Genomic DNA, 288,358 nt, shown 5'->3' on the forward strand with positions numbered 1-288,358 from the left:
CTCTGTCTCATGCTAGCCCCGTCTCCTCTGATGATTTAATACCTGTTTTCAGAAGAGGTAGGGCCAGCAGGAGACAGAAGAAGCAGGCTCAGCTGCAGCTTAACCCCAAGGTTCCAGTCCTTCCAGCTACACCAAAGGAGGTAGGGTCTTTTGAGAAGACCAAAAATCAGAATGTTAATGCTTGTGTATGTTCAGATAGTCATGATGTTCTTACAGCTTTTATGTTCTCTATTATTGTTAATCTTGTTCCGATACATTATGTGTGATTTGTAACATCATCACTATTTCTACGGCTTGTCCTACATATATATATATATATATATATATATATATATGTGTGTGTGTTTTATTTGTTCCATAATGCAGAAAGTCAATATAGTAAACGAATTGATGTTCCCAACTGTGAAATATAATTTTGCCCAACTTTTATTTTTGCAAATTACTTTCATTTAAAAATCTTCCAGTGCTCATTTGCTGCTGTATGTCCTGCAGGAAGTAGTGTATTCTTTCCACTTTGACACTGGTCTCTTCACTGCCTCCTCTGTCTGTGAAATGAACTGTCCAGACCAGCAGCAATTCCCCATAGAAAACTTTGCACCATTGAGCACCATTTCAGACTGGAAAGAATACACCACTTCTGGCAGGACATACAGCAGCTGATAAGTACTAAAAGACTTAAGATTATTAAATAGAAGTAATTTACGGAGCCATGTAGCTTTCTGGCACCATTTGATATAAAAAAGAAAACATATATATATATATATATATATATATATATATATATATATATATATATATATTGCTGGCTGTGCCCCTACAACAGGAGAGTGGGCCATACACCACGGTAAAAGATGCAGACATTTGCACTAACCAAGTGTTTTGTGCCAAAAACTGTGCCTTTTCCGTGGCATACGTCAAAGGCACATTTGATAAACTTCTCTCACTCTCCTGGCACTGTCGGTAACAGAGCTCTGGTCTGGTTGTGCAGCACTTATGGATGGTGGCCACAGTGGTGTCCCACCACATTCCACTGATGACCTCAAACCCTGAAGAACTGTGTACCAGTTTTTAAAAAGTTACTTCCCGGAATACCCCTTTAAATATGTCTTCTGGTCTCAGTTGAATAGTTAGTAATTCTATGAAATTTGTATATGCCAAACCTGATTTAGCCCAGATTACTTTTTCTGGCATATAATTATTCTTTTAGGCAAATCAATAAATAATAGTTAAGTGGTCTTCTGAGATTTTCTGCATGCTATATGAGCGCTATTTGCATTCACTTGACAGACAATCCCAATTATAGCTGTGACCATTTCAAAGGATGGATAATTGTAAGAAAACTCTCTAGTCATCGTCAGATTGCAAATCATTATATGAAAACTGTAAATTTTAATTGTGAGGTCTTTGTTCTATCATCCACGTGATTGATATATTTTGTTTCAAGTGAATTTCATTAGAATTACATTTTCATGCTAAATTGAATTAAAGAAATTTACTGTATGTAATCCCAGGAAATGGGCTTTGAATGTGTTTATAGGGAAAATAGGGGAACATATTCTGTGAGGAATGTAGATTGAAAGACATGGCTATGTTCACACGTTTTTTCCTCTCCGTTTTTGAAAAGAAAAAACAATGTCCATCATTTTGGGGGCAAAATAACGTCCGTCATTTCTCTGTTTGGCCGCCGGTCAGTGCAATAATGGCTTTAAACTAAAAAATGTCCACTGTTTGCAAAAAGCATCCGAAAATAATTGTCATGATCATCATTGTGACGCCTTCGAAGATAACATCCATCATTTTATACACTGTGTTTATCGACAGTCGTTAGAAATCTCTTCGTCTAATAGGACACTTAGGCTAATACAACTATCAACTATCCATGCTTAGCAGTAGACAATGCTCTTTGTTATGCAACAATTCAGTCAGTATAATGTCACTTTGTGGTTACAGAGGTTTTTCAAAAAGGCTTTTTATCATTGGTGGCCAGTGTCATCTGGGCGGGGCTTGTCAGCTATTGTGCCCCCATCTTCCCACCTACGTCAGCACCACAGTCCAAGCCTCCTGTGTGATGCCATCGGAATGGGTTGCTCCTACTGCAGTGGAGGCCTGGAATCACCTATTGTGGTGTAGGCACAGCCGGACAGTAAGGTTGACGTATCCTTATCTGCTGTTACCACGCCTGTGTCACAGAAGATGAATCCCGGCCTCCATGCAGCAGGAGCGGTCCATTCCAATGACGTCAAAGAGGGGCAGTGACTATGGTGCCGACGTAGGAGTGAAGACGGGGGGCACTTAGGGCTACGAAGCCCCACCCAGATGACATTGTTTGCAGAGTATATAAAGAGGTTGTGGTATATTGTTATTTTATATAGTGTATTGCCATACTGCATATGCTTCCTCTGATACCAAAAGCTTTTTCTTACAGTAACTGTAATATTCTGTATTCTATAATGTGGGAGGGATTGTTAGTGGTTCTAAGAACTTCCATCGCTCCTTCAGCTGTGAAAAGTGAAGTTATAAATTGGGTTTAAACTGAACTGTTCTTAGAAATGATTTACTTCCAGTAAGTGAGGAGCCCTCCTCTTTCATTGGCAGCTGGAATAACATAAAAAGGCTCCTCCTGTAGATGATGGGTTTTCAATATACCACAAATAGATTCTTGTGACTTTTTTAATCGGCTTATGAGAACATTTGAGAATATTTATAGTAGAGTATATTAATAAAGTTATCCCGTTACCTTTCAGTGGAGAAAGCCACATCCATGGCTTGTAAAGACTGCAATGGGAATGGTTCTGCCATGGCTGCCAAACTGGAAGTCAAGGCAGTGAAAATAGCTCAGTGTTGTATATTGCTGTATTTAGTACGTGCGCTCCTTTATTACACCTCTGGAAGGAAAAGAAAACTTTCAAGCTCTTCTTGTTTTGTTTCATATTCCAGTCATCATTTTCAGCCCCCCCCCCCCAAAAAAAAAAGACTAGGACCATAAATACCAATAATGCGACACCTGATGGGTCAGAAAGTCTGGCACATGTATATTATTAAAGTAATGCTCTGCATTTTGAGTTTAACATCTTTTCAGTACTGGAATTGAGATTTTCAAATAAAAGTAATTTACAAATCTTTATATCTTTCTGATACCAGTTGATTTAAAATAAAATTGCCAGAGTTCTGCTTTAAAACACTTCCCTTCTGAACCTTATTTACCACTGCTATCTGAATACAGTCAAAAAGGTATTCCCATGTATGGTATTCCTGCGTGTCCACGAAGATGTGGAAACATAAATATGCAAAAGAAGAGCCCGTGGAGTCTCATTGAAGAGTCTCAAAACACAGGACTAGCCAGATATCCCTCCGGGAAGGACCCAGCCAAGGGGCAGCTCCTGTTAGGAAACCACCATATTAAGTGGCCCTATAAGTCAATGTAATGACAAGGGATAAACCAAGGCTAGGTAACCATCCACATACAGCTGTTTCAGGGTGTTGCCCCTCATCAGTGTGGAGCAGGATTCTGGCTAGGTGGGAGCAATGCCTAGTAGAGCCATAAGAGAAACAGATTGCTGAACTCAGGGAGACCAGCCAATCGATAACACTGCTGGCTGCTAGTGAAATCGCTCAATGCAGTGAAGTCCTAGGTGCATTGCCACCTGGGAAACATGAATATGCAAAAGAAGAGCTCGTGGAGCCTCATTGAAGAGTCTCAAAACACAGGACTAGCCAGGTATCCCTCCGGGAAGGACCCAGCCAAGGGGAAGCTCCTGTTAGGAAACCACCAAAACCACCATATGCACCTAGGACTTCACTACATTGAGCGCTTTCACTAGCAGCCGGCAGTGTTGTCGTTTGGCTGGTCTCCCTGAGTTCAGCAATCTCTTTCTCTGATGTGGAAACATCGTTAAAAATAGAGTAAAGGCGTCCGATTTAGATTTTTGAAAAAACATCCATTATTGCCGTGATTTAACTGACTGCAATAGCAATGCATTGACGTCAATAGAAAGACGGAAATCCAATGCATACAATGTATTGAATAACGGACGTTTTTACCGCGGAAGTCAAAATAATAAACATGATCATTATTTTCGAATGTCTTTTGCAAACAGCGGACGTTTTGTAGTAGTTGTTCACATACAGTTTTTCTTTTTTCAATGTTTTTTCTCCGTTTTTACTATTAAATTCAATGGACTTTTCAATTAAGACAGACTCAAAGGGCAATTAGTAATCCCAAATGAGAATAATATACCAACAGCCGTCTTTACACTAAGGAGAGGCAAGACAGCTAAATAACGTCCGTTATTTTAGACTTAAAATGACGGACGTCATTTTAAATGGAGCTGAAAAAACGTAGTGTGAACATAGCCATAAGGTGTATACCAACTTAAGAAGCCAGGACTGAGCCTGAGTGGCAGATACATCAATGATTACTAAATTAATAGGTGGAACTCCATTTTGTAAAATGTTTTAGGGAAATAGAAATGTTATGTCACATTATAATATTATATTTGTAATTTCCCATTTTTTGTCTCTAAATAACTGTGCAAATAATCACTGAAACATATGATTCAAGTATCTCTACAAGCATCAATTTATATGTTTCGAAAGGATAGAATAGGATACATAGGAACAGTGTGGGTAACTGCCATGTAGTAACTCAAATTTGCTATATATATAAACTGTAGGGACCATTAATTACAATTACCATCATACTATTCATTTGCTCCATCTGATCTGATACTATATACAGGAATCATTTGTGGTACATCTTTTGCCTTTCAATGACATATCGATGCCTGGAGTTGTTCCCCCTTCCTCTGCTGGTACCCTTATCAGCATGGTTTTGATCTTTATCATCATGTCTCGCTGCCTTTTTATAATATGCTATATTGTGCAACAGCTTTTATAAATAGCTCTACAATCCTTACAAACTACATCTAAAAAGCCTGTAGAGAAAAATTTGACTGCAGTAAAAAAAAAAAAACATGTTTTTAAATTCATTGCTGTGTAAAATTCACTATTATTAGGAAACTTTACGCCAACTTGATTATTAACTGAATTGCCAGATAATCTATAAACTCACATATCTTGGGAAAGGAAGAAGAGATGATCGAACATCGGGAATTTTTAGGTTCGATCGAACTCGAACCTTCTTGAACCTTTGTCATTTGATTCCTGATGCCTTCCCGTTCCTTGGGGAAGGTGGAGACAGCCCGGGTACTGCTTAGAAAACAGGGATGCAGCCTATTACCTAGGCTGTATCCCTGTTTTCCAAGCGGTACTCGGGCTGTTCTCCACCTTCCCCACGGAACAGGAAGGCATCGGGAATCAAATGACAGGTTTCAAAGGTTTGAGAAGGTTCGAGTTCGATCAAACCTTAAAATTCCCGATGTTCGATCATCTCTAAAGGGCACATCAAGAAACTGTAAAGAAGTGTGTAATCAGAACTAGAGATGAGAAAATCTCGAGCATGCTCAGGTCTATCCAAATTTGAGTGTGCACAGTTGATTACCAGAAGTTGGATGCAGCCCTAGGGAATCCTGGAAAACATGGATACAGCCTATGGTCTATGGCTGCTTCCATGTTTTAAAGGACTCCCTAGAGCTGCATCCAACTTTCTCAGCCTCCAGTATTAAATTGTTGCACGCTCAGGTTCAGATGGACACCAGGATGTTTTTGATTTGCTCAAGCTATTTAGTAGTAGTACTGTGTCATGTTATCTGGATTGGGTACAACAGCTCCTCTTGAAGCCTAAGTTCACACTATTGGATTCTTCATCTGTCATTGCCAATGGCCATCAAAAAGAAGTCAGATATTTGCTGATGACAGTTGTCTATAATGAACGTGACTATTTTATGCGTCCGTCATTGGCAAATATTGGACGTCTTTTTGAGGGCCATCAGCAATGACAGACGAAAAAACTGAAAGTGTGAACTTAGTCTAGCTGCCTAACATCTAATATATAGACATATGTTCACACTTTGTTTATGTAACGGACGCTGTTAAACTGCCGGCCCCTGCAGTAAAGAACAGACCCAGTTTACATTGCAATCAGTGTCCATTCTTTACTGAAAAAGAACGTTCTGTGAATATATATATATATATATATATATATATATATATATATCACTTTGTCCTCAAAAAGACATTGTTATGGCTGTTGGAACTTTATTTAGGATACTGAAGGAACAAACTTATTGAAGCTCTGATAGTGTTTAGAGAACACAGTATGCAGGCTGAAGAAGTGTGAAGTGGTTGGGAGGGTATTAGGAAGACGGAGAGAAGCAGAGCTGTAGACAGGCACACACTATGTAGACAGGCACGTAACCAGAGATCAAAGCTTTTATCTTTGAGAGTCTGAAGATCTTCTCAGTGATTTGTTACCTAATTGGGAGACAAGATGATTTCAAGGAAAGTTTGAGCTAGTACAAGTTTAGATGAAAAGATGCTAATTTCACTTTGTAAAAATTATTTCGTTTTTTTTTTTTTTTTTTAAATTCTTTAGTCAGTGGCAATATGTTTCTATTTAACCAACTATTTATTTTTTCTTCTCTTTTCTCTCTTCTGTTTTCTTCTCTTTGCAAAAGCCAAGGCTTGTCGATTTTTCAGTTCAGCGGTTACAACATGATATTATAGGATAGGATATGCTCAGAGATCATTATGATCATGTACAAATGATGACATTTACTCTATTAGTTCTGCAACTTTTTTCTTTAATGGGATCCTTATAACTATAGTATAATTAAGAGATAATTCTTACCAAAATGTTTTTTTTTTCCAACAGTTGCTTAGTTTTCAAGAACCCTTGACCCTATTCTCCTATTTCAGATTTGTAGTTTAGGTTAGGATTGCCTTTTAAGTCTGTTTGTGTTAAATAATAACAGTTTTTTTGCTTTTGTTGTTTTTTTTTTATTTTTTTATTTTTCGATTTAAGATAAATGGGGGGGGGGGGGGGGGGATTTATCAACCATGGTGTAAAGTGAAGCTGGCTCAGTTGCCCCTAGCAACCAATCAGATTCCACTTTCTATTTCCCACAGACTCTTTGGAAAATGAAAGGTGGAATCTGAATGGTGGCTAGGGGCAACTGAGCCAGTTTTACTTTACACTATGTTTGATAAATCTCCCCCAATGTTTGTATTTGAGGTCAGACCCAAGAGTGCACCTACACCAAGTAAAGCCTCAAATACAGAGTCAGGACTCTCACAACACCCTTTTATTTCAGAAATGTAAGAAAAATCTGAATACCTCAACAAGTTATGGGAAAGGGGGCCTATATTGTAGGCAATGTCTGGAACATGGCTGCCATATTGAAAGTCGACAAGGACAAGAATTTCCAAATGGGAAAGTGGCTATGTAGCATATCAAAGAAGACCAGAATCATTTCAGAAATTGTTTGCCCGCAATCAGACTTGGAATATATCCAGTGATTTAAAAAAAAAAACACACTCTGTGTTCAGCACCATGGACAACACATTGATTACCACAAATAGCTATGCATCCCAGGGAACGTTCCTGTAACTTTCTGACATATCTGAATAACCCAGCAAGTAATGAGTAACAGGGGGGGTCTATCTTTTAGGTCATAGGTGTCAAACAACTGGAGTTTTGTAACAACTGGAGGTCATGTTTTACTTCAAAGAAGGCGAGAAATGTCTCAGCAATCAGCTGCCACAGTCAGATTTGCAATACATATTGTGGCTAAAAAGTTATTAACATAGAAAGCTGCAACAACAAATGGAAATGTTTCCATGTTGATAACTTTTAAACCACAATCGATTCTGAAACATTTCCGGTTATTATCATTTCTTTGATATGCTACATGACCAACTTTCCATTGGAAGAGCTTGCCCTTGATCCAATATGTTGGCTTTCAAGATGGCGGCCATGTTCTGGACATAGCCTAAAATATAGACTTTCTCACCCATTACTTGCTGGGGTATGCAGATATGTCAGTATCCCTTACGTTTCTGAAATAAAAGAAATCAACTGCTGTCATCAGATTTGCAATATCTCTTATGATGCAAAAGTTATCAACGCAGAAGATTGTAACATCAACTGGGAATGTTCCTAGTGATGCACAGCTATTTGACACATTCAATGTGTTGTTCATTATGCTGAACACAGAGCTGACGCTGAACACAAAGCAACTTAGGTTTCTGAAACAAAATGGTACCCTGAGACTTTTGATTCACCCTGTAGAATGAAAACCTGCTCATTGATCTGTATTTTTTTGTTGGTAGCATTTTGAGGTTTATGGAGGTTTTTGTTTGCTTCTTGTTACATGTGAGGTGTCCTGAGCAGTATAAAATCCCCATAGAAAACCTCTTCTGCTCTGGACAATTCCTGTCATAGATAGGGGTGGCAGCAGAGAGCACTGTGTCAGACTGGAAAGAAAACATCATAAGTTCTGGAATAATAATAAAAATAATAATAATAATAATAATAATAATAATAATAATAATAATAATAATTTTTATTTATATAGCACCAACAGATTCCGCAGCACTTTACAATTCTAGGGGTAGATATATTACATATATTTGAGATTTTTTAATAAAAGTACATTTTTGACACCAGTTGATTGGAAAGGAAAAAAAAAATCTGAGTACCCCTTTAAAGTAATAGACGATACCCTTACCAGCTGCACTTCTGTACGTCATATGTTGCACTACAGTAAAGTTTTTCAGTAGTTCTAATCTAGCAGATTTTGCTGCCACACATACTGTATGCCCAAATATCCCCTTCCTGCATCAGTGACTTAATGTACATCCTGATGTGGGAAGGGGGGGGGGTTCAGAGAGGGGTCGTGCGACGATGGCGCTCTGAACCGCCATGACCGCAGCTATTAGCGGGCGTGTTATGATTGCTGCGCCCGCTAATTATACATTTAAATGCAGCTGTCAAAACTGACAGCTACATTTAAATGTATTAAGTGCCCCTATCCCTGGTTTTTTAGTGGGGGGGATCTCATTGCGGGGGGATATCCCTTCTGCTTACAGGCCCGGGGCTCAGGATTGCACTGACGCTGATCCTGGCTCGGCACTTGATGAATCTGGCCTGCTGCAGACCAAAGTAATACAGCAATGATCTAATTGCTCATTACTGTATTAAGCTTACAGCAGTGATCTCTAAGGAAGATCACTGCAGTAATAATAAAAGTCCCCCAGGGGGACTAAAAGTTAAAGCATACAGTAAAAAAAAAAGTGTTTTTATTAATAAAAAAAAAAATCCCCATCACTAATAAAAGTCTGAATCACCGCCCTTTTCCCATTTTATAAATAAAAAAAAATAAATAAATAAAAAAACATACAGCGGTACCTTGGTTTAAGAGTAACTTTGATTAAGAGCATTTTGCAAGAAGAGCTCACAGTTTTTCAAAATTGTAACTTGGTATAAGTGCATTGCTTTGGTGTAAGAGCTCCCTGTACTGGGTGAGAGGGAAAGTTGGGGGGGGGGGGGGGCATGATCTGCATATTGTGGTCTACAGCACTGACCCAGGAAGTCTCCCTCACCTTCCAAATCATAGCAGCGCCACTTCAGGCTGGGGCTTGCATCAGGGGACAGGACTGTGGAGGTAATCTCTCCATAGCTCTAACCCCTCTCTCCCCGGACAGAGAGTGCTGCTATACTGTGCCCACATCTGTCCTGCTCATTCCTTCATGCTCCCTGCAGTCTCTGTCAGCCCTTGTGATTCCCATCCTTTCCATTTTTGCTATAATGTACCTGAACTTACGCTCAGCTATTTACACAGCTGCTATAATAAGCCTGCACTCACACTCAGCTATACACACTGCTGCTATAATGTGCCTGCACTTCCATTCAGACATTCACACTGCTGTATAGGGAAGTTTCTGTCACTGTCCTCCTGCATAGCTCTGTGATTCTCACTTCCTGATTGGTGCTTGCTGAACACACACTCCATTCCCATTGCGGTCATGTGACCATCACATGCTGATTGCTATACTGAACAGTAACTAATAATATAACATATTCAGCTGTTTCTTAATGTTTGTTTCATTAGTTTTACATGTTAATCAGAATATCTACATTAGAATGATTTCTTATGGGAAAATTTGCTTTGGTTTAAGAGTGGATTTGGATTACAAGCACAGTCCCAGAATGAAATTATGCTTGTAATCCAAGGCACCACTGTATTTGGTATAGTCGCGTGTGTAATCGCCCAAACTATTATATTATGACATTCCTAATCTCGCACGTTAAACAATAAATTTTAATAAAAAGTGATCAAAAAGTCGCATATACGCAAGCAAGGTGCCAATAGAAAGAACAGATCATGGTGCAAACAATAACGTCTCACACAGCTCCATAGACCAAAGAATAAAAGCGTTATAAGGCTGGGAATAGAGCAATTTTAAACACATTTACTTTTTTTCAAAAGGTTTTAATTTTTTAAAAGCATTTCAAATAAGATTGTAGGAAATTTTGTACTCACAAGTTTAGATTGAGGCAAAGCTCCATAGCTCCTCTTTCTGCTATGTTGTAGCCACTAAGCTTAAAGATATCTTCTAATATACTGTACATTGTATTTATAAACCTATTGCTTTATTCTATTAATTGTATATTTGTATGATTGGAGATATGAATGATTTACTCATCTTCTGCATTCTTAGTGTCGGAATGAGAAATACGGCAATGGTTGGCTGGAGATACAGTATGAATGCAGAATGATTCTGCACAGCTCAAGTTCATGTTCTTATCAGTTCAACAAGTTATGTACCAGCATGTGCATCCTCCTTATCGCTTTCTATTTTCTGTATATGAATATAAGCAAGCGGCTTTTTTTCTTCTCATGAACACAAAGTAATTGGCCGATTCTGTGGGTGTTGGTCATAAATGGTTGGTTTCATTCATGGAAACACATTACTGCGACTCTCAAGATCAACATTCGACAAGAAACGGCTTGTTTTGCCTTTTAATAGCAATCATTCCTTCCAGCTATGGCATTTACTTTTTGTCAGGTCTATGCTTATTGTCGTCTTTGTATTTCATAAGCCTCAAGATGCCTTACTGTACTAACTACACAAAACAACTTGTGTGGGAGGCAAGTGAAACGTTTGTTTTGCGAGTGAAGAAATAAAGATGTTGAATAGCAGAGGGAGCACATGAAGGTGACTGCTTTAATAAAACAGCCTTCCAAATGGTGATTACATAACACAGAATAAATATTATGTGGCTTCTCCAAATAAAATCGGACCATAGAATGGCCATTAGCAAAAAACAGCACAAGCTGGCTAAAGTTATAAATGAGTTATAATATTGTAAACAATAGTAGTAGGCTCTCTAGCAAACCCTCTTGCGATAGAGAAGATAATAATTGAAGGTATAAACCTAATAAATGTTTACTAAAATGTTTGATACATGTATACAATTTTGGTAGGTGAAAAATATTAAAAACATATAGTCATAAAATTATAAAATATAAAGTACAAAATAAAAACATAATCTTGAAATAAAGTCCAAGCATGAATATTGTGCTGGATATAGGCATTGGCAGGGCTCTTGCAAGTTGCTATTATTTCCTTATCGTACAACTGTGCTTTAAAAATGAGATGAGATGTTTATCCTCTATTTAGAGTTGTTATTAATTTGTTAGTATTTAAATATCACTTATTGTAGTTTATAGTCTATAATGTCCATAGTGTCAGTAGTAGTCCCCATTATCAGTATTGGTATATTGGTTGAAACAGTTGGTGATAAGGAAAATTGGTGGAAGTCCACCTCTCACCGGTTCTGTAGCTGGTTTGTTCGGAAGAATACAACTATGGCCGAGATCGGGAGCGAGTGCTGCTGGATAGTAGCTTCCTTCGCTATTGTGCAGAGTCTAGGTAAATACTTTCCAATAATATTATCTTCATTGTCCAGGTGAATAAAGTATTTTTAAGTATTAGGCTATTTTCACACAGTGTCTTTTTTTTTGCCAGTTTTGGACGACCATCACTTTGGCACCAAAAATAAGACCGTTTTATGCAAATGACGTCTGTCAATAAAAAAAAAATCAGCAAAACGGCCAAAGAAAGACGTTGAGTGAACAGAGCCCATATCCACCTTTATGCAATACGTATTCAGTACTCAGTTAGAGCTTTACATTAGAAACTGTTCACACTGTGTGTGTATGGCTATGTTCACACAATGTCCAAAAGAGGAATAAGATGTCCGCTTTGGCTGGGTTTACACTACATAAAAAAACACGGCCTTTTACATAAAACCGTCCGTATTGCAAATAATGGCCGTTGTTTACGCAATTACGGGAGGTTTTATGTAATACGGACGTGTTTTTTACGTAGTGTGAACATAGCCTTTCTGTGTTTAAAAAACATCCATTATTGCATCGGCCTGACGGCCGGCTGTTTAACAGCGTCCGTTGCTATGCAACGGACGCTGTTAAACGATGTGTGAACATAGCCTTATTGTGAATGCGTCTGGCTCAAAAGACGTCCGTCATTCAATACAATGTGTGAAAAAGACGTCCGTTATTCCATAGACTTCAATGCATTTTAGTCAAGTCACTTAAAATAATGCAATAACGGACTTCTTTTTAAACACAAAAAGCAGACGTCTTATTCCTATGTGGGCCTATATACGCCTATGTGCGTATTTTAGTAGATTCAACTAGATTGTACTAAAGGGGAACAAAAATTTATCAAAACCACTTGTACATTTGTCCACAGTAACCAATAAGAGTTGGAAAACAGCAGCAAATTTGCTTACCTTTGTTTTTACAGCCTCTACAGTATGCAGTTATTAGTTCCATATTTCCCCTGTACACTACACTCTGTTTTTTTATCTGCTCTTCCTTTCTCCAGCCTGTGTGAGTCGTCCTTCATGTTTCCTCTTTCCCCAGTGTTCTATTTAAGCTGGAATTTATCACTCAGAGAGCAAAAGTCTGTCTTATCTTTTCCTAAGTAACAGGAAAGTACTAGGAAATTTAAACTGGAATCTATTTATAAATTTGCCTCATGTTTCATTCAGGAAATAAATCAATCAATAAATAAAAAAGTGCAAAGCTATCCATAGCCGTAAAGTAGTTATCTGGGCCAGGTGAGTTTTTTTTTTAACCCACCATAAAGAATTAGAATATCATCGGGTCATTAAAGGAAGCCCATAGAGAATGCTCCAGTCATTCTCTATGGTCGTCAGACTTATCTCTGATGATGCACGGCTTACAACAAGCATTTCTCAGAGAGGCGGGATGGGTCCGGGACTGGGACTTGGAGGAAGGGGTAAGTATAATGGGTTCCACCAGGGGTCGGGCTGGCTTTATCCCAGCAGCCAGGGTGACAGGTTCCCTTTAAAGGAGCATATAGCATTGCTTGCCTGTCTGTCCCAGTTCTGAAACCACCAAAAAATTTTTTGTTTTGGGGTCTTAGCTTTGTATTTTGTTGCTCAGTACTACAAGTCCCAGAATGAATTGCTTTTCCCCAGCTCTTCATTACCGTCCCCCAACCCTGCCTACTCGTCCCAACTCCTTTGCCAAAGCTGTTGGTAAGAGGCAAATGATGAGCATAACCTGGTTTCTTCTGGACATGACACAAAAAATTGAGGCAAAAAAGTTCAGTTTTGCCTTCCTCCAACTAAAGAACCTTGTTTCTTATAGTCTGGGGGTCTTTTTTTTTTTTTTTTAAGTTCTGAATGACCTTTTACTAAGAGAGGCTTTACCATAAAGTCTAAATTGGTGGAGTGGTGCATTGATGGTTGACCTGGGTTCTTCTGTCTTACCTTCTCCCCTGAGGGTATGTGCACACTGAGCAATTCTAGCGGAATTTTGCCCGAATTTCGCTATAAAAAGCGGGCGGAATTCCATACAATTCAACATTGCTCCTTCCATAGAGAACAATCGAATTTCCGACTGCCCGTGCACACAGAGTAAATCTCTGTCCGGAATTCTGCGTGGATTCCGCGCAGAATCCGCATTCCGCCCAAAGAATGTACATGTCAATTCTTTGGGCGGATTCCGCTAGAGGAATCCTATAGAAGTCAATGGGGTTTGAATTCTGCTGGTAATTCCGCTTGCATTCCGCTTGATTTCCACGCGGATTCCACTCAAATTCTGCTCAAATTCCGCTTAAATTCTGCGAGAGCAGAATAGGCGAGGAATTTCAAGCAGAAATCTTTCAGCTACAATTCGTCGAGAATTGCTCAGTGTGCACATTTCTGCTTGAAATTCCTCGCCTATTCTGCTCTGAATTTGAGCTGAATTTGAGCAGAATTTAAGCGAATCCCAGCGGAAATCAAGCGGAATGCAAGTGAATTTCAAACAGGATTTAAGGCAGAATTCAAGCCCCATTGACTTCTACAGGATTGCTCTAGCGGAATTCGCCTAAAGAACTGACATGTCAATTCTTTGGGTGGAACGCGGATTCCGCATGGAATTTCAGACAGAAATTTACTTTGTGTGCACAGGCAGTCGGAAATCCCATTGTTCTCTATGGAAAGGAGCAATGTTGCATTTATACTGGCGGAATTCCACCAGAATTGCTCAGTGTGCATTAACCCTGAAGATACCAAATGTCTTCCATTTAAGGGCCAGTTCACACTGAGTAAACACGGCATAATTCTGCGGCGGACCTCTCCGCAGCGGAATCCTGCAGTGCTCAGTGTGCTTCTGTAAGTGAATGAGAGCGCGTGCTTTCGTCCGCTCCCCCTCCGCTTGAAGAAGTAACATGTTACTTCTTTGAGCGGAGAGTGGCGGCAGCGGAGGAGCGTGCGCCCTCTCATTTACTTACAGCAGCACACTGAGCACGGCGGGATTCCGCAATAGAGAGGTCCACCGCGGAATTACGCCGTGTTTACTTTTCAGCTCCGGCAGAATTTGAGAAGAATTTGAGCAGAAATTGAGTGGAATACAAGCAGAATACAAGCAGAATACAAGCTGAATGCAAGCCAAATTCAAGCAGAATGCACATAGAATTTAAGCTCCCATTGACTTCTATAGGATTCCTCTAGCAGAATCCACCCAAAGATTGCCATGTCAATTCTTTGGGCAGAAAGCGGAGCAGTGGCAGAAAATTCTGCTCGGAAATTCTGCAGTGTGAACAACAGAGCAGAAATTCCATTGAACACAATGGGACATTGCTCTGTACATATTTTATGGGAGGAAATTCAATAAGAAATAAGAGCGTATTCCTCTTCAATTCCTCACCTAATTCCTCACCCTTTCCTCAGTGTGCACATACCCTATGAATGATGGACACTGCTGTACTCTTGGGAACTTTCAGTGCATCAGACATTTTTTGCACTCTTCTCTAAATCTATTCCTTCACACAATCCTGTTTCTAAGCTCTACAGGAAGCTCTTTCCGTCTTATGGCCTGGATCTTTGCTCGAACACGCATAGTCAGCGATGAAATCTTATACTCACCAGGCTGTGTGTTTCCAAATCCTGTCCAATAAACCGATTTTAACACAGGTGACTCCAATCAATGTGTAGAAACATCTCAAAGATGATCAAGAGAAATGGCAGGATTCCGGAGCAAAATTTCAAGTGTCACAACAATAGGTCGGAATGTGTAGGTAATGCAAAATGAATTAACAATTTTGCAAAAATTTCTAAAATTCTGTTCTTTTCAGGGTTTTCGAGGAGAAAATGATGGAGGAAAACTTTTTTTTTTTTTTTAATTTTACAACATTATTATTTTGCAACGTTATTGCAAAACGCCCTTCTGACCCGAAAGGGATGGTAATGGGAATAAACAATGGGTTGGATCCTGTCTGCTATCTGTATGAATTCTATTGGAGTTACACTTAATAGGATGTTGCAAGAGCAACATTTTTTGCTTGTATGTTTGTATTATATGTGTCCTGTGCAGTTCCATCATTGACTTTTGGTTCCTGATATCTGCAATGAGAGTGGGTTGGAATTCCATATTGAGTATATTTCCACTAACATATATGGTAATGGAATACTGGAAGCTGAATCATTTCGATGTTGTGTGAGTAATCGTTCTTCGATGTCATTGCCCTGTTGACACCCAATAGGTTAAAGGAAGTATACGTGCAGATATGAGACACCAGTGGAAGATTCTGCTTCACCATAAGCATGGTCTGATGTTTCCCGTGAATGACAAAAAGTTAAACAAATAGAAAGGTCATCTGTGTTTACATTAACCATACAACAGGCACAGTAAATTTTCTTAACAAGGATTGGCCATTATTTATCCACTTGTTCATTTTATCTTTCCTTTGAACTGCCTGGGTTTGCTTGTCAAGATGTTAACAGTGCTATAAACAGCCAAAGTATAGCAGCTAGAGTTCTCTAAATAGACCGTGAGGTCATTTTATTATCAGGCATACAAAGCATATAAGACTACCCATCTGTTCATCCTGCACATCTGGAGACACTGTAAACATGGGAGTAATTTTTTAAACTATACTTTTTAGAAGGATAATCCTTTAAGCAACACATATTGATTGTGCTGATTTTCTTAGAAATGACACAATCATTTGAAATGAGGTAAACATTAGTCACATCTAAGCTTTGTAACAAGCGACACATATTATTAGCCTAAGTTGCATCCAGATTTCGGTTTTATTTTGTTAAATATTAATAGCGTGCTTTTCTGCCAAGACTACAAAGAAGATCTAAAGAGCAATCGGATTTATATTGCGTGTAGCTGTCCTCATTCTGCCGATAATTTAGATACATTTTATAGAACAACATTTTCCTAGACACATCAGAGCAGACATCTAGATGGAGTCTATACTCATTTAACATCATTATCCCCTTTTTAGTCTTTCTTTTTCTTTTTTTTCTAAAAAAGTAACTAAGTCAAGAAAAGAAAGGTCGTCCACTTTTTCCTCTAAAATAGTGTCTGTTATTACAACATTTAATTGTTGTCAATGGAATGCATTGAAGTCAATGAAATGACGGCAGCCCAATACACAATGGGGGAATATCTATCAAGGGCTTTGCGCCTATTTTTAGTTGAATAATTGGATTTTTTTGTCCATTTTTAGTCTTAGTTCTATTTATTAACCAGTATTCGAGGGGTGAATATTTTTCAGATGCAACTCTTGTTTAGGCTATGTTCACACAATGTTTAACAGCGTCCGTTGCTATGCAACGGACGCTGTTAAACAGCCGGGCTGCACTCACCCCATTCCTGCAGCCGATACCTCCGTATCGGCTGCAGGAACGTTCTTTTTTCCCAATTGATTTGCGGGCACCGTCCGCTGTGCCCGCAAATCAATTAGCCATTCACTCCAATGCAATGTGCGGCCGCACTTCACATTGCGTTGTGTGAACAGCTGATGTTTCCGGCCGCAGTTCAGTGAACATCGTCCGGAAGTAATGCACAGGCACATTATTCTAATGCCCGTTCTAAAGATCAGGCGTTAGAAGAACGATGTCTGAACACAGCGGGCGGCATTACATTGACTTCAATGCAATGCCGCCCCTGCAGTAAAGAACGGACGTTGAGGCAATTGCAATCAGCGTCCATTCTTTACTAAACTATGACGTTGTGTGAACATAGCCTTAATCTGCCTATTTTGAGTATTCAGCCCAAAATTGGCATAATCTGGGATTTTTTTTTATTTTTTACTGTTGAAAAAGTCACACAAACTGGTGCAGGCCTGATCAGTGGGCATTTTTCTGTGAATATTGTGAGAATATTCTACTCACAAATTTATGAAAAGTTTGTTAACTTAGTCCTATTTTGAGTAAAAAAACAGATGAATACTCTGTAGAAAAATCACGTTTTAGATTCAATAGTAAATGTCCCCCATAGTATATTCAATAATGGACATTGTTAGCGCGGATGTCAAATTAATGTTCCTGACAATTATTCGCGGGTGTGTTTTGCAAACAACTAACATTATTTTTTGTTGATCACACACATTTTTTCCATCCTTTCCCTGTCTTTACTATTAGATTCAATGGACCACACCCAAAAGGGCCTAGACTAGAATAATGTACCAAGAGCTGTCATTGTATTGATGGGCGCCAAAAACTTTAAATGAAGGACATCCTTTAGAACTCAAAATAAAAAACGGAAAGAAAAAACGCGAGATGAACATAGCCATAAACTATATAAGATCTGATCTGTGTTATTACTATTCAATCACAATGGTTGTAAGTATTTTTACAGTTGTGCAGTGGGCTTTAGTAATATGCCTTATATATGTTCATAAATTAAACCACAGATTAAACGTGATCAGTCGGCAATTGAATTTTAAAGTGCTGCTGAATCTTTTGGCGTTATATGTATATATAAAAAAATTATTATCAAAAATTGCTACGTATGATTAGACCCATTCACCTTATCACTTGTTATTCACCTCCTAATTTGCCTTTAGGTCTTCTATGCTTAAAGGAGTTATCCAAACATGACCACTTTCTTCCAGAGACAACACCACTCTTATCTCCAGTTCAGGTGTGGTTTGCAGTTACCCTCCATTCACTTCAATGGAATGGAGTTGCACCCCCCCCCTCCTCCTCCCAAACTGAACACAACAGTTGTACTGTCTCTGGTAGAAAGTGCAAAAAAGAGCCCATGGAGCCTCATTTAAAAGTCTTGAAACACAGGACTAGCCAGTTATCCCTCCGGGGAGGACCCAGCCATGGGGTGGCTCCTGTAGGGAAACCACCAAAACCACCATATTAAGTGGCCCTATAAGTCAATGTAATGACAAAGGAAAAACCAAGGCCAGGTAACCATCCACATACAGCTGTTTTGAGTGTTGCCCTTCATCAGTGTGGAACAGGATTCTGGTTAGGTGAGAGCGATGCCTAGTAGAGCCATAAGAGAAACAGATTGCGGATCTCAGGGAGACCAGCAAAATGTTAACAATGCAGTGAAGTCGTAGGTGCATTGCTCCTTGGGAAACATGAATATGCAAAAGAAGAGCCTGTGGAGCCTCATTTAAGAGGCTCTGGTAGAAAGAGATTCTGGTAGAAAGTGGCCATGTTTATCTAATGCTGGATAACGATTTAATTGTCTCTTTCATTGTCAGGTTTGATATGGTAAAGGACACGTGTGTTACCCTTGTCGTATATGATACTGTAAGTTAAAACATTTTCTTTAATACGAAGTTAATAGGCATTCATAGTTTTAATGTTGCCCTTCTTCATCAGCCACTTTTTGCATCTCTAAACAGTTGCATCATTTACCATAGTTTGAATAAATCTGCTTTTTTTTTTAATTTTAGAACATTAAAAGCTTAAAGGGATTTTCTGGGACTTTCCAATAAACTAGCATTGAATTGACTTCTATGGGCGTTGTATGTTGTATATACACTTTCATTATTTATTTCTAGCTCTTCTTGTGTTCTCAGGCTCAGTCACATCACCACTCTGCTTTTCATTTTTCTTCCTGTGATGTCATGTTCAGTATCTGTTTCCTGTTCCTTCCATTGAACATAATCACAGGTGGAGTCAAAAGGTGGATGGGCCAGGAGCCATTGATTTTAGCCCTGCCTCTATAGGCGGAGCTGTGGCTGAAAGAGCAGCATGACATGGAGGGGACCAGGGACTATTAGCTGCCTTGTGGGTGGCAGAGTGGTTCGCCATGTTATCTTGTAGTGTTTCAGGAATATTCATTAACAAATTATTTTTTCCTTTAAATATTATTGAATATCATATGGATATGAACAGAAAAAAAACAATATATTCCATTCAATTCGAACTGTTAATATAGTTATATAAAATAAAAATAGTAGCTAGTATCTACTTGTTAATTGTTTCCTTAAATAGAATATGCCGCCCCCTAACCTACCACTTAACTATGTCTTCCACCTATTTCCAGGAAAAATGAGGAGTAAACATCTGTATTGCTTGATGAAAGCCATGCACTAATGAGACACTTTCTACCCATTAAACCCTAGGATTAACCCCTTCATGACCAAAGGTCATTGATGCACAGATGTTCATAACAAAGCAGCGCTCTCCTCCTCGCCTTCTAAAAGCCATAACTACAGGGCTGGTTAGGGGCTTGTTTTTTTTTTTTGTAAGAGATATTACTGGTATCGTACTGGTGTACATTTTTGATCACTTTTTATTTATTTTTTGTGTTTTCCCCCTTTGTTTATGCTAAGGATGGGAAACCTTTGGCCCTCCAGCTGTTGCAAAACTACAATACCTATTATTATAGGGATTGTAGTTTTGCAACAGCTGGAGGGCCAAATGTTTAATAGATCTGCCAATTCTGCAGGCTACAATACCAAATAAGTTGTTTTTTTTTTATACATATTTTTATTAGTATAATGGGAAAGGGGGTGATTTAAAATTTTATGGGGGTGGGGGTTATAGTTTTAAAAACTTTTTTATATATACTTTATAAGTCCCCTAGGGGACTATTACATGCAATCATTAGATTTATGTTTATACTGATTAATGCTATGCCACTGCATGGCTTTGATCAGCATTGTTAAGGTTCTGCATGTACAGTCTGATCACCCTGAAAAAGCCCTACCACACACACACAATGAACCCCTTTATTTCAGGAATGTTTATACACGTTCCTACTGCACAGGGCATCAGCAGTAGGATGCTACAGTATATAGCCATATGGCTGACATGAAGTGATTAGCATGTCTAAATAACACAGATCATTTCTATCTGCAGTCTTAAAGGACAACTCCCGCGGGACCCCAAAAAAAAAAAAAAACACAGACACACACAGACACCATACTCACCATCTCTCCGGTGACGATCGCCACTCGATTCGCCCGCCGTCCGCCTCTCCGTCGCAGCCTTCCGCCATCCAGCGATGTCTCCAACTTCCGGGTCCAGGGGATGGAAAAGGCTGCCAGTGCGCTTGCGCACCGGCAGCCTTTTCATTGGCTGGAGCGCATCACATGGCTTCCAGCAAGCTCAGCCAATCAGGGCTGAGCAAGCTGGAAGCCATGTGATGCGCTCCAGCCAATGAAAAGGCTGCTGGTGCGCATGTGCACCAGCAGCCTTTTCATCCCCATTCACTTTGCATGAAGACGCCGAGGAGGAAGAAGACCCGGACCGCCCCTCGGCTCTGACGTCGTCGTCACCAGATGCCGCCCCGGAGAAGAGGACCGTGACGATCGTAATAGGTAATGTATAAATTCCTTAACTTCCGGGGTGGGGGGTCGGGGGTCCGAAAGTGGGGGAAGGGGGCCAGGCCGGGTATTTAACCACATTACAAAGTTATATAACTTTGTAATGTGTGTTAAATGAGCAAAAAAAAATTTTTGTGGGAGTTGTCCTTTAAATAAAGGGATCACTCCGTTTTGCTTGCCGATCTATAATTTGTGAATATTATTCTTCTCTCATCATTTACATAAAGAAACATTTCACAGCACAGATTCTAAGTTTTAGTAATTTCAAATGTAGTTTGTGACAATGATACTAACACATGAATGGAAAATATCATTTATCCCCAATAAAATTCTGGGGAGGTATCAATAGAGAGTAACTTGGATTAAAGAGCTTGCATTTTGCACGAAGTTCAAAAGTTCACAGTTTTTCTAAATTGTAACTTAGTTTAAGAGCATTGCTTTGGTTTAAGAGCTCCCTGTATTGGGTGGGAGGGGAAGTGGGGGAGGGGCATGGTCTGCATAGTGGGGTCTATAGCACTGTACTCTGACCCAGGAAGTCTCCCTTACCTTCCAAATCATAGCAGATCCTGTGGTATAAGTCTTGTTTTTCTTTTTTTATCTATTTCCTATTGCTTAAAGAGGTAACTTATTCTGCTTTGTGGTACTAATTGTCATCAATCACATTGGATCTAACTTCTTACATTTCTCATGCATCTACCCTGGGGCCAATTTCATGGGAATATAAAGGGATTAAATGCAACTTATTGCATAATATTACCAGTCATCTATCTATAGTAGAGTATTTTATCCATTGATTTTGTCACTACTGCGCAGGTATTATTTGCTTTGCATGATAATACTGTAGATTGACTTTATTTTTAACTTCACATATTCTGTCACTATGCAAACATGTAGCAGTAATAATTATTTAGTGAAGATATTTTGCTCAGTTTAAGTCATCTCTTCTCTGGCCATAGGACGACTTTTGAAAATAAATGACAACAGAAGAAAAAACTGTTTTACTTTATGAGGCTATGTTCACACTACGTAAAAGTACGGTCGTTGTTGCCATTGGCAACAATGGCCGTACTTTGTGCGGGGTGGAACAAGGCCTCTACTTCAATGGGATCCCGGCCGGAGTGCATACACATCTTATACGCTTCGGCCGAGTTCCCATGCGGACCCGCTAATAACTGACCATGAATTGCGGCCGCAGAAAGACCTGTCAGTTCACACAATGAAGCGAACGGCTCCGGTCGCTTGCTTCATTGTGTGCTATGTGAAGTTCTGATGCGGGCGCGCACTGCCACACCGGCCGGGATGATCTGGGCAGAGACCAGCCGTTCCGTGACCTGGCCGGGTTGCGGAACGGCCAGTCTCTTTACGTTATGTGAACATAGCCTGAAGCAGTGAAATCTCAACTAGAAATGAAGGAAGCGTCTGCAATCGTTTAGCTGTTTTAGTGCAGTTTGTTTAAAGTTCGGTTCAGGCGAGCCTGAACTTTGCTTCAAAGTTTGACGGACCCTGCCGAACTGAACTTTTGAAAGTTTCCCTCATTTCTAGTTGAGATTTCACTGCTTCAGGCTATGTTCACATAACGTAAAGAAACCGGCGGTTTAGCAAGATCGCTCATCACTACCTGTCTGTGCTCCCCTGGTGTCCTCCTACAGGTCTCTGGTGTCCCTTACAGCTGCCTCCAGGCCGCTCAGCCAATCACTCACTGAGACGGGACAGCACTGCAGCCAGTGATTGGTTGAGCAGGCTGTCACTCCCGAGATGATAGTGGCATCCTGCTCAGCCAATTACTGGCCACAGCACTGTCTCAGTCAGAGATTAGGTCTGGAGGCGGCTTGAGACACTGGAGACTCATCAGAGGACACTGGGGAAATGCCCTTTTATAAGTGAACATGCCCTTTTTTTGTTTTGTATGTGTATTAATTAAATTATGCTTCCGCTATCTTTATAAACTTGTTCTGAACTTTTTGCAGCGTTTAAAACAAATCTGGTTTGCTCATCTCTAGTCTCTACAATAAATATGATATGGATGTTAAAACTTTTCATAAAATCTTAGAAAAATGATTAAAGTAAATTTGTCAGGTGCACATGTTATGCTGTAAGAACAGAATATTGCATCTAAGGCCATGTTCACATGACGTATAACACCAGCCGTTCTGTGACCGCTGCACACAATGGAGCGTGCAGCCATAGCCGCGCTCTCCATTGTGTGAACTGACATGTTCTGTTCTGTTCATTGAATAGCGGCCGACATGTCAGTTTTTTGTGCGTCCTGATGGAACCTTGGCCGGAGCATATACTATGTGTATACACTCTGCTGTGATATTACATTCATTCCAATACAAGGTATGTTAAGCGTAAAGCATGGCCATTATTGCTAAACATGTGTTGTGTGAACATGGTCCAACTGTGTATTCCCCCCCCCCCAGTACTTTTTAATGGTGCCTGGAACTCTGCATATGCGCACACTGGTACTTCCATCAGCCAATAACAAAAATTGTGCAAAAAAATAATAATAATAATTACTTTCAGGACAATAGAAAGAGGCTATGTTCACACTACTTAAGTTTTGTAATAATCACTGCCGTAGTGGGCGGGATGATCTGGCCGGGTCACGGAGCGGCGGTGTGTTACGCAGTGGGAACATGGCCTTATATTGGTTTGCTCATTTTAATTTAATATGAAAACATGTAAATTTTTTAGTCCTACATCACTTACCAGCAGAGTGATTGACAGTTTTCCGTGTATGAGCATGTATGTGGGGCTGTCAATCAATGTGGGTGGGTGAAGCCAGACAAACTGCATTCAATAGCTAGAAAATATAGATGTTTCAGGTGAAAATTACTTATATGGTTTTAGTCTATTTGCAAGCAAAACATCATTTTATACTATTATTTCACCAGGCTCCTATACGGGATGTAAACAGTAGAAGCTTGCATCTGAGAGACTACTCGCATATGTTATACCAGCTTTCCCCTTGGCATCTTAACAAACTGTGATGACACCTTCATAATAATAAAAGTATCAGCTGAATGAGCCATATTCACAGTTTAGTCATATTTGCAGGGCCATGTTTGAACATATAGTTAGTAAAACTGGTGTTTCTGCGAAGAAAGACATTAAAGGGGTTACCTGGGATCAGAAAATTGTGTTTAAATATAACTACCACCCCCAACATATATAACATACTAATATAGTGTTATTACTAATAGTACTGGCTTTGCATGATACACTACTGACAGAAAATAGAAGACCTACAAAATCTCCCTGGCTCCTCCCTCTCTTCATAGACAATGTATCATCCTCTGATGTCACAGGGGGCTTGACTCGACCTTATCTGTAAGCCATAGCCCCACCCTTCTTTATTGGAACATATAGGAAGAGTGAGGTGAGATTACAGCATGCTGCCTTGGTCTTAATGTTGCAGCAGGTGCTGCAACCTGACTGATTGTGGAATAGTCTGCAGGAAATTGAGATGTTCTACAACAGCCTTGCACAAGGATCTGGCAGGAGTGCTGGGGGAGGGTAGTAGGCAGGGTGGAAGGCCTGTGATGAACAGCTAAGAGAAAGCAATGCATTATGGGAATTTAAGTACTGAGCAACTGCTCAACCAAGAAGTACAATTACAGAATACAGAACTAAGACCCACAAAACACATAGATTTTCAGTAGTTTCAGAACTAGAACAGACAGGTAAGCAATACTACATGCTTATTTTTTTAAATACCCCTTTTAAAAGTCCTTTATATTCACTGACAACATCAAAAAACGTATTTTCATTTTTTTGAAACATAATGTGTACCTTATACATATAGAAAAAGTAGAACGGCCAGAAAGGTCTTTAATATTAAGCCATTGTCTAAAATAAACATATTCGGACACCTCAAGCATTAAACACCCAAAAAGCGAGTGACGTCTGGGTCACAGCTCACGTCAATATTTGCGGCATTTATTATTTAAAATAATCTTCCATGCCATAAGAAACAGCCTGTGTACTGTCACAGCTAGCAGTGTGCAATATACTCACTTAATTCTCTGGGAATTTCCCATGAGAAATTAAAGTATACATTAGGCACCAAGTCAATTCTATATGCTACATTGTGTGAAAATGACTATAACTAACTCTGAATAGGATCCTACAGCGTCATGCAACTGAGCACTTACATTCACACTTGGCAAAGGGGAAAGTTTAAACAAAATTGTTTAACATGATTTTTCCCTTGACATAAACAATACTGAGAGTGAAACAAAGCAGTATGGGGTGATTTACAGATTTCATACAAATACAAGCTTGTTCTATTGGACCTGCCATCCCCATATGACTACAGGGTCTTTAAAACATCAAACTGACTCTTCAGATTGTTAATGGATGTAACTTCTAAATTATTAAATAAACTGTATGAAACCCAACGTGAGCTTAGATCAAGTCGGCCCTATAAAGTAAAGGTCCAATTTTGAGCACAGGATTTACATAAAGTTATTCTACATACAAAATTAAGTAACTTTGTTAACACATTGGCCCAGATTTATTAAAGAGTATAAAATATATACTCATGTACAGTGTTGGACTGGCCCACCAGAGGACCGGAGAATCCTCCGGTGGGCCACCAGCTTTAGAACCTGCACTAACACTGACTGACATGTTGTTTCTCACTGGTTCTTCATTGATGGCCCCCAAGGATCATTTCCTCTACCCCAGTCCAACACTGCTAGTGTAAACCATCCACAGTAACCAATCACAGCTCCTCTTTCATTTTACCAGAGCTGAAAGCTAAACTGTGATTGGCTGCTGTGAGTAGTTGTTTAAATTTCCCCCATGGTTTGGCTTATTTTATAAAGATCCCTGATGAAGCCTAAATTATTGTCTAAAAATGGTTACATTGACAATTGGACAATTGCATGTGCCAACCCAGAATCCGTAATCACTGTACAGAGGGACCTAGGCTCACTTCATGATGTGCAAACAGTTGTGGCTTTTCCTGGTACTAATTCAAATGACCTTCATGGATCAATAAAGATGAGTGCAAGTCAAGCATGCTCAAGTCCGATTGTTTGGCATTTGAATACCGGTGGCTGAAAAAGTTGAATGCAGGCCTAGGGAGTCTCGTTCTTCAGCCACTGGTAATCAAATGCTGCACCCTCTGACTCAAGTATCCTCGAGTTTTGTTCATCTCTACTGACCCTTTAATTTTATCTATAAAGACGAGATCAGATTACTGACTATTGATTCTTTTTATCACTTGCCCATCGAATATGTAACCCCCTCCCTTTGCAGTAAATGAATGTTGCTGCAGCCTATGCCTGATGCTGCAGCAGCAATAATTAGCATGCAGAGGATGACACAGGTACAGAAGCTGTGCATGTGCCATCTGCTGCCAGTGAAGGCTGGGGACCTGCTGCAACTGCTGGCAGTTAACCCTTTAGATGCTGCGGTTAGTGTGACTGCAGCATCTATAGGGAGAACAGAGGGAGAAATGTTATGCAGTTAAGGTTGCTCAGTGCACTAGCGGTGGGACTTTTGCCCCCACCCCCAGTGCATCATATCTCCTCCACTGAGTAACAAGCACCTTCTAAAAACCGATTCCAGCCCCGGCCTGGCTCTGCCTCAGCGCTTTACAAAGGGAGGGGAGTATTGGTGCACTGGGGGGCTGTAGCCCTACCTCAAGTGCACAGAACAACCTCATTTGTATATTTAGAAATGCCATAGATTGCGGAAAGCTGGCAGTGGATTGAAATAAGAACCACAATGTTTGTATAAAAAGCTTAATATGTGGATTGAACCGGTACATTCGCTTTAATCAATTTTTGAAAAGAAAATCCAAAGTTGAAGCTGAAATCATTGAAGTATATATAAGACAGCTAAAAGCTGACATCAATAGCTCCATAGTGTTTACTTCCTGTTTATACATGCAAAACCGGAAAGGGATACCTATGGCGTAAGATATAGGAAGGATGTATGTTGCAATTACATTTTTCACCAACGCACAATTTTTTTGCAGCTTAATGTGGGGGATGTATGAAACATTTATGAAAAAAACAGATTTCTGAGCTTCTCCCTCCCTACATAAACCAGCCATTAATCACAGTGCACGAGGTAACTGTGTGGGGGGCTTTTATATAAACTACACTGCACGCCTGGTAAACATTGCTGTGTTGCCACTAATAACCCACAGGAGCACAGCTAATGCAAGTTTAGTTTTAACCTTGGATGTTTATCGACATTTCTTTAAACTGTTTATATGACGGAGAGCACGTTAAATGTTCCCGAGCTGTTGGGCAGAACCATATGGTGAGAAGAGGCTTTCTGCGATACGGATAGTTTGCTTTGGAACTTGTAGCTTTCAGAGAATCTTCAGAAGCCGTTTTTATTATCAATGTGTCAAAATTGGTAAATCCATTTATCAGCTTTATTCTTGCAAAATAGAAAGCTATAATATTGTCATGATGGGAAACGGTTTTCTTTCACGGTTGATCTATGAAAAACAATTGGTTAATAGTGTTGGGAATGGGGCCCCTGGAGTGATACCGGAGCATCAAGTGATGTCCAGCAGTATGATTGCTGCCTCCAATGTGGTTTCATTTCCATCAAAAAGGTTATTCACACTTTTTTTTATAGTGAAGTCAGCTTGGTTGGGGCAATGCAGTACAGGCTGTAGTCTACTAATGTAGCCCCTTCTTGCACCGCTACCACCACCAAACAAGTTGCTTCTTCATATCGGTGGGTGCTTCTTGTCATTTTGGTTTTCTTTCCAAAAATGTTCAAAATACAGTATGTCTTGTTCTGTAATTTTACCTCTTGTTCATTACCATCTTTCCACATAGTTTTTTCAGCCACTTTTTCATTTTTTTTCCTTTCTTTTTTTTTAAGCTATGTCTATACAAATTAAAGTTTAAATTAAAGGGGTACTCCAACATTTTTTTTTTTTTTTCAAATCAACTGGTTTCAGAAAGTTATACTGAGTTGTAAATCACTTCTATTTAAACATTTCTAGTCTTCCAGTGCTATCCTGTCCTGCAGGAAGTGGCGGATTCTTTCCAGTCTGACACAGTGCTCTCTGCTGCCAACTCTGTCCGTGACAGGTACTGTTCAGAGCAGTAAAAAAATTCGAAAACCTCTCCTTCTCTGGACAGTTCCTGCCTCGGACAGAGATGTCAGCAGAGAGCACTGTGTCAGACTAGACGGAGTAACCACTTCCTGCAGGACATTGTAACGCCTGGAGTAGTGGATCCACTGGACCGTCACCAGCGATGGCACTAACCTCCCCAGGGAGCGGAGTCTAAGGGGCCGCTGGTTTTCACCAGAGCCCGCCGCAAGGCGGGATGGACTTGCTGCGGCAGGCGACCCCCAGGTCGCTACCCCTGGCTTGGTTGCTGGTGACGGCAGGCGAGGCGTGGCAGGAGCAGTAGGCAGGAGGTGGTGCTGCAGAGGTCAGTGGACGTAACCGCAGGTGACAGACTGTACACCGGAACAGTGGTGACGCAGGGGAACAGGGACCAGGAATAAGGACTAGGGACCAGGTGGCGGATAGGAATCAGGAACAGGGACTAGGAACCAGGTAGCGGACGGGAATCAGGAACAACAGGGAGCTGGGCCAAACGCTAAGGGAAGCATGAAGAGGCTCCAACACCTGTGGTGTGGCAGGGCTGGAATAAATAGGGAGTGATTGGTGCAACTGGCCAATTAGGGGCGGACTGGCCCTTTAAACCTGAGACAGCCGGCGCGCGCGCCCTAGGAGGCGGGGACGCGCGCGCCGGCCGGCACAGATGGAGGCAGGAGCGGGACCAGGTAAGGCGCCCCCCGGGGCCGAACATGTAGCAGCACCGGGTCCCTGCACAGGGACCCCGGCAGCTGCATGAGATGGAGGGAGGTCGCGGCGGCGGCCCGGAGCACGGGACGCCGCCGCGGCCGTGACAGTACCCCCCCCCCTTTGGCTTCCCCCTCTTTCTAGCCTGCAGGAACCTCTTGATGAGATCTTGGTCCAGGATGTTAGCCTCGGGTTCCCAGGACCTCTCCTCAGGACCAAATCCTTTCCAGTCCACCAGGAAGAACCTTCTCCCTCTGACAGTCTTCATGGCCAGAATGTCTTTAACAGCGTAGACGTCGTCAGAGACGGCTTGAGGAGCAGAGAACGAAGACTTATCGGAGAACCGGTTCAGGACCACTGGTTTTAAGAGGGAAACATGGAAGGAGTTCGGAATCCGCATAGTGGGGGGTAGGCGGAGCTTGTAGGTGACAGGGTTGATGCGTCTTAGCACCGAGAAAGGACCGAGGAATCGAGGGCCCAACTTGTAGCTGGGAATCTTGAGTCGGACATATTTGGCCGAGAGCCAGACTTTGTCACCTGGGAGAAAATTTGTGGCAGGTCTCCTCTTCTTATCAGCCTGACCCTTCATGCGTTCAGAGGCTTTGAGTAATGACTGTCGAGTTTGTTCCCAGATCGATTGCAGGTCAGATAACAACTCCTCCACGGCTGGAACTTCGGAGGATGGAGAGAGAGGCAGATGAGGACGAGGATGATGCCCGTAGACCACATAGAAAGGGGACTTGCCTGTGGAAGTCGAGTCCAGATGGTTATATGAGAATTCTGCCCATGGGAGTAGATCGGACCAGTTGTCTTGGCGGCTGGAAACAAAATGGCGTAGATAGTTACCCAGAATCTGATTGACTCTCTCCACTTGCCCGTTAGTCTGAGGATGATAGGCCGATGAGAAGTCCAGCTTCACTTGGAGTTGCGAGCAGAGGGCACGCCAAAACTTAGAGACAAATTGAGAGCCTCGGTCGGACACAATGTGAAGAGGAAGTCCATGCAGGCGGAAGATGTGTCGGAAGAACAACTGAGCCAGACGAGGAGCAGAGGGCAGACCAGGAAGGGCCACGAAGTGAGCCATTTTGGAGAAGCGGTCCGTCACCACCCAAATGACTGTATTGCCCGCAGATGGAGGTAGGTCTGTGATAAAATCCATCCCAATGTGGTGCCAGGGATGGTCCGGGACTGGCAAGGGCAATAGTAGGCCGGCAGGTCTTTGACGGGGAGACTTATTCCTGGCACAAACTGCACAGGAAGCCACAAAATCCTTGACATCCTGGAGGAGATTGGGCCACCAGTAGTGACGGGAGATCAATTGCCCGGTCTTTTGGGCTCCTGGATGCCCGGCTACCAAGGAGGAATGCCCCCACTTCAAGATGCGTTTACGGAGTGCGGGGCGCACATAAGTCTTCCCGGGAGGCAGTCTCTGCAGAGCAGAAGTGGCAACTGGTACTAGGCGGTCGGGAGGTATTATGTGACGAGGAGATTCCTCTTGCCCCATGACATCGGATGCTCGGGATAATGCATCGGCCTTTAGATTCTTCTCGGCTGGACGGAAGTGGATGGTATAGTTGAACCGAGAGAAGAAGAGGGACCACCGAGCCTGCCTGGGATTGAGGCATTGAGACGATTGGAGGTAGAGGAGGTTCTTGTGGTCCGTGTAGATGTTAACAGGGTGTTTAGCCCCCTCTAATAGATGACGCCACTCCTCCAGTGCCAACTTAATGGCCAGGAGTTCACGGTCCCCAATGGTATAGTTCCTCTCGGCAGGGGAGAAAGTCTTAGAAAAGAACCCGCAGGTTCTGGTCTTGCCTGATGTGTCCCTTTGCGAGAGAACGGCTCCTGCGCCTACAGAAGAAGCATCGACCTCGAGAGAAAACGGCCTGGAGACATCCGGGCGGACTAGAGCAGGAGCAGAGGCAAAGGCAGACTTGAGGCTATTGAAGGCTTGTTCGGCCTCTGGAGGCCAACGTCTGGGGTCCGCCTTCTTTTTAGTGAGAGCCACTATGGGTGCGACCAGGGTAGAGAAGTGAGGGATGAATTGCCGGTAATAGTTGGCGAAGCCAAGGAAACGTTGGATAGCTCTAAGTCCCACAGGGCGTGGCCATTGAAGGACAGCTGCGAGCTTGGCTGGATCCATTTGTAGGCCCTGATCGGAGACGATATAGCCAAGAAATGGAAGACTGCGCTGATGGAAAACACACTTCTCAAGCTTGGCGTAAAGATGATTGGCCCGTAGTCTTCGTAGGACCTGACGCACTTGTGCCACATGAGTCTGCTGGTCCGGGGAGAAGACCAAAATGTCGTCCAAATAGACAATGACGCAGACATAGAGGAGGTCTCGGAAGATATCGTTCACGAATTCCTGGAAGACCGCTGGGGCATTGCATAGGCCGAATGGCATGACCAGATATTCGTAGTGCCCATCTCTGGTGTTGAAAGCGGTCTTCCATTCGTCTCCTTTACGAATACGGACCAAGTTATACGCTCCCCTGAGATCCAGCTTGGAGAAGATCTTAGCTCCACGAAGACGGTCGAATAGTTCAGGAATAAGCGGAAGAGGATAGCGGTTCTTAACAGTCACCTTATTTAAGCCCCGATAGTCTATGCATGGGCGGAGGGAACCGTCCTTCTTCTGAACAAAGAAAAATCCGGCGCCAGCTGGAGACGTGGATTTACGGATGAAGCCCTTTTGTAAGTTCTCCTGGATGTAGGAGGACATGGCTTCAGTCTCGGGCACAGAGAGAGGGTATACTCGACCACGTGGAGGAGAAGCCCCTGGAAGAAGGTCTATGGGGCAATCATAGGCTCGATGAGGTGGTAGTGAGTCCGCCTCCTTGGCCGAGAAAACATCGACAAAGTCTTGGTAGTCCTCCGGTAGCCCGGATAGAGGCTTGACATAAGCAGGTGACCTTGTAGAGCACTTGGGTTGAGGAGATCTCAGACACCGGTTATGACAGTCCTGGCCCCAGCTGAGAACCTCCCCAGTTCTCCAGTCCAGCTTAGGGGTATGGAATTGCAGCCAAGGAAGACCCAGCAGGAGGTTGGAAGAGGAATGGCGCAAGACATAGAAGGAGATCTTCTCCTGATGTAAGGCGCCCACCTGGAGGACTAGGGGTGCCGTCTGGCTGTACACAGCTTTGGTAAGACTCTCCCCCGTAACCTAAGAGATAGACCGGGGTTGGGCTAGCTGGATAACGGGTAGCCGCCATCTTTGGACCAACGAAGCAGAGATGAAACTGCCAGCAGAGCCAGAGTCGATGAGGGCAGTAGTCTGGAAAACTTGCCCTGAGGGTGTCTGGATGGAGACGGGCATAGTCAACCTTGGAGAGGTGGCATTCACACCTAGGGAGGCCTCTCCCACCGGACCTAGGTGCGAGCGTTTCCCGGACGCTGAGGGCGTTGGGGACATCTCTGCCGATAGTGATCTGCGCCACCGCAATAGAGGCAAAGATTTTGGTCCAGTCGACGGTTCCTCTCATCAGTCGTCAGGCGAGCACGTTCCACCTGCATAGGAACCTCTGGAGGCGACTGGGACATAGGAGCCACGGGATTCTGGAACACCGGTGCCAGCCGAGGATGGCGACGGGGCAGACTCAGACGCCGTCCTTGCCGGACCTCCTCCTCTCTCTCGGAGAACCTGGTGTAGACTCTGGTAGCCAGTAGGATAAGTTCGTTCAAGGAGGTAGGCAGGTCCCGGGCAGCGAGCACATCCTTCACTTGACTGGACAGGCCCTTTTTAAAGGTGGCAATCAGAGCGGCCTCATTCCAGTCTAGTTCCGCAGCCAGGGTGCGGAACTGGATGGCATAATCACCAACGGAGGAAGTACCTTGGGATAGATTGAGAAGAGCAGTCTCAGCCGAAGACGCACGGGCAGGTTCCTCAAAGACAGAGCGGAACTCGTCCAGGAAGATTCGGAAATTGGCAGCAACCGGATCATTACGGTCCCATAGTGGTGTGGCCCAGGCCAGAGCTCGACCTTCCAATAGGCTGATGATGAAAGCCACTTTAGAGCGCTCGGTGGCAAACTGACTGCTTAAAAGTTCGATATACATAGTGCACTGGGTCAGGAATCCTCTGCACAACTTGGGGTCACCTCCATATTTACTTGGGAGAGCCAGTCGTAGTTTTGAAGAGGTTGCCGGGGGTGATGACTGATGAGCTGTGGTATGCTGCTGTACGGCTGCAGTCAGTTGTTGGATCAGCTGTGACTGTTGCTGGATCTGTTGAGCCTGTAGGGCGACCACTCGGGCTACCTCGCGGATATCAGGCACCTCGCCGGGATCCATGGTTGGAGCCTACTGTAACGCCTGGAGTAGTGGATCCACTGGACCGTCACCAGCGATGGCACTAACCTCCCCAGGGAGCGGAGTCTAAGGGGCCACTGGTTTTCACCAGAGCCCGCCGCAAGGCGGGATGGACTTGCTGCGGCAGGCGACCCCCAGGTCGCTACCCCTGGCTTGGTTGCTGGTGACGGCAGGCGAGGCGTGGCAGGAGCAGTAGGCAGGAGGTGGTGCTGCAGAGGTCAGTGGACGTAACCGCAGGTGACAGACTGTACACCGGAACAGTGGTGACGCAGGGGAACAGGGACCAGGAATAAGGACTAGGGACCAGGTGGCGAATAGGAATCAGGAACAGGGACTAGGAACCAGGTAGCGGACGGGAATCAGGAACAACAGGGAGCTGGGCCAAACGCTAAGGGAAGCATGAAGAGGCTCCAACACCTGTGGTGTGGCAGGGCTGGAATAAATAGGGAGTGATTGGTGCAACTGGCCAATTAGGGGCGGACTGGCCCTTTAAACCGAGACAGCCGGCGCGCGCGCGCCCTAGGAGGCGGGGACGCGCGCGCCGGCCGGCACAGACGGAGGCAGGAGCAGGACCAGGTAAGGCGCCCCCCGGGGCCGAACATGTAGCAGCGCCGGGTCCCTGCACAGGGACCCCGGCAGCTGCATGAGATGGAGGGAGGTCGCGGCGGCGGCCCGGAGCACGGGACGCCGCCGCGGCCGTGACAGACATAAATATCTTTTTAATATTCTTATTGGTCGCACAGAAATACCTACTATCGATATTTTTAATTAATCTTAACATTTTTCACACTGGTTACTAAGCCCTTTTTTGAAAGGACATCCCTTTATTCTGCAGCTTTTACAAATCCAAAATAAAAGTGAATGTACCATCAGGCACATTGCTTTAAATTTTTTACATGAATGGATTGGCACCAGCACAGGGATGATTGTGCCGTGGTCTTCTTTTTCTTTTTTTTATTCGCCCGGCACTAGCCTGGAATGAAGCACTGGCTCCGGCTCCCAGTAGGATGATCAATTAAGATTCAATAGAGCTGCGTCACAGAGGGGAGGCGTTTCTTCACACTGGGGCCCGGCGGGCTGGCCCCCAGATGCTTCATGCCGGGCTGGTATGGGCATCCAGGCACCAGTGCCAATCCATTTATGTATGTACCTGATGTATCTTAAGTGGAGGCTGAGATGAAAGGAGTCACAGCAAAATCTTGCAGATAGATAATCCATCATGTTAGTTTAATAGAAGGTATAGATATGCTATATATGACACATTGCTTATATATACAAATCCTTGTACATAACATTTTGTAATCTAATATATGTTTAGATAACAGATTGTGTTTTATTGCACATAAGAAGAGAAAGTGTATGTCATAAATCACCAGGCACACAACTATATGTTCAAAAATATATAAACATCATCTTTATTAATATATTAGTACATACAGAAAACAACCCTACCCAAACCCCAAAAACATTAAAAACACTTAAAATACCCAAAGAAATATCCAGGAGGGACCCTTAACCAATACATGGGGTCCCTACCTCCCCACACTCAGTTCCAAGATATATGAACTCACACTCCACAAATAAATTACAAATGATACAAGAGGCACAAAAGAAACCAATAACTCATAACTACCAATCGGTCGGATTGGCGGGATAAGGAGCTGAAATTGGTTGTGGCTATCTGAACAAGTTGGATAAGTTTTTTTTTTTTTTTTCCCTCTGTCAATGTCTACAACTGTTACTGTGGTGAGGCAGGGGGGGGGGGGGGGGTTCGTCCTCGGCACGGTGGGGGGGCGACTACGCCGCATCCTGGGGGGTTGAGTGAGTATAAAGTAAGTAGAGGTAGGGTGGTGGGTTAAAAAGGATAGGTGTAGATAATAGAGGGGCGCCCTGCAAGTTTAACCACACAGAGAAAATGAAATATTTTGTACAAAGACTAGGAATGTCTGGTTGACATCAGACAGGAGTAATTGTTATTTTAGATTGGAGTTGTTGCTTTATGAAGTTCCAAATTGATTGTGGGGTTGGGATAGGGGGGTATTGTTTAGGTTTGTTTTGGATTGTGTAAAATAAAAAAAATAAAAAATCACATTCCTGATCTCGCACGGTAAACGGCGTCAGCGCAAAAAAATCCTAAAGTGCAAAATTGCGCATTTTTGGTTGCATCAAATCCAGAAAAATGTTAATAAAAAGCTATCAAAAAGTATATGCGCAATCAAGGTACCGATAGAAAGTAAACATCATGGCGCAAAAAATGACACCTGACACAGCCCCATAGACCAAAGGATAAAAGTGCTATTAGCCTGGGAATAGAACGATTTTAAGGAACATATATTTGTAAACAATGGTTTTAATTTTTTACAGGCCATCACATAATATAAAAGTTATACATGTTAGATATTGTTTTAATCGTAACGACTTGTGGAACATATATAACAAGTCAGTTTTACCCCAGGGCGAACGGCGAAAAACACATATCCACTAAATACACAAAATGTGTTTTGTTTTATTTCACCACACATTGAATTTTTTCCTGCTTTTGCAGTGTACTTTATGCAAAAATTCAGCCTGTCATTGCAAAGTACAATTAGTGGCGCAAAAAATAAGGGCTCATGTGGGTTTCTAGGTGAAAAAATGCAACTGCTATAGCCTTTTATGCACAAGGAGGAAAAAACGAAAACGCAAAAATCAAAATTGCCCCGGTCCTTAAGGGGTTAAAGTGCAAAACTTGAAACAAAAAGATTGCAAATCTTTTTAAAACATTGAAATATTAGGAAAAACACTCTGGACACCATTATAGCAGAAGCAGAGAGCTAATAAGTATTAAATTATGTTCTCATATACCCATCCTGTTCATGTATTACATTGATGACCATTTAATTTATTAGCCCCCTATGGTAAAACTTCTACAGTACTACTTGGTGCTGAAATATAAGGTAGCAGAACCCATTTTAGTTTTTTCTCTCTATACACTCTGTAGTGGAGGCCATTGTAAGCAGATCATTTGATTGATCCTCCAAACGTAGCATGTGACAAGCTATTCTCACACTTCATTTTAAATGACAATGTAACAGATGACAACACATAACAGAAAGTATTTCATGTAGTCATATATTAGATGTGTCTGTACATTTTATGTTTATGGTTTGTACAGAGTGTCATTCTTTCCTCACTCCAAAACATACTGAGAAAGATAAGACTTGCTTCCCCATCACTTCTACTACATATTGCTGTAGTAAGTTAAAGGGCAACTCCAGCAATTTTTTTTTCTTTCAAATCAACTGGTGTGAGAAAGTGCCAGATATTTGTATTCTATATTTAATAAAGTGAATGTACCAGTTCAAGTAGTGTTTTTTTTTCCTTTTAACTACCTGGTCAGCGCAGGGATCATGGTTCCTGCAATCGGTGTCGGTTTCTACATGTGCACCAGCCTACTCTATGCACTGGAGCAGGGACAGCATCTGAATTTAGTTAGGAAGCAATATTCACAGTGGTAGTTAGTCAGTGTAGGGAGGGAGAGCTGACCGAGTAGGGCTCAGAATGTTGTCAAATTGTCAGTGTAGGGAGGGAGAGCTGACCGAGTAGGGCTCAGAATGTTGTCAAATTGTCAGTGTAGGGAGGGAGATATAATCCAGCGTTTTCGCACTATAAGGATTCATTTCTTTTTAGGGTTAATTTATACATTTTTTCATTAATCTTTTTGTTTTGCTCTGCTGTGTGCCAGTGATTACCAGTATATACGCACGGGCAAATAAAAGATATGCTAATGCTACACACCTTGTAATTGCTCCACTATTATGTATTTTACGCTTTGTACCTGATAATCTGTACGCTTCTACTGTACGTATGTTATTTGTTCGTGAATGTTTGGCAAACACGAACCGATCACAACCTTTTTTTTTTTTTTTATGTTCATGTTCGGGATCCAAACTGAACATTAGGATTTTCGCTCATCACTATTTGAAACATATAGACTTACTAATCCCTCATGTGCTTACATTGTTTTGATACCCTGTTGCCCTCGGTTATGACCAGCTTAGGCATGCTCAGTTCAGCTGCAATGTCCAGGAAGTATTGGCAGTCGGTCTCCAAGAAAGGCTGATTGTAAGAAAGTGTCTGCAATGTTTCATGGAAATAGCAGGGTCACAGTTTAGAGAGGAAACCAGAAAGTGATTAAATTCATAGAGAAGGAAAATAGCATAGAGTAAAGTAGGTTGCATTACTAAAAACTGCACATCTGAGAAAAGGCACCTTATTTTGATATTTAAAAAAAAGTCAATGTATTGAAGTCAATGGGAAGACGGACGTCCAATGCACACAATGCATTGAATAACGGACGATTTTACCACGGATGTCAAAATAATGAACATGATCATCATTTTCGGACATCTTTTGCAAACAGCGAACATTTTTTATTAATTGTTCACACACAGTTTTTCTTTTGCCACCCTTCTTTCTCCGTTTCTACTATTAAATTCAAATAATAATAAACTACTGGGGATAAAGTTCCCCTAACAGCTATATTCCCTATTGGTAAAATATAACTTTTATTAAAGGATTAATTAAAAATGTATGAACAAACAATAAACAGAGAAAACGCACAATGTGAACAGTGAGTTAAAAAACTGCACACTGACTGCACGGTGCTGGATTATTGCACCTTGCCCGGAGCCGCACAATCAATTAGACAGGGTGGTATCAATGGTCAGGTAGTACCCCCGTCGGGGTCTCCATCAAGACAATTTCCCTGCCATCGGGGATTAAGATCAAGACACCCCAATATGCATAGATGCCCTTTGTCTGATGTGCGGCAGAGGTGTACACTTCTAGGGGTTAACCCAATCGGCATATGAGAGCGATTTTGCGCGATACACTCTATAAACACCCCCCCCCCCTTCTATATCTCTATTTCAATTTAACAACATAGCGTCACCTATAAGTATTCAATGTGCAGTTATTAAAAGAGCCTGCTGTCTAACATGTTTCGTCGCAGCCGCAACTTTTTCAAAGACTATGGCTGGGGGCGGGCATATATCAGTGGTTTAAATACCCTACTGGTTTGGAGTTAGCCCCAGTGATACGTCATCATAACTAGCTTATCCCTCGTCACGCCTTGTCAGACAATTCTGTGATTATTCATAGGGCGATTTAAATAATGCTTCCCCCTTGATAGGCAAATTAGCGGCTGTTCGACAGTGGGGTGGGATCTAGGGCTGGTCTGCGCAGGCGTTCAGACATTAGCTGGGTTCACACTACGTATATTTCAGTCAGTATTGTGGTCCTCATATTGCAACCAAAACCAGGAGTGGATTGAAAACACAGAAAGGATCTGTTCACACAATTTTGAAATTGAGTGGATGGCCGCCATATAACAGTAAATAATGGCCATTATTTCAATATAACAGCCATTGTTTTAAAATAACAGCAAATATTTGCCATTAAATGGTGGCCATCCACTCAATTTCAACATTGTGTGAACAGATCCTTTCTGTGTTTTCAATCCACTTCTGGTTTTGGTTGCAATATGAGGACCACAATACTGACTGAAATATACGTAGTGTGAACCCAGCCTTAGACTAGAAAGGGCAACCTTAATAAAAAAAACTGCTACAATTGGAAGCGAAGTAGATTTTTAGACTCAATACAATGGCACCCTATGGTCTTAATGAAGGGTTTACTTTTACTCCTTTTCTGTAAAAAATAGAACAAAACCTGAACAGATACTACCCCTTGTGATTTGGTGTTTTAAGTGATACGTCTTCCTTATGTCTTTCTAACAACTATTTATTGACCCCTTCCCCTCTCCCCCTCGACATTGATAATTAGCGATAACTAAAATGGAGTTATAATTAAGATTTTTTGGAAAGATTTTTCCGTTTAAAAAAAAAAAAAATAGAAATTCATATCTAGATACTATCGTGCCGTTTTGATCAATAATATAAGACCACGTACCTAATGCTGGAGATCTTTTATGAGTCCACGATGAACACTGGTCTGTACGATGATCATCGGCTTTTATAGCTTTGAGAATCCCCAAGTTTGAAGACATGCGCATTGACTCCAGAGAAAGCCTGTCATACAGTGCTCAAGTCTAATGACATGCGCACTGATTATGGAGCCGGATAGGATCACTATCTTCTAGGTGCTAAATCATGCGCAATGCCTCTAATATCTACATTTAACTATGAGTCCGAAGACATGCATAGTACTTCGGAATATCAACATGATTTTTTCTAAGTGTCTGGACATGCGCGGTATTACCATTCTGGTAACATTCATCTGGTTAGTGAGACATGCGCACTAACGCACACACTAACCCTTTTTGTCTAAGTCCGAGCTCCTGTGTAGATTCGCTCATGGAATATCAGTCTAAGTCTGAACGCCTGCGCAGACCAGCCCTAGATCCCACACCACTGTCGAACAGCCGCTAATTTGCCTATCAAGGGGGAAGCATTATTTAAATCGCCCTATGAATAATCACAGAATTGTCTGACAAGGCGTGACGAGGGATAAGCTAGTTATGATGACGTATCACGGGGGCTAACTCCAAACCAGTAGGGTATTTAAACCACTGATATACGCCCGCCCCCCAGCGGCGTTAGGGGAACTTTATCCCCGGTAGTTTATTAGCGTATTGATACCTCCTATTGGACTTCGGGATCCGGTTGTTCCCCCTACTATTAAATTCAATGGACTTTTCAATTAAGACACACCCAAAGTCTAATTAGTAACCCAAACTAGAATAATGCACAAACCCCAGTTATTGCACTAAGGGGAGGCCAAGCTGCTAAATGACGTCCGTTATTTTAGACTCAAAATGATAGACGTTATATTAAACGGAGCTGAAAAAACGCTGTGTAAACATAGCCTTAAGATTATGCCTGTCATTTTAAGTTCCAAATAGAGATGAGCGAAGCTTATCGGCTCAACCAATCAGTGACTGACTACAACGGGACAGCACCGCAGTGGCCAGAGGAGGCCGAAGTGGAAAGGACAGCAGGGGGAACATGGACAGGTTGTTTAGCTGTTTTAGTGCAGTTTGTTAAGATTTGCTTCGCCAATTTGCAAATTTTACCCCAAAAATATGCGACTTGGTGAAGCAAATATTTTGCCTGCTTTGCCCATTTCTAGTTCCAAATGACATCGGTCATTTTGTGTTTGGACTCCTGTCATTACAATGATGGCTGTTGGTACATCATTCTAGTTCAGGCCCTTTTGGATGTGGTTACAAAGGACAATGAAAAAAAATGCATTTGCAAAATACGTCTGCGGATAATTGTCATGAACATTAATTTGACATCTGCACAAAGAACGTCCATTATTTCATATACTGTGTGCATTGGGCGCCCGTCATTCCACTGACTTCAATGTATTCCACTGACTTCAGTTATATTTAGGTAATAACGGATGTTATTTTAAAAAAAAGCGGGTGCCATTACTCCCAGTTACATCCCAGTTTTCCAGGCGGTCCTCCGGCTGTATCCACCCTCTCCACGGAGCGGTCAGACAGTGGCAGTCAGAAGCCGAGAGTTCAGGTTCATACGAACCCGAACCTCGGTAGGTTTGCTCATCTCTAGACACCACCCCTTTAACCCCTTAGACGACCCAGGGCGTATAGTTACGCCATGGAAGTCTGTCCCCAGACGACCTAGGGCGTAACTGTACGTCCTGGGTGGTTCTCCCGCTATGAAGCGTGCTCCGGAGCAGAGCGCGCTTCATAGCAGGTGGGGGCCGGCTGCATTCAGCAGCCGGGACCTCACCGGTAATGACACGCTGCAGCGATCGCGCTGCCGCGTGTCATTAACCCCTTAAACGCCACGATCGCGACCGCGGCGTTTAAGTGTAAGTGACATTGGGAGTAAATGACACCCCATACAGCCTCATAGGTGAAAAAATAAAACTGTTATAAGCGTCACAATAGGCCCATTTTATTTAAAATTAATTGCCCAAAAAAAGGATTTCATTTAAAAAAAATATATAACATAGAAAACTGAAAGTGCTAGAGCTCTTAGAAGGGGAGGAGGGAAAAACGAAAACACTAAGATCAAAATTTGCGGGGTCCACTGGGTCATTTTGGGCCTGATCCTCAAAGGGTTAAAGTGTCACTGTTGTTGTTTTTTTTTTTTCCCTCAGAAATCAATAATACAGGCGATTTTAAGAAACTTTGTAATTGGGTTTATTAGGCAAATTTGCCATTATCTGCATTTAAAAAGACTTTGCCTAGGTACCCCCCTCCCTCCTCTCTCTCATTCACTGCTTATTATCAGGAAATCGTGACTCTTTTACATCAGTCGATTCCTGTGTAACCTATGGAGAGGGGGGAGGAGGGAGGAGGGAGAAGGGAGATTAGTCAGCAGCAGAGAGCAGAGAAAAGATTACACAGTGGGAGCTGTGTGAAAGCCGTATCCAGAGGTCAGAGAGGTCAGTGCTGACTTCACAGGAGATAGCCCGGTGATGTAGCTTTAAATTAACTCTTTGCTGTCCTGTTTTGGTGCCTCATCTCCCTCAACCCCTCCCCTCTCCATAGGTGAACCATGAAGATGGGGGGAAAGCTTCAAACTGCTTTTTCATGATAAAAATGCATTTTTCGGCTAATAAACCTAATTAAAAAGTTTCTTAAAATCGCCTGAACTATTGATTTCTGCAAAAAGAATTTAAATGACAGTGACACTTTAAAGAAACATATGCTTTTTATATATGTACGACTTTTTAAATATGGCCAGTAAGGATTTAATATCTACAAAAATAGCTCTTTAAAGTTAAGAGAAATGGTTGAATAAACCTAAGATTTCAGGAGTCTGCTAGACAGTGCTCACATGCTTATCTTGATCTGTCTACTGAATAACAATAAAACTCATTCAGCACCTTCTGCAAGTACATCCAGCAAAGACAAAAGACAAGAGGAGAACTCCAAGAGCGGAACAGCTATCGCACAGCACTGATATCAAATACCATCCTGCCCTAATACGCTCCAGATTCGATAGCACCCATTTTTTTTTTTGGCAGCACCTCCCTTCATATTCCACGTGTGCTCCTTCACTAATGCGGTTTGTATTGCTTTCCCAAGGGTCTGCTAGCCTGACAAAAAGCTAGGGAAGATAATCATCTTCTGAAAAGGCTTTTGTTGGAGTAATTATTAACAACATAGCAGTGACAGGAACTGACTTGTCCTTTTTATAACATTGAAGATTCATTGCTGGTTTTATTTGGTGACAGCTGATTACACACTTGAAATGCTGAGGTTGTGTGACGTTAATACGCGGTGGGTTTGGCGGCAGACCTCTTTTCCCCTTAGCTTGAAGCCTCTTTTTTTTTTTTTTTTAAAGGCTGGAGTGATGTTATTAGCAGTCCCAGCATTTTCTATGATGTTATCACAGATAAGTAGCTGCTTTGATGTTCCAGCGGGCACTGAGTTTGGCAGATATGTCAGTTGGTTCAATTAGGTTTTTTTTTTTATCTGCAATTTGTAAAGATTATAGGTTGAACAACCACTTACGGTAGAGCAAGTGCCCTTTCTGTACACGGCGGTAGAGAATATGACGAGGTTGTCCTTCAAAGCCTATCCTTATTACTTAGGGCAGAAGCAAAAAAAAATTAATTTGCATAGTACTGATGATATGTTTCATAACCGGGCTTTGTACTGCTGGTTTAAATAATCCCCAAATTAATGTGGATCGTAATGATTTTTTTTTTTTTTTATATGACAGCATAATCTTTCATGTATACTGTAAAACCAACTTATTCCACAGGGCAGTACATCATACTATCACTATTCAGTTTCTGTCACTAAGGGTCATGATCCACAGTAATCTCTCCACCTAAAACTCACATATGTAAGGGGGAGTACTGGCCCTTAAAGGGATGATCCCATAAAAAAAATGCACAAAAGCATATAGGTGCCCTCACCGATCCCCTACCAATTGTTTGGCACCTTTCCTACTTGTCTACGCTGCTCCAAGTCGCAGGTTCAAACAAAATGATCCCAGTTTTATATCATGGCACCCAGCCAGGAAACTACATTGCCCAGCATGGATTGTACCTCAGAACCAACTGCCAGGTACCCGCCCCTGTCTTGTAGGATCTGCCCACCACTGGCTCCATCTGCTTCTGCTTTGCACAGTAAACACAGTATCTTTCTATCTTTTTTCTTTCTTTGTCTCAGGAGGGAGGGGGAGTGGAGTGGAGACAGAGTGGATCAGGCAGTAAGGATTTTCAGCAGCTTTAGAGTGTGAGTCAGGATGTGCTGCATACAAAGGGCCCAATTCATGTAATAGAAACCTATTACAAACAAGCTTAGATTATGGGTGTGAATTACACAGGGTTAAATCTTTCTTAACGGGAGATTCCCCTTTAGACTTTTACAATATTTTGTATATGTTTTTGTCTACAACATTGTTAATAGTGTCTTAGGTCTACCATGTTTACCAGTAGTATTAGTGGCCTTCTTCTGTGTGCTGGTCCCTCCTGTCCCTCCCTCAGGTCATAGATATAGGGTAACTGCCCATTGATAGATGACAAATGTTCATCCCTGAATCCTCATTACACATGGAAATTGAGGTCAGTCAGATGCTCATCAACGGAGATAAGCAGTCCCCCCACATTGTGTTGTTTATCATAGGGGTCCCAGCTGGGGGAAACAGTTCTGTAAACTTTTTCAATGAAGAATTATACAGCAAAAAAAGAGACTAAAACATGTGCACACAGTTACATACTGTTTCTTTGTATTTTCACGGGGAAAAAAGAAAATTTTTTACAGGACAAAAACATATCAGTGAGGGGAAAAAAATAAAAAAAAATAGTTAAAATGTGATGTTCTGACATGCTATCTAATCCAGTGATCGACAATTACTGATAATCCCAACCCCATGCTCAATGAGATATATGTTTCTATATAGGCATAACACATCATATAAAAAAACATCAGAACATTACTTTTGGTGGCAGAATTTAAAGGAATACTTTGGTAAAGGTTTTTCTTTCAAACTTGTGTCAGAAGGTTATACAGATTTGTAAATTACTTCTATTTAAAAATTTCAAGTCTTCCAGTACTTATCTGCTGCTGTATGTCTTGTGGGAAGTGGTGTATGAAAGAATACACAGTCTGACACAGTGCTCTCTGCTGCCACCTCTGTCAATGTCAGGAACTGTCCAGAGCAGGAGAGATTTTCTATGGGGATTTGCTACGGCTCTGGACAGTTTCTGTCACAGACAGAGGTGGCAGCAGAGAGCACCATGAATAGAATACACCATTTCCTGCAGAGCATACAGCAGCTGAAATGCTCTGCAGGAAGTGCATTGGAAAAAACAAAAAATCACTGCAGTTCCCCTTCAAATACTACATGAACATCTATGTGTCTGTATAGTAAAGTAGGTGACAAAGGGTCCCTTCATCCTGCTGGGAAGTGGGGATATTTGGACTTGATCAAATACAGAAGGCACATGCTAATTCCTGGAAAATATATTTATTATTTTACAGTTCAACTTAGTCTTTTAAACTTGAATATACGTTGTTAACAATTGTGCAAACTTTAAGTAATTTGTGTATTTGTGATTTTTTTCTATTCTTACCTAAATAAGAATTGCTATTACATAGCAGAAATTATTCATGTAAAATAGCTACAATAATTATTATCATCATCATCATCCCTGCACCGGGGTGAGATGTTGTGTTCTATGATTTGATATATTTATTGCACCAATAAAATCAAATGTCTGGAGTTTTGTGGAAAGAAAGACAGAGGAATAGAGACATGCGTTTGAAGTCGAGCTTTTTAAAATAGCCAACGTTTTAATAATCTGGGAAATAAACTGTTGTTATAAGTTTTCTTTGTGGTTGTAACAAATAATAAAGTAAATCTCAGACATGTTTAACAACTTTTATAGTCTTTCTAAATAGAAGGATGCTCTTTAGTGCTTAGCCGTGAAGCTATCCAGACAATGATATTTCAGGACTTGAATCATGTTTTCCACTAGATGAAGCTTATATGTGTCTTGTTCCCATAAAATTCATCACACTACTAAAGAGTAATGTCTCAAAAATATTTAATCCTCCAAGGATCTTTTGTAGGTAAACCCATGATGTTCCACCGTTCTGGGGATGTGCGTGAAATTCAAATACATATTGTTTTAGTAAAAGAGGCACTGTCACAGTTTTTTTTTTTTTAAGATCAACAGAAGTTGTAATCGCAAGCAGTTTTGCAGTATACTTTATGGCCACTAGGCGTCTCCCTTCAATGTGTAAGTGTACAACTACTGCACATCCTCATTTAGTAGCAGACAATCCTGGGGATGCACACATTGTACGGTCAGCTCTCCTGTCACACAGCACAAAAACATCAGTAACCACACAGTGACATTATACTGAATGCTAAGCTGCAGAGCTGATAATAGAATTAGTAAAAGTTAATAATATAATTAGCCTAAGTTAATTTCCCTCAGGTGATATACAACCTGCATGATGGACAGGAGTCTTTCCTTGTGTAAGAGCACAAAGGACTGGGACTTCCTGTGTTTGGACTCTTTTTTTGAACAATTAAATGACCAAATATCAGTACAGAGGGAGAATGGAGCACAGTTTGGCCATATGTATAATGTTAATTTAAAGTGACACTGTCACCTCCTTTGTGCATTTTGACATCTCTACACAGGTGTAAAGGGTAAATTTAGCAGTTTTCATACCTTATTTTATATTATACGTCATGGTGCTTTATCAAATAAAAAGTCATCTTTTATCAACTGCAGATTGTAGTAAGTGGGTGGGGCCTCACGGCATTATCAACACTTAGCCCCGCCTACAACACCACAGTTGACCCCGCCCCCTCATCGGCCATTGGAACAGGCTGGCCGAAAGGTCTAGACCCCACCTTCTTTACGGCGGCCAACCAATGGGTGTCAAGGGGGCGGATCTGTTGTGGGCGGGGCTAAGTTGTGCTAATGCCGCGAGGCCACGCCCACTTAATACAATCTGCAGTTGATAAAAGGACACTTTTTATTTGAACAAACACCATGACGTATGATATGAAATAAGGTATGGAAAACCCTAAATTTACCCTTTACACCTGTGTAGAGATGTCAGAATGCACAAAGGGGGTGTCAGTGTCATTTTAAAAATAAAAAAACCCTATCAGCCTTCCCTTCCTTTATCAACCACTACCATTTTGTTCTGATGTAGTAACTTCTTCTTATGCGTCTACCCTAACCTTCCACATTTCTTAGTGCTCATGAGAAGTACACAAATTTTGCTTACGTAACCAGTCATATTATGTAATCTTCTTATATTGCAGTCTTGTTCCTTACTAGTGTTGAGCGGAGAGAGGCTGAACTGTTCGGGTTCGGCATTGTTCTCCTAAACCGGACGCTCGGTATTTGACTCCCGTGACTGCTGAAGTTGGAAGTATTCAAGGGAAGTCAAATGCAGAGCCTTTGGATTCGGAGAACATTGCCGAACCCAAACAGTTCTGCCTCTCTGTTCACAACACTACTTTCAATACTGGATGGAAAACCTAAAATGTCTCATTATAGCTATCTCACATATCAGTGTTTCCATGCTAGATAAGGATTTTAGGCCAAGATAACCATAACTTTTACCCTAGAGAATTCAATACCTATCTTCTCTAAAGCCATCACAAGTTTTAGAATAATAATTCAACCATTAAATAAATCATATAACCATTTACTAAAACATCACTTCGAAGTAACTCTCCTACTATGATCCCTTTCACAAATAATAGGCCAACGGTACCCCAATTGTTAATAATGCTCCCCCCCCCCGCCCCGTTCTCATACAATAATGGCCCTTGTACTTGAGCTCCCAAAGAGTAACAGTGCCCTTACAGTAATAATGTCCCTTAGTGCCTCCATACACGGATAATCTAACCTATGTGTTCATACAGTAATAAGGTCACCATGTGCCCACATATAGTAATCGTGTCCCCATGTGCCTACATATAGTAATAGTGTCCCCATGTGCTTCCATACAGTAATAGTGTCCCCATGTGCTTCCATACAGTAATAGTGTCTCCATGTGCCTACATATAGTAATAATGTTCCCATGTGCTTACATCTAGTAATAGTGTTTTCATGTGCCTACATATAGTAATAGTGTCCCCATGTGCTTCCATACAGTAATCGTGTCTCCATGTGCCTCCCTACAGTAATAATGTATCCATATGCCTCCATACAGTAATAATGTTTCCATGTGCCTCCATACAGTAATAATGTCCCCATATGCCTACATACAGTAATAATGTTCCCATGAGCCTTCATATAGTAATAATGTCCCCATGCGTTCATACAGTAATTATATTCCCTGTGCCTTTATATAGTTATAATATACCCAGTGCCTCCATATAGTAATAATGCCTCTGTGCCCCATTTAGTAATAATGTCCCCCTGTGCCTTTATACAAACATATTACCGTCATAGCACCTCCATAGTAATAATGACCCCTATGCAGCTGTATAGTAATAACAGTACACAGTACCCTCCCATACAATAATATTGCCCCCCCTGTGTCGCTGTAATAATAATGTCCCCTGTGACCAGACAAGAATGAAAAAAAAATTAAACAAAAGCACCAATCCATACCTAATGCAGGCTCCTGTGATCATAAAATGGCCTGATGGACTCTTGTCTTCTTTCAACCTTATTAACTATGTTACTATGATGCAGAGAGCATCTGTTCCCTCTTCAGGCCGCCAGCCTTTTTTATACAGTGTGTGCACACTTTTCCATAGACTTAATGGGAACACAATATTAGATTAAAAATTCTGCTTGTTTTGTTTCTTTTTACACTTTATGAACCCAACCTTGAAGTATAGAAAATGCTCATCTTTATAAAAAGAATAAAAAGCAAGAAAAACATGAAAATATATATATTTATGTTTTTTTTAAACAGTACTGTAGAGAGCAACATCCCAGAAACATAGTTAAAAAGCCGTAAAACCTTTCTAGGTCAAAAACCAACATTAACATGTCTTTATAATTATATATGCTGCGAGACAACTATATTATAGATGTATTTTGTGTAGGGTAGAAGCATGTTTTTATAAGTTGTATATAGACATGGAATATTGTGTGACGAGCAAATTTTTTTTTACCTTTTTTTTATACTTTTAGGAAGCTTTGTTTCTATACCTTGTGTATCAGTGCCTTTCCTGGAAGATAAATATATATATGAGACTAATTTAAAATGTATATTTATAGACTAAATCGTCTATTTCCCCCCCCCACTAAAAACTGAATTAGAAAACAATTGTAATGTAACAGACAGCGAGTGTGGACCCGCTATGCTACTCAACCGGTTCGACTTCGGGCCACACCAGAGAGCAGAGCCTAAGTGCTTTCTAGATCTTCACCCTTTATCCCGCTCCAGGATGCAGAAGCTTGACTTCTGCGGCTAGAGGGCACCAGATCGCTTCAAAAGGTTGATCCTGTTGTGTGCAGCAGCTGCAGCTGGACCAGACGGGATCAATGCGAGGCACTCGAGGATAGCCTGAGTAAATGTTGTCATCAAGATAGGATGTCAGAGAAAGAATCAGCTCAGTACCAGGGATGAGGTGGCATTTGTAGACAGACAGGCAAAAGATCAGGGCACGCCACTTCAGGGGCAGTTCGTTCAATCCAAGTCAGCACCAGGAGGGGCAAACGGAACAGACACCTTTGCTATGAATGCAAGGATCCAACAATGCTTAGGCATAGAGGAACAATCAAAGTCAGTTTAATTAAGTAAAGGTGGAAGTAAGATAACGGAGGATCGGACAAGGTGGCCGCAGCTAGCAGAAGTGGGTACCAGATGGTGAAACCAGCTATTAAAGAGGAATCCCTAAATAATATTGTTAAGAATAAAGGACTAAAATATTCCGAAGCATTTTACTATATAGAAGGTACATATAGAGATGGTTTAAATCCTAATTTTTGGTAGGTTCCTTAAAAGGGCTATCCAGTGTTATAAAAACATGGCCACTATCTTCCAGAGACATGACTCGTCTTTAGTTCAGGTGTGGTTTGCAATTAAGCTCCATTTACTTCAATGGAACTGAACCTTAGCATATACATGGTGGGGTGGGATTTTGTAAATCTGTGGATGAAGATGGAAACCTCTGTGCCTTCTTGATTATTCCTTTAAATCAAAATAAACAGTTTCCCTATAACTACATACGTCCAGGTTCAGAATGACCAAACATTTGCTTTCTTACCTAGCCTTGTAAACAAGCCTTACAATGGTCGAAAAAGCCACATAAATTCTTTGTTCTTGTCCGGCTTCTTATGTTAATTTAAAAAAAAAAACCCTTAGAAACAATTTTTCTTCCTGAATAAGCTGCTATCAATCCTTTTTAATTTTCTCAGGATTTGTTTCTTTAATCGATGAATTGACTCCTTCTAGACCTATTTCACTTCCTTTACAAAAGAAGATCTCAGCTCTTATAAATGATCTTTAGCTAGGAGGGCGAGAAGATTTTTTTTTTTTTTTGCTTTAATTCTGGTCAATTTCTAGAGACAATTGATTAAGCAGCTGGCTAAGCAAATTGTTGACCTGCTGAATAATCCAAGAAGATTGATGGCTTCTGTCTTCTATTGTTGGGCTCCAAAGCATTCAGACGCATCTTTTGTTATTTTGGAAACATTTTGTTTAGTGTCTATGTAAAGTTTTGTTTGGAAGTTGAAACCTGTGAAGTTAAGTTGGGAGACTGGGAAATGCACTGTGATCAGGCTATTGTTGAAGATAATGGAGAGGAGTCATAGAGAAGTTCATTAAACCACATAAAATACAAATGGTAAAGTGTAGACATTGTCTGTGTGGGAGTCTGACTTCTATTAGCAGAATTTGTGGCCCCGCAGTCTTTACTCACACGCTCACAAATCAGCCATAACATTGAAACCACCTGAGACTGTGATCCTGTATAGAGCTCACAGCTGACATACTGTGTTCAGTTCAGGAGACCTCACCTACAAAAATATATTGGTAAAAATGGAACAGGTTCAAAGACGGGCTACACAAATGGTGGGCAATCTAAAAGGGTACCTAAACTTTTTAGACAACATCTGACATGTTGCGCGAACTTCAAGCACATTCGGCTTTATTTGATTAGTGGTGGCTGCTGAAGTTGATGCTGCCCACGGCAATTGTGGAAAACATAGATAGAGCCTATGGTCTATGGCTGCCTCCATGTTTTTTAGGACTCCCTAGGGCGGCATTCAACTTCTCCTGACACCGGGAGTCAAAAGCCGAGCGTTCGGTTCGGAGAACATTGCCAAACCTGGACAGTTCAGCTAGTTTGCTCAACACCAGTCTCCCACTCTAATTTGCACTAAATCTGTCCTGCTTCTCCTCTTTGGAGCTGCATTTCCCCACATCTTACTGTATGACTAACATCCCATTGTTCCTTACGGGTACAAACCCACACACCGTATACACAGCAGATACACAACAAATACGCAGCAAATACGCAGCAGATTTGTTGGTACAGATTTGATGCTGTGTTCAGTTATTTAGATATAATCTGCTGCGTTTTTGCTGCGTATTTGCTGCGTGTTTGCTGCGTGTTTGCTGCGTATCGCAGCAGTAAATACGCTGCTTATACAGTGTGTGGGTTTATACCCTACAAGTAGATTGTTAGGAAGTATCCATTTAGATAAAGAAGCATTTCATTTGAAGAAAAAGCAAGTTCTTAGTGTGACTAAAGGTTATAGAGTATAAACTACATACTTTTCATGTTAAGAACTCTTACTTTCATTCTGTAGGAAACTTTTTTTGTTTACTATCAATGGATTAAAATCTGTTTTGGTCACATGATAAAGACAATGGTTCTGATAAATATACTATAGCAGCAACAAGCTGTACACCTATGTATCCATTATATGACTATTTCAAGCAACCTTTAGACATGCTATCAGCAAAGAGGCCCTGGCCATTCCCGCTGCCACATTTCCACAACAGATCTCTGGCAGGACCAATAACTAGTCAATGGCCCATATTTATCAAACACAGATAGCAACCAATCACAGTCTATTCTAAGAATCAAAATCTCATGTGAAAATGGAGGTACAATGATTATTTTTGTATTTGTATTTGTATATGTGCTTTTTAAGAGGGAGTTAGGTGATAAAGGGTTAATAAAACTATGATAAAACCATTTGATATATACAGTATCTTTCTCTAATACCTCTAGGATTTTGTCTATGGTCTAGGATGGATAGTCCTGGGTAAAGAAATACAGGCTAGTTGGTGGGAGGAGTGGAAAGTGTTGGCCAAAAAATTGGTTAAAGGGGTACTCCGGTGAGGGGGGGGGGGGCAATTTTTTCCTGGGACCGGGGAGGGGGTGGCTGAGGGAAACGACGTCCACTCACTTCCCCGGTAAAAAAAAAAATGCCCCACCGCTGGACTACCCCTTTAAGGGTTTTATCTGAAATATGTAAATATATATATTTAGTATTGTCTTGGCATTGTTTTGCACTGGTTGCAGGAAAAAAAGCCAGGAAAATGTATTGTAGTTGTAGCATTTTTATACCTTAGAATTAAAAGGGTATGCCGGGAAAAAAATTTTTTATCATCTGGTGCCAAAAAGTTATATTGATTTGTAGAAAAACAATTAGCAAGAAAATTGAGGTCTGGCTAAAATTTCCTTTATCGATGGCCAATAGAGTTGGTATCGTAAAAATGGTAACTTTACTCCAGGTATTGTATTATTTATATGCGGCACTAATTTAGATCCCCGATGTTTGGTTTAGACACATAGTGGCACTATTGAATAGGTTGGTGTAGGGAAGGAAAAAAGTCAGGATCAAATATAAAGCACTGGCCCAGTTGGGGGGGGGGGGGGTCTATCCTTGCCAGATCTTCTGCTCTATTTCATTTCGATGAGAGCCCAGGACCTGGCGAGGTGGAGGTCCTCCCCAATACTGACACTTATTCGGGATGTCGTGGGTGATAAATCAAGTGATCTTTTTGATATTCTGGAGCAAGGGGGTTTGTTAGGAAAAAGATTAAGCTCCTTCAAATTTTTGCAAACGTTAAGGAGGGTTTGGGATGTTTTAATAACTTATGCAATATTAAGGGAAATCTTCTATATGGAGAAATGGGAAGTTGGAAGAGTTTCAGAAAGGGGATATGTCACAATTTTGGGAGAAAGGAGGAGTTGGGTATATACAACAACTGCTTAGGGATGGTGAACTAATCTCCATTGAGGAGGCACAGGAAAAATTGGGGTTGGGAGCAGGTCACAAATTTATTTATTAATTTATTTGATTAAAACATGCATATAAATTTTCAAGTCCTGAGGTGATAGATTGCATTAGAGAAAATAGTGGCAAGAGGAAGCTGCTCTTTTTAAAATCATTAAAAAGCCAAAGAACTTGCTCCCATGAAAAGAAAAGTAGGGAAAAGTGGGAGGGGGTCTTTGGTGACATTCATGATAGTCTTTGGGTGGTCGTCATAGGTAATTGAAGTTAATATTGCACATAGAATAATTCACTTAAAAAAAATTATTGGTTGTACTGCACTCCCAGTCATGTCTTCTGGTTTAGAATGGAGGGTGATAATAAGTGTTTAAAGGGGTACTCCAGCGGGAGGGCACTTTTTTGCTGGGACCGGGGAGGAGGTGGCCGAGGGAAAAGACGCCCCCTCACCTCCCCGGTTCCAGCGGCGGGTCCCGCATTGTGGCATCCCGGCCGCTTCCGGGTGTCTGACGCAGGCCCGAGACGTGACGTCTCAGGTCCGCTCAGCCACTCAGTGAAGGAGGCAGGATTCGTATCAACTCGGGCCCACTTCAGGCACCCGGAAGCGGCCGGGAATCGGCCACCAGAGCGCCGCGATGCGGGACCCGCTACTGGAACCGGGGAGGTGAGTGGACGTCTTTTCCCTCGGCCACCTCCTCCCTGGTCCCAGCAAAAAAGTGCCCCCCGCTGGAGTACCCCTTTAAAATGCCAGATAGAGAAGCTGCCCAAAAATTTGGAGCTGTCCAAAAGTTCAAGAGATGATATAAGATGTTTTATCTATTATCAAAAAATTTTTGGAGATTAAGATAGATGCCTCTCCGTTAGAAATAGCGTTGGGTGGATTTGCTCCTGATGTGGAAAATGGATCTCTTGTGAACAGATTATTGGGTTGTGTTAGAGTGCTAAAGGAAATGGATGGAAAAAATCCCCCAGATGGTGGATTGTGAAGAGTTTGTTCAAACGTGGAAGATAATACAAATGAAGAAATTTTGGCAAAAAAAATATTAAAAGAGCATTTAGTCTAAACAGTAGACTTTGGAAAAATTGGAAGGTTTAGGATAAACTGCCCCCCCCCCTTTTTATGGTTATTAGGGTTATGGTGTGTGTGTGTGTGGGGGGGGGGGGGGGGGGCTTAGAGTTTGATCCTTGTATATTGTTATAATTGTCTATCCATTGGTATATGGACCTGGAAAATAATGTCCATATTAAAATGATATGTTTTATTATGATGGAAATCAAAAAGAAATAAAGTAATTAAAAAAAAAAGTGCCAGAAAGTTATACAGATTAGTAAATTACTTCCATTTAAAAATCTTAAATCTTTCAGTACTTATCAGCTACTGTATGTCCTGCAGGAAGTGGTTTATTCTTTCTAGTCTGACATAGTGCTCTCTGCTACACCTTTGTAAATGTCAGGAACTGTCCAAAGCAGCAAAGGATTTTGATAGGAATTTATTACTGATATGGACAGATCTTGACATGGACAGAGGTGGCAGCAGAGAGCACTGTGAGAGACTCAGAGTCTGGAAAGAATACACCACTTCCTGCTGGACATACAGCAGCTGATAAGTACTGGAAGACTGGACGTTTTTAAACAGAAGTAATTTACAATTCTGTATAATTGTTTATATATAAATATATATATTGATCAATCAGTTCTTACGATGTACGATGATGTGAATAGAATAGAATAATCCTAAAACATGAGATAAAAAGCAAACTGCAGGTTTCATTTCACACCCACATACAGAAACCAGCCCACTGGTGTGTGTGTGTGTGTGTGTTTTGTGTGCGTGCATGTGTATGTGTGCTACCTAGAACATAATTGAACAACACCTCAGAGAGATGCTTGCCCAAGCTTGCTTGCAATGTTCACCTTTAGAGCAATACAGAAATGCAAAGTATAGATTAAGTTTTGTTGATATGGAAAGGGAGTCCCCACCTACTCAGCCAAGACTTATGTAGGTGGTGTGTGTGGGAAAATCCTACCTTTTTCCATTGCGCACGCACAATCGTTTCCTTCAGCCGAATGATTGTATTTTATAAATAGATTTAATGAGAGGTCTTCTACAGTTCAAGCCTGTCAAGTCACTAAGGTAGTGCCTGCAAGTCTACTTTCAAATAACTGTATACATAGAACAACATTATATACATATATTCAACGCATGTTACAAATCTGCGCAATACAAAATAGAATTTTGTCCAGCAAAACATATTTTTCTTTCAAATCAACTGGTTTCAGAAAGTTATATAGATTTGTTATTTGCTTCTATTTAAAAATCTCAAGTCTTCCCATACTTATCAGCTGCTGTATGTCCTGCAGGAAGTGGTGTTTTCTTTTCATTCAGACACAGTGCTCTCTGCTGACATCTCTGGCTGAGACAGGAACTGTGCAAAGCAGGAGAGGTTTTCTATGGGGATTTGCTCCTGCCCTGGACAGTTCCTGACTCAGACAGAGGTGTCAGCAGAGAGCATTGTTTCAAACTTAAAAGAAAACATTTCCTGCAGGACATATTGCATCTGATAAGTATGGGAAGACTTGAGATTTTTAAATAGAAGTAATTTACAAATCTTTATAACTTTCTAAGAGCAGTTGATTTGAAAGTAAAAGATTTTTGCTGGATAACCCCTTTAAGTTCTTAGTTATAACACCGCCCCTAAAATCAAAGAAGAGGGATTGCTAAAGAATGGTGAGTACTGTCCATGTCAGGAACTGTCCAGAGTTGTAGCAAATCCCCATAGAAAACCTCTCCTGCTCTGGACAGTTCATGTGATGGACAGAGGTGGCAGCAGAGAGCACTGTGTCAGACTGAAAAGAATACACTACTTCCTGCAAGACATACAGCAGCTGATGAGTACTGGAAGACTTGATATTTTTTAAAGGAAGTAAATTATAATTCTATATAAGTTTCTAACACCAGTTGATTTGCAAGAAAAAACTTCACCGGAGTTCCCCTTTAAAGACTTCATTGCTCCCATGTGGTGGCTTCCAGTGTGAGAGGATACAGGGAGCACTAGGACTGTGAGGTCTGCAGTCAGGAGGTCAGAGTCTTGATGAGGCAATTGTGTCCAATTGGTGATATTGAGCATTGGGCTCAAAAGGACAGCTAGGGAAGCTGTAATGTGTAGTTGGTGGCCAGGCAGCCTAGGTTTTATCTTGTTTATGTGCACAATGTTGCCTGTATGTACTTTACAGTGGATGGATGAATAAAGCTGACTACAGCCAGTTCAAAATATACAGCACCATGTGGGACTGCAATTTGTGGCGGTATCTCAGACCTGGAAGATAGTGATCCCAGCGAGAGCGCATCCCACAATTTTCCACATTTGTCAAATAAAAAATATGAAAAATATGAAAAACATCAAATTTTTTAAACATTCTCTGCAACAATAAGTCAGTCTAGAAGAACAATAAGTCAGTCTAGAAGAAATTGCTTTGGATGCTATTTGCACAAAATGACAATAGAAAAGGTAACTTTCTTAAAAAATAAATAAAATAAAATCCAACATTTCTAGTCTATATAGCTACCTATAGCTACTATAAATAGTCCCCTATAGCTACCTACAGTATACAACAATCCATTGAAGCCTCCTGCAACATCTCTATATGTTACATGTGGATTTTAAAAGAGTTTTTAATGTAGAGTCAACCCTTTAGCGTTGCATGATGTAGCTGGTACGTCATGGTGCCACTAGTGGGATTCAGAGAGGGGTTGTGCCATAACCCCACTCTGAATGGTGCCGCTCCCAGCTGTTATCAGCAAGCGGGAACTGCCGCATAAGCTGTTACAGTTAAAAAAGAAAAAACTTTTTTTCAGTTATAAAAATTCCCACCCCATACTAAAAACACCCCCCTTTTCCCATTGCATAAATAAAAATAAATAAATAAATAAATATATTTGTTATCGCCGCGTGGAATCATAGATTTTTGGTCACAAAAAATCCAGAAAATCCAGGTGATCAAAAAGTGGCATATACGCAAGTAAGCTATCAGTACAAAGAACAGATCATGTCGGGGAGAAAAAGACACCTCCTCATAGACCAAACAATAAAACCGTTATAAGGATGGTAATAAAGAAATTTTAAACACATTCTTTTTTTTTATTATTATTTTTTTTATTCAAGCTAGAATTACTAACTAACTGATCATGGGCCACTTTCGAGGAGCTTTCATACTAGAAGCTGTATTCTTTAAGGGGTAATCCAACATTAGAAAAACATGGGCACTTTCTTCCAGAGACAGCACCACTCTTGTCTCCAGTTCAAGTGTGATTTGCAATCAAATTCCTTTCACTTCAATGGAACTGAGATCCAAAACCTGCACCCAAACTGGAGACAAGAGTCATGCTGTTTCTGGAAGAAAGTGCCCATGTTTTTCAAATGCTGGATTACCTCTTTAATTCACACCAATTGTTTCAAAAAGTTGTACACCTGTACGGTAAGATTAGATTAGTGGTGATTTCAGTGCTGTTAAACAGCCCGAGAGTCTTCTTCATGGTACACAGCTATTTCTCATTCTTTACATTTTAGGGGATGGGACTAAAGCTAGGCTGTTTGCAGGTAGTCCTCATACATGGACTTTTTCCTTACTTCACTGGCCAATCAAAGCACACTCTCCTTTCTGCTATGCCATGTCATGTGCTCCAGTGCTGCAATGAACTGAATAGGCTGGGATTTACAGAGTATAGTACTAGATGACATGTGGAGGGAACAGAGCTTTCTGATGCACTTAGTTTGCATGGTTCTATGTCAGCAGAGAGGAAAGAAACCACAGCAGCAGAATCACAGCAAGGAACGGGTTACACTAAGCCCTGACCTGCTACTCTTACTGCTTCTGACACTGCAGCACTGTGGACATACATCAACAGTATACTGGATACTTGCAGGAACACAGCCCAGGCTTTCTCCCCTCTCTTCTGCACATACTGTAGCACTTGCTGAACCCGACCTTAATTTTTTGTAATTCATCCTGATTCAGTTGTTACTAGAGACAGATTTACCCTGACAATAAACAGTAAGCAGTAGATTGCAGACAAGTGAGACACCTAGTGGCCAAAATTGTAGCACATTTTGGTAATTAAAGGTTGTTTGAAACAACAGCGTCCATTTTAATAATTTAAGATATTTCTTTATATTTCTTATATGAATCTATGGCTAACAGAAAAGCTATTAAAGTGATATGACAGACTGGATCATTGACTTTGTTAACAACTGTACGCCAATAGATAGAATAAAGAAGATGCAGTGCTGAGGTAGCACTTTCCTTTACTGTTTTTACCATGCACAAAATCCCAGAACCAACAGACTGGCTATACTGGGAATGCTGCATCCTCTTAGTGGAAGTCCCGCTATCATAATCTGATGACCTATCCTAACAATATTGCATCAATTTATAAAATTCCCATTTAAAGGGAAACTGTCAGCTAGAAAAGATGACCCAAAGTGCTTATATGGCTACATAGTTATATAAGCAATGAGACTATTCATACCTGTGGCTAAGCAAGGCTGCAGTTAACAATGCTCTGAAGTGTCATAGAGGCGTGGCCAGAGTACATCAGTGACCTGGTCACGCCTCTATAGCACTTTAAAGCTGCAATGAAAATTTTTTTTTTAGATGATTGCAGCCTTGGGCGACTGCAATAAATGTATGGATAGTTTCACTGCTTACATAACATAGCTTCCCTGCTTACATATGTAGCCATGTAGGCAGCTTGGGATGTCTATTCTAGCTGACAGTTTTCCTTTAAGTCTGTATATGATATACATCTCCCTCCATAAATGGCTAGATAAACAGAGACAAAGTCAAAGAATTCTCAATTTAAACATGTCTAAAGGTGAAAAGCAAGAAACAACAACTTTCCTTGTGGATTGTAGGTCTTTATGCAGCTTATGTACAGTATCATTAGAATGTACATGAACAGTTGGCTAGGCTTCAATTGATTTTCATGCTTTTGTGCTACATCAGCTGTTCTATAAACTGCTTTGTAGTTATCCAGCCCAACCTAGCAATATGTTTGAATGGTTTAGGGCATACTGTATGTGGATTTTTTCATTTTTATATAAGTACAGGAAAAATGTAATGCACAGTTATTATCAGAATCAATGTCTTGTCTTATATCTGTTTGTGATAGTCCTTGCTTAATGCATGTTAGCAATATCACTATAAGCGCACACCAGTCTCTTTTAAATGTTTGTGTTTAGAAAAAATGGAGATTTGTGCCTAAAATTATGCTGCACCAGTTGTCAAATTTACAATATACTGAGCTTCAATTAGATGAAAATCATGGAGAGAAAAATATATGGAGAAAAAAAATATACTTTGCCTTAAAGGAGTACTCAGGAGGGAAAAAATGGTGTCAGTTATACAGATTTGTAAATTAATTTTATTTAAAAAATCTCCAGTCTTCCAGTACTTATAAGCTGCTGTATGTCCTGCAGGAAAGAGTGTGTAATTTTCAGTCCTTCTGCTGCCACCTCTGTCTGTAACAGGAACTGTCAGAGGAGGAGATTTTCTATGGGAATTTGCCACTGCTCTGGAGGTGGCAGCAGAGAGACAGAGTGTGTCAGACTCAGAAAAAAATAGTTATACAATAGCAAACCCTTTTGGGAATAAGTGGGAAAAAAGGTAAATAAAAAGTGTTACAAAATAAATTAAATACAAAAAAAAAAGAATTAAAAGAACAATTTATACTGCATACATTACTAAAGAAAAAAAATAGATATAGTGGGTATCTGCATGTTAATATTAACCTAAAAAAATTTGTTTAACATTTATTTAATTTACCATTCATGTAAAAATCATGTTCAAAATATTTTTAATATTCATGGCGCCAAAAAAAAAGTATTTAAATTGCGTAGTAATTTTTTATGTGTCGCCAAACTACACTAAAAAAAATTAAATTTCAGTTAAAAAAAAAATAGGTTTTGGCTTCTCACATATAAGGATGCAAAAATGAAAACAGGTTAGTTGGCCATAAAGGCAAGGTTATTAGGGGTTAAGAAAAGGTTAAAAGAGGATTCTTTGCTTCATATACATGACATGATCCCATAACTGACACTTATATTTAGTTCCTGCTCACAGCTGTCCGTACAGAGACCAAGACACTACTAGTGCACAATGAAGCAATAAGTGAAGAAAACTGAAGAAAAACTGCAGAAGATACAAGATAAAAGTAATAAATACTTGGTATGACGTAAAGATGGAGGAGTGGAGGTGACCGTCCTGGCACATACCATGCCTAAACACATATAGCACATTTTTTAAAGCACATAAAATAGTCATAGCCCTGCAGGCAAACGGCAACGTTCCTGCAATGGATCAGTCAGATTAACATAAAAACTAATACTAAACAAAAGTGCATAGTATTGAAACAGAGACGTTTCTTTGAAGGTCACACTGACCTGTTTGCATTGTTTGTTTAAGGAGATCTTTCTATTAAAATGCAATGAAAAAGCAAGTTAGATCCTGGAAGGTGTATAGTAGGTTTATCTAATCCTGCTGCCTCTTAATACTGTAGATTTTTTTGGTCAACTGCTTCACTAATTAATTAAAACCAGATATTGATAAATGTTCTTTTCTTTTTATCTAATTTAATTTTTTTTTTGTATCTTTTCTGTTGACCCATTCCTTTTAAAATAAATTTTAACAGGCGACGAGTGTGGACCTGCTGTGCTACCGAATTGGTTTGGCTTTGAGCCAAGTCTGAGAGCAGATTCCAGGTACAATTGGAGGCTTTACCCTTTATCCTGCTCTAATATGTGCTGTATAAAGGGTACCAGGTTGTTCCAGTAGCGTGGACCTGGTATGGGTAGTGGCTGTCATGGATGAACAGATGGTATGGCCCAGCGAGTCAGACAGGTAAGCATAGTGAGCAATGTTGAGCAGACGTGCTGAACCGTTCAGGTTTGGCAAAGCTCTCTAAACCAGAATGCTTGCATTTGACTCCCAGCAGCTGAAGAAGTTGTATGCACCCAACTTCTCCAGCCACCAGGAGTCAAATGCTAAATGCTCGAGTTTGGAGATGATCAAAGTTCACCAAACTCTGAAGCAAAGTTAGGTTTCTTCTTAACCGAACCTTAAACTAACTGCACTAAAACAGCATGCTTTCTTTCTAATGTTGCTGTTAGAAATGAAAAACAGGAACATTGGAACAAAAACATGCTGTGATAAGTAAATATACACAAAAGAAGCTGGCGGGGCAGGAAACAATAGACATACAGTACATGGGGATCGTGTCTATGTAAAGCTAGCCTACAGAAAACTTACTTTATGCACCTGCATAATTATATTATTTTAGCGAGTGGCATGGAGTTAGCTTTGCATAGACCCGATCCTTTTGTATGCCTGTTGCTTTCTGCCCTGCCAGCTTCTTTTGTGTATATTTACTAATCACAGCATGTTTTTGTTCCAATGTTGATGTTTTTCATTTCCAACAGCAACATTGGAATGAAAACATGCTGAAATAAGAAAATATAAACAAATGAAGCTGGTGAGGGACACCAGAGATCTGTAGAAGAACACTGGAGGTCTCTCCCTTCTAGTCATTGCCGTAATGCTAGCACTATTCCAACAAACTCGAATTGCACTTGTGATAGACCATAATAGGCAATGAATAAAATATAATAAAATATGTTCTGCACAGGAGAATATAGTACTAATCAGACACAGTCACAGGGTGATTATATACCTATTAAATCCAGTGACTCACAATGTCTTCTCTGTCTGCAGTCATTTGCTTTTCTTTCTTCCTTGTCTATAGTGCCATGAAAGCACCTATACCCACTCTCTATAGCAACGCAAATCTCCATCTTTTAACACTACGAACCTTGCCGTCTGCTGCCTTAGATGTCTTCATTACTGTAACTACTGTACAGTGCAGCCTAATGCCCCTAAATAACGTTGCCTGAGGACACAGATACATATGGAAACAGAAGTGCCACGAGAAATGCCAAAAGCAAATAGTTTTTCTTATAAATTAACTGGTGTCAGAAAGTTATATATGTTTGTAATTTACTTCTGTTTAAAAATCTTGTCTTCCAGTACTTATCAGCTGCTGTATGTCCTGCATGAAGTGGCGCATTCTTTGCAGTCTGACACAGTGCTCTCTGCTGCCACCTCTGTCTGTAATAGGAACTGTCTAGAGCAGGAGAGGCTTTCTATGGGGATTTGCTACTGCGCTGGACAGAGGTGGCAGCAGAGAGCACTGTGTCAGACTGTAAAGAAAACTCCTTTTTCTCCAGAACATACAGCAGCTGATAAGTACTTGGACTGAGGATGTTAATAAAAAGTAATTTACAAGTCTATATAACTTTCAGATGCCAGTACATTTGAAAGGAAAAGAAAAACCTGAGTTCCCCTTTAATTTAGGCTAGTGGCTGGTAGAGAAATACTGTATAAAATAGGAGAAGATGTATAATTATAGCATGAACAAGGCTAGGTTCATATCAAATGTTAAAATTTTGACCAAAAAAGAGAAAGGGGGCCGTCTTTTCTATTTAAAAAGACGTCCATCATTGCCTCCATTTATTTGACCTCAATGCAATGCACTGAAGTCAGTGGAATGACGGATATCCAATACACACAGTATAAAATGACGGACGTTGTCAGTCAATTATTTTCAAACATGCAACAGGAGGTCTATTAGAAGATTATTAATAAGTATTTTTTATTCTTGCATGCAATTGTATTGGAAAGTAAAGTTAACAATATAGCAAGGAAAATGGTATCCCAATGTACCGTATACAAAATGAATGAACACTAAAGTGTATTTTTATGCTAAAAGTCAGAGGCTATCCATAATTTAGCACATTTTTTTATACCCTGTAAAGCCCATACAGATACTTTCACTACTTTCACCTTCACTGCATGATATAGCTAACATTAAAGCGGACCTGTCAGCAGGAAAACAGTAAATTGGCACATGGCTAGATATGGTTTCTCATTCTGGGCATACCTTTTTTCCATATATGTAAATGAGGTTTAAAAGCCCGGGGGAGGGGGGGGGGGGGTCCACAGCAGGGCAGAATCTTAGGTAAGTCCAGCTGGAAATGTGACCAATATAAAAAACTATTGCAAACAGCAGGCAAGAATATTTTTGGAGAGTTTTTGGTTCAATTAAAAAAAAAAAGATGTAGATCTTCCTGTTTCACAATGCTAATATCACATTGAAGACTGACACATAAAAAGCATTATAGAAAACATTGAGAAGGTTGCAAACATGCACGAAAATTGGAGATGAACAAACCGAGCCGCCCAAACCCAGATTCGTTCTAAAGTTTGCAAAAAGTTTGGTTCGCTACAGATTCAAACTTTTTGCAAAGTTTGGACAGGTTCGGGATGAGCAGCCGCACATCTCAAAAAACAAAAAAAAAGTTATTCTCACCTTCCCCAGTTTCTTCTTGTGGCTCTCCAGACCCGTCCCATTGGCTTCTCTGGAGAGGGCCCACTCAGCCAATCACGGGACAGCTCTGCACCTGTGATTGGTTGAGCAGGCTTCACTTGAGTGACAGCCTGCTCAGCCAATCACAGGCCATGGTGCTGTCCTGTCCCAGTCAGTCTGTGATTGGCTATGCGGGCTCCAACAAAGAAGACATCTGGACGAGACTGTACTGGAGAAGAGGGAGCCTGGTGGAACACAGACATGTAAGTATAATGAGCGAACGAACCCTTTACATTAAAGTTCCGTGAACTTGCCAAACCAAACCAAAGTTCGCTCATCTCTAACGAAAATGCAATTCTGGGATACATTCAGATGTGGCAGTCCAATGCATTAGAATGGGGTTTGTAAACCACATGAAGATCTAAAATAAATGCTAAGTCAAGCTCTGGCTATAAGCCTAGTAATGGCTGCTATCATTGACCTAGTATTGGTCACCCCGTAAAGGTGAACATGAGAACACATAAGTGGCTTACATAAAGAATATCTATATCTATGTTATTTTTATTTATTCTAAACTTCATTCTATTGTCATAATAACCTGTCGACATGTTGTAGAGGTTGGGTGATAAAGTTGATCTATTCCATTTATCATTACACAGATACTTTTGTCCAGCTGCAAATAATTTGCATAATGGATGGAAATGATATAGAAATTCCCGATTTTCCTCACTGCTTAGAAACATCTGTTCACAGTGTCTAAATGCATTGAATTCAATATGCTAATAACTTGCTGCTGATTATTATTATTATTATTATTATTATTATTATAATTAATGCTGACTATAGAAAAAAAGTGATCAACTTGGTGAAATCTTATTACAACATCTCCTCCATACTGAGGAAACTACTGAAAAGCTGGTTCAACTCCTAATAGAAACATATGGCGCCCTGGTCAGCAAAGCTCTTGGGGCTGGATGAGCTCAAATCCAGCCTGGTCGACATCTGCAAGGTGTTTGTATGTTCTTCCCATGTCTGTATATACTGTATTTCCTCAACAGTCTAATGGCCCAATGATTAGTTTACTTCCTATGAAGTTTGTCCTAGCTTGCATGTGCATGTACCTAAGGAAGGGCTGATGTGAATGAATGCATTCTTGGGCTGGGCATTATGTCAGCAAGTATAGTATACAAAACAAAAAAACATAAATTAATGAATGCGCTTACTGACTACATATCAGTCATCCCTTCCATATTAGAAAAATGTTTATTATCCCTCCATGTGGCTTAGAATGTCATTCAGTGACTAGCAGACTTATAGTGAAACATCAGCAGCAGAGTGATAAACACGTAAACTGACATTTATATGTGTCATTTAAAGGGGTACTCCGGAGGGGGGAAATTCAGAAAGTGTCAGAAAGTTATATAGATTTGTAAATTACTTCTATTTAAAAATCTCCCGTCTCCCAGTACTTATAAGCTGCTGTATGTCCTGCAGGAAGTTGTGTATTCTTTCCAGTCTGACACAGAAGCCACCTCTTTCCATATCAGGAACTGTCTGAAGAAGAAGAGGTTTTCTATGAAGATTGCTACTGCTCTGGACAGTTCCTGACATGGACAGAGGTGGCAGCAGAGAGCATTGTGCCAGACTGGAAAGGATACACCACTCCCTGCAGGACATGCAGCAGCTGATAAGTGCTGGAAGATGAGATTTTTTTTTAAATAGAAGTAATTTACTAATCTTTATAATTTTCTGACACTAGTTGATTTAAAGAAAAACATTTTTGCTGGAGTATCCATTTAAAAAATGAATTTTCTTTCTGCAGCTGCCTTACAACTTAATAGAAAACAATCTTGGAAATGTAATTTATTTATTTTTTTCTAATATCTTCCCATCCCAACTACCAGGAAAAATTACTTGACTATAATAGAAGAAGAAACAAAAATGACTTTTAGAATATAATCTGTGTAGCTGTACGCAGGAGTTAACACCCCCCTTCCCCCCCAATGCTCATTTTAGACAATAATTTAGATTATGTATACAAGTGATCGGGGTTATGAACTCAGCTTCAATGTTATAAAATATAAAATCTGAAAGCGCCATTGCTTTCAGCCATGACTCAGCCTTTGTAATCTTTGTAATCTAAGGTAACTTTTCTATGGCATCTTAAAAACTAAGAAACCAAAAAGGCTTCATGGCACATTTAGGAAGTGTCTTTGTTGGAACTTGCTTGGACATTCCACACATATTTAAAGGTTTCTTTAAACAAATAAAACTCAGCTTCGTTGTGGTGTCATATCATAGGTGGAAGTATACATCCCCGTAACCATCACCAAGGAGCATTCATAATCTGCTCATTATTAGGGATAGCCCCCGCTAGACAATGATCGCTATACCTTGCGTCTTCTTACTCACAAGAAATTCACGGCTGAGTTATTCTAGCAGTTTAAACATGTAATAGATTATGGAGTATAAGAAGTGTTTAATCCTTTAAATTACGTAAATGCCGTTTCCTGTTAGGTTTTATGGCTTCGATTTCTGCCAAATGAATCATGCGGGAAAAAAAGGGAATGAGTAATATTTTACAGCCCCTTTAGAAAAGCCTACATTACCAAAGATATTAATGATGGGGAAGTAGAATGGGACCGGGCCTTTTATAGGTTTTTTTTATATTTTATAATTGATACACTCGTTTTACAACAGATATAGGGGGTGTAAATTAAAGGGGTACACTGGTAATTAGTTTTTTCTTTCAAATCAACTGGTGTTATTAAGTTAAACCGATTTGTAAATTACTTATATTTAAAAAAAAAAAATCTCAAGTCAAGTGCTTATCAGCTGCTGTATGCCCAGCAGAGAGCATTGTGTAAGACTGGACAGAATACACCACTTCCTGCAAGACATACAGCAGCTGATAAGTACTGGAAGACTTGAGATATTTAAATAAAAGTAAATTACAAATCTGTATATCTTTTGACACCAGCTCATTTGAAAGAAAAAAAACAATCACCAGAGTACCCAGCCTCAGATAACTTCTCACAGGTGGATAGATAGATAGATAGATTGATTGATTGATTGATTTGGTTAATACACAGCCTTTTTTTAAATAAATAAATCACCATTTTAACTTCTGACCCATATACCTGTCATGACATTGTTAAGAGGGAAGCAATTGATCATTGACATGATGGATCAATGCAGTACATATGTACTGCATTGATCCCTATGAGCAATCAGTGCTTCTCAATTCCAGTCCTCATGGCCCACCAACAGATCATGTTCTGAGGCTATCCCATATAAAGAACACCTGTGATAATACCTGTGTCACTGCAAAGTATAATTGCTGTTGCAAAAAACTAGACCTTATATAGGTCTGTAGGTGAAAAAGCGGAATAGCCTTTTAAACACAAGTAGGAAAAAGAAACAAAAGAGCAAAAGCAAAAATTGACCCAGTCATTGAGTGGTTAAAATGTATATCCTGAGGTTGTTGACTATTGATCTAGTATGTTGTGCTTTCCTATTTCAGGTTCATGCTTTAGGGGGAACCTGAGATATTAGATCCCCCCCCCCTCCCCCCAAACAAACACCTACTGCGTTCCATCCCTTCTCCCCTCCTTTCATTGATCTTGATGAGCATACTGTATGTAATTTTCCGTTATAATGAGTGAGTAACTCAGGGTACACAAGACTGTAGAAATACAACAACGTTAATACCAATAAACGACTAGGAAAGTTATGATTAGTTTGAGGAGCAGAAGCTTGTGCTTGGCATGGACGCTGGTAACTCTAACTCTAGTAAATTTGCTATTTATTCTAAACGGATGTAGTTATCAGCTGTTTTTCATTTCCTTATGTTACATATAGTTCAGTGACTGGCCAGGCTGAATTATCAATACTAAATGTTACTAAATACTAAAGTTTTATTGTATGTGTTTTGTTATACATTTACAGCTGTTTTACTATTGTGGGTGGAAAATAAGACTTATTGTGATGACACTTCAATCCTCCCACATTCATCCCATGTTGTATCTCCGTTTCCTGCTCGTTTCCAGGACTTCTACTTGCCTTATAAGAGACCCAAAAGCTCAAAAATAATAAACACTAATACATTACATTCCCATATCTTGACATTTGCCTGGACTTTCCCATTTGGAGTCCATTAAGCCTGTGACGAATCAAATGTCAGATCCTGATCATTCATGTGTATATATAAACACTTATAAGCAAACAGTCAAATGTTAGAAAATAATACACAAAGCCACTGCTGCCACAAGACCACAACTGTTGTCAAACCCCCTGCAGGATTTAACCTTAAAATCCCTCTGTTTGGATCTTGTGTGTAATCAGGAAGTGTAAATTCTTGAATGTCAGTGGAAGAAAAGCTGTTTTTGTATATTATCCTCTCAAGGGCAATAAGAGAGTCAAGGAAGTGGGAATCAGGTACTAGAGGTAATCAAAACGTATCACCTATTCTCTGGATGGGTGATAACTAGAGAGGAGCGCAAACTCAAGCATGCTCAAGTCAGATCCCTGGACATTTGAATCTCGGTGGCTGGCAAAGTTGGATGCAGCCCTAGGGAGTCCGGAAAAACATGGATATAGCTGTAGGCTGGATCGGTGGAGGATTGACCAATGAGACCCAAGTTGATGCTAAAATGTGGGTCTTGGGTCTCCCTTCTAAATGGAGTGATTTACTTGGGTCTAAACATAAGTAGTAGCCACACATATCAGCTTACAAACCTGCCAAGAACTAATCAAAAAATTAACCCAAAATAAGAGTCTGAGAGCATCGTACAAAGACATACATTGTGGTCCATCTACAGAATGAAACATTACTGTCAGGCTGGGACCCAGGAACACAGGACAAGTGAAGCCCTAACGCTGGCACCCGCCCTGCTGTCCCTTCCTTTTGGAGTGATCGGCTCCTTAGCAGTCCGGCCCAAACCTGTAGACTGGTCGCTGTTCTAGAATAAGTGGTACACAGAAACCCGGACAAGACAAAACAAACACAATATACTCAGGGTCAGCTATCCGGGTCAGAATCTATTGGTAGTCGCAGTACACAATTGATCGTCAGGGGGATAGTCAGAAAGTCAAGCCAAAATCTAGGAACCAGGGAATTACAATTAGGATAAAATAGCTTAGTCACACTCAAAGAGGCTCTATCGCAGGCAAGGAGGCATGATGGCAGTAGTCCCAGCTCCAGGCCGTCATTCGGGAAGAAGCTCCAGCCCCCAACCTCCTCACAGACCTAACTGTCGGTGTCGGCCACCTGTGGCGAGAGATACTAGGGATGCCGCCTACCCACCCCAAGCAACTGGCCGGCCTGGTTGCCAGGCATGTTGTTGGCACGCTCTGCCAGTGCCAGAAGCCTTGCGTGGGGATAGAGGTCACGGTTAACCTATCCTGAACCTTTGATGTTACACCATATAAAAGCAGCCAGTGGTCAATGTCTATTAGATCCCCCCGATATAAGTCCCACAAATTCCAAACTGCATCAAAAGCTTCCATCCAAATATTTATGAATGCTGTCAAGTATCCCATGTTACTAACATTATTTATGTGAGAGTAAGCTTCTGTCGGGGCAGGTGTGGTGGTGGATTTATAAGTATTGCAATAATACTATGGGCTGCCATGAGCAGCTGCATCAATAACTTTTGGACCTAGCGGCTGAAGAGGGGTTTTAAAAAGGTGAAAACACATGGCTTAGGGCAGTGTTGAGCAGATCTGTCAAACTGTTCAGGTTCAGCATCGTCCTGCACGATCAGTATTTATTCCCCGCGGCTGCAAAAGTTGCACGCGGCCCTTGGGAAAACATGGATACAGTCAATGGGGCCTCACGATTTAATCACGATGAATCAAATGCCGAGGGTTCGGGATGAGAAAATGTTGACAGTTTGACAAACTAGACTACTGTAATTTGCAGACTAGTCTCCAACTAGTCTTTAATAAGAGTCTGATCTGTTCCCAGATAGAAGTTATCAGAGTTCACGTCGAAAACAGGTGGGGAACAGATGTACAAGTAGTGATAATGTGAGCGAGATGGTAAGTCAAACTTGTTTCGTAGATCCAAGAAAGACCAAAGCTCTCTACTGAGCGAACTCACCGTGACGGCAAATCGAAAGAGTATGTTGGCATGCCAATGCCCCCTCATTATACTTGTCAAGCTGTCAGGTAATAATGGATGGAAAGGAAGTTATTGGAGATGACTCCAAACTAGGAAAAATCTTTTTGAACATACCGGCCATTGGTCCCAGTAAAAGCATTAGTTTGGATGGGAGCTAGTCATAACTTTTCCACTTTTTTCTTATGCCACCTTTTGCTTGGCTTACCTAACACTAATATTCATTGCCAAAAATTGGCACATACAGGGTGCAACTTAGCTGAAGGTCAGCTGTTCTGCCCCACGTATCTCAAAATCGACACTTTACACTATTTCTTTCTTATACTCTTTTTCAATCACATAAAATCGCAACTTTTTGTTTCCCTACACTGTAAACAATTCTTACATCATCGTGACATGTAATCCCGAATAACCCGTAAATTGTAAATTATTTGCAGATTTCCAGCTAATACCTAAATAAAAGGGAAATATTTCTCAGCACGTCCAACACCTTGTTAACTGATGTACAACAGAATGTGAAATCACTCCCAGTGCTATACCGCTTACATAAATTTTTAGCATGCTGTCTCCTATGCATATGTTTCACATCCGGCCTGTTTATGTATTAATGTGTCATCTGGAAAACCTGTAAGAAACACGCGTGCAAGCAGGGTTTGAACATACGGCCATCAGAGTATAACTAGAGCACAAATAATTCTTAAGTGTTTGACATCCCAATGCAGGTATCAAATGTCACTTTCACTGCAATATCAGGCACTCACTAAGCTCCAGAAGGGACAACCATGTACATTGACTTCCCTTATTTATTGGGGGGCGGGTATTTTTTTATTTTCTCCTCCTCACCATTTAAAAGCTACGGGGGAGATTAATAAAACATGGTGTAAAGTGAAACTGGCTCAGTTGCCCCTAGCAACCAATCAGATTCCTCTTTTCATTCCACACAGACTGTTTGGAAAATGAAAGGTGGAATCTGATTGGTTGCTAGGGGCAACTGAGCCAGTTTCATTTTAAACCATGTTTGATAAATTTCCAATTATTTTTTTTTCGTCTACAGTCATATGATGGTTTCTATTTGACCATTGTACATTGTGATGACACTTTTCATTTTTTGACAAAATATGCTGTGAAACAAAACGGTTATATTAAAACAGACACTTTACACTATGGGCAAGGCCCTAATGGTGGCCAAACACCTGCAAGCCGTGGACCACATATAAGTGTGTATGCAGCATTCTTGACGCTGTCAGGTAAACGTCCACGTAACTGCTGCATGTACTGACCCTGATGCATGTACCAGTGTCCTATGGGAAAAGCTGAGTTGCGGCCTAGTATGGTGGCTCCTCTATGGCAGGAAGCATGCAGCATCATGGGTACTATGTACAACACTGATGTGGACGCCAGTAGTGGATTAACTGAACTATGGGCCCAGGGATGTTCACGGAACTTGTACAACATGTCCTATCTATAGGTTACCTCAGCACTTTTATAGCACCTCCTACCCACCTATATATAGGATCTCCATCCATAGTGCCCAAAATTTTAAAAAATTTGCCCTTTTGTAGCCCATGTGGTAGCTCTCTTAATAGTTACTCCTAACACTGCTCCATACAAGTAGTTGCCCCCACACAATAGTTACCCCATTATTTCCCCCATGCAGTAAGTAATTCCATAATAGTGCCCCATACAGTAGTCAGCCCCTCTCAATAGTGCCCTATATAGTAGTCAGTCCCTCTCAATAGTGCCCCATACAGTAATTAATTACCCCAATAGTGCCCCATACAGTAATTAATTACCCCAATAGTGCCCCATACAGTAATTAATTACCCCAATAGTGCCACATACAGTAATTAATTACCCCAATTGTGCCCCAAATAGTAACTATTCTCCCCATTAGTGCCCCCCACATGATAATTTCTCACCCTTAGGTAAATGGGCTTGACTTACCTTTCTGCAGCCCCTCCGCCTGCAGAACGCACCCGGCGCAGGCAGCCTGCGTGATGATGCTGGTGTGAGGCAGTTCTAGCAAATCAATTTCCTCTTTGGGCCAAAATAATGGCCCCACGGGCCTCAGTTTGACAAGCCTGCACTAGGGGTAAATTTAAACTAGGAAATCTGACAGCATCTTATTTCTCTGAGAACAAAATGGTCGTGCAGGTGAAATCCACTTTTCATTCCTCACAGACTCTTTGGAAAACGAAAGGTGAAATCTGATTGGTTGCTGGATATACAGTATATATATATATAATTATTATTTTTTTAATCTATAAATGTCCTAGATAGATGCCTACCCCGTCATCTTAGTCATGTGTTAAACATCAAAGCTGAAAGAGAGTAATAGGTTAAAATTTAAAGGGGTAAAATTGTTTTCAAATTAACTAGTGTCAGAAAGTTATATAGATTTATAAAGTAGTTCTATTTAAAAGTCTTCCAGTACTTGCAGTGGTGTATTCTTTCCATTCTAACACAGTGCTCTCTGTTGCCACCTCTGTCCATGTCAGGAACTTTCCAGAGCAGTTGTGGTTTTCAATGGGGACGTACTACTGCTCTGGACATGGTCAGAGGTGGCAGCAGACAGCACTGTGTTAGACTGGAAAGAATACACCGCTTCCTGCAAGACATACAGCAGCTGATAAGTACTGAAAGATGTAAGATTTTTAAATAGTAGTAATTTACAAAGAAAAATCACCAGAGTTTCCATTTAACAATTATCAAGCTTACAAGACTGCTCACAGGCACTAGATATAAAGGCATTGTCTATTGTCTATGTTTCATGTTTAGCTGGTGAGATTATTTACCCCCATTATTCCCACTATCCCCAGTAGCTGTAACGCAGGGGACACCAATGCTTTAGAAACCTGTGTCATCTCCATTGAATTTCATTGTGGTGACACACTTGGACCGTTCAATTACTGCAAGGTTTGCATTTTTGTGCCCTGTTTTCTTAGTATAGTAAGACGTTAGCATTGCTGGAATTGATGGACTGGGAGACAGCGAAGCAGCTAATTGATTCATTCTGCATAATTAAAAACTGAATAAAAACAATGGGGCTGGGAGCTAATCACATTCTCCTCTAGGGGATTACCGTCACATGGTCATTTGTCTTTAAAAGAAAATCTCAACATTTTAATCTGCAGCAGTTTCCAGATCTTTTGAAGCCGCCAATGCAGGGAGTTCTGTTCATTACCAGTGAATGGCTTATCTGGAAAGCTGATGTTATGCACACCCAGCACTTTTACTACAGCTTCTCAAGGGGTATGGTTATGGTAAACTTGACAAGCAGACACATAAAAGTGAATGTTATGAAAATGTATCATTGCAAATTACAACAAATATTACCGATTTGCGTCATAAACCATTTACTCGCTCTAGATACTGTCTGATAATAACTTATGCAGCTAAAGGTACAGGATCTGTTCTTTAACAAAGTAACAAAAATGTGTTAACACAATCATGCTAGAGTTGATAGCACCATTTATTTTAAAGGGGTACTCCGGCAATCAACTGGTTTCAGAAACTTATATAGGTTTGTAAATGACTTCTATTTAAAAATGTTCAGTGTTCCAGTACTTATTAGCTGCTGTATGTCCTGCGAGAAGTGATGTATTATTTCCAGTCTGACACAGTGCTCTCTGCTGCCACCTCTGTCTGTGACAGGAACTGTCAAGAGCAGCAGCAAATCCCTATAGAAAACCAGCTCTGGACAGTTCCTGACATAGAAAGGGGTGGCATCAGAGAGCACAGTGTCAGACTGAAAAGAATACATCACGTTCTGCAGAACATACAGCAGCTGATAAGTATTGGAAGACTTAAGATTATTATTTTTTATATAAAATTTAAATTAGAAATCTATATAATCACACCACCAAGAGTTTGTATGCGGGCACTTTAGTCTCTCCACGCAGCCACGGACTATACACTGGGACCACACAGTTCAAAACACCAATGGTGGTGCTCAGCTGAAGACGAACACGGTATATCCCCAAGGTAGGTAATAGTAGCGGCACTGACTGCTACTATTACCTACCTTGTGAACAAATCTATATAACTTCCTAGTACCACTTGATTTTGAAAAAAACAATTGCCAGAATTCTCCTTTAATTGACCTTTAAATTCTATTTGTAGCTTCACTGAGGTTTGTTAAAAATTTAAGGTGCATTTTCCTTCTAACTTGTTTAACACCTTTCCAACAACTCCACCCAACAATGACCAATCAAAAAACCAAGATGTTAACTTTCTAAAGATCTTTGTATTTGGTGTCTTTTACACTCATTTGCATCTCTTTTATATGGTCAGCTTAAGTTTAATATTGCATAATGTTATAAAATTATAGACATTGGGGGAGATTTATCAAACTGGTGTAAAGTACAATTGTCTTAGTTGCCCTTAGCAACCAAACAAATTCCACCTTTTATTTTTCAAAGAATCTGTGAGGAATGAAAAGTGGAATCTGATTGGTTGCTAGGGGCAACTAAGGGCCCTATTCCACCGGACGATTATCGTTCCGATTATTGTTAAATCGTTCGAATCTAAACGATAATAGTTCGGTTGAAATGCAGTTAACGATTAACGACCGAACGAGAAATTGTTGATCGCTTTATAAGACCTGGACCTATTTTTATCGTTGCTCGTTCGCAAAACATTCGCAAATCGTTCGCATTGAATAAGACATTGTTCGGTCGTTCGCAGTAGATACGAACGCAATAGCGAATAAATAGCATTTGCAATTACGATTATAAGTAACGATTATCGTTCCATGGAAAGTGACCGTTTTCAGGTCTTTCGCAATAGTGGTCGTTTGAGATCGTTAATCGTTAATGATTATGCAAGCGATAATCGTCCGGTGGAATAGGGCCCTAAGACAATTCTACTTTACACCAGTTTGATAAATCTCCCCTATTGTTTAAAGGGGTAATCTGTTCAAATTAAATTTTCAATATGTTTCTGCCCTTAGGGAGAACATAACAAACAGGCTATTCTTATGTTTCCACACTTCCCGAGTCCTCCTATGTCATCTTCGGGTCCCGGCAGAACAACCCCACCTCCACTTTCCAGAAGGAGTCCTCTCAGGGGTGACAGCCCGCTCAGCCAATCACTGACTGAGATGGGACAGTTTTGGAACGCCTGTCATCCGCATTCATTATGATGCTGGGAGCCCCAAAACTATCTTGTCTCAGTTATCCGTGCATAGACAGTATTTTGCGGATGTGTGAATGGTCCCTAAACATAATCCTGTTAGCATCAATATTTAGTAACAATTTAGTTGTTGAAAACCTGATGCATTTTATGTCTATAACAAGGTAACCTCCTATCGATAACAAGCTGATTGGTGGGGGTGGTCCAATCTCTGATCCTGAGAATGGAGAAAATTGGCTTCTAATGAATGAAGTGCACCGTGTATGCGCTGCCAGTGCTACATTCATTTAGGGGACAATTTTCTCCATTCTTGGCTTTGGTAGGGGTCCGACTGCTCAGCTGGTTATCCCTTACTCTACCAACATACAATGGTAGGAATACCTCTTAAATATTCTTCAAAACGATTCAAAAATATGTTTAGTAACTAAGCCATAACTATGGAGTCAATGTGTATGCAAGATGTCTTACCAGTAGCGTGTATGGATGACAGATATTCCAGATCCTTCTGATAGATGTGTCATGTGATATGAGTGATGACGGAAAGGTAGTCTTACTATAAGGAAAAATGAGGACATCAAAGCATGAGGATTACTAGTAAATATACGATCAACTGTATTAGAAGTTGAGTAAGAGTTTACTGACCCTAAATTATGATCAAATATATAACTTCTACATATGCTATAGTCTTCACAGATGGATCGGACAGTGAGTTATAGTTTTATTTCATTGCTGATCCGTTTTATTGTTATTGCACCATAGAATATGTATACATAGTGAACTCAACCAAAAAATGTGGGAAAGCAATAGATTACTGTCATAAAGGGGTTAATGATAAGATAGTACAGCTAAGATCTTTGTATAGAACAGCTGCGTAGTATTCCCGTCTTGCAGAGCAGTGACCTCTTCTGGGATTTGAGAGGCAAGCATTTAAAAGCTGTAGACAATAAAAACCCATAGCAGGACAAAGAAATCTTTATCTCCCTGGCTGCTTTACTAATCTGCATTATTATTAGGCTCGTGGTACCATATATGTAGGAGAAGCCGTAAATGAACATACGCTGTCCATGATACAAGATGTTCAGTATGCAGTGTGTGGTGCTAAATATTTATTACTACTATTACATATTACTCTGATATTTATTAAGGGTGCCTTCACACACAACGGATCCGCAGCGGATTTCACTCAAATCCACTGCAGATCCAGTGTCAGTGCATCCCTGTGAGAATACATACTCTGAGCGGGATTGACATCCTGCTGCATGTATGTAAGTTAACCCCCCGCCGGCCGGAGCATACATCACCTGCTCCCCGCTCAGGATTGCTTCAGGGGTTCCCGGTGTCTGCTCGTCCCACTCAGCCAATCAGTGCGCTGCCACCGCCGCAGCCAGCTCAGAGTATGTATTCTCATAGGGATGCATTGACACTGGATCCGCAGTGAATTTCACTGCGATTTCATGCTGCGGATCTGGTGTGTGTGAAGGCACCCTAAAGGGGAACTATTAGCAGGTTAGATGAATGTAACCTTCTGATAGTATCCTACTGTGAGGAGCACAGGAGGAGCATGGGGCACCAAGGAGGTTTCAATGTAGTGCTCTGTCCCGTAAGGCCAGTTGAATTACTACCCCAACCCCAGAGTACCGACTCGTTCTGTCTCCGGCCAGCCCTCTCCACTGATAATCATTAGAAGGGGTGGGCCAGATGGGGGTGGATCGCCATTCTGGTCAGTTCTCCAAATGGCCTTATCGGACAGAGCACTACATTAAAACTGTGCGAGAACAGCGCCGAGGATGAAGGTAACAATTATACCTTCATCCTTAGCACCAGAGATGAGCAAAGCTAATCTGGCAAATCAAGATTTGCTGCAAATCACGTTGTCAATTCGATTCATTCTGCAAAACAAATACAGGCGGATTTGTTAAGAAAATTTGCAAAAAAAAAAAAGTTGTCTGGGCGGGGGAAAGGGATTAACCATAATCTGCAGTCTCCTCTGTGATGTCAGCACCTCCCCCTCTATATAAAGTGGTTTGTTAATGGAGGTAGCCAGTCAGCTGTGTGTGGAGGAGAGAGCAGGATGGCAGCAGGCAGTTAGAGCAGAGCAGGGAGAAACTAACAGAGTGATATAGGGACAGAGAGGATAGGATAGGATAGGAGGGCTGATTGTAAGTGACTTTTTGTTGTAGCTGCCAACCAAGTGTCCAGTTTACCAAGTAACTGGGTGCCTATAGGAATTCACTGGGATCAGTGAAGACACAGTCCATATTATTCACTCACTGCTCACTGTAAACTCCTATTGAGTTACACCAATTTACTGGGATTAGTAAACTGAGCCTACAATTTACATAATCAGTGCTCACACTCCACTCCTGTCCTGGGAAAACAAAAAATGATATTATGCCGCTGATCCACCAGGGTCCACTGCTGTCCATGATGGAAATTGAATGATTGACAGGTTGATAGGTTTTTTTTTTTAATTTTCAGATTTTTGACACTTTTACAACAACATGCTCTAACAAATTCGCCCTTCTGTAATAATCACAGTATTGTAGCTACTATAGTTTTGGCTGTTTTAATGAGTTTGACTCAAAATTTGTGAAGCTTGAGAAAATTAATTTCCTTCAGCTTCGCTCATCTCTACTCATCACCCTGTGTGCTATAGGGAGCTATTAGCAGGAGAAGGTGGACACGGGGGAGCGCGGATAGGTAATGATGTGCAAACTTTGTGAACCGAACTAAAACTGCTTGAAATTGTTTAGCTGTTTTAGCGGATATGATGATAAAGTGTTTCCCAAGTAATGGAAAAGATATAGAGTACAGTGCAGTGTCAAGTATGTGCCTTGTTTATTCTGTCTAGTGTATTTTCGATAATAAGTTTCCCGATTGCTCAACTTGTTGCACGGTTTGTCAGACAAGAAACATTCACCCACACAACTGACTATGTAAAGACTATGTCAAATGTGTTTCTTGAATGTGGGCTCAACTATTTTAATAGATTTGTATACACTCAGAATGCTATGTAACATAAGTCAATGTACATGTTAGATATTTTTATTCTTTATCCTAAAAGTCACATTTTAGAAGACATCGAAATGAAGGGTTATGTTTAGAGATGAGCAAAACTGGAGAATGTTCGAGTCCGACTGTTCGGCAGTTGATTATCGGTGGCTGAAGAAGTTGGATGCAGCTCTAGAGAGTCGGAGAAAAAATAGATGGGCGGTACCTATGTTTTCCAGGACTCCCTAGAGCTGCATCCAACTTCTTCAGCCACCGATCGAATAATTCGAATAATTATATTGATATTAAAGTCGCCTGACTATGCTGTTTTAAATAGGGGTGATGTAACTAAAGATGATTGAACAGCACTAATGTTCTGGTTTATACAAACTCAAACCATCGGTATTTGTCTCTTGCAGTCTTCCCGTTCCATTGGGAAGGTGGAGACAGCCCGAGTCCCGCCCGGAAAACAGGAATACAACTTATGTCCCAGGCTGTATTCCTGTTTTCCAGGTGGGAAGATTGCGGGAGTTAAATACTGATGGTTGGAGTTCGTACGAACCAAAACATTAGCGCTGTTCGATCATCTCTAGATGTAACATGGGAAACAAGTGTTACCAAAACAGCCGAAATGATATTGTGCCATTTGGCTAGTGGGGTCAATTAATAAATAAATCGGAAATATAGTAGAGCACTCTGCCCACCTCTCTTCACCCACCTCAGTGATTGACAGGAAGCAGGCAACTGACAATTACAGCTAAGACAGACAAGGGGAAGTGGGGGAGAGCTTAACTCATAAATGCATATTTTTCTAAAGTTCTAAAATAAAAGAAGAATCACTTGTATATAGATATGGGGGGAGTATAGTGGCTTAGTGGTTAGCACTGTTGCGCTGCAGTGCTGGGGTTCTAGGTTCAAATCCTCATATTTGTGGTGGTTCCCTCCAGCGTACTAATAGATTATTGGGGAAGTTAGAGTGTGAGCCCTAGTGGGGGTAGTGACTAATGACAATCTCTGTACATCGCTGTGGAAAAGGTTGGCACTATATAAATAAAATAATTACAAATATCTAATTATAAAGTTACCATGTCATGTAATCACATTCTGAACAGTGTAAAAATTAAATGAAGCCCCCCCAAATTGTATTTTTATTCAATGACATTATATATATTAACACAAAAGGTGCTATTAATCATTAGAAATGTCCAACCATTTAGATGCTAAAGTACTTACTTGATGCTTGAAGAAAGATAAGTCCATTAGATGCATTTTCGGCACTTTCAATGGTAGAGAGAGCAGTAAAGGGGGAGGTTATGGAACAGCTTGCATTGTGGGTTGGGGAGAAACCTTGAAGGGCAGCTCACACAGGCTGGAGAAAAAGAGGGAAGCAAGGCAGGGTATCATCATATAGGATGTGTACAAGTACAGAGAACTGAGCATACAGAAGGTACAGAAACAAATATAAGACAAAAGTGTCCATAGCTTTTAAGAGGTTATAGAAGTCAGTACAATATAGTGACACTCTACTTTAGAGCTGAAGAGTCACAAATCTTGTTGCCTAATGAGTTAATTTTCAATTATGTCAATTAAAGAAGCCTTAAGCTATTTAAAATAAATAAATAAATAATATATATATATATATATATATATATATATATTTTAATTAGCCAGGTCTATCACCTTCCCACAATGCAGCATTATTCCAGGTTAACAGAGGCCTAAAGTCAGTCTTCTGGGCATCTACATGATGTTAGGCTAAAAAGAATAACAAGGAAGCACCATAGGGTGCCACAGGGGGCGAAGGTGAGTTAAGGACTGACTTACCTTGTAGTGTTGTACTCAGAGCCCAACAACTAAATCACGTGAGAGCACAAATGCCGGGCAGCCTTTTCTCCAAGGGTAACCATGGTCCAGAGCCAGTGAATCCCCAAGTTTTTAGTAAAGATTGGTGTGGGGAGTTTTTAGGAATAATTCAAGCAGCAAACGGACATCTGCGGTGCTGAATTGAATAGCATGCAATCTTGACACTACAGATAAGGTTCTTTATTGTATGTCTCTTAGAACAAAGTGTTTCTGGGTCCAAGGCCCCTTTCTTAACCCCTTCGTGCTGCAGCTAGTTTGGGCCTTAATGACCAGGCTAATTTTTCAAAATCTGACCTGTCTCACTTTATGCTCTTATAGCTCAGTGATGCTTTAACGTATGCTAGCGATTCTGAGATTGTTTTTTCGTGACATATGGCACTTTATGTTAGTGGCAAAATTTGGTCACTACTTTGTGTGTTTTTTGTGAAAAACATCAAAATATCATGAAAAATTAAAAAAATTTGCATTTTATGAACTTTGAAATTCTCTGCTTCTAAAAAAGGAAAGTTGTAGCACATAAATTAGTTACTAAGTCACATTACCAATATGTCTTCTTTATTCTGGCATAATTTGGTAAACATATTTAACTTTTTTAGAGTGTTATGGGGCTTAGAAATTTATCAGCAAATTATCACATTTTCATGAAACTGATTTTTTTTAGGGACCAGTTCTTTTTTTAAATGGATTTAGAAGTCTGGTATCCTGAAAACCCCCATAAGTGACCCCATTTTGGAAACTACACACCTTAAAGAATTAATCTAGGGGTATAATGAGCATTTTAACCCTACAGGAGCTGGAGGAAAGTATTCACAATTAGGCAGTAAAAAAATGGAAAATTTAAATTTTCCAATAATATATACGTTTAGATTAAAGTTTCTCATTTTCAAAAGGAATATGAGACAAAAAGCACCCCAAAATGTGTAATGCAGGTTCTCTTGAGTACAATGGTACCCCATATGTGGGCGTAAACCACTGTGTGGGCACACAGCAGGGCTCAGAAGGAAGGGAGCGCCAATTAGCTTTTCCAATGCAAATTTTGCTGAAGAAGTTTCTGAGCGCCAGGTGCGTTTGCAGTGCCCCTGTAGTGTCAGCAGAGAGAAAACCCCCCATAAGTCACCCCATTTTGGAAAGTGCACCCCTCAAAGAATTCATCTTGGTGTGTGGTGACCATTTTGACCCCACAGGTATTACAGGAAAGTATTCAAAAGAAGACAGTAAAAATGAAAAACTCGAATCCTTCCAATAATATGTTCGTTTAGTTTGAAATTTCTCAATTTCACGAGGAACAAGAGGAAAAAAGTACCCCAAAATTTGTAACGCATGTTCTCCTGAGTACAATAGTACCCAAAATGTGGGCGTAAACCACTGTATGGGCAAACAGGAGGGCTCAAAAGGGAAGGAGCGCCAATTAGCTTTTTCAATGCAGATTTTGCTGCAGAAGTTTCCGAGCGACAGGTGCATTTGCAGTGCCCCTGTAGTGTCAGCGGAGTAAAATCTCGCCATAAGTCACTCCATTTTGGAAAGTGCCCCCTCAAAGTATTCATCTTGGTGTGTGGTGACCATTTTGACCCCACAGGTATTAGAGGAAAGTATTCAAAAGTAGACAGTAAAAATGAAAAACTCAAATTTTTCCAATATTATGTTCTTTTAGTTTGAAATTTCTCAATTTTATGAGGAACAAGAGGAAAAAAGTACCCCAAAATTTGTAACGCAGGTTCTCCTAAGTGAAAAGGTACCTCATATGTGGGCATAAACCACTGCATGGGCACACAGGAGGGCTCAGAAGGAAAGGAGCACCAATTAGCTTTTTCAATGCAGATTTTGCTGAAGAAGTTTCCAAGCGCCAGGTGCGTTTGCAGAGCCCCTGTAGTGTCCGCAGAGTAAAATCTCCCAATAAGTCACCCCATTTTGGAAAGTGCACCCCTCAAAGAATTTATTTTGGGGTGTGGTGAGCATTTTGACCCCACAGGTATTTGAGGAAAGTATTTAAAATTGGCCAGTAAAAATGAAAAACTCGAATTTTTCCAATAATATGTTGGTTTAGTTTGAAATTTCTCAATTTGACGAGGAACAGGAGAGAAAATGTACCCCAAAATCTGTAACGCAGGTTCTCCTGAGTACAACGGTACCTCAAATGTGGGCATAAACCACTGTATGGGCACACAGCAGGGCTCAGAAGGGAAGGAGCGCCAATTTACAGGAGCAAAACCGCAGCTAGTAATAGTTATTAGAATAGCGCAGTTACTAAAATAAAATAAAAAAAATGAGATTACAGGTAATGTGGGGTGGTTACGGGCAACCAGGGGTGGTTATGGGCAACCTGAGGTGGTTACAGGTAATCTGGGGTGGTTACGGACAACATGGGGTGGTCACGGGCAACCTGCTGTGGTTACGGCAACCTGGGGTGGTTACAGGCAACGTGGGGTGGTTACGGGCAACGTGGGGTGGTTATGGGCAACGTGTGGTGGTCACGGGCAACCTGCTGTGGTTACGGCAATGTGGGGTGGTTACAGGCAACGTGGGGTGGTTACAGGCAACGTGGGCTGGTTACGGGCAACCTGCTGTGCTTACAGACAATCTGGGATGGTTACGGGAAACGTGGGGTGGTTACGGACAACCTGCAGTGCTTACAGACAATCTGGGGTGGATACGGGCAACGTGGGGTGGTTACGGGCAACCTGCAGTGCTTACTGACAATCTGGGGTGGTTACGGGCAACGTGGGGTGGTTACGGGCAACCTGCAGTGCTTACAGACAATCTGGGGTGGATACGGGCAACGTGGGGTGGTTACGGGCAACCTGCAGTGCTTACTGACAATCTGGGGTGGTTACGGGCAACGTGGGGTGGTTACGGGCAATGTGGGGTGGTTACGGATAAACTGAAGTTCTTATAGGCAATCTGGGGTGGATACCTGTAATCTGGCATGGGCACTGCAATCTGGAGGGGGTCATTGGCAATTTGGGGTGGTCAGAGGCGCCGTGGCGTGGTCAGAGGCGACGTGTGGTGGTCAGAGGCGACGTGAGGTGGTCAGAGGCGACGTGCGGTGGTCAGAGGCGACGTGCGGTGGTCAGAGGCGACGTGTGGTGGTCAGAGGCATCGTGGCGCGGTCAGAGGCATCGTGGCGTGGTCAGAGGCAACGCGCGGTGGTTACGTGCAATCTGGGGGGGTTACATGTAATCTGGCATGATTACGGGGAACCTGGGCGGGTTATGTGCAACCTGGAAGGGTTACAGACAATCTGGGATTGTTACTGATAAACTGAAGTGCTTATAGGTAATCTGGGGTGGGTACATGTAATTTGGGGTGGTTACGGGCAATCGGGAGGGGGTCACTGGCAATTTGCGGTGGTTACGGCAACGTGCGGTGGTTACGGGCAACGTGCGGTGGTTACAGGCAACGTGCGGTGGTTACGGGCAACGTGAGGTGGTTACGGGCAATGTGCGGTAGTTACGGGCAACGTGCGGTGGTTACGGGTAATCTGGGGAGGGGTTAGGGGTAATTTGGGAGTAAACTGCAATTATTACTATAATAAAAAGTGTGTGTTTTATTTTTTTGTATGTTTGTCACTTTTTGTACTTTACATATTCATTTTCACTGTCTTACTATGATTACTGTGATATTTTCTATCTCAGTAATCATAGTTCAGTGACAGAGACCAAATTGGTCTCTGTCACTTTAAATTTTCAGAGTTGGCTGGTTAAGAAGCGCATGCGTACTTCATAACCAGCCAGGACGTCGAGGAGGAAGGAGCTCCAGGAGCAGGTGAGTATATGGGGAAGGGGGGGGGGGGTAACTGGGGGACGGGGTGACAGGGGGGGTGGGGGGCGACTTGGGGGGTGGGGGGACATCACTTTTTATCCCCTGTCACCAATCATTCATGGTGACAGGGGATAAAAAGTGCCAGGAGCACATGGTACAAGCGATCAGCGGTATATAGTATATACCGCTGATCGCTTGTACCGGGACCCAACAGGGGGGTCCCCGATGACTGCCCCATGCTCTCCGCTACCTCCGGTGGCGGAGAGCATGGGGCTTTCATCCATTTTAACTTTTCCATCGCTGTGAACCGACATTAGTCGGTTCACAGCGATGGCGGCGGCCATCTTGGAAATGATGGCCGCCGGGGGAGGGGGGTTAGCGATCGCCCTACTAGGGGGGGCTGATCTAAAGTCTGGGGGACACTTATTTCATCTCCCCCCGCCGTAGATTCACGGCGGGGGGAGATGAAAGGCGGCGGCAGCACCGGTAATCTCCTTTACCGACGGCCGCCGCTATAACGTTAATAGCGGCGATCGTCGGTAAGGGGGGGGGGGCGGGACGGACCCCGGGGGGATGGGGTGGGGGCCGGCCCGGCCCCGCAGCCTTATTCTCTGCCATCGCCGTAAAAAGCTGATGGCAGCAAAATAAGGACCCTTAGTGACCGCCGTAAAAAGCCGTATCGGCGGTCACTAAGGGGTTAAGTTACAGAGGCGTAATAGCAGTAAAGTATACATAGACATTTTTAAACCGGGTGTGGGAAACCGGGAGCTCATAGAGATGTATAGAAGACAATGACTTTACTAGCGCTATAGATTCAAGCAAGTCAGAAAAAAGGTCACGTGAATGATGTTGGAGCCCCCGAATAGCACTGTGCTTTAGGAAACAATCAGCCTGGGTTAGTATACAAACGAGCCTACGAACAGCAATTTAAAAAAAAAACTTTTTAATATGCTCCTAGCACAACTAGTCTGTCTTACAAGAAAGCTTGACTGGTACTTTACTGAGAGCAGAGAAGAGCGATAGCATCTTCACAGCTGTTAAACACAGTATTTTTCTTCTCATGATATAGTAAGAAAATGTTCTAAAAATAAATCTAAAAGAGGTTTTCATCAAATATGCCATCACTTTATGATCACGTGAAATGCCACGACCCCCTGCCACTCCCGAGAACAAAGGTCCCACCGGCAGTTCCTAGCAGTATGCCATCAACGGTAATTGTTGGAAAACACCTTTCAAACAGTGAACACGTGGAATGTAAAGTATGGTATTCTCTTTCACCATCACTCAAAGTTGCACAGACAGAGTTAATATGGGTGACAAATAATAGACAGTGGCACGCTTTATCCCTCAAATTCTCCAGAAAACATGCATCTATCTTATTTGTAGAAGTTTTTTTTTTATCAATATGGTTGTCCATTCTTCAACCTTAAGATTCATCGGAAGCAAAGCCCTGCCAATTCTCGCACCTTTGTCATAGTCTAGAAACACCTACACAGAAGCCCAGAGTTTTGTTACGGTTACATACGTATACGTGCATATTTAACATTTTTTGTAGATATCCTAAGAAGGAAACCACACTTAAGAATATTTTTATGAACAGAAAACAAATAGAAATTCAGGTACTTAATATATCAAGTTCCCCTTCTCTTCTTCCTGAAACTTGGCACATGGCCAATGACCTGAACTTAGTCATGAAACATGTCTCTAGTTACATGGAGAGGATTGGAGTTTTCTCATTCAATTTTTTTTAACTTTTAATGTTTATAAACACATACTGTACAGATAGAATGGAGATGTCATTAGAAAGTGCATGGCGGTCATCAACAGTTACCTAATCATTTTCTGCTCACATGCGGTTTAGTCGCATATAGATTAGGCTACACTTACAGATTAGGCTAACTTTAGGCTACATTCACACATTTAGTAGTTTTTCAGGACCATATATGATTTGTGCAATTGCCCGCAATCTCTGTCCGTGATCTGCAAATAATTTGTCCATAATGGGTCTGTAATCCGTTTTTTTTTGTTTTTTTTTGCTGATTAGCAAAGAAGGGAAGGTAATAGATAAATAAGTCTGATTTAAAATGATTACTTTTTGGTAACTTTTTTTATGGATTAACAAAATGGACATTCCTTCCGTAAAAATTAAGGATGGGCAAAAATTATAGGCAATCCCATTGACTTCTATAAGAGAATCTGTGATGCAAATATGGTCCGTAATAGATCTTGTCAGTAATTTTTGCAGCAGTAATTTTTCCAGATTGTGGATCCATAAAACTACTGACAGTGCTAACTGCTTACTTACGGAACATGGGAATATAGCCTTAGTGTAAAGAATGGTTGAGAGGCCTGGTAAAGGCTACCTTAGTCTGTGCACCCAATAGAGCTAAGCTAAAAAAAAAAAAAAAAAAAAAGTAGTCATCAACAATTAGGCCACATTCACAATGTGGTTCCCACTAGGGGATTTTATGGGGAGATGGCGGCCACAAATAAAGATCATGAGCTAAGTTCTAAAAGTTTAGTTCAGCAGGTTCGTTTAATTTTGGGTTGGTCCGAACCGAACCTTAAATGACCCGCATAAAAAAAGCTAAACGATTGCAAGCAATTAGCTGTTTTAATACGTTTTAGAGAGCTCATCAATACTTACTTGTCCGCGCTCACCTGGGGTTTCCCCGTTGATTGCAGCTGCCTCCAATTCCTGATCGACACAAGCCCGCTCAGCCAATCACTGACTAAGATGGAACAATGACCCGGACAGTGATTGACTAAAGTGAAAGCCCATTCAGCCAGTCATTGGCCATGGTGCTGTCCTGTCTCAGTCAACCAATGATTGGCTGAGTGGGCTGGAGGCAGCTGCTAACAGCAGGGGACACTGGTGAACATAAGAGGACACAGGGGGAATGATTTCCTCTTTTTGTTTTCTATGGGGGAGAGTTATCAAACATGGTGTAAAGTGAAACTGGCTCAGTTGCCCCTAGCAACCAATCAGATTCCACCTTTCATTTTCCAAAGGGTCTCTGAGGAATGAAAGGTGGAATCTGATTGGTTGCTAGGGGCAACTGAGTCAGTTTCACTTTACACCATGTTTGATAAATCTCCCCCTTTGTGTATAAAATTGTGCAGCCGACATCTGGAACCCGGTTTGTTACAAAGTTTGATTCGGTACCGAACTGAACTTTTTGCAAAGTTAATAACAAGTTTTGGTTCATTAAGTTCACTTGCACTTATCTCCATCACCCGTCACTATCAATAGACGGCCCCCTTTTCCCGATAGATGGCAGCACTTTCCCGTAGTGGGAACACAGCCTTAAGCAGGTGAAAGTTAGCTGGAAACATCTTGGGCCGCTCATGTTGCTAATAGCTGATTTATTAGTCTACAATCTGTATAAATAAAGAAAGCAATGACAGAACTTCTGGGAATTTCCATTTAAATATCTTATCTGTGTGACAATTACTCAGCCGGGATTCCAAAATACTGAAATGTTTTATGTCAACACTTGGCGAGTGGAATTGATGGCGACGATAAATAATGGTGCATTTTTGACGGTTAAATAAATTTGCGCTCAATAACATTTCATTGTTTGTTTATAAGCGGACATACTCATCGTTGCTTTTTTGTCTCTGCAATGAGATGTTAGAAATGGAACAGAACAATTATAGAAGTTGAATGTAAACTCAAGGACGTCCCTGAAATCCAAGGACATAGCCGGACACACGGCACTGTGAAACAGAACAAATACACATTTGCAGCTGGTGCCATGTTTCTGGGTACAAAAAACATTCGGGACACCTGAGTGGTATATGCCGCTGTAGTTTTGATGTTAGTTGAAGGCTATAGCTAGCATATAACGGCATCACACCATCTGCACCTGCTGTGACAATGAGAAAACAGATCAACAGGAATTTCAAAAGATGAAACATGAGGATCAACGAGACATATTTTTAAAGTGTTTTATATTTATTTTTTAAATTAAATTTTTTTAATCTATTTTATGTTTTTATTGTTTTGCCTACATCTATTGTATACAATTTGTGAGAGGTGAAGTGTTCACTTGTGCTTGAACGTGATCTGATTTTCATCTGTATGGAAGTGATTTTCCTATATGAGGCATTGTTTTGAGGCGCAGTATTTACTTTTGCCTGTAGATGTCACTATTGAAATCTCTGTCTTTTGAAAATAGTCCAGAAAATCATTCATACATAACACTAGTGGGAACCCACCCAGTGGCATCCACCCACTTTTCAACAAGGCTGTGTGCTTATTTACATTTAATGGAGTTGTTCGCTCTGGACTATATAACAGATTCCCTAGATGTGAGAGCAGAATTTAGCTGGGATCCACTTAGAGTCTTTTGATATTTGCAGTGGCTTTCTTCTCCAATGGACCATCAGCAGAATGGTCAACTTTTCTTTTTAAGGTCCATATGTCCGAAGGGTTGTCTGGAAAAATAAATATTTTTAAAAAGTCAGAGTACCTTAAACAAAAGGAAAAAAAAACCAAAACATTTACACTCAGTGTAGTGTGTTAAGCAATTTATATGGTAGACACATGCTGTTGATAAGTGTGACAAAGAGACCTTAAAGGGGAACTCCTGTGATTTTTTTTTCTTTCAAATCAGCTGGTGTCAGAAAGTTTTGTAGATTTTAACTTACTTCTGTTTAAAAATCTCCAGTCTTCCAGTACTTATCAGCTGCTGTATGTCCTGCAGGAAGTTGTGTATTCTTTCCAGTCTGACACAGTGCTCTCTGCTGCCACCTCTGTCCACGTCAGGAATTGTCCAGAGCAGAAGAGGTTTTCTATGGGGATTTGCTACTGCTCTGGACAGTACCTGACATGGTCAGAGGTGGCAGCAGAGAGCACTGTGTCAGACTGGAAAGAATACACCACTTCTTGCAGGACATACAGCAGCTGATAAGTACTGGAAGACTTGACATTTTCTTTTTAATAGAAATAATCAATAAAGGTTTTTGACACCACCAGAGTATCCCTTTAATGTGTGTTCCCATATCAATTAATATAGATAAACTTGTAGGGTACATCAAGTTAAATGTTATTGCAAATACAGTCAATGCAATCAGCCAGACCACTGATTTTAGAGCAGAGAGATGATCTGTAACCTAGACAACAAGTTGTCAACAAGAAAAAAAAAATCAGCATATTAGAAGAAGAGGGCAGGTTTTGTAAATGAATGTATTTGTAAAACATAGAAGACAACCTGGTCTATCTAGTCTGCCCTTTTAGGGGTCATTTACATGTCCATAGAATTCCGTCTGTACACGGGTCCTAGGAGCTCCCAGTATGATGATTAATTATAAAGTCATGAGCTCCTAAACAGTTTAAATATTCCCACTAGTGTACTGACACAGCCAATAGGCAGGTGGAAAAATGCAGCAAAACCTTAATAATGACCATATAGTGTCATACTATAATGAGTGTTAGTGTAAGGCTATGTTCACACAACGTTAAAAAATAACAAAAAAGGTGTCCGCTTCTTCCATTTAAAAAGACGCCCGCTTTTACAGCGATTTAATTGACTTCAATGCAATGTATTGAAGTCTACGGGATGACGGACGTCCAATGCACAAAGAGTATAAGATAACAGATTTCGCCTGCGTGGCCGTTGGCAAGATGGCATATTTCGGTATTTGCACCGATTTATCATTTGCAACTTTTTTAAAAGTTGCACAAACAGGGGCAGGCTTACGTCAGGTCAGTACCAGGTGAATTTGTTTGCACAGTTTTTGCTTTTTTGTGACTTTTTTCTTAGATACAATCACCATGGCAGTGCGAGATTTTAATAAATGAATAAAATAAAATAAATTGGAACAAAATTTACACCAATCCTCATTAGCAGAGTCATACTCATTAGACTCCTTAGTAAATGTCCCCCGTTGTTTCTTTTAACAATATTCATAAATGGACCTTTGTCTTCCCCACCCCCACTTCTCATGGCAGATCATAAAAGTGCATTACTTGGCAGGTGGAGACAAAGAGCAAATAGGTATGCAATCCCTTCCTCTGTGGTAACAAGTATCTGTGAGCCACCATAAATAATATATTTTATCCACATGTTATTTATTTATTTTTTTAAATAACGTCCGTTATTACTGCATTTTAATTGAAGTCAATCAAATGTCGTCCGCCAAATACACATAGGGGAAATTTATTAAATTGGTGTAAAGTAGAATTGCCTCAGTTGCCCCGAGCAACCAATCAGATTCCACCTTTCATTCATAACAGGTTCTTTTGGAAAATGAAAGGTGGAATCTGATTGGTTGTTAGGGGCAACTGAGCCAATTCTACTTTACACCAATTTGATAAATCTCCCCCATAGTGTATTAAATAACAGAAATTGTTTGCGCAGGCATCAAACTAATGTTCATGACAATTATTCGTAGATTTTTTTTGCAAACAATGGACGTTATTTTTAGTTGTTTACACACATTTTTTTTCACCCTCCTTTTGCTGTCTATACTACTAAATTTAATAAACCTTTAAAAAAGAACCACACCCAAAAGGGCCTGAACTAGAATCATGTACCAACAGCCATCATTTACATTGGGTTTTTTTCGTGGATAGTAAGCCCTCGCGGGCAGGGTCCTCTCTCCTCATGTACCAGTCAGCCATTCATCTTATTCATGTAATGTGTTTTGATCTTGTCATGTTCCTGTTTGTTACCCCTTAATGTTAACCCTTTAAGGACTGAGCCAATTTTCATTTTTACCCTTTTGTTTTTTCCATTAGATCATTGCTGTATTACCAGCAGCAGACCAGATACATAGATTGCCAAGCTGGGATCAGTGCCATTCCGACACTGAGCCCTGGCTGGCTCAGAAGAAGGGATCTCCCCTCAGTGATCGTGTCGCAGGGGGGATATTCACCCACCAGGCACCAGGGAGAGGGGGACATAGGCTATTTAAATGCAGCTGTCAGCTTTGACAGCTGCATTTAAATAGTTAATTAGCCAGAAGCGGCAATTGGCCGGATTGGCTAATACACCTAGTCCCCAGCTACACATAGCAACCGTGGACCGCTCGCTCCAGAAAGGGCTCATGCCGGTAGCCCTCTCTGTTTACCCTTAACGGCCGCAGGATGAGTATACTAGTCCTGCATCGTTAAGACATTAATAATTGTAATGACAGGCACCCAAAATGCAAAATCACTGACGTTATTTGGAGCCTTAGATTGCAGCTGGGTTTAGATTTTTTTATTTTTAATTCCTGCTTTCCATGATTGACTTTTTAATGTAGCATATAATATATAGAAACAAATTATTACTTGGGTGGAGTGGGGGGAAAAACACACAACTTCACCATGTTTTTTTTTTTTTTGTGCTTACTGTGTTGTGAAACCTTTGTGAATCAGCTTGATTACACTAAAACTAACTTTACACAGTTGTTTTGTGTTTGGTAGATTTATACGTCAGACATATCTAGATGCAACAATATCAAATGTATTCATCTCTCTTTTTTTTTGTTCTTCTCTTTTATTTATTCTTTGTGTTTTTACCATCCTCCTATTATATTATTGTGCAATGGGATTACTACAGTTGCATTCTTGAGGGATTTCACTTGGCTCCTGGCTCCTTTTACAACCCCTTAGCACCTTGTGATTGTGTTGGGTGGGGGGTGATTAGGTATTGGAGGAAGTACCCTCCTCCCTTTGTCTCACCTGAGAGTATTACATGTGTATTTTTGTGCAGATGTCAGCTTGGGTCATCAGACCGGTGGTCGGGCCATGACTTGTGCACCGTAATGAAAACACAAAAAAGTGCTTGTATTACTTGTGTGTGAAACTCTTTTACACAAACCGATTATCAGTTGCTTCGGCCAATAACCGGCCTATATAAAAGCGATCAGCTGAGAAGCGGGGAAACGCAGATCGCATCTTTTGTCCAGTGCCCTTTAAAGGCGCTGTAAACAAGAACCGATGCTTTTATGTGGCTATTATCTGTGATTCCAGCAGCTGCAGTTAGGTGGCATTGTATACCACAGATAGCAGCCACTGTACATGGAGTGGGCTAAACTCTATATTGTCCCCATGCACATCCAGTGGATGTCAGCAGGGCTGTATTTACCACTAGGCACACAGGGTCCGGTGCCTAGGGCAGCACCTTGCAGGGGGGCAGCACCAGGGAGCAGGGGGAGGGAAACAATTTTTTTTTTTTTAGTCTCCCACCTCCCAGGGGTATGCGGTATGGCGGTATTGGTCAGGTCTGGTATGGCGGTGATAAATGTGACGCCTGTACTTATTACCTACCAATGTACCAATCCTGTAGTTAGAATTCCTTCAGACAACATGCAGACGGCTCAAATCATTGATTCAATGTGGAAGTTTGTTTACATTTTAAGCAGTTAAAAACCATGAAAATTGCGATTCAGACAATGTTTCTAAGTGTAGAAAAATGCATGTGGCCGAAACCACTCTCCCCCATGTTCCCCAAGATTTGGGGGGGGGCGTCTTCCGGTTTGGTGCCTAGGTTTGGTGCGTTAATACGGCCCTGGATGTCAGCAATGGGTTCATAAAAAATTAACAAAATCACAACCTGTAAAGTTGACACCTCCGAAACTACAATAGCTTATGTGTGCAAAGGCTGAAATCTGATTGTTTACATTGGTTTTCAACTTTTCATAGTTTAACTGCGCCTGGTAACAGTGACACCATACAAACTCATGAACATTTTTGAGGAATAATTTACCAGTCTTTTTCACTAAATGGGAACACAAAGGGAAAAAAAAATTCCACCAAAAATATATAAATGTCAGTATGAAGCCACGAAACCATGATGGAGTCCATCAGATTTCTATTTTATTTTACTAGGTAGACTAAGGTCCCATTTACACAGAAAGATTCTCTGACAGATTATGTGACAAAGATTTGAAGCCAAAGACAGGAATGGATTTGAAAAGAGGAAAAAATCTCAGTGTTTCCTTTATGACCTGATCTCTGTTTATAGTCTGTTTCTGGCTTTGGCTTTAAATCTTTGGCAGATTATCTGTTAGATAATCTTTCTGTGTAAATGGACCCTTTTTTCTGATATACAGACCAGACTGTGGAAACACATCCCAAGATATGTATCCTTTAAGCTATGTTCACACAGCATCTGTCTTTTAGCTGTTTTGTGGCAGTATTTTTGGACAGCTGTCATTTTGGTGCCGAAACGCTGCTGTTTTATGTAAAGGGCGTCTGCCATTTGGATAAAACGGCAGCATTTTGGTGCTAAAATGATGGCCGTCCAAAAAAACACACCCGCAAAAAGGCCAAAAAAAGGCATTGTGTGAACATAGCCTTAAAACGTTCAAAGTACAGTGGTACTCACCAGGCTGGATTCACATTGACTGCCTGCCTTTAGTCATTCTCGGACAGTTTACATCATCCCAGGATGCTGTACAGGTAGGCCTGCCTGTAGAGAATCCTGGGGTGTTTTGTACCACTGCTTTAAACTGTCAGAGAATGACTAAAGGCAGGCAGTCAATGTGAATCCAGCCTGGTGAGTGCCATTGTGCTTTATTCCTTTTAAAGGATACAATGCATTCTATCCCTCATAGCCAGAACGCCACTTGTGGAGACCACTCGGAACAGGGCAGTCTGTATACCGCCTACCTCGGAGAGGTGCCATGTCTGTGGGGCAGTGCCAGTGATTTATTTTCTCATTTAAATCATTTAATTGTTACATTCTTAGGCACCAGATTAACCATGCAAGCCAGTCAGGGGCAATAGACAGAGCAGAACATGATGGCAACAATATAGGGAACAAATCACACTAGAAATCGCTATTAAGCTAACAGACCTTGCTAAAAGAGTCCCTAACACACTTCCCAAACATAGTTCTAGTGCATGGGTCTCCAAACTGCGGCCCTCCAGCTGTTACAATACTACATTTCCCATCATGCCTGGACAGCCAAATCCAAAGCTTAAGCTGTCCAGGCATGATGGGAGTTGTGGTTTTGCAACAGCTGGAGGGCCGCAGTTTGGAGACCCATGCTCTAGTACCTGCGTCCCTGTCCAATATACCATGAAGGACTTTAAAAAATGAGTGAATTAAATTTTATGAAATGCCTTATTTTCTTGGTGTTTTTTTCCATATAAATATATATATATTACACAAAAATAATCTTTCTATCCAATGTACAATGTATATGTACAATGTCTACAGTATGCACTTTACATATACATTATACACTTTTTATCTGATATATGTATAAATATATATATATATATATATATATATATATATATATATATTGATTATCTATCCTATACACAGTAGATACATATGCAGATAGATAGTTCCGCAGCACATTTAAATGATAGTGCCAGCGGATTTTCATCACAACCAATGACTCCTTTAAATATTCAGAAGATGATGCACAGATGGTAGATAGATAGATTAGGGGAAAAAAAAACTCTATCTATCTATCTATCTGATAAAAATATCTATCTATCTATCTATCTATCTATCTCCTATCTTTCTATCTATCTATCTATCTATCTATCTGATAAAAATATCCATCTATCTATCTATCTATCTATATAATGTTTATGGACAATGTACACAGTATACAAGGACAGATATAGATAGATAGATAGATAGATAGATAGATAGATAGATAGATAGATTTTTAAAAATATCTATTTATCTATCTATCTATCTATCTATCTATCTATCTATCTATCTATCTATCTATCTATCTATCTATCTAATGTATACAGTATGTACACTGTATACTGTATGCGTTATATATACTTTTACAGACGATAGAACTGGCCAGTAGTACATCAGTGCGCAGACCAGCGACCTCTAGAGGCCGTTCCATCTCCCCATGTGTTACATTTGCTCCACCTCGAAGTGGGTGTGTGACTGCTAGAACATAAACTCGTGCAGAATGGGAGAGTTTTCTCCAGTGCAACTCAGGAGAAACTTGGGACAAGGGGAACTTTGGAAAACTTAGCAACCAAGCAAGACCTACTCCTCACCAAGCAGGACCTACTCCTCACCAAGCAGGACCTATAGCGCCTATATGTGTGTATAATTACAATGTATCTTTTTGGATACTTTTTCTCTTTTTAATCTATTTTTTAATTCCAGAAGACAGGACATAACTTTTTATTATTGATTTTTTTTTTGTAACAATCTGGATACAAGGAGGTTGTGGAGACTTGCTGGAGGTGCCTTATTGTTATGGTGATAGTAGCCTTATTCCTTCTAGTCCAGGGGCTGATGTGCTGCAGAGAGAAGCAGCTGATGTCAGTGTGATCGGTGACTGTCAGGCAGGGGATCAGCAGCGCAGGAGCACCAGGGTCACATCCCTGAGGATAGACATCACCACCACCACCACCACACCACTCTGGATTATAGAGCTCAAGTCATTCCATTAAGAAGCCTTAAATCCCTCGCTATGTCTGAGAGCAGAAAGAAGGAAGGCAAGGGTAATAAGAAAGGGAAAAAGGATCGGAAGAAAAATGAGGGGATTCCAAGTGAGTTTGATCTCTTTTTCAGTATATGCTGTATTATATATGTATACATTATATGTATGACTGCTGCCACATGCTGCCAGGATTAGCAGGTCACTCCTGTGACAGTGTCTGCTATAGGGAGAGAAGACTTCATCTGCTTTCCTAACCTGCCCTCTAGTGATGAAATGACAGATGAGATCTGCACAGAAGGGATTTCCTAGAATTGCTGCATCATGTATCAATGATTTCTTACAGGGTTAGCTAACAAGTAATAGCCAGCTAACCCCAGTCACCTTAGTAGCTGCTCTCTTTGCTATGGACTTTCTACATTGTTTCCTGCCATGTGATTTGCTATAAAATGATTCCACATCTGGCAGTAAGGTTGATAGTGTAAAGTTTGCATAGTATTTTGTGTTGTTTTATGTTTGTTTTAGATAGAGAGAGAGAGTGATCCCCCTCATACAGTATCAGGATGATCAGACCATTTCCTACATGACTTTAATGCCTCCTTTTTAACTGGTGTGAACCCTCCAAGGCATCAGCAAACCATGTTGAGACAAGTTCTTGTCAGATATTAATCATTGACAGATGAACTTAGACTCCGCCACCTTGTGATATTTGCGCTTTCTGTCCATTCAGGCTCAGATCCAACTGAGACAATTGATTGTTTGTGTTTAGGGTCAATATTATGATTAGAGATGTAAATAGAATAAACAAGAAAAGGCATGTTCTAGAATAGATGACATACAGCATACTATATAGAAATATTCCCTATAAATAAGTATAATGAATGGTGTAGATGTACAGGAGCCAAGCTGAATTGGTCATTTAACTCTTTGTGATTCTGTTTATTTGGAGTCCTATGTAAATTGGAAACTGAGAATGAACTGTGCCAAGGGGCATACTCAGGTCTGCTACATCTTTACATAACAATACAGAAAGTAACATTACATTCCTTGTGTTCTATATGGGCATATGTCTATTCCACCTTCGCATTCTGTATTGCACTTTAACTAGTCATATGTTTATTCTTTACATGCTGTCTAATAGACTATCCATTCTTTACCTGCGGGTTGTATGTGCAGCATGTGCAAATGAATGGAATAGGCGCAGAAATCTATGTGTGAATATAGGCTACCTTGCTTAGGGCAGTAATCTATTCAGAATATTCTAGCAGGACTTTGGGAGATACCTACGGTACCTATGACTGCTTATAGATTTATATTCATAGACTGTATCAATCTTCTCTTAATCCTGTTCTCCCTGCAATAAAGCTGTAGCTGCATGTTCTGTAGGTGGACGGGCTAATATGCTGATGTTCTAAAAGTTTGACGTTACAAAAATCTCCACTTTTTGTTGTTGTATATGACTATATTTATTGGTTGAATGTCATAAACTTTTCTCCAGCAAGCTGAACATAAAGTGTAAGGCACCTAAAGCAGACAGACATACTATAGACTGCCCACTAATGTCATTGCTCTAGGCATATGTCCAATCCTTCTACATGGTGGATGCCAGTAAGTCCCTTACTGCTCAGACATGGTCCAGACTGGATAACAATGTAATCAGGACATAAAGCAGATCCATGTTGCAGAAGGTTTGTATGACAACTGGTGCCATATGTCTGCTGAAGTTATATGACTACTTTTTCTCTTATAGATTACAGGTTTTAGTGTAAAATTCTTTTTTTTTCTGCTTCCTTAAGGGAACTTGTGCTTCTTTCAAAAGCTTATCCAAATTATCTGTGTCTTCAAGATCTTGTCAGTACTGAAATCAGGACAAAACATGACTTGAAGCCTCCAGGGCTGGCATTCCTATGGACAATGCCCTGCTTACTGAACATAAGGGAGATGGACACAGAGCCTATCTTAGCTGCACATCTCCTCTTTTCTAATGGATATCAGGATTTGCGTAGAAGTAATGCTTGTTGTGGCTCATCTTCTGTGTTTGTGTTTAGAGCCAGTATCTTTATGGTGCATAATTACTATATCCTTCAATTGGCCCTTCGTAAATTCATGCCCCCAGACTGAACGGCTCAGCTCATTCAGTCTTGGGTTTTGGGTTTCTTTTATTTACCCTTTACCCTGAAGTTGTTTACCTTGTAGTTTAGCCTTTACCCTGTAGGTGTTTACCCTGAAGTTGTTTCTTTAGCCTATGTGTGAATTGATTCGGGATCCCATTTTTTCCTGTGTGTGCTGCAGAGTCATGTAACATGTTGCCTTCTATATACATTCCATAGGTCAGTGACTTAGATACAGACTAACAGAGTCATTGCTAAGAGCAATTCCCATGCAAAAATTCCCTGCTCTTGTGGAGTTCAAAATAGTATATGACATTTCACTAATTCCTAACAACAAGGCTGACATGTGAATGTGCATGAATGGATATTACCGCTTATTAACTCATATGAAGACTTTGCTGCCGATTTTCAACTAGGTGGGTGAAACTTGACAACAGCCGATGTATCAGACATTCTTGGCCTCGCTGACAACACAAGTGAAATGGATGAACTTCCTTTCAATAGGATTCCTATTTGTTTTCAGAAAGATTTTATTTCAATTTTTTTTCATAAGAAACTATATTCTCCATTGATCTTCCAGCAGGAAAAATATTAGGGATCAGGGAATGTAACTATACGGTTCGTGTGTATGGGGGGGGGGGGCAGTCACAGAATATGAAACGCTCCCATATGTTTCCACTTGTGTCATTTCTTCCTATCTACATGGGCCCAATGTATTGTTGGATTAAAGGAGTAGTCTGGAGAAAAAAAATGTTGTCTTATCAAAAAGTTTTGTAAATTATTTCTATGAAAAAAATCTCCAGTCTTCTAGTACTTATCAGCAGCTGTATGCCCTGCAGGAAGTGATGTATTCTTTTCAGTCTGATACAGTGCTCTCTGCTGCCACCTCTGTCTGTGTCAGGAACTGTACAGAGCAGTAGCAAATCTCCATAGAAAACCTCTGCTGCACTGGACAGTTCCTTGTGTGTGGACAGCAATAACAATCATACCTTTATAATACTCACAGCAGCATAACACTGATGCTGGTTTAGTAGCGGTTTTCTAATTGACAGTTTCCCTTTAATACTCACACTAGGAGATGAACTGCCACCTTCCCAACATTATTGCGAACAATCTATAAGGAGACACTTCTTCAAGTAATTCACTTGTATTACAGTTCTTCATCATAGGTATAATGCAAGGGAGCAGTGAATAGCTTGTAAATTCCAGTATTTACTGACCATCCGCCTGTGGTTTATTGACCATGGAAACACATCATTGGTCCATGCTTTTGATACTTAACTAGTAAACCTAATAATCTTACTCAAAAAGCCAGTAGGGAAAAGTTATGCCCTATAAACACTAATTTATTTACTGATAAATGATCTTGTAAAAAAAATGGTCAATAGCAATTTATTCACTTAGCAGCTTAGCCTAGAGCAGAAGGCAGAGTACTCTACATCCGGGATGGCGTGGTACCTGGTAGCCGGTCATGGTGACACAATCATATACACTAAGAGGACAATGAATATTGCTGGATAAAAATAATAATACAATATTTGTTTATAATGCAAATTAAATGGTAAAATGCTCATGTTCCATCCTTTAAAAAAAAAATCAAACAGAAAATGCTCGGAACTTGTTAGTCTTGAGCCTTTTGACTATTTCATAGAAATGCACATATGACACAGTGGGAAACATCCACCTCCCCCTTATTATGGTCATAAAACATAAAAATAGTATAGAAGTTAAAAAGAAACATCAAACAGGTTTCAAAGTAAAATGGTTAGTGTCTAATTAGGAAAGTGCTTTGAAGTACTTTATAAAGTTAACACCTACTGATAAAAGTATTCGAGAGACAACTATTTCTATTGACTTGGAAATGTTTTTTCACAGGCCAGTAGGAAAGGAATAAATATAATATAATGTAATATAATATAGATAAAAAAGTTTGTTTCATCCTTGTTTCGTATTATGTTAATAAAGGTTCTAGAATTGGTATCAGGTCAGATATCACTATTGGATATATATTGGTTTGTTTACAGTCCCCAAATGGAAGTAGGTGGTTGTAGAATATAGACCAAATAGACTACTACTTAAAGTATTGTTTAAGGTTTATTTGAGTAATAAAAAATTACAGGGCAGGCTGCCGGGGTTGCGGGGGACATGTCGGTAATGCATACTTGTCCCATTCCCCCATCGCTGCCGGATGCCGGGCTGCCCACTCTGTAACGCTTCCTGTGTTTTCAGAACTTGGCGTTGCACTCCCATTCCATATAGAGTCTATGCTGAGCGAACATTTTTGGCATGAGCGCAACTTCATCTTAGTTCCTAGGAATCCAGTCACAATGAGAATTGTGATGTCAGTGTGGACCAAAGAAGGGCCAGTTTTGTGGTGCAAATCAGCTTCTTCACAAAAAGTTCAGAACAACTGATGGATCTGGTCAACCAGCGACTGGTTTATGTTCGTTTTGGCCAGATTCACTCAGTCCATGATATACTGTCCATAAGCTGAGTGTACATCATGGACTAAACTGTTCAACTCTTACGGGTTTTCTAGTATCATAATTCATTATGATGCAGTGAGTTCTACAACTGATAATGAATTAGAGTGAAGAGTGGTGCCGAGGACACGTTGACCGTGTAGTATTAAACATTGCTTTGTTTCTGTGATATTGAGTATTTGCTATGAATTAGGAGGCGTATACTGAATTATGCTTAGCCTGGCAAAAAGACATAAATAAACAGTCCGGTGGCACAGCAACAAGATGGCGGGTTGGCGGGTGCATTGCTTGCTTAGCCAATCGGCGACTAATGGTGTGCTGTGGCCATTGTTTGATTGAGCAGGCAATTTACACATTGATAATAGACACAGCAATTGCTGCTGATAGGAGATCAGCAGTGGTGGGTGGGGTGAGGAAGATGAATAAATGTCTTTTTTAGGTTTTCCAGACTCAGCATATTTTTACATAAAACTTACAACTCTGAATAACCCTTCAAAGGAAAAGTAATAAGTCAGACGCTGATTACTAAATTTTGATTAGCTGAGCTGTTTTTGTAAAATCCTACTTTTTATTGATATACTATTGTGGGTGTTTGGCGCACTGGGGGTTTCTCCTTACTCCTCAGTGAACTGATTCTCCCCCTGCTCGCTGCCTCTTAATGAATCCTCAGGTGGTGCTCTGTCATGGCATCACTCTAAACCACTCATCACTGCATAAATAATCATGAAGAAGCAGTGTAACATCCGTGTCCATTCAGGCTTCAGCACGTCCTCTGTCCGTAAAGTACAGCAGAGGATGCACTGTTGACTATGATTTTGTACATTTACTTTTGTCTTGCACTGGTCTGAACTCTGCCTTATTTCACTCTTTTCTGTGTTCTTTGGATTCCACCAAACCCATCCATTTCTCTTGCTGACTTTCTTCTGGGCTGCAGACAGTTAAGCTAGTTGTGACTGACACTTCCTTTACTTCCTTTACCACTTATATTGCTTCATTATGAGTCAGTGATGTGTGTGCTCTGGATGTCAGAGGACTGGTCCAATCACACCCTGGACTGGGATTCCATAAGAATACCATTGGCCCTCTGCTCAGTGATTGCTATAAGTCTGTTTTGGATTTAGCTGGCATTTACCTGGATTGCTAGTTTGGATTTTCTGGTCTCTTAAGTACCCTTTCACACCTCCCGTTTCTCTGCTGTTTACCTGCTTGGTTCTCTGAACCTTTTCTCCAGGACCATTCTTCCGTGTTTGTCTTGTTTTGTCTTGGTGTGCACTCTGACATCAGAAGAGAATGTCGACCAGTTGTCACTGACCACCTATAGTCAGATAGGGACAGCTGGGGGGCCTAACACTAGGGTTCACTGTCTTTTCTACCCTACCTATTCACCCTATTCCAACATTTTTCATCAGAGGTTCAAGGAGGAATATGGGCCACTTATAATTCTAATATAATTTCTGTGATCTCGGTGTCTAGAACGTTTGCCGTATGTGGTTTAAAGCCGCAACTTCACTTAAAAAAATATCTTACTCATCAGCTGTAAAATTATAGGATGTAAATGATAATTGCCCATTGTTTATATATGTTGGCAGTTCTCTCCTGGATGAATGGATGAGATTGCAGAGTCATGTTTTATGTCTGTAATAATCGGATGTTTTAGGTGAGCTGTTGGAAAATACGTAAATTTTAACTTATTATGGCTGAAGAGTCTCACATTATAAATTAAGAAACTGGCAATTCTATTGGCTAATTTAGCATTTTTTGCTTAAACTGCCCATGGATAGGTAGGGCAGCTGACTTTTTATTCCTTAAGATTTTGCTGCCATCTTGTGGCTCAGATATTTTTATATCATCAATTCCCAACAATTATTTACATAGGAGTACATTTTTCATGCAGTGTCTAACTGGCAAGCAAAATCCATTTACAAATTGGAAGATTGACAACTTGTTTCCCCAAGCTCTTTTTGACTATTTAAATAGTGAAATACAAGGGGTTATGAGGCCGCAAGTTTCTATAGTTTCTTTATGACCAAATCCCTGGAGAGGAACACCATTTCCCTCTTCCAAATGATGTGGAACAAATCAGTTTTATCTTGCTTGTCCTAGCTCCATAACTTTTGCATCTTCATTCTGTATGGTACTTAAGGAGATTGGAAGTACAGGTGGTGGAAAAACTGAGAGCTACTATTACAAATTGCTGAAAACTGACAGCAGGCACTCTGCATGACATCATGGAGCTACTATGCTAAATGAAATCTTCACAAAAAGAGAGGACTGATATTTTTGGCTTTCAAGCTAGGACACCAGCGGAGTAATTCTTGGCTTTGCTTTAGAATTGCATGGTGCATATTGTGGAATGATCATGATGTACAGTGGAGAGGGACCATATAGTCAGTTTTTCCAGAACAGCTTACAAGTTTGCTTGTTGGAATGAACCTCACATCCATGAGCCACATGTAAAATTGTACAGTAAAGGACACGAATGTAGAGATGGTGGATACTGCCACCGAAATAGGTGGACGGTGACATTCCCAAGGATATGTGATAGAGATAGGCTAAAAACAAAAAGAAAAGCAAGGGTGGTCCATAGCATAAAAACATTCGGAAAGTGGTAAGGGGTGAGCTCAGTTTGACTCAATTATGGATTTTGCGATAACAGCACAACATATAGGACACGCAAGCAGCTGTGCTCTCTATTCTGCCTTATTCAGTAGCCAGGTGAAGCTGGGTAGTAGACATGTCAAGTTAAGTTCTGGAGATTGGTGATTTACCCAGAGATCAAAGATGGAACTTCATCTGTGCTATGGTGGTATCGGCATCACTCAGTTTAGAGGGATGTAAATTATAGTTTTTTATTGCAAGTTGTAGGTGACAACGCGTTTTGGGGTACTTGGATCTCTTTCTTAAGTGCAAGAGACATGATGTCTCTTGCACTTGAGAAAGGGGTCAAAGTACCCTGAATGATGTCTCTTGCACTTGGGAAAGAGGTCCAAGTACCCCGAATGATGTCTCTTGCACTTGGGGAAGAGGTCCACTTCCTCTAAATGATGTCTCTTGCACTTGGGAAAGAGGTCCACATCCCCTGAATGATGTCTCTTGCACTTGGGGAAGAGGTCCACGTCCCCTAAATGATGTCTCTTGCACTTGGGAAAGAGGTCCACGTCCCCTGAATGATGTCTCTTGCACTTGGGGAATAGGTCCACGTCCTCTGAATGATGTCTCTTGCACTTGAGAAAGGGTCAAAGTACCCTGAATGATGTCTCTTGCTTTTGGAAAGAGGTCCACGTCCCCTGAATGATGTCTCTTGCACTTGGGGAAGAGGTCCACGTCCCCTGAATGATGTCTCTTGCACTTGAGAAAGGGTCAAAGTACCCTGAATGATGTCTCTTGCTTTTGGAAAGAGGTCCAAGTACCCCGAATGATGTCTCTTGCACTTGGGGAAGAGGTCCACGTCCCCTGAATGATGTCTCTTGCACTTGGGGAAGAGGTCCACGTCCCCTGAATGATGTCTCTTGCACTTGAGAAAGGGGTCAAAGTACCCTGAATGATGTCTCTTGCATTTGGGGAAGAGGTCCACGTCCCCTGAATGATGTCTCTTGCACTTGAGAAAGGGGTCCCTGTCCCCTGAAAGATGTCTCTTACACTTGAGAAAGGGGTCAAAGTACCCTGAATGATGTCTCTTGCACTTGGGGAAGAGGTCCACGTCCCCTGAATGATGTCTCTTGCACTTGAGAAAGGGGTCCACGTCCCCTGAATGATGTCTCTTGCACTTGGGAAAGAGGTCCACGTCCCCGGAATGATGTCTCTTGCACTTGAGATAGGGGTCCACGTCCCCTGAATGATGTCTCTTGCACTTGAAAAAGCGGTCCAAGGATCCTGAAACGTGTGGTCATCTGATACTCGCAATAAAGAAACTATCATTTACATCCTTGTGAGCCGAGCGATGCCTATGACACCGCAACTCCATTTTTGATCTCTGGGTAAACCACCGATCTCTAGCAATAAACTTGGATATGTGATGTCATGTCTGTTGTAGTAATAAAAATGTTATTGTTGTCATCTACAACATAACGGTCTAATCAATATAAAGTAAATACATAGTCTTACTTGTCTTCTTCTGAAAAAAATCTGATGCCCTTTGATGTCTATGTAGTCTAGATTGTCTATGCTTGTCCTCCTCTAGCACCTCTGCATATAATGACAGCATTTTTCTGCACATCTTTGGGGTACTAAGAAAAAGTCCAACATCCCTCTTACATCTCTCCATGGCAGCTGTCTGTGCCCTCCCACAGATGGATGGATACATGAAATGGATACCATTATGGTCTATGAATGATGGATGCCAATATCAGGAATACAATTTAACAGATCAGAAAAGCTAACAAAACAAATATTTGTTACCGATGACATATGTTGCCATGTATCGGCGTCTAATCAGCCATGGTATCTATTTAAGTTGAGATGAGCGAATTTACTGTAAAAATGAAGTGAAGTGATATCTTATCTCTACACTGGCTGCCATTTAACTCTCTGCCACTCCTCCCCCGATGCTGGAAAAAAGCTGGATCTGGTCCTGAGAAACTGGGAGTTTTCTAGGACTGGATCCAGCTTGACCCAGCACCAATGAGGTGCGGCATGGACTGGCAGATAGTTAAATGGCAGCCGGCTGATGAGCGGAGTGCAGAGATAATGAAGCGCTTCACTTCATCATTACTGTAAATCGGCTAATTTCTATATTAAACGTATATGTTTTTTATTTTTTTTAGTAACTAAAACCAGATACTGATTCTTTGGACACATTTATCATGTACATCAGGACCTTTCCTCGCATGCATGCTAAATGTAGAGCAAAAATGTGAAGTGAACCTAGCCTAACATTTATATATAGATAGCAAAGGATTACACCATTCACAATAGGGGATAGTCGCAGCTCACCTTCTCCTTCTATCTGCATGCTGACCTCTGTACAGGTCATATAGCAGACCTAGAAAACTTTCTCATGAGAGTCAATGAACATGTAAAGCATTCTGTTAATAGCAACTCCGTCTGGATAACGCACATTCATATACAGAAAATAGAGTTAAAAAAGGCTATAGTCATAAAATAAAAACATACAGTGGTGCCTTGGATTACGAGCATATTTCGTTCCGGGACCATGCTTGTAATCCAAATCCCATTTCCCAATTTCTCATAAGAAATAATTGAAATGCAGACAATCGGTTCCACACCCCAAAAATAATGTTTTTTTTTATTCTAAATAACATGTAAAACAAATGAAGCAAACATTTAGAAACAGCTGAATATGTAATATTACAAGTTACAGTAATGGAGAGGATGGGAAACACAAGGGCTGACAGAGACTGCAGCGAGCATGAAGGAATGAGCAGGGCAGATGTGGGCACATACATGCAGCACTCTCTGTCCGAGGAAAGAGGGGTTACAGCTATGAAGAGATTACCTCCACAGTCCTGTCCCCTGATGTAAGCCCCAGCCTGAAGTGGATCTGCTATGATTTGGAAGGTGAAGGAGATTTCCTGGGTCAGAGTACAGGGCTGTAGACCCTGCTATGCAGACCATGCCCCTCCCCCACTCGCCCTCCCACCCAGTACAGGGAGCTCTTAAACCAAAGCAATGCTCTTAAACCAAGTTACAATTTTGAAAAACTGTGAGCTCTTCTTGCAAAATGTTCTTAATCCAAGTTACTCTTAAACCAAGGTACCACTGTATTACAAAAAATATCTGGTTTTAGTTAGTAAAAAATATATAAATAATCCGTTCCCTTTAACATAGAGAATCAATTGTCAAGACCTCGCCCATTACTCAGGTCACGAAATATTGTCATTATTTTAGGGCAATTTCTTCAAAGTCAAAACGAAATGTTGTTTTGGGTTAAAGATAATAGTTAAAATGTTACCATCTCTCTGTGTAATTTAATCAAAAAATAAAAAAAGATAAACGTTGTACCTAGTGGGTGGCATTAATAAGTAGGCCCCAGATGTAATGTCCTGTAGTATTATTCTTTGAATCCCACTATGATGTCACCGTAGTATGTTCTGAGGATTCTGTGAGCAGCCGCCAGGAGGTAAACACTGAAATAATGAAGAAAATCTGAAACGTGGAACATATTAAGTATAGAGAGGGATTCCATTATCCTGATATTGTAAATGGGAATGACCTTTGTATCATCCTGAATCAGGATCCCAATCTGAATCAGACCTGAAGTTACTGTCAGAGATGAGACATGTTTTTGCAGCGCTGGAAAACCCCTTTAGGGTATAAACCCACACACCGTATATGCAGCAGATACGCAACAAATACGCAGCAGATTTGTTGGTACAGATTTCATGCTGTGTTCAGTTATTTAGATCTAATCTGCTGCGAGTTTGCTGCGAGTTTGCTGCGTATCGCAGCAATAAATACGCTGCATATACGGTGTGTGGGTTTATACCCTTAATCTCAGAGATGAGACGTGTTTGAGATGACCACCCAGCAGAAAAATAAAACAAGTTTTGGGGTGACCAGTTCTCTTAAAGAATAAGGCAATATACAAGGAGAGAGTCGAAAGTTTAGGTTATAGATTGAACTTCATGGTCTTTTGTCTTTTTTTCAGCCTTATCAACAATTTTAAAATTAAAATTAAAATTAATTAAAACAAAATTAAAGAAATTGGTGTAGATTTGGAGGGGGGATCTTCTTAAAGAGGTGGTCCCTGTAGCTATAATTTTTAAAGGGAAACCTAGATCGTAGATATGCATATTTCCGCGCTGCTAGTTTCTATCACACAAGCGTTTTATACAAACCTTTAGTGCTGCTCTGTCATCTGGCTTGTTAGAAAACAAGAACTAAGAACCGGGAACCCCAGAAGCAAGCCGGATCTCGGAGCAGGTAATGTAAATGCTCCGGCTGGCGGGGGGTTAATGGGGCGGTCTATCCCGCTGCGAGTATGTCTGCCCATAGACATTACAGGGCAGGGAACCGCCACAGATCTCGCTGCGGAAATGCGCTGCGGATCCGGTGTGTGTGTTTGTACCCTGATGAAGATTTGGAGACGTCTTTGTGGTTCACATCTAGTGGCATAAACTTGCTGCCCAAAAATGTTGGGACTATTGACCCAAGATGCCAAGTGGATGAATTTCAAGCTGAACGTGGGGATGGTTAGAATCTGGTTGAAAAGATTTCTATTTTTTTTACTTTTTCTTTTTTTTAAACTAAGTATTGAGTATTCGGCTATGTTTACACAATGTAAATTCAGTATTAATCACGGCTGTTTAAACAACGGCCATGATTAATACTAAAATTACAATGTGCTGCCCTTTATGGAATTCCGGCCGGAGTGTATACACATAGTATACACTCCGGACGGGACCCCTAGCAGTGCTGCAAGAAACTGACATGTCAGTTTTCTGCGCCCACTATTCAATGAATAGCGGCCGCAGAGAACCTGTCAGTGCACACAATGGAGCATGCGGCTCCCGCCACACGCTCCATTGTGTGCAGCGGCGAATTCATATGCGGGCGTGCACGGATGCGCCCACATCCGAATTCAAGTGTAGTGAAGATCATCTGGCCCGTACTGCAGTACCGGCCGGGATGATCTTCTCAGTCACCAGCCGGGTCATGGAACGGCTGTTGTCATACAACGTGTGAACATAGCCTTAGGTTGTAAGAATGTCATCACTAGGGGAAAATAAAAAAATAAAAAATCACATAACAATATAAAAGTTTGTGGAGGTGCGTTAGTTACGAATATGGTGTTATCTCTAGTGGAGTGCAGGTGCTTTAACTGTCATATGGAAATTACTGCTGAAATGCCAAAAGTGGGGCTAAAAGTGTAAAAATCTGTCCGAAATCCAGTGTTTTGTTAGCTTTCCAAAGGGAACATGACTGAATGAGACTTCAACAGCGCTGATAGTTTATCATGTTCCATTATGATACAGGAAAACAAACCATGTGTCAGTATTATGTGTGAGCTGCTCAAGCTGTTTAAAGTATACATTAGACTTACACGCTACTTCCCGTGCTCCACATCTGTTTGTATTGCTGTATGGGATTTCCACGTATTAAAATCTGTACAAACAAACATGAAGAAGGAAAAATAAGCTGAATGAAGAGAGGTCCTATCCCTTCTAATCGCTCTCTACGTTCTTTCCCAATCCACAGACATGAGCGCTTCAGTGACATAAAACACAGGTGTGCTCTTGGCTCCCATAGGACTGCTTTTCTATAGTCACTCTGGTATCTACTCAACAGCAGTTCCTGTGTAACAGCCTGATTTCCTTTGGGACCAAGCACCAAACACACAGAGGTTTATCAGATAGGAACATATGGTGACATGTAAAAATGGAGTATAAATATAAGTGTTTATGATACCACACTAATACACAGGGCCGGCTCCAGGTTTTTGTGGGCCCTTGGGGGACAGAGCCTCAGCGGGCCTCTCATTGGCCACTATGCACAATCCCTTGAGACGCCACTAACATACACAAACACACATTATTGACACTGACTGACACAGACACTGAATGAGTGACTGACTGACTAAGTGACACTGACTAAATGATACAGACACGACTGCCACTGACAGACTGACACAGACTCTGACAGACTGACACTGACACACTCAGACACTGGCACACAGCACTTACAGCTCAGTGTTCTCCCTCTTCCTCTCTGTCAGGCTATTTTCCACAGTGTAAGGTTGAGGACCTTTAGGTCACGTGATCAGGTCCTTCACCCTTTTCTCTCTCTGTGCAGGTCCTGCTCTGTCTTCGGTGTCTTCTGATGTCCAGCGCTCACCCTGCACTATAGTGAGCAGGCTGAACATCAGAACACCAGGCCCCTCTCCATCTCTGGGCCCCTAGAGGCGCTGTGGGCCCCTGACACCGGCCCTGCTAATACAGTACTGGCTTTAATATTCTAACTTAAAGGGGTTCTCCTGCGTAAAAAAAACAAACAAACAAACAAAAATTTATATAGATTTATAATTTACTTCTATAAAAAATGTATATTTCAATCCTTTAAGTACTTATCAGCTGCTGTATGCCCTGCAGGAAGTGGGGAAGTGGTGTATTCTTTCCAGTCTGACACAGTACTCTCTGCTGCCACCTTTGTCTGTGTCAGGAACTGTGCAGAACAGTAGCAAATCATTATAGAAAACATTTTTGGCTTTGCACAGTTCCTGTGACAGCAGAGATCGCTGTGATCATCATAGACATATCATTATCGGTAGGTTAAATACTGTTTGATATGTTGAATACTGTTGTCATTATCCTTTACAGTGGTGGCCTTCGCATGGAATTGATGATGAGGGAAACTTTATCGGAGTTCCCAGAACTTTTTTTTTTCTAATTTCACAGCTAGCAAATGCAGCTGCTCACTTTAGGCAGCTGTTGATCTTTATGCATTGATATGTGGGAGAGAAGCTCATTTTTAGCACCTTAAATATATTGCAATGCGCCATGAGTAATTGCAGCTTAACAACTTTCAGAACGCTCTGATAAGTGTTATTTCAATGTGTTAAATCAATGGGCACCAGGAAGATGACACTGTGTTCATGTTCTATTTAATAAATGGGGATAATATGATGACTTGTTTTTTTATTTGTTATGAGGATGAAATATAGTTTTATTTGGTCTAATACTGAGTTACGCTGTAACTCACAGTTAAAGGGGAACTCCAGCAAAAAAAATTCAAATCAACTGGTGTCAGAAAGGTCTACAGATTTGTAATTTACTTCTATTTTAAAATCTCAAGGTTTTCAGTACTTATCAGCTGCTGTATGCCCTGCAGGAAGCTGTGTCCTTGACAGAGACAATTCCTGACATGGACAGAGAGCACTGTGTGAGACTGGACAGACTTTAATAACTGCACTATAATGCTGCCTGTGTTACCCCTGCCAAGTCTCATATGTCCTATAAACTTGAACAGTCAGTGAAATGCCAGATCTGCTGTTTTCTTTATGAAGAGCTCATCTGTGAAAAAGCAACTTTTACCGAGATTTAGATATTCTCTGAAGCCAACGACTGTACTAAGGATTGGCCTAAGGGCGGTCACATGCACTGCCCATTGCTTGTCAATCACACCTCAATAGGTATGACTACAAGCATGACGTGCTGACTAAGGAGAGAAATGTGGATGCACGCTGGTAGGCCAACAATCCCAGACTCAGAATTTTGAATCTGTTTAACTAGTTAAAAAAAATAGAAATTGGCATTTTAAGGTGTGTTATCAGTTTAGTTTTAATTTTCTATACTGTATTCTAAGTTAAAGTGGTACCCCAGAAAGTTGTCTTTCAAATCAAATGGTATCAGAAAGTTATATAGTTTTGTTAAACCTCTCCTGCTCTGGATAGTTCCTGACATGGACAGAAGTGGCAGCAGAGAGCACTGTGTCAGACTGGAAAGAATATACCACTTCCTGCAGGACATACAGCAGCTGATAAGTACTGGAAGATTTTTTTAATACAAGTAAATTACAAATGTATATAACTTTCTGAATATTTTTCTGTCGGCGCACCCCATTATTAACTTTGGTGGGTCGCTAGCTTATAAAATGAGTTTACATCCGTCTGACATTTACGCGACTCTTGAAGTGATACCAGTGGTTAGTTTATGCATGTACAAATGCAACATCCGTATAATTTGTCAAGTACAATCAGTTGCTAAAGGGCACATGTGTGTACAAAGGGAGGCCCGGGTATGACCACAACTGTGTAAATACACTGACATTCCATGAAGAATATGTAAAATATCACTGCCAGGCACCAACTTTTTTTTACATATATATATATATATATATATATATATATATATAGCCTGTGTGTTTATGTTAAATCACTTAGATACATTAGCCCTTTATACACCATGCTGTTGCATTCTTCCACTTGGCAATTGGGCATGCAGAAGTAGCAGTATGTGGGGGATGGGGGCTTGTGCCAGACTTTGCATGAGGTCCAAGGAGCTACAAGTTACTGGTCTTCTGGTAATAACACATTATGTTGTGCTTTGCCATAAGGGTTAAAGGGGTTATCCAGCGCTACAAAAACATGGCCACTTTTCCCCCTCTCTTGTCTCCAGTTCAGGTGTGGTTTGCAATGAAGCTCCATTCACTTCAATGGAACTGAGTTTGAAACCCCGCCCAAGCTGGAGACAAAAGAGCGGGAAAAGTGGCCTTGTTTTTGTAGCACTGGATAAACCCTTTAAAGGGGTAGTGCGGCGCTAAGAAATTATTCACAAAATAACAAACATTACAAAGTTATACAACTTTGTAATGTATGTTATGTATGTGAATGGCCCCCTTCCCCGTGTTCCCCGACCCCATCCGTGGACCCGGAAGTGTAGTGCATTATACATACCTGATACGCGTCGACCCCCGTCCGTCGTTTTCTGACAGTGATGTAATCTTTGGGAGGCCGGCCGACCCGCTCCTGCCGTCCCTCATGCCGCCCCCTTCTGCCGCGTCATAACTATGCTCAGCCGCGATTGGCTAAGCACAGTTATGCTCAGCTAATCGTGGCTGAGCACAGTTATGACGCGGCAAAGGCGGGCCGGTATGAGGGACGGCAGGAGCGGGTCGGCCGGCCTCCCAAAGATTACATCACTGTCAGAAGAAATGCGGACGGGGGTCGACAGGAATCAGGTATGTATAATGCACTACACTTCCGGGTACACGGGTGGGGGTCGAGGAACACGGGGAAGAGGGCCATTCACATACATAACATTCATTACAAAGTTGTATAACTTTGTAATGTGTGTTATTTTGTGAATAATTTCTTAGTGCCGCACTACCCCTTTAAGGAGCAGTGAAAATATGAGCCTGAAAGTCTCCGCAGAGATTTGTCTGTTCATCTCCTGACATGTCCTCCTTGCACGTCCAGCGCTTCTGTCCGCTTACACAATGGTGAAGTGTCAGTGTGAGTCTGTGATAAGTGTGTGCCAGGATAATCAGTGTGAATAGGACTTGCTTTCCGCTCAGTGGAGAATGTTTTTTTAGGTGTCTTTCAGAGTGTAGTAAATGTTTCTATGCAGACAGGTTAGAAAGCAGCATCCAGTAGGTGTTTTCTACTCTATGGCTTTGAAGCTTGTACGGACAGTAGTCTGTGAGTTCTCGGCAGACACACAAGACTTAATGGGCTTCCTATCAGTGTCATTCCTTTAATAGTTCGGCTTTGTCTGCAAACATTTATGAGGATGAATTACTAGGTAAATCAGTAAGATACAACTATTAAGACGCCACACCCCACCCTGTATGGAAATGGCTGTGTAGCTATGGTGCTTAAGTGAGGTACAAGACAATCATGGGACGGTAATCTGCTCATCGCAGGCTTAGGAGTCCAGTGGGTGGTCCTGGCAGTGACTTACTGAGTAGGACCATCCACTAGACTCCTAAGGCCAGAGCAAGCAGAGAATTAATTGAACAAATTACTAGTTCTACTAGATTATTTCCTACAAAATTACATATCAATCTGCTAATCTCCTTCTTCTCTAAAACTTTTTTTTTCTTCATATCATCTGGTACCAGAAGGTTTTATAGATTTGAAGTCTTCCAGTACTTATCAGCTGCTGTATGTCCTGCAGGAAGTAGTGTATTCTTTCCAGTCTGACACAGTACTCTCTGCTGCCACCTCTGTCTGTGACAAAAACTGTCCAGAGCAGTAGCAAATCCTCAGGGAGCACTGTGTCAGATTGGAAAGAATACACCACCTCCTGCAGGACATACAGCAGCTGATAAGCACCAAAAGCTTTAAGCTTTCGAACGATAATCGTTTTGTGTAAACGCAGCATAATGGGGAACTATCAGCAGGTTTGCTTGTAGGAATCTGCTGATAGTTTCCTGTGGCCACCAAAGTCTTCATACTGGCGATGGTCTTCTCACCACCTCAAGTGCCGCTGTTTTCCAGATAGTTAAAGGGGTTGTCCAGTGAAAATCTTTTTCTTTCAAATTAACTGGTGTCAGAAAGGTATATAGATTTGTAATTTACTTCTATTTAAAAATTTTAAGTCTTCATGTACTTATCAGCTGCTGTATGTCCTGCAGGAAGTGTTGATTTATTTTCATTTAGACACAGTGCTCTCTGCTGACATCTCTGCCCGAGACAGGAATTCTCCAGAGCAGGAGAGGTTTTCTATGTGGATTACCATAGAAAACCTCTCCTACTCTGAATAGTTCCTGTCCCGGAGAGAGATGTCAGTTTATATAAATGAAATCTTCCTTAAAGTCATACTAATATCATGAAATTCTGATGCTGGCAATGTGCTGCCATGAATTTCTACATGTGGTTTCCCCATCTACTTGAGTTCTTAGAGAATCTACCCCTTTAAAGATAACAAGTGATATCAGCCAGGATAGAACTGCATATCTGCACACAGTGATGGGGCTTGGAGGCAGACTCATTTCCATTATATTACATTGCCATGACATAGCTCAGAGGCCGCGTACAGCAGGTGAGTCTGGAGCAGCACTGACACAAGGAACTCCCTTTGTCTTGCTGCATTATGCAGCAGTATGATAGCAGACAGCGGTGTGGCTACAGGACCAGGCTGATTTACTGCAGTGCAGCACATTCTGCTGGGAACTCAATATTTTGGATCTATTCTACTCTATGGGAATTGATATTAATCTCATTTATAGTCTGTTTTCTTTTCCTCGCTAGTTGTGATAAATTGTGGGTAACACACTAACACCATTAATGCTATTCTAGATAGATAGATAGATAGATAGATAGATAGATAGATAGATAGATAGATAGATAGATAGGAAATAGTGTCCTGTAGGTTATAGGGTACATGTGTAAAGTGAGGGGTGATAGGGTACATGTGTACAGTGAGGGGTGATAGGGTACATGTGTACAGTGAGGGGTGATAGGGTACATGTGTACAGTGAGGGGTGATAGGGTACATGTGTACAGTGAGGGGTGATAGGGTACATGTGTACAGTGAGGGGTGATAGGGTACATGTGTACAGTGAGGGGTGATAGGGTACATGTGTACAGTGATGAGTGATAGGGTACATGTGTACAGTGAGGGGTGATAGGGTACATGTGTACAGTGAGGGGTGATAGGGTACATGTGTACAGTGAGGGGTGATAGGGTACATGTGTACAGTGAGGGGTGATAGGGTACATGTGTACAGTGAGGGGTGATAGGGTACATGTGTACAGTGAGGGGTGATAGGGTACATGTGTACAGTGAGGGGTGATAGGGTACATGTGTACAGTGAGGGGTGATAGGTACATGTGTACAGTGAGGGGTGATAGGGTACATGTGTCCTTTGCATCCTGTGTTGGTGTTGCTTGTACAACAAATATCCATGGAATAAAAGAAAAAGCTGCTGGTCATCTCAATCACTGTCATCCATGTCATCTAGTAAATCTTCTTTATGTCTTTTTTAGATATATACTGCAATACACTAAAAGCTATTGAATTCTCAAGGGGGCTGTAGGCCACACAAAAGCCTTTTGTGTAACAACCTCCCGTGGATCACCAGTTGTAAGACCTGCGGATAAATCTTGTGTGAATATTGACAATAAGGACACAATGAGAAGGATCCCGACAACCCTGATTATTGTCAGCAATCAAGTCGCACAATGACATCATAGAATTAGTCAGAAGAGGAAATGTTCACGGAGAGAAATCTGATCTGTGTTTTTAGCCATTTCACTCCGTAGTTTCATAGGCATTTAGGAGATCCTAAGATCAATCGTCCTTAGGGAGGGATGCTGTGAAATTTTTGAGCAGCTGGATGGCACAAAACTCTGGATAAACTCGCTGTCAACAGAAAGACTTGTGAGAAAGCAAGACTCACTGAGAATTCCATCAAGGCCTATGTGCTGTCTTATATGATGTCTTACGTTTTGTCAACGGAGCATCTAAAATAATATGGGGTTTTCTGCAAGCTGTTCAGATTTCATCATCATTCCCCATAACAACTTTGTATTGGTTCTTAAAGCTTTTAGATTTGTACTGAAACTATGCTTTATGAGGGCTAAGGCGGGGGCGGGGGCCACATCTGGACTGCGTTCTCTCTAGGTATACTTTTTTCTGCATTTTATTCACTTTAAGCCCCATTACAGACACAAATTTATCTGACAGATTCTTGAAGCCAAAGCCAGGAATGGGTTTAAAATGAGTCTCAGTCTTTCCTTTATGACCCGTTCTCTGTTTATAGTCTGTTTCTGGCTTTGGCTTCAATGATCTGTCAGATATATCTGTGTGTTTATTTACTTTTTGTATATGCTTTATCCTGTGGCTATACACATAAACATGTTTATATAGGGTAGATATGTATGTTATTCCAAGACTCTATATGATATACTGTGAAAATCTACCATGTATAATATCGGCTCCAGCCCTGTAGGCCCCCCTGTTTTCATCGGTTGTAGACCATCCTTCTTCGGATATAGTTGGTATTTTAATATCAGTCGAATGCTGAGCATTTGGGTTTGCAGAGCGTTGCCAAACCAGAACAGTTCGATAAGTCCGTTCAACCCGAACAGTTTGGCAAGCCCACTTAACGCTAGTCTTAAGGAGAGATGGATCAGTGGACTAAAGCACTGAAGTAGGGCAAGGGGAGTACAGTATAGTTTGTTATTTTCTAATCCTAGCTAATATTTAAAATAAAACCGGAGAACGCCTTTACCATTAGACATTACAGCCAATATTCTTTAGGTTTTTATCTCAGCATTACAGGAAGACATTTGCTAGATTATATATAAGATCAATGGCCTGATTGATCTAAGGTGTTGTCATCGATTTTGCATCTTATATTAAGCAACATACTAAATAGGAGTATGAGTGACAACATTTTTCTTAAGGGAAGTTGTATAGCTGTCATAAGCAGTCTCATGCGTGGTGTATTTTCAGTTTTCGGGCGGAAAGATGTCGACTAGGTAAGAGGGAAGCCCACTGACATGCAGAGGCCTGTTGGAGTTGTCACTTTAAATCCCATAATCAGTTCCCTGTAATTTGACAAGCCACTGTGGCCTCCTAAGGTCTAACAAGTTATAGCCTTGAATGTAAAGGTGAAATGTTCCTGAACATGCACGTACATTGTTATGTAAAACAGCATAGATTTATTAGAAACCACACATGCTTGCTCCGGGCAGATTTAGTCTTTCCCACAGAGTTTCACAGCATCACATGGTGCTAACACAGGAGTTCAACCAGGTAATATTGTACTTTGGTTCGGGAAATGCACGGCACAATACAGCTTTCTGTTTGAGGGAGATTAGTCGATCTTTCATGTGAATGAGAAGAAATCAGCCGAGAAGTGTGCTGTATGATCATTTCAGTGTTTGCTGAAGGAGCAGAACGTAAATGATGTTATGACGTGTGAAAAAAAAAAAAAAAAAGCTCACATTTCTTCACCCTTTGTTGCTAACAAATTGGGAACTTCTATATGGCTGGAGATTAGTAGATATTTACTTTCCATCCCAGTTGTTATATAGTGCGCCATTAACAGTTTTAGGCTATGTTCTCACTATGTCTTTTCAGAATGACCATCGTTTGGAGGCCAAATATTGCCCATTGTTTCTTAAAACCGTCCGTTATTGTACAAATTTTGAAAATTTAAAAGGTATATTTTCGTTATTTTTCAAATCTAGAAATTTAGAAATGTACATTTTGAAATAATGGTGGTATTTGGCCAAAAGAAAAGAAAGACAGTGAGAACATAGCTTTATATAAGACTGTTCCTATTTTATCTGTAGGAGATGACTTTTATACTTTTATACACACTTTTTTATACAATTTCAACAATTATAAATTCAGGGATTTTGCCACCGTACCAAATCTTCCCATGTATTAAATTTTACCCCATTCCACACAAAGCTGCTAGTTGGAAGTGGAAGTCATGCACCACCTTAACTCCGCCCAGTTGGCAGTCATCAAAGAAAAATTTGTAAATGTTCATTTAAGCCATTTAGATCTGTTAGGGTCCTATTTCACAGGGCAATTATCTTTCCAATCAAGCAGCATAAAGACAATGATCCGCTGAGGAGCATCAACTGAATGTTGTCTTTCAGGAGTTAGATCATTCTGTGTAATAGGAAGTGCGCGGTTAGCGGCTGATTAAAATAAAGTATAGACGATAATAAAGTTATACTTACCTCTCTGCTCTCCCTGGTATCCTTCTATCTGTTCCCCACTCACTGGCCATGGCACTGCTTAGTCTTGGCCAGTGATTGGCTGAGCGGCTTGTCACTTCAGAGATGGGTTTAGAAGTGCCAGCAGCGGCTACAGTCAGTAGGACGCCAGGGAGCATGGAGAAGTAAGTATAATGTTATTATTTTCAAAATACAACAAGGGCTGCATGGACATCGCTAACAATATATATATACAGCCCTTGGTGCACAATCATCAAACCGTGTTATAAGCCTGGTAAGTGAGCTCCGATTTAGCAGATTGGTCCTCGATTACACAGAGGATCGTGCTGTGTAATACGCCCCTTACACAAATTAGCACTTTAGGGTATTTGCCTCCATATCAGATCTTCCCATGTGTCGGATTTTAACCTCCTTCCTCACACAGCTACTAGTTTGAAGGGGACAAAGTCATGCGCTACCTATACTCCGCCCACTTGGCAATTATTATGTAAAATATGTGAAATGTTTTTCAATCCATCTAGATCAGTTAGGGGCCAAAAGTTGTCCCAAGAAACTGAAATCTGTTGTTTTCTAGGAAGCAATTTTGTTTATACAGGCCCATAACCCTATAGATGCATCGCCCATGATTACTTATTGCATCATATCTTGTTACTTTGGTATAATTAGACAATTTGTTTCATTATTCCATATGTATGGTCATTGCTCAGACATTGGTCCCATATGGTCTTTCACAACATTTTGGCTGACTCCCTCCGAGGCATTTCGGCTTCCTCTGTGTGGATCCATATGGGAGTCATTTGATTTCTTACCTCTGTGCTGTCAGTAAAAGGAACTCACGGATAATTGGCTGCTAGTGTCCAGTATACGTGGGGTGGGCTTTTTCATGTTCTTTCAAGCTGTACAGATCAGGATTATTTCCACCATTGATTAAAGCATTGTTTTAATAGGCATTTCTTAAACATCGGGCTTAGCATAATTGAGGAAAGCAACCATCACAAATCTAATAAGCATGCACTTTGAACAGTAGAAAGCTGTAAAACATGATAATAAAACACATGTGTAGTTTGTGTTTTCTCTGTTTACCAGGCATAAACACAAGGATTCCCAGTGACTAACTTTATATATCTTCAGAATATATATTTATATTCTGCAGGGATTATATTTAAGTAACTTTTTATTGGAGCCGATGTCTCTTTATATTTGGCTTACCATAAGCCAGCGAGAAGACAAGAACCCTAGTCTAGAATCATATCACAGCACTAACTTCTTTCTAGTTTTCAAGGGTCTTATATGGGCCAGATATTTAAAGCCCTTGAAAACTTGAGCATGCTTGGGTCTGTCCAAACCCGAGCGCAAGGCATTTGATTACCAATGGCTAAGGAGGTTGGATGGAAAACATGGCTACAGCTATAGGCCATAGGTTGTATTCATGTTTTCCAGGACCCCCTAAGGCTCCCTATGGGTCAAATACAGCAACTGCTTCAGCCACCGGTAAGCGAATGCCGCATGCTCAGGTTTGCACGGACTCGAGCGTGCTGAAGTTGCACTCATCTCTACTGATGACCTATCCTTAGTAATGACCATCAATATTGGGTTGGCAGGGGTGCAACTCCTGGTACCCCTACTATTTACCTAGGAAAAGGAGTAAAGGTGCTCACACATGTGCTGCAGCCTCTTCCGTGTTTACTACTGCTTGTACCCATATGGCCATACTTTAGAAGTGATAGTACCAGGTATTCCAGTGTTGTCCTATTAAAATAAGCAGGGCAACATTGCAGTACCTTACCTTAATAAAACAGTGGTGTGGGTATTAGCTATAGGATATAATGAATAGGACAGTATAGGTGCCAAAAGCCATATCCCACATAGGTGCCAAGAAGGGATGAACAGACCCCTAGAAGTTTGGATTTGATGCATTCAGCCGAGCTTTAAAAAAAGTCAGGTTCGGGTACCCAAACTCAAACAACTACAGATCCGTAACACCACTACTTTTTGTCGTGGCAAACCACCAAAATAAAAAAAATCTGGCCCCCAGGGGGTTCAGTGGGAATACATAGCAGTCCAGGCACACAGAGCTTGTTGTGCCGGGTCAGCTCCTGCAATGCCTGCTCAGCCAATCAGTGACTGGAGCGGGTTATCACTGCAGCCTCTGATTGGATGAGTGGAGAATGCAGGAGCCAATTGGCACAGAGCAAGCGCTGTGTGCTGTTCCTGCTGAAGATAGAGGACCAAGGCGCATGAGGCTTATTTTAAATCTGAATGCAAAACCTGAATACTGTGCAGACATCGGTGTTCAAGTCTGAGGACTCTAAAGTCTGGGTTCATTTATCTCTAGTGCCAAAAACCATACCTAATATTGGTGTCCTAAGGATAGGCCATTGCATTTACAATGGAGTCACCTTGGGCTCCATGGGCCATTGAAGAAACTGCAGAACACACATTCATTTGCTATCATTTGGCTTAGTTTCCTATTGTATGTAATGTTCAATACTTTTGGTAAAAAAAAAAGTAATACAGGACTAATACTTCTAATAATCATAAAAAAAACCTTTATTTCCTAGTTCTTATTTATTTCCCTGTAGTAAATGTGGCGGCCTTGCTGCTTCCTATTCATTGTGCAAGGATTCCCATAATCCTGGTTGGGAAATACTGGAGTGAATAATGACTATTATTAGGAATATAGATGGATAGGACATATATGACCAACTAGACGAGCAGCTTGTCACTGATGTAGTATGATTTGTGTTTATTCTATGGAAACGTCCGGCCTAGTTTATAGCATCCTAACATATGTAGATACAGTTCTTGTCTATGATGCCATTACATTGACAGTGCAATTATCCCATTTTCTTTTGTTCTCCTCTCACTTGCCTGCCTGTGACTCATGCTGCAGGACAACACTGCCACTTTGTGGATGAACGCTCGGTGCCGCTCGGTGCCTCTGCATCACACTGTATTCCTAGGAGCCATATCCCAGTGACATTGCACCACATTACCACAATTCAGTCCATGGCTTAGAATAAAGCGGAATCTAGGTAGTAAGAAGCTCTGATCCTTTAGTGATAGGACCCAGATATAACACGCCGATCACTTTTGGCGATATTGTTGGGTATTCAAGAACAGGATTTATAAATGGAAAATGGTGGTGACAAAAAAAGGAAAAAAAAAGGTTTTTACTCATGAAGGAGAATTGGATATGAAGCGATATGTTGATGTGAGAACAGTGATATATCGCTACTAAGGCAAAATATTAATCATTCACGCCTTCTGTCAGTAGAAAAGCTTTTTGCTGCTATTTGTATCACAGTGTCAGAAAGGGTAGGAGTTTATCTCTACAATATTGCTTTTAAGTGTCTTTTACTGTGATTTCAACATAATTACAATTGTTTTAATGGTGTTGCCTGTTTTGTCTTCCATTCCTATTAGTATTATAATTACTACCTATAGTCCTTGTTATTTAAAAGGGTATTCCAGGGAAAACAAACTAGTGTAAGAAACTTAAATAAATTTGTAATTTACTTGTATTTAGAGATCTTAAGTATTCCAGTACTTATCAGCTGCTGTATGCAGTGTCGGATAGGCCCACCAGAGGACCGGAGGATCCTCCGGTGGGCCCCCAGCTTTAAAACCTGCACTAACACTGACTGACATGTTGTTTTTCACTGGTGAAAGTTCAATTCTCGGCACTCACCAATTTCATGCTTCCAGAAATCTTTTATTATAGAAAATTCATCAGATTTTTTTACAGCGGTAAAAAACAGGACGTTTCGGCATCAAGCCTTCCTCAACTGACTCTTTCTCTCTCTCAAGGCTTGATGCCGAAACGTCCTGTTTTTTACCGCTGTAAAAAAATCTGATGAATTTTCTATAATAAAAGATTTCTGGAAGCATGAAATTGGTGAGTGCCGAGACTTGAACTTTCATGATGCTATAGGAATTTTTTCCTACTACGAGCACCACCCTCGACACAGACGTGCCGCCCAAAAAGAATTTCTTGTTTTTCACTGGTGGGCCCCCAGGATCATCTCCTCTGGTAGGCCCAAATACCCCAGTCCAACACTGGCTGTATGTCCTGCAGGTAGTGGTGCATTCTTCCCAGTCTGTACAAAGCTCTCTGCTGACACCTCTGTCCATGACAAGAACTGTCCAAAAGGTTTTCTATGGGGATTTACTACTGCTCCGGACAGTTCCTGACAGCAGAGAGCACTGAAAAGAATACACCCACTTCTTGCAGGACATACAGCAGCTGATAAGTACTGGAAAACTTGCCATTTTTAAATAGAAGTAAATTATAACTCTATATAACTTTCTGATACCAGTTGATCTGAAAGAAAAAAAAAATTCTGGAGTACCCCTTTGACCACTGTAGAAAAGGAAAAAAAACTTCAATAGTGATATGATTTAATAAAGAACATTGGTGTTTATAGTCTTGTTTTTATTTTTAATTTCTACAGAAATAAAACTATTGATAATTAATATCACTTGATATAGTATTATTTTTGAATATAGCAAACAGCGCCGGAGATCGTAGTCACGGTTCCCTTATAAATCACGTCAGAGAAGATGGTGTGATTGTACCAATAGCCATTTGTCTTCTATGACACGTGTATGACTAATGTCGATGCTCTGAGAAACTGTAAGAACATTTATCCGAGACTCATCTGGCTCACAGGTTTTTGGATATGGAAAGAAAAAAGCTCCTTAAATTTGTCATCTTAGTTTACGTAGTGGTTGCTAAAGTAGCACATCAAAAGAAAAGTGGCCGAGCTTTGGTAATACATCATCTACAGCTCCATTTAACCCAAACAGAGAATCAATATCTCTAAATGCTTACCCTTTTCTATCTAGGGCTAGCATCCAGGAAGATCCTTTTAATTGATTTAGTACACGGATCTTAATAAAGAACACACAAAGAAGCCAATAAGCCATTGCTTCCTTATTTACCACCCAAGCTGGTAAAAGGGCATACAAGACGCAGGCAACTACTTTCTTACCAATGATTAATAAGCAAGACGTTTTCGTTCACCGTGTGTTGGATTGATCAGGAAATCAGTGATAATAATGAGGGAGGTAAGTATTCTTTATACAGCAGGGGTAAAATAGTACATCGAGTCATGGCTAAATTGATTTTTTATTTTTTTTTCAAATCAACTGGTGTCAGAAAGTTATACAAAGCTGAGATTTACTTCTATTCGAAAATATCAAGTCTTCCGGTACTTATCAGCTGCTGTATGTCCTACAGGAAGTGATGTATTCTTTTCAATCTGATACAGTGCTCTCTGCTGCCACCTCTGACCGTGACAAGAACTGTCCAGAGCAGAAGCAAATCCCTATAGAAAACCTCTCCTGCTCTGGACAGTTCCTGACATAGACAAAGAGCACTTTGTCAGACTGGAAATAATATACTACTTCCTGCAGGACATACAGCAGCTGATAAATACTGGAAGACGAGATTCTTTTAAATAGACGTAAATTAGAAAACTATATAACTTTCTGACACCAGTTAATTTGAAAGAAAAAAAAAATAGAGTTTCCCTTTAATAGGTCAAAAAGGCAGAATATGACCTGTGCGGTAAGGGTTTGGACTGGAAGATGTTGTAAAGGGACTATGCCAGACATGAGGCAATTTCCGAGCTGGCAGAACATCAACATGGAACTATTCTTTCTGCTTGAAAATCAACATTATTTTTTTTTACATATCAGATTAATTAAAGCTGCTTTCCTCTCCCAGACGTTTGCATGTAATTGTTAGCAATTGTTCATGATGTCTGAATAGCTCACCATGTCTTGTAAGCGCACGCAGCGATTTCCCTTTCTGGTTAGTGTGTCATCACTGTGAAACTGAATGATTATGACATAGATCCCTGCACTTGACATATATCTGTACTCCACTGTAATCAATGGCATCTATCATAACATTTCATTCCATGCTGTTTTAGTACAGATGTGAACCCATATCAAGGCTATGTTCACACACCATCTGTTTCTTGCCATTTGACATCCGTCTTTTAGGACAGCCATCATTTCGAGGGCAAAATAACTCATGATTATACAAATAACGGCTGTCATGAAATAATGGCCGTTCCCAAAGAGACCTAAAAGACCGAAAAGATAGGAGGTTATTGCTGTAACTCCACTTTAATGTAGCTGGCATTGTTAAGCTGGGTTGATATGTATCTCTCCTTATTATGTCACGCAAACCAGGAGGACTGAGGATGTCTTTTCACTGCCTGCAGCGTAGCACAGGAACAAGTCCTGCTTTGCTTTCCACTGTTGCACAGTAAAAAAAAATAAAAGTACAGACGTAATCAAAAGAAACAGACAGCTGCTAAGGGGGGAAAATTCTGCAAGAGAATTTTAGATGAAAAATGTGACATAGTAATTTGTCCTCTTGCGATTGTCGGGTCTTTTGCATTTGTCTTATAGAATATGCCTTTTAATATTATGTGCTTGGTGCCTAGAAATCTCTCTGCAGCCTCTTACAGGGAATGCTGGGAGGTACTTGCAGCTAAACACTCAGTATACTTCTGAAGCCCTTTACTCTAGATGATCCCTCTCATACCCCATCTTTCCTGCTATAGAAGAAAATATTATAAGTCAATTCTCCAGCCTGTTTATATCTGTCATTTACTTCCCTGCATCTTCAGTTAGTATTTTATCTACTCTTTAGAGATGAGCAAACTTTTCAAAACTTCGGCATGCTCACCAAACTTTAAAAAACTGCTCTAAAGCAGCTAAACAGTTGCAGGCGTTTAGCTGTTTTAGTGCAGTTCACAAAGGCCGCTTTTTACTACTTACCTGTCCGCACTCCCCCTGTGTCCTACTTCTCAGGTCTCCAGTGTCCCCCACAGCAGCCAAAATCCCACTCAGCCAATCACTGCCTGAGACGGGACAGCACTGGCCAGTAATTTTCTCAAGCCTGCTCAACCAATCACTGACTGAATGTATAAGACGGGCGTTGTTCCGTCTCAGTGATTGGCTGCTGGAGATACTGGAGACCCAGAGGAGGACACCGGGGCAGCACAGACAGGTGAGCATACAATTTTTTTTTTTTTTTTTTTTTTTTTTAGATATTTGCTGCCAACTTTCTGAACTTTGCTGAACCAAACTTTTTTGCAAAGTTCAGAGAAATCGGTTCGCTTATTTCTTGTACTCTTTTGTTTGGAGGTGATTCTGGCTTGACTGATAATCCCTAGTCATGGTTCAAGCCTCTTCAAGGGGCTAATCATTGACTTACAGAGTGGCACCAGAGAACCAGCATACTACTACTACTACTACTACTACTACTACTTTGCAAACTACTTTGCATACCTTTATCAGGGAACATTGCATAGCCTTTAAGACTCCATCCAAAAGCTTGGCAGTTTGAGACCAACATTGAAACCTTGATATGCTTTACTTGCAATACCATGCCTTACCACACGGTGTGCTATAGAACAAGTGACAGGATAATAGGAACCCAAGATTAAAAATAAATAAAAGTTAACCCACCTAAACCTATCCCATAGTGACTGTAGTGCACAAACCGAAATAAAGGTGTTATCCAGACTTTAAAAAATTGATGATCTATTGCTACGGTTAGTCACTGGCATTGGATGAGCGGAGGTCTGCCTTATCTTGTCACTGGTTCTTCAAGACAAAGCACAATGTTACCATAACTGCAAGTAAAAGGCAATTAACAAATGAAACCTCTTCATGGTTACATTAATTTCAGACTGGTTTTTACTTGTAAATCTGGTACTTCATAGGGATGACACTGTTAAATATATTGCACCATTGTCCTGTTCACTTAAATGGAACATCGCAATACTGTGTACAGCAGCGGTATATGCAAACGCAAATGGGCAGAGACGGCAGCGCTTACACTAGCGGTGTGACCCCTTCAAACAGCTGATCAGAGGGGGTGCTGGGAGCTGGAGGAGAGAGATCCCACACAAACATTAAAACAGAGGAGGAACCCCCCACCAATCCAATATTCTAAAAATGTCGAGTTGTTTTTAAAAGGCTGGAAAAGCCATTTAATACTGGCTATGATAGAAAGGTGTCATAAAAAAACTGCATCACAGCTTTCTGGATAAGGAGATTGGCCAGACTGTTCATCATGGTCGGACCCAATAAGTTATGTTTTCTTTTATATCTCTATGAATGGCTGGATATATTGGATTGTTTATCCAGGGAAGTGTTATCACCAGGATGCACTATAGAAAGGACATTAGAGGGCAATCTAGGAGTCTCTAAAGTCTTAAACGGCTGCAAGACTGACGTTCATTACAGGCGTGGGTCAGCCCATCTGTGCCAGACACAGGACACTATCAGGGGTCTTATGGAGTCTATGCACTGACAGGTCAGGGCTCTTGGGGAAGGGAAAGAAGAGAACCTGCATAATATCAGCCAATTGGTTTTAATGTTATGCCTCATTGATGTCAATATTCCGCAGGCAAAACACTTGTAGCTACATGTTTCTTGTGGTGTGAAAGTTATAATTTCTGGGCTTATCTTGACAGAACTAATAACATCAATAATCACTTTGTGTAATTAGGGCGTCACATCTAAAAGTGAGAAAGATGTCAATAATAATGTTATTGACTTCATGATAGAATGTAGCAATAATCCCTCAGGGTATGTGCAAATACTCCACCTAATAGTTCTGGCTCCCATACTGCTGCATAACTAAGCGACTTTACTATGAATAGTACAAGAAGATTTGATGACTAGTGCTCTGGTGCTTCATATTCGGAAGCAACCATACCTACCTGTCCACGCTTCTCCCAATGCCTGCCTCCTCCGGGTGCCTGCTCAGTGACGGCTCGCTCAGCCAATCGCTGGGACAGTGCAGTGATTGGCTGAGCAGGCCAGTCAGTAAGCAGGGAACCGGAGCCGGCCCAGAGGACATCGGGAGAACAACAAATTTTTGTATATTTTGTCCCTGAAAGGGATGTTTCAAGGAAATTTACAATAATAAGAATGAAAAAATGTGTTAACGAGACACCCTACACTCGGCAGAGCAGGGGGCACCTACGCAAATGCTCGAGTCTCCCAATGGTTTCAATGGGACTCGTTACTCTGTTTCGAGCCTTCAAGCATTGAAAAATGCTCAAATCGAGTGCTTGCTCAACATGTCTGTCTATATGAGAATGGTGGGAGCCAAACTGCTGTGCTGTGATGCTGTAGCTCAGCTTTTATTGAAGTGAATAGGAGCTGCAGTAACTAAAATACTTGACACGAGTAAAGAACACTCAAGCGTTAAAGTGCTTGCTCAAATCTATCTATCTATCATCTATCTATCTATCTATCTATCTATCTATCTATCTATCTATCTATCATCTATCTATCTCCTATCTATCATCTATCTATCTATCTATCCATCTATCTCTTATCTATCTATTTATCTATCTATCTCCATATTATCTATCTATCTATCTATCTATCTATCTATCTATCTATTATCTATCTATCTATCTATCTATCTATCTATCTATCTATTATCTATCTATCTATCTATCTATATCCCTATTATCTATCTATCTATCTATCTATCTATCTATCCATCTATCCATCTATCCATCTATCCATCCATCCATCCATCTATTATAACCTTACATACAGCTTGGTGCAAGAAGAGCTGTCTATATTAAACATTCTTATTCCCCCGAGACAGCACTTCCTTACAAGAATATGAATCAGTCTGAATTAGTAAGGTTTATTAGTACTGACTAAGACTTTTTTATCTCCTGTCTGTCTCTCATATGAGGGTCAGCAGCAGAGCACAGAGAGCTGCGGTTGTCTTCATTTTTTCCCACTACCCCCAGTGGCTAATAAAAATAAACAAAAAAAAAAAAACCTTGTAAAAAAAATAGTATTATAGACAGTAGATGTATAACAAAACCGCATGGTGATAATATCTGGCACAGATTAGTCACATTATTATGAGAAGTCTATGTTCAAGAAGTAACAGCGGAACACGTGGGACTTCACAAAGCTCCGTAAAACAGCATGCTGAATGACCCATCCTGCATATAGCATGTTTTGTGTAGGTCTTATTTTGGGGGGAAATTCATTTTTGGGGTAGGTCTTATATCTTTTGGGTAGGTCATATTTTTTTTTCATAAACAACAATCACCCATTATGCTCGATTCCTTTCTTGCTCTTCGCGAAGTAGCTTTTTCTTTTTGAATTCATGTTCAAAATGTACCATTACCTATACCAGGTAGAGATGAATAGATCTGTTGGTTGATTCAGCTCGAATCTGTGGACTTGGGAGGCAGGAGGTGGAACTTAGAAGTGGGTGAGCGGAGGTAGCGGGGCACTTCAAGAACAGTTAGGGCTCATTCACACAATCCGGAGGAGGATCGTGGCACGGATCCCCTATCCAGAGCTTACCTGCCGCCCGGCACGGATCCCCCCAGAGATGACAGGAGAGTATGATGTGCTTTTCTATCATCTCATCTACTACTCACCTACTCCCCATGCTGACCGGCTACAAGCACCCACCGGAAATGGCCTGGACTACGCTGCTGGGAGAAGAAGGCGGGCCACTTCTGGTGAACATGTACGGCGGTCTGCACAGGGGAATAGGTGAGTAGTAGATGCGATGACAGGAGAGCACATCTCCTATCATCTTCACAGCCGGGCGGTGGTGGTGGGGTGATCCATGCCACAATCCGCACTAGGACATGTCCTATTTTTCGCGGGGCGCAGCAAAGATCATGTGAATGGCTGCCTTCACTTACATGGTACCTAAAATTGTCCATGGTCACGGATCCGTGACTATGGACAATTTTACGGGACGTGTGAATGCAGCCTTAGGAGCTATGGTATTCCTAAATTCCAACTTCATGATGTCACACAACAAAACCTAGTGCTGGAGGCGCTGACAGGTAACTAGGGCTTATTTTCAGAGTATGGCTTAGATTTTAGGCCTATTCCAAAAACCATGCAAAATCAGACTAGGGATTGTTTTGGGGGTAGGGCTTTTTTTCAGGGTAGGGCTACTTTTTGGATAGGATTAAATATTTCATAGAAGTGCTGAATGCGACTTTCCTTTGAGTTTTGCATTGAGGACAAGGCGAGTGTCTAAATGAAGCCGCTGCTTTTCATAGCAAATTGATTCGCTTTTAATCTCGACATCCAAAGCTGCGGTGTTAGATTGCTGAAATCTCAGGATGAGAGGCTTTTACCCAGGAATATGACATTAGGTTTTATTGTCTTTTACAGCAGAACAAAGTAAGGTCAGACAAGAAGGGCCTTATGAATAATCAAGCAGTGGATCAATTCCTATTGATCTAATGTTTGTAAAATACTTGTCGTGACCACTAGTGGTAGTATTGGCTGTCGCTGAATCTAGTGAGTGAATAAACTATACTGAGGGGGAGATTTATTAAACATGGTGTAAAGTGAAACTGGCTCTGTTGCCCCTAGCAACCAATCAGATTCCACCTTTCATTTTCCAAAGAGTCTGTGAGGAATGAAAGGTGGAATCTGATTGGTTGCTAGGGGCAACTGAGACAGTTTCACTTTACACCATACTTCATATATCTCCCCCTATGTGTTACTCTTACTCTAAGGCTACATTCACATGTTCCATATGTTTTTCCTTGGTTTCGGATCTTGCAAAAAGATAGAATTTTGCAAAAAGATAAGACGTGTCCTAGTGCGGACTGTAACTGCAGAAAAATTCACCTATAGAAGTCTATGGGATCCGTATTCTTCGCAGACGTTACAGATGCTACGTTCATAACACCTGCAAATATAATGGATCAATTTAATTTAAAGAGACTGTCAGTAGGTTTATGCTGTCCTATCTAAGGGTATCAGGGAAGTGACAGGGAATGATGTATCATTTACATAATTCTGATTCAGAGATATCCTTTTGAATAACATGGACAATACGTAGTCCTCTCCATTAAGTGCATGAGCCCAGAAGCCCTCGATATTCATGAGAAGCAGAAAACTCCGCCCACCAGCTGCTGATTGGCAGTTATCTATCCATGCTGCGTATAGGCAGCAACTGTCAATCAGAAGCTGGAGGGCGGGGGGAGGGGTGTGGCAAGAATCCTATTCTCCTGCATATTGTAACACCTGGAGTAGTGGATCCACTGGACCGTCACCAGCGATGGCACTAACCTCACCAGGGAGCGGAGTCTAAGGGGCCGCTGGTTTTCACCAGAGCCCGCCGCAAGGCGGGATGGACTTGCTGCGGCAGGCGACCCCCAGGTCGCTACCCCTGGCTTGGTTGCTGGTGACGGCAGGCGAGGCGTGGCAGGAGCAGTAGGCAGGAGATGGCACTGGCAAAGGTCTGCAGGTGAGAGCGCACGTGACAGGCTGAACGCAGGAACAGATGGAGTGACAGGGAAACAGGAACCAGGAACAGGGACTAGGGACCGGGTAACGGATAGGACTCAGGAACAGGGACTGGGACCAGGTAACAGATAGGACTCAGGAACAACAGGGGGCTGGGCCAAACGCTATGGGAAGCATGTGGAGGCTCCAACACTAAGGACAGGGCATGCTGGGATTTATAGGGGAGTGATTGGGTGCAACTACCAATTAGGAGCGCACTGCCCCTTTAAATCTGAGACAGCCGGCGCGCGCGCGCCCTAGGAGGCGGGGACGCGCGCGCCGGCCGGCACAGCGGGAGACAGGAGCGTGGAGAGGTGAGGCGCCCCCCGGGGCCGAGGTGACAGCAGCACCGGGTCCCCGACTATGGACACCGGCTGCTGCATAGGGCAGGTAGCGGTCGCGGCGGCGGCCCCGAACGCGGGACGCCGCCGCGGCCGTAACAGTACCCCCCCCCTTTGGCCTCCCCCTCTTTCTTGCCTGCAAATGGCACAGGAAGCCACAAAGTCTTTGACATCTTGGGATAGGCTGGGCCACCAGTAGTGGCGAGAGATCCGTTGGCCGGTCTTACGGACTCCCGGGTGCCCGGCCTCCAACGAGGAATGTCCCCAGTTCAAAATACCTCTTCGAAGCGCAGGGTGAACATGAGTCTTTCCGGGGGGTACTCTCTGAAGAGTGGAGGTGACGACTGGTACTAGGCGATCAGGCGGTATAACGTGGCAAGGGACCTTCTGTAAGTTCTTCCGGTGGTGAGAGGACACGACCTTAGTCTTGGGTACGGGGAGAGGGTACACCTCGGCAGAGAAGGCATCCGCCGAGTCTTGGTCTTCTGCCGGTAGGCCGGATAGAGGCTTGGCCGGGACAGGAAATGACATAATACACTTGGTCCGAGGTGACTTGAGACACTGGTGGGAACAGTCCTGACCCCAACTGAGAATCTCCCCGGTTCTCCAGTCCAGCTGAGGGGCATGTTCTTGTAGCCACGGGAGTCCCAGGAGGACCGCGGGGGAAGAATGGGGCAGGACGTAGAAGGATATCTCTTCTTGATGTGAAGGACCCACCTGGAGGACTAAAGATGCGGTCTGGTAGTACACACGGTCGGTAAGAATTTCGCCCGTGACCGAGGAGATAGTCAGGGGCCTGGCTAGTCGGGTCACGGGTAGCCGCCATCTTTGGACCAATGTTGCCGCAATAAAACTGCCTGCTGAGCCAGAATCGAGGAAGGCAGTAGTCTGATGATTTTGTCCTGAGGGAGTCCGGATGGAAACAGGCATAGACAGACTTGGAATGGTGGCATTCGCACCTAGGGACACCTGTCCCACCGGACCTAGGTGCGAGCGTCCTCCGGATGTTTGGGGACGTAGGGAACATCCCAGCCGGAAGTGATCGGAACCACCGCAATAGAGACAGAGATTCTGCTCCAGGCGCCGGATTCTTTCATCAGGCGTCAGGTGAGCCCGTTCCACCTGCATAGGAATCTCAGGAGAGGGCTGGGACATCGAAAGGTCAGGATTCTGGAAAACCGGCGCCAGCTGGGGGTGGCGACGGGAATGGGTTAGTAAATGTTCATGCCGAACCTCCTCCTCCCTCTCCGAAAAACGAGTATCAACTCGGGTGGCCAGTAGAATGAGTTCGTTCAGGGAGGTAGGCAGGTCTCGGGCAGCGAGCACGTCTCTCACTCGACTAGACAGGCCCTTCTTGAAGGTGGCCAACAGGGCGGCCTCGTTCCAGTCCAATTCAGCTGCCAGGGTGCGGAACTGGATGGCGTAGTCACCGACAGAGGAGCTGCCTTGAGAGAGGTTGAGGAGAGCAGTCTCGGCCGAAGAAGCACGGGCAGGTTCCTCAAAGACGGAGCGAAACTCGAATAGGAAGGCCCGGAGATTGGCAGCAACAGGATCATCACGGTCCCACAGTGGCGTGGCCCAGGCCAGGGCTCTACCCTCTAATAGGCTGATGATGAAAGCCACTTTAGAGCGCTCGGTGGAAAACTGACTACTCAAAAGTTCAATGTGCATGGTGCACTGAGTCAGGAATCCTCTGCACAACTTAGAGTCCCCAGAGTACTTGCTTGGGAGAGCCAGTCGGAGTGAAGAAGCAGCGTCAGGAGATGGTGTGCGCTGGGTAGTAGTCTGCTGCTGTAAGGCGGCAGTGAGTTGCTGGATCTGCTGTGACTGTTTCTGGATTTGTTGAGCCTGTTGCGCGACCACTCTGGCGACGTCACGGAGATCTGGCACCTCGCCGGGATCCATCGTTGGAGCCTACTGTAACACCTGGAGTAGTGGATCCACTGGACCGTCACCAGCGATGGCACTAACCTCACCAGGGAGCGGAGTCTAAGGGGCCGCTGGTTTTCACCAGAGCCCGCCGCAAGGCGGGATGGACTTGCTGCGGCAGGCGACCCCCAGGTCGCTACCCCTGGCTTGGTTGCTGGTGACGGCAGGCGAGGCGTGGCAGGAGCAGTAGGCAGGAGATGGCACTGGCAAAGGTCTGCAGGTGAGAGCGCACGTGACAGGCTGAACGCAGGAACAGATGGAGTGACAGGGAAACAGGAACCAGGAACAGGGACTAGGGACCGGGTAACGGATAGGACTCAGGAACAGGGACTGGGACCAGGTAACAGATAGGACTCAGGAACAACAGGGGGCTGGGCCAAACGCTATGGGAAGCATGTGGAGGCTCCAACACTAAGGACAGGGCATGCTGGGATTTATAGGGGAGTGATTGGGTGCAACTACCAATTAGGAGCGCACTGCCCCTTTAAATCTGAGACAGCCGGCGCGCGCGCGCCCTAGGAGGCGGGGACGCGCGCGCCGGCCGGCACAGCGGGAGACAGGAGCGTGGAGAGGTGAGGCGCCCCCCGGGGCCGAGGTGACAGCAGCACCGGGTCCCCGACTATGGACACCGGCTGCTGCATAGGGCAGGTAGCGGTCGCGGCGGCGGCCCGGAACGCGGGGCGCCGCCGCGGCCGTAACACATATTAGGAGAATGGCTGAACAGAATGATGGAAGTGATACACTGATCTGTTCAGCATTTCTGTCACTAGTTTATGCTGCCCTAATTTAACACAGCATAACCTAATGACAGATTCTCTTTACCTATCACCTTCCCAAAAAACATGGATTTCGGATGCACTACAGACAAGTTATTTGCAGATTGCAGACAACTATTGCAGACATAATATATGATCTGGAAAAAGCACTGAACATGTGAATAAAGTCTAAAGGCCTCAGCGCTTTGTGCTCCAGTGCTTTGTTGTTATCATTTACAGTCTGATTTATGCTTTGCTTTTATAGTTGTATTTATGTCAAACTCATTACTGTTCAGAATATTGATCTCATTTTTTTTTCTCCCCCCACAGCCTCACCACCAAAACTAAAGGACATAGAGAGTAAAGCGGTAGACGAAGGTCATAAGCTGACACTTAAGTGTGAAGTCATGTCAGAGCAGCCTGGCTTAAAATTTAAGTGGTTTAAAGAAGATAAAGAAATTGGAGGGAAAAATAAAGGTGACAGCAAGCCAGCAAACATTAAGATACGGAAGAAAAAGTAAGTTTGAATATTTTTATTTATTTATTATTATTATTTAGCAGATTTACAGTTCAGCCCAGCGCTGGCATAGAAGAAAAGTGATAATGAAGTGTTGTGGATAATCTAAGTGCTAAGATATGGAAGTGGGGTAAAATCATATTCTGTATAGATAATTTACTAGCTGTACAATGTACCTTAGAAGGACCTACTAGAGACATAACTATTGTTAGCTCTTAAAGGAGAAGTATGGAAACATTTCTTTCTTTTTTTTTTTTTTTTTTTTTTTTTTTTTTAATCAACTGGTGTCAGAAAGTTAAACAGATTTGTAATTTACTTCTATTTAAAAATCTCCAGTCTTCCAGTACTTATTAGCTACTGTATGTCCTGCAGGAAGTGGTGTATTCTCTCCAATCTGACATTGTGCTCTCTTTTCGTGTAATTTTCTCATTCTGATTAGCTGTATGTATTTCTTGGTGGTTGATATCTCTGTTTGGTAATATTTTACTAATGACAACTGAACTATTGATCAAGTCTACAGCGTCGAAAGAAATTGACTCTAAAACGTCACTGAAAATACATTGCTGAAAAGATATTTGAGCTCTTGCATTACACTTTTACAAAACAGCTGTTAGTTGGTGGTAGCCTGCTGGGTGCATACTGGCTGGAGGCAATGTGCAAATACCTATTATAGGGAACTATAGCCATTTACAATACACTAGCATTTGCCTTCTGCTCTGCTCCTTTTATGGTTCTACATCTTACAGACAGCAGAAGAAGACTGGCTGGACACTAAGAACAGAAAGTAAACTTCTTATGTAGCCTTACAAAAACAGTTAAAGGGGAACTCTGGCAAAATAAAAATAATAAAAACATTGGTGTCAGAAAGTTATAACAATTTTTCATTTAGTTCTATTTAAATATTGCAAGTCTTCCAGTACTTATCAGCTGCTGTATGTCCTGCAGGAAGTGGTGTATTCTCTCCAGTCTGACATTGTGCTCTCTGCTGCCACCTCTGTCCATGACAGGAACTGTCCAGAGCTGTAGAGGTTTTGTATGGGGATTTGCGACTGCTCTGGACGGTTCCTGTCACGGACAGAGGTGGCAGCAAAGAACACTGTGTCAGACTAGAAAGAAGTCTATTTAAATCTGTAGTCTTCCAACACTTATCAGCTGCTGTATGTATTACAGAAGGTGGTGTGTTCTGTCCAGCCTGGCTAAATGGTCTCTGCTGCCACCTGTGTCCATGACAGTAACTGTCCAGATCAGAGCACTGTGTCAGGCTATGTTCACACTACGTAAGTACCGAAGTAATCATGCCCGTTATTGCCGATTTACAACAACGGTCATGATTACTACAGTACTTACGTAGTGCTGCTTCTGAGGAAATCCTGGCTGGAGTGTATATACATAGTATACACTCCGGCCGGGATGGCTAGCGGCACCGCAAAAAACTTAAATGTCATTTTTCTGCGGCCTCTGTTCATTGAATAGCAGCTGCAGAGAACATGTCAGTGCACACAATGGAACATGCGCTTGGGCTGAACGCTCCATTGTGAGCAGCAGGGAATTCAGATGCGGGAACACAGTGAAGCGCCCGCAACCGAATTCAGTGGCAGTGAAGATTATAGGGCGGTACTGCATTACCGGCTCGTATGATCTTCTCAGACACCGACAGTTCCGTTACCTGGCCGGCTCACGGAACGGACAATGTTTTACTACGTGGAAACATGGCCTAAGACTGGAAAGAATACACCAAGAATACACATGTACAACACACAGCAGCTGATAAGTACTGGAAGACTTGATAATTTTAAATAGAAGTAAATTACAAATCTGTATAACTTTCTGACACCAATTGATTTGAAAGAAGAAAAAAATATCGCTGGAGTACCCCTTTAACTTCCAGTTATTAAAATTAGGAATATAAAAATATATTTCCTACATTTTTGAAATATTATAAACTATATGTTGTTTTAGATGTTTCATAAGAATGTCATTTAATGGAATATTTTTGTTTCCATAGAAAGTCTTCCGAGCTCCAAATTCCAAAAACAACAGAAGCCGATGGTGGAGAATATAAATGCTCTGTGTCAAACCAGCTGGGGAATGACAGCAAGAGAGTGAATGTCACAATATGTAAGGAAACAGCCTCATTTCTTATACTTTGTATACATGTATAAATGTATGAATATCCGTTCGACTAATATGGGAGGGTCCTGTTGTTTGGGTCTGTGTAATCGTATGGAAAAGCAATCATTATATAGTCCCTGAATAAATCCTCTTTGTAATCTTAAGGGTATAAACCCACACACCGTATACACAGCGTATTTACTGCTGCGATACGCAGCGAATACGTAGCAAAAACGCAACAAATACGCAACAAAAACGCAGCAGATTAGATCTAAATAACTGAACTCAGCATTAAATGTTCACCATCCAACTGCTGCGTATTTGCTGCGTATTTGTTGCGTATTTGTTGCGTATTTGCTGCGTATACGGTGTGTGGGTTTGTACCCTAAAAGTATTTCCATCTGCCCTATACACAGGATAGGGTAATAACAAGGTAATTGGTAGGGATCTGATCATCCCCATCCCTCATCTGATCTGATCTGAACTGGAATGTTGAACAGATAATTGGGTGGTACCGAAGTTGTCGGTCCTGACCTCAGCATATAAACAATATGGCCGATGTTTGTATTACATGCATGTAGTGAAATATTTACTGTGCTTAAACCTATTGATTTATGTCTTGTACAACAAGTGAGAACATTCCCTAGTAATTGAATTAGGCCTGAGCTATGTAAGACCACCACAGTTCACAACACGGCTGGGGTCTACAGAGCGCAATATAATACTGCAAATTCTTGCATCCATAGGGAAATCCAAGCTGTAGCCGCCCACTGAACTCATAGGTAAATGAAACATTAACTCACTTCCACTTTACAGAAAGGATCATAGTCCCTTTTGGGGCAACGTCTACTTCTATTTTTAGTATATTTCACATATTTCACATTCATGACATTCCTGTAAGGTCAAAGAAACAGAAACTTGTTTTACATCATGAGTGATATGCCGGCGGTTAATCTTACGCATTACGCATGAACACGTCCAGGACTATGCTATGTTATAGGACATCTAATGCAATGGGCCCTCCTGGCGGCTTCTTCTGCTCTATTATTTCATACCTGAAAGTAAACTATTCTTGAGCAAGTATGATGCACATACGGTAAGGTTCAAGTTGTACAAAGGTACAAGTAAAGTCATGCTTCTCCAAAAGAGATCCTATTTGAGATCACTCATTTACATAGGTCAGATTTCCAATAACAGCTTTTTAGCTCCCTCCTGTGTACCAAAAACTTTATTTTGAGACAATCAACTAGAATTACATTGAAACATTGGGGGAGATTTATCAAATATGGTGTAAAGGGAAACTGGCTCAGTTGCCCCTAGCAACCAATCAGATTCCACTTTTCATTCGTCACAGACTCTTTGGAAAATGAAAGGTGGAATCTGATTGGTTGCTAGGGGCAACTGAGCCAGTTTCACTTTACACCATGTTTGATAAATCTCCCCCATTGTCTTCTAGAGGTTAGCCAGTTTGTGTAATAAACTGTATGATGAAAAACTCGTCAAATTTGCTGCCTACAGCTCTCCCTTAAAGGGGTACTCTTGTAAAAAATTATTTTTTTCCAAATCAACTGGTGTCATAAAGTTGTATAGATGTATAATTTACTGCAGGAAGTGGTGTATTCTTTCCAGTCTGACACAGTGCTCTCTGATGCCATCTCTGTCTGAGACAGGAACTATTTTCTATGGGCATTTGCTATTGCTCTTGACAGTTCCTGTCATGGACAGAGATGGCAACATTTTGGCAAGCTGGACAGAACACAGGACATACAGAAGCCGATAAGTACTGGAAGACTGGAAATTTAAATAGACCTAAAATTGAAAAAGAGGTAAATTACAAATCTGTACAACTTTCTGAAACCAGTCGATTTGAAAGAAAAAATAAATGTCAGAGTTCCCCTTTAAGGTACCAAGTGATGAAATTGTGAATAGAGTTATAACTCCCTGTGTCCATTTGGTCACATGTACCAGCATTCTGTAGAATTGCTCTGTAGGTGGTTTTTTTTTTAATTTAAGAAATTTACTGTAATATGTATGCCAACCATACTTGAGAGGACCACTCTACAAAAAAACAAAAAAAAACAAAAACATTTTCAATGCAATTTTTTAGTGGTCACCTTAAAGAGTTGACACTGTATAGTACAAATTATAAATGTATCAGAATGATTTCCATATCTGTCAGTGTAGTGTTCCTCCCATTAAAGGACACTGCCTTATACTTGACTATAAGATACAGTACCTTGTATAATGGAAATAATTCTGCTGTTCTAATAATTTCATGTTGGCTGACTGTGCCTTGCCCTGCACAGACATAAATATACCTTGTCGTTCCCAGAGCACTGGTTACTAATGGATATCAGCATAGTCACGGGGAACTAGGATACTCTGTTTCCGGTCACTAAAATCCCTATAGGTAGTGATTAATTTAAGTAATTATCTGGATTACAGACATGCATTTTAAATGGGATGCTAACATGATAGTGCACTCTAGTCGTACCCTACGTCTCACACATAATGCACCTATGTGCATTAATAACTATGTAAAATATACCGCACACAGGCATGTACAAATATATTTATTGAAATTAAAAAAACTAAAGATTTTAACATAATTTTTTTAAAAAAAGAACAGCATTTAGAAATGTAGTTTTATACCATCTTGCCCCATTCCAACGTTCTTTACTTTGTTGCTATGATCCCCTGTTATTGAGATATAGTGATTTTACTAGGTCTTTAGGCTGGAACTTGATTTAAAAAGGGGATGTGAATGTTAGGCTCAAGGTGTGAATTTGTGGTTGAGGAGGCGTAAATCAGGCACACAGGCCCTGGAACTACCATTGCCGCCAATCTAAAGCTCAGGCCCACTTGATTTTTTAAAGGGTTGATGTCATTAAAAAGATTCAGTTTATAGAGATGCAGTAGGTTAAGTGAAAGATTTCTAATGTACAAGCATTTCTTAAAATGTATTGTTTGAGCAATATAAATTCATGAATCTCCCCTGTGCTGCTTTGTTTATAAACATGTTGCCCTTGGTTACGGCCCACTGGACATGAACTAGGTTGGGTCACACATGCTCAGTTCAATATTAGTCTCCTGATCTGTCCCATTAGTACTTCCAGTTGGTTTTCATTTCATATGCAAGCAAGGGGGATTGTGGGAAAGTGTCTGCACTGTGGCATGGCAACAACACGTTCACAGTTCAGAGAGGAAACCAGGAAGTGCATAGATACATGAGGAAGAAAAATGGTCCAGTGATGTAAGCTTTTTTATGAAAAACAGCACATTTGTTCTCTTTTACATGTATGTATGTGGTACACATCTGATTATACCTTCTTTAAGAAAAAAAACAGATAGTCACTCAGATAGTATAACCCCTATATTATAGTAACAGTGATACAACACAAACAAGATAAAATTATGACTTAGGCTATGTTCACACTACGTAAAAGTACGGCCGTTGTTGCCATCGTACTTTACACGTCTGTGCACATTGCCTCTGCTACTATGGGATCCCGGCCAGAGCATATACACATCGCATACGGGGCACGGGGCCGCAAAGAACTGACATGCCAGTTTTCTGCAGCCGCAATTCAATGAATTGTGGCCATAGGAAACCCTGTCAGTTCACACAGTGAAGCGAGCGGCTCCGGCTTGAGTACCGAATGGTCTCTTACGTAGTGAGAACATAGGCTTAGGCTGCGTTCACACGTAACGGATCCACGGATGCACATCCCGATGCGAGTTTGTTCGCAGCCCGCCCCGTTAACCCCCCGGCCACAGGAGCGTATACTTCACCTGGTCCCCACTCCAGCTTGCTTCGGGGCTCCTGGTGTCTTCACGTCCCGCTCAGCCAATAAGTGTGCTGCGGCGGGGCAGCGCACTGATTGGCTGAGCAGGACCTGCCGGGAACCCCCGAAGCAAGCCGGAGCGGGGATCAGGTAAAATATATGCTCCAGCGGCGGGGGTTAACGGGGTGGGCTGTGAACAAACTCACAGCAGGATGTACATACTGCTGCGAGTTTTTCTGACCATAGGGTTTACTGGGCAGGGATCCACTGCGGGTCTTGCTGTGAATTTGCAGCGAGAAACCCGCTGCGGATCCGTTACGTGTGAACGCAGCCTTATGCTGAGTTTATAATTGTCATTTTATGTAGTATACACCAAAACATGTACAATATACACATATTATCCTATCCAGTGGGCGGATGGCGGATGTCATTACCACATAGAGCTTGTATTATTGATTTGTCTTTTGCTATAATTCAGGCACTTGCAGAAGACAGAGAGAGGAAGTCATTTCTCTTTGGCTTTTCAAAGTGACCTAAGAAAATCAGCCTATAAATTGGACTTAAAACATAGGCATTACACAAAAATGTCAGAATCCTAATAAATTATCTGATTTTATGACGTAACTGTAGAAGAACAAAAATTTACCTTTGTCCAGAGCATTAGCAAATCCACATAGAAAACTTTTCCTGCTCTGGACAGTTCCTGTCATGGACAGAGGTGGCAGCAGAGAGCACTGTGTCACACTGGAAAGAATACATCACTTCCTAGAGGACATACAGCAGCTGATAAGTACTGTAAGACTTGAGATTTTTAAAAAGAAGTACATTATAAATCTCTATAACTTTCTGGTACCAGTTGATTGGGAAAAAATATTTTGCCCGACTTCTCCATTAACCGTACAATATTTTATGTCGCTATTTTAGAGACTGAAACAATAAGGTGATTTCCCTTAAATTTAACACAAAATTGTCATATTTAGGTTACATCCCCTCATCAATCAAACATGTAGCCATAGCCGAGACGTTACGGGTTTTGGGGAAAAAAATCATCTTCATATGCCAGCTTCTTATTTTCTTGATATGTATTTAGCACTGCTGAAAATGATTTTTGGCTCATTGCCAAGACAGAAGAATAATTTATTCTCCACAATGCTCCTTGGAAGTGATGATGCTGAGTAACCAGAGACTTGCCAAACTGCAGCCTCATCTACAATGTGACCTTCACAGGACACAAGCATTTCTGAAACCAATCAGGAAAATGAGATGATAAGGCTCCTAATGCATTTCATTTAAAAATACAACTACAGCTTACAAGAACAGCAGTCCGTAGTCTCGGCTCAGAAGTAAGCAGAAAAGGGGCCACAACCCCAGATGGCCCATACAGTTGCTTGGTTTATATTAAAATTTCACCAACAGGATTAAAGGAATCTTCTAGAGTAAGGCTATGTTCACACTACGTAAGCTAAGTAATAATCATGGCCGTTGTTGCATATTTGCAACAACGTCCGTGATTGTTACATAGCTTCCGTAGTGCTGACTTCTATGGAATCCCGGCTGGAGTGGGTACACATGGTATACACTCCGGCCTGGATCCCAAGCAGTGCCACATGAAACTGACATGTCAGTTTTCTGCAGCCGCTATTCATTGAATAGTGGCCGCAGAAAACCCTGTCAGTTCACACAATGGAGCATGCGGCTCTGGCCGCACACTCCATTGTGAGCAGCAGGGAATTCGGATGCGGGCCCGCGGATGCGCCCACAACTGAATTCAGCGTCAGCAAAGATCATCCGACCGATACTGCAGTACTGGCCAGGATGATCTTTTCTGACACCGTCCGTTTTGGTCTCTTTAAATATGTGAACATGGCCTAAAAGAGTATTCCAGTAAATAGTGTAGGTGCTAAAGAAAAAAACTGTACTCACCTCCTACTGGTCCTTCACCGTTCCTATCAGACCCTGAGGCCATTAGCTTCCTGGTTTCTTTCTGAAGCATAGGAAATGCTCAAACACCCAGTCACATGCTGAGGTGGGTCACCACTACAGCGAGTGGTTGACTGAGGTGGCGCTTCCTTTGTGCCCAGAGAAGCATTTGGTATTGGGGACCAGCTGCATCAGAACAGCCGGGATTGGTAGTATTTTTTTTCTTCTTCTCAGTCCAGGATAAGAGACTGACTAGAGATGAGTGAATTTCCTAAAATTAGTTTCACCTCAATTTCGTATTAGGATTCAGATTCCAAAGTGCCCCGACTGCCCCTGCAAGGTATGTACAGCATCCGGAACTCTCATCAAAGGGGTTCACTGCGTGGCATGGATGGGTGTTCAGCAGAGATGAGCGAACCAAGTCTTCCCAACAGAGATTTAAAAACGTTTGGTTCGGTAGCATAAAACATCTTTTGCAAAGTTCGGGACAAGTTCATAAAGATGGTGTCCGCTCATGTAAAGAAAACAAAAAAAAAAATTGATGCTCACCTGTCCTCACTTTTCCAGTCTCTTCCACCGAATCTATGGGTCGGCCTCCAGTCGGCCTCCAATATGAGAGTGACACTGACTGACTGAGATAAGACAGCACCTCGGCCAGTGATTGGCTGAGTGGGCTGTCACTCTCGAGACAGGAGTGACAGCCTGCTCATCCAATCACTCACCGTGGCGCTGTACCGTCTCAGTCAGTGATTGGCTGAAGGTGTCTGTGGGGGACACCAGAGAAGGAGAACACCATTAGAACACAAAACTTTACACCAAAGTTTGTCAAACCTGCCGAACCCAACCTTTAAAATGTTCTCTCATGCTGAGCACCCATCTTAGTGAATGTAGCGAGTGGGACCTGAGATCACCTCGTATTTCAGTATATAGGAGCAGGGATGAAACAAATCAGAAAAAAATAAAATTGTGAAATTCAGACTGATTCTTGCTGATTCTTTCCAGATTGATTCCCTCACCTCTAGTTCTAACCCATGGCTTGTGGTTGAGCTGCAATACTGAGCACAATCTAATTCCTAGACATGTTACAGCCTCATTATTCTGCTTTTTTTTATTACAATGTGATCTCATTCAGTGATTTTCCTTAGTGTATCCATTCGTATGGAACGTACATTTATGCAGTGTACCGAGATATTACTTTATCCCAGTTGATGCTTTAAGATCGAATGTCTAATTCTCCCTCTAATAGTCCTTGCAGCTAATAGGAAAAGGATATGTAGGTCAGCTGGGTGCTGTTCATCTTAGTGGTGCTGAAAGTAGCTTCTGAACAATAGAATATCCTTCCATAATAAGGTTGCCTTTAATTGATGACCACAGGGGGCAGATGGAGTCACCTGCAGATATGTGGCTACTTCTCTTCCTGCCAGTATATCCATTATATATAGACAGCAGGGGAAAAAAATAGCAAACTGATACTTGGCAGTGGAAGTAGCCCGGTGGTGTTTCTGTAAAACATGTCTTTTGTCATCCTGCGGCTAAGTGAAATGAAGGCTGTGGCGATTTTAGCAATATAGTAGCTCTATGTGTTACTATCCATGTATTATGATGGTTTTGTTTGTGGTGCTGTTCAGGTTTGTCATCATAAAGTGAATAAAGTAAAACAGTGTTCCTATGGGAAAACCCAATCAGGGAAAGTATAAATCATTGTCATCTAAAAATGTAATTTTCTTCTGTAAAATTGTTTTGGCTATTTGCTCTATGTGGAAGAATAAGCAGATTTCCTCTTTATGCCTAAGGTTTCGAGGATACCTTAGCATAACAGTAATTTCTAAGCAAATATTCAGTAGCAAAATTGCTCCTGCTGTGTGAGATCCAAAGAGGCAAGCCAGGGAAAGACAATTCCACAAACGGCGTATCTATTATGGTAGGCCATGTAATTTGGCTTTCGGTTGCAGTAGCTAATAAAATAGTCTGCACTATACTGACTTCATTCTATTAATATAAATACGGTAAATATAAATGCTGTAATTACATTACAATTATGCACAGTGTATGTAGCCAGACACATCAGCTTTGTACATTGTGTAGTGGCTATCTGTAGTGCCCTAGCAGGCAGATTCCAAGTAGGATTGTGAGGTGGCTAGGCCCGGACTGGCAACCTGCTGAACTTTTTGACAGCAGGGTTCCCACTCTTAAGAAGGACTGAAACCGGTATGCAATGTATCAGCACAAATATACTGTGACTTGTGTACTAATATTATCTGTAGCTGCTGCTGTACAGAGGTCCAACTGAAGAGAGTTCATGACCTCTGGCAAAGTCTGATTCTTCCATCACTTCATCAGCTCCTCATCTTCCACTGTGGCCTGACACCGGTGGTGGTCTGAGGGAGGAAGAATATACATGGATCCAGGCAGGTATAGCATGTAAAGAAGCAATGCTGTTTAATAACCTCTCTTATAGGCACATGTACAGGATCCGCAGCAGAATTGTTGGCCCAGATTTGCGTAAGTAGACTACGGGCGTAAGTTCGCGGTCCGTACGTAGCCGGCCGCAACTTGCGTAAATTCCTGGACGGAGTTTAACACGTATATGTCCGGCCGCGAAAATATGCGTGAACATAGCCTAAAGGGGTATTCTGCTCAAGCATAACTTTACATATGTTGCTGCCCCTGGTAAGACTAACAGTTCATTCCATACTTTTTTTACCTATTTAGTCTCCTTCCCCAAGTTCTGAGCTGCTTCTTTCTGATGAAGAGACAAAAAACTGTGTGTGAGCTTTTCTCTGTTTCACCCTCCTCCTATCTTTAACATTGTAGCAACTTTGTAATGCCGGGAGGGTTAATCACAGTGAGTTTTTGACCCCTGATTAACCCTCCCAGCATTACAAAGAAGCTTCGAAGTTGCAGATAAAGCCAGTCTAGGACTTGTTCACATCAGCCATTTCAGAAGGTGGGGAGGAGAGAAAAGCTCACACACAGTATTTTGTGTCTTAAAGGTTTTATCCAGTGCTACAAAAAACATGGCCACTTTCTTTCAGAGATAACACGACTCTTGTCTCCACTGCAGGTGCAGTTTGCAATTAGGCTCCATTCACTTCAATGGAACTGAGCAGCAAAATTCCGCCTAAGCTGGAGACAAGAGTGGGGCTGTCTCTGGAAGAAAGTGCCCATGTTTTTGTAGCTCTGGATAACCCCTTTAAGCAGAAAGTAGCAGCTCATAACTGGGGAAAGGAGTAGAGATGAGCGAACCAGCCGAGGTTCGGGTTCGTTTGAACCTGAACTCTTGGCTTCTGATTCCCGCTGTCTGCCCGCTCGGTGGGGAGGGTGGATACAACCTTGAGGACCGCCTGGAAAACTGGGATACAACCATAGCCATTGGCTGTATCCCAGTTTTCTAGGCGGTCCTCAGGCTGTATCCACCCTCTCCACGGAGCGGGCAGACAGCGGGAATCAGAAGCCAAGAGTTCAGGTTCATACGAACCCAAACCTCGGCCGGTTCGCTCATTTCTAGAAAGGAGATGGAATAGATAACAACAAGTATGGAATTCATTGCTAGTCTCACTATGGGCAGCGACATATGAAAAGTTATGTTTGAATACACCTTTAAGGCCCTTTTAGATGGGTCACTGGTGGTCAGGAAACAAATGCTGATCTTGTTGGTCAGCACTCTTTTGCCATGCCTTTGTAATGTCCATATTGTGTAACTGCAGCACAGATCCCACTTACTTGAATAGGGTCAGGGGGTTAATAAAGTCTGGATTGTGCTCTATCATAATTTTGTGTTGATGGACACATAAAAATGAATCCTGTAGCTTAGTTCTCAGGTTGTGGATGACCCTATATTCTATTACCCTATAGAGTTCTATAGTATTGTATGCCCTGAAATGCTGAGCTATGTAGCATTGAGTATTTTCTAAGCTATGGCATTAAAGCAGTAACAGTGACTTGCAGAATTCTGTGGGAAATAGCTGCATTGTGCTGGCAGATCCTGCAGGTGAGAGCTGCTCTTTTTGTATTAATAATTGTTATTGCCATGCTATTTTTTGGCATAATTCTCCTCTGTTCCATCTCCTAATGCACTGGCAGGATTCCTGCTGCCAATAGCTGGATCTCGCCACTGCAGTGGTAAGTAAGATCGCCTCTGCAGCTATTTAAATTATGCATCCCACTTCCTGTAACTACACCAGCTTGGAGACTGATTAGATTTTTTTTATTGGAGGCTATAGGAATGATCAGTATGTAATGTGGCAGAAGCGGCATGAAATAATCATCATTTCTGGTATTCCTTAAATCTTATATTACACTGGATTAGCTAGTATAATTATAGAGCAGCAAATTATAGAGGGCACGCTCTGCTTCATAGACTTGTTATCAGGTGTTAGTGTTACATTTGTCTATGCTATTTAGGCAATGTTTTACATAAGTTTTTTAAAAAGCCTGTTCTCAGCCTTAAAAGCCTTAAACGGGTTATCCAGGATTAGATAAGGCACAGCTATTTCATTGCAAGAACAGTGCCGCCCCTGTCCTCAGGTTGTTTGTGGTATTGCGTATTAGCTCCATTCCTCTCAATAGAACTGAGCTTCAAAATCCACACCTACACTGAGGACAGGAGAGAGCTGTTTCTGGAAGAAAGCTGCCATGTTTTTAGGTCCCTAGGATTGTCTGGTACTGAGCGTCCCTAAGAATCCCTATACCTGCATATAAGCTACACATGGCTCTAACCTTCTGCATAGGCCCCAAAACTCACTTTTATTGCTAAAAACACATCCAAATGGTTAGGCTATGGTCACACAACGTATGTGTTGTATAAATCACGGCCGTTGTTGCAATTTGCAACAATGGCCGTGATTTATACAACACATATTTTGTATGTGAATGAATGGAATCCTGTCCGGAGCGTATGCACATAGTATACGCTCCGGCCGGGATTCTATGCGGCCGCACAGAAAACTGTCATGTCAGTTTTGTGCAGCCGCTATTTATTGAATTGCGGCCGCAGAAGACATGTCAGTTTATACAATGCTCCATTGTGTGCAGCGGTGAAGTGAAGATCTTCAGTAACACCAGGTGTTAAACTTAGTGTGAACATGGCCTAAAGAAAACCTGCTGCACTAAGGCCCCCTTCACACTTACATGGCCATTTTTACGGTCAGGAGGCTTCAGGAAACCGCCAGTGTTTCCTCACCATAAGAAAAATGCATAATCACCTGCTCCTGGTTACTCATCATGAATTGGATATAAATGGTGAGGAGTCCTGGTAGAACAGCTTGTGGAACAGCTTCAGTGCTGGGAGTAGAAGTCTTGGTATAGGTACAGACTGATAGATCCTGTTATCAGTAGGAGAGTTGTGGTGGCTGTCAGCGTGATGGCAGCAGGAACTGTGCCTGGACTGGGAGATGCTATCTCCATGCTTCTCTGGGCTTGTCCCTTCTCCGGCACCACTAATACTAGTACATGGAGCCACGACACAGTGAATTTGCATTAGTAGTCATGCACATAAGGCGGGTGATACGGTGCATTGAGAGGAATGCCCCAGTGCACCAAAGGAACTCATTTGCATATTTCTATTCAAAGAAATTGCTCAAAAACAGCAGCACCTACAACATGAAAACTGGCGTTGGAACGAGGAGGTAGGCAGCTACAGGGACACATCAACCACTTTATAAGGACAAACTGCCAATAGTTCCCTTTTGAACTACACTTTCTATCCAAATAGCTGTTTTCTGGACACTCCATATAATTTATAGTTTTGTAGATTCTGTATTATCTAGCTGTCTATTCACTTTTTTCCCTTCATTGTCCTAAGAGGAAAATTGGATGAAATGTATCTTAGTTAGAAGTGCCGGAGTCAGCATATTTTGTTATTGCGACTTGAATATTAATACATTAGTGTTTTTTGATTTATAGTAGCCTGTGGTATTATATGTGGTGATAGGCCATTACGCAACTACTCACTCGAGTGTACAGATGTATTATTTCCAGAAAAACCTGCAATATGAGAGGATTATATTACAGTGCTATGCAGGCCCTCACTCGTATGAGTATTATACTATCTATTAGAATAGTATGGATTGGATTTATGTAGATTAATTATATATTGTTTTTTTTCTCCATTTGACACATCCATGCCTGTATCTTTCTACAGGGCTTTTTACAATGGCCGATTATCAGCAATGACGATAATCGGCTGGTGTAAAAGTGACAGCTATCAGTCGAGGACCGCAAAAATACCCGATCCTTGGTTGATTGCATCTTTAGAGCAGGCTACAAAATTTATGGCTATCAGCAGCAGATGTTCCTGTGTAAACGGTGGATGTGCAGCTGATAGCAAAAGGCATATACTGTATATCCATGCTGCCAGTTTCCAGATAACAGGCCCACAAACATCAAATACATACTACTAGCACTGCTTGTGATCCGGCATCTGCACCTTCTTTCTGACTGTGTCACATGCAACCTGCTCCCACCCCGCTCTCTGTCTGTCTTTGTATCTTCAAGCCTACCTAGGGCGGCATCCAACTTTTTCGGCCATCAATAATCAAATGCCAGAGTTTGGGTTGATATCTGAAATGCACAGGGAAAGAAAAAAATAAATAAATTAAAAAAAAATAATAGGGAGCGGAACTGTTCTCCCAGTAGGAATCTCAGAGGTCAGCAATCACAATTTACACTTGGTGAGTGGTGAAAATGTTCACCACTCACTAGATGTATACGCCCAAAACAGTTTGCACATGCAGATCCGCTGCAATCCTCCCGGACAGGCTCAAGGGCTCCCGGTATTGAAGATATTTGCACAAAAGAAAAAAAAATGGAGAGCAGATACTAGTTTCATAAATAACAATAAACGGCCTTAGCTTCTCAGATATATGAATTTACTCACTGTTCGGAGGGGAGTAATAGCCAGACTCCCCCCGAGGCCAGGAACATCCTTTTCTTATATCTCCTAATGACATTGGGAACTCCATGGCTGCTCGAACGCCAACTTGTCCAGCTCAGCAGTAGCACATACCTTAGTGCACAGGGAATGCTTCAGACACTTCAAACCTCATTGAGCTATTTATTATTAGCACTTCAGGTAAGTAGAAAACATTTATTTAAACACAATCCAACGCGTATCAGGGGAACACTGTACCCCCCTTCCTCAGGGATAAACAGAATGAATGACAACACAAGACTTTTAAAACCACATGTAGGCTTCTTTCCCCTCCTCCCCACTGCCATGTGCGACCAGAATCCTCATCAGATAGAGTTTGGGTTGATATGATCCCAAATGCTCGAAGTTCGCTCATCTCTAGTTGCCAGTATTTCACTTCAGATTCCTGAAAAGTATAGTAGTAAACATATGTATAGCACAATTAGGGAATAATAGTAAGAGTGATAGACAAATCAATGAGCATAAATGAGGAAGGCTTTTCTATCACCCAAATAAAAATTAAACTGGTGGAAACAGACTAAACATAGACTAAATACAACCTGCCTGTGACTATTGAAGCCTTACGGTCATGTCTTGGACATGTTGCAGTATGCAATAGACTGTCTTTTTGATTATGTTCTGCTGTGTTTGACCAAAACATGATGTATAAAGCTTCTATTATTTGTAAATAAATACAATTTAAGTATATCATTTCGATTCCACTCTATTTTTCCACCCCGGCACAATCCTTCACTCGTCTCTAATCATTGTGTAGGGACAATTTAGTTACAACATACAGTATTTGCATCTTCTGCTGTTCCTTGGATTATGTCAGATTCCACTGGTTTCGTGCAGAGATTTTTTACCTGCAGGGTGTAATGACACTAGAGTCTATTTTAGTTCAGTGTGGAAAGGATGTGAAATACAAGTGGGTGTATAAAGTGGAAAATGAACCTACGTTAATGTGTGGCATTCCCTGACAGTGTTTGTGTTAGATGTGAGCACTATGGAAAACGCCTACGAATGTGACACCCCAAGGTTTTTTCTTAAAGGGAACCAATCAGTGCAATTGTGCCGGTATGGTTCCCAGCAGCACAGTGTAGATCTACTGTGCCACTCGCTGAGCATACCAGCTGCAGCTGCAACAGTAGCTTTACAAAGGGGAAATTATGTTTTCTAGCGTACCAATTCTTAAGGCACCCATGCATGATAGAAAACAGTCTGCCACTGTTTATTACGCAGAGCGAGTCCAGGAGAGGGGCGGCAACTAGTCATCTGGGTGGGGAGACTAGTCACGGCTCTCTGTCTGTCAGCATGCAGTGCGGGGATGATTGATAGGCAGAAAGGCCACTAATGGGTCTCTCTGTTCGTCAATCATCCCTGCACTGCGGGCTGACAGGCAGAGAGTCGTGACTAGTCTCCCTGCCCAGATGATTATTTGCCGCCCATCTCCCAGACTCACTCTGCGTAATAAACAGTGGCAGACTGGGAGCTTTAAGAATTGGTACGCTAGAAATGGCTTCGTTTTTAGAAGCACTGGAGATGAGATATTCTGAGAAGGAAATAAAAAAAACAGCAAGGTGCACAATAGCAAGCATGTAACAGTAACATCTAGATACCAGAGCACTAACAAATAGAGACAAATCAAACGTTTTGATCAGCTGAAGTCTGTCTTGGTGCTCATACCCCCACTGATCTCTAGAATGAGTGGGGAGAAGTACTCAGCTAAGCCAGACCTCCATCACTGAAAACTGAAAGTGATCTTATTGACTCTATGACTTTGTAAAATTACAGTAAATATTTATATTTTGAGTGATCCAACATAGTAACTTATTATAATTTATTGAAGGCTAACCTCTTGTATAGCTATTCTATTTTTCAATCCAGGTCACTATTGTTTTCTTCTACTCAGATTATTTTTAGTTCCATATCTTAACATCAGGTATTGGTAGATAACACCACACCCATAAGGAACAATTAGGTTACTGTTAAGTTCTGTATGTTTATGTTTTGATATTCTCAGTTCTGTTGGGGGACATACTACGCTTAAAGAGGTTATTCAGCGCTACAAAAACATGGCCACTTTTCCCCCTTGTCTCCAGATTGGGTGGGGTTTAAAACTCAGTTCCATTGAAGTAAATGGAGCTTAATTGCAAACCGCACCTGACCCGGAGACAAGGGAGGGGGAAAAGTGGCCATGTTTTTGTAGCGCTGGATAACCCCTTTAATTAAACACTATTACTAGCAACTTTACTCATCCAATAATAATTCTCTCTTCCATAGTCCAGATATTATTGCTTTTGTAAGTAGATGCACTGCATCTAGTTGTTGTATAAGAATTCACTGCTTTTAATCGGTTTCATATACACATACAGCTTCACTTAGATTCTCAGCTGCTGAAACATAGATGATTGTGGAGTTTGGTACAGGGCAATGCAATACCACGATATACTATCATGTCTTCCATAGAAATGTGTGAATTGTAACTTGTTATTGTGGCTTGCTGAGTTATAAAAGTGAAAATATAATCAAACCCAAAACAATTAAAGGGGTAATCCAAGCTTTAGAAATGCAAGGGTATATTCTCCCGTTGGAATTTCGCTGCAGAAACATAATGACGGACGGCAATTAAATGATTAATTAGTGCAATGAAATGATGCAGTAACACAATGAAATGATCAATAAGTGCAATAAAATAATGCAGTAATGCAATGGAAATGCACATAGGAACATAGCCTCAGGCCTTTCCTCAGAATAGGCCATTAATATTAGATAAGTGGGAGCTGAACTCCAGAGACCAGTTGCAATCATGCAAACACTGCAACCGAATGCAATAGCATGGCTGTAAGCCTGTTCATACTTACAAACACTGTACTATTAATAGTGGCAGTGCAAGGTAGTTTAGTGTCATCCTGATTGACACAACACTGCAGTACTTTGCAGTGCTGCAACAAATAGCAGCCTAGGCTTGGGGCAGATATAGGAAAAGCCACCAATTAACTAGAAAACCCCTTTAATTAATTATTTAAAGAACATTCCACAAAGTTGCATCAGACTGTAATCTAATATGATGATGATGATGATGATGATGTTGAATACATATCAGATTTTCCCCATGGCGGCAAAAAAAATGGAAATCAAGGATTGGACGTACTGATTTGTTAATTTTAAAATAGTGCTGAGTACTAATATGGTTAGTAACCAGTATGTTAGGCCATCAGACCTGTCTGTATATCCACATCTGCATAATAACCTACTAATCTGAATGTATTTTCAGCATTGCTTGCTAAGTACACAGGTCTCCATATACTGAATAATACAAGCTTTTTTTAATTTCTGATTTTACTATGGAAAAAAGGCATCTTTGAAAAGAAAAAAAGATGGCTTAAGATTCCAAAGCTACAACATGATTTAGCAAATCCACTCCCCCACCTTCCATTAGTCTGCAGAATTAAAGCATAAAGGCTATGTCGCATGCTTGCAGTCATTGGCCGCACTTTTTTCTTCCCATCAGCTCTTTTGTGATTTGTATATCACCCACATTGCACACAGAACAGAAACCTTAACATTTATAAGCTAATATTTTAGTGCTCCCTGTTGTTGTTGTTGTTACCTCTCCTGTAACGATAGACATCTCAGTGTATTATTTTCCACCCTATCATTATTTCTGCTATGAATGAGTCTAGGTTTACACAGATGGCTTTGGGGTGTGGTATATTCATAAAATTAAAAAAATAAAAAATAAAAAATAAAATCTTAAACTCTTGCAATGGGTTAAGAAATAATCACCGGTGCATCTCGCATTATGCTGTGTACAAAGATAATCTTGGATTAAGGCTTGTACTAGTTCAATCTCACACAATGCTGTTTCACTGATGGATAAACTTACAAGAACAGCAGGCTGGAGGAAACAGCAGTTTAAAAAAAAAAAAAAAAAAAAAAAAGTGCCTCTCATGGGAGGACTCAAATATCAGACCTGCTAGGCTCTGGGTCCTGCCTCAATAGCTACCCATTTCCATCTCCTCCCCATCGTAGCCTGGTAAGATTGCTGGAATCGATTGCTGCGCCTTTTCCTATCCTAACCATAGGAGAAGGGTGAAAACTCTGAAGGAGAGAGAGAGAGATCATAAAAGCTGCCTGCTGCCTCCTCTTTGATTTGATGGCCTTCATTCCTTCTAATTGGATAAAGTAGGAAGTCACTGTTAGTCCTGCGATGCTTGATGCACTGATTTTATTCAGACCATCCCTGCAGTGGGTGGGGGAGAAGAGTCTGAAGGGAAAGGAGAATCTAAGTGATAAGGTACGTGACTAGTAGAGTGGAGAAGGGGAAAAGCCTCCTGGTCTAAAGGCGAAAGAAAGAAGGATGCTGAAGAGGACTAAGCCAGGGGAAGAGGAGAGAAGGGAGTAACCACACAGCTCTCCCGGTCCAGCCTGTAATAATAGTGTTTGCAGTGATGCTCAGAGAGCAGGCACCTGCTGCTCTGTAATGATTCAGCCTCTTTCACTGGTAGCTTTAACACAACAGGATGATATTGCTGCTGTCACTGCTGTCTCATCTACTGCTGCTGTTACTGCCCGTCTTGCTGCCTCTTTTGCTCTTGCTACTTCATGACATCTATATCATTCCAAGCAGATACCATCGTGACATGCCCCAGGTGAGAACCCAGCTCTTCACCCTCGGTTACTGGCTTACCTAACTGACTCATTGACAAGTACCGAGTATGCCGACCCACCTAGTGAACTGAGCATGAAACCTTGCCATGTCCACCTCCCTTTGAAGAAGAAATATATTGTTTTTCACCGTTCTTCTGCTTCAACTACATATTGATTTGCAATGTAACATGCAGCATAGTTTTTTTTTTTCCACTGTATGCAGTCATTGTTCCGGTAATGGACCATGGACAAGTTCCTGCTTTACTAAGACAAGCTGATTGAGATTTATGCCTTTAAGATGCCTGGGGATACTGCAGAGGGTTTTCAGAATCACTGCTCTGAGCAAAGCTCAGACCCCCCCTCTACTGAACTTCAAGATGAAGGAAGCGTGCCAGAGACTCAAGCTGAGGATAGAACTACCCAGGGGATAGCAGGCCTCGCTATTACCTGCTGTGTGTGCCTGGAGGCAGACAGACTTAGAATCTGCCTTAACTCAGAAAAGATCTGTATCCTTCCCATCCTGGCATGCTTGATAAGCCTCTGCCTGTGCATTGCTGGCCTTAAGTGGGTATTCGTAGACAAAATATTTGAATATGACTCTCCGACTCATTTGGATCCCGATAGAATCAACCAAGACCCAATCATCTATGCTGACTCTGCACCGAATACATTGGTGCCATCCTCTATATACACCTTGCCTTTTGTTATTCCTACTACCGAAACTAAGGTCACTGGAGAAACCAAAACCTCGCTTTTACCGACAGAGTCTACTTTTAAGCCATCATCCACTGACGACAATTTACCAAAATTCACTTCAGTGGAGAAAGTCTATCAGCTTTCCACTATAAATACTTTAGGAACTACAGAATCGAGTACAGTGATCACATCGAGAAAGGGTAAGTATGTTACCAATATTCCTTTAAGTCAATAGTCCTATAGGGTATGTTACTCATATTCATATCAGTCTATAGTACTATAGGGTATGTTACCAATATCTATATCAGTCTATAATCCTATAGGGTATGTTACCAATATCCATATCAGTTGATAGTCCTATAGGGTAGGTTACCAATATCTATATCAGTTGATAGTCCTATAGGGTATGTTACCAATATCCATATCAGTTGATAGTCCTATAGGGTAGGTTACCAATATCTATATCAGTTGATAGTCCTATAGGGTATGTTACCAATATCCATATCAGTTGATAGTCCTATAGGGTAGGTTACCAATATCTATATCAGTTGATAGTCCTATAGGGTATTATACCAATATCTATATCAGTTGATAGTCCTATAGGGTATGTTACCAATATCTATATCAGTCCATAGTCCTATAGGGTATGTTACCAATATCCATATCAGTCAATAGTCCTAAATGGTGTGTTACTAATATTCGTATCAGTCGATAGTCCTATAGGGTACGTTACCAATATCCATATCAGTCGATAGTCCTATTGGATGCGTTACCAATATCCATATCAGTCGATAGTCCTTTAAGGTACCCTACCAATATCCATATAAGTCGATAGTCCTATAGGGTACCTTACCAATTTCCTTATCAGTCGATAGTCCTATAGGATATGGTACCAATAAATTTATTGATTGTTCTGTTCAAGGTTCTGTTTACAGTTAAAATGTTATCGCTTCATCTACTATCAGAACAAACCTTAATACTAACACAAACATGTATATGACACTCAACAAAGGGGTGTGTTATAACCTGAAAATAGCTACTCAGAGGGCGGTAAGCTCCATCTACTCTTCACTAGCTTTCATGGCTTCCTGTAAATGAAAGACTTCTGTCTTGGTCTTTAAAACCACCCAGGGATCATTCATTTAGTTCCAGACTTTGGAATGTAGCTGTTGATTAATATTGCAGTGAAATGATGCGTTTTAATGTGCTGAGCACATGGGCTAAGGGCTAATGAAGTCTCCTTGAGTTTTGCTCGTCATTCAGCATGGACGTGTGCCGTATGCTTTTTGTTGTTGATGTAGATGAGACCTTTTTCCTGGGTTGAAGTTACATCTCAGTTATATATTGTGATGACCTTAGTTGTATTTTGTCCTTCTCTAGGAATTATGCTGCATGTTTTTTTCTGGATTGTCATGCATGCAGGTATGCAGTCATGTGAGAAAGGAACCTATTAGGCATTCAGCTTGCTAAGTATCAGCAAAGGTTTAAGGGTCAGATTTCTTTCTCTAAAGGGAAGAAAACAAATTAAAAAAGTATAAAACATTTTAACTTTCACTGTATATTAGACTTTTGAATTTTACTTGCAACTTGCAGTATATGACTATGTTGGCACAACCACTTTATTTGACCGTTTATTTATTTGACATCTTTATTTGCCCATTTAATGTCCATCTTCTAAGACAGGAGTAATTCTCCTGCAAAAACACAGCTGTATTATGCAAATTACGGCTGTATTTTGGTGGGCCATTATGGGAACATACTGTAATGATAGCATATGTGCATTGCTTCTTTCTTTCTTTCTTTCTTTCTTTCCTTCCCTATGTCCTTCCTTCATTTCTCCTTCCTTCCTTCCTCCCTCCCTCCCTCCCTCCCTCCCTCCCTCCCCTTCCTACCTTTTTCCCTCCCCTTCATCCCTTCCCCTTCTTTCCTTCTTTGCTTCCTTCCTTCATTTGTTCCTCACTTCTCATATCTTCCTCCCTCCCTCCCTCCCTCCCTCCCTTCCTCCCTTCCTTCCTTCCTTCCTTCCTTCCTTCCTTCCTTCCTTCCTCCCTCCCTCCCTCCCTTCCTTCCTTCCTTCCTTCCTTCCTTCCTTCCTTCCTTCCTTCCTTCCTTCCTTCCTTCCTTCCTCCCTCCCTCCCTCCCTCCCTCCCTTCCTCCCTCCCTCCCTCCCTCCCTTCCTTTCCTCCCTCCCTCCTTCCTCCCTTCCTTCCTCCCTCCCTTCCTTCCTTCCTTCCTTCCTTTCTTCCTTCCTCCTTTCCTCCCTCCTCCCTCCCTCCCTCCCTTCCTCCCTTCCTTGCTTCCTTCCTTCCTTCCTTCCTTCCTCCCTCCCTTCCTTTCCTCCCTCCTCCCTCCCTTCCTTCCTTCCTCCCTTCCTTTTTTCCTCCCTCCCTTCCCTCCTCCCTTGCTCCCCTCCTCCCATCCTTACTTCCTGCCTCCCTTCCTCTCTTCCTTCCTTTTCTCCTCCTTTCCTTACTTCCTTCCTTTCCTCCTCCCTTTCTTCCTTTCACTGTCTTTCTCTTTCTGTCTCTCTCCCTTTTTTGCCCCTCCCAAACTCCCTACCTTCCTTCCTTACTCATATCTCACTCTCTTTCTTTTTCTCTTCCTTCCTTCCTTCCTTCCTTCCTCCCTCCCTCCCCCTCCCTTACTTTTCTTCATTTTTCTTTCTTACTCTAAGTTGTCAGGACCAATGAGGCCTAGAGCTCTGCCCCATATAAATACATGCTTATGAAGTATACTCATTGACAGTACCCGATGCAAAATAAACTCTACCATAAAGCACTTTGTACCTAGAGAAGTATTCCACGTACATAGATACACACACAGCGGCCCTGTCATGTGGAATGAATCTCCACATTGTTAGCAGGTTCCTTGTAAATATATCCTTCAAGGTCATAGCCCGGTAATGTATAATTGATTTTACTTTATTGTCGATGCTAGGGGGGGAGGGAGACAGATAGGAAAATAGATATTAAAGCCAAACAAGGTATGAGAAGAGTAAGTTGATGTACGTGCTTTATGAACAAACACATATCCCATAAATGTGTCTGTGCACTGCGAGAACATTTTTGATTCCAGCGCACCACACCAGAGATGAAATGTAATGTCTCCGTATACTTTCATTTTTCCTGTCTGCCTAATGCTTTGTGTGCATTATTAATAAGCAGAGTGAAATGCAGAAAAGCACTGCTGAATTCTGGGCTTCCTGCAGTCTACGTTACAGCTATTGGACTAGTTTTATTAAAAAAAAAAAAATATATATATATATATATATATATATATATATATGTGGTGTCTCTAAAATTGCTATTTCTATATAGGCCACAGAGTATTTCAGACACATGGGTTTTCAGCAATGACCTACCATTATATTCTGCTATTCATTGTCTTCTGGATGGATATGGGAGTGCCAGCAACTTGTTCCAGGATGGCTGATTTAGTTAGTTCTTTTAATATTAAACTCATTAATATTTAATAGTATAATGGAGGCATCTATTCAGATATGTGAAGACCTCAGTACGGAATATGAATAGGTATTATATATTAATCTTTACAGATGTCTTTGTCAAGGTTGGCATACAGTAGTTTACTAAAAGCTCAGTTCTACCTTGTTCATTCATGCTGATACAATGTAGTTTGATAAATGTAAAGTGAAAAAGAGTCCATTTGATCCATGGTGTGAGGCTAACAAAGACTTTTGTTTCAGAAATCTGATTCCGAATCAATATTGATTAGTAGGGACAGCTGGGCTCTTACATAAGGAACATAATGTAGGCTAGGCATGTAAAGAGCCACAAAGTCTCCACATGGAGTACTGACTGCACAGGCCCTGAAAGCTGCCTGTCACAGTGGCGAGATATATAGATATATAGAGGCTGAAAGAAGAATGGTCTTTGTTGCAACCAGTCACAGCTCGGATTTTATTTTACCACAGCTGTTTAAGAGAATCAAAGCTGAGCCCTGATTGGTTAAAAAATTTTATGCATGTTTGATGAATTCCCCTCATTGTATAAATTATAATTTTTGTCCTCCATGTTTGTATGACAATTTTGTTTTCCAAGGATAATCATTGATATTCTCTACATAGAGCCCCATTTAAAGAGGTAATTGGAAATTAGAGTTGTAAGAGCTCTTTCACTTATTATTTTGCTTATTTTGCTCTTTTACCATATTTTGCTTATGCACAGCAAAGCAGAAAGCTCGTGTAATACTACTATTAGTGCTGTATTCTGGATCCTACAACTAAAAAATTTTATGAAGTCTTAGGGGGAGATTTATCAAGCATGGTGTAAAGGGAAACTGGCTCAGTTGCCTCTAGCAACCAATCAGATTCCACCTTTCATTTTCCAAAGAGTCTGTGAGGAATGAAAGGTGGAATCTGATTGGTTGCTAGGGGCAACTGAGCCAGTTTCACTTTACACCATGTTTGATAAATCTCTCCCCAAAATATGGTAGTGTCCACGGGGCCTTGATACAAAACCTTATTTTTTCCAGTTCAGTTATTGGTCCCCTCCCCTCCTGTGGGCATAAGTGAGGGATGGCACATCATCACTGTGTACCCACCAGCCACACTCTTTTCCTAGGTCTATGTAGATTTGGCCTTGTCACCCAATGTATATTAAACCAAGTATTATTATTACAAAACCAGTGCCAAAACCCGTAGGAGTTACAACTATGATGATGGTACAAAGGCTCAGAATCTCATAGTGTGTGTGTGTGTGTGTGTGTACTATATATGTTTACTGTAATACCAAGCTAGGCCCCCATACACCTTTAATAATTGACTTGCCAAATCCACCGTGAGACATAGCCGAACGCACCTGTGTTATCTATGGGGAGGGGTTGGCCGTGATTTTCCATCACCACATCCCCTATCATCACTGACATCATCTGTCGGTAGTTGATCGGGTCAGTCTCATACACCATAGACTGGTGGACGAATTCACTGCGAGGCATGGTCAAATGGCCTGCTGTTCTCTATGGGGAGGGAAAGGGTATCTCTTTTTAACAAAGGGTCAGCTGGGATTATCCATCACTGCCTTCCCCTATCACCACTGACATCATCTGTTGGTAGTTGATTGGGGAGGCCCTGTACACTGACCCCATAGACTGACGGCCGACCAAATGTACAGTCATAGAATTTGTTTGGTGGTCCTATTACACAAGGCGATATTGGCCTGTTGTGTCGATAATCTCTAAGGATCCTTAAAAGTCCTAATTTGCTGTACAAAAGAATAGGCAGAGTGGGAGCCCACCCATCGTTCTTCCAATTGCCTTTTCCAGATTTTAGGCTCATTCCGGCTGTTACAGAAAGCCTCTTTCTTTGCGGCACTAACCCTAGCTATCTTACTGAGCATGAGGATGCTTGATAGTATTGCACAAGCTTTCTGTTTCACATTCTTCCTTTTGCTTTGTTAACATGTAATCACATGCGGAGGTTTTTTTCAATACGCAGCTGATGTACTTGTAACAACTAATAGCATTTTAGTATATATTGTTATGATCTGGAAGGTCCCTGTGATCTGGAGATGCCCCCTTCCTCTGAATTACTAAGTGTTCATTGTCAACCCAACCTTCCAGGGCTCGGCCTTCCTTCTGTTACACGTTTCAGCCTTTAATTAGTTTTGCTCCCCTATGATTTAGTAGCTGTTTCCTTGTAGACAGCTGGTTGTCTCTTCAGAAGACAACATGATATCTGATACTTAAAGAGTTAACTTTAGGTCACTTAATGTGCCAGGCAATATGTGACAATGTCTGTCATAAAAGTGCAACAAGTCATCTGGGGTTTTATGTTTTTACATATTGTTCCTGTGTTTTGTCACTTGTACGTCATGTATTACATCTCTGAAGAGAACATGGATAACATATAATAATCAGCTCTGTTGTATATATTTTATTATAATTTAACCTTTATCATAAACATAATAGAATATAACAAGCAAAATATATTATGGCAAATAATAATAATAATAATAATAATTATTATTATTATTATTATTATTATTATTATTATTATTTTGGCATTGTTTATCAGAGCTCAGAGTAAGCAATTACCTCTAGTAGTGTTGAGCGGATCTGTCAAAATCTGTTCCAGTTCGGCAATGTTATCTGAACCTGAACGTTCTGGATTTAATTCCCCACGCCCCTAGGGAGTCCTGGAAAACATGGATACAGCCTATGGCTTGTGGTTTGCCATTTTATTCCCCGCGGCTGCAGAAGTTGGTTGCCACCCTAGGGCTGGCAGGAAAACATGGATACAGCCATAAGCCATAGGCCATAGGCTGTATCCATGTTTTCCTGGATTCCCTTGGGCCGTGGGGAAAGAAATGTTGAGCGTTCGGGTTCAGATAACATTGCCGAACTTGAACATTTTGACAGATCTGCTCAACACTACCCTCCAGTCTTGATTCCTATAAACCAGTTCTTTATTTGTAGAGTTGAGGGTATAACATGTTTCCTTAATGGGCCGTAATAGGAGTCTTATAGGCCCATACAAAAGTAGATAAAGTCGCTTTCCTCACGAAGGAAGATAACTTTCCCTCTAGTACCATGTATTGAAGGATAGTTGGCTTCCCTTTAAGTTATTGCTTGACCCTTAAAAGACAAAGTATTGTCTACATTTCTTTTTACTGATTAGATCCAGATACCGGAACATGTTCTTTTTTCTAATCTTTTTCTATTTTCTGGTTGTAATTTAAAAGAAAAACAAAAACACATTTTTAAAGGGGAAAAAAAATCTTGCCTGAGCTGTTTAACAGCATTTAGTGACATGCTTTACAACAAGCCTCATGGACATAGACACAATGAACATCTCCAGACCCTATTCTTTGTATAGTACACATTTCTGATTATGCTTACTGGGTGAAGATGGGGGCTGAGTTGTGAGGAACAGCTATTGTGTGTTTCTCTGTTATCTATATACTGGTGTCATCTGTCACTGTGCTCCTGTATGTGTTATTTGTATACTGGTGTCACCTGTCACTGTGCTCCTGTATGTGTTATCTATATACTAGTGTCACCTGTCACTGTACTCCCATCGGTGTTATCTATATACTGGTGTCATCTATCACTGTACTCCTGTCTGTTTTATCTATATACTGGTGTCACCTGTCACTGTACTCCTGTCTGTGTTGATAAGAAGGACACTGGGAAATGATCTGTACAGAAAAGGAAGTCTAAGTTTAGTTTTAAGCATATTAGGCTTAATGATAACTGCCAGATTTCAGAATAATTTTATAAGGTTGTAAAATGAAAAATAAAATAAAAAATAAAAAATCTCCAAAAATTCTTTCAAAATATGTTCGAAGTGTCAAGGGAAAAGAAAAAAAACTTTTGACATGTTAGAGAGACATGTCAAAAGTTTTGATTGGTCAGGGTCTGAGTCGGGAGAACGAGCCGGGAGAAGTTGCACTAAGCGCAATCCTTTCCTTGCTCTTTGTCACGTGAGGAGATGGAAGCATGATGGAAGTCTAAGGGGGAACATCTCTGCACATAGACACAGAGCGGGAAGAGGAGTCAGAGGATCAGTCAGGGTCTGATCAAAATGGATGCACACAAATGCGGCAATTTATCCATTCCTTTTTTTTTATGGATGAAAAAAAACACAGTGTGAACCCAGCCCATAAAATAGACTATACAGTCATGAGCTGTTTCTTGCAAACTGTTTTTATCAAATTGTAACTGAATAGAACTGTTTCCATGCCAAGCCAAAATTAATTTGCTAGGTTACAAGTAGCCAAGAAAATAATGGAGAAACAATAGTCATCAAAGCCAAATGGCAAGTATGAGTGGAACATAAGGATGAATAAACAAGTGTTTGTAATATGGATGAAAATGACTTGCATGCAGAACGATAATAACATTATTCATTCTCACTATTACTACTACTACCAACTTATGTAACAACCATAAATAATATTTTTGTGTAAAAGTGGCAAATAAATGAACAATTTCGATTAATTGTGCCTTATACTTGTATTCTGACCCAACCACTGGCAAAAACAAAAAAGTCCACTCTGGCGGATCACCATTTTGGCAGACATTGATTGCCCCTGGCGATTGGTAATGACCATTAAAATATAGGGGGGCATCTATAAAGAGCGGTAACTTGTACACCGATCCTACATTAGGCCCCACCCCAAATTTCCCAGCTGGATTAACCAAGAGGCGCACGCCTCTTTTTTTAATCCGGCCTGAGTGGCCCCTGGCGTATGGCGGGCAATGAAATCTATGCCACGGCCCCCCGTCCGCCCATCGGGTGTGCAGGTGATATGTCTAGCATATGCCAGGGAGAAGGGGCAAATGTGGGTTCGCCAGGGGCACAACATTGATAAATGTCCCCATTAGTCATTAACCAGTAATCAGCCCAAAGTTTGTCTTTTGTCTTTTCATTTTTTTTTTACTTTTTCAGTCTATTTAAAGTATAAAAAGTGGCAGATTTTAGGATGTTTACAAAACAATTGTTTTTTTTTGTTTTTTTTGCATTTTTCCTACCAGTCATGGTTACAATTACTATTTGCAGACAAGCTTTTCATTGCACAATGTTCTTGCAATTTACATAATACATTGCTGCTTTCCCCAAAGAACTGTGGCTAAGTATTATTAGATGGTTGCCTTTGGGATTAGTGAGATACTTTAACCTTGCCATAGAACTCTATATTGTGTAGTAATGTAAATATCACCCTTTAAGATTATTCTATTTCATAAATGTAATGTATAATGTGTGGAACAGATCATACATATCTCATCACTGTTATTCATAGTTATCCCTTGATGAATTCCGGATATAGAAGCCTTTATCTGACTTGCTGTTTTGCTTGCTTGTATAGGAAGTACGAGCTCCGGTATTTTGGGCTGGAGTAGAACACTGAGGTTACTTAGTACAGCAAGTTAAGGGGGATAAGGGGGAAATCTATCAACTACCATCATCGTGTCTTATTATTTGGTGGTGGGGCCCTCTCAGGCACCTGGGTGCTACCCCTGCACCCCCTATTGTCACACTCTTTATATGGGTTCCCTAATATTTTTTTCAGGAGGTGCTTATTATTCTTACAAGTGAGCAAGTACTGAGCAAGTGCTCGTTACTCGGGGGGTATTTATGAGGATCGCCGGGGAGGGGGTGGAAATTGAAGCCGGAGGTCACTTACCTCCCCAGTTCAACTGCCGGGGCCCGGATCGCGCCGCCTGGTACTCCCGTCCCACTGCCACTTCCTGGTCAGAGCTGCCGCATGAGACGTGATGTCTCAAGGCAGCTCTGCCAATCAGCGGTCGTAGCAGGGTCCTGCCTCGGCCGCTGAATGGCACCGGCGCTGGAACGGGGGAGGTAAGTGACCTTGGGCTTCAATTTTCACCCCCTCCCCAGCGATCCTCAAAAATACCCCGTGGCCTGGAGTTCCCCTTTAAGCACTTTTCAATGCTCAAGTGCTCAACGAACCCCATGGAACTCAATTGGGGACTTACGTATTTAACCAGGTGCCTGGTTCACCTACAAAGGAAATGTCGATGAAATGTACAAAAATTAGAATGGAAAAAAAAATGCAATAGGTTACTACAAGATGCATTAAAACTCCGGTGGCATGCTGTTTATTGACGGCATACCACCAGAGTTCTATCTGAGCACCACGTCCTTCTAGATACTGTAAGTTCATTAGTCAGACATCATGTTGTACTAGAGGAAATACTTTGTTAAGCTACAACAGTCCTTTGGGGGATTTCCTGTTCTGAATAATTTTTTTGCTGTAATGCTCTGCTAATTGAATTCTTGAATATACTACTTCTTATCCGCTCTACATTATACAAGCCATACTAGTATTATAGCTCTGGTCGCTTTGCCAATATTTAAGTGTGCATGAAATATCCTTTACCCATGGCAGCTGTTACATTTGGCAGCTTATCTTATTTCAGCCTTTGCCTTTCTAGCATGTTCCCTCTTAAGGCAAGCAGGAAATAAAAGTCAGTTATTTTAAGTGCACATTAACATGTACAATATTGTTTCCATGGCGGATGTTCCTCAATGATCAATTGCCTGAGCACCACTTGCATTGCTTTACACCCTGAGACTATGATCCCACTTCTAGAACATAGCAGGGAAAGGCAGTTCTCTTGTAATATTGAGGGCCGTGAATGATAATCGCTATCATTATTTGCAGCCGTCAATAATAGGAGACAGCCACCTTTCACTGCTAAGTTTCTGAAGTGGGATCATAACCTTTACCGGCTGGGATTATAGATTCGCTTCCTATGTTCCCACATTGGGAAATGGTGGCCGTCATTTTAACGCCAAAAGATAACCGTCCATTGATAATGACGGCCGCAGATAATGATCATGAACATTATTGTCACCATTACAATCAATAGACGGATGTCTTTTGGGGATAAAATGATCCATCCAGAAAGACAGGCATCATTTTCCCATTGTGAGAACATAGCCAAATGCCATCTTCCATGGACGAACTTTGAGCACACTTGGGTTCCTCTGAACCTGTACTCTCAGCATTTGATTACCCGTGGCTGAAGAAGTTGCATGCCACCCTAAGACCCTGTTCACACTGCCGAATCCTGCCTTCTATCAGTTGAATGGGAGGGCTTGCACCCCTCCGCTCTATGCACCCCTCCGCTCAAAGAATTGACATGTCAATTCTTCGACCGGAGAGTCGCGGAGAGGAGAGGCATGTGAGCCCTCCCATTCAACTGATAGAAGGCAGGATTCCTCGTCGATTCTCGCTGTCTGCACAGAATCTCTGCACCGATTCCGTAGTGTGAATAGGGCCTAAGGCTGCTTGGAAGGCATGAATACAGTCACAGGCTGTGTCCATATTTCCCAGGACTCCCTAGGGCTTTATTCGACTTCAGCCATTGGTGATCAAATGCCGAGAGTTTAGGTTCGGACAGACCCTTATCAGTGTTCCCAATGTTCTTTCTGCCTAGGAACAGTGGAACAAAAAAACAAATCATAAATCTTATTGCAGAAAACCATGCACAATTCATTTTTGCACATACATCTGATTATTTTGGCACCTTCATGTATGGTTGGGTGTAGTGTTCAGTCATATTAGATAGCTCTGCCTTAGGGATAACAGAAATATAACAGCAAGTTAGGAGATGTCATGTCAGATTATCACAAGTAAAATCAATGGAACATTTGAAGGGAACATGACACGTTCTGTAGACATTGCATTTTCTCCATAGCAGCAAATTGTGCTCATGTGAATTATAGAATAAAGTGCTTACAATGATGTTCAGTCACTGTAGGAACACAAGTTTCTAAAAAAAAGAAAGAAATATTTTGAAAAATGGTAGATGGTAAATACCCAATTCTGCTGTCAGCTGATGCATAGATAGATAGATACAATATTATACGGTCTCCGAATAGATCACCTGCAGCCCCACAGGTCTCTCTAGTATCTATCAATACAATACATCAATATACTGTATCGGTTTACACAGCATTGCCTGGAGTGGAAACAAATGTATCTACTTCTCACCTGACAGTAGAACTAATTATGGACAAGTTTGCAGTCTCTGGCTATGTTCCCACAATGGATGGATGGTTATTTGGTGGAAATGCCCCAACAACATGCCCTGCACTCTGCATAGGACCAATGCAGCCAATCACAGTCCTCAGTGAAAGGGCAGTTGGCCAGTGATTGGTCACAGTGTCCAGTGAGGAGTGTATGGGGGACATTTTGGGGGCCTTTTGTTTTCATAGATAAATAATATTTTAATAAAAAAAATTCAGCTGTTCGGCTGATTTGAGATATCTGAGATCTATTGTGGAGGTGTGTGAACCAGCTCTTCATAAATATAAAGGAGAACTTTAAAATCCTGTGTGGGCAGGATAATAAACATAACAAAGAATTATACTTACCTGTCCCCATGCCCCCCACAGACTCCCCCCAGCCTCTTGCAGCTCTCGCTCCTACAATGACACAACCCGGCTAAGTTGCCTGCTCAGCCACTCAGTTACTGGGGTGGGACATCACTACAGTCACTGGCCAGGCAGCTATTTCCTGCCCACAGGTAGTGGATCATGAAAAAACAGGAACTTAAGGAGACCAGAGGCTATCAGAAAAATAGTGGTGTTGTAGCTGTGGGGGCACTGGGATGGGTAAGTATAATAGTATAATTCTTTATTATGTTTCCCCTACCTGGGATTTTAATGTTTTGGCTGAAAATAATAATAATTATAAGCCATGCTAAATTTGTGCCTTATAATTATTCTTAAAGTAACCATTAGTTCTAGCAACAGGTATAGCCCATTTCTACCGCCTTTGCCATGTATAAACTTGGTAGAATAACCTTCTGAAAATTTAAACCTATATTTTATGCGTAACCATTTGATTAGTGGAAAAGTTGGATGCCGCCCTAGGGAGTCCTGGAAAACATGGATACAACCATAGGCCATAGGCCTCTTCTATGTTTTCCAAGACTCCCTAGAATGGCATCCAACTTTTTCAGCAACCAGTAATCAAATGCCGAGGGTGCTCAAGATTCGCTCTTCTTTAGTAACCATAAACCAGAGTAATGACATCTGAAAAACTAAAGGTAAATATATTATTTCCTATATGAGCCTATGTTACCACTAGCTAAACAGATCCATCAAGTAGAATATGTGTAGTTGTTAGGCAGCTGACGTAACTTATTTCCCCATAGACCAATACAGTGCTCATATATTGCTGCTCTAGCCGGTGGTTCATGTCAAACAAGCTCACAGGCTCCTGGGAAAGATCAAATTTTCCTTATAAAGAAGTAGATACGGAATATTTCTGATTAGAATATATCTTGCAATATATGATATCAGTAATGTGGTTGGCCTGTATCTGTGACCAGAACTGGTGGTCATATACAATGGGCTTATTCTATGATTCTTATTGCCTGTGCCCTTAGTTTGGAATATATGACTTCATTTGCCTATACATTTACATAGTCAGGAGTAAACTGTATACTTAGTGTATGCCCTGGCTTATATACAATATACTGACCATATAACTAGCTGCTAAATAAAAGAACAAAACAGAAAGCAAGGTTTCTTCCATTTCTCCTTGGTTGTAACGCAAGAGGTCAATGAGATGCTGTCAAGTTTCTCTAATATCCCGAGATTTATATTGTCTGTGCTGACTCTCCACTTAACAACAGACATGGCCAGAATACCTGATGTGCAGACTGAAGCAGGAATAAGTACTCTATGTAGACGACCGATTAGAGTTCAGCCCGAAAATTATTACAAACCATATGAATTTAACAGGAATCCTGCTTTTTTAGATATTAAGGGGTCATATTCCATATTCTGTGTATCGATTAAATAGAGGATTGCCATTGTTTAGCTGAGCCCTAGATTCACGTTGATTTAATTATGGGAGATGTTCGTGAAGTGCAGTGAGTTTGTTATGGCCTTTTGGCAGGTCATCTTACTCTGGTTCTGTCATTTCTGAAAGACCACTGTTTCTCTGTGTTCCATCCTAATCAGGATTAGAGCTGGTCTGGTTCCCTTAACTATTTACCTGCTGATTTAAAAGACTGTCTACTGTGTACCTGAGAATATCTATCTATTTTTTATCTATTATCTATAAATCAATCAATTATCTATCTATCTATCTATCTATCTATCTATCTATCTATCTCTGTCTATTATCTATCTATCTATCTATTTATTTATCTATTATCTATCATCTATCTATCTATTATTTATCTATCTATCTATCTATCTATCTATCTATCTATCTATCTATCCATCTATCTTCTGTCTATCTATCTATCTATCTATCTATCTATTATCTATCTTTCATCTATCTATTAATCTATTATCTATCTATCTATCTATCTATCTTTTGTTTTGTGATTTAAACAACTTCATTTCCACATCCCACAATGCACTGCTTTGGAAGTCAGGAAGACAGAGGTCACCATAAAACTGACTATAGGAAGTAGTTCAACTTTCAAATTTGTGTCTTAGAGATGTGGCTTAGGATGTTCAGCTATGGCAATCACACTGGCATTATTAAGTGGATTAAAAATTGGATGTCCAGGTTTATGCAGCATAAACTAGTAACAGAGAAGCTTAACAGAATGATGCACTGTTCTGTGCAGCTTATGTGGAGAAATCCTGCTGAGTAACCAGGACTCTGTTTTATTCCTGTGCTGAGTAGTCCTTGATATTCATGAGTACCTACTCCCTCTGCTCACTGGCCACTGATTGCCAATTATCTATCTATACTGTATATAGACAGACAGCTGTCAATCAGCAGCTGGAGGGCGGGAGGAGTGATGCAGCACAAAACCCATTCTCCTGCATATCTGGAGAACAGCTGAACAGAATTATGTAAGTAATACACTGTATTATAATTCAGCATTTCTGTCACTAGGTTGTTTTGCCCTCATTTAAGGTAGCATACACCTAACGGTAGACTCCCCTTAAAGCGACTCTGTACCCACAATTTGACCCCCCCCCCCCCCAACCACTTGTACCTTCAGATAGCTGCTTTTAATCCAAGATCTGTCCTGGGGTCCGTTCAGCAGGGGATGCGATTATTGTCATAAACACAACTTTTAATCCGGCAGTGCTCCAATGCTCCAGGCAGATTGCTTCCTATTCCCCACCTGTGGCAGCCCGGCACATGGGCTGGATCATTAATACACCTGTGCAAAGCTCAAACAGCAGTAAATGTTCCTGGATCATTCCTAATGATGAGAAGGGTGGGGAGGAAGGACAGAGAGGGTGTGCCAGCCTAATGCATATACAAATGTAAGCCCCGGCCATTAGACACAGCGCTGCAGGATTAAAAGTTGTTTTTAGAACAATAACTGCATCCCCTGCCGAACGGACCCCAGGACAGATCTTGGATTAAAAGCAGCTATCTGAAGGTACAAGTGGTTTGGGGGGGGGTCAGATTGTGGGTACAGAGTCACTTTAAAGACTTTCTCACTACTCTTGCTCTTCCCTATGGCTTTGTTTTTGATGTGGGTGTACGAGTATTTTTTTTTAAATATAATATATTCCTTGGCCTGTTCTTTTACGGTATAATGAAACCAAGGACATCAATATTGTGCAGGATAACAGGATAATTTTATTTTTTTTGTACTATTAAAGTAAATGCTGAGTAGATGCAAAATCTGTTTATGATGATAATTCATTAGGTAAAAAGTTTAATTGCGCCATAAAAAACACTTACGTGAAACCCTCATCACAAATTCCGGGAGCTTAGAAAAATTTGATAGCTTCATAATTCCTTATGAAACATTGACAAACAAAAAAAAACAAAAAAAAAACTATCCTCTATTTTTAGTCATGTGTGAAAATAAAACAATAAATAAGGAGGAGATATGATAAGATCTGCGTCTGGTATATTACTTTCAATGCCTGCATTTCTCTGTCAGACTCCGGCATTCCTGTGCACCGATAGTGGCTTTTTATGGCTGTGCTAGAACGAAATGGAGAACACTGTGTTTCTTTTTACATCGGATAAATCTATTTCTTCTAAATCTTCATCTGTCTAAATGTTTCCAGATAAGCAGATGATCTTGGGATGGGTGCATAAAGAAAACAGCTAACCACTTCAAGGTGCTCAGGTCTATTTATGGAATCTATACCATAACCCTATCGAGACCACATCACTTCTTTATCTCTAGTCTATGAAAGTTCTTGAAGCCAAGAGACAGAAATAATTAGGTTTTCTATGGGGATTTGCTACTGCTCTAGACAGTTCCTGTCACACACAGAGGTGGCAGCACTGTGTCAGACTGGAAAGAATGTACTGTACCACGTCCTGCAGGACATACAGCAGCTAAGAAATGCTGAAAGACTTAAGATTTTTAAATAGAAGTAAATAACAAATCTATAAAAATCCCTTTCAAATAAAATTCAAAAATGAAAAAAAAAAAAAATTACAACAATAGCAAATCTGGGCCAATGTATTAAATATCAGTAAATATTTAGACCCCAATGTAAGTATATTAACCTACTAACTTCTCTAACTTCCAAAAAATAAATTACAAATCTATATAATTTTTAGCTTTGGGGGTCTTAGTTCTGTTCTGTATTTTGTGACTGTACTTCCTGGTCAGGCAGTTGTTCAGTATTACAAATCTCAGAGTGCATTGCTTTCTCTCAGCTCCCAATGACAGTCCTCCCACTCTGCCTACTCCCAGCACTCCCGCCAGTTGTCTGCCAGTAAAGTTGCAGCACCTGCTTCTTTCATTCCTTTTCTGCTCATGGAGATGGTGATGTAGGTTGAAGAGGGCTGGTCAGAGATGGTGACATCACTCAAGGGGTGATGACCAGAGCTCAGAGACAAGATCCAGCCAAGCCTTCTGTTACATCAGAGGATGATGCTTTGTTACAGGAGAGAGGGAGAAGCCTAGACAATCTAAATTTTGTAGTCTTTCTGTTTTCTATTTCCTGTCAGTGGTGAAGCACGAAAAACCAACTGAATCCAGGACTATTAGTGACAATACTATATTACTATATTACAAGTTATATATCTTGGGGGTCATATTTTTATTTCAATATTTATTTTTAGCATGTCTTTATCAAAACCTCCAGCCAGACCATAAAACGAACAAATTCACGCTCCTATATTGGAGATGCACAGTCTTCTCCTGGCAGAGTGTCTGAAGTGGATGTAGTGATGCAGTTATAAATGTGCAAGCCATGACGGCCTCCTGCCCCTCCCCCAACATCATGGTCGGGGAAGTTGGATGTCATCTGCCCAACCCATCGCTCTGGGAGACACAAGCTTTTACGAGAGCGGTCTGGCAGCAGCTTACCCCTCCTCTCTACATAGATAATACATGAACATTCGGCCAAAGAGAGATCTGTCGGCAAAATGTTTGACAGTATGAAAGTGTACTGCGACCTTCTGAATGGTAATATCAACTTTTCACGTTTTATGTTGATTCTGCTACGCCTTTTTTTCAATCTTCATTTGCATTACGCATACTACTATAAATTATTAATAACAATATGGATCTCACATGAGATTAAGAAAGTAAAGGTCATTTGTGTTGTATTAATAACGATGTCTGGTAATGAGATACAGCAGTGGCTGTGAGATCCTTATGGCTGGGTAATCTGTATAATAACGGCATAATATTTGATGTAACAAAATTCCTGATAACATAGTTATCCCCTGGCAGTCATTCTCATGACTTGCTATGTGGAGCCATTTACTAGCACATTGGCTTCCTGCCAGTTGCCTAATGGATCATGTGTGAGTCAATTTCATTCAGCCTTTTAGCAAAGTCAATCTGGGTGATGGCACATAATTTGCTTTCATGTGGATTTCTTGGCTAGTATTGCTGTCAAGCTTCATCAAGAAGTGGAGTTGGTTACAAGAGACCCATCAAAAAAAGAAAATGACTAGACTAGTCGACCAAAAGCTTCCGGGTGTAAAACCTTCCCCCCCCCCCCCCCCCATGGAAATGAGTTTCCTCTAACAATCGATCCCACAACTCCCAGAATGCAATGGAACTATTCAGAAATTTACAACAGTTGTCATTTTTAGGATAGATCTAAGGGGCACATTTATCAAAGTATACATTGAGAATATGGCAAAAAAAAGCTAAAAATCTACGCCAGCTTGGTGGGTTACTGGGGAAATTTAACCCCTTAATGACTATGGACCTAAATGTATGCCATAAAAATGTCTGTGCATAAATGACACATGGCATACATTTACATCCTTTAAAAAATATGACATAGCCCCTCCCCCAATAAAAGTTAAAATCTTTCCTCTTTCCCATTTTATATATAAAACACAAAAAAATAAATAAGGAAACATATTATTTATCATAGCGTGGGCAATTGTCTGATCTGATCAGAAAAATAATAAAAAAAAAATTAAAATATTAAAAAATATCACATTAATAAAAATTTGTATTGTGGAACAAAAAAAAAATCACACCCCAGCTATCCCTATAGAATTAAAGTTCTAACGCTCTTAGAAGGCGAGAAGAAAAAAAAAGCTAAAACGCAAAAATGAAAATTGGCTTCGTCATTAGGGCTAAAATCCACTGTGCCATTAAGAGGTTAAAATTAGAGATTTGCAAAAATAAGCACACATTTATTAATGTGCCCCTAAATATTGGAGTTGGACACAACTGGATACACAGCATAGAAGTTATAAAGTTTAACACTACAGGCCACTACGCCTTCCCCTTCTTTATTGGTTGTTTGACAGCCAATTTTCTGGACAGCCTTTAAATAATGCTTGTTATTCCAAAGCAGCGGCCGTTATTTGCAGAATAAAACGGATGTTATTTGCAAACTTTATTTTTTGGTGGCCAAAAAAAAAAATTGTGTTACACGGACAGAAGAGCACATTGTATGGTCATGGTCCTAATCTGTATTGTCATTGTGACATCAATTTCTATGAAAATTTATCTGAGAAAAGAAAACCTCTTCTGCATCAAATCCTGTGCGATCAATGGAGTTTGGAGACATTGTAGTCATTACCTATAGGATAGTTTTGCAAATGGTTCTCACATGTGCTCGGTTCTTACATATATTAGGCCATGTTCACACAACATTTTTTTGAGCTCTGTTTAAAATTACATCTATTATTTTGAGTCTGAAATAACGGACGTCATTTAGCAGCCTGGCCTCCCCTTAGTACAATGAACGTTTTTTATAATATGATATATAATATTATAATGTGAACATAGCCTTATACATGCATGCAATCCTGCTAGTCTGCAATATACACTATCATTTTATTCACCTTCTATTTTGGCTAAGGAAAAAAAATATTACTATATTTACTTTTTTTGTAGTGGATACAATTTCTACCATTTATATTTTGTTTTACTTTATTATGTTTTTTTTTTTAAATTGAAAATCTTACAGTGGTTTAAAATAATGTGAAAAAAGAAACAATCATAAAGAAAACAATGTACAAAGCATACGTTACGTCTCGTATATGGAAAATAAATAGAAGCTAACAGATGTAAAAAAGAAAAAAAATGCTCCATACGCATAACAATTGCATACCAAATACCCTTCTGGTTAAAGTTTATATTACTTCCTAAAATATGTGCACGTCTTGAGAAAACATTTATTTCTTCACTTAGCATTATGCTGAAAGCCAGAAGGAAAAGGCCAGGTGCAGAACTGGTTAGCAAGCAGACTGTGTGCCTCCACATTGTGAGTCAGCAATCTTCTATATGCCTCTTAGCTATAGTTTCGCTCAGTCGTTCTGAAGTCAGAGCTTTTGATTTTGTACAAATAGTTTTTGCTTCAGGCGTCATATTTATGAATGATTTGTCTTTGTTGCATCACCTCGGGTAATGTGCAATGGAACATTCCTACATGTGTAAGATAGTCCGTGTTTTGGGTGAATTAGATTAGATTGGCCATAAGAGGGCAAATGTAATCTGACATATTTTCTGATAGGATAGGAATGTTATCTGTGAGCCTAGTTGTTCTTTATAACATACCTGAAATATGGGAGCATAGAAGAAATGTTAGGCTTTTGGCTCTTCTTAAAAGTTTCTTGACTTGGCCCATCTTGACTCCCACTCTAAGGCTGGGTTCACACTACATTTTTGCAGTCCGTTTTTTTTTCATCCATTTTTGCCAAAAAAATGGAAATACAGATACATTTGTGCGCATCCGTTTTGATCTATTTTTCAACTGACTTCCATTATTAGAAAAAGAAAAAGGATAAAAATGCACATACACAAAAATAAGGTCAAGTACGTTTCTATGTACGTTAAAAAAATTGATGCGTTTTGATCCGTCTTTTTTTTTATATTGGAAGTGATTGGAGAAAAAAAACGGATGCACACAGTTGCATCCGTTTTTCCATCCGTTTTTTTGCAAAAACGGATGAAGAAAAAAACGGCTTGCAAAAATGTAGTGTGAACCCAGCCTTAGGGCTATGCTCACACAAAGTAGGGCTATGCTCACACAAAGTAGGGCTATGTTCACACTACGTTCTTTTCATGTAAAGAATGGACGCTGATTGCAATGGAATCAGCGTCTATTCTTTACTGCAGGGGCGGCATTGCATTGAAGACAATGCTATGCTGCCTGCTGTGTTTACAGGCGTTAAAATAATGTCCATGTCTATTATTTCAGGACACTGTTCAATGAACAGCGTTCGGAAATAATAGCTCTTCACACAATGTAAAGTGCAGTGGGGGCCGCACTTTACATCAAAGTGAATAGTTAATTGATTTGTGGGCACATCTGATGGTACCCGCAAGTCAATATTAAAAAAAGAACGTTCCTGCAGTCCTAAATGCAGCCCAGCGGCTAGAAGTTTAACAGTGTCCATTGCTATGCAACGGACGTTGTTAAACCTAGTGTAAACATAACCTATTTCAGTATTTTGGCCAGTATTTTTTCTCATCTAAAGCAGGAGTGGGTTGAATACCCAGAAAAGATGCAAATCTTTCCATTACAATATCTCTCTGTTGGTTCTACTCTTTGTTTTGGCTAAAAAATACTGACCAAAATGCAATGTGTGAACAAAGCCTAATAATGCATTCATCTTTTCTATACAGTTGCACTTAGTTTATAAGGCTTCTCCAGGACTAGAAGGATAGGTATTCTTATTTGTCTTGGAACATGTCACTCTTGCTCATAGGTTGTATCAGGCACTGAATGTTTTTTAATAGAGATGAGCGTGACTTGGGCATGTTTAAGTCCGCTCGCTTAGTATTTGAATACTGATGGCTGATGAAGTTGGATCCCGCCTTAGAGAATCCTGGAAAACATCTGTATCCATGTTTTCCTGGATTCCATAGGGCTGCATTAAACTTTTACAGCCACAGGTATTCAATTGCCAAACAAGTGAACTTAAGCATGCCCAAGTCGCACTCATCTCTAGAGTTTGGTTACAATACCAGGTCAATGGACAATCTTGTTCTTTATGGAAAAAGTCAGAAACTTCTACTTTGAACTGTCCCTTCATTTCCATGCAGTCTGCCCTGTACAGAACAATGGCATGCAGATGGGACGCAGTGTAATCCATTGATAACAAGTCATTAACCTCTCTGTTTATCATTCATGTCATAATTTGTTCTATCCCCTTCTAACTTTCATCATATACCGTAATATTATATTAAACAGTTTGGGTTCATTAGTTCAGATCTGATAAACATGCACTGTTTTACATTCTGCGGACATTCAGCAAACACTTACGCACAAGCTGGCCATACATTAACGTTATTCTCACTTACATAAATGTCATCATGTAACTGTGGTTGGATGAACTAAATCTTCATCAAAAGGATATAATGTACAATTATATCCTACAGAGGGTTGAGGGGGCATGACTCAGACTTAGGGGGTGTGAAAATGAGTCTGAGGGGGATGTCAGGGATGTCAAAGGGATGTGAATATGAGGCTATGGGGGGTGTCAGTGATGCCAAGGGGATGTGAATATGAGGCCGAGGGGGTTGTCAGTGATGCCAAGGGGATGTGAATATGAGGCTGAGGGGGTGTCAGAGATGCCAAGGGGATGTGAATATGAGACTGAGAGGGATGTCAGTGATGCCAAGAGGATGTGAATATGAGGCTGAGGGGGGTGTCAGTGATGCCAAAGGGATGTGAATATGAGGCTGAGGGGGGTGTCAGTGATGCCAAAGGGATGTGAATATGAGGCTGAGGGGGGTGTCAGTGATGCCAAAGGGATGTGAATATGAGGCTGAGGGGGGTGTCAGTGATGCCAAAGGGATGTGAATATGAGGCTGAGGGGGGTGTCAATGATGCCAAGGGGGTATAAATATGTAAGAAAACATTTCCACCCATATCACTGTTGAGAGAGAATCATAGATGGTCAACCCAATAGTAAATCACTATATCTTGGGAATAAGAGGTCATAGAAACAAAATAAAAACTGGAATTATGGAATCCAAGGTTACAAAATTATATAAAAACTCCTCCTATATATATATAAATAAATGTTTTGGCTGGGATATATATATATATATATATATATATATATATATATATATATATATATATATATATGTGTGTGTGTGTGTATTTAGTTTTTGTCATACATTCTTTTGCATAGCTATATTAGTCTTTTCTTGCCGCATTTCTCCCGGCTCTACTTGTGCCAGATGTACAGTACATCTTTTCCATGTGACTGGTACATGCTTAGCTTTCTTTACATTAAGGGACGTTCTGTTGTTTAGCCACTTAGGCTAATTAAGTAATCATTAAAAATGAAACTGTTCCACTTCCTTCTGGTCTGTAGGTGACATTGATGGAGTGCCTCTCCATGGCTATGATGGCACACAATTGAATCATGAAATTAGGCCAGTTGTTAATGCCCAGATACCGATTAGGTGAACAGCTTGCTGGTTGCTGGTGATTAACTTGGCTTTAATGTAAATGATGCAGCAGCTTTATGTTAAATTATGTTAAGCAGATTCGTCGGAAGGAAAATACTTTTAAGATTTTAACTTAACCATGATACTCCCATGTTAAAAAGGATAAAGTCTGGGGTGTATATATATATATATATATATATATATATATATATATATATATATAATTTTTTTTTTTTTTTAAATAAAAGGTATTCCATTCTCCATGTTGTTCCTGTAAATTATGGATACTCATATGAGAAGTCTTAAAGGGCTTGTTTTTAAAAAAAATAATAACTATAAAGGGGCATTCTCATCATCAAATGTAATCCCCTAGCCACAGTATGAGGGATAACTAGACTGGTGGAGGTTTGACCATATGAACCCCCAATGATTTCAAGAACAGAGGACAAATATCCTTTGTATAAATGCAGCAGCAGCACACATGCTCAGCCAGTGTCACATTCATCCTGTACGGTGGGGGTCCCAGCAGTCAGACCCCCATCGATCTACTAGTTATTCTCTATATACTGTGGATCTTAAAGGGGAATGCGGCGAAAAATGTTTTCTTTCGTGTCAACTGATGCAAGAAAGTTATATAGATTTGTAATTTCATTCTATTTAAAAATCCTCTCTTCCAGTATTTATCAGCTGCTGTATGTCCTGCAGGAAGTGGTGTATTATTTCCAGTCTTACACAGGGCTCTTTGCTGTCACCTCTGACCATGACATGAACTGTCCAGAGCAGTAGGGGTTCTCTAGGGGGATTTGCTACTGCTTTAGACAGTTCCTGACATGGATAGAGGTGGCAGCAGAGAGCACTATCGAAGACATTTTTTTAACTAGAAGTAAATTACAAATCTATATAACTTTCTGAAACCTGTTTGATTTGAAGGATTTTTTTTTTTTGCTGGAGTACCCTTTTAATGGGACTGGCAGAATTATATGTACCAGGCAGAAACAAATCTGAAAACAGATTTTCATTGGCAGACATGACATTTTGTAGGAATTGACTAACTGGCAATTTTCCCAGGACTGGGTCCATCTTTTCCCAGCACATGGGGAGGAGCGGCAAAGAGCGGAGCAGACTCCAAAGCCTGTAGCCGGATGAGCAGAATGCAGATAGGAACAAAGCAAAACTTTCTTAATATGGGGAAAAAAATTGAAACCTAATTGTAACGATATTAAAAATAAGATTGCATATAATAAACATTTAATAACAATGAGACCCAGTTCCATCTTATGAGATGTGCATATACACCCCTGGAGAAGAGGTCATATAACTAATAGTATTGATAGCAGTTGTGTCAGTTTAGTATTGAAGCCAGTGACAATGTGCCAACTCACACTAATTTTGGTCCTTTTTTTTCTTTTAATCTTTCTGAATAGTGTGAACTTTTTCTTGTTGACTTGTTCCAGTGATAATGTTTTAGGCACACTTCTGTTACTGGGTTATAGATTTAAGCAAAAAGCCTTTTAGTGAAGACATAAGATTTGTAGGAAAGGAGTAAAATAAGTCATTTTAACTAAAAGCAGTGATTTCATCAAAGAAAGAAGATGGGGTCAGTCTGGTCGCTCAAGCTCCGGCACGACACACCAGTGGGCGCCAGCCTTTGTTTTATTGATCTGTGATGCAAGGTTGCTGCTACAGGCCATCTTACAGCTTAAACACTCGGAGTGCTGGAAACTTAACTAAACTTTAGTTATTACTAGAGATGAGCGCAACTCGAGCGTGCTGGAGTCTGATCACTCGGTATTTGAATACCGGTGGCTGTGGAAGTTAGATGCAGCCCTAGGGAGTCCTGGAAAACATGGATACAGCCATAGGCCGTAGGCTGCATCGATGTTTTCCCAGACTCCCTAGGGCTGCATCCATCTTCATAAGCCACCGGTAATCAAATTCAGAACCATTGGACTCCAGCACGCTCGAGTTAAGCTCATGTCTAGTTATTATTTAAAAAAGAAAGGTAAAGAGCCTCCTGTAATGTATGTAGTGCAGTTACTCATAGCACTTCCGGTGTACAAGATTTTTGATGGAAAGCTGTATCTTAACTTTGCTAGAGCTGATAGCAGTCAAATTTGAACTATAGGGGAGATTTATCAAACATGATGCACAGTGAAACTGGCTTAGTTGCCCCAGCAACCAATCAGATTCCACTTTTCATTTCCCAAAGAGTCTGTGAGGAATGAAAGGTGGAATCTGATTGGTTGCTAGGGGCAACTGAGCCAGTTTCACTTTACACCATGGGGGAGATTTATCAAACATGGTGTAAAGTAGAAGTGGCTCAGTTGCCCCTAGCAACCAATCAGATTCCACTTTTCATTCCTCACAGACTCTTTGGAAAATGAAAGGTGGAATCTGATTGGTTGCTAGGGGCATATGAGCCACTTTAACTTTACACCATGTTTGATAAATCTCCGCCCATATTTGATAAATCTCCCCCATGTTCATACACCATATTTTGGTCACTTTTCTGTCAGTATTTTGGGAAATATTTGTAGCCAAAATTAGAAGTGGAACTGACAGGGCAAAGTTATATAGAAAAATTTGCACAGCTTTTGTGTATTCAACCCACTCCTGGTTTTGAATGAACAATACTGACCAAAAGACTGATGGAAATACTATGTGTGAACATAGCCTTGAGAAGCATTGTAGGGGGTGTCCATTTTCTAGTTATTTAGTACAGTGTGTACCTTAAAAACTTAGGTCAGTAATGTAGCTTGTATGGGCCCAGGCATGTACAGGCCGGGAACACTACAGATACAGTGGTCACATTGTATATCACATAACTGTCACTTAATTTTAAAAACTTCATTTTAAAGTCTACTGTATTTCAGATATAGTTAGAAAGTGACTAAACAATCCACTCCTGTTTTTTTTGTTTTGTTTTTTTAAATACTGTGTGAACATATTATTTTAAAATAGAAACTGTTATGACGGCTTTTGTTTTAAAATAACGGTCATTATTTGCCGTTAAATGATGACCGTCCAATAAAAACTGCTATAATTGTAACGGTGTGGGAACATGGCCTACACATGTAGAAGGATCAATTTAGCACTCTCCATTGCATCCTGTTCACAACCGGCAAACGTACAGAATGAAACAATTTCTCTAATGCTTATTTAGCGGTTTATACATTAATATTGTCCTTGAATTCCTTGTTTTTGTGCATAGTTTTCAAGGATTTCAACATTGATTCGGATGCCCTTAATATAGAGGAAAATGCGCGAGTCAGCTATAAAGGATTGTAATAAAATACACCAAATGAAGCCAAAGCCAAGGCTATTTTTGTCTTGCCTTCACCAGCACAATGCATTGTGACCTTGATGCTGTTTAAAGATATTCCTTGGAGTGAAGCAGAAAAGGGTCTATGCAGTAGAGGTCGAATCTAACCAGACATTGCATCACAATTGAGGGCACCTTGTTTGTTTGTTTGTTTGCTTGTTTTTTGCTGTAATTTTTGCCTTTGTGTTCTGGATATGTCCCAGTATAAAAGTTGTCTTTTTAGTCATAAATTTATGTCCAGCTTTCCCTTCTCTTGTGTACTCATTACAGCACTGTCCCAATGTATTGTACTGATGACTACACTTTAGGGACTTTATAAAGAGGGGGGGCACATCCAGTCTCACATTATCTATTGGGAAAGTAAGGGGTGCTATGTCATGTTTTCCTAATTGGATATTACTGGAGTTTAACAGAACTCAAATATTCCAAATATTAGAAAGAAAATTGTCCTTTGGTGACTAGATTCCCCATGTACTAAGCTGTTGATATTTACCTATATTAACCAACTGATATACACCAGCAAAATGAAGACCCGCTCATCTGCTGGTTTAGGCTATGTTCACACACCGTCTTTGTATGCAAAAAACAGACATTTCTTGATAATGACGGACAGTAAAAATGATCCTGAATGGTATTTACGGCCTTCATTATTAAACAACAGCCATTATTTCAGCTAAAATGACATTGTGGGAACAAAGCATATAAAATGTACCCATGATCCATGTCTTTTTTCAACCGTAAAAACTATATAGCCTTAAAGGGGTGCTCCAGCAATTTCTTTTTCTTTCAAATCAACTGATGTCAGAAAGTTAGGATATGTTCACATCTCGGTTTTGGCAGCTTGTCGGGCTACACGTCAGAAATCAGTGAAAAATGGATGCTGACGTGCAGCCCGGCGTGCGGCCGACGGCCACATTGACTTAAATGAGCAGGACGGAGTAATTATGTGACAAGGTTCTGCTCATTTGCCGAACGTACACTGCTTTTGTGCAGGAATCAAAAGCGCGGTCGACCACGCCAGCATCCTTTTTTCACTGATTTCTGACGTGTAGCCCAACGTGTGGCCAAAAACGACATGTGAACATACCCTTACATAGATTTGTCATTTACTTCTGTTTAAAAATGTCCAGTTTTCCAGAACTTATCACTTCCTGTATATCCTGTAGGAAGTGGTGTATTCTTTCCAGTCTGACACAGTGCTCTCTGCTGCCACCTCTGTCCGTGACAGTAACTGTCCAGAGCAGTAACAAATATCAATAAAAAAAACTGAACTGTTCTCTGGACTGGAAATAAACATCACATCCTGCAGGACATACAGTAGCTCATAAGTACTGGAAGGTTTAGGATTTTTAAATAGAAGTAAATTACAAATCTATGTATACTCCTAACACCAGTTGATTTACAAGAAAAAAAAAATCACATATTTGAGTTTTGATATGTGAGCCCCATTCTACGAATAGTATTTCCCTAATGATACATAGCAAGGTAGTTGCTCACCAGAAAGGATACTTTATTATACCACCAGATGTTACTTCTCTCCATGTTAAAACAACCATATTGGAAGAATTCATTAAGCTTAGAGAACATAGACAAATTACAGAAACATGAGAACTGAGTGACTCTGTGTGCACTATGGGTCACCCAATCAGGGTGAAACATCTTATTAAGTCAATTTCAATGAATTTTTGATCCCTGACTCATAGGGTTCAAAGCTTAAAAAAAAAGTGATTAGTAATGTGTGTTTTGTTTGTATAGGTTTTCATTGAGTGAATCTTACCATGGGGTTACACAGCGGCAATGATAGAACATAGATAGTGAATGTGTCCATGGGTCTGTGTAGCCTCCAGACTGTGTGTATACTTACATTCCCAGACTATGGGTAGGCTTCTCATCCTTGTTGAGAGCTTGGGTCACCTTACTGTAAGTGGTGTGGCTCACAGAGATCAAATACTGTGAGACCCTGAGTTGTAAGCCGACATTGCTGATCTACAAACAAATAACTTCTGTCTCTAAATTTGTTAAAGGGTTAGGCCCTGTTCACACTATAGAATCAGTGCTGAGATTCCACACGGGGGGATGGATCCGCACGGAATCTGAATCCTGCAGTATATCAGTTTAAATGAAAGAGCTTGTGCGCCTCTGCTCTCCGCCCCTCTCCGCTTAAAGAATTGACATGTTCTGCACAGAATCTTAATGTGAACGGGGCCTAAGCTGGAACAGTACCTTAATACACCCATTGGGGGGATTTATCAAACTGGTGTAAAGTAGAAGTGGCTCAGTTGCCCCTAGCAACCAATCAGATCCCACTTTTGATTCCTCATAGATTCTTTGAAAAATGAAAGGTGGAATCTGATTGGTTGTTAGGGGCAACTGAGACAATTCTACTTAACACCAGTTTGATAAATCTTTACCAATATGTCCATAATATGTCCAAGCACAGAGGAACCATGCTCCTTTCTTGGTGAACATTTACATTTGGAGGATACAGAAGGAGAAGCAAGGTCATGTGTTGCTCCTCACTCCATGTTGTGGACGGGATTGCAGTTCTGAGTGTCCTGGAAGGGGGGGGGGTGAAGCTTCTTATATGGGAATTATAATTGATTATGATATATAACGTTACTGAGTCAGGAAGCTATAACATGCTGATGTTTACTTTTACTAAAGGTGATTGTGGCTTTGCATCAGCTTGACTTCAGCAGCTGAACCGAAATTGCACATTATAAAAACTATATATAGAAACATATTAATACATGATCTCTTAACAATGAATGTTAAAGGGAATCTATCAGCAGGTTTGGGCATCTTATCGGCGCGCCATTTTGATATAATAACCATTTTATAAATGTGCTAATTAGGCTGCTTGGTGCACTAGGGGTGACCCTTTACCCATTAGTGCATCACAATGGCAGCCTGCCCGCTCTCCTAGCAGTACCCCCTAATAAATACTGAGCCCCCTCTTTGCATTGGCCGTTACTGCAGAAGGGCGGCTCAGTACTCATTAGAGGAGTGGACTTCTTGGTGCACCAAGGGGTACAGTACTGAATGACATAATTAGCATATTAATAAAATGGGCATTAGATTAAACTGACACACCAAAGTGCCATAGCAATGGTAGCATTCATCATTGTTGTGTCCCCTAACCTGCTGATATAACTGACTTACTACTTACAGTGGGACAATTACTGCATATATGCTATCTACACAGTAAATTCTATAAAAAAGATTCCTGTGACTGGGATGACATTCCCGTATATCACTAATGCCCATGTAGCAATAATACTACTTTATTCTAGTGTACAACGTGCAGGTGCCCGTGCACCCAGAATTATGAGCATCCCAAGTCTATGGCCAGTCTTCTTACCAGCTGACATTTTCTGGTTAAAGCATTAGCACTAATTACATCACCATAATCTCTATATCTGCTGCGAATACCACTCTTTCCTCCTATGACCTCAGGATCATGTTCTTTGCTGTCTTGAGAAAATGACCCCTAGAAGACCTTATCCAGCTCTGAAGAGCATTGTTGTGATTAGATTGACAAAGGCTACAGCCCGTCCCACCTAGAAAGTCAGAGGATATAAAGCATCAAAGAATGACGAGGCTGATAAATGAGACAGATAGATAGATAGATAGATAGATAGATAGATAGATAGATAGATAGATAGATATATTGATAATAGATGGATAATAGATGGATAGATAGATAGATAGATAGATAGATAGATAGATAGATAGATAGATATATTGATAATAGATGGATAGTAGATAGATAGATAGATAGATAGATAGATAGATAGATATGAGATAAATACCCTGTTCCCCTGAAAATAAGGCAGTGTTTTATATAAATTTTTGCTCCCAAAGATGCACTATGTCTTATTTTCAGGGGATGTCTTATTTTTCCTTGAAGAAGAATTAACACTTATTGTTGAACAAAAAGAAATTAACATTTATTATATACTGTATTGTAGTTGTCATCACAAACCAGCATAACAAAACAAAAATAATCACCTTACCCCTCCCCACCCCTCCCTTTAGCGGTGTGGTGGCAGGGGTCTTACTTTTGGGGATGCCTTATTTTAGGCTCTCCTGTCAATCCTCCACTATGGCTTATTTTCAGAGGATGTCTTATTTTCGGGGGAATAGATAGATAGGAGATAGATAGATAGATAGATAGATAGATAGATAGATAGAAGATAGATAGAAAGATAGATAGATAGATAGATAGATAGATAGATAGATAATAGGGAGATAGATAGATAGATAGATAGATAGATAGATAGAAATATAATAGATAGATAGATAATAGATAGATAGATAGATAGATAGATAGATAGATAGATAGATAGGAGATAGATAGATAGATAGATAGAAAGATAATAGATAGATAGATAGATAGATAGATAGATAGATAGATAGAAGATAGATAGATAGATAGATAGATAGAAAGATAATAGATAGATAGATAGATAGATAATAGACAGAGATAGATAGATAGATAGATAGATAGATAGATAGATAGATAGATAGATAGATAGATAATAGATAGATATTTTCAAGAATTCCGCAGCACTTCCTTTAGTGAAAAATCCAAACTTGTTTATTCCATAACGGTCAAAAGATACATGCAACGTTTCTGCCTCCTCACGAGGCCTTTCTCAATTAATATAATAGATAGATAGATAGATAGATAGATGTTGTAGACATACGGATACAATAAATAACATAAATAGAATTAGACTTTGGGCAGCCAATACTTATTATGCTAGTGGAAGTTTTATTCTGCTGTCCATTCAGAATGCTTCAGAAGCCGCGCGTGGCTGGTAGAGTGGGGCTCTATCCGGAGTGAGGTCTCCTGCAGACATAATTTGTAGCCGGAGCAGGAAAGATTGGATCGTGCTGTTCTCCCCTATGGAGCGGGTTATGGAGAATAAAGTGGTAACCAATAACGCATACTCTAAATCTTATGTTTATTTTATAAGGGAAAAGTGTTGACAAGTGCTCTTTAAGAAAATACACTGTAACATGAACCAGCAACTACACCGTACTGACACTGAGAATTTACCGCTTTACCTTGACTGTTCCTGTTAAATCTGGATTTGGTTGGAGATAAAGACTATAGCTATTTAACCTGTTCAGAACCTGCATTCTGTCAAGGAACGAATACGACTTTGATCTGTCCCTAAGACTCTGTTAACTGATCTTGCTTTCATTCTACTGGTCTTTATCACTGAAATTTATGCACAGTTGCGGCAAGGTTCACTAGTCATAAAATGTCAGAATACATTGATATATGTCTTGCTGGAATTAGCACTTTCCCTCCATTCCATGTGTAGATTGTAAAACTATATAAATTTGTACCAGCATGCAGCGCCATCTAGAGGGAGTGTCAAGTCCTGCAGCATGGCTCCCTAAACTTAGCATTGAAATGACTTTGAAAAGAACAGATTTTCTTTAATAATTTATGTTTTTTACATAGAGCGACGTGTAGATGTATTACATAGTCAAACCAAATAATTTGTCCTTTTTTTTTTTTTTTAGTATCTTGACCCCAATAAACAGACGTACAGTATTTATACTAGAAGACCTTTGTCCCTTTGACTTTTGTTTCTCTGTACCTGTTTTGTCAGCGAAACATCACATTACCTAATGTGTATACGCCAGGAAATGATGTGCTTTCCTCATTCTGAAACATATAGTCTTGTAAAGCTCACTCGTACCTGCCAAGCCGAAGCTGCCAAGGAATGCATGAGCTTTTATGATAACAATGCAGTATCTCTAGAAGGACTGCTCCACTGTTACAATTTGCTCAGGAAATCCTGTGATAAAGATTTAGCTAATCTATATTCACAGAAGTTACTGCAGATGTCAAACCTGTCCAACCAGACTCCAAATCTAGTAGATACATTTTCTGCTAAAACCCCCAGTTCTATGTGGCCCTCTCTGTTTTTTTTCATACTTTGATTTATTATTCTGTTTATGAGGTTAAATATGAGCGGATTAAGTTTACCATAGGCCCCAGGCTGTTCACCAAACCTAAACCTGCCCCCCCCCGCACCCCGCTGTGAATATGGCAGCACTAGCATTGTGTATATAGTACAGCATAGTTATTGTCATGATGCCCTGATTTGTGCAAAATTGCAGTAAAAAAGCAGCGATTGTTTGCAAATCATGGCAGAACTGTATGCAGAGACAATACACCACTAAAAGTATAATTTTTTGGGGGTGTCCATGGGCCCCCCAAGAGCCCAGGGCCCTATTATAATCCGCTACTGTTCCTGCCTACTTGCTAGCCCAACTACAGGTGGTCGGCAATAACTGGGCAACAGTCCCTACGCTGGTTAAGTGAAACACAGAACAAGACAAGACAGACAAACACAATGAAGAAAAGTCAGCAGAACAGCCGAACAATACAAAAACAGAAGGCAAAAACAGAGGTAAAGGACAGGTCAAAAGGTCAGAATACCAAGCAATCCAATCCAATATGAAATGCCAGCCCAAGCTATAAGCCGTGCCCAAGAGAACAAGTGAACTTTTTATGAGATGCCCAAGTCACAGTCCAGGGCGTGATTGGACCAGCCCTCCGACATCCAGACCACACAGAACAGAGAACAGGCAGGGAAGGGAAATAAGTGGAGAAGGCAACTGTCCATCAGTCCCAGTCTAAAGTATCTGCAGCTTTGGACTAGGCAAGCAGAAGAAACTAGACTGGTAGGTGGAACCTGGTCACCACACAGCAAGCGCTGGAATTAGAGTCCAAACACGCACCCAAAATTATGGCCAAAGGCGCAGTCTCAGCAGTACTTTACAGGCAGAGGGCCGCACTGAGGACTAAACAGGCACGGACATGACAAGTTATCTGAAATCCTAATAATTGTGTTATACTTTCTGTAACATGACCAGCTCCTAAAAGAAATCAATTCCTCATGTTAACCATATTTAGAATTTGCTTACACAACACAAATACTGTACATCTAGTCAGTACTTGGCACAATATGTGCTATATACCTTAAAACTGATACCCTGGGAGATAGAGCCCATGTCCTTCAGTAGGCTGTTGACTTTGATCAATGGATGAGCAGAGGTTCTAGGGAGCCGGGATGTATGTAGCTGCTTCAGGTAAGGATAATATGGCTGGTCCTAACCTTATTATAAGCTATTTCATCCTTCGTGTCATTTGAACAGGAAAAGACACTTTGAAATATTTGGTATGCTATTATCTCTAAATACGATAAAGACTGTGTTTTCTTCTTCTTGGACGTGCTTCCAGGAAGTACATTGTCCAATTTTATCTCCTCAGTGTTTGTCCTGTAGATACATTATCTGAGACTTGTGCTATGCATAGTCCCGGGGGGAAGCTAGAAAGAATGGTTCCAAGCAGAATACACTTTAGGAGTGAATATTTATGTATAACACATAGTTATAGTCGGCCTACTTCAAGTGTGATTGTTGAAGAATTGCATGATAATAACTTCATAAATAATGTTAGCAGGCTGCGGATGTGAGAAAAAACTTATTGTGAGAAATGTGAAAAAAATTGATTTCATTATTGTTAAGTTAGATTATAGTTAAAGTATCTTTTAGAAAATGGCCAATTTAGCTGGAGACGTGGCCAAAGAATCCATCCAGTGCTGAATCTATCAAGTGGAGGTCTTTAAGAACACACCAGACTGGCAGGGGTCTATTTATAATAATTAGAGATGAGTGAACCGGGTTCGGGTTTGAGTCCATCCGAACCCGAACGATCGGCATTAGATTAGCGGTGGCTGCTGTACTTGGATAAAGATCTAAGGTTGTCTGGAAAACATCAATACCACCAATGACTATATCCATGTTTTCCACATAGCCTTAGGGCTTTATCCAACTTCAGCAGCCACCGCTAATCAAATACCGAAAGTTCGGGTTCGGATGGACTCGAGCATGCTCCAGGTTCGCTCATCTCTAATAATAATATTTTAGATATGATCTATTTTACATCTACCCATGTTGTATGATGGTACTGTGCTGGTTTGATTTTTTTAATATGGTTACCTTATAGGATTTTTTATTTTAATATCATAGAGATTGTTGCATTATCCCTTTTTAACCTTTTTTAAGGGGCCATCTGTCTGAAAACTTATAGAAAGTTACACAAAAAACATGTTGGCAGAAAAAGACTATCTGGTCCATCTAGTTTGCCCTTTTAATATTTCCCTTCTTATTATCCTAGGACAGATATATGTTTATCCCAGGCATGTCTACATTCTGTAGATTTACCTACCACATCTATTGAAAGTTTGTTCCAAGCATCTACTACTCTTTCTGGGTCAGAGTATAGGGCTGTAGACCCCGCTATGCAGACCATGCCCCTCCCCCACTCGCGCTCTCACCCAGTAGAGGGCTCTTACACCAAAGTAATGCTCTTAAACCAAGTCACAATTTTGAAAAACTGTGATCTCCTTAACCAAAACGCTCTTAATCCAAGTTACTCTTAAACCAAGGAACCACTGTGTACTGTATATATAATATATATATATATATATATATATAAATATATATATATATATATATATATATATATATATATATATATAATTTTTTTAATTTATTGAAACATTTAAGAATTATTTTCTAAAAAGTTTATATTTTACTTGTAGCTCTGTAGTATTTTTTTTTTTGAAAGATAATGCATTTGACCTGTTGGATTGTAATTATGGAACATTATTTATCTGTTCCTGCAATGTTAAAATGGATTTCCATATTATTTGTAGTTTTTTCTGCAAAGAATGACAATTATTTGTATAATTCTGTTGTCTTACAATGTATCAGGTCAATGCATTGGGACATTTCTCTTGTCACATGGATATCATATGTGGTGTGTGACATCAACAACTTGTTCTCATCCATGGCAGCTTGTAAAAACAGATGTAGCCCATCACTGCTCACTCTCCACTATAGGCCAAGAGCTGTGGTGACATTGGTCAGCAGTCACTTCTTGATCTGTAAGTTTCACAATACAAGTAACAGTGCAGTCTAAACCATCTGGTATCAGATCTCTGTAAATGTATGGGAACAACTCCAGCTAGTCCTGTGCGGCATTGCAGAGTAGCTCAATAAGCGCCAATGTTCTATGACACTATGTAACTATGTAACTCTCACTCAATACATGTGTAGTTCCTTAAAATAACATTATTGGTTATGTTCACATGATATTTTTTCCTTCTGTTTATAATTGGCTTAAATGACCCCCTTCATTTCGCATTTTGGACTCCCCTGCCGTCCACAATGGTGGCTGTTGGTACATTATTCTAGTTCAGGTGGACTGACTGCTCTTTGGATGTGTCTTTGTATAAAAAGTCCTTTGAATTTAATAGCAAAGATTATGAAAAAAGAAAAATTGTGCGTGAACTAAAAAATAACGCAAACGACGAACGTTCTTTAATACACTGTGAGCATTGGTCGGCCGTCATTCCATTGACTTCAATGCATTCTATTGAGGTCAATTAACATATGGTAATAATAATCGCCATTTTAAAAAGTGTGAACATAGCCTCTGTCTTATCATTGGTTGAGTGTGCCAGGCTCTCCCCCTATCTTCTTTCACCTCCCCCCTATAAAGAAAAGCCTTGAAACTTGGTCCTCAAGCTAGTTACAGGATGGTATGGAGCTGAGAAAGGAAAGAGAGAAAAAGGAAGCATTTTTGTCTGATAAGATATATTACAAACTTTTGCTTGAACTGTTTTTATTGACAGTTTCTGTTTTTGTAAAATGTATCTGTTACATTGTTACATCTGTTTTTGCACATTTTGCACACAAAAAAAATTGCACAATTCTTCTTGAGCAGTAACCTAAACATGAGTAACTTTTTTGCTTCATGAGTACAGCATAACAGGAAAAACAGGTGCAAACAGAGATTATTAGGGGGAAAATGTGCAAATGCTACATTTTTTTGGTTAGTTCATACATGGCATTTAACCCAGTCACATTATATAATAATATGTTTAGTAGAATTAATCCCTCAATTTGTTTAACGGCCTTTTTTTTCTTTTATCCTTTCCTTACAGTATCTCCAGTAGGTCATCTATCAAAATGTTCAGAAAAAGAGAAGACATACTGTGTTAATGGTGGTGAATGTTATGTGATCAATGGAATTACAAGCAGCCCTGCAAGAAAATACATGTGCAAGTAAGACTACTTACAGTTAACATTTTCTTGTAATTGATTCATCTGCAAGTTAACATTCAGCCATGAGCATTGTATCATCATACAGTAGGTACCATTCTCAATCTAGCTCCTGATCTATACCTCACAGAGCCTGCACTATTCTACCAACGCTTTACACCAGGATATGCTCCTACATGGTGTAACATAACGCACAAGTATTACAGCCTGTAAACCATTATCTGTTATCCAGGTTTGAATATCTGAAAGGCATAAATCCTACCTTTACAAGGAAAAATCTATAAAAAAAAATTGTAATATAAGATTTTACTTTCACAAAATGTAGAATCTTTACTTTCGATCATCAGATCAAAGTCCTAAGGAAAAACTGCACTATGATTAACCTGAACAGCAAATTTTAAAAATAAGTTCATTGAATGATGCAATGCAATGTAATTGTACTTCATGGCTCTGGATGTTACCTTAACTTATTTTAATGTTATTTTTATTGAACACAATTTTCATGTTTCTGACAAGGGGACTAATGGATTATTGTTAAGATGCATATTTTTTGTTGTTGGATTTTATTATGTGTCAAAGTTTGGGTTGGACCTATCATAACAGGTGAAAATGGAGAGTGGTGGAGTTGCTCTAATGTTTTTTATAGATCAGTTTGTTAAGTTTTTCGTATTGTTTGTGATCATGTAAGCGTTATCTAGAAGACTTGTTTTTCTGTGTTGTTTTCCTTAATACCCAAATATAATGGTCACGTAATGGAGAGTTTAGCCCTGAATAGAGATGAGCAAACCGGGTTCGGGTTCGAGTTGACCCGAACCCGAACGTTCGGTATTTGATTAGCGGGGGCTGCTGAACTTGGATAAAGCTCTAAGGTTGTCTGGAAAACATGGATACAGCCAATGACTATATCCATGTTTTCCACATAGCCTTAGGGCTTTATCCAACTTCAGCAGCCACCGCTAATCAAATGGCGAAAGTTCGGGTTCGGACCGACTCGAGCATGCTCAAGGTTTGCTCATCTCTAGCCCTGAAATTATCTTGTTTATTGCAAGATGTCCCCACTACATTCCCCTCCGACACATGTACCGATGATTTAGTAAAACACATCATGTTTGACCTTAAAGCGAATGTACCACTTCAATGGACATATAAAGATTTTCATACAACATTATTGGCGCTGCCCTGCTAATTCTGATGGTATGGTCCCTTTTTCAATCTGCCACCGGGTTTCTGATATCTTTGCTGTTTTCTTGATATGCAAATGAAGTCTTTTGGTGCACTAGAGATGGGTTTAGCAACCCACCCCCCAGTGCACAATATCTTCACCCCCAGACGATGCAAGCCTTTTCTGTTCCATCGATCCCGCCTTCTGTGTCAAGTTCGGTCTGGCTTAGTGCGCAGACTCATAGACCACTCTATGTACTGATGAACAGGCTGTGGATGTTTGGGAAGAAGTGCTGGCTGCATTGGATAAGACACAGAAGGGGGGAACGAGGGAACAGGGAAGGCTCATGTCACCAGGAGGTATCGATATCTGTGCATTAGAGTACTAGGCCCACCTCCAGTGCACCAAAATACCTCATTAGCATTTTGTGAAAATGGCAAAGATATCCAGACCCGGGTGGCGGATTGAAAAAAGGACCACACCATCAGAATTAGGGTTCGCTTTAATTGACTTTCCATTCTACATTTAGTTAGGATCTGGAAATTGTATGAAATGACCCTTTTATTGTATCTAATGAATTATTTGTGAGTGCATACACCCACCAACCATGTCAGCATAGCTAATTTATACCTAACAACTTAGACACCTTTCCCTAGGTGTAAGACAAGTGATAATTGGGCAAATTCTAACACATACATCTGAAATATTGTAATGTAACAGTACTTCTAAAGTTGCTGAGAGCGACAAAGAAATTTAGCTTGGATTTTTCATGTCAACTTTTTATCCATCGTCATGCATACATAAAAGTTACAAGGTAATGTAAATACTGTTTGATGGTCAGTGAAAAGTATGATCATAACAGGGCTTTAGAGAAAAAAATTAAATAAAATCAAAAATTAAAGCTCAGAGAGTACCAACACTCTCTGAGCTGCCCAATTGTGGAGGACATGGTTTGATAGAAATAATAGCTGGTCTATGGATTGGTTACATTTGGATACCATTGGTCTTCGAGTTTCAGTCTCGTGCTCCAACTGGACTAACAGGGTTGATAGCATGAAAATTACTAAAAAATAGTCTATATCCACAGGAATGTTCCTTAATACTACCAAGGGTTTTACAATGTTTTTGGATTTTAATGTTCATAGTGTCTCACTTGCATTATTGGCTGAAAGGAAATGTTTGGCACTCTCTTTTTTCAAAAATCCTGTTATTGTCTTGAATTGTGTAAATGAAGCTTCTCCATTAAGACACATCACATTTACCACCATCTTTACATTGTCACCATGTATTGTGTCTCACTTAAGCATCACTTTTCATACTGAATGTAAGAAGTCTTTGTCACTCTTTTGAAAAGTGAAGCTTTTTTCTACCATGTCCTACAGGAGAACACATTCAGATGGATACCATTTTTCTTTCTTTCTTTTTTTTTTAATTTTATTTTGCTCATCACATTTTTACCCTTTAGGTGCAAACCAGGATTCACTGGAGCAAGATGTACTGCGACTGACCCTGTGAGAGTCATAAGACCAGAAAGTATGTCCTAATAATCTGATTTAATTTCTTTATTCCCCAAATGCAGCAACAAATAAAAAAAAAATGAGACATACTTGGTGAGGTCTTTTATCAGAGACAGCAGCTTATTTTTGTACCGCACATGACTATAATCACATCAATGAATGAGTTCAGTATTTAGCCATAGAATGAGTTGACTAGAGTTCCGTTTGTTTTTTTTAATTTTTATAAATGGGCTTTATGTAAAGCGGGGCAAACGTTGAAATTTCACATCAGTACAAACAAAACGTAAAGTCATGCCAGTACAAAAAGCAAGACTCAATCTTTGATGGTGGACCTCCAAGAACAATCAGTTTACACTTGAAGGATCTTCTTTCTTGGCATATATTCAACTCTTCTCTTTTCTCTGTTTTCTCCACCCTTTTTTGTCTTTCCTCTCAGGTGCCCAAATGAATTTACTGGTGATCGCTGCCAAAACTACGTAATGGCCAGCTTCTACAGTACGTCCACTTCCTTTCTGTCTCTGCCTGAATAGGAGCATGCTCAATTGGTGCTGCTTTCTCGTTGCTGAATCTCTCTTCAGATTTCACCTAGTACTTGATGAATGATTCTCTACTAGGCTCAGTACTGTTTGCTCTGCCTGTAGCATGACATAAAATAATAATAATGGACTATTATTATTATTATAACTGCAATATCTTTTCGACGCACCAATGTCAATGGGCATGCATGTATAGTTATATTAGAAAAGTGTTTTAGCCACTGTAAAGGTAAGGAAAAAAACATATAAAGAGGCTCCTTATTTTATTATACTAGATTAGAAATGTATTTTGCCCCCTAAAAAAGTATTTTGATAAAAACATAAAATAAGTTAATTTATATATTCATATAATTACACATAAAAATTATATAGAATCCATGAGTTGTCCTTCAGATAAAAGGCATTTGTAGTAGGATAGGCTAAATTAAAAGTAATCAGTAGGTGATACAGTAGGTAGATAGATAGATAGATATCATAGTGGCTAAAGAATTTGGATGCAGCCATAGTTAAAACATGGATACAACCATATGCCATAGGCTGTATCCCTGACTCCTTAGGGATGCGTACAACTTCTTCAGCCACCAGTGCTCAAATGCTAAAAGATCAGCTACTAAAGCGTTCTCGAGTTGCGCTCTCTTGTAAACACAATATATCTTGTAAGCTAACATATCGAGAAAACATCTGCACATTATGCCTAATGTCCAGGTACAACTCTTACATAGCCAGTCTTTCTGACAGAACTAGTAGAGATGAGCCAGGTACCTGATTAGGCAACTGTCAGATTCATTTTGGCTCCCGGCAAGGGTAGTGAGTGGAAGCTGTGATGCATACAGAATTGTTGTGTACCTATAGGCTGCTCAATGTAAAGGGGCAGAGGCAAAATGAATTCAAAACAAATCACAAAATGTTTGGATTCTAATGAATATGAATTTGTGAAATTCAGTTATGTCAAACTGATTTGCTCATTTCTAACAACTAGCTCAGAATTTAAGAGTCAAGATCTCTTTTTGTAATGTAGGGTCTCATAAAATCAACTCAAACAGCTAAACCATTTTAGATTGAGGGCAGAATGTAATATAATTAGAGATGAGCGAACCTGGAGCATGCTCGAGTCTATCCGAACCCAAACTTTCGGCATTTGATTAGCGGTGGCTGCTGAAGTTGGATAAAGCCCTAAGGCTATGTGGAAATCATGGATATAGTCATTGGCTGTATCCACGTTTTCCAGACAACCTTAGAGCTTTATCCAACTTCAGCAGCCCCAGCTAATCAAATGCTGATCGTTCGGGTTCGGATCGACTCGAACCCGAACCCGGTTTGCTCATCTCTAAATATAATATTTTTGTATAATTTAGGCTATGTTCACACACAGTCAAAATAACGGGCATTTTTATTGCACAGCTGTCATTTACCTAAAAATAGTGGTGGTTATTTTAAACCAGCAGCTGTTGTAAAATAATGGCCGTTATTTGCCGGTAAATGATGGCCATCCATAAAAAAAACGACCATCATTCTGACAGTGTGTGAGCATAACCTTATACTACTATTTATACCATAACATTTGTTCACACACAGTGTCAAAGATAGCCCCACATTTGAATATAGCTTTAAGCCAATGTATACACTCACCCAAACATTCTGATTCATCCATAGATTCCCAACCTCATTCAGACTCACCTTGAGACGAGTTTTAGATCAATGTGTTCATGCCATAATCATTTGTGGGTATAGATTGCTTAAAGCCTATCTGTATTAGTAACGAAACCACACACACCTATATTATTACTTGTATATTCTATTAAAGGGGGCTATCTACTTCAGAAATTTATGGCACAGGTGATCATAAATGTCTGATATTTTGGGGGGTTCGTCTCGGACAACCACCTACAGTGTCATTTGGGATAGGAATAAAGGAAGAGATGGGTGTGCTTTTGTGGATGCACTGACTGAAATATATAAACATTAAAGAAACAGCCATGCAATAGGAAAACCCCTTTAAGGATATACTGTATTTAGGCTTTCCATATATAATAATAATAATAATAATAATAATAATAACTATTATTATGATAATAATAAAAATAAAAATAATAATAAATCTTTAGTAGCAATAACACTTGTATATAAGGGAAGTAAACCTTGTACTAAATAGTGTGAACACAAATATCACCTTTAAAATCATTTGATATTACATTCGCAGTGAAATTCAGATATCTAGTTTTGCACTCACAATAGCAGCATGATTAACTAATAAAAAAACCTTGAATTTTATCAGGTTTATGCAGTCTTATGATCAAATATTGAGTATGCAATGACAAACAATGTATATTTAATTACCTCTAAAACCAATGACTAGAGATGAGCGAAGTATAAGTCCAGATTCTGCAACTTATCAGAACCGGAACACTTGGTATATAACTCCCCCCATCTGGAAAAGTTGGTTGTTGCCCTCGGGAGTCCTGGAAAACATGGATAAAGCAGCAGGTACCAACATTTCCAGATGTGGAGAGTTAAATGCCGAGTGTTTTCAATTCTGAGAAGTTGCCAAACCCAGCCTTAAACTTGAAGTCCTTACATCTCTACCAATGACTTGGTCATAGTTCAGACACGTTGAAATTTTTGGTCATTGTAGAGATAAGCTGTTGTTGACGTGTCTGGCAATGGCTTTCTTCCTTTTCCCCCAATTCAGAATACATACGGAGTGTGCATGTGTTTGTAGGGATGAGGAGAGATGGTCTTTAGATGACCAAGCTTTCACCCAACAGCTATCTGAAATATATAGCCAGCTTTAGGCCACCAACATGATGATGTTGCTGTTAGTTTAACATGCACTGAAAACAGTAAATAAACCATAATAACACAATTCAAAGTTTACAGCTTGGAAAAATAGATGTTATGAATAGTTGCTATCCTTGTAATCTAAGAAATTTTATGTAGAATTTAAAATATTTGTAGATTATTATATGGTTGGTACATGGAATCCATGTACATGGTTACTCCAAACCAGTCTAATATGACACATGACATAATAAAAGATGTCATTGCATTGGTGTTGTGCTTTAAACCACTTTAGCAGCATTGCTTTCAGTGGTCCAGTAACCCTGGTGTTGAAGTGCAATTCCATTTACAGATAACTTCTAAGGTAATAATGAGAAAAGAGGTGTTCTAGTACCCCATTTAAAGGAGTTTTCTGGCCAAAACTATTGGTGGCCTATTCACATTGGAGTTGCTCGGCAGTAACCCAAAGCCATCAATCTGTCTTCAAATGTGTCCAGTTTGTGTGTCAGACAGATAACTAGATGGCTCTTTTGTCCCTTGAAGGAACAAAATTTACAAAAGGTAGAATCAAAAAACTTAATACGCTTCTGCAGGAAATATACAAAAATTTAAACTTTGTCAAGATGCCGGCAATTGCAAATGTGTCTTTTAGAAACCTATTATATTTTTTGTTCTACTTTTTGTATATTTTATTTAAACATCCCTTCAACTGACAAAATATTCAAAAATCAGAATGAAAAAAGTGTAATAGGTTAGCTAGGCACCCTCCGCTCTGCTGAGAAGGGGGCACCTGGCTAAAGGGATTTTGTCAACTTTTTTATCATATCGCTTCTGGTGCATATAAAAAAAAAAAAAACATGTTATGCTTACCTGTCCGTGCTGCCACGGTGTCCTGTTGCGGTATCACTGGTGTTCCCTGCTAATAGCAGACAGAGCCTCCTCGTTTTGAGAGTAACAGCCTGCTCAACCAATCACTGGCTGAGATAGGACAACCCCACGGCCATTGAGTGGCTAAACAGATTGTCACATCCAAGACAAGTTTGTCTCAAAAGTGTAGGCTCCGCAGCCAGTGTGGGACACCAGTAACATCGCAACGGGAAACCAAGGGGGGGGGGGCACAGGTAAGGATAACATGTTTATTATTTTCTATGCACCAGCAGCAATATATTACAAAATGTTTAATGACAATCCCTTTAAGTGCTCGATTCTCCTACTGAGTTTAATGGGGTTTGTTATTTAAGACGAGAACTCGAGCATTGAAAAATGCTCGACTTGAGTAACAAGCAATCTATAGTTTTTGGCTGGAAAACTCCTTTAATTTAAAACCAAATCTATTCATACAAGTTATAGTCCAAAACAAACATGTCGCCTTCGTCTAGAAACATCACTGTTGTGTCTGGTATTGTAACTTGGTTGTATTGACATTGATGAGGCTAAGTTGCAATATAACACACAACCTATATGAGCTAGAATTAATGTAACAATATGAAAATATCTTTTACTGTATTCAGAATCATCATCTCTTTAAATTTCCACATATATAATACATTACTGGTAGAATAGACCATTTTCTTATTGTGCATCCTATATTCCATAACCATTGATGATTATTATTCTATATAGCAAAAAATTCCAAAATTATAAAGATACCAGTGAGGTTGTACAATGATATCACTTATTACTCCTGCTGAGGACATAGACCACAGTGAACAGAACATCTTTATAATTGTACATGGACAATACATTGTACACTGACAGTATGAGGAGTTGCACATTGACTTCCTAGGCTGACACTCAACTTTCACTTGCAAGACACAATTTACAGTAGACTATGAAAAATAATAAAAACATGAATACTTTATATAAAGTGCTGGGTCTCTGTGACCTTCAGACTTTGTGTTTTCCAAATTAACACAGTTAGCTTTAGACTATTACTTCATTTTATAAGTTGTGACTTAAAGGGGTGCTTTGATTTCAAATCAACAGTTGTCATTAAGTTAGACAGATTTGTAAAATCTCCATTCTTCCAGTACTTATCAGCTGCTGTATGTCGTGCAGGAAGTATTCTTTCCAGTCTTAAACAGTGTTCTCTGCTGCCACCTCTGTCAATGTCAGGAACTGTCCTAAGCAGGAAAGGTTTTCAAAAGGAACTTTCTACTGCTCTGGACAGTTCCTGACATGGGCAGAGGTAGCACAGAGAGCACTGTGTCAGATTGGAAAGAATACACCACTTCCTGCAGGACATACAGCAGCTGATAAGTACTGGAAGACTTAAGAAGACTTTAATAGAATTACATTACAAATCTATATAAAACTTTGATGCTAGTTGAGAAAAATTCACCAGAGTACCCCTTTTAAAATTCTGCACGCCAATCCAAAGCTCCCAACTTTATAGTACTGGTTTATAAAGGAAAGAGAGGGGTTGGCTACTTTATAGTAAAATAGTTCAATGCACAGTATTATTAAGTGTACTTACTTACAGCACTTACTGACAGCAGCTCCCTGTGTACCTCATACAGCTTCAGACTCCCCTCCTTCAGGCTGTGCTGTCCTGCTCTGTGGTGACTCTGCCCATAAAATGGCCGACATGGAGGAGCATGTGACCATGTCCCGCCACCCAGTGTCTACCACTGAGCCTGAATATGCCTATGGAGGGCACTGGGGAATGGGGAATGGTCACATGCTCCTCCATGTCGGCCATCTTATGAACAGACTCACCACAGAGCAGGACAGCACAGCCTGAAGAAGGGGAGTCTGATGTTAGCTGTATGAGGTACACAGGGAGCTGCTGTCAGTATATGCAGTGAGTACACTTACTAATAATGTACACTGAACTATCTTACTATAAAGTGGCCAACCTTTTTACTGAAATAAAAAACATCTGTAGCTAAAAAGAAAGATGCACAAAGACATAAAGAAAGATAGTCTCACAGATGTTGGAATGAAAGATATTTAGATGGAAGAAAAAAATAGACTTTTGATGAATAGATAGAGAGATACAGTAGATACATACAAAACGAAAAGTAACCGCAGCACTCCGATCAGGTGTGATCAAATGGTGATTTTTATTTCTCCCACAAAATGCATAAGCAATGTTTCAGCTCAATCCATATAAGCGTTTGTCAAGCTGTGTGATAAATAGATAGATAGATACAAGATAGATAGATACAAAATAAATAGATAGATAGATAGATAAATACGAGATAGATAGATAGATAGATAGATAGATACGAGATAGATAGATAGATAGATAGATAGATAGATAGATAAATGCGAGATAGATACGAGATACATAGATAGATACAAGATAGATACGAGATAAATAGATAGATAGATAGATAGATAGATAAATGTGAGATAGATAGATAGATAGATAGATATGAGATAGATACGAGATAGATAGATAGATAGATAGATAGATAGATAGATAGATAGAAGATAGATAGATAAATGCGAGATAGATAGATAGATAGATAGATAGATAGATAGATTCCTTAGGTAATAACACTACCCTGGAATATTTTTACACTCAGTTTCATATAATACGTATTAGCAATTTAACTCCACAGGTAATGTACCCAACACAATGTTCTGTGTCCACCATAATAGAAGCGTAGCTGTGAATAAGAATGAAACATTAACTGCTTCCCTAGTGCAGGACTTAAAGAACAATGCATGTTTTCTCAGCATGTTATCTTGTTAAGCTCCACAGCCTAATCACATTCTAGATATTCAGATCAATTTCTGGTTGATTTATTTTAAATGGAAGCTGCCTAATTCCATTTTATGAAAATGAATCCGACAGTTGAAATTTCCTGCCGTAAATGCAAAAATATGTATGCATGGGCATGCTACTAACCGAGCTTTGTGTGCAACTAATGTCTAATGAGCGGTGTCAATAGAGGCTCTTATTAATGGCTGTCTTTGGAAGAAATCTGGATGGATGCCATTTGATTTAACATATTCCTTTGAAGTGTTACTGATTGACGTCCACAAATCCTGACAATCCAATTTTTATTCTTTTTTTATTTTATTTTTTATTTGTTGTTGTTACATTTGGATTTAAGGTCTTAGTTGTATTATAGTATATAGTTATATTAATAATATGAATAGTATATGTTATCTTGCATTGTAATGTTTTAAATGCTAGTATTGAAGTTTATCCAACTTTTTAACGATTTAAAGGCCATTACACAGTATGTTTCTGGTATAGCCAGAATGTAGACAATAGACCAGCCATTGGGTTCAATGCAGCTTAGCATATATTCTTGGAGTTAAGCACTGTTAAATTATATATACAAATGCAATAGTTAAAGAACAGGCATACTACTACATAGCTGCCAACGTTAAGTATAAAATGCTTAAAATGTTATAATTACACATTAACTTTAATACATTCTAATGGTAAATCCTAATTTAAATCTATTTATGTATCTTTATATGTATACATTCAGATTTCTTCCTGTGTTCCATGTTGATATATTAAGTCTATGTTTATACTTTAAATTAAATAAGACATGGACACTTGAGTTGACCATTTACCATCACATGTCTTGTTTCAATGTGCAGACACAGAGTAGCCATGGTATTCATGTATAATTTGTTTTTGGAGTACAGTGTATTGCTCTTTTCTGAAACTTTTCCCTTTTCTTTCTTTTTGTCAACTTTCTGCATTGGCAGAGCATCTTGGAATTGAATTTATGGGTATGGACCAATCATTCCTTTTAGCCTGCAGATATTAGAGCCTAAAAGCTTAAAACCTTCTTTTTTTCCTTCAATTTCTAACCAATTTCCTTATGCTTTGGAAGGGATCATACAGCTATAACATAAGCGTACCTTTAGCCTCCTCTAGTCTGTTATTTATATTTCATATAACATAAGCTTTAACACCAGGAAAAAAAAAAAGAAACGGTGGATCATTTTGCTTGCACTATTACTAAACTGATTTAACTACTACCTACTCTCAGTTGATTGAACTGTATAGGTCATGTTTGGAACGCTAAACTAATAGACAATTTCTAAGCCTCGAAAATACCAAATATTAAAAAAATTTGCCAAAAAAAAAATCAACGGCTACGTGGTCTTTGAAGGTTTTTGTAATAGAATGTTACATTGCCGCATCATAAGATTCCTTAGTCAACACAACATCAAACAACATCACTGTACTATATGAGTTGGTCGTAAATAAATTTCAGTAAAATACACTGTTGGATAACAGTTTAGGCTATGTTCACACACTGTCAAAATGACGTTTATTATCAGTTGCTTAATTAACAGTTGATTTACTGTCAGTTGTGAGACTGTATGAAATTAGAAAAAGGGCTTTCCCCCAAACAGTGCCACTCTTGATCATAGGGTGTAGCTGGTATTGGAGCTTGGATAGGGCTGGTGCAAGACACAGCCCATGTACTGTATAAGAGTGGCACTTTGTCCCATAAGTTCAACTTATGTTAATCGTCTGATTGTTGAGTAATTGGATACCAGTGGCTGAAGAAGTTGAATACAGCCCTAGGGTGTCTTGGAAAAGATGGTTACAGCCATAGGCCATAGGCTGTATCCATGTTTTTCAGAACTCTGTAGGGCTACACCCAACTTTGTCTACCAACAGCAATCAAATTCCGAACGATCGGACTTAAGTTGCGCTTATCTCTAGCCACAGTATTAAAAGGGTACTCCAGCGGGGGGGCACTTTTTTGCTGGGACCGGGGAGGAGGTGGCCGAGGGAAAAGACGTCCACTCACCTCCCCGGTTCCAGCGGCGGGTCCCGCATCACAGCGCTCCGGTGCCCGGTTCCCGGATGCTTCTGGGTGTCTGACGCGGGCCCAAGACGTGACTTCTCAGGTCCGCTCAGCCACTCAGTGAAGGAGGCGGGACGTCACGTCTCGGGCGCGCGTCAGACACCCCCGGAAGCAGCCGGGAATCGGGCAACGGAGCGCCGCGATGCGGGACCCGCCGCTGGAATCAGGGAGGTGAGTGGACGTCTTTTCCCTCAGCCACCTCCTCCCCGGTCCCAGCAAAAAAGTGCCCCCCCCCCCCGCTGGAGTACCCCTTTAAGTACAACCCCACATGTAGTGATGTCTTTGTATGGGTACTGCAGTAAAGAAGTAAATAAGCTCCAGCACATGCTGCTGCACCTTCATTGTGTTCCCAGAGATTAAATTTATATTAGAGATATGGAAAATCCCTTTAAGTCTTAAAGACATACTGTTGTCTCTTGCCTTTATAATTTTTTTTTCACATTGCTTGATCTTCATCAAATAATCATTACATTTCACAATATCATTCATTGCCCTCCATATATCACTCCTCATTTCACCACTATATTCATATTGTTCATTCTCCTTTCTGATCTTTATTATTTCATGCCCCCCAGTTCATCATATTCTTCATTACTTTTACCATTTCCATAAAGCATGCCCTGATTTCCTTGGGTCAAAAAAAAAATTTCCATATAGGAAGGGGACTTTTTGGTTCCTCTAGATTATTGGTACCTTGGAGTGATCAGAACCATCAGATACATTTCTAACACTACAATTACTTCTAAAATTTGTATACTGTACTTATATATTGATTTATACATTTAGCAACACTAATCATCGAACAATGTATTAGTTACAATGTATCAATGTGTACAGTTTGTTAGAGAAAGAGTCTTAATGTATAACATACCTAGTAAACTGTATGATTGTTCAATTTAATATTCCGTCATATCAAACCTTTGAATATAAAGATTGCAAAGTTAGAGGCTATGTTCTAACAATGTCTTTTTTTGGTCATTTCACAGCTTTTTTGTTTGTTTGTTTGTTTGTTTTTGGATGGTTTTATGGTCTCTTTTATGCAAATTACAACCATGCCAAAATAATATCCATCCAATAAAAAACAGCCAAAAAAACATGTTGTGCTAACATAACCAAAGAGTTAATTTTTTGTTAGATTTGTGTAATGATATGTTAATTTATAAATGTAGATACCATAAGGGCTTCACGCTTAGTCCGTCAAAAGCTGATACAGTATATCCAATAGATATTTGTTATGGCAATGATGAGTTTAGTTGTAATTGTAATGTTGGAAATAGATTAGAAAATATTGCATTTGTTGTCAATTTAGATTAGGAAATCTCTGGAGATGTGCAATTTTACCAGTGTTCCACTCAACATATTTCTTTTTATGGAGCTATTTTTGCCCCATTTAACACAAAAGATTTATTCTTTAGCACCCACTGAAATAGCAAGAATAATATGGTTCATTTTTATTAAAGCACCTCTGTACCCACAATCTGACCACCCCAAACTGCTTTTACTTTCAGATAGCTGCTTTTAATCCAAGATCTGTCCTGGGGTTCGTTCGGCATGTGATTTAAACTGGCAGCCCTGTGCCCAATGGCCGTGGCTTAGATTGTGTATGCATTAGGCTGGCACAACCTCTCTGTCCCTCGTCCCCACCCTCCTCATCATTAGGAATGCCCCAGGCAGATTGTCTCCTATTCCTCAGCTGTGTCAGTACTGAACATTGGCTGGGATCGTTAATCACCTGTGCAATGGTCAAACAAGAGAAAATGTTCCAGTGGCATTTCTAATAATGAAGAGGGTGGGGAGGAGGGACGCAGGGATGGTGCAAAGTTAGGGCACAGATACTCCCATTGGCCACGGGGCTGCAAGTTGAAAAGTTTTTTTTGAGGAAAATAACTGCATCATCTACCGAATGGACCCCAGGATAGATCTTGGATTAAAAGCAGCTATCCGAAGGTACAAGCGGTTTGGGCGGGTCAGATTGTGGGTACAGAGTCGCTTTAAAAATGCAGGCAGATCATGTAACTCTCATAGTAACTCTCAAGAATTTTGTGAAGAAAAGAACATCCAAAAGTATTTGTAGTGGTTGTGAAGAACTATGTTATTCAGCCTTTAAAGCGTCACACCTGTCACACCATCCCCCCCCCCCCCCAGGATTCTCTGAATGTGGGCGTGCAGTAGCTGCACACATGCTCAATGAAGGGAGATACATTGTGGCCATATGTATAACATTTATTTAAACATAGAAACTTTAAGAGAGTATACTACAGAACTGCTTGTGATCACAGCCCATGTTTTCGTAAAAAAAAAAAAAAAAAATAGTGCCCTTTTTTAACTCAGGTATCAGTAAGTCACTATATTCTATATTTGCTGTATTATCTTGCTAGAATCGTAAACAGTAGATGTTTAGGAAGTAGATGCCTACCGAACAGTGGATCATAGTTTGATCTGAAGAGTCAGTGATGAGTATAAAAAAGTGTTAAGTAAGCGCTTACCAGTCATTGCATTTTCTAGAAAAAACGTGAGACACTCATCTTATCTCATGACCACAGTGACTCCAATACACATATGCACTATCATGCTGTTACCACACGTGTAAATATGTTGTCTATTGGTTTGATCTGTTCGTCAAACATACCGGGTTGCCATCAGTTTAGAGTGTGAGCAATATATCTAAAATGATCGTCTGCTATTGTATGAAAAACTGCTGAGAAATAACAGCCGACAATTAAAGCGAATGGCAGTTAGTTCAGGGGTTATGCTGTATGAGAAATCCCTTCAAACTCTGCTTCAACCTTTTTTTCAAGCATTTCCTCACTCTTTTTTTCCAGTATCAAGCATGCTGTGCCAGGCCTACAGTTGACTCCTCAATTTGTGTTCCTTAACCCGTTTTCCTCTATAAGATCCCTCTCTAAATCTGCCTGTCCTTCATGATTTTTGTTGTTCTCTAATCCTGTCTCATTTTGTTTGTTTTTGTTTCTTTTTGGAATCAAAGCAACTTCCCCCCCTAGTTAAAGCCTGACCTCTCTCACTTTATTAATAATCTTTGCTGTTCATTTTTGTTTGACTATGTTCATAACTTGTTAACTGTATATTTCATGATCATGACATTGGCTTGCAAGTTCCTCATTCCCATGCGAGAAGTGCACTGTATCTTAAAATAACTTTTTGTTAGGACGGGGACTTACTAGAGTGTCTAACGTACGACTATTGTTGGTGTAAAATATACATTTTGGTTGCAGAAATATTTTCCAAGCGTTGGCCATATAAAGATTTTATTCTTAGCTTATAAGCAGCATATGGCTAGTCCATTTCAGTCCAAAATACATCCATTATTCCATAACGATGGCCATCATTTGTACAATATTGGCCGTTATGATTAAGTAACAGCTGTTATTTGAACTCAAATGGTCGAAAAAAATAAGTTGTGGGAACATAGGTTAAGGGCCAGTTGACACGAAGTATAAAAGGCGGAATTCCGCTGCGGAACTCTCCACCGCGGAATCCCGCCAGCCTCTGTGTCACACAGTCTGTCTATGGGAGGGCTTGGGCGCCTCCACTCTCCGCTTAAAGAATTGACATGACATTAAACTCTCTGCCGCGGAATTCAGCCTCTTAAACTCCGTGTGAACTGGCCCTAAAAGTAATTTTTAGTACCATCACAAGCATGTTCTAATCTATAAATATGTACTGTTCAAACAAGAACAAAATCCCCCATATTGGCTGTTTTAACCTAATTAGTTTTACATAACAATGTTTTCTACTGCTTTTGCTAACTTTTTCATACATGCCCTTTAAGGTATTTTAATGCCTGCAGGCTATTTAGGAAACCTGGGCCATTGGGGATGCATTTAATTGCAACTGTATTTTCTTCTGTATTTTAATTTCTAAGCCTAATTTTAAAAATGGTTCTGTTTCCAATATCCTCACTAGCTACTTTAAGGCGGAGCTTCAGCAATTTTTTTTTCTGTTTTAGATTAAGAGTAGGTTCACACTATGAAATCCGCGCTGAGAAGTTCCGGTGGTTTCCGTGGCTCGTACCTGTTTACGGCCGTGTGCCTATCCGCCCGTGCCATAGACACCAGTCTATGGCTGGGCTGATTCCACCATCTGCCAAAAGAATAGACATGTCAGTTCTTTCGGTGGAACTCGGAATCTGCCCAGTCATAGAATGGTGTCTATTGCATGGGCAGATATACGTGTGGCCATGAACAGGTACGGGCCTACTTCTCTGCACGGATTCCGTAGTGTGAACCTACCCTCACTGGTCATAAAGTTATGCAGATTTCTAATATACTTCTATTTAAAAATCTTAAGTCTTCCAGTACTTATAAGCTGCTGTATTTCTTTCAGGAAGAGGTATATTCTTTCCAGTCTAATACAGTGCTCTCTGCTGCCACCTTTGCCCATGTAAAGAACTGTCCAAAGCAGGAGAGGTATTTTTAATTTGCGACTGTTCTGGACAGTTCCTGTCACAGACAGAGGTGGCAGTAGAGAGCACCATGTCAGAGTGGAAAGAATACACCATGTCTTAGAGGACACACAGCAGCTGATAAGTACTGAAAGGCTTGAGATCTTTATATAGAAGTAAAGTACAAATCTATATAACTTTGTTACACAAGTTGATTTGAAATATTTTTTATTTACCTGGAATTCCCCTTTAATACAGAAGGCAATATTTACTAATAGATTTTTTTTCATTTTTTTGTATTTATTTATTTACTTATTTTTTAATGTAGATACAGTTCCTTCAGGTAAGTTCAACATAGGTCCAAGTTACTAAGCCAGAACCCTATTTTTATGTTTCTTTTGTCTGTCAAGGAAGCAGACCAAGAAATGGCCAGTACCAACTTTGACTCTTTTGATAAATTAGGCCTAAAATACACATAGTGAACTAAATTTTATTAAAATACTCTATTATAAATTGTAAATACCCTATTACTATTGTAAACAACAGTGACGACTTGTTATCCAGCAACAAGTGTATGGGTGACTGAGTCCCACAAATGCACTCACAAAGCCTACTCCACCTAATCCATTGATAGTACATTGCAGTTGACTCCATAGGGGTATATGGATATAGGGGCTGACTTTATAGGGGTATATGCATATAGGGGCTGACTCCATACGGGTATATGCATATAGGGGCTGACTTTATAGGGGTATATGCATATTGGGGCTGACTCCATAGGGGTATATGCATATTGGGGCTGACTCCATAGGGGTATATTAATATTGGGGCTGACTCCATACGGGTATATGCATATAGGGGCTGACTTCATATGGGTATATGCATATTGTGGTTGACTCCATAGGGGTATATGCATATAGGGGCTTACTCCATAGGGGTATATGCAAATAACCACATCATTTTAGGCTGGTGGTATGTAGTGGAATGTACAGGCTGTATGGAATAGATAGTAAATATTTCCATATTTCCATATCCCAGCATAGTCACCAGCAACATTATACTATAATTAATGCACCTAAAATGAGATTACTAAATTAATGAAGTCCAGCGAAAATTCTTATTCAAGTATTGTATGGCCCCCCCAAAAGTTATACAAAATCACCAAAATACACTTATTATGGGAAATGCTTATAAAGTAATTTTTTTCCCTGCACTTACTACTGCATCAAGGCTTCTCTTCCTGGATAAAATGGTGATGTCACGCCCCGACTCCCAGAGCTGTGCGGGCTGTGGCTGCTGGAGAGGATGATGGCAGGGGGGTGCTCAGTGTCCCTCCAGTGCCCTGTGTCCCTCAGTGTCCCCCTGCCATCATCCTCTCCAGCAGCCACAGCCTGCACAGCTCTGGGAGTCGGACGTGACATCACCATTTTATCCAGGTAGTGAAGCCTTGATGCAGTAGTAAGTGAAGCTAAAAAAGCACTTTATATGCATTTCCCGTAATAAGTGTACAGTATATTGGTGATTTGTATAACTTTTGGGGGCCAAACCAATACTTTAATAAAAATTTTCGTCGGACTTCTCCTTTAAAGCAAATGTACCAGTAGGAATTACAAAATAAGAATTCTATACAACATGATCAGTGTCACCAAGCAGATTCTATCAATCCTCTGACTGCCGCCCGGTTCCTGAGATCTCCTCTGTTCTGTAAGTATGCAAATGTGCTAGTTTGGTTCACTGGAGGTGGAGACACAGCACCTGATATCCCCTCCCCTTAGTGATATGGCCAGACTAAACTCTGAAGAAGACGCTTCACCAAGGGGAAGCAAATATTGGTACACCAAGGGAGCTGGGCCGCCTCCAGTGCACCAAACTAGCACATACTTACCTAATAGAGAAGATCTAAGAAATTGGACGACAGTTAAAGGATCAAACGAAGGTGTTAGAATCTGCTCTGTGGTGTCGATCAGGTTGTATAGAAATCTTATTTTGTAATTCCTGCTGGTACATATGTTTTTCTGTAGATATTATGTTTTCTAAAACATCTAAAAAAGTTGCTTCTATCTATAATTCTTGGAAGTCACTAAGTTGTCATTCTAAGCTCATGAATCTTCAAGCCTGATAGAAATAGGATTAGGCGTCTCCGTTCCCCTGCAATCTATAGTATACAAAAATCAGGTGAAATATAACTGCTGATTGTACTGTGCAGCATAACTGCATAGCCAGAGGAACAAATGTATAACATATATATATATATATATATATATATATATATATATATATATATATATATATATATATATAATGCAATGGCAGCCCTGTGGCTCAGTCACTATAGTATACCCTATTTCAATATTCCGCCTCGGATGTTTTTCTGCTATTTTTAATGAACGAACTAAGACTTGACATTTACAATTGTATTCTCTATTAAGATACAGTGCACATCATAACAAAGGTATCTACCCTAAAATTTTCTCTTTCATTAATATAAATTATATCTTACCTATTGGTTACATAATATGTGCAAGCCAATGTCATGTGTCTCCATTTTTCTCTGACATAATCTTGTGAAGGCAGATACATTAGTTACAATTAATTCAATTGGTTCAAAAATATTTCTAGTGTATTTAATAAATTCCATAAAATTTGCTAAAAATTCTCCTGGATATTTTCTTTAAAGGGGATACATAAGATTAGGAAAACATGGCTTTCCTTTGCCAGGAACAGTATCACTCTTGTCTATGAGTTGGATCTGGGATTGCAGTTTAGCCTGATTTAAAGGGGTTATCCAGCGCTACAAAAACATGGCCACTTTCCCCCTACTGTTGTCTCCAGTTTGGGTGGAGTTATGAAACTCAGTTCCATTGAAGTAAATGGAGCCTAATTGCAAACCGCACCTGAACTGGAGACAACAGTAGGGGGAAAAGTGGCCGTGTTTTTATAGCGCTGGATAACCCCTTTAAAGAGGACTTATAGCTAACGAGAAAATGAGATTTTACTATAGTTAAATATCTTCGGGTGCCCTGATTACACACTTCTTGATATGGCTTCTCATTACCGATATTTGTGGGTTTTTATATTAGTTCATATTTAGTAGATGGGGTGTACCTAATTTTAGTAATGTGACTGAATATTAGGTAATGGGCGTGATTGTACAATCAGGGGTGTATACGAGACATACACACACATTATAAAATATTTACACCCCCTGAGTGTACATGCAACTTATATTCACTCAACATTCAGTATTAAAATTAGGTTCAAGCTCATCTGACTATTAATTGAATTTTAGGAAAACTAGACTATAAGGCTATGTTCACACATTGTATGACACCGGACATTCCGTGACCCAGAATGGCCAGTGTCAGATAAGATCATCTCGCCCAATACTGCAGTACCAACCGGATAATCTTAGGGCCCTATTACACCAACAGATTATCTGACAGATTTTTGTGAGCCAAAGCCAGGAACAGACTATAGACAGGGAACAGGTAACAAAGGAAAGATTGAGATTCTTCCTCTTTACAAATCGTTTCCTGGTTTTGGCTTACAAAAATCTGTCAGATAATCTGTTGGTGTAATAGGGCCCTTAAGCGCCGCTGAGTTCTGATGCATCAGTGTGCGTCCGCATCAGAACTCCCCACTGCACACAATGGAGCGTGCGGCCGGAGCCACGCGCTTCATTGTGTGCACTGGTTCTCTGCGGCCGCTATTCAATGAATGTCAGTTTTTTGCGGTGCCGCTAGAGATTCCAGCCGGAGCGTATACTATGTGTCTACGCTCCGGACAAGATTCCATAGACGGCAACGTAACGTATATTGTTGTATTAATCACAGCCATTGTTGCAATCGGCAACAGTGGCCGTACTTTTACGAAAATATACCTTGTGTGAACATAGCCAAATCCACATATTTCGGGAATGGGTGGGTACATATAAAAATTGTTGTTGTTTTTTTTTTTTTTTTAAAGTGTGTAATCAGGGCATCCTAAGCTAATAAAAGGGGTACTCTGGCAAAAAAAATATTTTTAAATCAACTGGTGTCAGTATGTTAAAAAAATTGTAAATTACTTATATTAAAAAATCTCAATCCTTCCAGCTCAATCCTTCCAATCTCAATACTTATCAGCTGCCATATGTCCTGCAGGAAGTGGTGTATTCTTTCCAGTATGACACAATGCTCTCTGCTGCCACCTCTGTCCATGTCAGGAACTGTTCAGAGCAGGATAGGTTTTCTATGGGCATTTGCTACTGCTCTGGACAATTTACAAGCAGAGGTGGCAGCAGAGAGCACTGTGTCAGACTTGAAAGAATACACCACTTCCTGCAGGACAAATGACAGCTGATAAGTACTTGAAGGATTGAGATTTATTAGTAGAAGTGATTTATAGACTTTCTGACAGTTTATACTTCACTGGAGTATCACTTTAATGATAGACAAAGCCTATAAAGGAAATTAGAGGAAAACCAATGTCATTACAATGTATGTTATATAAAATCTTATCCATTACAATATTTAGCAGTTAAAACAAAATAAAATGACCCTTCACAAGATTTACAGGAGAAATTCTATGTTTCATTGTTTCATAAATATATATTTTTTATTCATCTCCTATATAAGAATGCATCATAGACTTTCTTATACTTACAGTATATATATATTTTAGAAACTATTGCTTGTTGTCATTAGCAATGAACTAGGAGAATATGTTGTGATTTTATAGCAACGCATTATGAATTTGGAGTTTGAGTGCATCTTTTTCTTTATTTTTTACCTTTCTAGAAGCCGAGGAGTTGTACCAGAAAAGAGTGCTGACCATTACTGGCATCTGTATTGCCCTTCTTGTAGTTGGCATCATGTGTGTTGTGGCCTACTGCAAAACCAAGTAAACTTTTTTTATTATTTTTTATCTTTTTTTATATATTTCATATCTGTATACATATTTTATATGAGAATACAACCTTATTTCAAAATGATGGACGTAATTTGTAGAATAACGGGTCATTTTGAAATAACAACCAAGAAAAGATGTTACGGGAACAGCCTATATATGCATTTGCAAAGATGGCATTCAGTTCACATTGATAAACTATGGTCTCCTAACATAAGATGGCAGTTACTGAATTAAGAGTGAGGCTTTTTTTTGAGGCCAAGAGATATATAAATTGATTTTAGCTAAAATAACCTAAATATCTGTTCAGTCATGATTAATGATAGAAAATCAATGCAAATGAAACCAATAATTTATCTACCAAATAGTTATTCCGATATGGAATGAAAATGTGAATGATGTAAACAAACAATGGTGTTTGGGTTTAACATATTATAAATAATGCCAGGGAACAAAGGATGTGCAAGCTAGTTCTCTCATACCTCCTTTAGATGATGACATTCCCTTCAAGTCTGTGTTTCACTCTAACTGGGAGTCTTAGAACATTGACTAGAGATATATGCCAAGCCAGAAATCTTGTCTACAGAACCCGTCAGTGTGCGGTGTATGAGGACTCCGTGATCAACCACGGACAGATGATGGACAACCTCTTTGTTCAGAACGAGATAAGCTGCAGCGAGAGTGCTCTTGCTTACCCCTCCTCTCCCCATAGGCAACACAGGAGCACTTGGCCGTGCTGAGGATGGGCGGCCGGAGATGTAACTGACGTCTGTCATTTATTGAAGGCGTATGGTCGCCTTAAGACTCCTAGTTAGAGTGAAACACTGACTTGAAGGGAACACCGTTTTCTCCCAAGGTGGTGTGAGAGAGCTACTTTGCATATCCTTTGTTCCCATAATTTCTACTGCAGCAGGAATGGTCTTTAAAGGGAAACTATCATCAGGTTATATGCATCTCACCTGCTGATATATCCCTATACTGCACAAGGCACTGAGGTTAAAAGTACCCTGATCCTCAGCACTATTTCCATGCACTTTGTAGTTTAATCCATATGCCAATTTGGTGCACTGAGCCCTCAGCCCGCCATTTCTAATAAATATTCATCTGGCTCTGCCCAATATTCTTTAGTAGCGGCCCTGATAGCAGTATTCATGCCCTCAGTGCACCAAACCACCTTATTAGTATATAGATTAAACTACAAAGTGCACAAAAACGGTGCCGAGGATCAAGGTAAGAAACGTACCTTCATCCTCAGTCCCCCGTGCGCTATAAGAAAATAACAGCAGATTACATGCGTCCAACCTGCTGATAGTTTCTTGTTAAGTCCCCACATGTCTTGATGACGCTCTCCTTAAAGAGAATTAGTGTCCCTTTGGTTCCACATAAATAATATACAAATAAAATTTAATTATTATTTTCAGTTATATTTAGGATATTTTCAGATTGTATAAAAGAATGCACCAGCGGAAATCTACATGTGAAAAGCTTATATTTTGTTAAAACTTTTTTTTAGGAAACAGAGAAAAAAGTTGCATGATCGTCTAAGACAAAGTCTTCGATCAGAGAGAAACAATATGGTCAACATGGCAAACGGACCACATCATCCAAATCCACCGCCAGAAAATGTCCAGCTGGTAAACGTAGGTTATTCCTATAAAACACAGTTGTATAATTAGGAAGCTAAGGAACAATTCTGATGTATGCTATGTAACAGCAAAATATGTAATAATGCGCTCCATTGGAGTTAAAGGGACATTGGATGGCAGTGCACACATCGTATAGAAAAGTGGCCGTAATTGATTATGACTTTCCAAATAATGAACATTCTCATTATTTGGATTTACAAGCTGATTTTGCAAAAGCAGCTGCTTTTTTTAACCTGTTCACACCCGTTCACAGCCTCTTTGCCGGTCAATCCCCCCCCCCCCCCCCCGCAGAGCTTGCTGACAGGCAGAGAGCCGTGACTAGTTACAGCCTAATCTCCACTCCAAGGCCTTATTCAAAGGTCTCTGTCTACCTTTTGGTTTATTTTTAAAGAAGAAGTCCCACAAGAAAATTACAGAAAGGCAGGGGGGTGCGGGAACATAAAAAAAAGTGTACTTACCTGTCCTCGGGCCTTGCAGTGCTGCTCCCCGGTCTCGTTCATACAGTAGCTGCCAGTCTGCAGCTGCTGCGTCACTTACCCAGATCATCAATTGTCGGCTGAGCCAATCAGTGACTGGGGTGGGACACAGCTTTATCAGCACAATCCTACTGATTGCTTCTGTAAACTACATTGATAAATCTGCCCTATTGTTGTTTTTCCCCGATATGTTTTGTTTACTTGTCCTTAAAAGGTTATTCCTATTAGGCCCCGTTCCCACTGAGCAAAACTAGCGGAATTCCGCCGCGGAATGCCGTTAGCCTCCTGCTCATAATAGAAGTCTATGGGAGGCGCCCGCTCCTGCTCTGTCCACGCTGAAGAATGAACATGTTCATTCTTCAGCGCGGACAGGGCAGGAGAGCGCGCCTCCCATTGACTCCCATTATGAGGGGGAGGCTAACAGCATTCCGCTAGTTTTGCTCAGTGGGAACGGGGCCCTAAACTCGTTGGGTATGTCAAGCTAAACTCATTTGCAAATACATTAACCTCTTTCTCCTGATATGCCCACTCCCCCCCCCCCTTCCTTGTTGACAGCTGGTTGTCTTGGTTCTGACCATCATTCTGCTCTAAAATCAGTGATCTAGGTGATATATAGACCACGGCTTTTAGAGCAGAGTGGTGGTTGTTAAACTAGACAGTGAGCTGTCAACAATGAGAGGGAATGAGCAGCATTTTAGGATAAGGAGGCAAGTTTGCTAAAGGAATGTATTTGCAAAAGTATTTATCTTGAAGTATCCTACAAGTTTAACTACTGAATATAAGTTGAGATTATAATACCCCTTTAAATTAGGAGAACTGCTCACTGTGCTGATTTTTATTATTATGATTTTTTATTAAGTCAATATATTGAGTAAAAATTAAATATTGTTTTGTTTACATTTTTACAGCAATATGTTTCAAAGAATGTTATATCTAGTGACCACGTAATTGAACGTGAGACAGAAACATCGTTTTCAACAAGTCATTATACTTCAACTACACATCATTCAACAACAGTAACCCAAACACCAAGTCACAGGTATGTCCACCAAATTTTAATTCATTTAAATGGGAAACAAAAATATAATTATTCATCTTCAGCAAGTGACTGGCTAAATGAACGGCTAAAAAGACCAGATGTGATATAATTATTGCCAATGGGCTAAGGCTGCCATAAAATTAAAATAAAAAATTACTTACCTGCCCTGATCTCACTGCCGCCAACCCAACTGTTCCCAGTCCTGGCTGAGCAGTGTTTCCTGCTTTCCTTTTGATACACAAGAAGCACCCAGTCAGCCAATCACTGACTGAGGTTGAGTAGCACTAAGGCCATTGACTGGCTACATGGGTACTTCCTATGTGTCAAGAAAAAAGCATGAAGTACTGCTTAGTCAGGTCAGGCAACACTGGTACAGAAACGTTAGGTGATTGGGGCAGGTGAGTATGATGTTTTTCATTTTTATGGGACCGGATGACCTCTTTAATATGTGTCTTTGTACATATTTACCCCAATCCCTATAAGGTTAAGTTCACGCAACGTAAAATTGTGACAACGGCCTTGATTTATAGAAATTTCACCTTGCACGGCAGTCAGAGGAAATCACGGCCAGAGTGTATACACATAGTATACACTCCGGCCGGGATCCCTAGCTGCTGCAGGAAAAACTCACATGTCAGTTTTGTGAGGCCGCTATTCAATGAATAGCGGACGTACACCACTGACTGTTCACACAATGGAAAGTGCAGCTCCGGGCACACTCTCTATTGTGTGCTATGGTGAATTGGGATGCGGGCGCACACGGATGTTCATCCAGCCGTTACTGCAGTACCGGCTGGGCTGATCTTCACAGACACTGTCCGTTCTGAGACACAGCACGCCCGGTGTCTTACAATGTGTGAACCCTGCCTTATGATGAGTGAGTGGAATTGCCCTGAAAATCTAATGTTGGTGAGGTCCACCTTGGGAACGTTTAGACTATAGTTACTAGAATTACCCTCTAGTAAAGCTCTAGTCTAGTTTGGCCGTCTAAAACTATTGGATGAATAAACTGAAGCAATAAAATTTGCATTTGTTATTACTATTATTAATATTATTAAGACCAAGAGGTCCTTATTCTCAGTAAAGCTCACAATTTAAAGGGAAACTATCAGCAGTTTAGAAAAATCTAACCTGCTGATATGTCCCTATTGTGCACAGGAGGATGATGGTAATTTTCCCCACTCAGCCAATCACATAGCTGGAGAGTAGGACATCATGAGAAGAAGGGAAAACAAAACAGAAGTGCGTACTATAAGCAGTTGTGACTACTGCAGCACTAGGGGAGCCAGGTGATATAAGTATGTAGCTATTTGTTGTTTTACAGCATGGAGAGGCATAGGGTTAACTATGGGATTACTTTATAAAGTAACCAAATAGGTAATACTTTAAATCCCCATTACTCAATAAAGAGTAATTCCAGTAATTTTCAGTAAATGATGGTAGTAGTTTGTGTCCTCAGAAATGTTTCCCACCTAATAGTTAGCATGTTTTTTTTAGTTTATGTTAGTTTTATATTTTTTATGATAATAATTTTAAAACAATCTATTTATTTTATTTATTTTTTTTATAGCTGGAGCAATGGTCAGTCTGAAAGTATTATTTCAGAGAGTCACTCTGTAATTGTAACGTCATCAGTAGAAAATAGTAGACACACAAGTCCAACAGGGCCAAGGGGACGGCTCAATGGCATTGGAGGTCACAGAGATTGCAGTTATCTCAGGCATGCAAGAGACACTCCAGATTCATACAGAGATTCACCCCACAGTGAAAGGTAAGCAATTTATTGTTTTTAAGAATTCAGAAGATTTCATAGTTTCCATGTATATTGTACCTTATACAGTGAATTTGAGTAAATCACTATAGCATCAATAGTCATGTACTAGTCACTCTTACACGATAATTATTATGATGCGGTTATGTTAAAAGGAGTTGTATTGGTTTGAAAACATGGCTGCTGTCTTTTAACTCCTTATGGACCAAGTGAATTTCGGCTATTCTCATTAACACTATGCTCATCAACATAATTAAGGGGCTCCAGTTTGACTAAGATGGCGTACATATAATAAAATACACCTTTAAAAAAGGGTATACTCACCTGTCCTTACTCACCCCATGTTCTCAAACGGGTCTCCGGTGTTTCCAGCTGCCTTCAGCCTGCTTAGCCAATCACTGACTGAGACGGGCAACACGGCGGCCAGTGATTATCTGAATGGGATGTCACTACGGAGATGAGGGTGACAGCCTGCTGTGCTGGCCATGGAGCTGACTTGGATTAATCATTCAGTGATCAGCTGATCGGGATGAAGGCAGCTGTGGGGAACATGGAGACAGGTGAGTAGAGATCAACCAACTTGCTGAACTGCACTAAAACAGCTAAGTTCACAAGCAATGAGATGGTTGGTGGCACTATCTGTGACTCCTGTCAGTGAATGGGGGAAGTTCTGTGCAGTGGGAGGGGTATATGTAAGCAGTGGGGCTACACCGCCAGCAGTGATTTCTGTTGTGTGGTTGTGAACTGTTCATGGGTTGCTGGTACTTAGAAAAAAACATAATCAAAAATAAGCACAAGCCTTTAAGGAAGTAAAAAAATGATAAGTGGCACTTACTACGTTAGATGTTGTTTCTGTTTGTTGATGAACTCTCACAGTGTCAGTCATTTAGCACGAATCAGGGCAGGGAGTGAGGTTAAAGCTGATCGCTAAAACAGTGTCTCCAGTTGCTTTAGTTTGAACCTGCCGAACCGAAAAGTTTGCTCATTGCTTCTTTTTATCATTTAAATAGAATAAACAAACAAATTTTGAGTAGTGCACATATTATCTGACATGTTTTTTTTTTCTTAGGTTTTATAGTTATGTAAGTAAATAAGTAATATTTCTTTCATGATTGTATTATGCAACATCTAACGTTTGCTTTCTTTTTGTTCTTTATGGCATAGATATGTTTCAGCAATGACCACGCCGGCTCGCATGTCACCTGTAGACTTTCAGACTCCTTTATCCCCCAAATCGCCTTGTTTGGAAATGTCTCCACCGGTATCTAGCTTAGCTGTATCTGTTCCTTCTGTAGCTGTCAGCCCATTTATAGAAGAAGAAAGACCATTGCTTTTGGTGTCACCTCCAAGATTACGAGATAAAAGATATGACTTATATTACCATCATCACCATTACAACCAGCAGTATAATTCTTACCATCATAATCCTGCCCATGACAGCAGCAGCCTGCCACCAAGTCCTTTAAGGATAGTGGAGGATGAGGAGTATGAAACCACGCAAGAGTACGAGCCATCAATGGAGCCCGTAAAGAAACTAGTGAACAGCCGGAGAGCAAAAAGAACAAAACCCAATGGTCACATTTCCAATAGATTAGAATTGGACACTGACACAAGCTCCGAGAGCAGTACATCCGAGAGCGAGACAGAAGATGAAAGAATAGGCGAGGATACACCTTTCCTGAGTATACAAAACCCCCTGGCGACCAGCTTAGAGTCAACAAGTGCATACCGGCTTGCAGACAGTAGGACTAACCCAACTAGCCGATTCTCAACGCAAGAAGAATTACAAGCAAGGCTGTCCAGTGTAATAGCTAACCAAGACCCTATTGCTGTATAAAACATAGATTCACCTGTAAAACTTTATTTTATATAAATGAAGTATTCCACCTAAATTAAACAATTTATTTTATTTTAACAGTTCCGCAGTAGAAAACAGGAAACATTTTATAACTTAAGTATATGTACAAATGTGTTATGTGCCATATGTAGCAATTTTTTACAGTATTTCAAAATAAGAAAGACATCAATGGTGCCTTTATGTTATGTTATGTTGAAAACAGTTTTTGTATGTCCCAGTGATTGCTGTCCCACAGTATTTTTGCAAACCTGCCCTATCTTTTATTTTTTTTTCTTATTTTTCTTTCTTTTTGTTCTTTTTTATGGCTTTTTGTGCATTGCATTAACAATGTAGACTGAATGTATGATTTGCAAGAGTTACAGTAATCCCTCATTGTTTGCTTGTGGTACTGTAGACTAACTCTCCCTATAAAGCAGTACTCATACAATTGTTTGTGGGGGGAACAATTTTTATTTTTTTTTTGCTTTTAGTATACAGCCAGATTATGTCTGCTATTTGCTGGCCGAAGCTTTGCTTATGAGGCTCTGATCTAATAGTAGATTCAATAGCATGCTACTATTAATCACAGCAGGATAGCAGAGACTGCAAATATACAATGTTTAATACTGGAAATGCGAATGCTACTGTCACATACACAACGCTTAACTGGAAAGTTGACTACTGGAAATGAACGTAGTAGAGTCAGATTTTATAACGTTACTCATTAATAAACAGGTCAATAATGGCATCACCCATCCCCCCTGTCCCATCAACTTTTTCCCAAAAGAAAAGACCCATATTTAACACATATATATCCAACATGAAGGGTGAAAAGGCAATTGAACACTAATAAAGGTGCAATTATTTTTGACCATTTTCTTTCTATGTAATGTGTGTGTTATACAGGGTTCAATTAAGACACATGGACACTATAGACTATTAATGAGCTAGCCTAATATTCTGTTACTTAGAATAATAACCTTGTGTGAGAGGATTACCTTCAATTTCTGTGAATTCTATTTTTTATAGGACGAGTATGACAGGTGTGACGATTTTCATTTCCGATGAGAATGGGTCTTCTATTTTGATATAACGAAAACGCATTTATTTAAAAAGCACGTTTGCATTCTACAGGCTGAAAACATGCATGAACATTTGGTTAGGAATGTGCATGACAGTGATTAAATGAGACTCAGTGACTGTTAGTAGTTTCCGTAGCGTTGGATCCATGTTGGAAATATTGCACCTTTTACGAGGACTTTTTTTTTCTCCATCATGTTTTCTCAGTAATTAGTTGAGCATGATCCTACCTTTAAACTACCTAATTTCTTGGGACAGGTTAAATAATAAACTAATAAACAATGGTCTTCCATACTCAATGATTGACATTGTATTATGAGTACTGAAGAGGGAGCGGAAGAGATGTTTGTCCATTGTCCATTTTTATAATCCTATGAAATTGATTTCATAGCTGCCATTTTCACTGTGATTAGCTAAGGAATGATGTTTTTTAGTTAAAGTTTTTTTTTTTTTTTAAATTTAATTTTAAATACAGTGGTCCCTCAACTTACAATGGCCTCAGGTTACAATATTTTCAACATACATAACTTGAGACCAGACTCGACGTACACTGCTACAGACAGTCAGAACTTGCAGCACATGTGAATCGCTAGGTGATCGACCAATAAGTGTCCATTTTACTGGTTTACTAGTAAACCCCAGTAATACTGGAGTGCAAGCAGTGACTGGCTGATCTAGTGGCGCCTCCCTACAGTACAGTGTGATACTACATGTCCTGTGCTGCTCTTTACCTGTGCCAGGATAAGTCGCTCCTTTGGGCACAAGGTGAGGGCGGCTTCATATATATATTTCTGGGACCATATGTGATCTATACAGCATTCCAGAAAAACACTCCAGTCCTCTACATAGAAAGTAATTTACAGCCTCCAGTAGCTCTCTCTGACTGTTGTATGTAAGGACTTGCTTTATCTATATTAGTTATCTGCTTATTTCCCTTCATTTTGGGATGACATTTCGGGGTTCCAGAACCAATTATCAGTTTTCCATAGAGTTTTGGTCTCAAGATGCAATAGTTTTGACTAGAAGCTCTTCGTTCCTATCTGTATTCCGCTCATCGGCTGTAAGACTTTGAAGTGTGCTCCGCTCCGTGCCGCTCGTCCCCAGGTGCTGGAAAAAAGGTGGATCCAGTCTTGGGAAACTGAGAGAAGTTCCCAGGAAAGGATCCATCTTTTCCCAGAACCTGGGGAGGAGAGACATGGAGCAGAGAACATTTCAAATCTTGCAGAAGACTAATGAGCTTAGTGCCGGTAGGAACATAGCACTTTGCTTCATTCCCACTGTAAATTCACTCATCCCTAGCTTTAACATACAATGGTCGTCCTGGAACCAATTAATATTGTAACTTGTGGGACCACTGTACTAGAGAGACATTTTTCTATTGGACCAGTTAGAGGAATTGCTCCTAGTTTCCAGAAAAAAAGGAAACAAAAAAAAATCACACTCTCTCTAGTTTTTATAAATATTGCCAATATTACCAAAACATTAAACAGCATTAAGATTTTCTTAAAAGAAAGAAATGGGTTTGAATGTCTGTGCTTTTGCGAGAACTTATGCATTATGTTATAGTAACTCTTCTCCGCTTGTTGCTTTGCATTCCAAAACGTCTTTTCCATTTCTTTATTTTTATTTTATTTTTTATATATATATTTTCATGTATTTTTTTTTTACGCCATGAGAGAAAGTATGTTACACTTGCATTTGTGGGACTCTCTACAAAACTGACATGGATTAAAATACTTTGCTTGTTAAATATCTGCACCTGTAGTTTTCAAAGCATATCCCCATTATAGTGTATAGTAGTAACGCCTGCCTCTGCCTTTAGGCCATATTGGCTATTAGAAAATTGTATTTTATTAACAAGCACTGCAGAGTAATAGTAACAACACAACTGGCACATATCACAAGGTCCAATATATGTTTTTATGTTTATTTTGTATATACACATTCCTAGATATTTTACTTATTCAGTTACTGTTTAATATACGTTTTGCGCCATTAGCCCTCTCCTGGTTATGTAAAAAGTTAAATACATATAATTTACTTTTATTTATATTTAGGTTGCAGGAAAAAAAAAACTAGGAGAGAACTTTCATATTATTTTATGTTAAATGTTTCAAATGTTTTAAAAGTCCTACATTATTCTATGTTTCTTTTCAAAATGTAAATGTATACTTTTTCCGTTTTAAGTAATTTATTGCTCAGAAGAATGTAATGGCGGCTTTGGTGAAAGAAAGAGAAAAAGATATATTGCAAGGTACTTAAAATACTAAAGAATTTATTATCCCAAGAACTAAGCAATAAGTAATTGTTGATTTTTTTTATTTTTATTTTATTTTTTGGGTTGTTATTCTTTATCTGCAAACAAACTGCTAATGCAATAAAATGCTACAACATACAACCAAGAATTTTGTGAGAGCCAGCTGACATAACAGAGTGACCTATGACCTCTGTGGATACTGACCCAGATTTTCAGTCTTTGGTAATAAAACAGGATATTCCCCTTCAAAAAAAAAAAACTTTCTGGTCATGCTGTGAATCTCTGAGAATTTGTACAAACCTTGCATGTGAAAATCTGTCTGAATAAATTTTCCACTTTTAGTGACTTTGAGAGCTCCCCTTGTCGATCCTTACTGGTAAACGTGTTAAAAGCTACTGACTGGCCAAGACCCACCCTGTTACATAACCCAAATGTTATTTGGGAAGCAAAAATTAAATGTCCGATTTAAAATATATTTAACATTGATAATAACACACTTTGCCTACAGGAAACCAATAAAATGCCTTATCATTTATGTCTCTCTTGTTCTTATTTTTGTGACAAATGCAAATGTATGAAATTGCCCAAATATATGTGTGATGCCTGGTGCACAGGTTGCTTCATATGGCTTCAAAATGGCTGAATTACCTGGACATAGAGTATCAGTCAAAAAGCACCAATTCTCCAAATGTAAAAATATGAAAACATATTGGCCCAGATTTACTAAAACACATTCTTAGACATTGGAAACTTAGACTAGACAGTCTAAGGCTATGTTCCTATGATGGGAATATAGCAAGAAAGGCGGCCGCCTTGTTACAGTCATAGCAAATAACAATCAAGATCATTATTTGCAGCCATCAATATTACAAGATGGCCACCTTTACCCGCTATGTTCCCATAGTGGGGACAAAGCCTAAGAATGTTCCATTCTTAGACTTTCTAGTCTAGTTTATAGCAAATGAATTCTGCAACAAGTGGGTTGTCTGAAATGCTAGGAATACTATTAGGTTATGTCCCCACTATGGGATTTTATCGTATATGATATTGACGGACGCAAATAATGATCATGATGGATGCCTTTTCCTGATATAATCCAATAGTGGGAATATAGCTGATATCTCCAGCATGATGATCCAAAAGATTTCTATACATGTTATACTCTGTGGTAGGGATGAGCGAACCAGCCGAGGTTCGGGTTCGTATGAACCTGAACTATCGGCTTCTGACTGCCGCCGTCTGCCCGCTCCATGGAGAGGGTGGATACAACCTTGAGGACCGCCTGGAAAACTGGGATACAGCCATAGCCATAGGCTGTATCCCAGTTTTCTAGGAGGTCCTCAGGCTGTATCCACCCTCTCCATGGAGCGGGCAGACAGCGGGAATCAGAAGCCGAGAGTTCAGGTTCATACGAACCCGAACCTCAGCCGGTTCGCTCATCCCTACTCTGTGGGCTATTTCTCTACTAAACAAAAGTACCTAGATCGTTCCCCATTTGGATATGTACACAGTCTGATTTCTTGCAGTTGCTATTTTGTTCAGCAACTACCTAGTTAGACTTACACTGACAAAGAATAAGCTGTAAAGTTTTACTTCCATCAGCTTCTAGAGAGGAAACACAGTTTATGGGCAATAATTCAGACTTGACAAGCATGAAAATGTCAAGAATGGGACAAAATGATGACTTGTTAGGTTATCCAAGTAAAAAAAAAAAAAAACAACAATATGACATATAGGAAACCAGCATAAACATGAGAGGTGCCACAAAGGGGCAAAGAGCCCAGTTCAATATTTGTAAAAGATGTAGAAGATTATATTTCTTCAGACTAGGATAATAGAAAATAACTTCAACTCACCTATAAAAAGGTAACACTTATCACCTTCAGGCTAGGTTCCTACACAGTAAAAAAGAAAAATTTACATATGGTCATAATTTTGGAAGAAAATTAAACAATGTGTGAACAGGTGAAGAAAAGAGCCTTAGCTATGTTCACACATAGGGGGAGATTTATCAAACATGGTGTAAAATATAGACTGGTGTAAACTGCCCACAGCAACCAATCACAGCTCAGCTTTCAGTTCTCGTAAAATGAAAAAGGATCTGTGATTGGCTGCTGTGGGCAGTTTACACCAGTCTATATTTTACACCCTCTGATAAATCTCCCCCTATGTGTTTCAGTCAGTAATTTTCTAACCAAAACCAGGAGTGGGATGAAAACACAGAAAGTCCATGACCACACAAAGTCTTTCTTTTCCCATTAAATTGTCATCCGTTATCTTAAAACAACGGCCGTTGTTTTAAAATAATGAACATTTTTTGGCTGTTAAAGGACAGCCATCCAAAAAAACAGTCACAAAGCCATCGTGTGGTCCTGGCCCAACTTTCTATTATAATTTTGCTCATTCAATTCCATTCCTGATTTTGGCTAAACATACTGACCAAAATACTATCTGTGAACAGAGCCACATTTTGCAAAAGCAGGTGGTAAATAATGAGCATGTTCATGTCGAAATCAATTACAGCCATTACGCTATACGGTGTGTGCACTGATGTATAATTTCTCATTGACTTAATGGAGCAAATGTGGTTGTATTTTAAACTCAAAATTTTTCTTTTCTTTTTTTTTTTATGTTGTGTGAACCCAGCATCAAACTGCCTAAACCATTATTCATAGAGTGTCCTCCAGCAACTTCTCTCTGCCCCATCAGCCTTGTATGATAGATCTTTGCCTGTTGGCATATAAACAGAGATCTATCCTTCAAGACTGGCGGGGAAGGCAATCACCTTCTAATGGGTATTGGTTTAGGCTGTATGAAAATGTTGTCAGGTTACCTTAAAAATATTCATCCATTAAAAGGACAATATCCACAGCTTTATTTAATCTTCATTACAAATCCATGAGACCAAAGTGATATTCTGTGTTATTAGATGGATTTTTAATAAAGATTAAAAAAAAAAAAAAAAGACTTGAATACTCTCCAATCTGATCACAATGTACAAATATATGAATGGACAGTACAGAGATCTTTGTAGTGGTCTTTTTACTCCTAGGCCTGTAACCATGACAAGGGGGCATCCTCTACGTCTACAGGAAAGAAGATTTCACCATCAGCACAGACGTGGATTCTTTACTGTAAGAGCAGTGAGACTATGGAACTCTCTGCCACATGATGTTGTCATGGCCGATTCATTAAATAAGTTCAAGGGAGGCCTGGATGCTTTTCCCAATAAATATAATATTACAAGTTATGGGCATTAGATTACATGTGATAGGACATTAATCCGGGGATTGTTCTGGTTGCCATTTTAGAGTCGGGAAGGAATTTTCTCCCTGTGATGGGGCAATTGTCATCTGCCTCATGAGGGTTTTTGCCTTCCTCTGGATCAACACAGGGTTTCTGTAGGTTGAACTTGAACTCTTATCTTTTTTCAACCTTATTAACTAGTTACCATGTTACTATGTCAGATACAAGGAAAGTGGATTAGGAGCATACACCTTTGCTATGGTAAAACCATGCTATCACTCAGGTGCAGGTGAGTGGAGGAACAGCCTAAAATAGTTGAACCAGGAACTGAAACCACAGAGGAGGAAACAGGAGGAGAAAGCCCTGGCTACAAAGAGGCCGAGCAGTGACCTGGCAGTGATAGGACAGGCCTCCATCATTAGCGTGCGCTCACACGTACAGGATCCACAGCAGATCTGCAGCAGATTTGGTGGTGCAGATTTGAAATGAAATCGCAGATTCAAAGCAAATCAAATCTGGACCTACATTGTGCTCCAGGCTAAGGAAATCAGGGCCAGAGTGTATTCAAATAGTATACACTCCATCCGGGATCGCTAGCAGCACCGCAAAAAAACTGACGTCAGTTTTCAGGGGCCCCTATTCATTGAATAGCGGCTGCAGAGAACCTGTCAGGTCACACAATGGGAAGTGCGTCTCTGGCCGCCTACTCCATTGTGTGCAGCGGTGAATTTGGATGCTGGCGCACACTACTGCATCCGCATCCGAATTCAGCAGTAGTGAAGATCATCCGGCTGGTACTGCAGTACCAGCGGGGATGATATTTTCTGACACCGACTGTTTCTTACGCAATGTGAACATGACCTAACAGTGAGATTTAGTGAGATTTTATTCATTTTAAGTACAGATACATTTCTAAACCAAGACATTGGGACCAAAGCACAGATCTTTTCTTGTCCATAGGGCACAGAATGCGGAGGATGAAGCTCATTTTGTTACCTTCATCCTCAGCGCTGTTTTGGGGAAATCTTTAATTTATTCAAGAAAAGGAAGTGGTTTGGTGCAGTAGGGGAAGGACTACAGCCCTCAGTGCACCAATACGCCCCACCAGCCAACCCCTCCTCAAAAATATTGAGGCAGTGCTCTGCAATGATATCTTTCTCAGTACTGCAGAGCACCAGATGAATATTCCAATGAAGGGGCAGGCCAGAAGGATGGATTGAAGCACAGAGGTCTGTAGTTCCGTCCCCAGAGCACCAAACTGCCTCATTTGCATGTTAAGCAATCTGTGCCCTATTGGAACAAACAGCCAGTTATAGTTTTTTAATATGCTGTTATTATTCGCTGGCTATGTTCACACAACGTCTTTTGAGCTCCATAAAATAACGGACGTCCTTTAGCTGTCTGGCCTTCCCTTAGTGCAATGACTGGTGTTTGTACATTATTCTAGTTTGGGGTTACTAATTGGACTTTGGGTGTGTCTTAATTGAAAAGTCCATTAAATTTAATAGTAAAAACAGAAAGAACAGTGACAAAAGAAAAACTGTATGTGAACTACTAATAAAAAACGTCTGTCGTTTGCAAAAGACGTCCGAAAATAATGATCATATTCATTATTTTGACATCCGCGGTAAAAACGTCCATTATTCAATGCATTGTGCGCATTGTACGTCCGTCTTCCCATTGACTTCAATGCATTGCCAATGCAGTCAGTTAAATCGCAGCAAAAACTGCCTTTTTTATTATATCAAAATCGGACGCCTTTTCTTTATTTTTGACGTTGTGTGAACATTGCCTTTTGCTTATTTCTAAACTCAAGGACGGGTTACTTCACGCCAGGAAGATGGCTGTCACTTTGTCCCAAATAATGGCTGTTATTTCAAAACAACAGCCGTCTCATAAAAAAAAAAAAAAGACGTGTGATCATGGCCCAAATGTGCTAGTAGTTTCAGTTGTGTATTTCCTTGCAGACTCCTGGTATATTTGTAGAAGAATATACAACAGCTACAGATGTTCACACCGTCAAAATTATGGCCTTCTTATTGGATGGCCATCATTTATAAGATTATTTAAAAATGATGGCCATTCTTATTGATGGTGTGTGAACATAGCCTTGTGTATTTTCACTTCCCCATTCTAGTTAATTGTGGTGTACAGATCTAAAACCACAATTGGCATACTGCAAATGAGATTTAATTTCTGCTACAGATTATTTTTCCATCCCGTGATCTGGTTGAGATTTTTAAAATCTCCATTTTGCTGTAACTGTAAATTACAATTGCAATTATTGTTTAATAAATTGCAATTATTGAATAGCCAGGAACAGATCATAAATGACACAAATATGAGTAATAATATCCAATAATATTTATTAATAACCTGAACATGTGACCACACCCCAACACATTCCACATGATGGCATTGCAATACATCTCTATACCGAAATAATGCTCAAAAATATACCATATAGAGATAGTTTAGCTACAATGGTACGTGGTTCTTTCCCGATGGGCTGTTGTTTTATAAATTAATCCCTGAAACCTCTTAATGAATTTGAAATATGATAATATAGTCTTTTATGCAGTTCACGATCTCCGTGTTTAGTTGAGGTGATCAAAACACTAAAAGCTATGCAAAGGTATTTAGAATTCCTATTAATTTGTTACTTTTTTTTTTTCCAGCATCGCTTATAGTGATACAGTTGTGGAAGCCATCTAAGAAAAAAAGTGTGGCTTCAGGCATTTTCTTAATTGATAGTAAAGAAAATGTGAGCAATAAATCATTGTTATTATAGGAAGAAAAGGCTTAAAACGACTTGCACTGCCAAATCTAAGATATCTGCAGGGAAAAGGCACAGCCATGCATCTGCCTTCTTGAATGATTTACCATAAAATCTAGCTTTAGCCAACAGAAGGCTTTGTAACAACGTACATTATCTACAAAAGCATACAGTTCTTGCCAGTTGGCACATTAACAGCGCTAAATTTTTATTTTTTTTCTTGAAATTGCAAAGCGCCTACATATGAATGAGAAAGAATGAATTAACATGTTTTTATAGTCCACACTGATTGGGCTCTTCAATTTTTGTCAACAAAGCTTAGTGAAACAAGCATCTACAACGCAAGGCAATTTTAGCATATATTGTTTATTTTAGCATTATTTGCTGTTGCTTAGGAGCAACATATTCCAGAGATATGTACAGAGATAATCACCCATATCAACCCATGTCCCCATAGGTCCAGAAAGAAGTACCTGCCATATTTTTCGGCGTATAAGACGACCCTTTAAGAAGATTTTTAGGGGTTTGTCTTATATGCCCGAAAATGTTAACCCCTGTCTGACTGCAGCAGGGCTCCAGCTAGTAAACCCTGCTGCGGTCAGGCAGGGGTTAACTAAAGTTGAAAAAAAACAACAACAATCAATTCACCTGTTACCTGTTCCAGGCAGACGTCTCCCGTCATGTTCCTGGCGCAGGCAGTGTGATGCAGAGACAGTGCCTATGCCGGAGGTCCCCAAAGCTCTCCCATCAGCCAAGCGTATCATCCAAGAAGCTCGGAGACACTCCGCTGCAGGGAGAGCTCCGGAAGAATGGCAGAGGCTTTGGAGACTTCAGCACCGCTGTAATTCTCCCGAAGCTCTCCTGGCAGCCGAGCGTCTCCGAGCTTCAACGATGAGAGGCTCCGCTGCCGGGAGAACTTCAGGGACCTCTGGCACAGGCAGTTTCTCTGCATCAGACCGCCTGTGCCGGAAAATGACGGGAGATGAGCAGCTGCCGGGAATGGGTGACAGGTGAGTTGAATTGTTTCTTTTTTTCTGTTTTTTAGCTCCCCCACAATAAGCAGCAACCATACCCGCCGTATGCGACAACCTCCGACTTCTGAAAAGATTTTTCGGGTTTGAAAAGTTGTCTTATACACCGGAAAATACGGTATATGTAATTACTGGGTATGTGGATAGATCTTCATGGCAGTGATGTATATTTACCTGTCCTGCTCCACTGCAGCTGCCGGTATAGAATCTATGCTGAGCGGCCATAACCAGTGGTAGGTGCACCTCACAGGATGTTGCTGAAACACTGACAGCTGCAATGGAGTGGAACATGCAAGTATACGTTGCTGTCATGTCCCCACTCTGCTGAAATTAATGAGAAAATGGATGGACAGTGCACACATGGTATAGAACACCAGCTGTTATTGATTATGAAGATCAAACTATTCAACATCTTAATTTTAACCCCATCTTTGCAACCTCCATATAGTATTAACTCCCTCTGTGTAACCCCCTTTAGGTTTACCCCCTCTGTGCAGCCCCTGTATAGTAGAAAAATCCCCTCTGTGCAGCCCCTGTGTACTAATAGCCCTCTGTGCAGCCACTGTATAATGTTAACTCCTCTGTGCAGCACAGTATGAACCCCCTCTGTGTGTAATACTATGTATTAACACCCTCCGTACCTCCCTGTATTATATTAACCCCCTTTGTGCAACCCCCTCTGTAGTATTATACCTCTCTGTGGAGGCCATTATACTATATGGGGCTGCACAGAGGGGGTTTATACTATAAAGGGGCTACACAAAGGGGGCTAATATCATATAAAGCATACAAAGTGGATTAATAGTATATGGAGCTGCACAGGGGGAGTTAATAATGTCTGTTTAGCCCCATGTAGTAGCCTCCCTATAGCATCGAACAGCTCTGTGGAGACCCTTTATTGTATTAAACCCCCATAAGAATGAAATAAATAATAAAAAAAATTCCCTAACACGTTCCACTGCTGCTTCTCTCCTCTCTTATGGCACAGGCAGATGTCAGCGCTAAATTGTGTGTGATGTTGCAGCTGGAGGAGCTGCAGAAGGCCGGTGACTATTGGATATCATTAAGGAAGAGCTACCCTATAGACAGGAGTGGAGCTGTTTCTGAGAGAAGGTTATGTTCACACAATGCGTATACAGTATTTGCTGCATTTTTAACATGCATTTTGATTAGTGAAATTAATGAGAGACTTAGGAGTTCACCAACCAAATCGCATCATAAAGCACAGTGTGAACCCAGGCTAGAGCTGCCAAGTCTGATCATGTTGCCGCAGGGAACCAAACGCTGAGGGAACCAAATGCAACGTTCGAATGACGTTGCTGAATCCAAACATTTTGACAGATCTGCTTGGAACAACTCCTCCTCAATACGCTTTGAATATGTGACATTTCATTTAAGTGTGAACTCTGACGTGTGTTGTAGACATCGCATACATTTTTCAGGGCATATTTTTGTATTATAGTTGAGAAAAGTTTTTTTCTGATATATTTTTTATATTTTTTATTTTATTTGTAGAGAACTCCTGTAAAGCTTAAAGAGTTACTCCAATGGGAAAACATCTTTTAAATCAACATGTGTTAGAAAGTTATATAGATTTGTAATTTACTTCAATTAAAAACCCTCTAGTCTTCCAGTACTTATAAGCTGCTGTATGCCCCACAGGAAGTGGTGTATTCTTTCCATGTCAGGAACTTACTCTGGACAGTTCCTGACTAGAGATGAGCGAACCTGGAGCATGCTCGAGTGCATCTGAACCCGAACATTCAGCATTTGATTAGCGGTGGCTGCTGAAGTTGGATAAAGCCCTAAGGCTATGTGGAAATCATGGATATAGTCATTGGCTGTATCCATGTTTTCCAGACAACCTTAGAGCTTTATCCAACTTCAGCAGCCACCGCTAATCAAATGCCGAACGATCAGGTTCGGATGGACTTGAACCCCAACCCCGTTCGCTCATCTCTATTCCTGACATAAACAGAGGTGTCAGCCACGGTCGGATTAACTTTACAATAGGCCCTGAGCTGTTAACCAAGCCTGCCCCCCACCCCCACCCTACTGTAACTATGCATAGTCATCAGGACACACAGGATACATAATGTCATGATGCTCTGATTTGTGCAAAATTGGGGTAAAAAATGCGTTTTGTTTTTGTTTGTTTTTTTGCAAATCATGGCAGAAGCATAACCAGGAGTAAATACACCACTTAAAGTACTACTCTTTTTAGGTGGCCATGGGCACCCCAGGAGCTTAGGGCCCTGAGCTACCGCCCGAAAAGGACCTGCTACTGGTGGCAGCATAGAGCACTATGTCAGACTGGAAAGATAAAACACTTCCTGCAGGACATACAGCAGCTGATAATTACTGAAAGACTGGAGATTTTTTTTTAATAGAAGTAAATTACACACTTCTGTCACCAGTTGATTTGAAATGGATTCTAAACTGAGTAACCGGAAATGCTGGGAATTGTAGTGTACAGAAATGTCTGTGAACCACAATTGTCCCTCCAAAAATTTGGCAGGTATGGAGGAAGGGCTGACTGCAAAGCATTATGGGGAAGCTTCATGTCATGTGGTTTCGGTCATCATATCAGCATTATCGTCAAAAACTTTACAGCAATGGAGTAGCTTTATCAACTTGCCAGAGACTAAACACAGTGTGATTCGCTTATATCAACCAATTACAGCTCACCTTTATATCTTAAAACTGAGATTTGATTGGTTACTATGGGAAAGTGAGACTGTCTAAGTTGAGCATGGCAACCAATTACAGTTCAGCTTTTATTTCACCAGAGTAATTTAAGAAATGAAAGCTGAGTGTTGATTGGTTGCTATGGCCAAGTTAGACTTTGTAGGTTGTGCATGGTAACTTGAGTAATTTGAGAAAGGAAAGCTGAGCTGTGATTGGTTGCTATGGGCCACATCAAACCATATTATTTAGTGTTCTTAGTGTGGCCTAACCATAAGCTGTTTGCTTGGTCACAAGTGTGTTTAGTGACCTCTGCAGTAAAGCGCATCACCAGTCATTAATGGGTTAATGCTTCAGACGTATTTGTCTGCAGTAACCATGGCAACCGTGCACTGTGATGACAAGCGCTTATGTCATAGAGAAGGTTCCATAAAGCAATGCACCGCGTCCTAATCAGTGCCATCTTGGATGCGCCAGAGGACCTTGAGCTTGACTACTTTACTTCCCCCTACTCCTGATGAAATTTGGAGATCCTAGCAGGGGAAAAGGGGTGGTCTGCTTTAGACTACCCCTTCATCAAGTCTCCACCTTCTTGAAAAGGGGACCTGGATCTGTGAGGGAGAAGAAATACATCCGCCTAGCCATCAAAAAGGAGACAGCTATTGCAGCCAGATTTATTGTATCTCATATCCAGTTTATTATATTTATAGTATGGTATTACCCTCTTAGCCCAGGGGAGGGGCAACTCTTCAGCCATGGCTCCCTCAAGGTTTCCTCCACAGGGGGTTTTCCCTCGCCTGAGTGCTGGAGGGTGACTCTTCGTAAGTCGGGGGTCTGCCATTTTCAGTGTCATGTAATTTTAAATACCATTGGGATCCTTTGACATCTGATTACAATGTGTTGTGTCCTTATTTTGCGTTCTTTGGTTTAATTTATTATGCTTTGGAGTTGGGGATCCATTACATATTGCATTGCAAGGTTTATACTTACATCTGCAAGGTATGTCAAAAGGCTTTTTCAAGTGACAAGTGACACCAATCATAGATAGAATGGTTCCAATGGGTGTATAACCTTCTACAAAATAGAATCCCATAAATCTTAATTATGACTCATTTAAGTTAGCACACACAATTGATATTTAAAGCCTTAAGCAAACATTTTATACCAAGAAACCAAAAGAAAGGCTTTTACTATTAAACTATTTCCTTTATCATCAATATCAATCATCATCATCAAAATAACAAAATATCATCAATCATCAAAATAACAATAAAAAACGTCATGTGTCAAGAGTAGGGATGGTCCAAACCTGCCGAGGTTCGGGTTCGAACGAACCCGAACTCTTGGCAATGATTTCCGCCATAGCCATAGGCTGTATCCCAGTTTTCCAGGCGGTCCTCCTGCTGTATCCACCCGCTGCACGGAGCGACCAGACAGCGGGAATCTGATGCCGAGCGTTCGGGTTCATACTAAGCTCAAAAGATTCAAATGATATGCTACAAACATACCGCCAGATTTACCAATTCATATTACAGTTAAATTATTATCAGTATTGTGAGTCACACACATAATTACTACTTACATATAGATGGGGAATGTAAGCAGGGCCTCCTAACTAGGATTAAAGGGAACTTGTCACCCCCCATGCTGAGGCAGAGCCCGGCCGACCCCCCGCTAGAGACCCTTATACTTAGCCCGGAGAACGAGGTCCTGCTCCTGGAGCCGCTCCTGCTGCCGAGATATCACCGTTGGAAGCCCGGCGCACGCACATCAGAGATGAGTCCGATGCCCGTAGGCAACGGACTCATCTCTGTTGCGCGCACGCCAGGCTTCCGATGGTGATATCTCGGGGTAAGTATAAAGGTCTCTAGCAGGGGGTCATCTAGACTCTGCCCCGGAATGGGGGGTGACAGGTTCCCTTTAAACATAATTGTGGCCACCTATCCACCATACAATAAAGTCTAAAGTAACCCAGTTGACCCATAGCAGTGTGACGGCGTCCACCCCTACACACGTTACGTGTTGACTACACTTCCTCATTCATGGTGGCGTCAATGTTGTCCAGCGGGAAGTATTCGCCATGTAGGCATCCTTGTGTCATCCTGGCTTTACTTAAGATCTTAAGTGCAATACAGATAATGGAATGAGTGCAAAAGATAATGACAAATATGGGAATGTAACAATGTCCTTTCCTTTGCTGGATTAAACAGACAACTTTGGTTCATGTGCTTGAAGTGTTGAGGTAGCAGGTAGAGGGTGTTAGGTAGAAAAAAAGTGTTGCTTGAAACTAGATAGTCTTGGGGCCTTGCCTAATAGTAGAGGACTCTGTCTGGATGGTTTTAGAATATGAGAAGAATCTCATACTCACAGTTAAGATAGGAAGAAGGATATAGACCACATTATGCCAAACAAGTCCAGTGAGTGTTAGGTTTGGTAGCATGAGTCTCATAGTATAGAAGGGAGAGTGAGACACCAAGTGGTGATGGTGTAAAACAACACCCAATCATCCCAGATTGGGAGACCTAATGGAGTTACCTTTTTACAGATGTGCCTTGTGGCACACCTGTACTGGGACACTACATAAGCACTATTCTACCTTTTAAAAGTAACAATTTAAAGTGAATCTAGGGCTAACCTTGCCATGTTTTAGTATTGGCAGATGTGGCACTTTTTAAATTCAAGGTCGGATTCCTGAGTTTTACTAAAATGCCAATGAGCTTCTCACCTCAGATTTTTAAAAGGGCATCGTGCCACCTCCGATTTTTAAAAGGGTACATTGCTGCATTCAGCGCCATGATGCCAATCTGCCTATACCAATCTCTTTATATGGGCAAGTTTAATTCTAGATTCAATTTAAATTGTTGCTCTTAAAAGGTTGTCCATGCTATGGCCAGTGACTCTTCTCCAAGTACAAACATAAACATTGCTGAAAAATGTGTGTACATGTTCTGACATACATGGCAAGGAGGCTAGAAGGAGGTTACAGTGGGCTAGAAGTGGAAACAAGAGGGAGGGAACAGTGGGGACCCCTTTGTGAACCCGTAAACATAATATCCACCAAGCTTGTTTTGCCTCTGTTCGAGAGAAATAAATGTTCCTGTTTACTACAAAAGGTGTTGGTGATATTCTAGGGGATGCTGTCAGTCGCTTTGCAGATTTCCTATTTTTAGACATTAGATTTTACATGCTTTATCTGTTAACTAGGCTTAAGTAGGAAATAAAAAACTGCAAACACACTAAAAATCATATTATGCAATAATGCTGATCTTACAAGCCATAAAACATGGCAGCAGTTAAATTTCTTTCACAGATGATAATTATAGAGCAAACGCATTTTCAATACACATCTTCATGAATTCCATTATAAATACATATAAATACATTTTATTAGAAATACAAGTAGTGCAGGAATTCTATACACCAAGGACTTTTAACAATGATTCAGCTATGGGAAATTCACTTTCACTCTTAGTTTGTGGACACATTTTCACATCGGTATTTTTATTAGAGATGAGCGAGTAGTAAAATAGTCGAAAGCTCGAAATATTGAATATAGAATCCTATTGAAGTAAATGGGAGATAAATGCTCATTTTTGGAAACCGAAATTCGATGACTTAGAGGTCATCAATAGTGATGAGCGAGTACTAAAATGCTCGAGTGCTCGAGACGAGTATTTCCCGATACTCGAGTGCTCGTTTAGAGTAACGAACCCCATTGAAGTCAATGGGAGACTCGAGCATTTTTGCAGGGGACTCAAGTTCGGTAGAGGGAAGGTCGTGTGAAAACCTGTCAACCTCAGAAATTGATGGAAACACCACGGAAATGGACAGAAAACAGCAGTAATACAGGGATCAGCATTATGGGGGTTAGCGATCCTCTACAATAATGCCAATCCCTGTATTGGTGAATATATTTAATTAATAAAACACATTTTCGTTCTAATAAAGTTATTTCCCTTGTTCAATAATTTAATTCTAACAAATCCATACTTGTGCAATTACATATACTGTTAAAATAAATATATATATATATATATATATATATATATATATATATATGTATATATATATATATATATATATATATAAATGTATATTTATATATATATTTATTAATTTACTGTATATTTAATTGCACAAGTATGGATTTGTTAGAATTAAATTATTGAACAAGGGAAATAACTTTATTAGAAAGAAAATTGTGTTTTATTAATTAAATATTAATTATTACAGGAAGCTCTATTAAAGCCGGCAAATTCCTATTGCCGACAATAGAGCTCATTGTAATAATTAATACTTAACTTTAATTAAAACATCAAAATGTTTCTTCTAATTATGCTATCACAATAACATTATTAGAAGAAACATTTTGCTTTATATGTGCGCTCAGCCAATTGGCTGAGCGCACATATAAAAAGCCGGTCCGCAGCACAGTGACTTCATTGTGCTGCGGACCAGCAAAGAGGATGAATCGGGACATCGGAGGGTGAGTATAAAGCTCTCCCCACCCCCTCCCCTGTACTGCACCCATCCCAGCAAGGAAGGGGGGTCAACCTTCCTTGCTGGTATGGGTGCAGTCTGACATCAGTCTGGCCCCCAAGGGGTTAAGGGGGATGCAATCAGGGGCGGTCTTGGCATTTCTAGGGCCCCAAGCGAAGTTATGTCTGGGGCCCCCCCTCGACACGCGTTCCAGAACAATAGACTGCTGTGTGTTGCCCCCAGTAGTATATACCCCTTGTGTGCTACTGCCAGTAATATATACTCCTTGTGTGCTGCCCCCAATAGTATATACCCCTTGTGTCCTGCTCCCAGTAGTATATACCCCTTGTTTGCTTCCCCCAGTAGTATATAGACCCCTGTGTGTTCCCCCAGTTTTATATAGCCCCCCGTGTGCTCCCCCAGAAGTATATAGACCTCCTGTGTGCTGCCCCAGTTGTATATAGACCCTCCTGTGTGCTGCCCCCAGTTGTATATACCACCTGTGTGCTCCCCCACTAGTATATAGGCCCCCTGTGTGCTCCCCCACTTGGATATAGACCTCCTGTGTGCTCCCCCACTTGGATATAGACCCCTGTGTGCTCCTCCAGTAGTATATAAACCCCCTGTGTGGTTCCCCCAGTAGTATATAGACCCCCTGTGTGCCCCACCAGTATTATATAGACCACCTGTGTGCCTCACAAGTAGTATATAGACCCGCTGTATGTTTCCCCAGTAGTATATACACCCCCTGTGTGCCCCACCAGTATTATATAGACCACCTGTGTGCCTCACAAGTAGTATATAGACCCCCTGTATGTTCCCCCAGTAGTATATAGACCCCCTGTGTGCTCCACCAGTAGTATATAGACCCCTGTGTGCTCACCCAGTAGTATATAGCATAATATATATAGTATTATATAGTATACAGACCCCTGTGTGCTCCCCCAGTTATATATAGACCACCTGTGTGCCTCACAAGTAGTATATAGACCCCCTTTATGTTCCCCCAGTAGTATACAGACCCCCTGTGTGCCCCACCAGTAGTATATAGACCCCCTGTGTGCTCCCCCACTTGGATATAGACCTCCTGTGTGCTCTCCAAGTTGTATATAGACCCCATTCTGCTGCCCCAAGTAGTATATAGACCCCCTGTGTGCTGCCCCCAATAGTATATAGACCCCTCTGTGAAGCCCCAGTAGTCTATAGCCCCCCTGTGTGCTCCCCCTGTTATATAGCCCCCCAGTGTGCTCCCCCCATTTATATAGACCCCCGATAGACACCCTCAGTTAAAAAGAGCCCTGTGTGCTCCCCCTCCCATATAGTATATAACACAATAAAACAAATACTTATACTCACCTGGGTCCAGGCGTCTCCTCTACTCTTCACTCTTGTGGCCGCAGGAAGAGACCGCACTCCCCTTGTCCTGGCGCCGATGCTCCAGTAATGTCACTGGAGCGCCGGCACCACAAGGACAAAGCTGCCACTTGTGACCGCAGGGAAAACCCTTCCTGCGGCCACAAGAGTGACTGACAGAAAGGAGGCCAATGTCTCCCACCTTGTCAGTGCTGCTGTATGTAACTATGAGCGCTCATTACGAGTGCTCATAGTTACAGTTCAGATGGCAAGAGCGAGTGGGGCAGCGGCCCTGTCCAGCGGTCTTGAGCACAAGAGCGGGGCGTGGGGGACCCCATGGATGTTGGGGGCCCCAAGCGATCGCTTGGGGTGCTTGGTGCCAAAGACCGCCACTGGATGCAATGCATCCTCCCTTAACCCCTTGGGGGCCAGACTGTAAGCAGCGATCTGTAAAGATGCTGCATACTGTAAGGAGCACAACACCGCTCACAATGATGGGTGTTGTGCTCCTGTTTGTGTGTTTTTTTGTGTGTTTCTCCCTTTTTGTTTTTCAGATATCGGTATCCTGTGGATTACATCAGATTCGATGGACTACGTCGATGACCAGCGGTTGTTTGCATAATTTTTTAAATTATTTATTTATTTAAAAAAAAAAAAAAAAAACGCATAGGGTTCCCCCTATTTTCATAACCAGCCGGGTTAAAAACCAATCAACAGCAGCCTAGTAACATCAGGGTGGGAAGAGCCATTGGTTTAGGCCCTCCCCAGCCTAAATATTACCAGCCTGCTGCCACCCCAGTCCAGGAGCGCCAATTTTGATGCTCCAAGACCATTGGCACCCGGCTCTTCCCAGTACCCCTGGTGGCATTGGGTACTGGGGTAATAATGGGGGGGTTAGTGTTAGCCATTTTATACCGGCTAACACTAGGCCCCAACTTAGTAATGGATTCCGTCTATAAGACGGCTTCCACTACTAAGTCTATAAAGTAAAGAAATAAAGACAAGAAACAAGTAAAAAGCATTTTTTATTCAAATAAAAACACCCCACACCCCTCATTGACCATTTTATTTTAAAAAAAGAATCCAAACAACCCCTGGTCATTGACGTAGTCCATCGAATCTGACGTAATCCACAGGATACCGATATCTGAAAAACAAAAAGGGAGAAACACACAAAAAACACACAAACAGGAGAACAACACCCATCATTGTGAGTGGTGTTGTGCTCCTTTACAGATCGCTGCTTTCAGTCTGGCCCCCAAGGGGTTAAGGGAGGATGCATTGCATCCCCCTTAACCCCTTGGGGGCCAGACTAATGTCAGACTGCACCCATACCAGCAAGGAAGGGGTTAAGTGACCCCCCTTCCTTGCTGGGATGGGTGCAGTACAGGGGAGGGGGTGGGGAGAGCTTTATACTCACCCTCCAATGTCCCGATGCATCCTCTTCGCTGGTCCGCAGCACAATGAAGTCACTGTGCTGCGGACCGACTCTTTTTATGTGCGCTCAGCCAATCGGCTGAGCGCACATATAAAGCAAAATGTTTCTTCTAATAATGTTATTGTGATAGCATAATTAGAAGAAACATTTGATGTTTTAATTAAAGTTAAGAATTAATTATTACAATGAGCTCTATTGTCGGCAATAGGAATTTGCCAGCTTTAATAGAGCTTCCTGTAATAATTAATATTTAATTAATAAAACACATTTTCGTTCTAATAAAGTTATTATTCAGGGTTAGCGATCCTCTACAATAATGCCAATCCCTGTATTGGTTAATATATTTAATTAATAAAACACATTTTCGTTCTAATAAAGTTATTTCCCTTGTTCAATAATTTAATTCTAACAAATCCATACTTTAAATAAATATATATATATAAATAAATGTATATTTATATATATATTTATTAATTTACAGTATATTTAATTGCACAAGTATGGATTCGTTAAAATTAAATTATTGAACAAGGGAAATAACTTTATTAGAATCAAAATGTGTTTTATTAATTAAATATATTATTAACCAATACCGGGATCGGCATTACTGCAGAGGATCGCTAACCCCAGTAATGCCGATCTCTGTGTTACTGATTCCCTGCTTTCCCAGGGAGCTGAAACTTTATTATTATTAAACCAGCTAAACAAACTGCTCGTCTGAGTAATGAGTACCATCGAGTACCTTAATGCTCGAACGAGTACCAAGCTGGGACGAGCATGCTCGCTCATCACTAGTCATCAAGTCAACAATAACACCTGAGAAAATGTTACAAACACTACTGGAATGCACCTGGGACAGCAGGGCAAGCATGCCTGGGTGCATCTAACACGCCTAAATTGCAGTATTACACCACTATCACAGGTATTATATATATTATTTACTTAAAACAGCAGATTTTCATTTCAGTTTTGCTATTTTAAATGAAAAATAGCAAAATTAGAACGAAAATTTGCAGTTTTAAGTAAATATAAGCTAAAATCTGTAGCAGTATTAGCGATCCCCAGCAGTAATAGCTGTTTTAGTAAAATTTGTGTAGGTTCGAATTTTCGATCGGATACCCAATCGAAAAACAAATCTTTTGAGTAGTGCAATACTCAATCAAATAGCTACTTGATCGAGTATTGCTCGCTCATCTCAAATTTTTATGTCTTTGTGAAAAAAAAATAATTGTTGTAAAATTTCTTCAATTACGGCATTGATTAATAATTATGAGTAAGTGTACATGTAACAGAGAATGATACTTGAAGGGGTCTAAGGGGTGGCTATCCACATTGCTAAGGAAGAAAAATGAAGTATAATTCTTCCAGCATAGCGATACAACATTGTAACTACCAATAAAATGTAATTACCAATACTGTAAGTGCTTTTGTTAGTTCCTTATTTGCAGTAAAGAGCTTTAGTAAGGAAACCTCTATTACTATGTGTGGGGAAGTGTGGGGAAGGAGACCTATGGGGACACCGAAGGGACCTAGCTACTATATGGGGGCACATAGAGACCTAACTACACTATAGAGACCTAACTATTATATATGGGCACAGAGGGGCCTAACTACTATATGGGGGCATAGACAAGGATTACTACTATACATGCTGGAGCAAGGAACCTAATAGTTTTTAGTCCCTGAGGGTCATTGGACACAAGTCACTGTTATTATTTGTACAGGCATTATGCAGGGTAATTAATCTATTTTTTCTGTAATGTGATGTCGTAAGTGATCATGGCCTGGTGCAGTATTTGTCTCTCATATACTGGTATTATTTAAAACAAATGTAACAAATTCCATCCACATGCTGTGACTAAAGCCCACAGTGCAAAATGACCTACTGTACACTGTGTTTCCACCAGCTGATGACTATTCCTGCAGGTGTCATTCATTGCTTTTAAATTTTGCAATGCAAAAGTTGAGAGCTGTGTGTGACCTGGTGCGATTAAAGAAGATGCCCAGCAATTACATTATGTGTCAGTAGTTTCTGCTGTTTTACTGCTGCATTGAAAAAAGGCCCATTAAGGCCATATATATATCTGTAAAGGTGTCCGCAGCCACACACCCACAACAACGGACAGCACTATGGATGTGCATCCGTACCTGTCCGCATTCTAAAAAATAGCCGATCACTGCCCTTTTATGGACCTGTAGCAAGTACGCATGTGTAAAAGAGTACATTGGGTCCTATACTGTCTGCAATTACAGATCTGTAAAGAGTATAATACTGTGTATAAGAGTATAATACTGATGCGTGAAAAGGGCCAAAAGCCTCCTAAAACCCTGAGTCGGTCTTGGGATGCATTCATACCCAAGTTGGTTGAGAGTACCTTTTACATGGATAAGTAGGCCCAAAGAAAGCAACCAAAACATTCCCCAGACCATAACGCTGTCACCACTAACACAACTCTGTAAGCAGACGTTAGCAGTAACTATGTATAGTCTTCAGTACCCCATTTGCAGTAGGTTTCACTAATCTGTTGTTGTAAACACTTGTCAGTAGCCTCCTAGCTCATTGTGATGTAAGATTGAAGAGAGTTGGTCCTCACATGGGGCCATTTGTCCACTCACAATACATCATAACCACAGCAATACATGAACTCATGTTCACAAACTGTGCAGTTTCATAAATCAAGCTGCCATCCTTGGCCTGAAAACCACTAATCATCCCTTCTTCCAACTCTGATAGTTTGCCTCTTTGACCCATGACAGCAACTTATGCGGGCTATGCGTGCAACTTATAACACACCTTACATAGCCACCAAGCCAGCTCATGACAGGTGACTTCCTTCATAAGCTAAGCACTGTCAATATTCAGTGTAAGGGCCACTTCACACTGAGCACTTTTCCGAGCGTGTGCCCTCTCCATTCATTTACAGCAGCACACTGAGCACGGCGGGATTCCACGGCGGAGAGGTCCGCCGCGGAATCACGCGGTCTTTACTCAGTGTGAACTGGGAATGGGAATGGTCATATTAATGTAACTTGAAAGTGTAGTATGTATATAAAGAGAAGTATTGAGTTAATTTAGCTCAGAACACAACCAGCCAAAATTTGAATCATGTAAAGTCTGGATATTTGACAGATGTAAACATATGGTCACTGAAAAAAATAAATTAATTAAGTAAAGATATTCGGTTTTTGTTTATTGCCTGAGGTAGTGCATATTTCAGCTCCAGCACCAGGCACAATAGTGCTTCTTTCTCTAATGAGTTACTAAGTAGATGGACGTGCACCATCTGTGAAGCAGATGTCATTGTGCTAAATGGGTGTTCTCATAGGACGATTTTCCTCACTTTTGGGGTCGTGTTCACATTGCTTTTTCTGTTAAAGAAACAGGTGGAAAAAGTTGCTGATTTTGAATTTGTTGACAATAGTTTCATATGTTTTGGCATGTACTTATGTCATTGGCGTTCTTCTGTTAGAAACAGCATCTGGTTTAAAAGACTACTGGAATCCCTTTGCAAATAGGGAAACCAAGGGAATAAAAGCTATAAATAGTGTGTAATAGCATGGAAATTAAAGAATGTTCTGTAGTTATTTTATGCTCAAAGCTTCTTATTAATCGACATAAACCTCTTATATATCAGAAGTTGAAAATAACAACATCCAACATCCAAATAGTCATAAGAGGCCAAAGAGGAGAATGCTTGTCTAGCCCTGGCCAGAGACAGGCTCTTGGCACACCTACTGATATCTGCAACTTCCTGCAACATCACATCCAAGTGAGTGGGACAACACTGCAGTATCTTGCACCAAAAAAATACATCATATGCAAGGACATATGCTGGTAGACATTGAAGAGAATGATGCTCACTGATCTAGCTTGCTGATGTTGAGAAACACCTGATGGTGTCTCTCCAGTATTTTTGTCTATTTGTCTTCCCAGGGGGCAATGGTCCTAGGGTATATATATATAGTCTCCACCTCCTCACCTCTTTAGTTGTTAATGTTTGTAAGTCAGCAACTACGTCTGTGCTCCCTGGCTATCCGCCACTTCCTTGCGATCTTCTAGCACTTTGGATCTCAATCAATTCCTCGTTCCAGCTTAGCTTCAGTCTGAACTATGTCCTAATGTTGCATCCTGCATTTCTACCACAGAGGAAGAGTACCTATCACAGAGACTTGAGTACTCCTTTAGTTCTTCAGTCTGTGGTTGCCAGGGTTCTTCTCTGAGGGTAGTGATGACCTTGAAGTTTCCTGCAGCGAGGTTCATCCTGCCTTGCGGCGAGTGCTGGCGAAAACCAGGAGCTCCTTAGACTCCGCTCCTTGGGGAAGGAACGCCAGTACTCCTTTGTGATCCAGGGTATCGACCTCCCTGTGCTTGGACCATGCATTACATTATTGTTGTTTGTGCATGTGCCAAAAATCTGTATTGTAATTTTGTATTTATTGCATTATAAAATGATACATTGTCCTAAAGAAGAAAACAAAAACAGCACAGATGGTACCCAAGCCAAGGAGTGCTTAGGTGGGGAGAATGGCAAGTGATGCAGCAAGTGCAGTATGGAAACTTAAGATGTTGGATAGGTCATTTTTAGGGATGAGTGAACTTTTGAAAAGTTTGGCTTGTCTGATCAACAAACTGTCAGGCCGATGGTTTGTTTGACCCGAATAGGTTCTGAAAGAATTAGGTATTACCATCTCACTCTCAGGGGTTAAAGCGCAACTATAAAATATTTTAACCATTCAGTTTTAGTTAGCTTAGGTCATGATAAGACTTTTTGCAATATACATTAATAATCTAAAATGAACAGTTTTTTAAATACATAAAGCTGACTATGCCCTTAAAGCTCTGTCTGGCTCTGACTTATTTCTGCATTCCTGCTGGACACGCCCCCTCCTTGGAGATCCGTCCTGAGTGTGTGGACTGTGACAGGAGGATCAGATAACAGCCCTGACACACAGAGAGAGACATAAACAAACCCTCCTCCCGACTCCCCCTCCGCCCCTCCTAGCAGCACGTTCTCCCCCCTCCCCTCACAGAGGTGACTAAGCAGAGCTGAGGGTGTTGTGTGTGAGGAGCAGCGCAGGGGAAGAGCTGGATGGAGGGACAAGTACCCAGAGCTTCAACAAGGAGGGACATGCCACCATCACTCCAATGTACTGCATGAGGGAGAGTGGGTGAGTCACTGAGGGGAGGACTACAAGTCCCAGCACAACACAGCTGTAGTCCTTCCATAGTACATATAACATTCACTATCAGATGTCTGCAGCAGGTGCCCCCATCTCCATGGCTGACATTATCCTACTGTGTAATGAGAGCAGATGACTGTATCTAATCCCACTGTGTGTGATACCATCTGCTGGGGCTCTGTATCTAATCTTACATTGTGATACTGTATGCTGGGGCTCTATCTGATCCTGCTATGTGTGATACATCTGCTAAGGTGCTGGTCAGTGAATGGAGGGACCCAGCCACGGAGATGAGGGATAGGCCACGCCCACTTTCTCTCAGCCAGGAGAAAAATTCATTTATTCCTCTGAGCCAAACAACTGGGGATATCTCAGCGAGCGTACACACTATCAACGCAGTTTAGGGCTCTTTTTAAATGGTAACAAGAGGGCTTTTTATTTGAGGAATTTCATTTTTTGGCTACTGAAATTATAGTTGCGCTTTAAATAAGGATGTGCAGCATCCCCTCTTAACCCCTCGGGAGCCATACTGACCTCTAGTCGCACTGGTTAAGTGAGAGGCTCTTCCTTGTTGGGGCAGGGGCAGTGTGCTTTCTATTAGAGGGGATAATACTTTTTCTTCTTTCTTTAGCAGCTATGGCACACATTGCTTCCTGTGTACCTGAACGGCTCCTCCTACAATCTCTGCTCAGCTAATCAGTAGCTGCAGAGGTTTCCTACTTCAGCTGGTGATTGGCTTAGATTGCAGGGAGAGCCCACTGAATCTGCTGAAGAGAGAAGACATAAGCCCAGGAGGGTAAGTAAAACTTCCCCCTCTCAACAAAGAACAGCATCCCCACTTAACCCCCTGGGGGCCAGACTGTGCCTCATTTGCTGCGCTAAGTGCACCATGCCCGCCCCATTAACGAAAGGGGTTAAGTCACTTGACCCCTTCCTTGCTGGGTGAACACTATGTTACTTAACCTACTGGGGGCCAGACAGTTCAGACGGAACTCTGATTCGGGAGAACCGATTCGCTCATTTCTAGTAATTTTAACATGGAGCAGATGTGTTTCTGTAAACCTACAGGAAGAATTATCTCAACCCATCAGCAATAACAAAAAATTGTGTGCGACTTTGAAGTCTCGTCAACATTTTCTAATGGTTGCATATTGAAGAAAGTGCTGCAGAAGTGTGTAAAATATGGCGTTCAGCTTAAAATGCAATGATAAATGATCCCAAATGTGAGTTTATATTTTCAGTTGTTAGTAGAACAGTCATGGTTCACAAAATAATGAGGGTCAGTCTTGCCTGTAGCTGTGTATAATGTAAATATCGTGTATGATCTGATCATCATGGCCCACTCTTTACAAGAACAGATTTCCAAGAAAGATGAAAATCTCAAAAAACACTGAAGATTTAACTAATAGCAAACCTAAGAAGCAATAAATTGTAAAATTGTCTTCAAATAGATAAATATATCTCTAAAAGGTATATCTTTTATTTTGCAGCGCTAGGGTCCTGGGTTCACATTCCAGCAAGGAATGTGTTGTATGTAGTAATGAACGAACATGCTCGTCCGAGCTTGGTACTCGATCGAGTATTAGGGTACTCGATGGTACAGCATCTCGCAATACTCGAGAAAATCTCATAATCTGTTTCCTGTAAGTTTGGGCGTTATTTCTCAGCCAATAAACATGCAGGAGACTCTTTGGTACATCCTGCGATCACGTGGGACCCATACATGTCAATAGCAGTGATTGGTTGGCCAGATCAGATGACCCTGCCATATAAAACGCGCAGCCGGCAGTGCTCGCTTCAGATGCATGCTGTGAGAGATCAGGGACAGAGCTGCTGCTTCTCAGGGAGAGCGTCAGTCTAGGATTTAGCGTTCCAGTAGGCAGGGAATACTAGCAATACAAACAAACAGCCCTTTTCAGGGCTTCAAATAATTTTTTAATAGTATTACTACAGACTGCTGGCTGGGACTTGCAGTGCTGCTACCACAATTTCAGCAGCACACTGTGGTGATCGGCTGCTGGCAGAAAGGAGATATTACCAGATAGTACCATACAGCCCCCCTAAACTAGTGTGTACTACACTGTATTGCTGGGATTTGTAGTACACCTTTATAAAACTTTACTGCTCATTGGACGGGGGTATCACAGCGTGTATCTAGGTCCAGCCAGTACCAGATAGTACCGTACAGCCCCCCTAAACTAGTGGGTACTACACTGTATTGCTGGGATTTGTAGTACACCTTTATAAAACTTTACTGCTCATTTGATGGGGGTATCACAGCGTGTATCTAGGTCCAGCCAGTAATAGATTGTACCGTATAGCCCCATAAAACCAGTGGGTACTACAAGTATTTTTCCTGATTTCTGTATTTCATACGCAAGGCCTATCTAAGTTCCATACTGTGCAGTGTCCATAAAATGGTGAACCCCAGGGGTAAGGGTCGAGGACGAGGGCGTGGGGTTCCAAGTTATGCCGTTGCCGGAGGCCGTGGTTCAGGGCAGGGTAACACAGCAGCACCTGTTGAGGAGGTAGCAGTGGCACACCACAGACGTCCCCTCCCTTTGCCCAACTTACGGGGTCTCATGGTAGACCGATATTGAAACCGCAGCAGTGTGAACAGGTGATCACATGGATAGCGGATAATGTGTCCAGTAACTTATCCACCACTCAGTCTTCCACGCAGTCCAGCCACACTACCCAAGGGAGTGGAACCCTTGCTCCATTAGCTCATCCTCCTTCCCCAAAGCCTGGCACCTCCAGGGAAAGAAGGGATTCAGATCCACCACCATGCTCCGAAGAACCCTTTTCGGGACCCTTCCAGAGCAACCGGAGCAGTCGATCTGTCCCGATGCCCAAACTATGCAGGCACGCAGTCATTGGGTGATGAGAGTGGGGACTTGCAAGCAGGTGTATGATGATGACGATGAGACACGGTTTTCAGACAGTGAGGTTGTTATAGATGTAACTCAAAGTGAGGAGGAGAGTGAGGAAATGGAGGAAGAGCTGGTGGATGAGGACAAGGTGACTGACCCGAGCTGGGTGGATAAGCCTATTGAAGACCGTGCTTCTGAGGGGGAGGCAAGTTCACCCGCAGGACCGGTTGGAAGAGGAAGAGGGGTGGGCAGAGGGAGAAGCAGGGGCAGAGCGAGTAGATCAGCAACTGTTTCATGGAGTCAAACTCCTGTGGCCAGGGTTAGATGTTCCCAAGTCTGGAGGTTTTTTAAAGAAATTGCGGATGACCGACGGACTGTAGTGTGGAACGTGTGCCATGCCAGGATCACCAGGGGAGCCACCAGTACCAGCCTAACCACTACCAGCATGCGCAGGCATATGAGTGCTAAACACCCCACTCAATGGAACCAAGGCCGTTCAGTGATTGCAAGTCGCACACCTGCTCCTTCCTCTGTGTCACGTGCTGGCTCTGTCAGTCCCCCTGCCCAGGCCCCATGCACAAGGGCCTCCCGCCCTACATGCATCCCTCCACCTCCACAATGCTCCACACCTTCCAGCAAGGTGTCCAAGTGCAGCGTTCAACTGTCCCTGCAGCAACTGTCCCTTGCCTCCATGTTGGCTACTGCTGGGCCTTAACTGGCATCCATGTTGACTACTGATGACTACTGCTGTGCCTGCCCTTGCCTCCATGTTGCTACTGTTGGGCCTTAACTGGCATCCATGATGACTACTGCTGGGCCTGCCCTTGCCCCCTTGTTGTTGGGCCTTAACTGGCATCCATGCTGACTACTGCTGGGCCTTTACTGGCATCCATGTTGACTACTGGGGTTGGGGTTATTTACGCTAGGGGGTTATTTACGCTAGGGGTTATTTACGCTAGAAAAAAGACGTCTTAGGGGCGATCTGATCACAATGTACAAATATATGAATGGACAGTACAGAGGTCTTTGTAGTGGTCTTTTTACTCCTAGGTCTGTAACCATGACTAGGGGGCATCCTCTATGTCTAGAGGAAAGAAGATTTTATCATCAGCATCGACGCAGGTTCTTTACTGTACGAGTGTAGAACGTGTGCCATGCCAGGATCAGCAGGGGAGCCACCAGTACCAGCCTAACCACTACCAGAATGCGCAGGCATATGAGTGCTAAACACCCCACTCAGTGGAACCAAGGCTGTTCAGTGATTGCAAGTCGCACACCTGCTCCTTCCTCTGTGTCACGTGCTGGCTCTGTCAGTCCCCCTGCCCAGGACCCATGGCCTCCCGCCCTACATGCATCCCTCCACCTCCACAATGCTCCACACCTTCCAGCAAGGTGTCCAAGTGCAGCGTTCAACTGTCCCTGCAGCAACTGCTCCTTGCCTCCATGTTGGCTACTGCTGGGCCTTAACTGGCATCCATGTTGACTACTGATGACTACTGCTGTGCCTGCCCTTGCCTCCATGTTGGCTACTGTTGGGCCCTAACTGGCATCCATGATGACTACTGCTGGGCCTTTACTGGCATCCATGTTGACTACTGCTGGGCCTTTACTGGCATCCATGTTGACTAATGGTGTGCCTGCTCTTGCCTCCTTGTTGCTGGGCCTTAACTGGAATCCATGTTGACTACTGCTGTGCCTGCCCTTGCCTCCATGTTGGCTACTGTTGGGCCCTAACTGGCATCCATGATGACTACTGCTGGGCCTTTACTGGCATCCATGTTGACTTCTGCTGGGCCTTTACTGGCATCCATGTTGACTAATGGTGTGCCTGCCCTTGCCTCCTTGTTGCTGGGCCTTAACTGGAATCCATGTTGACTACTGGTGTGCCTGCCCTTGCCATCTTGTTGCTGGGCCTTAACTGGCATCCATGTTGACTACTGGTGTGCCTGCCCTTGCCCCCTTGTTGTTGGGCCTTAACTGACTACTGCTGGGCCTTTACTGGCATCCATGTTGACTACTGGGGTTGGGGTTATTTACGCTAGGGGGTTATTTACGCTAGGGGTTATTTACGCTAGAAAAAAGACGTCTTAGGGGCGATCTGATCACAATGTACAAATATATGAATGGACAGTACAGAGGTCGTTGTAGTGTTACTCCTAGGTCTGTAACCATGACTAGGGGGCATCCTCTACGTCTAGAGAAAAGAAGATTTTATCATCAGCATCGACGCAGGTTCTTTACTGTACGAGCGGTAAGACTGTGGAACTCTCTGCCACATGATGTTGTCATGGCCGATTCATTAAATAAGTTCAAGGGAGGCCTGGATGCTTTTCTTGAACAATATAATATCACAAGTTATGGGCATTAGATTTCCAGTGATACGTTTATCCAGGGATTATTCTGGTTGCCATTGGAGTCAGGAGGGAGTTTTCTCCCTGTGGTGGGGCGGTTGTCGTCTGCCTCATGGGGGTTTTTGCCTTCCCTGGATCAACACAGTAGGGTTTCCCTAGGTTGAACCTGATGGACTCTTGTCTTCTTTCAACCTTATTTACTATGTTACTATGTTACTGGTGTGCCTGCCCTTGCCTCCTTGTTTCTGGGCCTTAACTGGCATCCATGTTGACTACTGGTGTGCCTGCCCTTGCCTGCTTATTGCTGGGCCTTAACTGGCATCCATGTTGACTACTGCTGGGCCTTTACTGGCATCTATATTGACTACTGCTGGGCCTTTACTGGCATCCATGTTGACTACTGGTGTGCCTCCCCTTGCCTCCTTGTTGCTGGGCCTTAACTGGCATCCATGTTGACTACTGCTGGGCCTTTACTGGCATCTATGTTGCCTACTGCTGGGCCGGCCATTACTGGCATCCATGTTGACTACTGGTGTGCTTCCCTTGCCTTCTTGTTGCTGGGCCTTAACTTGCATCCATGTAGACTACTAGTGTGCCTGCCCTTGCCTCATTGTTGCTGGGCCTTAACTGGCATCCATGTTGACTACTGCTGCTAGGCCTTTACTGGCATCCATGTTGACTACTGCTGGGCCTTTACTGGCACCCATGTTGACTACTGGTGTGCCTGCCCTTGCCTCCTTGTTGCTGGCCCTTAACTGGCATCCATGTTGACTACTGCTGGGCCTTTACTCTTACTGGCATCCATGTGGACTACTGCTGGGCCTTTACTGGCATCCATGTTGACTACTGGTGTGCCTGCCCTTGCCTCCTTGTTGCTGGGCCTTAACTCGCATCCATGTTGACTACTGCTGTGCCTGCCCTTACCCTCCTTTTCTTGTCCATTTCAATCCATATTATCTGTGGATGTCATCTTATCTTACAGGTGTCCTATGCCATTCTTTCACCAGTACCTTCTACCTTTTTTCAATGTTGTAGCTGTTTTTAAGGCAGGATTGACCACATCAGTAATGGACATCCATGTTGACTACAGCTGTCCCTGCCCTTGCCTCCATGTTGGCTATTGCTGGGTCTTAAATGGCATCCATGTTGACTACTGGTGTGCATGCCATTGCCTCCATATTGGCTACTGCTGGGCCTTAACTGACATCCATGTTGACTACTGGTGTGCCTGCCCTTGCCTCCATGTTGGCTACTGTTGGGCCTTAACTGGCATCCCGGGTTCGTGTGTAATTAGCAGTGAGCTTGGTTGCGTGTGACAAGGGGAGGAACCTGGTGGCGGCTCTGCAGCTCGACAGCCTCACACATCTTCAACCTAGTGTTGCTGCAGTTCCTTAAAACTTACCCCAATGTGGCTGACTTGCTCACCAAGGTGCACCGCATCTGTGCGCATTTTCGCAAGTCAACCAGTTAAACTAACCCCAACTGTTACAGTCAAATTCAAAGTCAAATTCAAACTCAAAACAACGGTGGTGGGAGAAGTGGGGAGTCCCATGATGCAGGGAATGTTACCCCAACTGCTAGAGTCAAATTCATAGTCAAATTCAATTTACCTTCCTTGCCTTGTCCATGTCGAACCATATTATCTGTGGATGTCATCTTATCTTAGGGGTGTCCTCTGTTATCCTTTCACCAGTACCTTCTACCTTTTTTTCGATGTTGTAGCCGTTTTGAAGGCAGGATTGACCAGGTCTTTTTAATCCTGCCTTTTTAATAGACACTTGCCCTCTCTTAGAGACTCTTTAAAGGATTGAAAGTGTATTAATTTGCTCAAATCAAATTTCGGGCCTCTTAAGAAGACTGTATTGTTATTCTTCGTCCCTACCTCCAAAGATATGCCTCTCACGCACAACTGCATGTGGGTGTGAGGCTAAATCTAGCCATAATTGCATTGTCTATCTTGGTCTGGGTCTGTGGTGTCAGGCTAAGTTTTTGGGTGGTCCATATACTACCGGTGTTTGAATGGTTCCATGTGTTCTCACCACCATGCTGTGTCAGGCTAAATTTTGGGTTGGTTTAAATGCTAACTCTGCTTTAGGGTCTGTTCACACGTACAGACTCGCTGCGTAAAACTCGCACAGAACTCGCATCAAACTCACATGAAAGTAGCTGCTTTTTTTTGTGGTGTTGAACTCGCCTGTGAAAATCATGTGAAAATCAAAACTCGCATGTAAAAATCGCACCAAACATGCAGCAAGAATACACATACATTGACTTGATAGCAATCAGTATCGCTATGGATTTATGTGCGAGAAACTCACAGCAATAAATACGCAGCGAGTCTGTACATGTGAACAGACCCTTAATGAAACTCTGTGCCCTCACCACCATGCTGTGTCAGGCCTAATTTTTGGAGTCTCACTTGCTACCTCACTTTTAATGGTTCTCTGTGTCCTCACTGCCATGCTCTGACGTCACACTATAAATACACAGGAAAGAAACAGCGACTAGACTAACCAAAGAAAATGCACACCCAAAAGTATACAAGAAATATGTATATAATGCAAAAAGATATATTTTATTAACAACCAACAAAAACATACATATTAAAACCACTTAAAACAGGCCTGATAGGCCAAGATGTAACTACACAAGTGCCCCCCAAAAAATACTAAGGGCAACAAGTAATGTGCCAGGTGGGGTACCACCCTCACAATGAATATCCTGCCTTTATGCAATGTACTATATCAAGTCACATAAATCAATACAAAAAATAAACGAAGAAAAGAAAAAATTAAGTATTTACATCAGGTGATCAAAGTCAAAGTATACCAAAATAACCTAATCCATAATGTAAACACATGACCTATAGCAATAGCAGGATCCCCTGGCACACAGCACCTACAACCCACGCGTTCCGTTATGCCATCATAACTTCATCAGGAGTTTTCCCCAGAGGTGTTTCTCTGGGAAGAAAAAAAAACTGATATGAAATCAAAACCTTAACCCCTTAACGACTGTGGGCATATATTTACGCCCTGCGGTTGGTAAGGGAGTTCAGAGCGGGGTCATGCAGCGACCCTGCTCTGAACCGCCGCGGTCCCGAGTGCAACATGTAGCCCGGGACCGCGGCTATTAGCGGGCACGGTCCGATTACCATGCCCGCTAATCAGGTAATCAGATGCAGTTGTCCCGGAGGAGATCTGCTCCCTAGTGTCCCGGAGGAGCGATTCAAACATCCTCACCAGGCCGGGGCCTGCGCCGTAATGACGCTGATCCCGGCTCTGCATTCGTTTGCTTCCGGCTGCAGCAGCTGGAAGCAATCGAGTGCCTATCTCATCAATCTATGCTGTATATCTATACAGCATAGATCGTAATGAGAGATCAGTGTACTTATACTAGAAGTCTTCTAGTATACTAGAAGGCTTCTAGTATAAGTGTAAAAAAAAAAAAATTTCATTAATAAAAGTTTGAATCACCCCCTTTTCCCATGTTATAAATAAATAAATAAACATGTTTGGTGTCGCCGTGTGCGTAATCGCCTGAACTATTAATTTATCACATTCCCGATCATGGCACAAAAAATGACACCTCACACTGCCCCATAGACCAAAGGATAATTTATTTAGGAGTCTGATAGGGGGACAGCATAATGACAGGAGAGCGGACAGATCCTCTGTAATTGTTCTGTATTCTACCTGTGACTGCGTCTGATCACTGCTGTATTCTCTTCTATAGTCTGCAGGGTGTAATACTCTGCAGCATCTGCGTACACCTGGCATCTCATATCACTGCTATATTCTATTCTGTAGTCTTGAGGGTGTAATACTCTGCTGCATCTGTGCACACCTGGTATGTGATATCACTGCTGTATTCTATTCTCTAGTCTACAGGGTGTAATATTTTACACCATCTGTGTAGACCTGGTATCTGGTGGCTATATGGTCAGTGTATGGCGGTAATACTGAATATATTGGTAGTGTACACTTATTTTTCTTCTGTGATATTTCTGGGCTTCACATATGTAAGAAAATAATGTGCTCCTCGGGGCATTGTTGTTGTGGTGATGGTGGACACCATGTGGCACTGTGACATTTTAGGTTAGGTACCGCCACAAGTCAAGAACTTTGAAGCAGTGTATGGGTTTACACACAGCTCTGTACAGCATTGTGTCAGAAGCTCCGTTTAGAGCCTTTGGGGGAGATTTATCAAAGGGTGTAAAATTTAGACTGGTGCAAACTGCCCACAGCAACCAATCACAGCTCAGCTTTCCTTTCAGCACTGCCTAAAGCTGAGCTGTGATTGCTTACTGTGGGTAGTTTGCACCAGTCTAAATTTTAGACCCTTTGATAAATCTCCCCCTTTGTGACTATTGCCATTCAGCCTTAACAAACAAAGGCAAAGGTACCAATGGATCCAAATGGAGACGGGGAGTGGCCTCTTATCTAGAGCTGACAATACACTTTGAATAAATGACGGATGAATGATTGTTCAGATGTCATTTATTTCTAACACCAGCCAATCGTTCCTGTGTGCTCTATGGGGAAGAATAAACTGCAGTGCGAGAACTATCGCTGCGTCTTATATCTCCAGAAACAAAAGGATCAAGCAGTGGTTTTCCATCTGTAGGTGGATAGCCGGTAGAGCCCCATACATGCTGTTGTGACTGCCAAACCCACTGCAAGCAGCAGGTGGGGCCTTTAAAAGTCTAAAGTGTATGGGGACCTTTAATAGGGTCTGTAATTTTCCTGTTATTTTACAGGTGTGTAACGAGTAAAAAAAAAGTGCTGCATGCAACAAATAGACTGTTTCCTTAACATGGACGCTTTCTTTCAGAGACAGCACCACTCTTGTCTCCACTCTTGTCTCCCCTCCACTTGTTTTGGTGGGGTTTAGTAACTTTCCATTTCCATTTAAGTGAATGTAGCTTCATTGAACTAAACTGGAGACAACAGTCGTGTTGTCTCTGGAAGAAAGGGGGCATGTTTTTATAACGCCGGATAACCCCTTTAACCTTACAAAGGTAACACAGCTGAGACAATAACCTTGTGATTTTGTAGCCACAAGATCCTGTAGCAAGAACATGGCTAATATACATACTTGGGTTCCTGCCTGAGATAACTCAAATCATCAGCAGCTAAAGTGTTTTAAAAATTGTTTGCTTTATGCTCAACAATGCTTTAAAATTCTAAATGTTCAAAATCCTTATAGAAGTAACATAGTAACATAGTAAATAAGGTTGAAAGACAAGAGTCCATCATGTTCAACCTAGGGAAACCCTACTGTGTTGATCCAGGGAAGGCAAAACCCCCCACTAGGGAGACGACAACCACCCCACCACAGGGAGAAAACTCCCCCCCCCCCGAATCCAATGGCAACCAGAACAATCCCTGGACCAACGTATCACCGGAAATCTAATGCCCATAACTTGTAATATTATATTGTTCAAGAAAAGCATCCAGGCCTCCCTTGAACTTATTTAATGAATCGGCCATGACAACATCATGTGGCAGAGAGTTCCACAGTCTTACCGTTCGTACAGTAAAGAACCAGCGTCGATGCTGATGATAAAATCTTCTTTCCTCTAGACGTAGAGGATGCCCCCTTGTCATGGTTACAGACCTAGGAGTAAGAAGATCACTACAAAGATCTCTGTACTGTCCATTCATATATTTGTACATTGTGATCAGATCGCCCCTAAGACGTCTTTTTTCTAGCGTAAATAACCCCAAGCGTGATAACCTGTCCTGGTACTGTAACCCACCCATTCCCTTAATGACCTTTGTTGCCCTCCTCTGCACCCGCTCTAGTTCAGCTGTGTCCTTCTTATATACCGGTGCCCAAAACTGGACACAATATTCCATATGTGGTCTGACTAGTGATTTATAAAGAGGCAAAACTATGTTCTCATCTTTAGCATCTATACCTCTTTTGATGCATCCCATTATTTTATTAGCCTTGGCAGCTACTGCCTGGCACTGATCACTAAAGTTGAGTTTACTGTCCACCAATACCCCCAGGTCCTTTTCGGAAGTAGTTTTACCCAGTGTTTTATTATTTAGCACATAACTGTATTTATTATTTCTATTTCTATGGCCCAAGTGCATAACCTTACATTTATTCACATTAAACTTCATTTGCCATTTCACCGCCCAAGCCTCTAGCTTCTCCAAATCCCTCTGTAATATGATATTATCATCCTCTGTGGTGATTACTTTACCCAGTTTAGTATCATCTGTAAAAATGGAGATTCTGCTCTGTATCCCCTCATAAAGATCATTAATAAAAATATTAAAAAGAAGTGGACCCAACACTGACCCCTGTGGTACCCCACTAGTAACTAAAACCCAATCTGAATATGTTCCATCAATGACCACCCTCTGTTTTCTATCACACAACCAGTTATCCTCATTTTGTAGACCAACCTTTCATGCGGCACAGTATCAAATGCCTTTGAAAAGTCCAGATACACAACATCCACAGCCTCCCCCAGGTCCAGTCTATAACTTACCTCTTCATAGAAGCCGATCAGATTAGTCTGACAGGATCGATCCCTCATAAATCCATGCTGATGCTGCGTCACAAGATTGTTTTCATTAAGATACTCCAGTATAGCATCTCTTACAAACCCCTCAAATACTTTACCTACTATAGATGTTAGACTTACAGGCCTGTAGTTTCCTGGATCGCTCTTTGACCCCTTCTTGAATATTGGTACCACATTAGCTATGCGCCAGTCCTGTGGAACAATCCCTGTCGTAATAGAATCTTTAAATATTAGGAATAACGGTCTGTCTAACACAGTATTCAATTCTTGCAAAACTCTAGGATGGATACCTTCTGGGCCCGGTGACTTATGGATTTTAATGTTTTTAAGGCATCTCCCCACTTCTTGTTGTGTTAGGCAGGTGAGATTCATGGGAGGATTTATATTATCCCTAGTCATGTCGTCTGTTATGGGATTCTCCTCTGTGAATACAGTAGAGAAGAATGTATTTAGTAGATTGGCCTTTTCCTCTTTCCCCTCCACCATTACACCCAGATTATTTTTGAGGGGACCAACATTTTCAGTTTTAAGTCTTTTGTTGTTTATACAAGTGAAGAACATTTTGGGATTTGTTTTACTTTCTGTGGCTATCCTTCTTTCTGTTGCTATTTTTGCTTCTTTTATTTGCTTTTTACACATTCTATTCTTCTGTCTATAGTTGCTCAATGCTTCCCCACTACCTTCTTGTTTTAGTAGTCTGAATGCTTGTTTCTTATCATTTATTGCACCCCTTACAGCTGAAGTTAACCACATTGGATTTCTACTACGTTTATTCCCATATGGTATGTGTCGTTCACACGATTTACCCAGGATGCTCTTAAATATGTCCCATTTCTCTTGTGTACTTTTATTTCTGAAGGCATTGTCCCAGTCTATGTTCCCAAGGTCCTCTCTTAGTTTTTGGAAATTAGCCTTCCTGAAATTTAATGTTTTTTAGCCCCTCTGCTAATTATTTTATTGAAGGATAATTGAAAACTTATTATATTATGGTCACTATTACCTAGGTGACCCCCCACCTCTATTTTTGATATTCTGTCTGGCCTATTGGTTAAGATCAGGTCCAGAAGGGCCCCCCTCTTGTTGGTTCTTGTACTAGTTGGGAAAGGTAATTATCTTTTACTATTTCCAAAAACACGCTTCCCTTCCTGGAGCTGCAGGTTTCTGCAGTGACATGACCGTGGGTAGGATATGACCAGAAAAGGGGCGGAGAGACAGTGCGCCCTAACCTGGTCCCACCAGCTGACCCTGCCTACTTGCCTCACCAGTCCTAGGCAGTCCTAGACAAAACAGACTCACATACAAGGGAGGTAAATAGGAAGAGGTCAGAACCAAAGTAAAAAAACAGGACCCAATAGAATAGTCAGGTAACAGAGCAGAGGTACAAGAGTAGAATATACAGGAACACTGAACTTGCTTGATAAACTCTAATAGCCAGTGTGAATATCAGGGCACTGATATACGTTATAGGTTGTCAGGGAACAAATTCAGGATGTGATTGGACCAAACACACACACACACACACACACACACACTGAAACAGACTTAGCAAGGGTGAGTGGAAGAACCAATGTCAATCACCTAAGCAAAACAGAGGTTAATTGTCAAGTGATCAGGGAACTCAAAGGAAGAGACAGGTGTGGCAGATAAATTAATCAGTAGAGCAGAAGGAGTAGAGCTGTGTTCAGACAAGTGTTTAGAGAAGTGCAAATATAAAATCCTAACTAAGGGCTTATTCCCTCGTCCCGTATTTTACGGGCTCTACAGAGAGGGAATCCCTGTAGTAGAGTGTTTCCCCACCCAGCAGGATGTATCAATATCATGCCGGAAGTGGGGAAACAGTTTGAATCTCCACTGCGCTGAAATGACAGAGCTGTGTGCAAAGTTCTCTTTCAAGCATCAATCATCCTGTTGAGGATACTTGTTCAACACTATTCCTACTGAATGACAGCAAGTGGAGGTATTGAAAACGGTGTTAAAGAAGGTTTATTTTATTTTACAAAAGATTACCCGTTATATAAGGCATATTTTATATTGCCAAAGGTTCTTTAAGAGCCATTCCTTGACCTTGTACTGCTAGTTACATTTTTATGCGTGAACAGTAAAATCTGGTTGGAATCCTTCCATTAATCAAGATTCAGATCTACAGTGTAATTACTGCAGCAAGTTCAAGAGGGAGTAGAATAAATAGTTCTGGCCTATGAATAGAAGTTCTTACTACAAGAGTCTATAAGAAAATGAATTTAAGCAAGATGTTGCAAGTTCCAACTCATAAATCAGTGTAAATGATATACACATATGTATGTGAATACTGTTTTATTTACAGAAAATAAATGAAAACTAGAACTGAGAAGAGAAAGATTTTGCTGGAATGGTTTAAAAGCGACATGTCATACATGTACAACCCCTAAGGAACCATTATAGTGGAAACCCCAGACAAATTACCACGTTTTGTAATCTATAGTCCACAAGAAATTCAGGTGTAGTGAAAATTTTGAACCCCATAACTTCCAGAACTTGCAAAGTAAGAATTGCACTTTTTCCACAGGTATGCCGTTTCAGGGCAGCATATATTGCGCCCTGCTTTTGCCCCTGGAGACATATTCCCCATATTTATAGGCATCTTAGGAAAATGTATCAGGGACCAGATCTTGGTGGTACATAGTTAGGCAAACTTGGCACTAAAATCATCAATCTTTGGCCAGATTCCACTGCCTATTTTGGCCTTTTGAATTCAGCAAGGGATTATCCCAATATTCCAACTGATCATTCATGACTCCTTAGTCATGACCCTATGGGTTAAGTGGGGTCACATAGCATGTCCACTTAACCACTTGGCAGCCAAGTTCAATAAGCTTTTTTTTTTTCAAAGCGAAACTATCAGCAGGTTAGATAAATCTAAACTGATAATATATCCATTTTGTGCACGGCACTCTGAGGATGAAGGAAAGTCTCTTACCTACATCCTTTGTGCAGTTTTCCTGTATTCAGTAGTCACATCTGTAGGCTAATCAGGCAGTTTGGAGCACTGAAGGTGGGTCTACCGCCCCCCAGAACACCGATCCGGCCATCCTCTGGCCGTCTATTCATTAGAAGGGGTGGGCCGGGCAGAGGCAGATTGGTGCTCTGGTTGTGGTAGTCCCACCTCCAGTATTTAGAGGATGTTACTACTAAAAATACGGAAACGGCACGGAGAATGAAAGTAAGAGACTTACCCTCATCCTCAGAATTCCATGCACAAATGAGAGATATCGGCAGGTTAAATCCGAGACCCAAGCTACTCTCAAGTAGCCCAATGCTTAAGTGAGTAGTATACTTGGGTGAGCATGTTCGCTCATTTCTAACCACTGCTGTTAGGGCAGAGTGGTGGTTGGTAACTTAAACAATGAGCTGTGAACAATGGAAGGGAAAGAGCAACATATCAGAAAAAATGTAAGACTTGACAAAAGCCCTGCAAGTATAACTATGGTATTTGAGATGAGAATACCCCTCTAAGTATTATCTGTAGGAGCACATGCTGTGTGTTTAGTGCCCGCTTATCTGAGAACAACACAACATATATGACATTTATGAGTCAGAAGTTGTAGTTTGGGTCAACATACAGTAAGCCACACAATCTCACATGAGAAAGTAAAGAATTTTAAAGATTCTTTAATAACTAACAAGAGTTTTCCTATACATAATAGAACTGACATTCAATATTTCCATAGACCAATGCCAAGCAGTTCCCAGATGTTGGGTTGATGATTAAAAAGCAAGATTGTTATCTCACAGATTGTTTTACTCATCATTATTTTTATTTGCAAGTCTTAAGACCTCAGCGAATAACTTACTGCATATAACATCGGACATATAAAAAGATCTATAAAGGCTTTTCAGTCTTGTAACTGTTTTAAAACCAGAGTTTAATAATAAAAATGCTGTTTCCTTTTAATGTGCCACAGTCATGGTGTGAATAATGGACTAATTCAGCATGATGCAGAACAGCAAAGATGAATCAGTGGGGAAAAGAACCGATGAATATTTATGCCTTATAGCTCTCCAGATTGTTTCTCTGAGCAAGAAAAGAAATACTTGGTTGTTTTTGACTTACTTTTTACTGTTCTGATCTATTTAAGATGAGGAATTATGGAAAATGTAAAAATAGGAAGAAATATTCAAACTAAATGTATATGACGAATCATTAAAAAAAAACTAGGATGGTTTTTGCCAAAAATATATATTCCTTGGCTAGAAATGTCCACATATTTGATATAGAAAAAACATTATATATGATATATTTTGGAAGGAATTTTAAATGGTATTTGTATATTCAAAAGCACTGAAGATGACCTAATAAAAAAATAAAATAAAAACAAACATACTCATCTATCTCAGATCCCTCACCATTATAATGGTGCAAGTCCTGCTGCCAAGCACTTAATGTTCCCTTGATGCATAAAAAATATCTGCTTAGCCATTAACCCCTTCCGGCACCACTATGTATAGCGGCGTTGTGGAGCTGGTCAGACAGTATAGAGAGGGGTGACAACTCTATACTGGGCGGCCCCCACCTGCTATCAATAGCTGGGGCTGACGCTAGTAGCCAGCACAGAGCGATCCTCTGTGCCAGCTACTTAACCATTTAAATGTTGCTGTCAGAACAGACATTTACGTTTAAATGTCTTTTAGTACCTATCATTGGTGTTTAGTGGCTGAATCAGCTCCCCTTAGTGAAATTATGGGAAGTCAATCCATTATACAGAGATCCAATGCATGTAGGGTTGCCTGTATTTGGCAAATGTTGGAGGCTGCCTTCAACAGCATTGATCCATTTGAGCAATCTTAGTATTGCTCATAGTAGCCCTCCAAGGGGGCCACAAAAGTAAGGAAAAAAATAAATCCTTTCCATAATAAAAGATTAAATCATCACCATTTTCCTATTTTTTTTTAAATAAAATAAAAATTATAAAATAAATAAATAAATAAACATGTGCATGTGGTTCTACCAATCGACCACCAACAGATGATGTCTGTGCTGATAAAGGGTCAGGCATGATGGAAAATCCACTTCCCAGAACACAAAAACACTCCCTGAGTATGGTGAAGACGGGCAGCGGAGGGGAGAGATAACTGACGGCCGGATGATAGCTTGGCTGTTATTAAAGGTACTTGGGGACCTTAATGCTAGTTACCTTCAACAGGAGGTTGCAGTGTTTCTATTAGATTATATGTAAGGGGCTATATATGTAACTTTACAGTATATGTAAGCTTTCATTTTTCCCAATGTCACCCAAATGCTTGTTGATTTAAGGTTTGAATGTAGCCTGATGCTTTAGGCTATGTTCACACTACGTAAATCTACGGCCGTAGTTCTCGCCGCAGAACTACAGCCGTAAATTTGCGGGGTGGAACATAGCATTATTTGCTATGGGATCCCGGCCGGAGCGTACACACATCGTATACGCTCCGGCCGGTTCCCATACGACGCCGCAAACAACTGACAGGTCCGGCCGCTTGCTTCACTCTGTGCTATGGGATACTCTGATGCGGGCGCGCGCTGATGTGCCCGCATCAGAGCTCCACGGAGGACCCGGCCGGAGTCACGGAACGGCCGGTCTCATACGTAGTGTGAACATAGCCTTAAAGTGTACCTGTCTTAAAGTGTATCTGTCATCACGGCTCATTGCCGGATCAACTGAGATTTCCTCCGTTAATCCAGAATTTCAGGTCTCCATGGCACGTCATGAGAACGTAATGTACATGATCCCTAGCAGAATGGGGGTTGCACACACTACGGTCTCATGACAGGTTAAGTTTGCTGCCATTAGTTAGTTGCTGGAAGGTAAATCACTCTGTTGGTGTTTGTATCTAGGTAAGGGCCCTATTACACAGGATGATTATCATGCGAAAAATCGTATATTGTTCGAATTTAAAAGATAATCGTTCTGTGTAATTGCGGCCAACGATCGTTAAATGCTTGTGTACCGTTGATTTAGATCTGACCTAGTGATGAGCAAATACTGTCCAATTGAATAGATATTCGATCGAATAGTAAGGTATTCGATCTATCGAATATTATCGAATAATTCGCCGAATATTCGATGAATATTCCATAAGCGTTCAAATCCCCCAGCTTCCGGTTTTTACCTCCAAGTGGTCGAATAGATGTTTTTCAATAATCGAATACTTGTTCCCATAGACTTTAATGGGATCGAATATTCGAATATTCGAGAGATATTCGTACGAATATCACTAATCTGACCCTAAAATCATTGTTAATTGTTTGCTAATCGTTTGGTAAATGTTCGCTGTAATACCACTTTCGCTCACTAATCGTTCGGTGTCATTCCAAATTGTTCCTTCTTTTGCTGGAATCAGATGGAGTAAACAATTGTAGTAGCAATCTTTTGTATTAATCGTGACTAACGACTATCGTTATGTGTAAACGATTTCAGGTTCACGATAAACAATCTCGTTTGCGATTGTTTATCTCTAATCACTAAAAATTGCTTTGTCTAATAGGAACCTTATTTACTGATCTGTAATGAGGGATGAGCTGTAGTTCTCTGGTACGTTATCAGCTATAATTTTATGTTTTTTTATGGTATTAATAATTACAGATTCTCATGGTCCCTATATATATTTTCTTTAAATTAGTTGACTTCAACCTTAAAAACAAAGAGACCAGTTGCACTGTTGGTAGTCCGCTGTCCCAGTGATATTAGTCAAGACAAAATGGAGAAATCCAGACATCAGTTACACAATGGCTCTTGCTGTTCTACTAGGCATATTCATTTTATTACCATGTTGTAAAGCTTTGCACACAGAACACATGGTATCTTTCTCAATGTACCTACTGTGATTACCATGTGGGGCAAATTATGGTGTGGAACAAATCTATGCAGGAGGTGGCAGGATATCATTGGTTAGGTCAACCATGGAAATTCACAGATGGCATGGCTATCTTTGATGGATATAATTTGAAAATAAAGATAATAGAAATAATCTTTCAAGTAGCAAACAATTTCATTTTCGGATCGTCAGATCTGGACTTATTAAAAGCATTTTACTGACGTTATGACATTCTCGATTACGGAGGCTGTTGTAGATGGATCAGGTTCATAGCTTAAATATGTTAGATAAATGTATTAAAATGTACACATGGTATAGTATTCTGCAGACACGCACAATTTATGCATTAACTTGACATCCAAGAGACATTTAATAATCATCAAACAACTTGTTCTGTCTGTTGGTAGCTATATACTGTACCAATCATCTGGATGTTCTATAGCAGGGCTTCTAGAAACCCTTTGTTCTCGGACCTCACCAGGTGATCTATGTTGATGCTGGGGCCTTCCCAACAAACACATGCTACGCTGCTTCAGATACCACCATGGAGTGCACAGAATATCCCAGAGCAGCACCAAACCAGCACCATAGTGGAGAATACTGCTCCAACTGTATAATCTAAGACCAAGCTGCACAAATACATACTACTCCACCTGTATAACACTTCATATCACACTTCACCAATACACACTGCTCCACCTGTATAACTCAACATCGCACTGCACAATACATACTGTTCTATCGGTATAATCCAACACCATGGTGCACCAGTACATACTGCTCTTACTCCAAGCTGCAACATTAAATACTGCTCCACCTATATAACCCAATGCCACACTGCATGAATAAATACTGCTCCACCTGTATAACCTAACACCATGCTGCACCAATGCATACTGCTTTACCACTCAACCAGCACCACAGTGCAGCACTCCTATGTCCATAACTCACATCTTTAATCACCTGGCAATTTTCACACACAGAAACACATACAGGCAGACACACACATATACACTAATACACACAGGCAGACATACATACAAACACATGCTACTATGCTGCGTCATATACCACTATGTAGTGCCCCTAATATCCCAGAGCATCACCAAATCAGCTCTAAAGTGCAGAAATAAATACTGCTTCATTTCTATAACCAACCATTACACCAATACACAATGCTTTATCTGTAAAACCCAACTGTATAACCCAATAGCACATTGCACCAATACATACTGATCTACCTGTATCCACCTGCACCAATAAAAAGCTGCTCCTAGCTGCGGTCAAATCATGTAACGGATTAGCCAACATCACTTACTCTGGTCGAGTCCAGTCCAGTGATGAGATTGTAGAATGCCAATTGGTATCCATGGCAGCCAGGCCTGCCATTTATATGCCAGAGACATGACTGTGTAGATGCCTGTTGGCATACTGCACAAAATATGCAAAATTCCCAAGACATATGAAAACATCAATAAAGCTACAGTATAAGACATCATAATCACCTGGAGAAAAAGTTGTTCAAACCTTTATAGTCTACACAAGGACAAACAAGAACCCTAGGACAGATCTTGGATTAAAAGCAGCTATCCAATGGTACAAGTGGTTGAGGTTGAGGTTATATGTTCATATTTAATGTTTTTAGCTTACTTATAAACCATTCATATTATTTAGTATACTAATGTGTTTCTCTGAAAATAAGACAGGGTCTTGTCCCCCCATACTGAATACATCGCCCTTTGCAGGTAGTACCCATACTGAACACATCCCCCTATGCAGGTAGTTCCCATACTGTGTACACCCCCCTCTGCAGGTAGTCTCCATACTGTATACATCCCCCTCTGCAAGTAGGTACACTACATGAGGCACGTGGTACATGAGGCAATATGGTTTGATCAAATTATATACCAACATCCTGGAGTTGGTTTTAAAATGAAGCCGAAAGGCATTAGTGTCAGACATAGATCTGAGGTGCAGCAGCTCCTTTTCTCCATGTCTGTATTTTACTTTTCTCCATTTTCTGAGTGGCTAGGACTCCTCCTTGTAAGACCCCAATGTGACCCAAATTAGCAGGAAGCACCTGTGCACACATGGTAAGTACCTCCCATTTCTCCCATTCTACCTCCGGTGTAGCGGTGAGTGGTAGGATCTTGTTCACACTTGTGTACTGTTATCATCTTTCCCTCATTTTTTTATGACATTTCTTCTCTACATGATTTTATTAATAAAGGAATTTTTCTGAGTAAAGGAAATTATGCTCAATGGTGTTTTTGGTAGATTATGGTACATGAGGCAATATGGTTTGATCAAATTATATACCAGCATCCTGGCGTTGATTTTTAAATGTGTCCGAGAGGCATTAGTGTCAGCCATAGGTGTGAGGTGCAGCAGCTCCTTTTCTCCATGTCCATATAGTCCCCATACTGTATACCTCCCTCCCCCTCTGCTGTTCTTCCCCCATAATGTATACCTCCCCTTCTGTAGTTGTTCCCCCAAACTGTATACATCCCCCTGTGCAGGTAGTCCTAATTCTTTATACCTCTCTCCCCCTTTTGTAGTTGCCCCCATACTGTATACCTACCTCTCTTCTGCAGTAAGCCCCCCCCCATATTGTATACATCTCTCCCCCTGTAGTTTTCCCCTCATACTGTATACATACCTCCTCTGCAGGTAGTCCCCATACTGTATACCTCCCTCCCCCCTCTGTAGTTGGCCCACATACCCTATGCCCCCCGATATTCAATATCCTCTGTCAGAGATCCGATCAGCTGACCGTAACTAGGGCTTATTTTTGGAGAAGGGCTTATATTTCAAGCCTACTCTAAAAAGCCTGCAAAATGATGCTAGGTCTTATTTTCAGAGAAATACAGTAGAACAGTGTCAGGCTATGTTGCCCCTTCGGGAACACAGTGGGGAAAGGTGTCTTGTAATATAGACGGCCACTAGAGATGAGCGAACCTGGAGCATGCTCTAGTCGATACGAGCCCGAACTTTCGGCGTTTGATTAGCGGTGGCTGCTGAACTTGGATAAAGCCCTAAGGCTATGTGGAAAACATGGATATAGTCATTGGCTGTATCTACAGTATGTTTTCCAGACAACCTTAGAGCTTTATCCAAGTTCAGCAGACCCAGCTAATCAAACACCGAACGTTTGGGTTCGGATGGACTCGAACCCGAACCCGGTTTGCTCATCTCTAACGGCCACTCAAATTGATCATGATCATTATTAGTGGTGGTCTATATTACGAGACGGACGCCTTTCCCTGCTGTGTTTCCGAAGGGGAAACATATCCTCAATGTAAAAAATGTAGGTGTTCTAAAAATTTTGACCGTTCATGTATATATCATGCATCATGCTTCAACACAAATTTCATTCATATCCTGTATATAGCTCAGCATGTCAAATATTCCTGTCTAAAATATTAAAGAGATAAAGGCAGGATATACTGCATGACAGAACTCAGTTATCAGCATGTTGTTTAATTGATATACTGGAAACCAACATGAATAAACCATGGAAAATCCTGGTACTGAATGACAGAATGTGAATTGTAACAACTGACTGCGTAATGCTTTTGGAAAGATAGATCACTACAACAGCTGGATCCCTTCTGCCAATGTTAGATGACATCACTGATATTCTGTTTGCCCAGGGAAAAGAGTCACACAGAGGGTTCATTCTGTGGTTCACGCTCTAAATTCTAGTAATGACACAAGATAATTTTATGCAACTTTTACCCAGGCGTTTGTGACCATTCACAATCCATGACTAATGTTACACTGGAAATTATTTATGTTAACTGAAATTGTAAAACTTCCTTGACACAGGCTATAAATTATAACATAACATATAACATGACCATACCATTACATTCAGCTTCAATTAATATAAAAATGGGTACATAAAAAAGGTAGCTTCACCCCAAATTGCTGCCAGGGGTCGACTCATGGTCTGTTTAGTCACATTGTCACTAGTCTATGATGTCATACGCAGGGATATCTTTTATAACATAAGGCATGACAAGTAAAAGAGGGTCGTATAATCACTTAACAGCTAACAGAATTGAAGTGTGGCTACATCCGCCTCTTCACAAACCAAAGATGTCCTCACACATCTTCATTTATTCTTGAACATTTTTTGTTTCTGTATGCATCTATGTCATTATGAGTGACACATAGTATGCTCATTTCCTGCTGACCAAGTGCCATAGTTCTTAAAGGGGTACTCTAGCAAAAAAAAATTTTTTCTTATTTCAAATTTCTTTCTGGTGTTCGAAAGTTATAGAGATTTGTAATTTACTTCTATTTAAAAATTTCAAGTCTTGCAGTACTTATCAGCTCCTGTATGTCCTAAAGGAAGTGGTTCATTCTTCCCTGTCTAACCCACCTCTGTCCATGACAGGAACTGTCCAGAGCAGAAGAAGTTTTCTTTGGGGATTTGCTACTGCTCTGGACAGTACCTGACATAAACCGAGATGGTAGCAGAGAGCACTGTGTCTGGAATATACTGAAAATAATACACCACTTCCTACAGGACATACAGCAGCTGATAAGTACTGGATGATTCAGCGTTTCATGCTTCCCAACTTGTTGACCTGACTGGGCTATAGGTGTCTCTGCTTCAATCTTTAGGAAGCATGGCACGAGGCATGAGGAAGGAGCTCACGCTTCCGAAATGTTGCAGCAATTGGGAGGTATGCCAGCTCCACTGGACACCAATAGCCCAGTCAGGTCAACAAGTTGGGAAGTATGAAACTCTAAAAGTAAATGGAAACTTTGAGTCTGTGTGTGTTTACCTTTCACATTTAGACATGCTCTAGATACTGCCTAGACATTGTGTACAAAGATATATGTGGTTGGTGGAACCCATGACATATCCATAGAGCATAAGAAAAGCAAGAACAAAAAGTTACCGTGTTAGCAATCAAGTGTTGCTAAATTCTACTGCCAGACCAGGCTCCGGGTCACATCACCACACAGCAACAATGTCTGCACCACACCAGTGTGAACAGATGGATAAGCTTACCTTGTGCTCCCATGTAGGGTATTCCCACCTCCATAACTATATCTAAAACATTAGGTAATTGAGAATGAAGAAACTTTGCATTGACAGCTGGTTGTCTAGGTTCCTGACCACTGTTATCAGCAGTGGCCTGCAGGGCCGATCCAAGGGTTTCTGCCGCCTGAGGCAAACCTCAGGCGGCCGCCCCGAGTGATAGCCCGCATCCCCCCGGACCAGCCCCCCCCCCCGCCGCCGCCGCCACAGCAGCAGCCATCTACTCACCTGTCCCACACCGCAGCCGACCGCGGTCTCCACATCCCGTCATGTCCCGCGATGTCACCCTGCAGCTGTCACGGACCTCCAGGCTGTGGTGAGTGAGTGGGGTGATCGGGTCGCGCGGGGCGGTCCCGCGGACCCGATCACCCCAGCGCGTCCCCCACCGACCCCGGGCACTCACCACAGCCTGGAGGTCCGTGACAGCTGCAGGGTGACATCGCGGGACATGACGGGATGTGGAGAGCGCAGGCGATGGGACAGGTGAGCGGCCGCTGTCATTTTTGTTAAGTGATACTTAACAAAAATGACAGCAGGGGGGACATAATGCCGCCCCCTGCCGGACCGAAAATTCTGCCGCCTGAGGCGGAAGGCTCATTCCGCCTCATGGCAGAAGCGGGCCTGGTGGCCTGGCCTGGCTAATGACTGACTCCCTGGCCGGAGCAAGCAATGTGCATACAGGCTCCCCTCAGACATCTTTTCTGCAGTAATTCATCACACTGACTGTTCCCAGCAACAAACAGCTGTCAGAGTTGGTGTAGCTGAACTCAACACAGCACAGCAGATCTCAACACAGAACAGCAGAGCACAGGCCATCAGCCATAATGGCAGCCCTGGTGCTACTGGGGAAGAAGACCAATCATAGTGAAAAAGCCCACTCACAGAGGAAATCAGGAAAAAAAAAGCAGAGTGCTTCTTTAATAGAGATGAGCGAACCGGGTTCGAGTCCATCCGAACCCGAACGTTTGGTATTTGATTAGCGGGGGCTGCTGAACTTGGATAAAGCTCTAAGGTTGCCTGGAAAACATGGATACAGCCAATGACTATATCCATGTTTTCCACATAGCCTTAGGGCTTTATCCAACTATAGCAGCCACCGCTAATCAAATGCCAAAAGTTCGGATTCGGATGGACTCGAGCATGCTCCAGGTTCGCTCATCTCTATTCTTTAACCAAAGAATGATTCTGTTTGTTGACTTCACAATTTAGAAAGATATTTACTTCAGCAGGTGTTTATCTCAGGTTGCAGTAATCAATTGTGCTAATTTTATCAAACGGCTTGGTGTAAGGGTATGTTCACACTGAGCAAATATGGCGGAAGCCATGTTCAGTGTCCCGATGTGAGTAAATGAGAGGGTGCGGGCTCCTCTGCAAGCCACCGCTCTCCGCTCAGAGAAGTGACATGTCACTTCTTTGAGCGGAGAGCAGCGGCTGCGGAGGAGCGCACTCTCCCATATGACACACTGAGACAGCCTGTTTTACTCAGTGTGAACATACCCTTATTCTGATCGGATGCCATTTAGGGTAAACAAAGATTGCTAGATTGAGACACAGCTAACTCCTGAAACAGATAAATAGTGCTACACTGTAGGGCAGAGCCATGGCTGCTGTTTCTACATCCATAGCTGTTTTTGGCCATTCAGCTTTCAGTTTATTGGTGATAGAACCATTTTCTTCTAATGTGCCAAGACCTTTGTCAGCTGCAGTGCACTTGGGTGGCATTGCTTGGGTGGCATTGCTTGGGTGGCATTGAAGATCTTCTGCTTTGCGTTATGTGCTTCCTTCACAGAAATGAGAATGATCTTAACACATTTTGGTTAACCCCATCATTCACACAGAATACAAAAGAAAAAACATAGTTTTAACATAAGAATGAATAAAGGTACATACACATGATTTTTTTTTTTAATTGAATGAGTTGCACACATACTTTCCTTTTGAAAAATGTAAATAGGTTTTCTGGTTAGTTAAAATACATGTGGAATCACCCCCCCTTGTTATTACTTTTTCAGTCTTCTTACTAGAGATGAGCGGACTTTTCGGATTTGTGGTTTGTGAGAACCAAAACGATCGGCGTCGGATTCCCGCTGTCTGCTCGCTCCGTGCAGCGGGTGGACAGCGGGAATCCGACGCCGATCGTTTTGGTTCTCATGAACTACAAATCCGAAAAGTCCGCTCATCTCTACTCCTTACCCCAGTTCTGAGCTGCTGCTTTCTGCTGAAGACACAGGAAAATGTGTGTGAGCTGTTCACTCTGTCTCCACTCTGATCTCCCTTTTTTCTCCTCCCTTCTGAGACAGCTTATATAAACACGTCTGTGTTTGTACTCTCTGATGCCAGCAGAGTTAATCAAGGTCATCAGCTACAAGACCTATGATTAACCCTTCCCGGCATCATATAGTGCAGAGACAGCTAGCCATAGATCTTTTTAACATGAGCTGTTTTGGATGGGAGGGGCCAGGAGGGGGAGACAAAGTAAACAACTCCCACACAACCACTTCTCTTCCTATTTTTCACCTCTGTCACCTACACCTGCTCTTGAAGTTGTTACTACTATTTTTTGTCTTGTATTGCACTGAAGTCTTCTCAAGTAAAGAGGTCACCTTGTTTAAGTGCTGGACTCTGCACCTACACCTTACACTTGGGATATCCCTTTTTCAAGAGCAGTGCCCATATCTCCAGGAGTGGGTTCCAATACCACTCCAGGCTACCGTGACAAGTGTCCTAGTGTACCCAAGCCCACCTTGTATCCCCACCTCATAGCACCCCACGGCATGTATTGTTACCTTACTGGATAACCCCTTTAAACCCAATCCAGGATTCAAGGTGGCCACCATATTGGTGACATATTCTGAAAGGTTCCCCCCTTCCCCCACAGATAATTTCTGTACACCCTATGTCTGAATCACATATTTAAAGAACTGATGCTTTCTTATATGGTGGAGTTGCCGTTGGGCCCTATGATACACCAGGGTTCAAGCAATACTGTAACCTTGTTATTGTTTTGCCCCTGACTTGCACTTACAGTTTCTTCTTTAATATTTCTATATTAGCACATGAGAAAATTCAACTCACTTCATTTGGTAAAACTGAACTGCAACTGAACTCTTCATGGTTCATTTAGAAATGATTTGTGAATTGTGTAGTGTGAAGTGGTATGTCATCCATGTAAATAAATGGTGTGCGGAAAATTGGGCGTCTCACTGCAGGGTCTTGCATGCCTGAGTATTAAGTACCACACAAAGGGATGCACAAGCACAGTTTTATTATACAGTACTTTCATCATTTATCTTTAGTGGTATCATCAAGTAAACTATGCTAAATGCGCGTGAAGCAGCTGGAACTACTGGTTGTAGGGATGTGATTAAAGGAAATTCTCCCATTAAATTTCTTGTTAAATTTATTTAGGAAAATCTGATTAAGGCTGTAGCCTGGGTTTGTACATCTTGTGACTTGATTGTTGCCAAGTTGTTTTTCCCCTTTTTGGCTGTCTGAACAGTGCCAATCCAGCTTTCAGCTGAACTGAGTCATGTCTGACATTGGTTGTTAGGGATATGTTACCTGACAATTTTAATATTTGCAAAAACAGTCAGAGAGCAATAGTTAGAAGTGAAGACATGCCACAAGGCATTATCTTTCATAGAAATAAGTGCAGCAAGATGGAAAACGCAGTGTAACAAACAGCGAGTGTGGACCCACTGTGCTACTCAACCGGCTTAGATTCGGGCCACAACAGGGAGCCGAGTCTAAGGGGCCTATTTCCTGATTCGGCCGATCATCACTCCGTGGAATAGAGACAACGATCAGATTTATTTAGGTCCAAAATCATCGGGCACCGATCGCGCATCACTGCGTAGAATAGCGATGGGCGGCTGGCGACCGACGATCTCACAAACACCATACATTACCTACACATGTTGCAGGGCTTCTCCTGCGCTCCTTCTTCCTCCCGATCCTGCACACAGCAGCAGCTTCGGTGCGGCCTGTCTTAGCTGACAGACCGCTCAGCCAATCACTGCCCAGGACCGCCACGGCCAGTGATTGGCTGAGTGGTCTGTCAGCTCAGACAGGCGACACCGAATCTGCTGCTGCAAGACTGACTGGGAGGAAGAAGGAGCACAGGAGAAGCCCTGAAACATGTGTAGGTAATGTATGGTGTTTAAAAAAGGGCTGCAAGGACATCTGTAACGATGTCCCTGCAGTCCTTGCTGAACGATTATTGGGCTGTGGAATAGGCCCAGTAAACAAGTGCCAATCTAGTAGATCAGCACTCGTTTACATTATTGATCGGGCCTCCATCGGCCAGTGGAATAGGACCCTAAGTGCCTTCTAGATCTTCACCCTTTATCCCACTTCAGGATGTGAGAGCTGGACTTCTGCGGCTAGAGGACACTAGGTGGTTTCACAAGTGCACTCCGTAAGCAGAAGCTGGTTCTCTAGAGCAGTGCTTCTCAAACTGTGATGCGGGTCTCACCAGTGAGGCGCCCCCTAGTTGTTGGTGAGGCCCAGCTGGGGAGCCAGTTTTCACAAAAGTGACTATGATCTGCACAGTCCTTTTGCTGTTTGCAAAAATCTCCATTTTAGAAACATTATTAACTTATTTTGTACTTGCTTTATTAGTATAGAGAGCTTGGGAGATGGATGTAAGCTAGCCCTAGCATTATTTTCAGCTTTTAAATGGACTTTTACCAGATAGTGAGGCCCAGACAACCTCTTGGTCAGTCTGGTGAGGCCCAGGCATTGCCTTGGTCTGTTGGGTGAGGCTCCAGTAGAAAAAGCTTGAGAAGCACTGCTCTAGAGGCATAGTCAGTGCAAGGCTTCGGAGAACAGGCCGAGTATATGTGGTCAGCAAGCCGGGTTGTCAGCAGAAGAGTCAGCGCAGTACCAGGGATTTGGGGGAATCATAGCCAGGCAGGCAAAGGATCAGGGCAGGAGGCTTCCGAGCTGGTGACAACAGAGACAAACTATACAGACATGGGTCAGGCAATAAGCGTAATGCAAACAACAGGCACAGTTCAGAATTCACAGAAAGTGAGCAGAATCGCAGACAGACAACTTTGCTTGGAATACAAAAATCCAGCAACGCTCAGGCAGGAAGGAGCAAGGGAGCTGGTTTAAATAGATGCAAGTGGCTCTGAATTGGAAGATGGCAATAGCAGGTGGAGACAAGCTGCTGGGATCAGAAAAGGTGAATGCCTCGCTCCTGTGCCGGCTTTGCAGGAGATGAGCTATCAGTATGATAGCGTCACATTTACCTTACTTATTAATCATATAGTCTAAAAACGAGTGTTGCACTAAGGGCAAGAGTCAGGAGAAGCACTGTAGGGACAGAGTGGATCCAGATTATTATGCCTGGAGAGTTGAAAAGAAACCATTGTAGGGCCAGCAGGCATACAGAGCTCAAAATTGCCAACCACAAGAAGGCACCTGGATCAACTGCCCTCATTGGTAAGCATCCCATTGCCCTACTTGTCTGCGCACACAAACTATTTAACAGACAAGAGGTGGTGAGTTGACTGGTTTTTGTACCTAATTATATACAGTCAGTAACAACAAGGATTGTTCACATTTTTAACTATTGCACAATTGTTATTGTAACCTACTGTATATGCACTAAGAAGCTATGTTCCCACAAAGTTTTTTCCTGTCCGTTTTTTATTTTTAAAAATAATGTCCGGCATTTCACTGTTTGGCTGTCCATCAGTGCAATGACGACTGTTGGTTTATTTTTCTAGTTTGGGTTACTAATTGCCCTTTGGTGTGTCTTTAATTGAAAAGTCCATTGAATTAAATAGGAAAGATGGTAAAAAAAGAGGAATTGTGTGTGAACAATTAAAAAATAATGTCCGTTGTTTGCAATAGACGTTCGCAAATAATCGCCATGATTATTATCTTGATGTCCATGCAGACAATGTCCGTTATTTACACACTGTGTGCATTGGGTGGCCGTCATTCCATTGACTGTAATGCACTGCATTAAGGTCAATTAAAATGCAGTAAGAACAGACATCTTTTTAAAAAGAAAAAGACGCTTTTGTGGAATATATTTGTAAGCCATATTTTGCGAAAGAATTTGCAACTTTTGTGTTTTATGGGTTAAAAAAAAAACTGCTCTCCTATTTTTTTGTTGTGTAATTCTCAAATTTTTCATCATACTGACCTGAGACTATATTAGTAAAATGGCATACTATGATAACTTTAGTTAAAAAAAAAAAAAAAAATTAGGGCCAAAATCTTCAGGACATGTTGTCACAGGATTCCAACATAGTCATTTCAAATCTTGGCACAATCTTGGCATGAATAGCAGACGTAATAATAATAACTATTATAAGAGGCAAACATATGAAAAAAGTGATTAGTCTGCTTTCCTGCCATTAGAGAGCAAATGAAGCTGAACAAATAAGAAGGAAAGCAAGCAAGCCACAGAGCAGAGAATGAATTAGAGATGTCAAAATTTTTGAAGAATAGTTGCCTTAGGATAATTGTAAGTGCACATGTACTGTATGCTTCAATACATAGCAGTACTGTTTTCCTATGCAAATGAAGACAGCCAAAGAACATATTTTTTTCATTATACTTCCAACTGAACCCGAGCAATAGACCCCCAGTTGTGCTACTAATGCCTATTTTTGTAAACAAGAGATATACTATTCATTTCAATTTTGTTACATCTGACGCAATGTTGTAATGATATTACCCACTTAAAAGTGGTGTACCCCAAGGGCCAGCACTGGGTTCCCTTCTGTTTAACTTGTTTATTAATGATATTGCGGATGTAATTAAAAGCAATGTTTCTATCTTTGCAGAAGGCACCAAGCTTTGTAGTACAGTACAGTCTATGGAGGATGTGGAAATGTTACAAGCTGACTTGGACACACTGAGTGGGCATCTACTTGGCAAATAAGGTTCAATGTAGATAAATGTAAAGTTATGCACCTGGATACTAATAATCCACATGCATCATATGTCCTGGGGGGAGTTATATTGGGAGAGTCGCTGATGGAGAAGGATCTGGGTGTACTTGTAGATAATAGACTACAGAACAGCACACAATGTCAGTCAGCTGCTTCTAAGGCCAGCAGGATATTGTCATGCATTAAAACCGACATGGACTCTTAGGGAGAAGAGTATAATATTGCAGCTTGATAAAGCTTTGGTGCAGCCTCATCTGGAATATGCTGTCCAGTTTTGGAACCCGATTCATAGAAATAATAAGGGGAATGGAGAATCTTGGAGGATGGATTAAAAGAATTAAATTAGTTTTGTCTGGTGAAGAGACATTGAAGGGGAGATATGATTAACTTTTGTATATATATATATATATATATATATATATATATATATATATATATATAAGACAAGGGGGCATGCTGAGGTTCAATCTCAGGAGGCGTGAAGCCTTTCTTACCATGAGAACAGTGAATGGCTATGTTCACACAACGTCAAAAATAGAGAAAAAGCAGACTACAATGGCAATGCATTGAAGTCAATGGGAAGACGGACGTCCAATGCACATAGTATATTGAATAACGGACGTTTTTGCTGCGGACTTCAAAATAATGAACATGATTATTTTTTTCGGATGTCTTTTGCAAACAGCGGATGTTTTTTATTAGGAGTTCACGCAAAGTTTTCCTTTTTTTTCACCGTTCTTTCTCTGTCTTTACTATTAAATTCAATGGACTTTTCAAATAAGACACAACCGAAGGCCAATTAGTAACCCCAACTACAATAATGTACAAACACCAGTCAAGGCGAGGCCAGACTGCTAAATAACGTCTGTCATTTTTGCCTTAAAATAACGGACGGCATTTTAAACTGAGCTGAAAAAAACGTTGTGTAAACATAGCCAATCTGTGGAGCAGTCTACCCCAGGATCTGGTCACCACAAAAACAGTAGATGGCTTAAACACAGGCTTAAACAGGTTCTTAGATGACCAAAATAACCTAACTGCATATGTATAGAATCTACCTCCACCCCCTTCCCTTCCTCTATCCTCTCGTTGGTTGAACTTGATGGACATGTGTCTTTTTTTTAACCATATTATGTAACTATATACCTAAGCTTCTTTACCTACAAGAGTTAAAACTACAGTTGAGCAAACTTCTAGCTTGCTCAGGATTGAACCCGAGCGTGCGACCGGTTGATTACCGGTGGCTGCAGAAGTTTGATGAATCCCTAGGGAGTCCGGGAAAATGCTGCATGCTCGGGTTCGAATGTTTGGCTCAACTCTGGTTGAATCATTTTAAAAATTGGACCCAAATTGCCTTAAATATTGGCTGGTTTACACAGCAGCATTTGGCTCAGTATTTGGCATCAGTAGTAAGCCATAATGAGAATTGGAACCTACGGAGAGAAAAATATAACGGAAAGATTGATATTTTTTCTGTTTTGGACCCACTCCTGGTTTTGACTTACAAATACTAATGCAAATTAGTGAACTGTGTCAAACCAGCCTTACCTGTTTAATAAGGAATACAATATCATGACCTGCAAAATATTCTTAGTCTAAGGAAAAGTCAGCCACTTAGCAGTATATAAATAGGCAATACCTTAGGGCATCCACCTTCTGCAGCCACTGGTAATCAAATGCTGCACACTCAGGTTCGGACTGTTTGCTCATCTCTAGACAAAAATCACACACGTTTTTCTTAGACAGATTGATACAATTTGGCCCCTGTGTTCTCCGACTCTTCTCCCCTCGTCTTTCCTTCCATTGGATGACCCCTATATACCATTGAGACTGAATACCTGCGCCCAACTATTTGCTGGGATTACCCCTGGTCCAGTGACCCTTTCTTGGTTAACAATCGTACTTCCATTGGATGTACAGATGTAACCATCGCCAGAGATCTGATGTTGGCTAGTACAGTCCTTACACTGCTCGATGCACCAGAATATCATTTCCACTTATGCATAGATGCAGTGCTTCCTGACTGAAAAAGAAATCACTGCACAGATCACATGACGTGCCTCCTCCCTAAGGCTGCAGCACCAATCCACCAAACCACGGCATGTGATCTGTCCAGTGATCTATCTTCCAATGAGGAAGCAAAGCTGTTTGCATGTCTCTATCTGTTTAAGCGGCCATACACCTTAAACTTGTGCCGAACCAGCCACTCATGTAAGTCTATGGTGTATGGGGCCCCTGCAATCAACCACAGACAGATGATGTTAGTAGTCATAGGGGTCGGCCGCGATGGAAAATCACAGCTGAACCCTTTGTTCAGAAGGAGATAAGCCACAGTGAAAGCACTCTCACTGTGGCTTAACCCTCCCCATAGAGAACACTAAAGTGTTTTTAGCCGTGCCGTGACGGGCAGCGTGCGAGAGTTATAACTGATGGGTAAACAATCGTATCTCCACCTTTACTGCTACCAGTTCCATCTACCAAGAACAAGGAGAGGTGGGTATAGTAAGTCTGAGCCTTTTTTAAGTTGACGGTGAATATGTGTATGTGTACAGTGCAAAAATATCATACCAAACATGTACCACATACAAGTGTCCATCAAGTTCAACATCAGTCCCCCACTTTCCTCTTTTTTTAGATAAAAGACTAAATTGCCGAAAAAATTCTCACAATTGGTACTGCCAATCTACTGTCCGATCTACTAAAATATAACTGTCTACTGCTTGCAATAAAAACCATAAATTAACATACACGCCCATTGGCAGGCCTTTTGGTCATATTGCATACCTGAAAAATGGGGTTCAAAAAGTCCCATCCACCCCAAAATAGTACAGATAAAAAGATCACCACACAAAAAAATCCAAAATGTTCTCACAGCTCCAGAAATGGAAAAATGAAAATGTGAAGGGAAAAAGGGCAGGAATGTAAAGACGTAAAGCATTTTATTTTGTTTTTAATCTTTAAGAGGAGTTAAAGCGACTCTGTACCCACAATTGTGAAGGTGGCCATGAAATGGTTATTACTTTGGGTAAAAACATTGTAATCCTTAAAATGGCTTCAGCCTTGTAACTGCGTCTAGAAGAAGGAGAGGAATGCTGGCAGCACGCCGATGAGAATAGCACCATGAACCCACATCGTAGCCATAACACAGACATAAGAACAAGACACTTTTTATAAACAATATACTGTATGGTAAACACCACGTTGTGCCAGCCTGACTGCGCAGGACAGGAAGACACTGACCATCTATGGACTGACCTATCAGAGTGTGACATGTATATGTCTTGTGACTTGAAACCCCACCTGTATTAAAAGCTATATATTAAGGAGGTTATACCGTCTTTTTGCCTGGTGTCATGTCCTCGTCGCTAGCACTCAGCTTACCAATTTGGACAGGGATAGTCACTTGGAAATAAGGCAGATGAAAAGCAAATCTCGCCATGAAACAATCTGACCCCTTCCCCCCCCCAAACCACTTGTACCTTCGGATAGCTGCTTTTAATCCAAGATCTGTCCTGGGGTCCGTTTGGAAGTCGATGCAGTTGTTGTCATAAAAAACTACTTTTAAACTTGCAGCCCTGGCTAAAATTGGCATGGACTAGAGTGTCTATGCCCTAGGCTTGCAACGCCTCTCCATCCCTCCTCCCCGCCCACCTCATCATTAGGAACGCCCCATGAACAATTTCTCCTATTCATCACCTGTGTGAACACTGCACATGGGCTGGATCGTTCAGGCATCTGTGCAGTGTTCAGGTGAGGAACAGGAAAAATCCTGCCAGAGGGGCGTTCCTGGTGATGAGGAGGGTGGGGAGCCATTGCAATTCTAGGGCGGACACACACTGTAGGTCACGCCAATTTGCCACAGGGCTACAAGTTTAAAAGTTCTGAGTGAAGAGGCCACCCCCCACCCCGCAAAGCCAGAAGACAGGCTGGGAGCTTAAAGTGTAACTAACGTTATAACTTTCAAAATCTAAATCAACAGTATATGTGAAATAAAGCAAGTTTGCAATTTACATTCATTATTTTTTTGTTGTTATAATGCTGTAAAACAAAGCTGAACTTACCAGAAATCCAGGTCCAATCTCCTGAATGCAGATTTGTAGTCTTGTGCTGGTTGAAAAAAAACAGACTAAACACAGGAATTCCAGTCAGTACAGAGAATCACGGCTCAATGTGTCCATCAATCACATGACTGTCTTCTCTGTAAACGGTCAGGTGGCCTGGGAAACACTGGACTTTCTGTTTTCTGTCAGAAAACAGGAAGTGCTGTGTTTCCATGATAACTAAAAAAAAAATAATGATTGTAAATTGCAAACTTGCTTTATATCACATCTACTGTTAATTTAGGTTTTGAAAGTTACAGGTACACTTTAAGTAAACACTACAAGCATGTGGATGAGTTTCCAGATTCTACCATCTCTTTCACATGGAAAATTACCCGTAATGCAGGTTATAAAATCAGTATAAAGAAATTTTCTGTGATTTTTTCAAATTTTGCAAATTTTACGGCTCTAATATATAAAGGTGAAATCCATGGTTAAGCAACATAACCAACAACAAAATCTGCATGTAACACATGTACAGTATAATCTTACTTCAAATTTGCAGAGGGAATCTGTAGTGGATTTGAAGTACAATAACAAATTTGCTAGCCCTAGGTATTTGAAGGTAAAATATTGCCAATTTATATAACCATGTACTGTAAGTTTATTAGAATTAGCAACTAAAGATAAGTGAACTTTTCAGAAGTTCGGTTGGGCATATTCGCCAAACTTTAAAGCAAAGTTTGGGTTCAGTTAAGAACTTTTTTTTAATTTAATATAATTTTCATTATTTTATTAAGCAGTTGGATACAGTTAGTTTCTTGTATGCTACAGGCATCACATCTATTTACCCCGCCAACTTGTTTTCTGTATATTTACATATTAGAAAATGTTTTTGAGTAAAAACATGCTGTGATAAGTAACTATACACAAAAAAGCTGGGGGGGTAGAAAGCAATAGGTGATCCTCGCATATGCTGATTGCTTTCTACCCTGTCAGCTTGTTTTGTGTATATTTACACATAAGTAAATATACACAAAACAAGCTGGTGGGGGACAACGGAGACCCATAGGAGGACACCAAGCTAGTGCAGACAGGTAAGCATAGGCTCTTTTTAGTTTTTTATGTGTATTAAATTTGTTTCAGTAACAAACCAAATATTTGCAGAGTTCATAATGAATCTTAATTCGTAAGTTCGGTTTGCTCATTTCTATTGGCAACCCATGTTTCCCATACATAAAGTTTTTACAAGCTTCTTAATAATAGAAAATAATAGATACCAAACATCAATACTATTTATTGATGTTGCTGATGTCACTTTAGAACTGTTCAGTTGTGTGTTCATTGTAATGACACAGAATATTGCGGTCCTTATGTTCTTTTAAAAACGCTGTAAACATATTAAGAAATAAACATGAAATAGCATTCATGATGTAATAACTACTCTCTAGTAACTTATCAGTTTGTTTTCTTGTTAAAGACAATACCAGTGCAGTCATTCTTTAAGAATGCTGCTCCTGCTGTCCATTCTTTGCATTTCTTTGAATGGAATTTTCTGTGTTCTGAAGATAAAGCATGGAAACAACAAGTTCTAGCAGTGAGGACATTTCCTTTGATAAGTTAGCCTTTGTTTTACTAGTATAAATTAGAAATTTTTGGAGGTTATAGGTCAGTGATTTTAATTTTGTCAACCAAAGTCAAAACCATTTATGAGAGTAAATGAAATGGGCTTCTACAAAAGAGATGCCTCGCTCTGAAGTAGTTACCTAAAATGTTCAAATAATCATGAGCGGAAGACAAACAGTGGCTGCTGCTCACTGATAGTGTCATAAAGTCAGACAGGACAAGGTACCGGAGCATAATTATATATTTAGGGATACTTCCAACTAAAACGAATATACCTTAAAAGCTGCACTGCTTTATATAAGATTAGCTTAAAGAGGTTGCCCAGGAAAAATTCACAAAGTAGCAGGTCGCAGGGGGTACGACCTCTGTACCCCCAGCTGATCTCCGTATCGGGTCCCGCAGGCTCTGTTATGAATAGAGCCGTGGATCAAGCCCGCGACGCACCGCTCTATTCATTCCTATGGAGTAATGGAAAGAGCAACGAGTACGCCAGAAAAGAGCTGTACTTGTCTCTTTTCATTGGACCTGTGGCTCTGTTCATAACAGAGCTGGCAGGACCCAAAACGGAGATCAATGGAGTGTACAGAGGTCAGACCCCCCCGCAACCTCCTAGTGAATTTTTTCGTGGACAACCTCTTTAATGTAAAATTAGCTTGCTTTTTAAATCTTTGATCATTATGTGTTAGCCCTAAGAAGGTGTAAGGTTCCAGTTCCAGTTCACCGCCAGTGTATGTTGCTACGGACGGGCCTCCACTCCAATAATGCCTTCCAATTATATAAATGCAATAAAATTCAGGATCAGCGTCTGCAGTGTAATTTGTCCTTTATTTCCTTGCACATAAAATGAACATTGTCTAACATTGCATTCACCCTGGGATCAAGCCAACACGTTTCTGGTATAAATACCCTTACTCATGGCAGCTTTGTGGCTGGCATAGGGCTATTGTGGCTGATATAATGAGCATTGAGAATCAATGGATTTAGTTGGTTATAATCGGTAAGCAGCACAGACAGGACCTAGACCAGGATGCGGCCAGTGGTTATAGTACTACCCCCTAAATACTACTTTTTTTTGCCTAAAACTGTAATGAAATCTCTTGGGGAGATCAGGAGCATGAATATTCTCTTCAGGTTCCCAGAATCTTTCTTCAAGCCTGAAATTCTACCAATTCACCAATAAGAAAGCTCAAAATTGCCCACCAGAAAAACGAGGAATCCCCCAATGAGCCTTGAGTTAGAGTGGGTCCTCAGACCACCGTCAGCACCCGACTTTTGCTGAGCACCTATGGTTAAATGAGGCACTGGGATGCCTAGGATAGGGGTAGCCTAAGTTGAGAAACGTCTTGTCAGGAATGTGCAGTAGCCTGGTGTGAACTGGGCCTGGTGTTTGTTTTTTTGTGTGCCACACCGGATTGCTTCTCAGCTTCCGGCAATGCAGGAGTTAAGCTAAGAAGCTTCTGAACTTAATTATGCAGCTGTGTTGTCTGTGTGATTGACGGGTTTCTCTGCCTGCCTGCAACCTGGAAAATCAGATTGCCAGTCCAATAGGGATCTTGACCGGGCTCTTGGTCAGCATAAAACAAAGCTGAGGCACTGTCCCAGCGCTGGCTGTTTAGGTTCGTACCCTGATCCTAGCACCCCCTCTCTATTCCTGCGTTCCCCGTACCTAATCCCTCTGCTTGCTCGACTTTGTTACCTGACCTCTTGCTTGACTTTTTGACTATCTGATTGTCACCTGATTTTGTACTGAGCTGCCAGTTTAGTTCTGACCTTGCTTTTTTGACTATCCCCTTTTGTGTTTCTTTGTCTGTCTTGTTCTGTGTGCACAGATCTAGTACAGGGAACGTCTTTGTGGTTTTTCACGGCCGCCTAGGGCCGTTTGAGGAAAGTAGGTAGGGACAGTTGATGGGTTCAGCATCAGGGCTTACTGTCGTGTCTTGTCCCTGCCTCCTCTGTCCTGACACATCTACTGCAGGGAGGAACTCTTGCAGTAAGCTTTTGCATTTTTTCTTTAAAATTTGTTGTATATTTCATCCCTTGAAGGGATGTGTAAATGAAATATACAAAAATTAGAACACAAAATGCAATAGTTAGTGCAATACACATTAGAACTCCGGCAGTATGCCGCCAATTTGTGGCATACCATCGGAATTCTAATGTGTCCTGCAGTAATCTATTGCGTTCTTTTATTCAAATTTTTGTATATTTGTCCCTTGAAGGGATATGTAAATGAAATGTACAAAAATTAGAATAAGTATTTTAACAGTTGCAAAGCTTTCAAGTATCATGATTCATTTTGATGATGGAAGCTCAGATAGTCTTTAAATATTCGTGGTATAGTGCAGACACACTGACAGTACGGTAGAGCAAATATTTAAACAGCACCAGAGCATCGATCTTGATTGAGCACCCCAATGCATCATGCTCACCACTATTTATTACAAAGTTTCTTATATTCGCTGATAATATTTATCTTTGCAAGTTTGTTGTACTGTTGCCTATTTAAATTTTCTAGTTAAGATAGGAATACCTATTAATGCGGTGTCCCACCACGGGTGGTTTTTATCTCTCCTTTGTACCTCCCAAAAAGCTTCCTCTTTTCAGGTTAAATGGTGATGAAGGGTACTTTACAGTTTCACAACTAGATGTCAGTACTTTGTATTCCTATGTATTGCACAGCTGAGGAAGGTCATGGGTTAAAGGGGTACTCCAAATTACATAATTTAACAGTGCACTTACAAAGGAAAGTTATATAACATTGCCATTTACACTCATTAGGACAGCTGTAATGTTACCCGTTTTTCAAAGAATCAAAGTCCCACAGGAAGTTCTGTAGTTCAGGAAGAAGGAAACACATCACGTCTCAATGCTGTTCCACAGGTGCCATATTGAGACGTGATGTATTTCCTCTCTGTCACAGGGAAACCCGCCCCTCAACACATCCTCTGCCCGCCCCACTCCTCCTCTGCCCGCCTCACTTCTCCTCTGCCCGCCCCACTCCTCCTCTGCCCACCCAGTTTTACAATACATACTATATTATCTGTAGGGCTCCCTCCTCTGCACGATCTCAGTCTCCTCTGCTTCTCAGTCATCCTGGAGATCGGCAGCTGCCTGCAGCATCAGATGTCACAGATCTAATAGGAGGCATTTGGCACCCTTCAATGCCAGATGCCTGCTAGGAGATCACTGGTGTCTGATGCTACAGGATTCTCCTCCAGAATGACTGAGAAGCAGAGGAGACCTCGGACACCAGATTCAGCTATAACCCATAGTCCAGCAGCTGACAGCAAGCAGCAACATCTATCTGGAGCTGAAAGGGTTTGTTTCAATGCTCCCTGGAAGATCCTGGCCGAGTTTAAGCTCCTGAAAGATGTTGCTGCTTGCTGTCAGCTGCTGGACTATGAGTTATAGCTGAATCTGGTGCCCGAGGTCTCGTCTGCTTCATAAGCACAATCACCATCATCATCAAGTATCAGCATGGCATGATGGTGGGGGTTGTATGTGTGGAGTTGCACAGATTTCAGAACTACTACCACCATCATTGTCTCTTGGACAAGATGCTGGTAGTAATTTTTCAAGCTGTGCAACTGCAGGTTGCACAGCCACAACCCTCAGCATCATGCCATATTAAAAGTAGACAATGGTGGCTGCAGTTTTTATTCACTGGACACCCAAATAAGGGGGCTTGGTTGTCAGTATTTACCATTACTGCTTGTGTAGGGGACTAACCTGTGCAGTGGGAGGGGAATAGATGGAGGGAGGCGGGGAATAGAAGAGCTAGGGATGGGGGGCGGGGTTGTGGGCATGTTTGTGGGTGGGAGGAGGAAGTGGGAGGTTTACAGAGACAGGCCAAGGAAACAAGGCATTGTGGGGACTGTAGGAATATGCAGCACACAGACACTGGTCCAAACAGGAAGCTGGAGATGTAATCAGCAGTAACAGAGAACAGGGGGCAGCGGGCAGCGAGAGCAGCCAGAGTGGGAAGAAATGTGACAGAGAGGAAGCCAGTAACCATCCCCCAGTGTGTGAGTAGTTTAGATTTTACAGGAGGTGCCCGGAGTACTCCTTTAATGTTTTATATGTACCATGTGTTACTAGTGACCAATAGGAGGTGCTCTCTGCTTCTAACTTATTATTTTTCTTCTTTCTTATGCGCACACTCATCCCTACCACTCACAAGGAAGTTCACTTTAGGCCCCTCTAGGGGGAGACACTGGTGGAGGAAGTGCAGTCTAAGTTCTTACCATATTCTCAGAGAGGGAAGATGCAAAAACCTACTGTTCCTGCTGTAGTTAAGCCATGGCCTGAATGCTGCCAGGACCCCTGACAGGGACAGAGGCAGTCTAGTCTAGAGTGTGTACAGATGCAGCTAGAAACAACCATTTCCTTTACTTCTATCACTATGTTCAGTATGTAGTGCTAAGCACTTTACAGGGGGAGAAGTCCAGGGACACCCTAACCCATGCCGAGACCATGTCTAAAAAGCACAGGGCAGTATTCTGAACACAAGAGGAACTAGCCTGGATAGGCCAAAGCTACCATAAAGAAGGTCTACGTATCCTATCTCGCAGTGCAGGTAACTGGTACCCCTGGACACTTATCTACGTGCAGATAACCACGCTGGGGCTTGTAGTACCCTGACAGGACGGGTCACTCGACACTGTAGGGCACAAGTTGGTCAGACACAGTGTAAACACAACAGTACAAGTGTCTCACTATAGAGTATTTCTCCAAGTTCCGGCAGAGTACATTGCTACACTGGGTTAGGGCTTTGACAAACTCTTCTCCTCTACTCAACTCTCCAAGCACTGTTGCCACTACCTCTCTTCTACTCTACTTCCCTAAGCACTTTCTCAAGCACAACAAGTTTCAGCATTAAAGTCTATGACAAAGATTTATCTATTCTACAAAAGTATATTGTACTACTGAAGAACTTTACAGTAAAGCTGTTCTATTTTTACAACACTGGGACTCTGTCATACTTTGTAAACACCAGCACCCATACACACCAACCATACACCTTGGGTTATTTTTTTTCTTTCTGTGGGTGGCAGTACTGATAGTCCGACTCGGTCAGTTGCCACTCAGGACTACTGAGACAAGAGCCCAAGGAACCCACTACAACCCGGCAGGTCACCAACCATTTGGGGACCACAGCCAGCCACATAACAAAGCAGGTACCAACATCACACCTGTGTGCTGGACTAGCACTGGCGTCACAACAATACCATCTATGACAGAGCTGACATAACAATACCTATACCTGTACTTCACCACATTAAACCTAAGCAAAATTTAAAATGAGCACTGTGATTTCAACAAACATAGCAGAAATCAATAAGACTAGAAGATGCTTTGTAATAAATCTTTTTAGAGAAAAATATTTTCCTTATCTATCAGACTCATTTACTCCTTTCTAAACCTATCATTCATTTTTAAAAACTGCCGAAACCTTCTGGGATTTCTCACTCAGGGATCACGTTATGTGCTGCCTATAGAAGAAGGGAAGAGGAAAGAGCTGCATAGTGAGCTAGTGTTAGAAATATCTAGTAAGTCCTCTATCTCATACCAGCTCACAGAGCTCAGCAAAGCTGTTTAGTACCCTCAATGCCAAATTGCTTCTGATCATGGGCTATAGAAAAACACAACAATCACTAAGCTCAAGGAGATTAGCAAAAAAGTTCTATGGAGTACTCACTCAAGAGTCTCCATTGATACATTGCCCATGAAAAATTTGAATATGCAAAAACAGGTTCCATGGAGCCTCAGTTACGAATCTAAAAACAGGGGAATAGACAGATATCCCTCCAGGGAATGAACTCCATTGCTAAGGGGTGCCTCCCAGGGATGTGCTATAGTGTTATAGGGGAGCAGGATCTCCTCTTCTGCAATTTATTTGTTGAGAAATTATTGATCATTTACAGGCTTCTTGTCTAATAAAAGCTCAATTCAGAGTCAGCATGGCTTATTACATCAATAGGTTCCAGCATGAAAAAAAAACTGGTCTTAAAATGAAATGTCAGGAGAAAAAAATGTTTTAATTGTTATAAAAGCAATTGCCCTTTAATGAAAATCATTTTATATGGTTAGAAAATGTCAAATGATACCATGCGCTATAAATGATATGTATTGGTCGTGCTGCACCACCAACATTCATAATACTTAAGCAGGTCAGTGTCTCTCAGTTACGTTGCCTAGTATATGTCCTCGCTTCCTCATGCATATTATAGTCTAAACACAGTAATCATAATCCACATTATGTCATAATACAGGATTATTTCAGGAAAAGTAGACATAAGCAAACTTTAAAAGTTCAGTTCGGCAGGGTTTGACGAACTTTATCTTTAAGAAAAGTTTAGGTTTATCTGAACCAAACCTTAAAGAAAATTATACTAAAGCAGCTAAACAATTGCAGACGTTTAGCTGTTTAACCCCAGGCCAATATCGACCACTAATTGTATTTTGCAATGACAGGCTAAATTTTTTCATAAAGTACACTGGAAAACCAGAAAAAAAAAAAATGTGTGGTGGAAATGAAAAAACAAACAAACGCATTTTGTTTATTTGGGGGGTATTTGTTATTACACCATTTGCCCTGGGGTAAAACTGACTTGTTATATATGTTCCTCGAGTTGTTACGACTAAAACGATATGTAACATGTATAACTTTTATATTATGAGATGGCCTGTAAAAAATTCAAACCATTGTTAATATATGTTCCTTAAAATCGCTCCATTCCCAGGCTTATAGCGCTTTTATCCTTTGGTCTATGGGGCTGTGTGAGGTGTCATTTTTTGCGCCATGATATTTACTTTCTATCGGTACTTTGATTGCACATAAGCGTATTTTTGATCGCTTTTTATTACAATTTTTCTGGATTTGATGCGACCAAAAATGCACCATTTTGAACTTCTGGGGTTTTTTTTTGCGCTGACGCCGTTTACCGTGCAAGATCAGGAATATGATAAATTAATAGTATGGGTGATTACGCACGCGGCGATAGCAAACATGTTTGTTTATTTATTTATTTGTTTACTTTTATTTATTACATGTGAAAAGGGGGGTGATTAAGACTTTTATTAGGGGAGGGGGCTTTTTATTGACAACATCACTTTTTTTTTCTTTTACACTGAATACAACAGGTGAGCACTTTTTTCTTGTTTTCTATGTGTATAAAATTGTGCGCTTCCATCTTGAACCATGCTCTTTCTGAACTTTGCAAAAAGCAAACTTCTTGTAAAGTTTGTAACAAAACTCGTTTCTTGAAGTTTGGTTCCCTCGTCTCTATTTAAAAGTACTTAATGCTTTAATTTACTAAGCAAATGAAAAGTTTGGTCCCACTCCTAGTGGACAAAAAGTGTAATTAGAGATTAAACTGCTAATAGCATGAAACTTACCTGCAGTGTCAGTGCCCTGTTCGCGATAGGGACATAGCAGATTAGATTCATTTAACCTGCTGCTAGTTTCCATTAAACTTTGACTTTTACAGTTAGGGCCCTATTACACAGAGCAATAATCGGCCAAATCAGGCCGATTCGGATGATTATCGCTCCGTGTAATGGAGACAAAGATCAGCCGATGACAACGCTCATTAACTGATCGTGTCTTTAGGTCTGGACCTAAAATCATTGGTGGCCAGCAGCACATCCCTACGTGTAATAGTGATCTGCGCCTGACGGCTAATAATTGAATACACTGTTATACATTACCTTTATACGCTCCCAGTCTTCTTCTGCCTCTGCTTCCTTCCCAGTGGCTGCAGCTTCAAAACAGGCTCTGAGCTGACAGGCCGCTCATCCAATGACTGGCTGAGCAGCCTGTCAGCTCAGACAAGCTGCTCGCAAGCTGCAGCCAACGTTAACGATTATTGAGCAGTGTAATAGGCTCAGTGAACAAGTAACAGATCGGCACTCTGTTACATTATTGATCAGCCTGTCCCTTAGACTTGATTTCATGAAATGATTTGTTTCCTGTAGTAAGAAAAAAAAATCTGAATCAGTTCCTACTTCTTTATTCTGTGTCCCCATTGCTAACAAATACACTATTGAATTGAATGGTGGTGTATGTGGATTTTTTTTTTCTCTATATAAGGATGCATGCCCCCATGCTCAAAGCACTGACTGTTGGTGTTCCAATAATTATCATATCTATTCAGTTCCCAATAGCAGTAATAAGAGCCTTCTATTGCTGTCACTGCAGTGCATGCTCCTGAAATGACTACAAAAAATGCTGGAAACTGAGGGCACCAGCGCGCGCGCTGAGAGATGAGACCAACACCCATAGAGAATGACAGGAGAGTCCAGCGCCGGGCTGCAGCGGCTGAGATCTTCATCACCCGACCACCTCCAGAAGCGGGACCCGGCGGGATTAGGTGAGTATAGGGGGCTCTAACGGGGGGTCGGGAGCCTGTCACCCCGGCACGGGGGGTGACAGGTTCCCTTTAATAAACATTGCTCCACCAGTGGCAAAGATGCTGAACAGACATCCGTCCACCAGCAGCAAAGATGCTGAATAGACATCTGTCCACCAGCAGCAAAGATGCTGAATAGACATCCCCCCAATTACAATAATTTTTAAAACTCTAAATAGCACATGGACATAAATAAAGACTATAAAAAAAAAATCTAAATCAAAATGCAAAAAAAAAAAAAAAACACCCTGTAATGCCCGAGCATTGTGACACCAAAGGAATACTTTTTATTTTCTGGCTCCTAAATATACAACAAAATTTAATCATATCCCAGGTTAGATTAAAAAATAAACTCAGATTCCAGAAGAGAACTCCCTCCCCCCCCCACACACACACACATACACACCCTATTTATCCTTTCTCCTGACATCAGGAACTTGTATGTGTAGCTGCACTAAGGGTCCTATTACGCGTCTGACATGGGGCTCTGCAATGATCCAAACAAGTCCAGATTAGCAAGATCGATGCTTGTTTGCAGTGCCTATTCATGGCACAATTAATCAAGTATCCAGATCGCACCAACAACCCTTGTATTGTACAGATTAAAATCCTTAAAGTGTCACTGTCGTTATAACTTGCAAAATCTAAATCAACAGTACATGTGATATAAAGCAAGTTTGCAATATACATTCATAATTTTTGTTGTTATCATGCTGTAAAACAAAGCTGTACTTACCAGAAATCCAGGTCCAGTCTCCTAAAGGCAGATTTTTAGACTTGTGCTGGTTGGAAAAAACAGACTAAATACAGGAATTCCGGCCAGTACAGAGAGTCACGGCTCAATATGTCCGTCAATCACAGGAATGCCTTCTCTCTGTGAGCGCTGAGATAGCCTAAGATACATAGGACTTCCTGATTTCTGACGGTTTCCTGTTTTTTGAGAAAAGAGTCAGAAAACAGGAAGTGCCGTGTTTTTCATGATAACTAAAAAAAAAAAATGAATGTAAATTACAAACTTGCTTTTTATCACATCTACTGTTGATTTATATTTTGAAAGTTATAACGACAGTGACACTTTAAGTCTTTCCTGATATGTTTCATGCCTCACACCTAGAGAGAGACCAGAGACCTGTAGGAGTACACTGGGGAAGCACGGACAGGTGGGCATACCTGTTGTTTTTGTCTTTTTATGTGTATTTTATTGTGCAGCAGCCATCTTTACCATCTTATTCTGAACTTTGCTAAAAGTTTGATTGGGTAGCAACCGGAACCAAACTTTTTGCAAAGTTCAGAACAAATCTAGGTCTGTAAGATTTGGTTCTCTGATCTCTAGAAATCACCTAAACCTCATCCTCAAACACTGTGGTGCACCCCATAATCAGCGCAGAACACCAGGTAAATGGCCTGTGCTGGCATATCCTCCTTTTACCAAATGGCGTCCAGGAACCTCATTCCTGGTGGCATCAGCTTTAAGAACTTAAGCATTTTTAAACACACAAAAATTGTTACACAGACTTGACTAAAAAAAACTAAAATCTACAGTCGCCGGCCATGATCCCCTGCTGCCACTTGAGCGGGCAGAGAAGGCACTTTCTTGTGTCAAGGCATCATTTTTTTATAAAAAGAAATACAATTACAGTGCATAAAGATATTATCTATACCGCTATGCTCTGTGACATTTCCTATCAAATATTCATCATTATAGATTACTAGAATTTGAAACGGTGCCCAGAATTCCCTTTGTCCTTAAGCTAAAATACATTTGTCTTTCATTAAAGTCTAACTCTATGCATAAACTAAAAATGTTGCTTTTAACCAGACATGATCAGCTCCATTCTTTCCATTACCTGGGCTGGTCAAGAGATCCAATGCAAAAATCATCCCCGTCCCGCCTCTCAAGATGCACTTGGGGCAGCTCTTCAGCTCTCCTGCTATCCTCCATTATAGTTCAATTGAAGTCTGAGTGGCAGGCAATAGTGAGCGTAGTAGCCCCTTGAAATCAAACGAGTGCTGCAACCCAAATAATTCACAGGTTTCTTGTCCAAAAAGTTGTGTTGTGTAAAGTCATCACTTACAGCTTTGGTCGATATAATTGAGAGCCCTGAATATTCCAAGAACCTTCCAGGACATTCTATAAAGAAGAAAATTGACTGGAGAACCCTATAAAAATAAATATAAAAATAAAAATAAAGAAATCACCAAAAAAGAAAGTATAGACCGCGATGGACACTATAACAGCAAAACGAGGAGTGGTGGTCTGCATGAGAAAAGACTAGAGATGAGCAAATCTACAGTAGGAATGAAGTGAACGCTTCATTCCTATTTGCATTCTGCTCATCAGGCTGTGGGCTTTGAAGTCTGCTCCGCTCTGTAACGTTCTTCCTCAGGTGCTAGGAAAAGATGGAAACTGGGTGGTAAAAGGTGATTACACCCTTACCATCTGGTCTGACTGGCTCAGCTGCCATGTCTCAAGAGGTAGTGACCTGGCGTGTCCTCCAGGAAAGCCTATCTCCACCATAAGAAATATCTTGTGAAGAACGGAGACTTCTTAAACAACACCCTTAGGGATAGGTGGTCATGTGGCACAGTAGGCTCATGTTCACCAATCCTATTGCTACTTGCGGTACAGGAGGGGAGATTATTGTTGCTTGGGGGCACAGAAGGGTAGTTATTATTACTTGAATCATTAAGCAGTCTTCATGTGGTAATGTTGCTGATAATATTTAGTCACTATGGGGCACATGTATCAAGGCAAAACTGCGTACTTTTTTGCGGAAAGGGGCGATTTGCGAATATTTTATTCGCAAAACGGCCATTTGCGAATAAAAAATTCGCAAATCGCCCCTTTCCGCCGGGAAGGCGGGGAGGGTGTGTGGAGGGGGCGGAACTGGGGGCGCGGACTCAGAGTCCGCGCGATTTATAATTTTTAACACTAAAAGATACGCCGAAAACCTACTC

At 41.0% G+C, this 288,358-nt stretch overlaps 1 protein-coding gene and 2 long non-coding RNA genes across 10 annotated transcripts in view; 1 reads left to right on the plus strand and 2 right to left on the minus strand.

Annotated features, from left to right (window-relative positions):
- The first annotated feature begins 93,522 nt into the window (after positions 1-93,522).
- On the plus strand, positions 93,523-219,100 carry NRG1 (neuregulin 1). 8 transcript variants are annotated; one of them, XM_069978133.1, is made up of 11 exons: positions 93,523-94,084; positions 131,359-131,545; positions 133,551-133,663; positions 187,262-187,382; positions 190,007-190,074; positions 198,053-198,076; positions 208,351-208,453; positions 209,973-210,099; positions 211,490-211,620; positions 213,191-213,391; positions 214,556-219,100. In XM_069978133.1, the coding sequence occupies exons 1-11, from the start codon at positions 94,006-94,008 to the stop codon at positions 215,226-215,228; spliced, it is 1,827 nt and encodes a 608-aa protein (XP_069834234.1). In that variant the 5' UTR covers positions 93,523-94,005; the 3' UTR covers positions 215,229-219,100. The 8 variants fall into 8 exon arrangements, with proteins under 8 accessions (XP_069834234.1, XP_069834235.1, XP_069834236.1 ...); XM_069978134.1 differs by lacking the exon at positions 190,007-190,074 and adding an exon at positions 190,495-190,553; XM_069978136.1 differs by lacking the exon at positions 93,523-94,084 and adding an exon at positions 127,215-127,445.
- On the minus strand, positions 190,261-214,343 carry LOC138797677 (uncharacterized). Its single transcript, XR_011363976.1, has 4 exons — positions 214,227-214,343; positions 208,343-208,441; positions 200,042-200,088; positions 190,261-190,693 (listed from the first exon to the last, which is right to left on the minus strand). It is a non-coding gene; the product is annotated as an uncharacterized lncRNA (long non-coding RNA).
- Positions 219,101-285,805: 66,705 nt separating the features above from the next.
- The window catches only part of LOC138796959 (uncharacterized), a 4,535-nt gene continuing 1,982 nt past the window's right edge, over positions 285,806-288,358 (minus strand). Inside the window, exons 2-3 of the long non-coding RNA XR_011363858.1 lie at positions 287,248-287,560; positions 285,806-285,887 (exon numbers count right to left, since the gene is read on the minus strand). This is a non-coding gene — a long non-coding RNA (uncharacterized lncRNA). The remainder of the gene's footprint in view (positions 285,888-287,247; positions 287,561-288,358) is intronic.

The sequence above is a fragment of the Dendropsophus ebraccatus genome, chromosome 7, assembly GCF_027789765.1.
Source record: "Dendropsophus ebraccatus isolate aDenEbr1 chromosome 7, aDenEbr1.pat, whole genome shotgun sequence".
Classification (NCBI taxonomy): domain Eukaryota; kingdom Metazoa; phylum Chordata; class Amphibia; order Anura; family Hylidae; genus Dendropsophus; species Dendropsophus ebraccatus.

Bases quoted from the DNA above. Each gene is read 5' to 3' on its own strand.
- NRG1 (XM_069978132.1), top strand. From the start codon at position 151,224: ATGCCTGGGGATACTGCAGAGGGTTTTCAGAATCACTGCTCTGAGCAA. The intron at 187,383-190,494 runs GTAAGACTACTT...CTTTCCTCTCAG, and splicing joins GCAAGAAAATACATGTGCAA to GTGCCCAAATGAATTTACTG. The intron at 190,554-208,350 runs GTACGTCCACTT...TTACCTTTCTAG, and splicing joins CGTAATGGCCAGCTTCTACA to AAGCCGAGGAGTTGTACCAG.